Source organism: Lepidochelys kempii, chromosome 3 (genome assembly GCF_965140285.1).
Source record: "Lepidochelys kempii isolate rLepKem1 chromosome 3, rLepKem1.hap1, whole genome shotgun sequence".
Lineage (NCBI taxonomy): Eukaryota > Metazoa > Chordata > Testudines > Cheloniidae > Lepidochelys > Lepidochelys kempii.
This window is the reverse complement of record NC_136382.1, coordinates 109,102,721-109,391,078: the sequence shown is the minus strand read 5'-3', so window position 1 is coordinate 109,391,078 and position 288,358 is coordinate 109,102,721. Positions and strand designations below refer to the sequence as shown.

The window sequence follows — 288,358 nt, the reverse complement described above, 5'->3', positions numbered from 1 at the left end:
GTGCAGCTGGCATTGTCACCAGCTCCCAGATGCTCTCCATCCCTCAGAGTCTGGCACAGAGACAATTTGACCTTTCATCTCTATTGTAATTTGGGGACAGAGAGTGAGTTCAGTGAAGACTGTTTGGAAGCAACACTTTTTGGGAAGGATAAGGGGAATCTGTGACATATATTTCCAAGTGTTGCACAAACACATACCTGTTTCTAAATCCCTCCAGAATTAACGGCCTGTATTCTGTTCTATAAACTTCCATGTTCTTCTTTCAAATCCCACCATCACTTTTGCTCTTGAGTAACTCAGTTAGAGGGCCCCCTCATTCTTCTAACCATATCTAAATTATAAGTTAATGTCTCAGTGGGACTGTCATAGTCACTTCTAACGTCAAAGAAATCCAATATTATTGCCTCTTTTCTCATGGAAACAAAACAACATGTAGACCTCAATTGCTTACAGTCATGCATGAAAGAAGCTTATTTGAGTCTAAACCACAAGATGAAGTTCTGTAGGATTTATTCAGTGAGGGTGTTTTATAACTTTCCTGCAGCCTCTGTCTCCTTTGAGAATTGACTGCAGCAGCTTTAAGTGGCATGGAAGGTGCAGCTGGCATTGTCACCAGCTCCCAGATGCTCTCCATCCCTCAGAGTCTGGCACAGAGACAATTTGACCTTTCATCTCTATTGTAATTTGGGGACAGAGAGTGAGTTCAGTGAAGACTGTTTGGAAGCAACACTTTTTGGGAAGGATAGGGGGAATCTGTGACATATATTTCCAAGCGTTGCACAAACACATACCTGTTTCTAAATCCCTCTAGAATTAACGGCCTGTATTCTGTTCTATAAACTTCCATGTTCTTCTTTCAAATCCCACCATCACTTTTGCTCTTGAGTAACTCAGTTAGAGGGCCCCCTCATTCTTCTAACCATATCTAAATTATAAGTTAATGTCTCAGTGGGACTGTCATAGTCACTTCTAACGTCAAAGAAATCCAATATTATTGCCTCTTTTCTCATGGAAACAAAACAACATGTAGACCTCAATTGCTTACAGTCATGCATGAAAGAAGCTTATTTGAGTCTAAACCACAAGATGAAGTTCTGTAGGATTTATTCAGTGAGGGTGTTTTATAACTTTCCTGCAGCCTCTGTCTCCTTTGAGAATTGACTGCAGCAGCTTTAAGTGGCATGGAAGGTGCAGCTGGCATTGTCACCAGCTCCCAGATGCTCTCCATCCCTCAGAGTCTGGCACAGAGACAATTTGACCTTTCATCTCTATTGTAATTTGGGGACAGAGAGTGAGTTCAGTGAAGACTGTTTGGAAGCAACACTTTTTGGGAAGGATAAGGGGAATCTGTGACATATATTTCCAAGTGTTGCACAAACACATACCTGTTTCTAAATCCCTCTAGAATTAACGGCCTGTATTCTGTTCTATAAACTTCCATGTTCTTCTTTCAAATCCCACCATCACTTTTGCTCTTGAGTAACTCAGTTAGAGGGCCCCCTCATTCTTCTAACCATATCTAAATTATAAGTTAATGTCTCAGTGGGACTGTCATAGTCACTTCTAACATAAAAAAAATCCAATATTATTGCCTCTTTTCTCATGGAAACAAAACAACATGTAGACCTCAATTGCTTACAGTCATGCATGAAAGAAGCTTATTTGAGTCTAAACCACAAGATGAAGTTCTGTAGGATTTATTCAGTGAGGGTGTTTTATAACTTTCCTGCAGCCTCTGTCTCCTTTGAGAATTGACTGCAGCAGCTTTAAGTGGCATGGAAGGTGCAGCTGGCATTGTCACCAGCTCCCAGATGCTCTCCATCCCTCAGAGTCTGGCACAGAGACAATTTGACCTTTCATCTCTATTGTAATTTGGGGACAGAGAGTGAGTTCAGTGAAGACTGTTTGGAAGCAACACTTTTTGGGAAGGATAGGGGGAATCTGTGACATATATTTCCAAGCGTTGCATAAACACATACCTGTTTCTAAATCCCTCTAGAATTAACGGCCTGTATTCTGTTCTATAAACTTCCATGTTCTTCTTTCAAATCCCACCATCACTTTTGCTCTTGAGTAACTCAGTTAGAGGGCCCCCTCATTCTTCTAACCATATCTAAATTATAAGTTAATGTCTCAGTGGGACTGTCATAGTCACTTCTAACGTCAAAGAAATCCAATATTATTGCCTCTTTTCTCATGGAAACAAAACAACATGTAGACCTCAATTGCTTACAGTCATGCATGAAAGAAGCTTATTTGAGTCTAAACCACAAGATGAAGTTCTGTAGGATTTATTCAGTGAGGGTGTTTTATAACTTTCCTGCAGCCTCTGTCTCCTTTGGACTGGTCAAACTGGAACTGCAGCAGGGAAAATCTTGAAAATTATTATAGGAAGGGCTGGTTATGCCACCTATTATTAAGGTTGCTTGACACTTCCCATTTGAAATCCTGTTTTCAATTTCTTATAACGTTGCCAAACTTGAACAGTTTGGGATAACATTTTTGATTCTGGGTGTCTGTCTCAGGCTGAATTGTTCTGGAAATTTTCAGGCAAAACGGTTCAGCCATTTCCAAGAACAAGGATACAGAAAAATGTCATTTTGCCCATGGTAAAAGTTCCAGCAATCTTTTCTTTGAAGACCGCTACCACCACCATGCTTTGCAGCAGGGACTTGAAATTTGGCAGGAGAGGCATTCATGTCAGGGATGTGCCTTTTTCCATCCCTGTGAAAATCTTCTCAAATTCAGCCATGTTATAAACCTTTGCTTGGTAGAGACTTTTCAATGGTAGCAGTTAAAACCTCTGTGGATTCCATCCTCACTGAGCATGCTTGACTCTCTCTCAGCTTGCAGTGCTGACCAGCCTATGTATGAGTCATCACCATGTACCAACTGAACATGCACTGGGAAGAAGGATAAAAGAGTTTGAGGCGCAAGTGGTGTTTTCGTCCATCCTCCCTGTAGAAGGAAAAGGCCTGGGTAGAGACCGTCGAATCGTGGAAGTCAACAAATGGCTACGCAGGTGGTGTCGGAGAGAAGGCTTTGGATTCTTTGACCATGGGATGGTTTTCCAAGAAGGAGGAGTGCTAGGCAGAGATGAGCTCCACCTAACGAAGAGAGGGAAGAGCATCTTTGGAAGCAGGCTGGCTAACCTAGTGAGGAGGGCTTTAAATTAGGTTCACCGGGGGAAGGAGACCAAAGCCCTGAGGTAAGTGGGGACATGGGGTACCAGGAGGAAGCATGAGCAGGAGAACGCGAAAGGGGAGGTCTCCTGCCTCATACTAAGAAAGCAGGACAAACAGCAAGTTATCTCAAGCGCCTATACGCAAATGTAAGAAGCCTGGGAAACAAGCAGGGAGAACTGGAGGTCCTGGCACAGTCAAGGAATTATGATGTGATTGGAATATCAGAGACTTGGTGGGATAACTCATTTGACTGGAGTACTGTCATGGACGGATATAAACTGTTCAGGAAGGACAAGCAGGGCAGAAAAGGTGGGGGAGTTGCATTGTATGTAAGAGAGCAGTATGACTGCTCAGAGCTCCGATATGAAACTGCAGAAAAACCGGAGTGTCTCTGGATTAAGTTTAGAAGCGTGAGCAACAAGGGTGATGTCGTGGTGGTGGGAGTCTGCTATAGACCACCGGACCAGGGGGATGAGGTGGACCAAGCTTTCTTCTCACAACTAACGGAAGTTACTAGATTACAGGCTCTGATTCTTGTGGGAGACTTCAATCACCCTGATATCTGCTGGGAGAGCAATACAGCGGTGCACAGATAATCCAGGAAGTTTTTGGAAAGTATGGGGGACAATTTCCTGGTGCAAGTGCTGGAGGAACCAGCTAGGGGCAGAGCTCTTCTTGACCTGCTGCTCACAAGCCGGGAAGAATTAGTAGGGGAAGCAAAAGTGGATGGGAACCTGGGAGGCAGTGACCATGAGATGGTCAAGTTCAGGATCCTGACACAAGGAAGAAAGGAGAGCAGCAGAATACGGACCCTGGACTTTGACAACCTCAGGGAACTGATGGGCACTGGGAGAATAACATGAGAGGGAAAGGACTCCAGGAGAGCTGACTGTATTTTAAAGAATCCTTATTGAAGTTACAGGGACAAACCATCCCGACGTGTAGAAAGAATAGTAAATATGGCAGGCGACCAACTTAGCTTAACAGTGAAATCCTTGCTGATCTTAAACACAAAAAAGAAGCTAACAAGAAGTGAAAGATTGGACAAATGACCAGGGAGGAGTATAAAAATATTGCTCGGGCATGCAGGAGTGAAATCAGGAAGGTCAAATCACACCTGGAGTTGCAGCTAGCAAGAGATGTTAAGAGTAACAAGAAGGGTTTCTTCAGGTATGTTAGCAACAAGAAGAAAGTGAAGGGAAGTGTGGGCCCCTTACTGAATGAGGGAGGCAACCTAGTGACAGAGGATGTGGAAAAAGCTAATGTACTCAATGCTTTTTTTGCTCTGTCTTCACGAACAAGGTCAGCTCTCAGACTGCTGCACTGGGGAGCACAGCATGGGGAGGAGGTGACCAGCCCTCTGTGAAGAAAGAAGTGGTTCGGGACTACTTAGAAAAGCTGGACGAGCACAAGTCCATGGGGCCAGATGCGCTGCATCCAAGAGTGCTAAAGAAGTTGGTGGATGTGATTGCAGAGCTATTGGCCATTATCTTTGAAAACTCATGGTGATCGGGGGAGGTCCGGGATGACTGGAAAAAGGCTAATGTAGTGCCCATCTTTAAAAAAGGGAAGAAGGAGGATCCTGGGAACTACAGGCCAGTCAGCCTCACCTCAGTCCCTGGAAAAATCATGGAGCAGGTCCTCAAGGAATCAATTCTGAAGCACTTAGAGGAAAGGAAAGTGATCAGGAACAGTCAGTATGGATTCACCAAGGGCAAGTCATGCCTGACTAATCTAATTGCCTTCTATGATGAGATAACTGGCTCTGTGGATGAGGGGAAAGCAGTGGACGTGTTGTTCCTTGACTTTAGCATAGCTTTTGACATGGTCTCCCACAGTATTCTTGCCAGTAAGTTAAAGAAGTATGGGCTGGATGAATGGACTACAAGACGGATAGAAAGCTGGCTAGATTGTCGGGGTCAACGGGTAGTGATCAATGGCTCCATGTCTAATTGGCAGCCGGTATCAAGTGGAGTGCCCCAAGGGTCGGTCCTGGGGCCGATTTTGTTCAATATCTTCATTAATGATCTGGAGGATGATGTGGATTGCACCCTCAGCAAGTTTGCAGATGACACTTAACTGGGAGGAGAGGTAGATACGCTGGGGGGTAGGGATAGGATACAGAGGGCCCTAGACAAATTAGAGGATTGGGCCAAAAGAAATCTGATGAGGTTCAACAAGGACAAGTGCAGAGTCCTGCACTTAGGACAGAAGAATCCCATGCACTGCTGCAGACTAGGGACCGAATGGCTCGGCAGCAGTTCTGCAGAAAAGGACCTAGGGGTTCCAGTGGATGAGAAGCTGGATATGAGTCAACAGTGTGCCCTTGTTGCCAAGAAGGCCAATGGAATTTTGGGATATATAAGTAGGGGCATTGCCAGCAGATCGAGGTACGTGATCGTTCCCCTCTATTCGACATTGGTGAGGCCTCATCTGGAGGACTGTGTCCAGTTTTGGGCTCCACACTACAAGAAGGATGTGGAAAAATTGGAAAACGTCCAGCGGAGGGCAACAAAAATGATTAGGGGACTGGAACACATGACTTATGAGGAGAGGCCGAGGGAACTGGGATTGTTTAGTCTGCAGAAGAGAAGAATGAGGGGGGATTTGATAGCTGCTTTCAACTACCTGAAAGGGGGTTCCAAAGAGGATGGCTCTAGACTGTTCTCAGTGGTAGCAGATGACAGAACGAGAAGTAATGGTCTCAAGTTGCAGTGGGGGAGGTTTAGGTTGGATATTGGGAAAAACTTTTTCACTAGGAGGGTGGTGAAGCACTGGAATGCGTTACCTAGGGAGGTAGTGGGATCTCCTTCCTTAGAAGTTTTTAAGGTCAGGCTTGACAAGGCCCTAGCGGGGATGATTTAGTTGGGGATTGGTCCTGCTTTTGAGCAGGGGGTTGGACTAGATGACCTCCTGATGTCCCTTCCAACCCTGATATTCTATGATTCTATGATTCTATGCACCAGCTGCAGGGTGAAGCCAGACTTTCCCTATTATGACTGTTTCCAGCTGCTCTGGGCTGGGGAACTGGAAATGAGAGCACAGAGCCCATCTCTCCTGTTCTCTCAATGATCCCTCTGCACCTAGGCAGCATAGAGGAGGAGGAAGCCACTTGACTTGAATGCAGAGGGGAACAGAGCAAGGATTGCCACCTGTCCAGATTTTCCCAGGATTGTTCTCCTGCCCCCTTTTTTTGAAGTATCTGTCTCAAAAAATCTGTAAGGGTGCTCAGTATACACTGCCTGCTCTCCAGTTTTATGGGCTCAGGAACATCCTAGTTTTTTGTACTTCAGAGATGACAATTCTACCAAGAGCTGGAACACAGAGGAAGGAAAGGAGTAGATTGGGTCAAGGAGTCTGGTGAGACTGGGACTGGAACAGGGAAAGGGAAGAGAAAGAATGACAAGGAGATTTGTACTGGGAGCTGGAGGAAAGGAGAATCTGGGACTGGGAGCCGGTGGTGTGGAGCCTGGGACTAGTCAGCAAGGAGTCTGGGACTGGGAGCCAGTGGGGGAACTGGGAGCTGGTTGGCTGAGGGAGAAAACTGAAATCAGTCAAGGAGGTGAAGGTAGGGAGGGACACTAGATTGGATGTGGAGCCCGAGGGAGTCTCGCACTGAGAACTGGGGTTGGGGGAGTGGAGAGACAGACTGGATAAAGGGGGTACTGGGAATGGCTGGCCAATGAGACTGGGAATGAGTATAAGGGTGGGGAGAGACTTGAAGTGGAAGATTCAGACTTCAGACGATGAGCCCCGAGCAACTGGACAGGGATGAGAAGCCTGAGGAATGGAGACCAGGACTGGTAGGTGAAGAGAAGTGGACAATAAACATGACTGGGACAGATTGGAGGAGATGGGGATGAAGGGGTTAAGCTTGAGGGAAAGAGGCAGAAGAGTTTGTGTCCACTGTAGTACACTCCCCTCCCCAAGCCTGGAATGCAACCTAAGATTCCTGTGTCTAACCATTCCTCTTCTATCAGCAAATAGCCGTGAGACCCACTGGCAAAGTGTGTGTCTCATCCCCCCTTAGTGATGGTTCACACAGAGGATCACAACCTACTACTGCTGTCAATTATTCTATTAGCTCAAGTGGCATTACGCCCCATATCCTTCATAGAAATATTGTTATGATATGAATATGGCATAGCTAAGATATGTTTTATGCAAGATGGGTTGTGTGAGATATCATTTGTATACACATGTCATTTCTGTATCTGAAGTTAGAAATATTGACAATGTGATCACAACTGTGTTTTCACCTGAAGAACGCCCACCAGACAGTATGCAAACAGTCTGGCTGGGCCATTAGGAAGGACAATAGGACTCTGAAGATACTAATGTCCCTCCTTCCTGAGACGTTTCCTGGGATGCTGCATTGACACTGCAGGGTCATCTCATCATGTCACCTGGTACAGGATACCATCTTGAAATGCTCGTACTTTTCCACTGGAAGGGGGATCAAACTGGGAAAGAAAGGATTCCTGTCATATGCAAATCCTATTTAAGCCTGGGGAGCGAGTTAATTTTGGCTCCTCTCCACGGCATCCCCACCCCACCCAAGGAGGAAGACTGCTAAAAACACCTGAAGAAACAAAGGAACTGGGGGGGGGGGGGGGAGGGGAAGGGAAGGAGGGCAGGGGCTGAGCCCAGGAGAGAAAAGTCAGCCTGTGAAGGGAATCCCTGGAGATTAAGCTGCAAGCGGTGCAGTTTACCTTCAAGAAATTCTGCAACCTGCATAAAAGAACATTTAGGGTGAGAAATTGCTATTTGTAGCCAATTTCTTAAATGTATTAAGCCTAGTTTGCATGTTTGTTTTATTTGCTCAGTAATCTGCTTTGTTCTGTTTGCTATCCCTTATAATCACTTAATTTACCTTTTGCAGTTAATAAGCTTGTTTTCTGTTTATTCTGAAAACCAGTTTGTGCAATTCGTAACTGTGGGGGGGAGAGGGAGATCAAAAAGTTTTGCACATCTTCCTCCACATTGAGGGAGGGAACGAATTTCATGAGCTTACACTTGTAGATCTCTATAAAGTGCAAGACAACATAATTTTGGGTTTACCCTCCAGAGGGTGTGTGCACCAGAGTGCTGGGTAATTCTCTGAGCTGAGTCTTCCCACACAGAGCTGATTGCAGACTGTGTGATTCTACAGCTGGGTATTTTCCTACCTGTGTGTGTGTGTGCAGCAGGACAGGATGAGGGAACCCAGGTTGGTGGAACGTGTGGACTCAGTGGGACCCCAAGACATCAGGTGGCACCCCAGAAGGGGTGGGGGTCCAACCTGTCACAACAGAGATCTGTGCAGTGGATCTAATGGTTCCAACCCTGCTGATGCACTAGGTGGGGTCAATATGATTCCACATGATGGAATTTCTAGTTTTTCCGGGTCTTTTTCAAACCTATGAAATTACAAATACACACAAACAACATGAAAAGAACATTTTTAAGGTTCAAAAGTCAAGCGCTACAAATGTGGGAAATGCCAGAATAAAGGTTGCTTGTGCAATCTTAATTTGGCCCCTTGGCATGTATGCATTATGATAATCTTTAATGACATGATCAAATTCTAGTTTTCCCATAGTACCCCTGCCTCATTCAGTGCACAGGATCGATGGTGCTCACTTAATGAGCAGCTATTTAATATTTTATCTTTTCCTCATTGGCCCCTGGCCTTATTTTCAGCACACTATTCAAAGGCTGCTCTTAAGACAGAATTATTAACTTTCTCATTGTCTTCTATATGGTAATCATCGCTATAGGATCAGAATGCTTCACAAACATTAATTAATCTTCACAACAACCTGTGACAAGTGGGGGTGGTATTATCACCATTTTATAGATGGGGAACTAAAGCGCAGAGATCAAGATTAAAAAAAATCCACTAATTTTGGGTGCCTAATTTGAGATGATAAAATCCTGATTTTTCAGGATATATAGCATTATATAACACTTTATATGTGAAAATCACAGTTCCCATTCAGAAGTTCCCAGTGACTTCTGTTGAAGCTGTAAGTACTCAGCACTTCTGCAGATCAGACCACAGGTATCAAGTTAAGCATCCAGAAAATACAGCCCTGAGTCAGATTCATTGTTTTTCTACAAATTAAATAGAATTTCATGTTGGTAAAAGCTGTCAGATGGGAATGTAATCCTTTCCAGAACAGTTACAGAATGAGTAACAGCAGTGCAGCTTCCCTCATACTTTACCCCTATTCTGGAGAGACCACATGTTTTAACAGTTCAGTCTCTATACCCATTTAGGCCCTAATCCAGGAAAGCATCTGCTTTTAAATGCTTTGTTGCATCAAACCCTTATTCACTGGCCTCCACTGAAACTGCTGGAAAGGGTGTTAAATATGTGTAAGTACTGTAGTTTTTGTGATATAGGTGGATGTCTGTTAGGCAGAGAAACTACCAATCCATATGGACCACCAAATCATTTTCAGATTATAATGATTTTTAATTGCATTCACAGCCTGGAGTAACCTATTTCCAACTCCCTGCACCATCCAATCGTCCACACCATTATTTCTTTAATAAATTCCTCAATATGTTGTCCTGCTCTCCTGATATTCAGGTTTCTGATGCTGAGAACAGCCAAATTCCCATGTGGAGAAAATATATTTCCACATGTTTTTTGTATCTTTCACAAGTGGGTTTTATTGAGTAGTTTGAAATGTAAAAAGAAATCAAAAACCCAAACGCAACCTGGCACATTTTCAGTGCCTTTCCCATGGGAAAGTGTCCTACAGAAGTGCGAGATAACATAGTGTTATATACCAACATGATAGATGACGTTCAAGTTAGTATATATTAAAGAAATACATCTGAGTAAATGTCTGCCTAATGTTCTGTACAAAACTGAATTTAGTCTCGCTACATTATTTAGGCCTCTTTCTTAATGTCTTATTTCAAAACTCCTTTTTACTCTGTCTTTATCTTAAGAACTAATAAAATATACAGCAATAATATTGCCTGTCAGTAAAATGAGCATAACAACATTTGGCAAGTTCACAGAGATGGTGGGATGCATAAATAATATTTGTAAAGAGATCTGAAAGTTTGTCAAGGCTGAGGGCCAAATTCTGGGTACAGCTGAGCTGCATTAGATATTACCAATGCAGGCAGATTAGAATTGGTGCTGTAGAGATGAAAAGCTCCATAATTGCTAATCCCCAGAGCTATCCATTCCTCTAACTTTTATTAATATAGATGTAACAATGTTCAGTTCCAGAGGCAAGTTGTAACAGCACCAAAGACGTTTTACTTTTCAAACTTTTCTCATAACATAAGAGCCTGCACTAATACCCAAATACAAACCTAGTGTCTGGCAAAATTATCTCATTGCCAAATCATGTACTTGTGGAGAAAAAGATTTCATTCAATTTTGTGATAAACACACAGGGTTCACTCGTCCCCTTCAGCAGCTGTGAAGCTTGTCACTGTTGGAGGACAGAATTGCCCTTAAGGTTTACACTGAAATAGATCAAATTTATGCATGGACTTTTGTTTGGCTACTTGGGGCCAGATTGTGCATTCCTTACTGAGGCAGGACTCCTGCTGACTCTAATGGATGTCCTGCCTGAGACAGGAATGCAGGATCAGGGACCTTAATTTTAGAAATTACACTGGAAGGTCAAAAATGCCATAATTTTAAAAAGGCAGCATACGGCATAAATTACCAGGAACAGCAATTAAACCAAATAATGGAAATGAGTTTTAGAAACACCTACCTTTATTTCTGGCAAAAGATGGGATTGGGAATGTGGTAAAAAACACATGGGTGGGACTGAAATTAACCAAAAGACAGGCAGACATATCCAGCCAGATGGTCTTTTTCCTGTTCCTAAGATTTCTTGTGTTTTACCCATAATTTATAAAAGCACCCATAAGTGAGGGAAAAGTCATTTCCCACTGCAAAGCACTGCACTGCGTCATTAAATCTATGGGACCTACAGCATTTTAATTGTAAGCAGATACACAGGATCAATACCAGGTCAGCAAGACACCCCGCTCAGAGAAAAACCCATTCAGAAGTTAATTTAACATTCCAAACATCATGGTCCACGTCCTTGGCTCAAATGGGAGCAGGCAAAGACCCTTAGTACTCTTTGCATGCTCCTAAAGCTTCTGGGATGAGGATTCCCCCAGCAGATGGTTGTAAAGCAAGCACAGGAGAGAGGAATACAGTGTTCTTCCTGATCCCTGACACAGTGATCCATAAGGGACAGCTGTAGTTGGCACAGCTTAAAGCAGCTCTTGGGTTGCTCTAAGATCTCCCAGAAGCACCTTTGCATCTCCCTGGCATTCACTTCCAGCCCTCGAAGACACAAAGATATCAGGCCCCAATTTTGGGCTCCACCGTATTCCCTTTACACTGGCTCTGAGGATGTAAAGGGACCATAGTTGGCCCCTGAGAATGTCTCTGGTGTGTGTGTATGGGTTCTTCAGGCAATGTAGGACCAAAGGAATAGTTTTGTCCCTCTCCCCTTGTACTTTCTCATACAGAGGCATACTAGGGAGAGGGATAGGCTGTCACTAGAATGCATTGTACTTTGGCTGTTCTGGGCTGCTGCAGTGGTGTATGGAGAGGTTTGCTGCAAAGCGTAAGTTAGAACAGGTCCTGGGGCAGGTATTTCTTACACCTAGTCCCTGGCTGGCTCCAGAATGTGGGAGGTGCACAGATGGCATAAAGACACTTTCTTCTTCTTTCCCGCAGCTCCTGCACCAAGCTCAGCTTGGCCGGCACTGAGAATTGGGACCATCAGACTTTAAATTTACGGCATTTTTATGTCTAAAAAAAGCATTTTTAGATCATTTTAGAGGTTTCTACCATTTGTTAACTATACCTTTTTCATCTCAGAGCCTTAATGGCTCATAGTAACTAAGGCGCCTGGCTACACTGGTACAGGGTTACAAAACAATAATCCCAAGAAAAAGGTTAAAAATCTATCTAAAACATTCCCAACTAGTTGTCCTCTAATGTATGCGGCATAGAGAGAGTATGTGACCGTGTAGCAGTATGGGATAAAGGTTTATTGGCAGTCATTTGGGATACTCTGCTTGTGCTCTGCATCTTGTGAGGTATTTGGCTTCCTAAATTCATGCTGATAAAAACAAATATATCACCACACCAATATCACTTTCTCTCTGATATGTCTGTGTATTGCACACTAAATGCATAGCTTTATAGCTAACAGATTTTTTCCCCATCGGAAGTACCCGGTGGAAAAAATACTATCTCTACTTCGAAATACTCGAAATACCTTAATTTGATCTCCTTTTTTTGCTTTGAATGTAGTTAATTTTGTTATACACCTCAGAGAAAGCCAATAGGCAAGATATTTAACCATACTCCTTATCTGGAAAAGTACTGCACTTATGAGTCCCCCCAGGATAAGGAATGTGTTTACTTTTGCCATACTGCTATATTGTCTGTGTTTACGCTACAGGCTATGTTTTGTTTACTACTAAAAATATATCGAAGTTGGCTGTCAGTTCACATCATTTAACACTGTTGGTTAGCCATAATATATTTTAATGTCTTCTTTTAACACAACCTTTAATACAACCTTTTAACTAGACAAGCCAAGATAACCATCAAATAGAGTAATTCATTGGATTGGCCTAGCAGCTTAGCTGTAGTTGTCTGTATTGCATACAAGAGAGGCCGTTCAATTCCTAGTCAATCCACACACTGTTCTAAACTATGCTCCCAGTGGTCCCAAGAGACCATCCATCAGCCAGACTTTGCTGGAGCACAGTGTCTGGAATAACCCCGGCAGGCCTTCTAGATCAGAGGCTGCAGGAACCCTCCTTCCTGGCTCTGTGCCAGCTGGGAGATGTCCCTATACTGCAGGAAGCCCCAGGAGAAGAGAATGTGCTTTCTGTCTCTTTCTCATTGCCAGAGTGGTGCGAAGGGACTTGAATGAGACACAGACTTATGCCCTCTTTGTATAGGTGTAAATGACAACACTAGGTGCAAGGCAGAGGAGTGTGTTTAGAATTGTAAGGTTGGGTTCACATTATATTAATATACATCTGGTGCGTTTACTTTAGAACGCAGTTTACCTTAAGACTACACATTTTGCTCATTCCAGTCTTTTCCTACTTGCGTAAATATGAAACAAAAATAAACAACATAAATCTAATGATGATAACCAGATTGTCCAGCCTGCAGCAACAATGTCGAATGGTGTGGGAATCCCCTGACTGCAGCACAGAAGACCAGCTGACAGGTGCAAGATGGCTGACAGCAAACATGCTAAATGTCAGAGGTTTTGTTGGTGCTCAACTCTCAAAAAAGACTAAAAGTGTAGTAGCCTAGCCCAACAATTAAAGATATACATTGGGGGTCCAATCCTGCAAACTTTGCACATGGGGAACTCCCATTGGTGCAGTGGGGTGCAAAAACAAGTGAAGTGTCAGTGGTTGGTAATTTTCAGAATTACACCCTAGATTCCCCATCAAAATTATTGTTATTTGATGACAGCCTGTCCCCATTGAAGTCTATAGGAGTTTTGCCTTTGTCTTCAGCGGAGCCAGAACTTCAGCCCTTCTCTTTGATTTGCCTGGAGTCATATTGGCTGTCAATAGAAGTCGGTGTTCTGGATAGATGAGTAATATACTGGGCCATATATGGGAAAATCAGATGCTCTTCATGTAACCTAACAAGTGCACTGTCTTTTTTTCTTCAAGAGTGTTTTTTTGACAGTTGTATGTTTTAACCAGTCACAGTAGAAATGTTCAAGTTCTCTATTAGGAGTGGATGCTGTTTGAATATAAGTAGGTATGCAAAGATTAGATAAAACCAGATTCAGAACTGGGTGTGCATGATGGTGAAGGGAAGGGCATGTAAGGCACAGACAAGATGCTATTACTAACAATTAATAGGGACATAAAAACTTCTAGACTGGATAACACTTGTAGTCCAGTATCTTGCCTCTAACTGCAGTCGGGATCAGATGCTTTCAGTGCAAAACCCTGTAATGGATAACTATGGAACTTCCTAACTCCAGCAACGGATGGTGTATGCCCTGAAGCATGAGGATATACATAATTTACAGAATATATATCATGTTAGTATTCTTTATATACATAGCAATTGTTATTGCTTTAACTATCTGAATATGGAGGGGGACCCATGTCCCCTGGCTCATTGATTTTCCTCTCCCATGAGGAAAGTGAGGTCAGCCCCCCACCAAAGCACTGTCTCTCCTGTTTCAGACACTTATAGAAAACCCTCTTCTGGCTTGGGGGTTTGTACACTCATTCCCTGTCAGCAGCTGTAAATCCATCCCAAAGAACACAGTTGAGTTTGACTTGTAACCCAATGAATCATCTCACTAGCTCTGAATTTCTATGCCAGCTTTGTGCAGAGCGTGTCATCAAAATGGAGTGGAACTGTTTACCTTGCGGGGGAGGGCCCAGGAGTGAAAATATAGGCCTGCCCCAAAATGGAAAGGCACGGCTTGTGGTAATTAGCTCTTTTAAGCTCATCTCTCTAAAATCTACCTAATGGAGCTGATATCAGGATTTAGTCCTAAATATTGCCAGTAACGCTCAGTTAAGATGTTCATTCATTTTTTGGCCTTGACATAAATACCGTTTTTCTGATATAGAATTTATCTCCCTATGTCCAGCTGACCCTGACTTGGTGAAACAGTAATCATATAAGGACAGGAATTACTGAGCTGAACTTATCAAAGGAATGCAGGACTTTTCACATCGAAGGTAATTTATTTATTCCTCATTCAACATTTTATTCTGATAGAATCTTCTAACAGGGTGGCCTGTCCTTTTAAGAGGCCGAAAGGCTGAGGACTGGCCAGCTCTGTGTAATAAGCCCTAGTTTGCCATTTCTCTGCTGGGTGTAGGACTTAAAAGTGGAGGAAGCCAAGCAGAGAGGGCCTGGATATGGAGGAGAGCTGCTAAGCTGGGTTGTAGCTGGAAATTAAGACAAGCCACAGGAGTGTGTGACAGGCCCATGCTCCAGAGATGCAGTCCTGGAGCTGGTGTTCTGGAAGGCGAACAGAGAGCTGAAGGGGCGCCCAAGATGCTCAAGCCTGGAGGGGAGAGAAGGGTACTTTGGCTGGGTTTAATTTTGTTTGTAGTTTTGAGCTCTAGCCCAGGGAGAAACCCTGAGAAAGAAGAGTGTGAGTCTGTTCAGTTCTGGAAAGACTTTGCGGCTGGCCTGGGGGTCAGCTGGGAGAAGCCAGCTTCGGGCCTTGCCTGCACTTGGATATACTATGTTAAAAGAACAGCATTAAAGTTGTAAAGTCAAACTCTCAAAAGTTAGGAAATGCCAGAATTAAGGTTCAGATCCCTTGTGCCTATGCATTACAGTGAAGTTTTAATTACATGATCCCCTACCATTTTTTCCACTCTGCTCTGGGGATGAACCAAGGCTGCGTAGTGGAAGAGTCTGTTGTCTGTAAGACTCCGCCTCATTTGTTGCAGAAGTTAGAAGGTCTGTAGTGAATGAGGCCAGGGATTACAGGAAGCAAAAGGATATTTTCATGGTTAAAGCTATTGAATGCCAACCTGGAGAACTGGATTCTATCCTGGCTTTTGTCACAGTGTTCCTATGTGATCCTGGGCAAGTCACTTTAACCAGATCTTTCTGGGTGCCCAATTTGAGATCCTAGGATCTGATTTGCAGAAGTGCTGAGCTCTCACAGCTGTAAGTGAAATCAATGAGAGCTGTACTTCCAATGTATAAAGTGCTATATAATGCTAACTACTCTGAAAAATCAGATCTTAAATATCTCAAATTAGGCATCTAAAATAACTGGATACTTTTGACCTTAATCTTTCTGTGCCTCAGTTCCAAATCAGTAAAATGAGGCTAATACCCACTCAGCAAAAAGTTGTGAAAAGAAATTCTTTAATGTTTGTGAAACACTCAGATATTACAGTAATGAGTGCCTGATAGAAGCCCATGAGGAAATTAACATTTTTTCTTGAGAGTAAGCTTTGAATTCTGAGCAGTAAATAAGGCCTGGGGCCGCACATTGAAAAATGAAAAATTGCTGCTCGTTAAGTTAGCCCTGCCCATTAATTTGCATTGAATAAGGCAGGCATCCTATGGAAAAAATAGCATGATCACATAATTAAAGACTATCATAATGCATACACACAAGAGGATTGAATTAAGGTTGCACAAGCAACTTGTTGCTACATCCCAGTATCTCATTAGCTCTTTTTGCCACCAAGTCACACGGGGAGCTCATGTTTATCTGGTTTTCCACCACCACTCCAAATCATTTTCAGGATCACTGCTTCACAAGTTAGAGTCCCAAATCCAGTAAGTATGGCCTGCAGTCTTTGTTCCTAGATTATACACTCACATTAAGCCATATTAAGACACATATTGTTTGCGTGCTCTCTCTATATCAGTGACCTGTCCTCTTCTTTATTTATGACTCTCCCATTGTTTATGTCATCTGCAAAGTTTATCAGTGATGACTTTTTTTTTCTTCGAGGTCAATGATAAAAATGTGAAATAGCGAAGGCCAAGAACTGTTCCCACTGGAAGCACACCTGCTCAATGACAATTCCCTATTTACAATTATATTTGGAGACCCGTCAGTTAGACAGCTTTTAATCCATGTATTGTGTAATCCATTTTATCTGTGCTATGGATTTTATATCATTCAATTTTATATCATTCTAGTTTTAAAATTAACCTGGCATACATTAAATGGATTAAACTGGCTAATTGATAGGTCTCTGCCAGTTGAGCTAATGGAGTAACTGAGAGCTGTAGTAGGTTGTTATTCTCTTCAGCACTAGAGAGGGACTGAAAACTTTATCAGTGGGTTTCACAGCTATTTGCTGACAGCAGAGAAATGGTCAAACTCTGGGATCTTGGGTTCCATTCCAGGCTCTGGAGAGGAACATGCTGTCATGTGCACAGACTCTTTTGGCCATTTTCTCCAAGCTTGACTCACCTGCTCTATCCCATCCCACCAGCTGCTGTCCTACTCCTGTCTCTACCCCACCCCTTGATCCTTGTCCCAGACTGATCTACCTCACCTAGTCAGTCCCAGTCTCCACTCCTCAGGTTCTGATCCCACTCCCAGTCTCCTTGTTTAGTAAATCCTAATCTCACCCTTCAGACTCCCCATCCCAGTTCCAGTGTCCTCTGCTCCTACTCTCAGGCTCCTTGCCCAGCCAGTCCCAGTTCCCTCCACAGCTCCTTGATCTGTGTGTCTCTCTCTTGGCCACCAGTTCTCCCCGTACCTTCCCTGTCCCCATTGGTTCCCAGTCCCAATCTTCCTCCCCTCACTTCTCATCCAATTTGTCCTCTTCTCTCCCAGGTCCTTGTTCCAGTCTCTTTGTCCACTCAATTCGCCCCCCAGACACACTGGCTGTGAGATCTGCTCCCTTTAACCCTCCCTTTAACCCTCATGTACCCTGCCAGTCTGTCTCCTCCACTCCCCACCAGCTCCTCATCTGATCTCAGTTTCTCTTGCTTTCCCCACCATTTTCCTCCCTACTCCCATCACAAGCTCCCAGACCATGTCTCCTTGCCCAGCCTCTAGTTCCAATTTCTGCTGCAGGTTCCTCAGCCTCGTCTACTCTGACAGTCCTTTGTGACCCTAAGCCAGATGGCACACTGTCATATTTACCCGAGGTGGCATGTGTTATATAACTGGAAAACTAATAACTTACTGATCATTAGTATTCTTGCCTGATTTATGTACAGTTAACCCACAAAGAACTTTACAGCTGTGCTGGAAATAAGTGACTAAACTGTGTTCAAACCAGGCATGTCAGGGGAGGTGGTAAACAGGTTTTCTCCAGACAAAGGAAAGAGCCCAACATCTCATACCAGGTATGGCCAAATTCAGGGGGCTAGTCATTTGTATTGGAAGTCCAGGAAGTGGTCCTTTGCATTGTAAAAATCATCAGCAGGGGAGGAACCAGAATGGTGCCTACTCCAGACAGTTTGGCATCTACATCCAGCAGGGAAAAGGGCCTTTATGTGGGGATACTCTTCTAAGGTTTACTGGACTGTAAAGAGGTGTGGGGGAAATCCCTAAGTGATCATTCTCGTAAGGAGTCAAACAAATCAAGTGCTTTGATCTCTATGTGTTGGGTCCTGGTCTATGCCTTCCACCTTGGCCTGGAGCAGCCATTTCAGGGAAAGTCCAGTACCCCTGTGCTAGACCATGTGCAGTTGGTCTATTGGGATGGAGTATGTACAGTCTGGTCAGCACAGTTTGGAGTTGTGAGAGCCTCAAGCAAGTCCTGTAAAGACAGAATTTTTAGAGATTTTAGCTGTTTTGGCAAGTCTATACTGAGCATTTGTGAACTGCTGCATTTCAAAGGTGCATAACTTCGCCAAATTTGAGCAGATTTTCACAGGAACAGCAAAAGGCACATGCCAGAGGATGTTGTGAAGGCCAAGACTATAACAGCATTCAAAAAAGAACTAGATAAATTCATGGAGGATAGGTCCAGCAATGGCTATTAGCCAGGATGGGTAGGGATGGTGTCCCTAGTCTCTGTTTGCCAGAAGCTGGGAATGGGTGACAGGGGATGAATCACTTGAGGATGACCTGTTCTGTTCATTCCCTCTGGGGCACCTCGGAAGACAGGATACTGGGCTAGTGGACCTTTGGTCTGACCCAATATGGCCATTCTTATGTTCTTATGTTTACTGGGCAAAGGCCACCCCCTTGCCAAACTTCAAATCCCTGCTCAAATGACTTACAGAAGTCTATTACAACAACACTATTACCTCTATCAAGCAAACTCATAATCTCATAAAGAGGATATTAAGTTAGTTTGACAGGATCTATTGTCCATAAACCCATGCTGATTGGCATTGACTATCTTACTTTCCTCTGTCTTTATTTATAGTCCTGTTTCAGACACTCCATTATCTTTGCTGGGATTGATGGCAGACTGACAGGCCTATAATTACCCAGGCTATCCCACTCACCTTCTTTAAATAGTGGCACATCATTAGCTTTCTTTCAGTCTTCTGGATTTCCCCCATGTTCCAAGACATATGTAAAATCAACATTTAATGGTCCAGCGAGCTCCTCAGCCAGCTCATTTAAAACTCTTGGAAGTAAGTTATCTGGACCTGCTGATTTAAAAAAGTCTATCTTTAGTAGCTGCTGTTTAACATCTTCCCAGATACTAGTGGAATGGAAAATGTTATCATCTTGCCCCGCCCTCTCTCCTCCACAACCCCACCCCACGTGTCTCCTGTGTGCTATCTGCAATTTGTGACATGCAGGGATGGTGCATGTCTCCCACCTTTGGCAGAGTAAATGCCCCAGTTTGGATGCTCCATGGTCTCAGAGGCAAGATTTGTCCCTAAATCTTAGTCCTCTGCATTTGGGCAGATTTGGTTTTTGTTCCCATGTACATAAATAACAAGTGCTTTTTAAGTGGTCCTCTGGTTGAAGACGTAGGATGTTATTCCATATTCCCTTGGTTTCAGTTCCCTACACAGAGTCTCCTTTAGATTGTACCAGGCTAGAAGTGGGACATGTAAACAGCAGTTGCTCAGCAGTGGCTGCTTATGCCAACTTAAACAGAACATAGTGTGATAATTCAATTTACAGTCTCTTCCTCCCCTACAGAAACCAGCTATTTATTTTAAAAGTCAGATCCCAGCTAGTGTCAAAAAGTTAATGGAGCTACACAAGTTCAGACCAGCTGTAGACTTGGTCCTGCATATTTATATCTGAATTCTTATATGTATTTTTAATAAACTCACCTTCATGAGAAGGAGAGGATTTGGCACACAGAATGAATGCCTGTTCTGTGAAGGACAGAATGCCAACACACAGCATTTATAGTTAAATTACTTTTTCTAACTCCAATGTTAATCTTGGCATCCTGGAGACCAAAGAGAACAGAATTAATGATCAAATCCTGCAATGCAAGGACTTTTCTTGAAAGGTGTATTTATTGTGGCTGAAAGATGCCAAACTGCCAAAACTGGAAACAAATACTCCATTTATCTACAAAACAGGTGTAGCATGGACAGTGGAAGAGGAAACTTCCCCACATCTCCCTACTAATATACCTTAACCTTAACCAAGAGGGACCACTTTTAGACCTCAGCAAGTAGTTAGTTAATCTCCATCTTTTTGTCTGAGACTACTAACAATAGGGACAAGCAGGATGGTAATTGGTGTGATGTGTGCATCACTAGGAATTGGATTGATTGAAGGGGTCTCTTCACAGAAGTCACCAAAGTTAATTTATATATATATATAGAGAGAGATATAGATATAGATATATATAACTGTGATCCTGGATTGGATATGACCCAGTGACCTGAAGATGAAAATTGTTGATCCCATTACCAATTCCCTGAATCATCTGTCCCTTATCTGAGGGTCCGCCTGGCTGTATGCTGACACTGTATCTGTCAGCCTGGCCCTATGCTGACACTGTATCTGTCAGCTTCCAGATGAGCTGACCACACCCCCTTCCTTCTCTGCCAAGGGCACCGTTTTTAACCCCTTGGGGTCTTTTGATCTCAGCCCTAGCCTTGGGAAGGTTAAGAGGTGACTTGATTAGTCTATAAGTAGCTACATGGGGAACAAATATTTGATACTGGGCTCTTCAGTCTAGCAGAGAAAGGTATAACACGAGCCAGTGGCTGGAAGTTGAAGCTAGACACATTCAGATTGGATGTAAAGCATAAATATTTAATGGAGAGAGTGTTTAACCATGGGAACAATTTACCAACGGAGTGGTGGACTCTCCATTGCTGATGATTTTTAAATTAAGATTGGATGTTTTTCCAAAAGATCTGCTCTAGAAATTTTGGGGAAGTTCTATGTCCTGTGTACTACAGGAGGTCAGAGTAGGTGATCACAGTGGTCCCTTCTGGCCTTGGAATCGATGAAGAGGAAAAACTGTTTCCTAGTTTGTCACAGCATGAGTTTGGAGCTGATAGTCTGGATTTTAGTAACTGTGTTTATGTCACAGTCTGACCTCTTGCACAGCCTGATGCAAAGATCACTGAAGGCAATGGAAGTCTCTCCATTGACTACAGTAGGCTTTGGATCAGGACCACAGACGATCGCTATGACAGTAACGTTTATACAGATGATATGAGAACTTTTAAGCTATTTAAATACTTTCCAAAATCATGGAAATGCTTGGAAAAATGATTAAAAATAGAACAGAAAAATGTATTTCCTTTTAATATTCAGATTGTACTGCAGCAGGGAAGGGCTTTATAAATCATGCTAATTAATACTAATATATTAAAGTTTTGCTTGAGGCAGCATTGGTTACAGATCTGTCATCTGATCTGTTCCAGTTGATGTTAGAATCCTCCTAACAAAGACAACTTCAGAATAAAGGAGTTATATAACTGCTAAGCATAATTATTACTATTGAACAAATCAGGATTTTTCTTCACCTTCAGGCAACTCTTCTCTTTTCATGTAGTTTTCTCTAGCAAACACAGTTAATGTGGACAATACTGAGAAACTCCCAATTCTCAGAGTTCTCCTGTGAAGCATACAGTCTTGTCACACAAGCCTTTCATAAAGAATTCACCTTCAATAACACTGAGTAGAACAAGGTGTACTGCTCATTGTCTTTCTTGAAATACGTCTTCAGAGGGAAAGGGAGACTGGTGAGATTGCTTGTCCTCTTGTTGGCATATAAAGATCTGAAGCAGATGCTTTGTCCTATTTAACCAGTGGGGGCTATGGCACCCAGTATCAGAAAATGGAGGACTTTATGAGGTCATCAGTGTTAACATTAACAGCATATGCTTGGGCTATTTCTGTTGCCCGGTTTCCATAAAGTGAAACAGCTTCTGTGCATTATCCACCCGGTGGATTCAGCTTAACTGGAATTTTCATTTGTGTTATTGTCTGTTTCCTCTTTTGGGTCCCATGTTCCCTATGCTGGCTATTCTTGTATATAGAAATGGAAACTATTTTCTCTGGTCAATATTGTATATAGATCACCTGCCCTGTCAAACAGAATGATAGCATTGCAGACACTGTTCCTGATATTGTGTAACTTTTGTGAGTTTTTCTGCAAATTAACTTTCCATAAGAGTAAGCAAGTATCCTTAGTTTATTATCCCTTTAGTCCACTCTGCTTTGGTCAGAATGGATTCTTTCCACATAATATAATATAAAGCTTAGTCTCCAGTAAAGCCACACACACGTTTCACTTTATGCTTGTCCGGAATGAGACTGGACAAGTCATTGAGGATGCAGACCTAAGTAAATTCAACAATTGTTTACTTGTATTGTGCTTCGTCTCACATGCCACTGAACACATTACAGTTGGGTGGAACACAGTGTCATGTGATATTTCACTTGCCCATAGACTTCAGTGGGAGAATTGGGACCTAATGCAAAACACCTTACTCCCAGAATTTAAACACAGACAGCATGTTCCAGGTTCTCAGCTGAGAATGTGACCCCATATATTTATCTCAGAGAGTATAGTTATATAGAGATAGAATATGGGACTATAAAGGGACTGTAATTTACACTGAGGCCATATTATACCATCAATTTTTAAGAAAAGGAAAAGTGCTACCTAGAATACAGATGGCACCATGTGACCCATTGTGAAGTGTTTGCAGGGGTTGGCACAAAAATTAACTTTTCCCCAAGAACCCTTAATTTAATGGAAAATGTTTATATAATTTTCTCCTTCCCCACTCTTTGCCAAACGATGAAAGTTTCTCTTCAGCTGATTAATTTTCCTTTATGAACTGAAAATACCCTCCCAGTAAGAAGCAGATGTTACAGAAATTTTGCACAGCAGATGTGGCATTTTGTGCTTCAAGAGGAATTGGCACTGGAGCAATAACTGGATTTGAGACATGTTTTCCTCTTGTAAAGCCCATAACTTTCCCATACAAACAAAACCCTGCAACCTTTGAACTGTAAACTGCCCCAAGGATTTTCTTCTTGACATCTATCTAGGAAACACTCTGGAGATTTGATTTAGGGGTAACCAAAGTAAAAATTAGAGATTGATAATGGTAGCATTGAACCAAATTAATTCCAGCTGTCAACTGAATGGGCATATGCTAGATGGATGAATTTGTCCTAGAATATTGTGTCTAGAATATTTCACCCTTGTCCTGTTACTTGTTTTGTAACAACATGATGAGAACCCCACCCCCAAGAGTGGTCTGCTGTGTAGTTTCTGAAATATTGTTAATACTCATGTGCCCATAGGCTGCAGGCAGCCTATCTGTGCAGCACACCTGTGCACTACTGTCTGCAATGACAGGTAGTATTTTCTGTTCTGTCTCAAAACGTCTGTAGGAAACGCTGTTTTTTCCTATACAGTATGTGCACTGTGTGTGATTGGTTCATTAATTTCTCCTGGGAAAATGGCTGTGGCTGCTTGCTGCTACATGTGTATTTCCTTATTCCTTTTTAAACTTGTATTATCTTTGGCTTAATCGTAGAATCATAGAAGATTAGAGTTGGAAGAGACCTCAGGAGGACATCTCATCCAATCCCCTGCTCAAATTAGGACCAACACCAATTAAATTATTCCAGCTAGGGCTTTGTCAAGCCGGGCCTTAAAAACTTCTAAGGACGGAGATTCCACCACCTCCCTAGGTAACCCATTCCAGTGATTCACCACCCTCCTAGTGAAATAGTGTTTCCTAATATCCAACCTAGACCTCTCCCACTACAACCTGAGACCATTGCTTCTTGTTCTGTCATCTACCACTACTGAGAACAGCCGAGCTCCAACCTCTTTGGAACCCCCCTTCAGGTAGTTGAAGGCTGCTATCAAATCTCCCCTCACTCTTTTCTTCTGCTGACTAAATAACCCCAGTTCCCTCAGCCTCTCCTCATAAATCATGTGCCCCAGACTCATTTTTGTTGCCCTCCACTGGACTCTCTCCAGTTTGTCCACATCCCTTCTGTAGTGGGGGGACCAAACCTGGAAGCAATACTCCTGGTGTGGCCTCACCAGTGCCGACTACAGGCGAATAATCACTTCCCTCGGTCTGCTGGCAGTGCTCCCACTAATACAGCCCAGTATGCCATTGGCCTTCTTGGCAACAAGGGCACACTGCTGACTCATATCCAGCTTCTTGTCCACTGTAATCCCCAGGTCCTTTTCTGCAGAACTGCTGCTTAGCCAGTCGGTCCCCAGCCTGTAGCGTGCATGGGATTCTTCCTTCCTAAGTGCAGGACTCTGCACTTGGCCTTGTTGAACCTCATCAGATTTCCTTTGGCTCAATCCTCCAATTTGTTTAGGTCACTCTGGACCCTATCCCTACGCTCCAGCATATCTTCCTCTCCCCCCAGCTTAGTGTTATCTGCGAAATAGCTGAGGGTGCAATCCATCCCATCATCCAGATCATTAATAATAATAATAATTAATGATGATAATTTCTTTCTTTCTGAAAAAGAAAGACATTTATAGGCACTCATCCAGTGCTCTGGTCACTTATCTGTGTAAAGCAATGTAGGATAAGTATTGTCAGCTCCATTTTTCAGTTAGGTTAACTGAGGCACTGAGTTGCTAAGGCCTTGGCTACACTTGCAAGTCAGAGTGCATTAAATCAGCCCTGGGCACCCTAACTCCGGAGGTGTCCACACTGGCAAAGCATGTAGAGTGCCTGGACTCTGCAGCTTGAGTGCCCCGGTAATCTACCTCCAAGAGAAGCATAGAGCTTGCTGCGCCCTGGCTGAAATGCCGGGGTGTCAGTGTGGACGATGTGTTGCATTACTGCGCTGTGATTGGCCTCTGGAAACATCCCATAATCCCTGAAGTCAAGTGGCCTCTCTGGTCATTGTTTTGAACTCGGCTGCAGGCATGTGGATATCCCCTTTCAAAGCTCCATTTCTGACAGTCGGCTGTTTCTCTGCTCCGGGATACAAAGCAAACCATTACTGTGGAATGCTCCTGCTGCAGAGGCAGGCGTTTGTGCATGTGTGAGAGAGAGGCTGGTGGGGTGGGGGCTGATGTCAGGGTTTCCCCCTTCGCTCTGCCGCTGTCTGAACTTAGAAGACAGCATGCTGACATGCTCTCTGCCCACCAAAACACACTGTCTCTCCCCTCCCACATACGCACAACACACTCCCTGTCACACTCCACCCCTCTCCCCCACATTTGAAAAGCATGCTGCAGCCACTTGCATACTGGGATAGCAACCACAATGCACTGCTCTCTGTGGCGTTGCAAGGCCTGCTCATGTGGCCATGCCACTGCGCTTGCAGCTGACAGTGTGAACACACGGCAGCGCTTTCCCTGCTGCTGTCTCCGAGGGCTGGTTTAACTCCCAGCGCGCTACATCTGCAAGTGTAGCCATAGCCATAGCCAAGATCACACAGCAAGTTAGCTGAAGTTCTGGGTACAGAACACAGGCTTTCTGACTGCCCGGTGGGTCAATGGGCCAGCAGCTATGGTAAGCCTTGGCTCAAGTTCATTGTGTCGATGCACCTTTTACACATCTGTTTACTTTGACTCTGGTATGACACCATCTTTTATTTATATTATACATACTAATAACTTAGTATTGGAGGGAGGGCACGCCTTGTGAAGTGGAGGACTGGTGGGAAGGGATTGCTGGAGAATGAGAGAGGAGTGGATAAACAGGGAGGGAGACCGAAGGGGCAGAGAAGGAGGGGAAAACAGAAGGGGCAGGGAGCATGAGGTCAGGCACCTGATCAATTGGTAGGAGAAAGGCAGGACTAAGGGGACCAAAAAAAATAAAAGCAATTGAAGAAAAAATCTTCATTGGCCAAGTGCCTGATCATCATCAGTTCTGAGCAAGATACATTTGGCTCGGGAACTGGAAGAGAAGCAGGAGAACATACACCACTTTTGTACCTCTCTGTTGTGAGGTTGGGCTGGGGTGGGGAGGGGGCTGCAAGCCCCTAATGTAAATTAGACAACCTCACGCCATCAGAGAATAACCCCTGCCTATGGCTTTTGCTGGGTGGTGTAAGGAACCTGCTCTTGTAATTTACAATGCGGGTGATGTGTCAGGGCCAGGGACAGAGAAGGGGGGGTTGTGGCTGCAGTGCTGATGTGTTTTGGCTAGTCTTTGCTGCTTACTTGTTCTAGCAAACAAGAATAGCCAGAGAAATACAGCCACAGTGCTAATCTCTCCTCCCAGTGATGGCCACTTACATGCCTCCTACATGGATGCCTGTGGGCAGTGCCTATGCTGGCTCTCCAACACCCAGGGAAGTCATCTACAATGGCAGTATTCCCAGGTGGCCAGATTAATCACCTTTATGGCTCTGCTTACACCACCAAAGCAGCATAAAGGTGCTGTAGGGCAATGCATGTTTCTGTCCCTAAGTTTAGAATTGAGCAAATGATACCAGGAGGTAAGTCTCCTCCAGGCTGCTGCTGTTTGCCATGTGGAAGAGGAAGGTGAGTCTATTGGGGTGGCTTGATTCTGGGTCCAGAGGAGGATGGTCCACAGTCACTTTTGCACAGCCCCCCACAATCCATTACTAGTTCTGAATGCACCTAGGAGGCCCTGAGTTACAGCTTGTGTCCTCAGCTGTGACTCAGCCTCCTGTGAGCTGTGCGCATGCAACTTTCCTGTGGGAGTCAATGAGATTTGCCTCTGTATGCACACAACTGACAGGATGAGAGAGATGGCCTCTTTTGTGTATTGTCTCCTATTTTTCTATTGTCTAAACACGCATTAGTGGCATGTAGAAAGAGAAAAGCAAAATGCTTCTAATACATTCAACATAAGCCCCACTCTGTGCCACCTCCTTGATTTTCTTTCTGTTGAAATACATAAGCACTCAGAACAGAGATATAAGACAGCAGAGCTCGTGAGTTCAGAGCTGTGTGTGTATGTTGTGTGACAGGCCTATTTGTCATCTCTCTGGTACATATCCTGTGCCTACTTGCCATGGGAAGGGTACATGGAACAGCACAAGCATCTTAAATGATCTTATTCATAGTTAAACATTTCAAATCAATCATTTGAGACAGAGAACTTGTTTTGTTATAGGCAGGTGGTGACTAATCATCTTTTAGCCCACCTTAACCACATTACAGAGATGTCAAAGAGCTGACAAGTAGAAAAGCCTCTTAGTAACTCTTCATTATGTACAGCTGATGTGGGAGGCACCTACCCCCGCTGCTGTTGGATTAAGATGGGAAAAATAGGGCTTCCAAGTTCCATTTTCTTATCCTTGACGCTTCATTATTTAGGTAATGGCAAAAATATGTTCCTCATATAGTGTAACTAATATGTATAATCCTTCTTCCCCACAAAGAAATTGACAATAATTTTCACATTCATAGCTTATATTTTTAAGCTCTTTTTTGCATGACGCAGCTAAGATGAAATATTTAGGGGACCTGGTTCTCAACCCTCTTATGATCTTTTTGTACTGCCCCATTGGTGCAAATAGGACATAAACTGGTTAAATAGGTTAACTGGGAATGTCTTTGGCACAGGAGTTGTTGAGTGGCACAGAGTCAGCATAAAAACTCTATGCTACCCATCTACTCCAGTCCAGGTGTATGGCTGAAGTGCCGCTATGCAATGGCCACCAGAACAGCTGTTTGGAAATTTAGGTAGCAGGTGTAGGTTAGGGCAGCTCTGAGGCTGCTGTAAGTTAGACTGTGGGCCAAAGGGGCTCCTTCTTGATCCTAGAATTGGGGCGCTACAAAAGATGTGGGAAAGTCAATTTTACTCTCACCCATCTGGGACCTGAACCAAGTGTAGCTCATCTGGACATGAGAATCAGCATCTAAAGCTGCAGCAGATGCCGGTTGTTGACAGAAGGGTTTTTTAAAGTGTAATTGTGACTGGTGAAGAATATCCTGTAGCTGGAATATGGGACATTTTAGGAATGAAAAAAAAGATAGGTACTCCTTGAGTGAGCAAATATACCACCAAATGGTTATTGCTTCCAAATATATTTCTAAATCTTTAAACCAGATTGTGGCTCCTATTGTTTCCTTTGGCAGCTTATTCTACCCATGAGTTTCTCTCTGGGTAATGAAATTCCATCTACAGGAAATCTTCTAAGTGTCTCCCTGTGCCTGAGGTTTTTAACTTTTTTGAACGCTGAATCTCTGCTCCTCTGACTTCTGCAGCACCGTTGCCATCGGACTGGCTAAGTCACCTAATTTGGCCACTGGGAAGCCTCCTGTTCTCAGCAGCTCTCAGTGAGGAACATTTAAAAGAGCTTCACTCTCTGGCTATGCAGCACTGACGGGAATGCATTTCTGTGCTTAGGAGTACTCTAGGTGGGATCTCTATAGTTAGAGGTCTGAACTTTAACTATGGAGATCCAGCCTGGAGAGTCAAACCATAAAGATAGAGGCTAGCACATAATCCTTCATCCCACCCATCGCCCCAGGCTCAGAGCTGTGCCTGGAATGACACTGGACGATGCTCTGGCCATATGTCCTTGGCTGCATGGGTGTGCGGCCCATAAATGGGGAGCAACTGCCAGGATCAGAGCCTCCCTTCCCTGACCCCATGCAATGAGGAGCAGACAGAGGTAGGCACCTAGCTAGGGGCAAAGGGCTAGATACACAAAGGGACTTAGGTACCCAGCTGCCCCTTTAGGTGCCTACATAAATCTAACAGGCGCCCCCCACTCCGCCTTGGCCTAACCCCTGAGGCACCTATATTTCTGCCAGAGGGCATGCACAAAACTGCATAAGTCCTGACACCGCCAAGCTGCTCTGCACCCAATCTCACACCTAAGGCATGGTGAGATTCTCAGACTAAGCATTCCCCTGCACAGCTCACCTGTGAGGCCCAACTTATGTACTCTAAGCATGCTTAACCTGCACAAAAACTGCTCCTGGGAGTGAGCTGTTCAGGAATATATGTGTGTGTGTGTGTGTGTGTGTGTGTGTGGATCTCATTATAGACAAATGGGCACTCTCCTGGGAGATAGGAGACCCAGGTCTGAACCCACCCTCTGCCTGATTTGGAGCAGGGACTTCAGCACAGGTCTGCTACCTCCCATCTGTATGCTCTTGCCACTAGGCTATTCTGGGGCGGTCTCTCTCACTCTCTCCTGTTGATGCTGCTCCACTTTGTATAAATAATTAACTACTCATTGAGAGAATGAGAATGACTCTATAGCCCTGTGGTTAGGAGAGTGGGGATTTGAAAACAGGTATCTCACACCCTTGGTGAGGGCCCTAACCACTGGGCTTTGGCTATAATAGGGTGGTGCTCCCCTCCCTGTGAGATAGGATTGAGCTGTCTTAGGTGCCTAATTCCAGGAAAAGAGTCATGGTTGTGAATCCCCATCAGAGAGAGGTGCCTTTCTCTGGCCCAGAGTTAGGCACTTAGCTGAGATGAAGGTGTTAGGCTCCTCCCCTCTCCTCAGTGTTTCCTATTGCATTGCTCCCTCCTCAGATTGTTGGCTTCTGAGAATTTCATTCTGAAGTGCCTACCTCTCCCCCGGGATTGTCTGAGAGCTTGGGTGCCTGACTTGGAGCTGAGAATTCTACTGGGCAGCAGGGCACTTAAGAGTTAGCTGCTGCAATGCCGAAGTCCCTTTGTGGATCTAGTCCCGGGTTCCCAGCCAAAGCATCCCCAATTTGATGCCAGGAACCAGTCAGATCCTCCTTCCCAACCCAGGGCAAGCAGCAGCCAGCACTGGGGCAACCGCAGTCCTCCACCCAGTTCATGACAAGGAGAAGCCACGGCAGAGCCTCAAGAAGCTGCCAAAATTCCTTGGACACCAGCCCAGTGAGATGCCAGAGCCAGTCACAATTATAGGGTTTCCTGTGTTCCTAAAGCTCTTTCCATGCCGCAGGCTCTTCTGGTTTAAAGTCTGATAATCAGGACATTTGTGGTCATTTATGTAAATAAAGTAAAGAATATTAATCATATATGCAAGCTAGGGCACAAAAATCATTTGCATAAAGTCTCCAAATTTCGGAACCTCTGGCCTTAACAGGTATATGTCATAGTTCAATAAAACTCCACTGAATTCCATAGAATATTAGGACACACCTGGTACCTTCAGTAACAGTCGTGTGGTTAAATTCATGACCCTGTTCTTGTATCAGGAACTTGAAAAAAATCTGAATTCTGTATACCTCACTAAGGTATATTTTGAAAATATTAGACATCTGTGGCACCATACAGCATTCCTTGCAGGCAAATTCCTAGTCACTCCAATGAGGAGTTTTGCCTATGTAAGGACTGTCAGAGCATACCTTTAGTACTTCTAATTTTTGTGTCGCTCTAAGATCCTAGAGTCATTTTGATTACCTTGTGCTGCAGCACTCTCCCTTTTTTATGGTATTATGCTTAAATGACCAGTGTTAGCTAGTGTTCCAAAGGTACTATCACTAGTGTGAGAGCAATCACACTAGATGCTTTCAGAACAACACTGGAATAATTTATTCTGTGTCCAATTTAATACCACCCTGGACACATGAGTCTCTTTGAACTGCTGTTAAGTGTTAGAGGACTTGTTACCACTACCTCCAGAATGCTTTGTCTGTGAAGTATTTTGTAGCATCACTGCTACCATCATTTGTATTCTAGTAGTACTTCGAGGCACCAGCGAAGATGGGAGCCCCACAGTGTTCTAGGCACCGTACCGGCACACAGTCACAGGCAGTCCCTTCCCCTTACACAATCTAAAGAGGCAAGAGATAGGAAGGGAGACAGAAGCACAGAGATTACATGACTTGGCCACAGTCACACAGTAGGTCAGTGGCAAAGCCAGAAACAGAACCCAGGTCTGAGTCCCAGTCCAGTGCCCTACCCTCTGGGCCACGCTGCCTGCCATAGATGGTATTTTCACCTATTGATCCCTGTCATATGAGTTTACATTTCTCTGAAAGGAATTGCAAAAGATACTTAAACTGTTCACCCAACCACCTTCTTTGACTCATTCAAATCCATCCTCAAAACTCACTTCTGCCCTCTCATCTATGAGGTGTTAGAAGAAAACAACTACTTTAATGGAACCGTTGGAATGTGTTAGTGCTATAATACCTGATCCAAAGCACACTGAGGTCAGTAGAAAGACTTCCATAGACTTGCCATGGGTTTTGGAGCAGGCATTTACTAAGTAATTTTGTGATCTTACTACCCCTCTCATCCTTTCTCCCTTCTTCCCCCATTTTTTTTTTGCCAGCTAGTGACCCACCCTTATTATGTCATATTAAATTTCGATTGTAAACAGTTTGTGGAGGAACCAAATTGTACTTATTTCTATGCAATGCCTAGCACAACCTGAGTGCTTAATAATACATAAACATTAGTAATAAATAAAAATCTAGCCAAGTCATTGAGAATGGTACCACCCCCTTCTTTTTCTAATGACTGACTGCTTTATCTCAGCAGCAAAATCCATTCTCTTAGAACACTTTCTCTTTTAGGCCATTGATTACACAATCATAATCTTTAAAATTAACTGTAATCTTTGCATCACTCTGTTAATTAGCTTCCTCCATCATGAATTATTTCCACAATTCATATTTGTTCCTTTGGTCCTATGCTGACAGTGAAGGACAAAGAACCTCATGCTGCTTTAACTACTTCTAAACCAGTGTTCAGAGGCTCTGGAAGGCTTCACATGCAGCCCTACTTGATTGGAAGGTCAATAATTGGGGAGGGGGAGAGAGGTGGAAAGGAGGAGACACTTGTGGCTTTAAGTACTCCACTGGGTGAAGAGAAAGCACTTGTACGGGCCAGAAATGATAAAGAAGAGGAGGTCAAGCTGTAAATTTTTCTTTCCTACAATAGCATATAAAATAGGGAAGTACAACTCAGTTGATTTTGTTTGAATAGGTACACTGGTATTTTTCATGTTTGCAAGAATTTCTCCCGGTGTGTCTGACGCTGGTCTCTCCCTCAGGAGCTGTGAGCCTTGCATAACTGTGAAAGTAGTATCCACTCACTCTATTTAATTTCCAAATTTCATGAAAGAAAATGTGTCAAATGTCAAAGTGATTTCAATTTGGCTGACTACTGAGTGCTTTGAAATAGGTTCTACTTTCTATAGCGTATATTCTCTGCAAAATGGTTTAACAGGATGAAGCTATTCATTTCAGTTGACATAGCTTTCCAAGTAAATGAAAGATATATTTTCCGCTCTAAATTCATTAGACCACTGTTAAGTTAGACAAGGAAGACAAGGGCACTGCGGAGAAACTAAATGAATTCTTTGCATCGGTCTTCACTGCAGAAGATCTGAGGGAGATTCACACAGCTGAGCCATTCTTTTTAGGTGACAAATGTGAGGAACTGTCTTAGACTGAGGTGTCAGTAGATGTTTTGGAACAAATTAATACATTAAACAATAATAAGTCACCAGGACCAGATGGTATTCATCTAAGAGCTCAGAAGGAACTACTAATTGTGGTATGTATCATGTTGCTTAAAACACATTTTGTACCAGATGACTGAGGGCTTGCTAATGTAACACTGATTTTTTAAAAAGGCTCCAGCGGCAATCCTGGCAATTACAGACCAGTTAACCTAACTTCAGTACCAGCCAGATTGGTTGAAACCAAAGTAAAGAACAGAATTATCAGACACAGATGAACATGATATGCCAGGGAAGAGTCAACATGACTTTTGTAAAGGAAAATCACGCCTCACCAATCTATTAGAATTCTTTGGGGGAGCGGGGAGGGAATTGTCAACAAACATGGACAAGAATGATATAGTGTACTTGGATATTCAGAAAGCCTTTGACAAGGTCTCTCAAAACAGGCTCTTAAGCAAAGTAGGCAGTCATGGGATAAGCGGGAAGGTCCTCTCATGGATCAGTAACTGATTAAAAGATAGGCAACAAGGGGTAGTAATAAATAGTCAGTTTTCACAGTGGATAAAGGTAAATAGGGGGTGGATCCCCCAAGGATCTCTACTGGGACCAGTGCTATTCAATATACTCATAAATAATCTGGAAAAAGGGGTAAACAGTGAGGTGGCAAAGTTCGCAGATGGTACAAAATTACTCAAGATAGTTATGCTCAAAGTTGACTGCAAAAAGTTACAGAAGGAGCTCACAAAACTGGGTGACTGGGCAACAAAATGGCAGATGAAATTCAATGTTGATAAGTGAAAAGTAATGTACATTGGAAAACATAATCCCAACTATACATACAAAATGATGGGGTCTAAATTAGCTGTTACCACTCAGGAGAGAGATCTTGGAGTCCGCATAGTGTGCTTAGATGTTGATAGATGCTTGGCTGCGTGTGTGTGTTTCCTCTGTGAGCCGCCCCAGCCCTGCACAGAGAGCTGTTATCCTTGGAGAATGTTTGTGTACTACCCTTAATATCGGAGTGTTCTGGTACCACTTGATATCGAAATGTGTTTGTGTAAGTACTTTGTAATGAGCACTTAAAAATGTGTATTTCTGCAAAATTAGATTCTTGCCAGATTCTGTAAGCAGGTCCTGCCTCATACCAGGCCTCTAATACGAGGGCTTATGTTTCAGGCTCTCTTTTTTACCATATATGGAGAGTTCTCTTAAAAAATCTGTTCAATGTCCAGCAGCAGTCAAAAAAGTTAACAGAATGTCAGGAACAATTAAGAAAGGGATAGATAATAAGACAGAAAATGTCATAATGCCTCTATATAAATCCATGGTATGTCCACACCTTGAATACTGTGTTTAGTTCTGGTCCTCTCATCAACGGTATTAGTAGCCACTGAGTCAGCGTATACTGACCCCTGTCAAACCCTGCAGGGAGGAGAGGGGATGGATTCTATCTTGTCCCAGTTAGTGGATCACTTTGGGGATTAGGTGGGAAATAGGTGCACGGACTCGAGAGTTAGGCAGCAGGACCAGAGGCAGAGACTTATGTGCCTGGGAAACTTTTACTGCAAAAACTTAGGCTCAAAAGTGAGTTTAGTTGCCTACAGGGTTAGGCAGCAGCAGAGAGGAAGTTTTATGGATTCTACTTTGACTAAAAATGGAAATGCGGTGCCTGGTTTTCTTTGTGGATCAGAGTCTATCTGATAAAAAGTTACTTCTCCACTGGCATGATAAAGGACAGGTTTCCATTTTGGGGGGAAAAGTGTTTTATACTTCTCAGGAACTGACCATCTTTTGTATTAATTGATTTTGGTTACAGCTGCTGGGAGCACACTTAGAAGTGGATGCATGTGGCTTGGAAGTCAAAATGACAGCATTAGATGCAAAAGGAATGTTATGTCATTAGCCCAAAGAGTCCAATTGCTCCCTTAACCATAGCATAGCAGGGCTGAGGCATGCCCTAAGAGATCACATTTTATTATGATGGGTGTAAGAACAAAATGTTTAGTTTCAAAATCTAACAAGCTTCTGGAGCCGAGGGCCATTAACCCCGAAATAGTTATAATATGCCAGGCAAGTAGAATAGAAGAATCACTATGACAAAATGCTAAACACCCACCTTCTCATTGCAAATGGGAGAGAATGTTGGATTCCAAAAAGAAAATGGCTAGAGATCTGCCAAGATAATAGCTATACCATCCGCCAGGTCCACAGAGCATACAACATAACCAACCCTGAAGGTTAGTCTTATCTAGTGTCCCACACAAAACCAAGAGGACACTGACTCTCTGTTTCTTGAGGGCATCCAGAAAGCTAGTGTCTGTGTCTGTGCACTGGCAGAAGTAACAAATGCTCACCAGTCACTGTCAAGGAAAATCACCATGAGCATCAACCACAGCATCTAGTTGGTGGAGCCTTAGAAACTGAACAGGTCACTACAGGATGAACTGTTCTGAGCATAAGAAAGTGACTGGGGAACAGAAGCCACAGAGGTTCAGAATTAGTAGTTACTGGCAGATGTGCAAATTTTAGGCAGGATAGTTGTCTCATTTCTAAAGGGGGTTCAGGCCCTGTATCTTGATTTTCATTCTTTACATTTATTTTTTTGAGTTATGTTGTGTTAGTTTGTAGCTGATGGTTTTAGCTGCTAGGTTTTGGCCATAGTTATCAGGCGACCTGCATGTTAGGCTCCTTTTTGTCCCTCTTGAGTGCACCCCTCAGGGGACAGGCCTGGCTTCCTGCTCCTCATGCTTGGTTGACCCATGTGGTCCAACCACTCACGGACTGGAACTCTGGCCTGCAGCCCCGCAGTTTCCCAACCATGTTAACACAACAGGCCTCACTGGATTTGACATCTTAAAGAGTTTCCTTCAAAAGCCTGTGACAGCCTAAGTTTGCAGTGATACTGAAACAGTGTCTTCTGAATAAAGCATTATTTATTCTTTCACCCCAAGATACAGAGCATACAGTGTGAAGAGTAAAAACAACAAGGAGTCCTATATGCATATTTCCCCTTACCTATACCTTAATCTTTCTTTGCTTTTTTAAATATCAGGAAACTTTATTAGTAGCCACTGAGTCAGTGTATATTGACCCCTGTCAAGCGACCTCTGTAGCTCTGACCCAAGTCATATGAAATAAAGACTCTTACTAGCTGTCCTGTATGTCTCACTATTATTACTCAAGAAGTTTCCAACGACACAGAACAACATGTGCCTTAAGCTCTGCCCTCCTGCTCTGCTGACGCTGGTGTTTGTCTGAACTGGACATTCTCGTTTCCTGCAGAGCTGAAGGAGTCACATAGCTGAAACAAAATTCTTTACTAAAATCGGCAAGGAATTGCTGCAGTGTATCTGTAACCAGGCCACTGCCTAGAAACTACTCATAAAAAGTATAAATGTTAACTCCAAGAATCATCTTTTTCAAAATTCAGCAAAATGCCAAAAGCACAGTAACTGATAATTCAAATTAATCTTCTAGAGCCTCCATTTGATTGAATCATGTACAGATGTCCCAATGAAACAAAAAAGTCTGTATTTATGCTGGCAGGACTCCCAGGCATTAGCAAGGAAATCTGCATCTTTGAAAACCTTGATATTTTAGTTGGAAATTCCCAAAAGACTGATGTTCATTTTTCGCATCACTATGGTTTCCGAAATATGCAGCTAAACCACGAACCCAGGTACCATTAAAAGTTGTGCAGTAAATGCCAGATATTCTTGAAGGCAATAGGTGTTTTTGCCTTTGCTTTAAGCTCAGATACCTCATAAGTATGGTACAATGACAAAGAGAGGAGACAGGTTTCAGAGTAGAGTACATGGCAATGATGAATGAACACTGAATCTTGACTCAGGGGATGCTGACTTCTCAGTGACGTTACAGGTACTATCCTGAGGATTCTGCAGAGCTCTGGGCAGAGCCCAATGTCTTATTCTGTGGGGGCTGAGGAGCAAACCGCCCAAGAGAGCAACTGGGGAGAAATATGTTTGAGGTTTCTTTTCTTCCCTCTTCTAATGGCGTTATTGGGGAAAGTGCAAGTGAAGAATACAAGGGAACAATGGGAATGCAGAGAATGAAAGGGATGAAGGGGAAAGAGAGCATGAAGAAATTAGAGGGAGGGAAAACAGGCATTTAAATATCACATACAGAAGAAGAAAGGAAATATTGGACTTAAGAACTAGGAAAGGGCAGAGGAAAGAGGACAAAATCAAGGCAGGTTCAGTAAGTTAATTTGTTTAATAAAGTTACTACAAAATGATAGTATACACATTTGGATATATTAAAAGGCACAAATACAAACAATACTTTCAGTAGCTCATACCATTCTAGTTATAACCTCCCTCTCCTTATCACAACTGTGTGTGTACTAGTTGGTATGCTGTATATATCTCATATAGACACAAACACCTGTGATGAAATGAGGGGAGTTATGTTATTAGTGTCAGCTTCCCAATATATTGCCAAAGGTGAGGCAATAAGGAGGGGTGCTTTAGAAAGAATTTGTGAGTGAGATAGGCGACATGCGAGGAAATATCTATGTGGGGTGGATCCTGAAGTTGGGTCAGCCACAGCATTTTGGTGTTTCCAGGCGTCAGCTATCCTTAATGAGCATGTTTACACGCCTTTTGCTGCTTTTATGTTCTGTGCTTTTGGTGTCCAATGCCTAGTGGTTTCCAAAATTGCGCAGAGGCATTTCAGTGTGTCTCCATTGACTGATTTTTGTATGATTTAACAGCTCACAGATAGAAGGCAGATATTAGAATGTGACTTTTTATACTGCTATTGAAATGGATGTGCATTTCTTGCACACAGTATAACGTGGTAAGCTAGATAAGTGGTGGCCAGCTATAATGCTTCCAGGGGAAGTCCGCCACTGTTGCACTGAAAGGAATGAAGAAGCAAGTGACAGAATTTTGTGGGAGAGAAGTAAGTACAACAATGAGCATTGTTTGCTTTACTGAAAGACTGAGGACTTCTGTTTGCCAGAAGCTGGGAACAGGCGACAGGGAATGGATCACTTGAGGATTGCCTGTTCTGTTCATTCTCTCTGCGGTACCTGGCATATGCCACTGTTGGAAGACAGGATACTGGGCTAGATGGATGTTTGGTCTGACCCAGTATGGCCATTCTTATGTTCATGAACACAGAGCCTCATTCCGCCACCTTACTCATGCTGAGAAGGGCCTTACTTCACCAGTAGCCCCATTCGTATCAATGGAGAAGATATTAATCAGATGAGTGTCTGCTGTGTGGTTTGGTATATTGCATTGTTACCACTGACAGGCACCTATTGCCAAGTACTCATGATTATTTCCAATAATTTAAAGGAACAGCTAAATATTAGCTCTCATTATTTGTAGTCCCATCTGTTTTTTGACACTAACATTGATCTGGGGTAATTCACATCTCTGAAATAGTGTGAAAAGCAGTAGAGCAGGAATTTGACTTGAAAAATGAGGTTGGTTATTATGAAACTGAACTGTCAAAGCATAGCCACTAAAACTGAGGAAAAAAAAGTTCTCATGTGTTGGATTTAATCTATATTCAACTATGTGTTTGTACCTCACTGTTCATATCACTTTTCAAGGCTTGAACTAGCTATAGCTTGGAAAGCTACATGGAAAAACATTACATTCGTGACCCAATATAATCAAGGAGCAGCCTTTCTCCTACATAGTGTATCGTCTTTACACATGGAAAGGTTGAAAACACTCTCTTTGGGAAAAGATTCCCGACAACTTCTAGGGTTTGGATCATTTAACCCATTCAGTGTACTATTTATTCTATCTCTTAACTCATTCGGTGCACATAGTGTAATATGTGTAATGTTTACCCTCGGTATGGCCCCACATATCTGGTATATCCTGTTTCAAGTGCCAGTATACTAATGGAATGTCAGCATAGAGAACAATGCCAAATGCTTCTGTTGCACAGAAATGGCAGCAACATTCCAGTGCTAAATGGTTAATTAAATAGTAGGCCTCCTTTGCTATTCTCCCAAAACCCTGCTTGCTTCTAATCTATACCACCACTGCACATGGTGCATGGTACAGTGCAACTCCACATTACTATTACTTCCGGTGCTTCTACTTTCTACACACCATGATGTGTAGTTTGAGGGAGGAAGGTGAGAGAAAGATGTTGCTGGAAGAGGAGATGTTGATTGAGAGTAGTTAAGAACAATATTTCTTTGTTTCCCTGTCTCAGCAACCACCTTGAGTATCTATCAGTCCCTTCAGCAACCTCTTCATTTTCTCATTCCTTCACTGCTTTAGTAACAAATGTTCTTTTCTTCTCTTTCACCACTTTCTAAGTATCATTTCTTCTGTTTTCCTTCTTTAGTTTCTCAGATTACCAAGATCCAAATGTTCTAGATCATTCATCTTCTTGAACTGAACAGCAAGGATAGAATAATTTTTTTAACTATCTAAACACTCAGGACTTTTTTCTGTTTCTAGGAACCCCCCTCCCCTTTTTTTTTGAGTTTCTAAAATATTTGATAAATTTTTCTCTCTCTTCTGGTGTCCATCTGAGAGCAGAATCAGACATGTTGGATATCTCCTGGGAATGTCTGTTTTATGAAATGTCTAGTCCAATTTTTCAGAAACAAAAGTTGCCGAAAGAATGGATAAACATTTACACTTCTGGATGCTTACTTGATCCAAATCAAAACTCTAAGCCTTTTGAGGTTGCTCTATCTCTCATGCATGTCAACGGACAGACAGATGCATCAGAAATGTGCTCTGGTAGCCGTGGATGTCAAATGATACTGCCCCTGAAACTAACTTCCACACTGTTACTATAGCATTGAATCATAACAGACTGGGACAGAATAGTGCTAAAAAAGGGATGCTGAAGGGATGAACTTGCAGGTTGTATCTGCAATTAGGGCCTGAATTCAAACTATACTCAAGAATACTTTATATCTGTTATATTCAAAAAAGCAACTCCTCTCTCACACTCTTTCTGGGGTCAACTCTCAATAATGTGACTCCCTCTTCTTCTGGCCCTCATTCCAAGACCTGAGGGCCCTTCACTGATCCTCCTTTAAGTGTCTGCGGATCCTTCTTCTTCAATTGCCCCCATCAGCATAGATGGTCCTTATTTCTCCTCCATTTCCCATTTAGAGTCCTGAAGACCTTCTGCCTCCTCTATTGCTCTGCCCCAGTAGAGGCAAGAAACAGCTCTGCAATGATACTCCTGGATCCCTTCTTGCCAGTGCTCTCTCTTGATCCCCTATCAGCACAGCAATCGTAGTGCTTTGTAATCATGAGACACCTTCAGAGATCCTTGGATCTAAGCTTTTTGGGTCCAAGGGCTTCCTCCAAACCTGCTGCCCAGATTGGTACATTCATTGATCTTGTCTTAATGGCAGCACAGTGTTGTAAGGTTAGATTTGTCTTGTCTGGTTATGCCGGGCTTTTACGAGACAGGAGGCAAAGAGAGAGAGACAGGAAAGAAGTAGGAAATGTAAAATGGGAGGTAGCATAAACCTTATGTTCACATCTCAAGAGCTACTCAGACCATACCCTTGGAGATGGCAATGGCTTTTGGTTCCCTCTGATCATCCAGTCTGGTCAGAATATCCTTCAAGATCAGGAATAAAAAGGCCCAGTGGAATGATGATAAATACTTGGATCAGGCCCAGTATGTGGTGGTAGACAATGAGATAGACGCTGGTCAACAGGGTGAGAACAATTCTGCCCAGCAAGCCTCCTGCCATGTAAAGCGATTTGCCAAGGTCTACTCAGCGCCCCCCGACCCGCAATCAAAAAACCCAACAACAAAAAACAACCATCAAAACTGTCCAATCAAATTATCTTTCCTCTTCTTTTAAGATAATTATTAGATGCTATGAGAAGCAACAGATAACTGGTCTGTTGCTACAAGAATTCTGTGAGTTCACCAGAAACCTTGAAACTCTTTTCACACTATTTATTTGACTCTTTCAAGAACAGTTTTACACAGCCTCCTGCCACCTTTCACCCAAATTGGACAAGCTACATTTCAACCAAGACCATTTCATCACAAAGGCCTGCATCATTCTCCCCCTGTCCCATTCAGATCTGTGAATTCAGGGGATCCTCCACAAGTGGAGCTCTCACTCCTGTACTGAAGTGGGGACTTGCCCCCACTTTTGTGAGTTCAGGTCAAAGGGATGCAGATTGGGATGGATGCACTTTGTCTACACCTTTGGTCCTACAGAATTTAGGTAGAAAAGCTAATACAACATGGGACTGCATTACCTTTTCTGCATAGAACACACCCAAAGCTCCCAGGGGTTATGGTTGCCACAACCTATTCCACATAGGAAGAGATGCATACCCTGCTCTCCCACCAAATAGAATGAGTAACTCCATGAGGAAATCTTCGTTGTGATGTTCTCCCCTGAGCATCCTCCTGTGGGGTTCTCTGGAAGTGGATAAGCGGCTAAATGACTTGCTCAAAGTCACTCTATGGGTGGTAGAATCTGTGATCCCCAATTCCAGATATTCTGCTCTGATTAGCCAGACCACAGAAGGGATTTAACCCTATGACATTATATAATTAAAATATGACCAGGTACTTCATTGTTGCTACCACTGTTATATAAGTGCAACAAATCTTGTACAAAGTGTATCAAGTAAGGAGGTCTATGGAAAACTTATAATTTGCTGAATAGGACAATCATATTTTGCATACATGTATCATTTTTGTAGCTGAAGTTATGAATATTAACTATGTACCTGTATTTCAAAAGTTTTCTCCTGTGGCAACACCCAGAAGGTATTTAGCCAGAACATTGTGAAGGGACTATTCAAGTTGATGACTTATCAACAAACACAATGCATCATGGAAGAAGCCTATCTACACCTAATGGATTTTCATGTGAATGTTCTAGCTAGAGTATGGGTAATGGCCTCTGCTATGACACAGCAAAGCATGCAAGGGCATGTGACTAAACCATGTGACTCCAAATTCCATCTTGTTACCTGTAATTTTCCACAAACTAGAACAATGGGTTTCCCTCCACATGGCAGAAGCTATAAAAGGCCCTAGAAACATCTCAATTTTTCCTCTTTCCCGCTCTGATCTTTGGACTATGGACTTATGCTAATGGCAGCATTCTAACTAAGGGACTGAGGACCTTGCAATTATTTGGAAGCAACCGGGGACTTATCAAGCCAACAGTTTATTTCATCACTGCTTCAAGCCTGATCCAAGAACTCTTTGAAACACTAAAGCTCATATCTCTTCTATGAAACCAACCTCAAAACTATATTCATATCTGTATGTATAGTGATCTTTTAACCAATACTCTCTCTCTTTTCTTTTTAAATAATTTTAGTTTAGTTAATAAGAATTGGGAGTAAGCGTGTATTTGGGTAAGATCTGAAATAGTCATTAACTTAGGAAGTAATGTGCCTGATCCTTTGGGATTGGTAGAACTTTCTTATATGATGAATAAGATTTTCAGTAATCTCTCATCATATTTGACTTGGGTGTCTGGGTGGAAGCCCAAGGCTGGGTTGCTTTAGGGGAACTGTGTTTTGGCTTCTGGGTAACCAATAAGGTATTACAGAAGCTGTTTTGTGGCTAGCTTGGTGGATCTAAGTATTGGAATGACCACCAGCTTTGGGGATTGTCTGCCCCATTCTTTGTAGTTTGCCCTAATTAATGACAGGTTTCAGGCCTAACAAAGAAAATAACAGAACGCCAGTAGCCGTCACCTTCAGCCCCCAACTAAAACCCCTCCAACGCATTATTAAGGATCTACAACCTATCCTGAAGGATGACCCAACACTCTCACAAATCTTGGGAGACAGGCCAGTCCTTGCCTACAGACAGCCTCCCAACCCTGAAGCAAATACTCACCAGCAACCACATACCACACAACAGAACCACTAACCCAGGAACCTATCCTTGCAACAAAGCCCATTGCCAACTGTGCCCACATATCTATTCAGGGGACACCATCACAGGGCCTAATAACATTAGCCACACTATCAGAGGCTCGTTCACCTGCACATCCACCAACGTGATATATGCCATCATGTGCCAGCAATGCCCCTCTGCCATGTACATTGGTCAAACTGGACAGTCTCTACGTAAAAGAATAAATGGACACAAATCAGATGTCAAGAATTATAACATTCATAAACCAGTCAGAGAACACTTCAATCTCTCTGGTCACGTGATTACAGACATGAAAGTTGCTATATTACAACAAAAAAACTTCAAATCCAGACTCCAGCGAGAAACTGTTGAATTGGAATTCATTTGCAAATTGGATACAATTAATTTAGGCTTGAATAGAGACTGGGAGTGGCTAAGTCATTATGCAAGGTAACCTATTTCCCCTTGTTTTTTCCAACCTCCCCCCCCACCCGCAGACGTTCTTGTTAAACCCTGGATTTGTGCTGGAAATGGCCCAACTTGATTATCATACACATTGTAAGGAGAGTGATCACTTTAGATAAGCTATTACCAGCAGGGGAGTGGGGTAGGAGGAGGTATTTTTTCATGCTTTGTGTGTATATAAAAAGATCTTCTACACTTTCCACAGTATGCATCCGATGAAGTGAGCTGTAACTCATGAAAGCTTATGCTCAAATAAATTGGTTAGTCTCTAAGGTGCCACAAGTACTCCTTTTCTTTTTGCCCTAATTAAGTAACTGCAGTGTGTCCTCCCTGGTACTCCAGTCACAAACCTAAAGGCTGCACATAAAGCACTTCTACATCATACTGCTTTTCTACCTGTGTGGTTTTGTCTTTTTTTTAATGGAAGAGGGGGAAAGTGTGGTTTGATAACATGCCCTCATCGACACTACAAAATAAGGGATGACACAATACCATGATCCTTATGTGTGTGGAGTAATGGGTAGCCCTGGTCTTAAAAGAAAAAGGAAAAGAAAATATTTTCAAGTTACACATCAATAAATCAATATATTTTTCCAAATCCAGAGACATTTTCATTTTGTTTGAACAATCCTCTTGCAAAACCATCTTTCATATTGCAAATTCCCAAACCACAGCTGAAACACAAAACTGAAAGGAAGTGCCATAAAGAACTAAAGCTTCATCCAAATCACAGATTTGTCCTGCCATTATTGCTCCACCTTGGCAAACCAGGCAGTCATTTTCCATTCATTTAGGACTGAGTCAAGCAGGATCAATTCTGGCTTTGCTTGTCTGTATCCTGTGATGTAAAGCCATCTAATGAAGCTACAAAGTACAAAAACTGACTTCTGCCAGCAAGACCATTATAATGTTCTCCACTCTATTTTGACCTTTAGGTCAAATTGCAGGCACTCAAAGAAGATGAAACCAGCAGCATATGGCAACATATTGAATAGAAATACAGCCTATGGGACTATTCCTGTGACCCACCTACATGTTATCTAATCTATTCACTTAGTACATACAAAAAACTATATTAAAAGACTGTTAAGGTTCCAAAGTCAAGCACTGAAAAGTTAGGAAATGCCAGAGCTAAGGGTGCCCGTGACACCTTAATTCAACCCCCTTGTGTGTATACATGGTGATACAATCTTTAATTACGTGATCACATATTACTTTTTCCACTGGACTCCTGCCTCATACCATGCTCCATGCAACTGGGGCCTCAGCTACTAGGAGGAGCAATTGCTAGAAAAGTCCTGCACAGCACCCATAGCCCTGGAATGAAATATGTTCACTCGCTTTGTAGACATGGCACTCACGCAGTCTGGTCAGTAAGTAGGAACTGTGAGGGGATGGAGCATGCTCAGTGCAGATGAAGTCTTGAGCGTTAGTTTGGCAGCTAAATTCCCAGCTGAACATGTGTGAGCCAAGATATTCAGAGTCTCAGAACTTTGCCAAATTTGGGTAGATTTTGTCAAGCAGAGCAAAGGGCATATCTCTGACACAAAGATACCGCCCCCCCCCCCAAATTTAAAATTCCTGCTCCATAGCCTGGAGCTGCTTGAGTTTCTCAATGAAATGGTTATAAGATAATTTTTTATGACTATGGGCAAAATAAAGTATTTTCCCCAGCTCTGTTCTGAGAAATGACAACTGCTTTTGCTGAAATTTTCCAGAAAAATCAGCCTGAGGCAGATAGCTGACTTGGAAAATTTCAGCCCATTTGTTTAAAGTTTGACAAAGTTGCAGGGAAATGAAAAGTACTGGGCAAATTTAACTCATGACTTATAGGGGTCTCTAACTGCACTGCCTATAATATGGCCCCAACATAATAAAATCCGAGCCCTGCAGTGAAGGTGGTGGTAAAACAGTAGGAGGTTGGTGGAGGAAGGACAGGTGTTATAGCAATAGGTACCTGCTAACTCAGCAGGGCAGGCTGCACAGCATGGTGAAGCCAAAACATGTTTAAAAATATCGATGGAACAAATAAGTGCATGCAAATACATATTTATGCTTGGAAAGATTTGATTTTTATTGGTAAATGTTGATTTCACTGCACACGTACAAACCAAAGAAATAATATTTCCAGTGATAATAATTGAAATTTACAGATAGGACAAGTAAGAAAAATGCTGCCTGAGAACTTCTTAGTGTGATTTAAAGACATTTAATTTGTGTATCTTGGCATGTGATGTTGACAATTTGTGTTGCAATGGTTATAGAGCTTTAATTTTTTCAATCTCAATGTCCACTGTCATTAAATAATGATGGTTTGACTCCCCTCCGTAATTTCTGGCAACTGTGAAAATTTAGATCAATGAAGATTAAAAAATGCTTAAACCTCATAATTTTGCACAACTATGAAAATTTAAATAGATCAAAATAGAAAAATGCTTAAAAATAAACAGTGATATTATCCATCAAAATTATAAAAAAAAAATCAAATTGCCCCAAGCCTATATGCATTCAAAGTGCTACACAAACGTTAAGTAATAACTCCCCACAACAGTCTTGGGAGGGAAATATGCAGGTATTACTTACTCCATGTTGCAAATGGAGAAACTAAGGCAGCGAGGTGAAGTAGTTTGCCAAAAGCCACACAATGAATCAAGACAGAGTGGGAATTAGTACTCAGGAGTTCTGAACTCTGTGCTCATTTTTGTAGACCGTGCTGCTTCTCACTGCTAATATATAGCACATTAGGCAGTATCTTCATCGGTGGCACCCCGCCTTGAGGAGTTGCCAAAGGCTGTCTGCAATCAGTTGGAGTGAGAAAGCCACAAATAATTGCAGTATGGTCTGCCATTGTCTTGTGCTGTTCCATTCCAGCACTGTGACTCAATGCCATCACCTACTGCTGCTGCAAGATCATGCCAAGTGCATTGCAATGTGATGTCAAGATACTGTGTGGCCATTGTTTTGTGGCTCTCTACAGCTCTATTTGCCAGTGCAATTTTCCTTTTCTCATCCTGGCGTATAAAGATACAGAAATTCTTTAGCTGATCCCAAAGACAAACGACGAGCATCGTTGAGGGAGCCATCTTTAATGAAATTGAAGGAATTGGACTTTATATATTTTTCCCCGGAAACCAATAGTGGCATAAACAACAACAGATCAGCCCAAGTAAGCAACCTGTTGGCCAGGGTCAGTCTTAGGCTGAAATCCTGACTCCACTGACGTCAATGGCCAAACTCCCACTGACTTAATTGGGGCCACGATTTCATCCTTAGTTTGTATCTACATTTATGCCATAAAGAAATTTGGTGGCAAAATCAAGCTTTTTCAAGCCTGATATTGCCTGAAATGGGGAAGAGGGAATTTGAACCTGATGAACAAGAGAAACTGCTTGAAACTAGATGAACTATTCTCAGAGTGAAAACATTACACAGCATGCTGCCTATTCAGTGTCCACTTAAATTGTCAGTGGCATATGTTCTGAGCATGTTGTGCCATTTGATTTTGCTGGTTGCCAGTCTAACTTACTTACAAACAGGACAATGCAAAATGCTCTGTAATTATCTTGTCTTAGATCCAGCCGCGGAAATATAAATCTCCAGCATGTAATCAGAGTGCTGTTTGCACACCTTCCACTACACATGGCAGACATGCTGCTGTGTGTTTTGCTGAGGCATATCAGGATTTACATTGTTTGCTCAGTGCCATTCCCACTCCCTTGCTCCTATGCTGTGATTTTCATCTTTCACTCTGCCACATAAACCTCCTACACTCTCTCCTCAATGAGAAATACCGCACTGAATGCTCACCAGTACCACTGGATATTAGGCCTATGAAAATGACTCAGGAGAATAGATTGTTCTGTGATTATTTCCCCCTGCATGAGATATGAAACATGAGGCAATATGGACTTTGTTCGCCTATCCATGTCTCTCTGGAACACCTTTCACCTTTTATCTATGTACTGGGCTGGATTCTCCTCATACTTACACCACTGAAAATCAGGAGAATCTCCAGTGAAGTCACTGGAATTACACTGGAGTAAGTGAAGAAAGAATCAGGCCCCCTGAGAAGTCAATGAAAGCTTAAGAAATCAGTGGAGCAACACTAATTTACACCAGCTGAGGATACTGACCTTCATAACAGTCCAAGTATGAGACATCTTTTCTGTGCCTTCTTCAGCAGAGTCATTTAGAAGACTCATGCTATGGGGGAAGTGTAGGGCTATCCATGTTCCTTTGTGTCCTTTATTAAGGCAAGGCCTTTGTGAAGAGGTTTATCTTCCACTGAGCTCTTAAAAAAATGAGACATGGTAACCTTGATTCACAGAAGCAGGGAGTTCCATTGTCAGTTGGCCTTCACTGAAAATGCCTGGATCGCTGTACCCCAAAGTTTCACCCTGGATTTGATCAAATGAATGTTCTCTATGACTTTAGTATTTCTAGAGGGTTGAGCAAGAAAGAGGTGTTCCCTGAAGCCAGGAGTTCCACAGATAAGGACTATTTATTGAAAAGTCCACACTCATTTCCCTCCTGCATGCCCCAACCCTGACTAAAAGATCACAGTAACATTGGCACTGAACTGCACCAGTCTACAAATTAGACTTCTATTTCACTCACCTGACTCATATGACTTTTACCTGTGTCCAGATCATTGTTTCACACTACACAGCTGAAGAATCCAGGTCAGTATTGCTAATGATATTGTTCTAATTGCTATGGGGGGAAAAGGTAGTAAAGTAGAATTCAGTTCAATAAATTGAACTGAGCAGTGTCAGAATGACCATGTCACTGAATCCGTGACTTAAATTCATAACTTTTCTCGACACTAAAAATCATGGACTCAGTAGAGACACTGGTTTTATGTTTCATTACAACAATCTGTAACTTACTAGGTCTCTTTTGCCCTATGACAGCAGAGTTGCTAATTGCCCATTTCATTCTGAATGGTCTCTTGCAACATGTATTTACTCCTTATGCTTACCAATCTGTTCCACCTTATATTGCACTATGACAGATTACCTTTCCCATACCTGAATAAGAGCTCTGTGTCGCTCCAAACTCCAAAGCATGTTTGTTTCATCAACAGCAGTTGGTCCCAAAAAAGATATTACCTCACCTACCTTGTCTCTCTCGTTTCACTGAATCAAGATACCAGACATTGCTTTTCGTTTCAGTGGCAATCACTGTTAACATTTCACATAGTAGTAGGTTTCAGAGTAGCAGCCGTGTTAGTCTGTATTCGCAAAAAGAAAAGGAGTACTTGTGGCACCTTAGAGACTAACCAATTTATTTGAGCATAAGCTTTCGTGAGCTACAGCTCACTTCATCCGTGAGCTGTAGCTCACGAAAGCTTATGCTCAAATAAATTGGTTAGTCTCTAAGGTGCCACAAGTACTCCTTCACATAGTAGTAGATGCTGAAACACTGTAGTTCTCAAAGTTACCTAATATATCACAACAGTTTGGTATGAAGTGGCAAGTCAGTAGTTTGCACCTAGGCAACTTTCCACGATTTTATTTTTTTAATGTTTGCAAGGTGGATCAAGAGTGTTTGGCTAAGGTCTGTTTGGCCAGTATTTTACATTATTTCAGTACTCTGCTTGGGTATTATTTAAAATCTTCACCTTATTATGCAACAGAAGCCAGAGCTCACGTTGCCAACCATTGCTTTCAATTATGTTGTAGTGTACTCGCACAATGCAGATGACTCCTATTCGTGCCTTGTTAGAGGATAGCTTTATAGGTGAGGCCATACTCTCTGCAGGCTGCACAAATGATTCGAAAGCATTTTTTGGTATTGATAACTAGACCCTTGTAATAACCCTTGTTATGAGTGGTGATAACTAACATTGTTTCAAAGTAGATAAAAATCACTTTGCCTCATGCATGTTTTCCAGGCAGAGGAGGCTCCAGCCATTATTATTTGGCATCTGTCTTTCTGGCAGAGTGTTTTGCTCTTTTACGTACTCCTGAAAACCATAAAACCAAAACAATCAAAACTGTTTAAAACTGTAGTGTTGACTTCCAGGATTTGTTAGGCATTAGGATAGGAACCTGGAATTAATTACTGAGAAAACAACCATTTTAAGCTATCCATTCTTAGATCTCATTTTTGGCTCTGACTCACACAATGGGGTTTATGTGAGTAGTTTCTGTAGCTAAAACTTTTTTTTTTATGGTGACAGAAAGCCGCCCCATCAACCAATCCTCGTCCTTTTTGATCCAGGCTTGGGACTGGCACTGGTGGCAAAATGTGGAGCAATAAGGAATTCCAGCAAAATTAATCAACATTATGAAGGCATTCTACCCCAACTCAAAATGCTGCATTAAAATGGAAAATGGATTGAGTAAGCCATTCAGCTTCAAGACAGATGTAAGGCAGGGGTGCGTCCTGTCTCCTTTTTAGTTTATGCTAGTCATCAACTATAGATTAAAACAATGTGACAGCGATACATATGGCCTAAAATGGAACAATTCAAGGCTATTTGATCTACGCTTTGCTGACAACATCGCTCTTATCAGTGAAGATGCCAACGGTCTACAAAAAAGCACAAACCAAGTAAAAGAAGTAATGGAGAAGACAGGTTTGAGATACAATGCAAATAAATGTAAAGTCATGTTAATGGGGACAACAGGGACAGAAATCAAAATTGAAGAAGAGAAATTGGAGAAGGTGAACAATTTTCTGTATCTTGGAAGTACCATCAGCCAAGATGGTACTAGTTCCAAGGAAATAAGAAGGAGGATCAGGAAGGCAAACTCTGCATTTGGAAGACTCAGAAACATCTGGCAACTCAAAAACATTTCCCTCAAGACAAAACTGAATATGTACAAAGCAACTGTTATCACCATCACAACATATAGCAATGAGACTGTCAAGGTTCCTTCCCCACTCTGAACTCTAGGATACAGATGTGGGGACCTGCATAAAAGACCCCCTGAGCTTATTCTTACCAGCTTAGGTTAAAAACTTCCCCAAGGTACAAACTTTGCTTGTCCTTGAACTGTATGGTGCCACCGCCAAGCATTTTAAACAAAGAACAGGGAAAGAGCCTACTTGGAGACGTCTTCCCTCAAAATATCCCCCCAAGCCCTACACCTCCTTTCCTGGGGAAGGCTTGATAATAATCCTCACCAATTGGTACAGGTGAACACAGACCCAAATCCTTGGATCTTAAGAACAATGAAAAATCAATCAGGTTCTTAAAGAAGAATTTTATTTAAAGAAAGGGTAAAAGAATCACCTCTGTAAAATCAGGATGGTAAATACTTTATAGGATAATCAGATTCTAAACATAGAGAATCCCTCTAGGCAAAACCTTAAGTTACAAAAAGACACAAAACCAGGAATATACATTCCCTCCAGCACAGCTTATTTTACAAGCCATTAAACAAAAGAAAATCTAACACATTTTCTAGCTAGATTACTTACTAACTTTACAGGAATTGGAAGGCTTGAATTTCTGATCTGTTCCCGGCAAAAGCATCGCACAGACAGCCCAAACCCTTTGTTCCCCTGCCTCCGATTTGAAAGAATCTTGTCCCCTCATTGGCCATTTTGGGTCAGGTGCCAGCAGGGTTACCTTAGCTTCTTAACCCTTTACAGGTGAAAGGATTTTGCCTCTGGCCAGGAGGGATTTTATTGCACTGTATACAGAAAGGTGGTTACTCTTTCCTTTATATGTATGACAGAGACATGGCAACTTACCAAGAAAGATACACAAAAGCTGGATGCATTTCATCACAAATGTTTGAGAAGAATATTGGGAATAATATATGGAGATAGGAAGATGAATGAAGAAGTCAGAAAAATGACTGGACAAGGCACCCTCTCATAAATAAGCTAGAAAAGACGACATCAGTGGCGGGGACATGTGCTGAGAATGGAAAAGGAACACTTACCAAATACCGCCCTTGAATGGAAGCCAGAAAATGCATGAAGAAAGAGAGGAAGACTACGAATAACATGGAAACGAACAGTTCTGAATGACATCAAGCACCTCAACATGAAATGGGAAGATTTGGGGAGAAGGGCAGTTGACAGGCAAGGATGGCAAATGTGGGTAGCCCAATGTGCAGCAAAGCATGGGATGGACTAAAGTCTAAGGTAAGGTCTCATGCAATGGGGCTTTAGAATTATTATTTATTCTTTCAACTTTTATTTATTAAAGTTCGTAAAGCACTTGGAAATCCTCACATGAAAAGAACTATACAGATGTTCACAGTAAATTCTTAAAAAGTAGTATTATTTGCAATTACATAATTGTACAATCTATACCATTTCCTCTATTGCTTGTTCATAGTCCTGCTAATGTTCACCTGTAGGAAAGGAGAAAACTATAGTTCTGCTGACCGGGCTCCTTTAAGGGATGATCCAAAGCTCACTGAAGTGAATGGAAAGACCCCAATTGATGTCACTGGGTTTGGATCAGGCCCTGATAGCTTTTACTTGGAAAAAACATGAATACTGAGTTCCTTCTCCTACATCTGGGATCTTCCTTTGTCACTAAAGGGCTTCAGAATTTTCAGAATAAATATAACTTTCACTGCCTTTCAATGGGGACTGAAACTTGTCATCTCTGTGTTTCAGTGCCCTCATCTGTAAACTGGGGATAATCATGCTTACCTCCTTTGTAAAGCATTTTGAGATCTATTGATAAAAACCACTGTCTAAGTGTGAGGTGATATTATTTTATTATTAATTATTATTATTATATAATGATGAGGGCTCATATTATAGACCAATTTCAGGTCTGCAGAATTAAAGCCACTACTTATAACCTTAGCCATAAAATGTCAGTCTCCTTCCTCAGTTTGGTATAAGGATTTATTTAGCACACACTTCAGATCTGTTGAGTCTGTCCCTTTTTGGTGAGTGATAATCCTAACATAATTTTCCTGCCTTAAAGAAGCACTTTTGACTTGTCCATTCAATGTCACATCTGTAAAATATAACAGGACATGGACAGAAAATACAAAACAGCATTGGCTACCAAGTACAATGTCATCCATTACACACCATTTGATTTTATGTATTGTACATAGGATTTTACCAGTCAAAATTTCACAAATGGAAGAATTATTTATAGTGTTTGAGAGTAATAGAGCATGGTTTTCTATGGGTTCCTGAGAACTGACCACTACAGTTATGTTGGAATTCAAATGAAAACATAAAATGAACCAAATAGTGATATGATTTTAAGATTTGATATCTCAAAACCAGCCAAACTTTGAAATGAATGCTTTGTTTCACTGGAAATCTGGCATCCTCAGATTTCCAGTGGCATGAAATGTTCACTTATAGTCTTGATGATTTGGTAATTATTGGTTTTTCAGGTTGTCACTGGATCCTTTGGTCAACAATTGGGTTTCAATACATGATCCAAGATTGAATATAGAAAGCCCCAGATCTTGGACCAAAGTAATTTTTAATCTCTACAAATTTTAGAAAAATACATTCTAAGTATAGTAATAATGTTTAGTTCTTGTTTAACATTTATCATCAGTAGATCTCAAAGGATTTGTCACTGCAGCAACTAGACACCAGCAGCTGACCCATGGGAGCTGACTCAGGTTTGCAGAACTCAGACTGCGGGGCTGTTTCATTGCTGTGTAGACTTCCAGACTCAGGCTGCAGCCTGAGTTCTGGGACCCTCCCACATCACAGGGTCCTTCAGCCCAAGTTGGCTCACATGGGCCAGCCATGGGTTTTTCTTTGCAGTGGAGACGTACCCAAAGTGCTTGACAAAGGAGTTCAGTATCATTATCCACATTTTACAAATGGGGAAACTGATGAGACTCAGAGATGATAAGTTTCACATCCATTGAAAAGCAGAGAGAGTTATGATTTTGGGGGCAATCTCATGATTTTTTGGACTCTGACTCATGATTTTTGAACCTCTTAGGCTGATAATACTGCCTCATGCTATTCTTAAAAGCATATTTTGAGTAAGTCCCATATTTGCCCCATCTTTAAGTAATTCTGGTGGAGAATATTCTTCAGTTTCTAGGTGCTGTTTCTCTATGCTATGTCATTGTATAGTCATTTATACCTTTAAAAATGGTCCAGATTCTCAGTGCTTAAATATCATCTAAATATTTCAAACATTCATCACTGAGAAAAGAACGAAACCAAAAATAATGCTAGCCATTGTTTTTGTGGGACCCATAACACTAAAATGTGAGCTGAAATCTTTTTGTCGACTGTAGTAGTAGTTAACCCAAAACAAACAAAGAATACATGAAAAATACCTTAGAGGGCTATCTAGCCTGATTAAAGGGTCAAATGCACCATGGAAAATATAAAACTCTCAGGGTAAGATTCTATGCTCCGCCTCTTAGAGGTACAGTATGGAGCTCACAGCCAAGAGTGAGGGAAGGCTATGGTAGTTTTAAGCCACCTTTGCAACCTCTTGTTTTGGGATGCTCCTAGGGCTGGAGAGACCCTCAGCATGTTAGACAGCCACAGGGGTCTGTCTTTATTACAACAGATATTATCCTAGCTAATGTAACTGCATAGGCTATTCATGGAAATGTCTAATTTTTTTTAAACTTACTAAATGATTTGTTCCTATTACATGAAGGACTCAGTTCCCCAGGCTAGTCAGTCATTGTGTGTAATCCTGCTTTTCAGTTTGTAATCAGGGTCTGAATGAGTGATGCACTGAGGGGGAAAAGACTTCAAGAGCAGACTGTTTTTGCATAGACATGCCTATTCTGCCGAGGTGTTTGGCAAACAGACAGATTTTGCCACAATGCACTTTGAATGCGAGGGAATGAAATGATTTTATCCTTATTGTATGAGTAAAGGGCAGTAGAACTGTACTTAGCCTGTCCTGGTTGAGTGGGGGTTACCCTGAACTGAACTTGCTAATCAGGGGGTAGGCATACCCATTTCACCATCAGTGGGATCTGATATTTCTATCTGATGTGGGTGTTAGCAAAAGGGTTCTTGAAACTATTTAATCCTCCCTTCTCCAATGTTTAAAGGCAGCACTGGCTGGAGTCACTTGCTTTCTGTTCAGTGGCCACTGCAGCTGATATCGCTGATGGATGAAGTATTGTGGTGAAAGGCAATGGAGACAGCAGCATAGAAGTTCCCTAGTGAAATCACTAAGAGCTGGGCTAAGTGGGTGAAACTCGGAATGTGTCATTGTGGAAGCGGCAGTATGCAGCCATGATTACAGCAAAGATAACAGTGAGCCAGCTGCAGGGGTGCCTTTGCATTGCTTGATTTTTCTCCCCAGCTCCCTTCAAGGGCAGGAGGTGGACCCATGTGAATACACCTCTGAGCTCTGGGCCTTTCCTGACTAAGGACAACTAAGTGGGATAAAGGGGAGTGATGTGTTAAAGGGACACACATCTGTCAGATTTTCACATGGCCAGGTGGGAAACTGAGGGAAAGAACACTGCCCAGTGTAGGGTGGGATGGGTGTTTGCTATGGCTACATGCTTCTGACTGTGGTCGTGGTGCTTTTCCCAAATGAATAGGGGGTTCCCTTTTAATAAAATCATCCTTTTGATGCACACACATTCAATGCTTGTGAATGGGAAAGTATTGCCTCTCAGAGGTGCCTGGGGTGCTGTTTAGCTTTCCCCAGATTACTGGGTGGGGCTTGAGCCAGTTCCATTTCTTGCTGTTAAGAAGAATCCTGAGGTATTGAACCCAGGACATACTCCTTTGCTGAGGTGATCAACTTTGGCTGTTCTGATTTAAAATTCATTTAAGTCTTGGATGCTGGTGGGATAATGAAATGTTATCCTTAGTGTATGATTAAAGGGAAGCAGAACTGTACTTTATATGACCTAATAGAGTAGTCACCACAATGTAAATATCACTGAGAGATGCAGCATCAAAACGCCCCCTGCTGCAGAAAATCCTAGCGCTGTGATCACTGATAACTGAGCTAGGTGGTCATGATGCTGTAGGACTAGACAAAACCGAGGATGCAGAAGGTATTGTGGTGACAGCAGCATTACAATAGTGGATGAGGCATCATTTGTCTTCCTCCCCTCCATCTGGGGCTGGAGGTGACTCCACCTGAACACACACAGCTGGACTCTGAGACTTCACTAACTTTGGACAACAAAGTGCAGCAGAGAGAAAGGGATTTGGAATGGTGTGTTACAGGAACTTTTGTCTGTGGGACTTTCACACCACAAGGGGAAATATTGAGGCAAAGGACACTGCCCCAAGATAGTGTGCGGCAGGAGTTTTACTTATTGTTTGCTTCCTTTTGAGCTATCACTGCACTGTTTTCTCAAATTAATGTAGTAGTCCCTCTTCCCTTTAACAGAACTTTTATATCCACAGACTAAGTGCAAGTGAGTAGGGAAGTATGGACTATTGGAGATGCCCATGAGTAGTGGTTAATTTCCCCAGATTTCTGGGTGGGGCCTTGAGTTGGTTTTGTTAATTTTAACAACCCCTAGATATTGAACCCAGCCCTTGTTACTGCCAGCACCACCTGGTAGAAGGTTTCCACGCATAAAGCAAGTGGCTTTTTAAACAATTCAAATCTTCAGAAAGCTTGAACGGGCTTTGAATTCCAATGTGATTCCCATATTAAAAGCTGCAAAATCCTTCAATTACCTTCTTCATGCTCTGGTGGTTATTTGCCTCCTAGGCCCCCTGCTTTCATAAGAGGCCTGTTCTGCTGTCCAAACTTCAGCTAGTGTCAGCACTGCCATATCACATGAAGTGAGCTGGACAGCCTGCCCTCCATGCCTTTGCTGACTCTTCTAAAGGCATCCCAGCCATACCTTTTCCCCATGCCCAGTATGTGGAATGTCACTCATGTTTGCAAGACCAGACACCCTCCAGTGTACATGCTCAGTGACAATATTGTCAGTCACAAGAGATCTCAGGTGTTGCTTGACAGAACCAGACAATCTATTGACATCCTTCAAGACTGGAACATATGGTGCTATGGCAGTGTCAGCAAACTTTCTAACATGTGAACAAATACACTGCCATTTGAAGAAATGGGCACGCAAACAAGTTTTTTTTAGTGTTATGCTCTCTGTATGTGACATTCCCAGCTGTGATCATTATAGTATCCTTGAAACTGTACTGAGGACAAGGGGCGGGGGTATAGAAAGAGAAGGCAGTTTAGCTATGCTGGAAATCATACCTCCTGCATATGGAGTCTAGGAAGGTAGAAACACTCACCTGCTTGAGCACTAACTTACCACCACCATTTTTAACACCAGGCACTTGGGAGTGAATGTACAGCTCTAAAAACTGTCACCATGGTCTTAACATCATGTTTTCAGATGTTTCTGTAGTGTGTGCATGGGGCTCATTTGGCTAGTCATATGACTGATGTGGGGAAATCCCAGGTTCAAGGCACCAGTTTGGTGCCTTTGTTCCTTTCTGCAAGATCTTTGAATTTATTTTCCCCATCTCTATTGCTTGCTTTCAAAATTATGTAGTATGTTGATGTAAAGTTCCATTCTCCTTGGATTTTTTTTAAAGCTTCAAAACATGAAGGCAAAAGTAGCCACATAACTAAACAGTTTGGACTACTTTTTCTATCTGCTCCCTACCCCAGGCAGTAGTGCAAAAGCAGCATATACTCCTACTAAAAGCTCTCAATGGAAGGAATGTACAGTCTATCTAGTCTGGTATCCTGCCTCAAGCTGTGGCAACTTCCTTATTTCAGAGGAATGTGAACCTCCACACAATGGACCTATTTCCTGAGGCAAAAGACTTTCCCAAGAAACTGTGGATACCTCAAAGGGCCAGGGTAAGAGTTATTGAATATGACAACCTATGACACTCACAATTACTCCATGAGCTCAAGTGACAGACATCTGTGTGGTGGATCTAAAGGTTACAACCTTGCTGATGAAACCCTTCCTGCAACCTGGGTTTTTCCCTTCAAGTTCCAGGCAGGCTGCTACAGTGAATATACTGTAATGGACAAAAGTGTAGTTTGACTAATCTATTGCCTCATTGTTTCCTTCTCATTTCAAATTATTGCCCCTATTTTCACAGAAGAAACTACTTTGATTTTTTTTAATAGCCCTTCCCCTTTCATGAAAGGTGATGTGCCAAATGCTTAAGTCCTTACTTTAATAAAATTTGAATAACTCATTGAGTCTTCCCAGCCTTTGCTCAGGCAAAACACTGATACAAATTTTTAGGATTTGTCCTGGACTATATATCTTCAGAGATGTTATACTTTGGACTCTATATTTTTTAAATGGGTTAGATTATCTACTTACAGAAGAACAGTCCCAAATAGCCAATATTTTAAAGTTGCTTCAATGAGAACTGGATTCACTTGTTAAGAATGGCTCTAGTCAAGTACTTTTTGGTTTGCCAACCTACTTCCCTTAGGTGATGGGGAGAAATCTAAAATGAGATGTTTTAGGGAGTATTTCCACACCCAGTTTGTTATGCCACTAATGACGAAGAGACCATGGAGCTCTTGAAAGCCTGTTTAACTCACATTTGTTCGCCAAGTCAAGGCTATATCTTTGCCCAAAAAACAAATGAGCAAACAAAAAACACAACACTTCCCCCCTGTCTTTTGCTTTGGTTGACATATAGGTTTTATAATTTAATTTCCTTTTGGAAAGGCATAATTAGGATTAGTACAGAGCTATGACAGCCTAACATTGTGAAGGCAAGTTTGTATTTTAGCCTGGTAGTTAGTGTATTATAGGTGAGTCTTCATAGCACAGAAACAATAATACTTGTTGAATTTTTGCAATGAGATCAAGAATTTAGTGGACCTGGAGACAAAACTGGTTTTTCTCCTTTCTTAGAGGAGAGGGTAAAATAGTAAAGATTTTCCACTAGCACTTATGTTGCCCTTGAATATCTAATATGGATGCCATAAATGAAATGGTGGTTTTAAGAATGAGGCACTCAAAGCTTTTTACAGAGCTCTCTGCCTAAAATGTCTCTTTAACTGAGACTGGACATCCTTCAGAGTCAAGGCTTTCTTTGTACTTGATTGTAGCTCATATCTTCCTGATGACAGGACAATTTTGCTCAGAGCTACTCAGCCACAAGTGGTATAATAGAGGGCTTCACAACTATATCAAATGTAATAAGCTGTCACGTAATCATGTTTGAGCCACTGCGTAAAAAAATCCAGATATTGAGCTAAATGAAAGGAAGGAATACAGCTTATAGTTGTCTTCTCTACATGCCCTGCTTTCACCTACTCAAGCCAAAAAGATCTTCCTGAAAAGCCCTCTTCAACTCCAGATAAAACTCCTATTCTCTTGTACATATTTAACCTGAAGGCCCAGCCCCTGGGAATGTATTCATTTTTAGGTGGGTTGCCTGGTTGCTTTGAGTTAATCCACTTGTAAAATATATTCTTGCTAAAGAGTAGCGTATGCCATACTGCCCAATCTTATGTTTAAGATCTTATTCAGAACTGGTACATATGGGGGGATAGAAGGATATATTGTGGGGTCTGTCAAGGGTCCTTCCCCACTCTGAACTCTAGGGTACAGATGTGGGGACCTGCATGAAAAAACCCCTAAGCTTATTTTTACCAGCTTAGGTTAAAACTTCCCAAGGTACAAACTATTTTACCTTTTGCCCCTGGACTTTATTGCTGCCACCACCAAGCGTCTAACAAATATATAACAGGGAAAGAGCCCGCTTGGAAACGTCTTCCCCCCCCCAAATCCTCCCAAACTCTACACCCCCTTTCCTGGGGAAGGCTTGATAAAAATCCTCACCAATTTGCATAGGTGAACACAGACCCAAACCCCTAGATCTTAAGAACAATGAAAAAGCAATATTTAACCATTTAATATTTAAATATTTAACCATGTCACAATATGTACTATATCAACACAGATTTCCTCTTTGTGATGGCTCTCAGGGTATCAGGACTTGTGAGTCACCTTATTATCACTCTGCTTCCAGTGAGAGGGAAACTTGCTGGTGCTTAATTGGGTGTCAGGTCCCTGACAACCCCAGCTTGTTAGCCACCCCAGCACTTACCACTGGGCCATGCCAGCCCTTTCTTTGCCTTGCAGGTTAACAAGAGGTGCACCCCAGACCCAAGCCCCTTAGAAGGGTTCACCTGTAGTGTCCAGCCCCTTATCCACTGAACACTCACAGAAACACCAGGTCTGCTATCCCCAAAGGAACAATGTACACAACAGCTTGAATGATTCAACTCAGGATGCACTCCTTGTATAAAACCACAGCACTGAGATATATTTACAGTGAAAACAATGTGACTTTTATTACCCAAGATTTGAGATTCAAGAGAAAGTGAGTAAAGATAATGGAAACAACAAAAGAGTTCCATATAAAACACAATCATGAGGTGATTTCTAGAAACTAAACTTAACAAGCCAACCTTCAGCCTACAATTTCTCAGCCTAAAGTTTCTAACCCCAAATGTCCTTTGCAGCATTCAATCAAGGCTGCTTGAGATCCTGTTTTCAGGAATGTAAATGTGCTGTTTAATTCCTAGGTGCAGGATAAGGGGGCATCTTCTTTCCCTCTTACTTCCATCCCCCCCCCCCCCAAGTGCACTGTCTTTGTAGATGGTCAGGCTAGCCCCCATGGCTTCCCCCCCATGTACTCCTTTCCTGTTGACTCCATATGAAAATGGGCTTCCACTTGTGTTACAGTTGCTTAATTGTCATTTGGACAGAGCTACACATCTTACCTCCAGTCTGGAAGAAAACCCTTTTCCCCTCTTTGGTTGATGACAAACTTTAAAACCTATTTTCAGTACATATACCCAACTTCTTAGATATTACCCATCCATCTTGCAACAATTATGAGGATTAGTATGGCATAAGCTTTTATTAAAGACTTTCTAATAATGACATTCTTTGATAGCTAGAATATACATACCAGACTTGGGAGATATCTGTAACTTCTATGCACCTCCCCCCAGCCTTTTTGCCAGCTGGCATGGTCACACTATTCTTTCAGTGTAAATTATAGTCGGATGAAATCAAAGTTAGAAGGCAATTATTACATTTTAGTGTCTACCACTGTCCCAACCCTTTTCTTGCATTTTGTTGAACCTCTGTCTATGAGCATTAGCAAATTGCAATTTGCTAATCCGCACACCTGATTTTAGTAAGCCTCCTTGAGTAATTCTCCCTAGACACTTATCTCTAGCCAGAGTTTTAAATGGTCAAATATTTAATGACCTGACAGTTTTCTCCTGCATTGGTGTGAATTTTTATTTACTGCCAGGTCCTACTGGCTTATAGAGCCAGTGGCTTGAATCATTATAGTCATGTTGCCAGTAAGTGGCACACTGTGTTTTGATTGGCAAAGGCACTAAGGCATACCAACTGTGAATGACTTTTCTCTAGCAAAGAGTGTGCAGGACAATTAAAAATAAAACCAGAAAAGCTAGTTTGGGGAGAGATAAGGAAAGGGGAAAAATACTGAAGAAATCTGAGTCCAAAACTCCATAGCTTCTAAATGTAAGCAAGTTTCAGATCACCCTATAAATAAGATCTTCAAGAGAAGATTTATGTGAACCTGAATGAGGATTTGAGACTACCTCCTACTGGTTAGTCATATTACATTAAATTTTAATACAAGACTTTTCTCAAGGAAAAGCATCAGTTTGCCAGCTCAGAACTGTTGGTAGCCCAGTAAGAATATTAAGTTAGATGGAAATGTCTATAGCATTGTTACCACACTGCTGCTGTAATTGCAAAGAGTCAAGGAATTAGAAGTTGAGAAAACAAGACCCATTAGATCATTTATGATGCTATGATCAAAAAAGCTAATGCAATCCTTGGCTGCATAAACAGGAATCTCTAATAGGAGCAGAGTTTATTTTACCTCTGTATTTCGCACTCATGTGACTGCTGCTGGAATACCACATCCAGTTCTGGGGTCAATAATTTAAGAGTGATGTTGATAAATTGGAGATGGTTCAGAGAAGAGCCATGAGAATGTTTAAAGGATTATAAAACATGCCTTATAGTGAGACTCAAGGAGCTCAATCTATTTAGTTTACAAAGAGAAGGTTGATTACAATCTAAATACCTATCTGGGAAACAAACATATTTGATAATGAGCTCTTCAGTCTAGTTATAACAATCAAATGCTTAGAAGTTGAAGCTACACTAATTCAGACTGGAAATAAGGCATACCTTTTAACCAAAGGGTAACTAACCATTGAACAACTAACCAACAGGTGTGATTTCTCCATCACAGACAGTTTTAAAATTTGGATGCTTTTCTAAAAGAGATGCTCTAGGAATCTTGCGGAATTTCTATTGCGTGGTCACAAAGGTCCTTCTGGCCTTGGAATCTGTGAATCTAATCCATTCTGCTGCTGGTCCATGATTATTCCCCATAGAATATTTTCTAGCAATTTATATGTCCTAGTTTTAAACCACATCTAGGAAGAATTTGTCTGCCCCTCCCCCCACTTTGGCAAGTGATGGTCATACAGAGAGCCAACCTTAATTATTTAGAAAACCTTAATCCTGTTTGGGATACCCAGTTTTCTCCTCAGTGTCCCAAAGCTCTATCTAATTTTAAATATCAGAGCTGCTTTCACACTTCACCCTTAAGTTTAATCATTTTTGGCATCTTGTTCTTGCAGGGCCAATTCTTGTAGGGCTCTCCTACTGGTGATGACAGTACCACTAGGCCAGGGCAATGGCTGTAGCAGTTTGGAGCCATGTGAAAGTACCATCTAGTAGGGCATAGGTGGCAAGGAACAATGTATTTGTGGTGCAGAGCAGGAGGAAGCTGAAAGACAGAAGGCTATTTCTTGAAGGTTATATCAAGGGGTGGACACTGTAAAAACTAGCAAAAGCACTGGAAGGCCTATTTCCCCTGATAGCATCTCATTACTCCAAGTTATGTACTTGTTTATCACCTAAAATGTTTCAATCCTCTAAATACTTGCCCATACTTTATCAGCCAGGCTATATTAATCTTTCCTCTTATTGTAAGTTGTTCCCTCCAGACCAATTTGGTATGATTACTTGACTCTTTCTTCAATTTGCCAATAACCTTCTAGTATTGTGGTGTCCAAAAATGAATGCAGTAATCAAAGTGCAGTCACCACCACTCCTACACCTGCTTTGAAATGTCTATGCATGATCAGCTCAAACTGCAGGGCCTATTTCTTTTACTTGCCCTTTGAAGATAGATAGGTGGGTTGAGGTAGACCTGTGGGGCTGTTAGTATTTGAAGACATCTTTCTGTTTGATAGAAGGGGTCAGCTGATTGGACTGCATTTTGGCTTTGCAATTTTAAGTCACTGGTAGGATGCTCACCCCCAGGGAATTATGCACAGAAAAAAAAAATCAAGTTGCACAAGCAACATCAACATTCTTCAAAAGTAAATATATTTTACAAACTAAAAATAAAAATATTTGAGCCTTCTCTAGAAATATATGCAGGTATTTTGTATTTAGCACATTTTATCACAATCTACTGTAGTGCTTTATCATTCCTTGACCAAAAAAAGGGACCCAGCATGTGTGATTACTTTAAAACTAAAGTTATGGATTGTTTGAGATTAGTTTTTATAATTTTCAGCAAAATCACCTTTTTCTGCATTAAATTAGATCTTTTCCAAGTTCAAAACAATTCAAAAGAATTCTTTGAGTCATTATGGTATCTCAAGTATTGTGAAATGTCGTAATTGTTGTGCAGCTGTCTTGGATTCTTTGCTCATACTGACTATCAAAATACTAGCACAGTAAGTAAAGTAAAATAAAACAAAACATCAGTAAGACTAAACGAATGGATTTTTTGTTAAAGTCGTCTTAAATTTCAAGATTGAAATAAAGGAACACCCGCTCTTTCAGCTGGTCTTCCAAAAGAGTGCTTCCAGTTGGAGAGCACAAGATTATACAGTGAGTTGTTGCACGCAGCATCACCTGTTACACCAGTGATGTATCTGAAAGCTAATGTTTTCAAATTCAGAAGATGGTTGGCGGTTGACCAAAACATGGCAATGTCAACTTCCTCTGAGTGTAGATCATGTCAGGGGTGCCACCTTCCCAGTACATAAAGTAAACTCCTTTGCTGAAATATCAGTGACATAAATTGAAGTATAATCCTCCTTGACATGAGACATTACAAAAACTCTTCTGACATTACTCATTTCAGGAATTTAATTGCAGGCTGCTTACTCTCAGTATCACTGATGTACTTCAGATTTTCAACTGAATTGTCAACAGCTGAAGGAAACAGGTGCACCAACTTGCTACTTTGATCAGTTGTTACATTGTTGATATCTATAGCCTGAGAAACCTTTGAGTGGTTTCCTCCAAATCCAGAATGTGTTTCAAGGAAAAACAGCAGTTCTTCTATTTTCTCAAAAGCAAAGAGTGTACTGTCTCTGGCTTTCAAATGTAGCAATTAGGTCAATAATTGGCTTGCACATTTCATGCATAAAATGCAACGCTATCTTCAGTATTAAACATAGAGTGCTGTCAGATGAAACCCATTCTTTCAAGTTCTCCCAACGAATGTGGTGCAAAGTTGCCACACACACCTATTCTTTAACAAAACCAACAATAATATTGAAAGTGCATTTTATGGTACTGAACAGCAGCAAACCAGCTGTTCCATCTAGTTGCTACTGGATATGGTGCCATTGTTGCACTAGGAACTTCTTATCTGAGGTAATTATGTACCTTATCTTCCTGCCCCCTGCCATATAGAACATTTGAGAGCTTCCACCAGTGCATTGACATCCTCAAATGGCTTACAAAAACTTCCCCCACCAGACTGTGTGCAACCCATGTTACATGGATGCTACTGGGGAAACAGTCCAGACAGTACAGTTTTGTAAGCTTTTTTCATGTAGGCAGCATTATCTGTCAAAGACAACCACATTATTGTAGGCAATTTCATAACTGCACAGTCTGTATGACTGAGACACAGTGCTGTGACTTGTTTTTTGCATGAAGTGTCAGCAAGAAAGGAGGATATCTTCTCAGCACAATCTTTCGCCAGTGGCATAAGTAAAATGTTAAGTGCATAGCAGTCCTCATTGTCAGTCCTTGAAATGACTGACACGTAGTTATTCTTCACTTTGTCCTTACGTTTATTTCTCTGACATCAGTAAGATATGCATCTAGAAGCTGGTAACCTGGACTTGCACCACCATTCTTGACTCTGTTGTTTAGAAACTGGTGTATGAAAGGATGGTCCATTTTAGATAATGGTATATTTGCAATGGCACAAGTTATGACCCAGTCATGGACAACATCCAACCACTCATGTGCTATTGTGGTTGTGTTGAAACACATTGAAGTGTAAACTGCATTTTTGTTTTTCCCGAAGATGCAATTTTTCTCTTTAAATGCCTCTGATTTGGTGAGATGGTTTGCAATTGTCAATTTTTTTCCTCTGATGGTCCAGAACAAGGTTACACTCTTTGCAAATATACACCAGCAAAAGAGTAAAAAAAGATTTTCCTGGACAGGTATTTGAAGATGGTGGAAAATTTTTTTGAAATGTGGGACCTTTGTCGCATTTTCTAGCGAAATCAATCAATGCTGCCTTGACCCTCAGTGTGAGCCAACATTTTTCACTCTGTCTCTGTTAAGGGATATTATGTAGCAATGCATGGTCATAAGTTTTACACATATGCAATTATGTACCCCACATAATTTTAATTATGTACTCAGAGCCTGTATGTAGGTGCATTTAACTTATTCTAAAGAGAACTAAAGTATGGGGAATCTGTCTGAAGGGGTCTGCGCAGAGATCTCCTCCTCCTGGGACCACTCAATGTGTTTTGGTATGGGAAGGGATTATTTGACTGGGGTTTCTATTGCTCACCTTCCAGATTAATGGAAATGTTTTAAAACATTAGAATTGTCACCATTCCCTAAACACTGCTCTGCAACTCAGTGTTGCCATACAGCATTGAGAGAAGGGCATGATGTGAATGGCAAATTGCCATTCACTGAAGGCCCTGGTTATATCAAGCAACTTGAATCAACTGTGAAGAGTTTTTTTTGAGTCACACATTTTAAAGCCAGGAGTGACCATTATGATCATCTAGTCTGTCCTGCAGCATAACACCATGAAATTTCACCCAATAAGTCCTACATTGGGACCATTAAATCAAAAGATGCTGTAGCTCACACCAGAAGTAAAGACTTCAAGTGATGGAGAATTCACCAATTTTTTTTAAAAGGCTAGTCTGAATTTGTCTTGCTTCAGCTTCCTGCCACTGGATCTTATTTATACCCTGGAGTGAGATGATAGCCATGAATTTACTAAAACTCACATTACTACACCTACTATGCAGCAATTAATTTTGCATGAAGTTTGTTTGACAAGATTTGTAGTAATAAACCATACTTCCCATTGCTCTTGATGCTTAGCTTTTCTGTGGTTACAGATTTGTCTTCATATTTGTTCAATTATCTTAGCATGAATTGAAGACTGATTTGCTGGACCATGTGAAAAGGGGTTAAAAATAGGAATGATGTCAGAAGGGTACATGCCCCAGCCATATCAAAACCGAAAAGGTAGAAACACTTGTGTTCCACATGAGATTAAAAAGATTATAAAACCATTTTTGAGCATCAAAGACTCTGTGGCACACTGGCATTTTTGACAGATATTACTTTTCTGTATCTGATATAGGTAATTCTGCTTACCTAAACACCATATGAAGTTTTAATTGGATAACATTTTTCTCTTTTGTCCAAATCACAAATGTTTCTGCACAGCTATTATGTTACAACCACCACTGCAGTGCATTTCACTGGTGGGTTCAGAGATGCCTTTGTCCATAATTTATATATGGATTTGGGAGCACTGGGGGGAAATGCACTGTAGAAATATAAGCCTATCTTGCTCTGACTTTTCCAGGGCCTTTCAGTCAAAGGCTGTCAAATGCTAAGCTCAAACATACAATGGACTGTATTTTCTGGTCCACTAAACCTAGCAGTACAAAGCAGCCCTAAAGATGAATTAACTGGCCACTTGAGGATTCCCTCTATACCAGGGAATCCTTCAGAGCCCTACTAGCTGTGCCCTCCCCTTTCCACTGGCCCCTGGTACAGCCAGGGAAAAGAGGGCCTGGCGGGACTGTGCTCCCTGGCTACCAGAAAGGCCCCACAGGCAGCACACCTCCACTTCTTCCTCAGCCCTGCTCAGGTTACAAGGTATCGTGGAGCAGCTATTCATTACAGTATGTTTTGTCAGCCTGCCAGTGCCAAGGCAGCATTGGCTTCCATTTTGCAGTTAATTCCCCCCCATATACTCAACACACTCACATGCCCGTATGCTCTTGTGTAGAATTGCACATGGGTTTTAGAACATTGTCCTGCATAAACTGTAAGATCAAAAGATGTGACCATTTTGTGATCCTCGTATGGCAGGGAGTGGAGCCCTTCCCATTACTGAAACCTAATCCTAGGGAAGAGAAATAATACATCAGATAACTGTTTCAGTCTGGAAAACTAAAAAAAAACCAATTCCTATGGAAAGAATTCTCTCAAACTGTATCCTGCATTTGTAGCTTACTGAGCCCAAGACCATAAAGACTTGATATATACTTCCTCTTTGTAGGAGCCCACAGACTCACAATTGGAATTTGGTTTATAATATAAATTAAAGATCCAGAGCCAGCAAAAAAGGAGTAATAATGGACTCCAGTGGGTTATAATGTTATGGGATATTTTAAACCTGAACAGAAATGGTTACCTCTCAAGCACATCTGAAATAAGACACTGTAAACATAAAAGTAAAACTAAAACAAATGCCAGCAGTGTGGATAGGCTACAACAGGTCAATTCATTTAGTTGAAAAGGCATTAATGCTAGCATAAAATATACCTTTTATTTAACACTACCCTGCTGCTTTGGCAGCTAGCTCTGAGAAACTATTGAACAGATGCATTACTCATGCAGTAATGTTATGAGCAAATTCAATTTACAAGACTTGATATGCCAGAAAATTAGTTTCACATTTCCAGACAGAGGGGATATTTTATCACGGCACAGAAGACAGTTCCCTGTGTAGTAGTGCTCACGTTGTATTAGACTAAAACCAGGATGTACAGTGTACATACAGTCCAAATGAGGTAGATGTAAACTGCAATCTATGATTGTCCTAGTTTATAAGCATCAGCTACCTTTCATTATAAGGCCTGATTATACTTTTATAGAAGTAATGGTCATGATTTCAGTGAAGTATAGTATAGAAATGCTTAGAATTTCTGCCAAGGGCTAACTGTTCCTCAAACATAAACACCAAATAAGGGTAAAAGTTTGATACAGTTAGGTCTGACATACAGTTAGATTTCAGAGTAACAGCTGTGTTAGTCTGTATCCGCAAAAAGAAAAGGAGTACTTGTGGCACCTTAGACTAACAAAGTAGTATTGAAAGAGAAATGTTCTGTTCCAAAAAGACTGAAACATTCCATTTCCACCTTATCAAAATACTTTTAAACTCTTTTGCAATGAACTTTAATCAAAAATCAGCGTTTCCACAAAACATTTAGCTTTCAACAAATCACTTGCTGATGGTGGTAGGGGAAACATCATGTTGGAAAATTTCCCACCAGCTCTAATTTTAAATCTCTTCATCCACAGTGAATAAAAAAAAAATTACAAACAGAAATGACACGGGTGCTGTAGGCCAAGATATGTTGGCAGAGATGCAACGGGGGACTTGCACACCTCTTGTCTGCCTCAAGCCCTTTGTATTTTTACAAACATTTAATAGAAAGACATTTCAGCAAAAGAGTACATGACAGTACTTTGTGGGAAAGCCTGATCTGAATATGCCAGTGTTAATCTAGTTAGCATATAGTGTGTGCACATATGGGATACAAAGTCTAGGGGGATGGATTTGGATTTAATTTGATTTCCATGGAGTTAGTCCCCATTTATACCAAAGTAGGCAAAATCAGAAGCAGGCACTAAATGCATTGTTCAGGCCTTAAGTGAGTTGGCTGCAAGTACCTAGGAACAGTAAAAGCTGATCCATTGCTGTAACTACTCTTCTAGCTTGTAGCTTCAGCACAAGAAGTTTGGAAGCAGAGTGGTGATGGGATGCAGCAAGGCAGACATATATATTGGTTTCTAAGCATTTAGAGTTTCTTCTTTGGAATTCTTCGCTAATAGAAGTCAGTAATATTTTCAAGGAAATCTAACTGGGAATCTTTTCAGTTATTCAATATGCAACAAGTACCTGCTTTGTACCATAATCACGTAGTATTAATACTTGGAGTAATAAGCTGAAACTGCCAGGTCCCCAAAGTATTCAAAACTTTTTTTAAATATCCATGTCTGATGGGGGGGAGGAGAAGTATAATGAGACAAATGGGGAGGTGGGACTATAGAGGGCCCACTCATCAGGTGATGTAATCAGCTATGCTGATTTACACCAGCTCAGGATCTGGCCTAGGATGTGTCACATGAAAACTAAATATTTTAGGCTGGGTTTTTCAAAGGAGTCTATAGGAATTGGGTGCCCAACTCCAACTGAAATTCAATGGGAGTTGAGAACCAAATTCTCTTAGAAAATCCCAAACTTAATGCTTAAGGGCCCATTTCTGACCTCCTTTATCTAAGTTTTACACTGTGACTCCTGTGGGATTACTGCATATTTACATCAGTGTAAGAAAGTTCTGAATCAGGCCCTCTGTCTGGCATTGTACCAAACTTCTTAAGAGATAATGAGCTAGGTACAACGTTGATAAATCTCTTCATTTTATCCTAACATTTGATTTTTTTCTTAAAGCCCCAGCTCCTGGAGTCCTGTTTTTAAAACTAGCAGTAGTAAAGTAAGTTTCCAGTCCTCGTGGTCATGGAGAAAATCTTGAAAACATGACAAAGTTCATCCTTTGGGTTTGTAATACTGAGATGCTCCACTTCATTAAGGCTGAGTTGTACTGCTTAAAATGTAACTGGCCAGTAGAAGGTTGTGCCTGCCTATGGGATTATGTAGTGGCCTAGTCATCCAGCTTTTCACTTATGTTGGGGACTGGATTAGTGTCTGTCCTCCCAGTTGTGGGGCTGACAAAGATGGCTTAAACTATGTTCAACACATTCTCCCTCTCCCCTCATCCTTCAAAATCCAGACTTGTGGTGAGCCTGACTCTGCTGGTCTGCAGAATCTGAGCCAATATTTAGAGGGTGAAATTTTCAAAGCCATCTGGATAAACTGGGCACCCAAAGCCCCTAGAGTTTGAAAATGTCAGCCACTGCAAGTGTCCTTTTCAGAATAGTTTCATATGGAAATATTAGATACAGAAAGCCGGATCTCACTATGTGCACCAACAAATAATGTTTTGTCAGCTACTCTTCAGTAAAGTGGCACCATGAAGTTAAGTCTCACTTTTGTGTGAAAATGCTGTATTAATATTGATAAATGGTAATGCCTCCAAGGCAAAACTAAAAATAGAAATCCATTTCTCTATCTTGTGCACTAAACAGCACTTCTGTCTGGGTCTTTAACACAGACGTTTTAAGATAGGTAAATATCACTGTAAAAAAAAAATCAGATTGGCAGGAAGTGTAAGGAGCTTTTTTTTGGAAACTGACTAGATTTCAAATTGATGCACTTTTAATGTGGTGGCTTGCATAATTTACACTAGAAAGTAATTTTTACTTTGGAATTTCCAAATACCACAACTGACTCCTATGCAAAATTTCTACCTGCTCTAATTGAATAACTAGGAGAGATGGGGTGAAATCCAGGTCCTGTTGAAATCAGTGACAAACCTCCCATTTATTTCAGTGGGGCCAGGATTTCTCCTGTAGCATTTGTTTTTTCCTAAAGTGCATTTAGTGCTGGAAAAATGTCAGCCTGACCACTTAATTCTAACCACAGACCAGGTATAGCACAAGGAGCAGAAGCCAGGCTGTCTAATGCTTCCCCACTAATAGGTCTGGAAGGTCTGCTTTAAGAGGAGAGATACTAATGCCCACTCAACTATTGGGCTTACTGCTGAGCTGGCCAGGAGGGGTGCCAGTTGTGATGGTGAGCAGGAACTGAACAGAACTCTTTTTTTCTAATAGCCCCCCCCAAATTCCATGACCTTTAACGAGGCTGGGGTAGGGTTAACCCAGTGACTTGGCATACGGCCCAGCTAATCTACTGAGCAAGCTCTTCTCCTTGTGCGATTAAAAATGAGCATAATGTAGGTAGAGACATTTTTAGTGAAGGAACAAAATCTGTCAGATCTGAGCAACACAGAAACACACCATAAATAAGAGCAGCCAGCATTCTAAGTATCTTGTCCTGATAGTCCATAAGGACACACAGAATCAAAACTGCTCATGTAACTGTAGGAGTAGCTTATTTTTAGCCAAGTTTTCAAAGCATCAATTGTGTGCTTACAGAGGAGCTTGTAGCCACATTCCTTTCTTCAACACCAGTCAGGGATGGTCTAGGTCAGGGATCGGCAACCTTTGGCACTCAGCCCATCAGGGAAATGCACTGGCGGGCCAGGACAGTTTGTTTACCTGCAGTGTCTGCAGGCTTGGTCGATCACCAGACCCACAGGCTGCGGTTCGCTGTTCCCGGCCAATGGGGACTGCAGGAAGCAATGTGGGCCAAGAGATATTCAGGTTGCCAATCTCTGGTCTAGGTAATACTTTTAGCCCTGCCATGAGTGCGGGGCCTGGAATAGATAACACTTTCCAAAAAGTTGGTCATTCTTCTATGCATAGAATCATAGGACTGGAAGAGACCTCAAGAGGTTATCTGTGGAGCTGCTTGAAGTTTGTTTTTTAATCAAAAGTAGCTTGTTGACAATTTGATTTTGATCAACATTTTTTATTTTTTTTGGACACAATCAAAATATTTTCAAGGAAAATGTTTCTGGTTTTAAAACAAACATCCAGACTTTTTTGAGGTTTGGGTTTAAAAAAAAGTGGTGGGGAAACATCAATTTTATATTTTCCACAAAAAATGACTGGTATTTTTAAACCAGCTCTTATCTATCTCTGCATCCTGTGTACATCCCCCTGGGATTTGAGCAGTAGGTATCTATACATTTACATATGGGCAAAGGCAGGTTGAAAGTTAGGCCAGATGAAAACACATCCAACATCTGGCACATATAGATTTCCTGGGCATGTACTTGCTCAAAGATTCTGCAAGTCATCTTGGTGCTTCAGTGTCAGGGGGTGACAGGCAGTGACTCCAAATTTTGGACTGCTCCTCTTTTCTGCTGTCCTGTTCCTGATGCTGGAATTGCAAGGGTGTTTGCGGTGGGGAGGGGGGTGTGTGTGAGATGAATGAGGGGGTTACACAGGATCCAGGATTGAAGGATGCGGGTGGGGTAGGCGTTTTCACTGATTGCATAATAATGTGCTGTGCAGTTTTGCAAAACACAGATTCTGGTTAGAATAATTTCTGGGGAAATGATTTCAGTTAGTGCAGCAGCCAGGCCCTCATTCAGCTTATCACTTCAGTGATCCTGGCATGTCTGAACAACCCAGGGATAGGAAGGAGACTGCACCATCCCATGCTGTACCCTGATAGGTCACACGCCAGGCCTTACAAACTACACACACAGGGCTTCATGTCCATGACCCATCTGTCACTGTGCCATATGCTAATCATACCAGCTACTGAGCAGAAGTAACTTCTCTATTTTAGAGATAAGTAAATTGAGTGAGTTACTGAGGCAGAAGGTTCCTAAAAAAGTGTGTGTGGCGCAGGGGCAGGGGGATCACTGGTGCCTGAACCATGGCCCCGCCACCCCATACCACCTCTTCTCCCCCCATCCCCAGACCCTACCCTTGCTTGCTCCTCTCCACCTCCTCCCCCTGCTCTGGCACCTCTGTACTGAGGAACTGAGTGACTTGCTGAAGGTCACAGGAAATGTGTTCCTGAGGCAGGAATAGAGCCCTACTCTCTTTACTCCCAGCCATGTACCTTAAAACTCTACATTCTCTCCTCCATCTACACTTCACTTTGTTCAGGTGTAAACAGTTTAAACCAGCAGGCCTTTTTTCCTTGTGATTGTTAAATCAGCTTGAAGAAAAGATGAAAACTGGATTAGTGAAGTATCAGAAACAGCTTCCATATGATGCTGTCATAAACAAGGTCACTTTTCAGCCACTAGGCAAACTGCACAATCGTTTTCTTTGAAAATAAGTATCTGTTTCAGTTCCATGGTGGAGGAAATGCTTCTTGCCCTATGATGTGGGTTCACTGGGTTAGGAGCCTATTACCTTAGTAGTGTGTTAAAGCTCAGCTCTACCTATACTTGTACCTATTTCTCACGCAATAGCCTAGAGACCTTACTTACTAGATTGCTACATTTGTTGCTTCCATATTCAAGCTTTATAATACAATGGACAAGTGATGCAATTTAAAGCTAGAATTCCAGGCTAGATTTTTTTTTAGCTTTAACTATTAACTTTGTTTTTAGCTTTTAAATCAGATTTGTAAGTTGATTGACAGATTCTTGGGATTGATTTATCAGGATAAGCAGAGGAAGCAGTTTCTGTTTTAATAAGTGCATTTGTGAATGATATTTATTCTACCAGTCATCACAATGCAGCATGTTTTGTCTGATTCACTGTCATACACAACTACTGTATGTGTAACTGGCCATCTGGACCTCAACTTTGCTCAGCTAGGAATCAAACAAAGTTTGTGCAAAAACACATATTAGAGGTGTACTTCAAAATCTGCTTCCATGTGAAGATAAAAATGTGAGATAGTGTTTGCATTTTTGTCTCCCCAATATGACAAATTACATCCTATTTTCCTGTCTTTCGTACATTTCAGTGGCATGTTAAAAGAAAACAGACTTACAGAATTGAACACTTTCCCCCTGACACAGTTGCATTATTTTTCCTTGTTTTCCTTACATATAAAGTAGGTATAAAGTGTGGTGTGTTGTAGGGTCAGATCCCTTAAAAAGATAAGGGATAGATATTATTTCATTGTAAGTTATGCTGTGAGATAAGGCAGCACTTCCATACATGTAAATAAAGTCACTAAAAGAGCCCTTGAACGATTTGTCCCAGAGGCACTTTTCTTCAGAGGGAAAACAAGCCACTGAGATTGGGTGTGGACAAGCCTCTTCCTCCCAGATGTTGAGATTTTGCTAATGCTGTGGGTTTATAAGACACTAAACTATGCAAGTGAGAAGTCATTTCTGTGCAGCTGGATGAACCCTGGATGAAGTGGAAATTATAACACACTACAGGCTTTCCAGTCACCCCTACACCTCCACTAGACCCAGAAAGGTCTGCCAGGGTGGTGGACCCAATGGCTTTACTGCCCCCCCCCCACTCTGCATAGCAAAGCAGCAGTCCGGAGAAGCTTTGGCAACATCAACCTAGGGACATGCTCTGGATTTGGTTTCCAGATCTGTTCTTTGTTCTAGATCTACTTTATCTTAGCCATTTTCACTGTTCCTATACCCCTCACTCAGAGGGACTTTTTGATACCATGTGAGTAAGGACTGCAGGATCAGACCCAAAGGGTGGGAAGCTAATTCCCTATGAACCCGATATTCATGTTAGAAGGGGAATGAGACACTGTGACAAGCTAGGCATGGACTAAATTTCCCATCAGTGGAAGTGAGCCACAGTACAATCTGAATGAACTGTGAATGGTGGGAGAGCATTTATAAAGCCTGATCTAAAGCCCACTAAGGTCAATGGGAGTCTTTCCAATGGCTTTTAATGAGCTTTGATTTGGGTATATAAAGACTGCTATAATAAGTATGTGGCAGCAGAGTTATAGAAAAATGGCCCCCTTTTAGCTGCCATTATGTTTATAAGAGAAGTGTGTGCTGAACTGGATCTGCCCAGCTTGAGCCTGGGTGTTGGTGTTAGGTGTGCACAGATGGGGAACTAAGGTTCTCTCAGCTAAGAGCTGAAATTGTGCAAGCTTGCACCTTAGCTGGACTAGTCCAAGCTTTATTTTTTTTGCACTTCAGAACTGAGTCATCAATGATTATTCAAAGACAGTAATGAGTAAAAACACTCCATAATGCAATAGCATTGTTTGTTCCTTAGCTATTGCATCTGCTGCTTTTTCACAGCCCACCTTTTTATTAGGAAATTGTTCCCAGGCACAGAAAGAACAGGCTTCTTGTAAATAGCCATGTGTCAGTCAGGAGCCTGCAGTCGCACTACACTCCAAAATGTCAGGCTTACAAGAATAAGCAGCTGCAAACCCTATCCCTATAATGAGTGCCTAACCCTATAATGTCTGGGTCGAGCCTTTTTAAGACTTATGCACAGGAAAAATCTATTGGGTAGCAAACCAGGGCCAGGCTACGTGAAGTCCACTCCAAAAATCTGAGATGTTTTCCCTGATAATAAATATAAAGAGAAAAAAAATCAAGCCTAAATTTGGGGCCTAAATATAGATTTGTGTGTAACTTTAGGCAACTGGACAATGTTGACTTTTTTGTCTAGTGGACCTTAGTACAGTCAGCAGCTATTGTTTAGTTTTTTTGTTTTGGGTACATGGGGTCAGGGGACGCATGGCCTCTTTTCATAAAGATGGCCTGAAGTTTGTGCACTCTTGTGCATGCACAGGTAAAATCTCTCTAGGTTCTTAGGCCATGCCCATCATTGTGGCATGCAAGTATCCACAGATGTTGTTGCCTGAAAGAATGCTCTGCAGATGTTTTGCATGTCCAAAGCTGCATGCCCACAAGTGTAGGCCACCAATTAAAAACAGATTACTCTTATAATCACTAGCAGATTTGAGTCTAGACTGCTTGCTTGATCATCGCTTTAAAGTAACAGGTTTAGGAAAATCTTCTTCTCTCAATCCCTATGCCCCACTGCAAATTCTCACTATCTTTCTGCCCAGCCCTGTTTCACTGCTTCTTCAGTGCTGGATGCATTTCTTTAAACGGGCAGATTAAGGGGCTTACACTTTTGGCTGGCAGATTCAGAGCAGGACCAACAAGCACACTCCAGGTTGAGGTCAGCAGTAGCAGCCTCGCTATCAAACACTGCTGAAGCAGTCATATAAATTTAGTATGCAGACACAAGGATGAGCCAGACACAAGCTTGCCTGCGCAGACACTGGCTAAGTGACGCACCCCTAATTTTCATATGAACCCACAAAGATGCTGGCCAACAGCAGGATCTCTAGTGAATAGCTTGGTCCAGTTCTACTAACAAAGGGAGCATGTAAACAGATACTTAAGTTGGGAGTGGCAGGGGAAGGAAGTAAGTGTGTTTTCTTTGCCCTTGGCTGGGAGTCAGTTTAGGGAATATTCCTGTCACTTTCCATAAATCCAGGTCTCTGGTTAATGTCTACTGTGACTGCCACAAATATAGATAGTTTAAATTCAAATGACCAAATTGAGGAGCTCATCCCTCACATACAGTAAACACCACATACAGGAACTGCTCAGCATCATCAGAAGTAGCTTACTGTCGTGAGGTTGAAGACTCACAGCCACTGTGCCTCCTGCTGGTCGTTCTGGGAATTAACTCTTTCCAGCTCTGGAGCACCCTCTACTGGCCAATGTCTCACCTGCTGCTGGCCTCGTGTCCTTCCCCCAGATCCGGGTGCCCTTTACCTTGGGTTCTGCCCCAGCAGTACCCCCTTGCTCTGGGTCTCCCCTTCCAGGGGAACCCCCAGCCCTCAAAGCCCACCTTGACTCAGTGGCTACTGCCAGTCATCATCTAGCCCCCACTCACTGAGGCAGACTGCAGTGTAATGGCCACTCATCATTGGCAAGGGGTTAGGACCAGCTGCCTCTGCCTATTCCCAGGCTGCCCCTCTGCAGCCCCAATACCTTTCTGGGCCTTCACCAGGCTGGAGCTCCCCAGCTCCCTTTGCCCTTCCCCAGCACTGCTCCTGCTCTAGGTACCTTGCTCCCAGGCAGCTAGCCCTTCCCACTCCAGGGCTAGAGTGAGCCTCCTCCGCTCCTGGCCCTGGGCCCTGACTGAGCTGGCCACAGCTGTGGTCAGCTACTCACTCAGCTTCCCCCAGCTGTTCTCATTCCTCTTCCCCCAGCCACAGCCCTCTCCAGGGCTGCTTTTACTATTGGCTCCCCAGGGCAACCCTCTCCCAGGGCTGTTTTAATGCCTTCAGGGCCAGAGCAGGGGGACCCCACCCCACCCCACTACACTTACACAACAAGCATTCCCCTTACATCAGTCAGAAGACTGAAAGTGATTGATCATTCTCTGAAATTGGAGTTCACATAAGTTAGAGTAAAAAAACAGCAAAATAAAATAGGTAGGAAAGTCACTGTTTAAGAGGCAGTAAAACAACAGTAACAACAAACCAACTGCTCTGTTAAACAGCAAAAACCTCCAACTCTGTAGTCTTACAATGAAACTCACATTGACTGAGTTTGCCAGAGTACAGATCCATTAAAAAAAGTTACAAATTGTCTTCTTTACTTTCATTAATGTTTTTACATGACCTGTGAGAAATATGTACTCAAGTTTTCCCTCTAATTTCTACTAACTACAAGCAACAGCAGGTCATGCATTCATTCGGTCATTCCCGTGATGTAATAGGGTATGTGAATGCAGCATACCTCTCCAACATGATGTGTGGCTGTCCCTCAGTTTTCCTGCCAAAGACATTCTCCAGGCTGATAAGATGACTTGGCCTTATCCAGCCAAGTCAAAAGTCATCTTGTTCCAGGGCAAATTAAGTCCAAACCAAAAAAGAAAAAAACATTTTGCCCTCTTTGGGCCACAGTTGCTAGATTCTGTGTGGCTATTAAGTCCTTCCTGCTTGTTTGCAGGGGAGGGCTCAAACACTCATTGTACCAGGAGCCAGGTTTCAGAGTAACAGCCGTATTAGTCTGTATTCGCAAAAAGAAAAGGAGGACTTGTGGCACCTTAGAGACTAACCAATTTATTAGAGCATAAGCTTTCGTGAGCTACAGCTCACTTCCTCAGATGCATATCGTGGAAACTGCAGCAGGCTTTATATATACACAGAGAATATGAAACAATACCTATTCCCACCCCACTGTCCTGCTGGTAATAGCTTATCTAAAGTGATTTCCAGCACAAATCCAGGTTTTCTCACCCTCCACCCCCCCACACCCCACAGTATGCCAACATTTTTATGGCTGATTTAGAACAACGCTTCCTCAGCTCTCGTCCCCTAAAGCCCCTACTCTACTTGCGCTATATTGATGACATCTTCATCATCTGGACCCATGGAAAAGAAGCCCTTGAGGAATTCCACCATGATTTCAACAATTTCCATCCCACCACCAACCTCAGCCTGGTCCAGTCCACACAAGAGATCCACTTCCTGGACACTACAGTGCTAATAAACAATGGTCACATAAACACCACCCTATACCGGAAACCTACTGACCGCTATTCCTACCTGCATGCCTCCAGCTTTCACCCTGACCACACCACACGATCCATCGTCTACAGCCAAGCTCTGCGATACAACCGCATTTGCTCCAACCCCTCAGACAGAGACAAACACCTACAAGATCTCTGTCAAGCTTTCTTACAACTACAATACCCACCTGCAGAAGTAAAGAAACAGATTGATAGAGCCAGAAGAGTTCCCAGAAGTTACCTACTACAGGACAGGCCTAACAAAGAAAATAACAGAACGCCACTAGCCGTCACCTTCAGCCCCCAACTAAAACCCCTCCAACGCATTTATTAAGGATCTACAACCTATCCTAAAGGATGACCCAACACTCTCACAAATCTTGGGAGACAGGCCAGTCCTTGCCTACAGACAGCCCCGCAACCTGAAGCAAATACTCACCAACAACCACATACCACACAACAGAACCACTAACCCAGGAACTTATCCTTGCAACAAAGCCCGTTGCCAACTGTGCCCACATATCTATTCAGGGGACACCATCACAGGGCCTAATAACATCAGCCACACTATCAGAGGCTCGTTCACCTGCACATCCACCAATGTGATATATGCCATCATGTGCCAGCAATGCCCCTCTGCCATGTACATTGGTCAAACTGGACAGTCTCTACGTAAAAGAATAAATGGACACAAATCAGATGTCAAGAATTATAACATTCATAAACCAGTCGGAGAACACTTCAATCTCTCTGGTCACGCGATCACAGACATGAAGGTCGCTATCTTAAAACAAAAAAACTTCAAATCCAGACTCCAGCGAGAAACTGCTGAATTGGAATTCATTTGCAAATTGGATACTATTAATTTAGGCTTAAATAGAGACTTGGAGTGGCTAAGTCATTATGCAAGGTAGCCTGTTTCCTCTTGTTTTTTCCTACACCCCCCCCCCAGATGTTCTGGTTTAACTTGGATTTTAACTTGAAGAGTGGTCAGTTTGGATGAGCTATTACCAGCAGGAGAGTGAGTTTGTGTGTGTATGGGGGTGGGGGAGATGTGAGAACCTGGATTTGTGCAGGAAATAGCTCAGCTTGATTGTCATGCACATTGTGTAAAGAGTTGTCACTTTGGATGGGCTATCACCAGCAGGAGAGTGAATTTGTGTGGGGGGGTGGAGGGTGAGAAAACCTGGATTTGTGCTGGAAATCACTTTAGATAAGCTATTACCAGCAGGACAGTGGGGTGGGAATAGGTATTGTTTCATATTCTCTGTGTATATATAAAGCCTGCTGCAGTTTCCACGATATGCATCTGAGGAAGTGAGCTGTAGCTCACGAAAGCTTATGCTCTAATAAATTGGTTAGTCTCTAAGGTGCCACAAGTCCTCCTTTTCTTATTGTACCAGGAGCGTAAGTCACCTTAAGTTCTCCCTCCATTACTTGATCTCTCTCCACACAGTTATTAGAGATGGCAATGGGAAAAACAAACCTTACTTCAGGCTCTGAGTCTGGCACCCTAGGCTTTGCAGCAGCTGTCCACCCTCAACCCCACACTGCCCTGCTTCATGATTCCTAGCCATGATCTGGGAGGTGGAGACTGTGCCTGATCTCCTCTTAAAGGCCTAGCTCACCCTGTGACAAAGGGTATTTTACAAAATCAAATAGAGTTAATAACAATACATTCACCGAAAGGAGGTGTATGTCTGCAGACCTCCAGGCCTGGATGAGTTCCACTGGCATTCTCTATATGATCATAGAAGATTAGGGTTGGAAGAGACCTCAGGAGGTCATCTAGTGCAACCCCCTGCTCAAAGCAGGACCAACCCCAGCTAAATCATGATGGGCAAAAAAGAAAAATGTATGTGACCTGTCTGACTTTATTAAACATATCTGCGACAAAATGGGGAGCTGCGGGGCCCCATATCACCTGAAGTGGGGCAGTTGTGCAAGAGCTAGGAGCTGCCTGCAGCAGCAGCTGGTGGCTGGGGGGTACCCCTGCAGCTTGGGGGATCCCCCCGCTGCCTGTGGGGCCGGGAGCTAAGGGGTTTCCCCACCACCAGCAGCTCCGGGGGCTCCCATCACCTGCAGCGGCCAGGAGCTCGGGGGTTAGCTATGAGTGCTGGTAACATATAGTGCTGGCTTCTCCTCCTTGTTTGTAGCTGTTTTAATGCAGTTTAGCAGCTAAAAGTATATTTGATATGTCCATGTAAACAATGACTTGAGTTTAACTGCCAGACATATAGGATGAGTTTATGAATGGGAATGAAGGTTCAATAAACCTAAAAGATGAAATAAAATAAAGTTTGGAAGGAAATGAGAGATGAAACAAAACACTTTGTTTTCAGTTGAATTGTTTTAAAAAATCCATCTAAAATTTCATCAATATCAACATGTTCTCACGCAACATTTAAATTTGGACAAAACAGCATTTTCTGTCAGAAAATCGTTCCTTTGAAAATTGTCTGACCAGCTTTACAAAGGCCAGAACAGGCATGAGGAATGCAGAGATGGAAAGCGTAATCAAGCAGCTGTAAACCTCAGTTGTGAACTGTCTGCAGTGTGAATGGAAAACAGTAGGAAATCTGCATTTGGATTAGATGATCTGCTAGGGTCAGGTTGTGCCTCCTATTTTGTTGGAGAAAAGGAGGGATAATACGGCGTGGCATTATCAACACGATTGTCTTGTCTCCCTAGACAATGTGTACAGTGAATTTCAGAATCAAAAGACACCAGCGCAGAAAACTCAAGTAGTCTGTACAATCTGTACAGTACTGGAACAAACTGGTGAACAAAGGATTCTTAGCTTGAAAGGATTCTTAGCTGAAAGCAGAACAGCAGTTGCTGGTCAATGGGATCCATTAGGTGTTAAAGAGATTCTGAAATTCCCATCACCTCCTCTTACTGCAAAAAGGGGAAAATGCAATGACCAGTGTCAGAAACCCCCCCCCCCAAGGTTTTTCTCCCCCACAAAGCTGTATGAACACATGCAGATAGGCCTCGACCCCCATATGTGCATGTACAAACCATTCACTTTATGCTGTGATGTAAGACTTTAGTAAATAATATAGAAGCTAGTAATCCTGATTTGAACCCTCCAACTAATATTTGCACCCAGGTTTATTTATGGAAGCATCTTGCTGAGGTTTTCTTGTCCTTTTTTTTTTAAACAGCTTTACACATAGTAATATGACACTGCCCTCTGCTGGAGGGATTTTATAATTGGAACCAGGCAGAGGAGAGAAGGAAAACACGCAGGAAATGTTTTTGTTTTTTCAAAATTGAGTTGTACAGTGTTTGGAAATGAAATTCTGTGAAGTACTGCACTGTGGGGACTATCAGAATCAGTCAATCAGCAGCTAAAGCACCGCACACTTCTGGACGCCCCTTCCCTCTCCCAAAATAATCTAATATTGAACGAGTAAAGAGTTGGCCAGCACTCCAAAGTAAAGCACTCAGCAGTCAAATTTCAGAACCATTTTGGTACAGGAAAGAATGTTGTGATTGTTAGTGATGGGGTATCTCCACGTGGAGAACCAGATCTATCAAAAAGAGTTCAGGCAACAGAATACAGGTGGGATCTGTGTGCACAGCCTCATTTGAGACTGGGTAAGACCTTTGAGACTGTAGGAGCAGCTGGGAAAAAAATCTGGATTGTATTTATTACTATTACTTGCTCTTTCCCCTGAATACCCCTTAATTTGCAGTGCTCTTTGGCTCCATTTCACTCATGTTCTGGATACAAAGAGCCAGATTTAGCAGTTGAACCAGGTTCATGGGTGCTTTGGGTTGCTGAAAAATCCTGTTATTATTGGGGTTACTCTGTACACCAAACCCTTTTGGGTCCAATAGCGTATCTGGTGTACCGTGTTTCAGCAGCAAGCACTTTAGGTGCTTCAGCTACGCCTTATTGGCAACAGTCCTGCTGGGTCCCAATAACCCCTACGACACATGACTAAGGGGAAGGTGTTTAATTGGGCTGGCAGGAAAGGGCGAAGGCTGCAAATACCTGAGCTACAAAGGCGTAAACAGTTACAGTTCAAAGTAAGCACTTGTGGTTCCTGTTTGGGTCACTGGGGCAGTCCAGTTCAGTCAGGGCTCTTCAGGCCTAGTGCCGGGGGTACCCTCTTCAGTCTAGTCTCCGTTGCAGCAAATAAACTTTTGCGGGTTTCCAAGCAAGGCTCAGTGACTCTCTTTGGGTGCCTTTGCACTGGCTCCTTGCCCAGCTGCCCCCACACAGACCTGCACCTAGCTGTGATGGCCGGCGCTCACAGCTTTTCCCATGTGTGACTCTGGCCTCAGTTCCTGGGGGTTCTCTCCAGCTCCTTGTTGCCATGTGGCTCCCACTCCCGAACAGAGCCTGGCCACTTCCTGACTCAGGACCTTTTCCCTTACCAGGCCAGGGGGAAAGTAAATGCAATGGGGAAGGAGCTGCCAGGAATTGTATTCCCTTCCTTTGCAGATGCATCACATTGCCCTCCTCTCTGAAAAAGGATATGTCCTCGCATCCAGCACTAGTGCATGTGGAAGTCTTGGTGCCAGCGGGGGCTTGGCACTTGCTTTACGGCCTCAGGTTTCCCTTATTTCTGAGTCCATTTATAGGTTCATTTCCACTCTGCGGGGCATGTTCTGTTGGCGGGGTGGACCCCCACCCCCAACAGTTCTGCCATGTCACCAGATTCAGTTCCCCCTTATAAACATATGCCTTACCAGGGCTTGGTCAAGCTTGATGGGCCTGGTCACCTCAGCCTGGTTCTCTTTACTGCCCTTTTCACTAACTAGGATTTTCTCAAGCACTGCTTGGGTCCTGCTGTGGCAAGTTGGTGATACTTACTGTTGGGTCAGGACCCAGGTCAGATTTGAGCCTGTTGTACTGTAGGATAAAACTGGTCCCACCTAGGATGGGAGATGCAGTGCCTATGACACCCGGCTGACCACCCTCAATGGCCCCTTGTACTTCAGTGGCAACTTGGCACACAAACCCTCTTCCTTCAGTACCATGTTTCAAAGGCAGGTGAAAGTAATCTTGTGCAGAGCCGTGCTCCACTGCAAGAGTGGGACTGATGGTTTTGGTAGTGGGGACTCTGACTTTCAGGGCTGAGCTTCCTTGACCGTGTGTGTCTGGATAGGGCACCATGAAACACTTCTTGTTACGCACAGCCTGTTGAAACTGGACACAGCATAAAGCAGAACTCTGGCAAACACCTTAAGCACTGAGGCCTAGATCCTCTTGGGGACTTACATGCTTTGAAAATTACTGGAATCCGCAAAGCCCGAGTTAGGCCTACTCTACACTTGTGGTGTTGTGTAGGGTCCATATAGCTACACAGCACACTGCAAGGCAAGCTGCCTCCCACCACCTGCTGCTGAAGCCTTTCCTTGCAGTACAGAAAGGCTCTGGAAGCAGGGAGACAGCGGCCACTACACTGCTGAAAATAGAAGTGGCGATGGGGAGGCACTGCTTGGGCATGTTAAGAGCTGTGTAGGGTGCATACCTAGTGTTCCGGCATGACTTTACTCACCTAAGCAGTGCCACCTCATCTACACTGCTACTTATACCCATGCTGGTATGGTGACATTGTGGCTGCTCTTAAGGCTTATTGCCTATGCCCCCCCCCCCCCAAAATACTGGCAAAGTCGAGCGAAAAAGCCCATGTTGGTGGCATATGAAAAATTGGCTCCCTGGATTAGTTTATGTTGGATGGAAAAAAACTATCTATTTGTCCTAGACTATTCTGACTTCTCTGACGTAGCATTACTAGAAGCTACAGGTGATTGTGCACAGCAAATCTGTTTTTGCTACACATTATACCAATGTCTGACAATGAGTCTCAGTTTAGAGGACATGAGCTTAAGCAGCTTGCAGTGAAATACGGGTTGTGACATGTAACCACTAGGCCTCATTCTCTCAAGCCAATGGGTTGTGGAGAACAGTGTCAAAATAATGAAGTACCTACCAAAAAAGTCTGTGGAGTCAGACGCTGATCTCTTATTAGCACTGGTCGGTTACAGAACAGCACCCGTGGAACATGGGTTGTTAGCTGCCGACAGTTTGTTCAACAGAAAACAAGCTTGCCTGTGCTGCTAGAAACCTATGTCAGGGTCACTAGGGACCGGCACATGTATAAAGAGCTAGATAAGGCAAAACCAAAAAAACCCAATACGATTTGGGGTCCCAGGTGCTGTCATCACTGCATGCAAACTACGCCATGCATCTCTATAAAGGAAACAAGGGCTGCAAAGAGCAGTGTTTGCGCTGTGATCGTAGGTGGGTGTCATCTCAGCGGGACACATGCCGCAGCGGAATAGGCTGCTACTCCAGATCATAGATGGGAGGGGCACGCACTGTGCTGGTTTGCCCAGGAGGGGCTCAGAAAAGCAAGAACCCCAGTGGGTAGTCTCTACCTACAGAGTGCAAGGCCTTGGCACAATCAGAACAAGTGGATTTGCTGCCTCCTGACACCAGGGGAACCCCACAGGTTCGACTGACCACATGGGGCATCTTGAAGACTAATTTGAACATTGCTAGCAAGTTTAGCTCTGAGGGTGGTTATAAGTATTTGTGATGGTGTTATATTACTGTGGCTTGGAAGGAAAGATGTGGTGGTGGGGACTGTAACTTTAGTGGAATTGCTTCCCAGAGAGTCTGAGTGAGGTACTGTCAAGCTGGTTACACACAGCCGCTGGGAACCGTCTAGCCATTGGGAACCATCTACAGCATTAAGCAGTTCTCTTGCAAGCATCTTAAGCACTGAATGTACCTTTGTACCAGTACAAGGGCATAGCCACTGGATTTGCAAACTATACTGACCAGGTGGCCAAAACCCGACTTGAGGGTGCATAGAAGAATACAGCTCGCCCTACAGGAGTAGTTGTCGTAATGGTCGTGAAGGAGCTTCATTGCTGTGTCACAAGCTGGCTGGGAATATTGTCTTCCCATCCCTGTGATAGCCACCCATGCAACGCCCTCTGCCTTGGCGGAGGCCATTTATTGTAGGAGCCATTTCCAGAGGATTAAAATTAAATAGCTCTTGGTATTTAATAAATAATAAGAAAATGAGGAGAAAAGGCCGCAGTACTTCAAGACACTCCAAAATGGCAGACCCCTGCATTTAAACAGAGCACCACTGAAGGCAGTGGCCTCCTTATGGGTGCAGGGGGGGTCCACCTACACAGAGCAAGATCAGGGCCTAAGGGGGGGGGGGGAGTTTGCTGTATGAACATGACCCACCTCTTTCAGTGGCCTCATTGATAATACCTTTGCCCTTCCTCTCTACCTACCATATACATTTGGTTGTTGTGTAGTTCTAGGTGTAATGGAATGCTAAACTGTATAATAGTGTTCAGCCACAAGGTGGCAATGTGTGTAACATACCTTAAGCCAGTGGTCCCCAACTTCTCAGGGTGCCCCCCTTATCCACGTTCCCCACCTCCCCTGCCACCATGGAGCTGGGAGTGGGAGCAGAGCCCCAGCTGGGGGCCGAGGCTGGGGGTGGGAGTGGAGCTGCAGCCGGGCCGCAGTGTGCAGGGAGGCGAAGCTGAGGGCTAGAGCAGAGCTGGGGGCAGAGTGGGGCTAGGTGGCACTCCCTCCCCACCCCTGTGTGGGCTGGCCTGGGTCCCACCATGCTGTGCCCCCCCAAATGTTCCTTTGCCCCCTCCCAGGGGAGTGCATCCCAGGGAGTTTGGAGACCTCTGTCTTAAGCTCTCAAAAGCCATTCCTAGCAGTGCATTAAAGGATCTTATAGTGAACACATCTGGTATATTTCCCTGCAAGGAAGCTCTGTAGCCAGACCACAGAAGCCTGACCCCTGCCAGTAGCAACCCTGCAATCTACCAAGTACAAGGTGTAGATGATCCAAGGAGGTCTCACTGACTACTTCAAGTTTGTGTTCTCTTTAAAAAAAAAAAAAATCCTGTATCTACCACTCACTCAAGCCTGAGATGATTTTTTGTTAGTTGGTTGCCATGGAATGATTATGCTGCTTTGCTTAATTGACAGGTTGTACAAAATGCTGGCAAATGTTTGCAACTGCAAAATTTGCTTTAATTTGCTATAGAGCAAGGGTTCTCAACCTTTTTCTTTCTGAGGCCCGCCCAACATGCTATTAAAACTCCGCAGCCCACCTGTGCCACAATAACTGCTTTTCTGCATATCAAAGCCAGGGCCCTTGTTAAGGGCAAGCAGGGCAATTACCAAGGCCCCAGGGGATATTGTGAAACTAATTTGCTCAGGTTTCTGCTTCCGCCCCAGGGGCCGAGGCTTAGGGCCCCACACTTCAGCCCCATGCGGTGGGACTTTCGCTTTCTGCCCTGTGCCCCAGCAGGTCTAACACTGGTCCTGCTTGGTGGACGCCCTGAAATCTGCTCGTGGCCCCCCAGGAGGTCCCGGACCACTGGTTGAGAACCGCTGCTACAGAGCACGGCAAAGACACAAAGCAGCATTGCTCATGTCACTTTGCTTTATAATAAAACAAATCCCAATAACTATATTTCAGGATGAAAATAATGGTATTCTACTCAGTGTTCATGGGAATGTCAAAACATTTTTCTAAAAAATCCTCCTACTTTTTACTATATTGTAAGTGCATTTTCTCTGCTAAGGCTCACATATGGGGTCGTAGATGAAATACATTTCAGTGGCTTTCTGTGCTCTTTGCAGTTTAACATTAGAACTTTTGCATGTAAGCCATAGCAACGACTCGACTATTTTTATAGTATGATTTTGGTGAAGAGGTATGACAATTGGCTAAAATATTTTAGCAGTGATTAGTCAAAATACTAAACATTATGAGATTGTTTAAACCCTGCTAAGATATTGAAGTTATACTTAAGGGCCAAGTCCTGCCCCTAGAAACAAATGGAGATGAATAACTAACTACCTTGGTATAAATCAGAGTTTAAGATGATCTGTTTATAGTCATGTGAAAATACCATGCCAGCATATAGTATAGGATTTCTGCTTTTGTTCCCCTTTCAGTGTGTTAATATAACTGGGTTGCCATTAAATGAATGCCATTAAATGAATTCTCTTCAGTCATGCATTGGATTTGGCATTGAATTAATCGCAACAAGAAAAAAGGAATTCTGCAAAATACATTCCCGGCTGAAGTGGATTTATTCCCAGAGTTTTGGCTATGCAAACCCCAGTGCACATACTGAATAAGCAGCAGCTTATTTTCCAACATTCCACCAAACAATGTTTTCTCATTGAACTGTAAGAAAGAAAAAGTCATTATTAAAATATTTTAATTCTTTGTAACACTAATAACATGAATATTTATTTGAAAAATATTTCTTTCCACTTTAGTCCATCTTTAAATCAGTTACACTAACTTCCACTAACTAATATTTCAAATTACTGTCATTTTCCCCTCATATTGGTAAAAGATACAACTACAGTAAACTATTTCACAATTTTGGAAAAAGTATGAGAGATTATTCTTTCCCTCTCCTCCTATGATGAATCAGAAGCTTAAAATAACAAGGACAGAGATTATGGAGCTAACATATATGTTGACATATTTAACCTCACAAATAAATAAGTATATACAAGGGAGGTTGTTACATCAACAACAAAGTAGAGATTTTACATTGCAAAAGTGAGAGCATTCAAGAACATCTGACATAGACAGTTAAGGACTACTACATGGTAGTAAAAAAAAAGAGCAAATTCTTAATTTAGCAAAAATATAGGCAACTGTACATTAATCTGTTGGTTAGGTTACAGCTAGGCTTCAGCCAGGATACTTCTTTTACTTCATATTTTATTGAACGATTGTGTTTCATTAATTCCTCAATGTCCAGAAATATTTTCTTTTCCTTCTTGTCACTGTAGAACATCCTAGACAGGTAGAAATCTCACAGTAAGCTACTATCTGAAAACTATTATCTACTGCAGGAGGCAGGTGGGATGATAATATACAAGTTCTGTAAATGCTCACACATAAATTTTCCCTAAATTCTTTCCCTTGATAAAAGTATTTGACCAAATTCATCCCTAGTATAATTACATTTGAAGTCAATAGGGATGGATTTAGCTTATACAGTCATGAAAGGATTTTGCTCTAATATGAAAAAGGTTTGATCAGGTAATTTGTAGGACCTTTACTTCACAATAGTATTTCAGGATTGAATGTGATTAAAATATATTTCTCCCCTGGAGTGATCAAGGTATTTATAGTTAAGGATAATATTCCATTTGTGTGGGCACAGAATAAAATGATCTTTATAAACAAGTGGATGCAAAGAGCCCATAAAGGTACAAATCCAAATACCCTATTACTGAACATCTAATTGCTTCTTAACTGAGAATCAATAGCTGTATGACATCAGACCAGTGGTTTGTGGAAGTGTGATGAACAAAACTGATAGAAATTTTTAGGTAAAAATAATTTGATGAAAAAAGGTCTTTTGGGGAAAATGTTCTTCATTTTAAAAATTTTTTTTTTGAATTTTCATGGAAAAATCCCATTTTCTGGCCAGCTCTATTACTGACATTTTAAATGAAATGTGCATTTACAGGTGTTTCACAATTTGGCATGGGTTTCTACCAGGACTGGCTCGAGGCACCAGCAAAGCAAGCAGGTGCTTGGGGTGGCACATTTCCAGGGGCGGCATCCGGCCACCCTTTTTTGCGGGGGGCAGTTGCGCTCTTGGAGCTGCGCCACTTAGACGGGGCGAAGGCGCCGCACCCCTGGCCTCAGTGGGAAGGGGAAGCCCCAGCCCCGGGATGCTGAGCTGCCAGGGCCCAGCCGCTACCTGGGGAGGAGAGGGCGAGTCCGGCCGGGGCTGCGCCACCGCATCTAAGCACTGGCTGCTGCGCTGCCTTGTGCCACCCCTTATATCGGGGCTTGTCGGCGCGGCTGGGCGGGGGAGGGGGGAAAGCCCTTGCAGGCACTGGGAGAAGGGGACGTCACTCCCTCCGCTTCCAGCGCCGCCTGTGAGCCCCAGCCCCACCTGAGCTTGGGGTGGCAAAAAACCTAGAGCCGGCCCTGGTTTCTGCATATTTTCAAGAATAGTTGTACACTTTTGATAATAGGGTTAGAAATGGCCATATTGTGCCACGGCTTGGAAAAGTAAAGTATTTTATGTTCTTCTTTGTCTTCTGCACACACTTCTGTGCATAGCACAACGATACAGAACTCAGTTTACGTTGCTTGGTCATTGCATCTCAAACAGTACAGATCTATATTTAGTTTAATCAGCTGATGCCAGTGAAAGCTTGAAGCTATGGATGATGCAAGTCCACATGTAGATGCTGAATGCTATTGTGTAATGTAGTGTGACCTTGAGAGCCTTCACAAATTGCAATGTCATGTGACAGAAGTTCTCTGTACACGCAATATGGCCACAATATAGAAAATGGACAAGTTAACGTGTGGGCTTACAAGGGATCTGCAATGTATTGTAACTGATAAATTTATAGCACTATATGATTTACAAAGTGTGGGGTCCTTTGTAATATTTGCTATGAATGTACATGCTAACAACTACTATTTCACTTGACCAACATGAGCACTCTGCATGGGCTCACACAGACCAATGTGGGGGTTACAATGGGAGGTGCTGCTTTTTTGTACATCAATGAAACGTATGCCTCTGTGTAAAGTCTGGAATTAGGTTTTTTACTGATGTTGCACCAACTGAAACCACACACACAGGTATGGGCTTAAAATTTGCAGGAGGGTTCTCAGGGGCTTGCACACCCTTATCATGAGCAAATCCTGGTGCGCATGTATGTGATAAATGCTTTTCTGTGCACACAGATACAATGTGGTCCAGCGTATACAGAAACTAGTCTGTAAGCAATATTTAGATCCAATTTTCTTTGTGTGGTTAGCCCTGAAGATTTACTTATTCATTTGGTCAAAATAACCTTTGACACTGAAGTTAGGGTTTTCCTCACCTGTGGAAAACACTGTCAACAATGGACACCTAAACATCAAGAGTTTAGCAAATACAGTCAGGAAAATCCACATTTCTCATGAAGAAGAGTCTGACTAAGAAAGCTGCATCCAAGAGCTTGTGTGTACTGTGGGATACTTCTCCTGTTTTCTCTAACAGACCAAGTCTTCTACCCATTCAGATCTGACATTATTGAGAGATGGGCTTATGGAACTTCTTCAGTTTTGCAAATATACACATAGGATCACACCTAAATTAGCTGTCCCAATATCCTGTTGGCTGGCATACAGCTGATGTTTGAAAACAGTCTTTATTTCATGGTGGGAAAATGTCAGTATCAATACTAAATGACTGACTCTCTTAATGGTGAAAAAACCTTTTCTCGAGAAGAAGCTGTTAAGAGGATGACAATATACCATGGGAAAAATGACTACATCTGGTAATACAATTCTCCCCACTCAGTCTCCAAGTATTCCATTGTTTAGAATCTCCAGGCTTCGTGTTGTCTCTGTGGTTCAGAAGTTCAGAAGCCCAATCAGAACTTTGTGCTATGGCTGAATGTGTCTGACATCATGATATTTTTATAGAAGTTGTCTGAGTGAGCACTGCAGTACCCCTTGACTTTGTCAATAACCTGATGGACTGGGATGATTGGTGTCTGCTCTCCGTCCACTTGGGCAAATTTTGATGCGGGCTTGTCAACAAAAGTATTGTCTAGGAAGGGGAAAATAAACAGGAACAGGAAATTAGGCCTTTAAAAACAAGATCATTATTTACCAGATTTGTCACCTGCAGCCAATCCTCCTCTACATTACTTTAGGTAATTTATTTTTTCAATTATATTGCTCTGCTGATTTTTGATATAGCCAATCAATAGTTTGACATTATACCTTCTATGTTCTTTTCAGTTATACGCTATAGACTAAATTCTACACATTCTAACCTACATATCTGGAATCCTAGCCTCTCTGCTCAGTCCTTTCCTGAAACTATTCCCATATCACTCCTTTTGCTTATGCTGCAACTATATCAAGGCACAGTAGGATCCATTAGTTTATCTGCTGAAGATTCCAGCTACAGAACTCTCAAATTACAAAGGTTGTCTGGGTATTACAATATTACAGGATGGGGGTGATGCAAGCATTGCTTTGGTAACATTTGGTAAATAGTGCCCCACCCCACTGAATCAAATAATGAAATAGCTGAAAAATGCAAGTGAAAAGCATGTAATAGTATGATAAAATGTTTTCAAATAACAGTTAAACAGTTTTCAAATAACACAACAAAAACAAGCACAGAAAGCAGCAGCAGATGATTCCAAATAAAAATAGATGAGCAGATTTTAAAACTGGCCTGATTCTTACAATTGCATCTATTTGACTTCCTAGAACATGGAGAATACAAGGAGAGCTGAGGAGCTATGTTTGTGGTTTGTGGCACTAAATGGATGTGGAAAACTCGTATGTTTTCATGTTTCATGTGCTCTAAACTAAGAATGAAGCAGGAGATAAAAAGAAAGAAGACAGTTCACTCTTTGCCCCCCCCACCCCCTTTCACTTTCAAAAATCTACATCCCACTGTGTCTGATGATGTCAGTAATGCTTCTGATGACCACACCATACATTATTATCACCGTATACCCAAGCTGGTTTGAAGGGCATTTTACACAGAGGACACAGGAATATCTGAGTACTCAGGTATAAGGAGAAAGTATTTTGTTTCTGCTGTATGGATCATCATCGTTCTCCACGTTACCTGATACCGACTAAGGCTTATTCAAAGAGGGGCTTGAATATCTCCACAACTGCCACCTTTATCCCTGTAGCCTTCACTCATATAGCCTCCACTGTGGTACTTTTCTTCAAAGAAGACAAGCATCCACTTGTGCGGCTAACAGCATTGCAGTTCTGAGTCTGACCAGTAGGGAGAGCTCATGTAGTGAGCAATCATTACCTCCTCTTTTTAGACTGTATTTAATGAGTTCCACAATCTCTTCCAACCTGCTCTTTGGGATCAGAATTTCTCTTTTTAACCCAAGTCTGATATGACCCAACACAAAATTTGATAGCAAGATGAATGGCTGCATGAAACAATGCTCTCCACTGCTGGCACTTTAGTCAACCAGCTTAATACTGCTTATAGTAAAACCACCGTCAGATAGTTCTTCTGAAAAAGGTAATTTTATTTAAATCAGTGTATTTTATTATATTAATATTAGAATGTTTTATATAAAATATTATATAAAATAAATATGCTGCTTACCAATGAAAACAGAATGAAAATGCGGGTTTCAGAAAAGATTTAACAATGGTACCAAGCTATAGTTCTCATAAAGATTTGCAATATGAAATGCTGCTGCATTGCATGTAAAAGAGAAATGGATCGCATAGAAGAAAATCTAAACAGTTTCATTATGAACAAAAGAACAGGCAGTTTAAGAATGATATTTCTTCAAAGCGGGTGAAAATGGCTAATGAATTACCAGCAAATAACCCCTTGTACTACTGAAAATGGCTGGGTACTATGTGTTCTTTAATTTAATTTACTCACTAGCCAATAGTTTTACATTTTGAGGTTTTTCTATTTATTTTGTTTAAAAGGAGTTTAAAATGAGAATTCTTGTTTCCAGAGAAGACTGTTTCAGTACCCAAAAAATGATTATGCACATTCAAACAGCTTCATTAAACCTAACTCTCATTTTCCAAAACATTTTTTGTACTCTGTATACCTATCCAAAGCTCTCTGGAGTGAATGGGAGTCTTCTAGTTGAGTTAAACGGGCTTTGGATCAGACCCTATAGATGAAATCTTGGCCCACTGAAGTCAATGCGAGTTTTGCCATTGATATCTGTGGAGTTAGTATTTCAGCATATATGACCTTTCAGTGCTTCAGGTGACTGCTTTCTGTCAGTCCCATATCACAGCTGTGTCACATGATTCAGAAAACTCATGAAAATGGTTTCTTTTGTCGATTCTACTAAACAAATTCTCAACTTGAGTAGTAATACACAACAAAGTTTCTAGGCATATTTGAAAAATACGATCTGTCATTCAGATCTAATTTTGATGTAATTGAAAGATATTTAAAACCAATAGCTAGGAGATTGGCTTCTATAATGGCTATAGGCCCAAATAAAGAGACAATTTCTAGAACCCTGGCATTACCTTTCATACGTTCATTCCTTCTAGAAATGTACTGTGATATATCTAGCAATTCACCACATAACTTTTGACAGTGGGGTGTTTTTTTTGGGTCTTTTTGCTTTCAAATGCACTTTTTTTGTTTAAAATTAATGTTATTTTTCTTTATCAGGCATCACATGGTGAACATTAATACTGTGACAGTGTACGTTTTCTAGAAGGGTAATCTTTCAGATACCCCATGCTCCATGCAGAGTATAGACAACCAGAGTTTGAAGCATATTTGCCTTTTGAATTACAGCCAATCAGCTTCAATAACAAAAAGATGAATAGTGAAGCATAAGCAGTATTTCTGATTAGCAATAGTCCTTTTGGTGTCAATTAGGACTTCATGCACGTGATTCCCCCTCCACCCTGTTGAAATCATGCATTCAACAAAAATGATGCACACTTTACCTGGAATGTTCCACCTCTGCTGAGGAAATGCTCTTAGAAGACATTATCTATACCATAAACATATGAATGTCTGGGTCAATTCCAGGGATCAACAACCACGTTAACAGCTACCAAGACATACATCTATTACACTGTATACTAAAAATGGTTATAGATTCACCAAGATAACAATTTGAGTAGATTAGCTGTGCAAAAATCTGAACCAATTGGATAAAAAATAACTTCTGAATTTTTTTTTATGCCATGAAAACTTGTTTGAGAACCAATGTAGATATCTGAAAAAACTGGATCCAGCCAAAAGTACTTTACAGTGTCACCGGTAGAAAAAGTGAAATAAAATGTATATTTGAAATGGTCAAGGGAAAAGGAAATCACTATAATATTAAAAAGAATGCAGAATATTTTGGTGCTTCTATAATGTCCATTAAATTATTGCATTACCATCTATGACCCAATTCAGGAAAGTCCTGAAACTTGTAATTAAATCCATCCCTATCCAGGAAGCACTTAGTCACTTGCTTAGCTTTAAGCATATGATTAAGTGTTTTCCTGCGTGAAGATGCTTTTCTGAATTGGGCCTGAGGGGTTTGATTCATGGCCAGGGGTGATGGAGGTGCAATTGCAATATGAAGTGTACACAATACAGCTGTGCCTTTGAGGAGCTTCATTCGAAAGGGCATATCGTAATAGCACTATTTAGAGTTTCAATTAAGAGCGAGATTGTTTTAAATTCCAGCTCCTCTAGTATCCAGTGGAGGCTGCTCAGGAAATGTGTGGAGTCAGCTCATCTCTTGGGCCTTTGGCCACACCTTCACGGCTAGCCCTTTGTGGAAATAGTGGTGGTGGCAGGTTTGTTCTGCTGTAACTCCCCTTTTAATAGGATTTTTCTACCACCAAGGTCTTGCAGCCCAGGTGCCACTGGCAAAGTACATAAAACTCCATGACTAGTGTAGTTAACTCTCAATTAAAAACATATAAGTAGTTACTTGGGCATAAGAACCTAGCTTGAGTAATAAAAACATCCTGTAGAAATGTTCCCTTATATGGACAACATTCTCGGTTCATTTCAGAACCTCTCATCTGATGTCTCATCTCCCTGCATGCAGAGGCTCTGACTACTTTTAGTGGGGATATGCACAGGTAGGAAGAGCAGAATGTTGAGTCTTGATCTTCAATAAGGTTCTGAGCGGAGAGTTTTGCCTAAGGTTAAAAAATATTTAGTACCTGGTCTGATCATTATTCCAAAAAGATTGTCTCCCAGTTTATTTGAAGGTATAATACATTTGTTTGTTTTTTTATATTTTTGTTCTTCCTCTTTCTGCTTACATTTTATTATCTGGAGCCTTTTTTATTTCTCTTAATGCATGAATTCATTTTCTTTTAAGACTGCACTTTAGAAGCACTAAAAGTAGTGAAAACGCATGATCAGGCATGCTCTAATTGCTAATGTTCTACAAAGGCCCTAATTTACCAAAGCATTTAAGTATGTATTTAATTTTAAGTATGTTTTTGTCTTTAAGCACAGGCTTGCTGTGATCCAACAGAAAATAAGTGTTGATATAAAACTGCTGCATAGGACTCTAACGTCTCAGCTGTCATTAGCATAAATGGAATTGTATGTCACCAGTACCACAAACTGAACTGAGAACGTGCTGTGGATTGAACCACAGAGAGATATACGTGACTCTATAACATATAAAATTTGACACATCTACAGTATGGTCAGCAGGGAACAAGAGAATGTAACCAGGTACTATCTGCTGAGTTGGCATTGCTGTAGTGTCATAATAGCAGCACGCTTACTGAAATAAACCAAACACTATGAAAGCCGACGTGGGGAGGAAACGCCTTTTATATGGTAAAGACAGCTGGAAATAGGGGCGGGGAGCACTCTGCACAAGGGGATGGGCTGCATGGCTGGTCAGTGTTAAGCAGTGTGAGCTAATGGGTTTGGCAGTGGCAGTCACAAGTGCTAGGATTTGGTTCTGAAGACTGTGAGTGTTAGAGGCACAAAGCCAGCAGAAAGCCTGGTGTGAGCAGGACCATGAGGGGAAATGGATGGACAAGGCTTCTGGGAGCCAGAGTTCACTGAACAGGCACATTGGAGGAATTCTGATCCAGGGAATTTCTTTCTGTTGTTTGTTTCCACTGTGTTTAGGGAAACAGGACTTTGTGTAGATTCTTTGTAAGCAAATAAGATTACACCAATAAAATACCTGACTCGTATTAACGTCTCATAATTGAAACAATCCTGCAAGGCCTGGAATACTGGGTAACTGCTCAGACCAAAGAGGCAACATAAACGTTTGAAAAACTGGATCTAACCAGCCAGCTATAGTCCACCTGAATGAACCACATGACAAGGAGAAGGAAAAGCAGGAAGGTAATTCCTGGTACTAAGCCACATCGCCTGTTCAGACTGTGGGCAAAATTCACCTCTCCAAACCATACAGTGAAACTTGACGCTGATGCTCTGTTCTCCATATTTGTGCAGAGCTTCAGCTGATGTCAGTAGGAGATCTACACATGAAAGAGACTGGAGTATCAGATGTGGGACTAGTCTCGTGAATCTGTGAAGTGTATTTAGTATTATAAGAAGTCTGAAAGTTCCTTCTAGTCATTTCATTTAAGCCAAGTCTGTATTTTTGAAATTATTCATAAAGGAGATGATGATTTCAAGGAGTGAATCGAACAGATTTTTTTAAAATATTCCTAGAATAAGTACATGATTATTTTGTGTGAATGGAATATAGAGATATAGATGGTCCCTTTTATTACACACATGACATCTGAACAGCTATGTAGTAACTACTGTATGCTATTTGTAAAAGGTGGAAAACAGTGTATATTTTTTAACACAGTACGATCAAACCTCCAAATTACTACATTTACTGACAAAGGGACAAATGGAAGTTAAATGGCAGGCAGCTTGTTCCAGTAGTCAGTAGCCTGGAGTGGAGCTCAGAAGATAGGGGCTCTATCCCAACTCTGCTTCTAGCCTGCTGTGTGACTGTGGGAAAGTTGCATCACCTCTCTGTGCCTCTGTTTCTGTAACATGGGCTACTATTACCTACCTACCTTTTAAATCTTTGGGTAAAAGTGCTATGTAAGAGCTAAGTAGTTTTATTAAATATACTTTTTATATCACAATAAAATTCCAAGGTTAGATATTTACCATGGTTGGTGACTCTTGCCTCATGACAGCCCTTAACTAAAGAAAAAAACGTTTTTTAAAATGCTCAGTTGACTTCTACTCAGTGATGTCTTTTATACATGAAGGTAACACAAGTCACTGACATACCTATTGTGCAAAGTAAACAGTCACAATTTGAAGCACCATACCAGAAAGATCTCTTTGATGTACGAGAAATGACCCACCTGTATGGCTGTTTCTTTTGAAGTATGTATTTGAAGTGGATTTAGATTTGGATGTCAGGTAGGTTGAGTTGGAACCAATAGAACTGGAGGACAAGGATTTCCCAAGATTGTCTGAGCTTTTCTTTATAATATTAGTTGCTGTCTTGCTCCAGTCTGAAAATGAATAGGCATTTTTTAAAAATCATTCATTTCTATTAGCACTAAAGTCCTGCTTCTCTCAAGATTTAATTTCCAAGCATCAGAAGCACTTTTTACATTACTTATAACAAAGTGGTCTGCTCTAGTTCTTGTCTGGTGGCATTTTTTTGTTATTTAGAAGGCAGGACTATTTCAAGATGCTTTACTTTGTTATTAAGGATGACATTAAAGAACAGCAGTTGATATTTCCACTTTCTAGATAGGGTTAAAACTAATTGATGGTCAGAGGTGGTGTATTTCTGAGTTGCCCAAAGATGCTCAACCCCCGATCCGCCCCAGGCCCCTCCCCCACTCCACCCCTTCCCCCAAGCTCCCACCCGCCTCTTCCCACTCCTGCCCCACTTTTCCCCCTCCCCTGAGCATGCCCTGCCCTCACTTGTCCCCTTTCCCCCAAATGCCTCCTGTATGCCACTGAACAGCTGATCGCGGTAGGTGGGAGGCACGGGGAGGAGAGGGAGGAGCTGATTGAGGGGGCTGCCGGTGGGTGCTGAGCACCCTTATTTTTTTGCTGGAGCACCCGTGGCATCGGTGCCTCTGTTGATGGGGTAGTCGAAATGGCATTGCCAAACTTCTTATAAAATTAACAACAACTACTATTCTTTATTTGTATTCTGGTAATGCCAAAAGAGCCCAGTAAGGGATTGGGACCCTGTAGTGACAGTTTTGGGTGCACGAGGAATAAACAGTGGGGTACCTACTCTTTTTTTTATGATTAAAAAGAACAATGCAAAGAAATGTGGCTCACAAGCACAGATAACCAATGGTTATCTCCATAATTTTAAATCTTAGACTGTGAGTTCTGTAGGGCAAGGACTGTGAGGAAGGTCCATCAAGAATGGAGTGGGAAGAACCAAGGTGACTTTTTGCCACCTTTGCACTCTTGCAATTCTGGATCTGTGTGGCTGGATTCTAATTTACACCTGGCTAGACATTCCAGCAGCAAGAGATTGTTGGGATCTGAGGTTGCCCTGGCCACACCCTCTGTGCTGAGGGATCCAGGAGAAAGGGTGTATGAGGGCTATTACTATGGCTACTCCATGCAGGGATTCCCCTTCTAAAGAGGAATCATAAGGGGCTGGACCTGTTAGATCTAAGGCTGCTTTGTACTGCTGAATTTGGACCCTGGGTTCTCCTATATATGTGTACAGTACCTAACCCATTGATATAATAATAATATACCTTTGAATGGAATAACTTTAAATGATCTAATTTGCATCTAATTTAGATTGTTGCTAAACTAAGCTTTTTTTACAACTGAAACAAACAATTGCTCCCTCAGTCATTCCCTCCTCCCCCAAATTCGGACAAAAAGTTACTTCGTGATTAAATGTTGTTAGAATATTGACATTCCGAACCTCACAATGTATGTTTCAAAATTAGTACATACAGGAGTAAATTTAACAGCTAATTTTACAAAACATATTGCAACACATACCTGCATGTAAGGTTAGTTTCAAATCCTTGTTCCTTTTGTGGTTCTTACTATTATAATGTATTCTTCTGGGAGAAAAGTAATCCACATGAAGAGGGGCCCAAACAAAGAACTATGTACCACTTAAATCTTTAATGCTTGGTTTATGTAAGCAGCAGGACTTTATCTTGACTCTTTGCACTAGGGTGAATTTTACTATTTTTGTGATGCTAACCATGACAACATGCAGATTTTTGATCAGATCGTGTTCTAAGGTTCATTTAAATCTGATCATGTTTTTAAATCTTATTTGATTTAAGTTGCAGTGGGGGAGGTTTAGATTGGATATTAGGAAAAACTTTTTCACTAAGAGGGTGGTGAAACACTGGAATGCGTTACCTAGGGAGGTGGTAGAATCTCCTTCCTTAGAGGTTTTTAAGGTCAGGCTTGACAAAGCCCTGGCTGGGATGATTTAACTGGGAATTGGTCCTGCTTCGAGCAGGGGGTTGGACTAGATGACCTTCTGGGGTCCCTTCCAACCCTGATATTCTATGATTCTATGATTTATACTCTACTCTTCCAGCTGCTAATGGTGTCATGCTGACCCTCCTTAACAAACCAGCCAGCAGTGAAGAGTTGGTAAGCATAAAAAGTAATTATGCCACATAAAGTACTACCCCTGAAGTCCTTGAATGCTTCAAACTTTTATTGCTATCCTCCCCAAAGGCTGCCAAGAGCAGTGTAAAAATCTGGAAATAATTTGGTCCATCTGCAGTTGCCAGTTCATGATTTACAAGGCATGCGTGTTGGAAACTGAATGCATGAAATAATCTGGATGCCTGATCAGAATTAATGTATCTTTCCTAGTTTGTGTTAACTTTGATTTCATGAGTCAGGATTTCTTAATATGAAATGACAATATAAGATTCATCACAGCTTACAGTGAGAATGCCTCACCTGTTGGCATTAAAGTAATTAGGACAAAATGGTATTACACTAAATTGCCCAAGGCCATGGAGTCACACACAATGCCAATTTACACCAGCCAAGGCTCTGACCGTTGGTTTGTGAGTAAGTATCATATGGTCAAAAGTGTAAGCATCCACATTGCTGCAACTCACTTCAAATCTTTAGGTCAGACAGTGGATTTATGGTTTACATAGAAAAAATATGATTTCTGAGAGTATATCAAACTGTGGCATGTTAATGTGACTTCAATGGAGCAATGCTGATTTACACTAGCTGAGGAGTTGGGCCAATATTATCAACACATTGGGAAGTGGCCTTTGTGCCTGCGGAAGGCCCAGAGCAATAGGTGTTTGCTATGGGGAGCAGCAGCAGCGAGTTCCCACAAGGGAACCTCACATTCCCTGCCACTTTGAGATCCTGTTTGTAGGAAGGGACATCAGTTTCTGAGTGTGCTCAAGCCTCTTTCACTCTGCCCCTGGTAAATCTCTTCTGGGTACTGTGGTTTCTATGGCAATAGTACTGAGGGGGAAAGAGCTAGGATGCACACAGGACACATGTGAGGTTGAAAGATCCCTGCCTCAGCAGTTCAGCATATGGCTCTTGTGAAGCACCTCCAATATTCCCTCCACATTAGTCTGATAGCCCACAGGATCACTTGGCCTTGCACAAGCCCCTCATACATAGGGAAAAGGGGCCAGATTTGACCCTCTGAATCCTTATTTAAACAATGAATCACTGTTGCTGTAAAACAAAAGGGACTTCCAAAGCCATGCTCACAGCATTGCAAAATTTACCAGCTGGCTTCACTGGAAAACTTCAAGGGAGGACTGGAGACTTTTTTGTGGAGCGCTCTCTGAAGAGTCCCTAGGCAATCATTATTACAGTCATAGGCTAATAATAATCATGTTCCTTACTCTTTCCACATCTGTGGCCTAAATTGTGTTAAATACAAGAGACCAAAGCAGTGCACCTGGCCTTTTCCAGTCTACTGCTGCATCTCAGAAGTGGAGACATGAAATAGGCATGCTGTTTTTCACCTGAGTTGTCTGCCAATCGGAATCTGCCACAGCAGAGATGTCTCCTCCATTGTTTCTGCACATTCTCTTTCATAGCACAGTGGAATACAAATATAAATAAACCTGCAAGCAAATGGACAAATCAGAATTTTATTTGTATAAAATCTTAATGTTGCAAACATTCTGAATACCACTATGAACTGGTCCTCGTCATCAACCTGCGTCACTGAGGTGTACAAGGTAAAAGATGCTCGAGTCACTGAATGCTTAGCCATCCTCTAGGTTTTACACAACCATGACTTTCATTGACTTGAAAGAGCATTCATTTGGCGCTCATAAACACTGCAAGATAAAGACCTCCAAAGCCAAGTACAGCAAATATTCTACGCTGAGGGAGATTTTTCCTGTTTAACACCTAGTATTCCAGATCTACAGGGCCAACTTTTTAAATATTGGAGACTGGAAGTCTCTGCACCAATAAAGTGCACAAGAAAGATCATCACTATTTGCATAAATATTTACTGACTATTAGTGTGAAAATGGGGAAAATACATTTGTAAATTACTATGGAGGTGCCCACCGAGCCATTTCTGCCTGGTTTGTGCATACACTTGTTGTAAATGTGCCTACACAGGCAGGTGCACACATCTGTAAGCAGCATTTTTTTGCATGCAGATCTACAGCCACCAATTTTCAGAATGCAGTCCTGTGTTGCTAAGAAGCTTGTCATTTGGGTTAATGGTACAACTGTAATAGTTCCACAGAGATACTCCAGTGCTAATTTTGAAAGCAGAAATAGGAATTATAACATGAGCCTGGCCTTCACGGGTAGGTGTTAGTTGTGGAATCTTCCATCTCTCTCTGGCTTGGCATGTGCTTGCTTCATTCTCATTAACTGAGGCAGAGCCAAGGCTGAACCTGAGGGCAAAATTCTAATGCCAGATCCCTAAATGATTATATCTGTAAAATGATTTAAGTGAGATCTATTGTGGGCCTAAATGCTTAACTGGTGTTCTTTGGAGATTCGTCTGTTTCCTAAACATGCTTAACTCCGTGTGCTCATGTCTACTGGGATTTAGAGGGTGGAACAACAAGACAGTTTGGGGTTTGGAAAATATTGTCTGAATCATTAAAAAAATCATTACTAGCAAACATCTCAGTACCTGGGCACTGGTGTACTTTGGCATGTACAATTGGGCATGGACCTGGGTCTCTACCCTAAAACATTGCCCAAACTGAGCTCAGTGAGGACTGAAACCTGCTTGCTTTGTTATCTTCTGGTGATGGCTGAATAATGAAAAATGTTGCTTGCAAATTATTTGATACTTGACAAAAAAAAATGGTAAGAACTAAAATTCAGGAAGTACAAAACCAATTAAAATCCTAACTACTGAGCTTGTGAAGGCCTTACAAATGGAACGATGGCACTTCTAATGGTCTTTCTTTATGCAAAACAGTAACTTTTGGATACTGCATCTGATCAATTCCGAAATATGAAAGAAAGATCTAGAGACAAGGTGGGAGAGGGTATCTTTCACTGGACCAATTTCTGTTGGTGAGAGAGACAATTACCTCACCCACCTTATCTCTCTAAGATCCTGGGACTCACAGAGCTGCAGCTACACTGCACACAAGCAAAGTTCTAGGCATCAGCTGGCAGAACTCTGTTTTTCCATTTTCTGATTTTCTGCAATAAGTGTGTGTGTGTCTGGGGGGGAGGAATACAGAGAGCATCTGAATTTGATTAGCACAGCCACAGTTGCAGTCACCTTTGCAGTCGTCTATAGATCAAATAACTGGCTGATGTCACCCATTAACTCCTTCCAGCATAACAATACCCCATCTCATCTCAGCCCCTCCTCACAAGGAGTTTGACATGTTTACTCCCTGCATGACTTATCACGTGGTGAGAAAAAGACAAATAACTAGGGGTGTGTTAGGAGTGGGGGCTGGGAGAAATAGGAGTGTGTACACAGCCTCTGGCATGGGAAGGGACAATGGGGGACCCTAGTAGGGGGGGAGGAATAGGGGGCACAAAGAACCCTGATGTGTGGGGGATATTGGGGACCCCTGCTATGCGGGGAAGAGGGAATGGGGGCACACACAGAGATCCTGTCATGGGTGTGGGGAATTGGAGACCCTAGTATTAGGAAGGGGAGAAGGGCTGCACACAACCCCCAGCTGGAACAGCTCAGGGAAGTTGCAAGAAGGCCCTGGAATGGAGGGGGATGGGAGGATGGCACACAGGGAGCTTTTGGGATGGAATGGAGGGATGCAAGGAATCACTAGTATGTAAATAAGATCCATGAAATGCGCAACCCTCTAGTACATAAAGTTTGTTACTGCATCAGAGCCTAAATGCAAATACAACACTTTATACATTACTTGCCCCTTTCTATTACTTAAAGTATGTGCTTCCCTTCAAGCACCTGAATAACCCCACTGAAATCAACAGGATTTCTCACATACTGCAAGTTAAGCTTGGATGTAAGTGCATTGCTGAGCGCATTGGGAACTTAATGCAGAGCTGGGCAAACTATGGCCCACGTGCCACATCCGGCCCATAGGACCCTCCTGCCCCGCCCCTGAGCTCCTAGCCTGGGAGGCTAGCCCCCGACCCCTCCCCTGCAGCCTCAGCATGCTGCGCCGCCGGCACAATGCTCTGGGTGGCAGGGCAGCGCAGTTGCAGAGTTGCAGCCTGATCCAGTGCTCTGGGTGGCGCGGCTGTAGTGCTCCAGACAGCACGGTAAGGGGGCAGGGGTGGTTGGATAGAGGGCAGGGGAGTTGGGGTGTGGGGGTGTGGGTAGGGGTCGGAGCGGTCAGAGGGCAGGGAACAGGGGGGTTGGATGGGGCAGGGGTCCCAGGGGACAGTCAGGAAGGAGGGTGGGGGTTGGATGGGGTGGTGGTGGGCAGTCAGGGGCAGGGGTTCTAGGGGCGGTCAAGGGACAGGGAGCAGGTGGTGGTGGATGGGGTCGGAGTCCTGGGGGAGGCTGTCAGGGGGCGAGAAGCGGTGGGGTCGGATAGGAGGCGGGGGCCAGGCCACACGTGGCTGTTTGGGGAGACACAGCCTCCCCTAACCGGCCCTCCATACAATTTTGGAAACCCAATGTGGCTCTCAGGCCAAAAAGTTTGCCTGCCCCTGCCTTAATGTATCCCTTTGATGGTACCCTAAAGCCCACAAGTTAATAGACGTCCCCTACTCCATCTGCAGGAAGTGCTTTTCTGTGTATTTTAATGGCTTGTTCTGTGCACTATAGATGACTCCAACAATGGGGCTTACACCAGTTCCCTGGAGAGACTATCCCACAATCTAGTGCATCTTACTTTTAGGAAATATTTCCTGATATATATTTTAAATTCTCCATTGCTCAGTTTCACCTCATTACTCCTAGGTGCATGTCTCCAGCCTCAACAATTTTTGTTAATCTTTTCTGAATTTCCTCAGCTTTATCCACTCTTTCTAGTGTGGAGATGCCCAGAAATATAAGTAATATTCTAGTTTCAGACAGGCTGGTATTTTATACAGGATTATCATCTCCCTGCTTCATGATGTGATGCCTCTGTACAGACAGTCTCGGAGTTAAAATGCTGGCATCTTCCACCACCATACTGCATTACAAGCTCATGTTTAATTTGCTACCTGCTTTCATTCCTTGGGTTTCCCTTCCCCTTTTTTCTTTTGACATTACTGCTTTTAAAGTATGCCTCTCCCACTGAAAAAGATTCCTCAGAGGTTCTGAACTAGCGCTCAGTCCTGCAGGACCATTGTACATAAAACCCTACTGAAGGCAATGTGAATTCTGTTCACAGAGCACTTGCTGAATCAGACCCTTAACTTACTTTTTTTTTTTCAATCTCATTTTATGTTCTTCCACTATGCTTCCAATCTCTCTAGACCCTGTGTATTACTCATTGATACATTACAGCAAATACTTCTTTATTCTTATCAGAAGTAAATCATATCAGAATCTGGGGAGAAAAAATATTTAAAACACCAAATATTTCCTTGGGAGGAAAAATATTTAAAACACCAGATTCAAACACCTTTTGGACATTTTGACTCACATTTTACCAATATTATTTTCTTCCCACGAAAGCTTAGTAAATCTCTTACAGCAGTAAATTTGTTTCATCTGTAGCAGACAGAATGAAATCGCACAGAACAAATGCTTTTCTGTGAAGGAAAGATATTTTGCTGACCTTTGGAAAAATTTGTTTTTATCTCCATATTTATTTGTTGGTGGGATGATATGCTCTCTATTAATGACATCCTTATTGATTTTTTTTTGTGGGGCAGAGGATTCTTATGCTGGGTGGTTTATGCACAAATTTGCTTGAATTTAAATTATTTTAAATATCAGTGGAATAATTCTATAATTTATCCTGTACAATGACTTGATTACAACTTACAGCATTTTCCATAACTGAAGGATACATTATGCTGGAAATATAACCCCCCCAGATCTTCAATAAAGGAAAGAGACCTGAACAGAATGCTGTAATCACTAGCGTTACTTTCAACTATGAGCAATAGCAAAAGCAGGGCTGGTCGACTTGAAGAACTTTGCAAGCATTAATTAATTAAGCCTTACAACATCCATGTGAGGTAGGCCTCCTTGTTTTACAGATTGGAAGTGAGACACAGAGAGAATTAAGAAAAGGAGTACTTGTGGCACCTTAGAGACTAACAAATTTATTTGAGCATAAGAATTAAGTGTCCCATGTTTACGCAGTGAATTAGTACCAAAGACAGATCCTAAGAAACCTGGTTTCGAGTCCCCTGGTCAAACCACTAGAAGCACTCCCTTGCATAACATCAGCAGCTAAATCCTTGCTTTGTTTACTGAAATTGAATTAATCTTACCTTGCAATGAATTGAATATTGCGAAGAGGTACATGAAAGGGAGATTTAAGGGCCCCCAGGCAAAAAAGGCAAAACCCCATGTCATGCCCAACAGGAAGGTCAGGCTGACCATGCTACGAAGATTCCTTAGGACCTCTTCCCGCAGGGTCCGATTGCTTCTTTTCCCATTCCTCCCGCAGATCTGCACCATCACCACCACGAACATGGCTATGTTCATAAGAAACATAATTCCAAAGTAACCAGCACAAGTCACATAAAAGACAACCTTATCCTTGATCCAGCAGCTGTTTTTAAGAACAAAACAAAAAACAGTCATTCTTAGATACTAAAAACTATGCTCCTCTTTAGTTATTTAAATCGTTACATGTAAAACTAATCTACATCTGTCTCCATTGCTGTATTGATAAGATTTCCCCTGTGGAACAACCCAAACTTTGACCATTTTATTTCTTTACACAGGGTGAAGCTCTGGGGCATCTGTGAGTAACTAAGGAACACACTGGTATCTTGCCAGGTACCTGAGCGATGTACCTACTATATATAAAATTCATGTTTACCATATAGATGTAGCCTGTGGGAACTACAGTCCCACCATGCAATGCTCTACACATAATCTGAAGTGACTTCAGGATCAAGATAGAACATTGTATATTGGTGTAACAAACTAGCAGCATACACATGCTCACAGCTCTCAGATAGTACTGAAATGGGACCACCAGCATAAAAACTCAGCTCTCTACTACTTGATCTTAAGAAAGTAGCACGGTGGGTGGTCTTTGGGGCTAGCCACTAGACAATCATGATCACAGGCACTGGGCCAGGGATCAGTTGCGCCTATGTTGCTCATTCTTTTAGCTGCAAATGGCTGCCTGAGAGAACTGGAATGCTTAACATGAAGTTTTAATGAGAAGATATAATGGTGGTTTTTTTTTTTCAATGTGCTGTTTTATCAGGCAAGACTTGATAATATATATAGTCAGTGAGAAAATAAGCTTCTCTGAGATTGTTTGGAATGTCTACATAAAAATGTGGAAGACAGAAGTGCTAGGTAGCTTACATTGTGAAAAGGCTGTTTCATTTACAAAGGAAACATGATTATTAAGCAACCTCTTCCTCCCTTCCCCCCAACCAATCTTTCGTTTCCATCAAAAAGTGAAAAATTTAAGACAAAACCAAACACAGTATTTTTTTTTTTGTGAAACAGCAAAGCTATGAGTTATTCACTTTTAGCGAATAGGGATATTTTTTACATGGCTTTTGGTAATATAGGATTGATTCTGATTTTCTCATAGCTTTTAGAAGGCTTCAGAAGCAAACAATTTAGAAGATAATGATCACACCTTTTTCTTGTTCTTTATCTACAAACTTTATGAGACCATTGATGAGTGCCAGTTTGGCCACTCCCAAATTCTTTGCAAAATGCAAACACAGAACTGTAACAGATTTTAAAAAATTACTTACAAATCATCTCCTCCTTGCTCTTTAGCACCTCTGCCATATAAATCTTTGCCATAAACACGACTTGCATTTGTATTTGTGCTTGCTAATACAATTGTGACCACTAGAGCTGGTAAACCTGTAATACAAGAGAAAGCTATTGTATTTTTGTTTTCAAAACCCAAAGCATCTGAAACTCCCAGACAAAGCTGCATTATTGATAATCAAAAGAACTGAAAATGTTTGCGTTAGCGTAGAGTATCTTGAGGTAGCCATATAACTCCAGATCTGTCCATGACACACCACAGCATGGAAGAACAGCATGAAATAAATGATTTCTCACAAATCTCCATCTAAGGATCTCAAAGTGCTTTACAAGCATTAACAAATTAAGGGATAAATATTATTATTACACATGGGGAAAGTAAAGTAAAAATGTTCAACCCTGATTACTTAAAGTTAGGCTCCCAAATCCATATATAGGCATGTAACTTAAAACAGTCTGATTTTTAGAGGTGCCGAGTACTAACTAACTAAGTTCTGTTGAAATCAGCGGGAGCTACAAGTGCACAATCCCTTTAAAAACTGGCCCTCTTTTATTCCTTCAGCTACAATGTAAAGCTGTGCAGTTTGTATTTTTACAAAACTCTATATGCTCTATCTAGACCCCTACATAAACAGAAGTTCTATATACTTTTTTCTATATAATATTAAGTGAATGTAGTGCTTGAGAAAGGTGCTGGACTGACAGCTATACTGAAGCCCTCTGTCCTCAGAGATACAGCACAAGCAGCATCAGTGTAAGTCTCTCATACTATGCTGTTTATGTGTCTCATCCCTGTGTTGGAGAAATTACTCCTAAGGGTCAGTTTCACTGACCATTCAATCCTTGTCCTCTCTGCTGAGACTATATGGAACCTACCAAATAGGAACTGGATTGTGATCACCACAATGTTCATGAGGCTAATGATTTTGTGTTGCTCTGTATTATTTTGAACACAACAGATGCATTCAGGCAGCATGTCTGGCAGAAGCCAAAGGGCCCTGCTATAAAAAAAAAAATGAAGAAAAGCCTTCTTAGTTATTTTTCAGAAATACATTATACTTGTGGTTGAGGCACTGGACAGAGGCTCAGTAAATCTTGGTTTGATTCCTTTCGACTTTTCATTTAACAATTTAGTGAAGTTTACTAAAACAAACAAAAAAGTACAAAACATAAAAAAACCTGGAAAAATTTCATTTCATTTTGGCTTAAACATTTTGTTCAACGTGAAATTCCTCCCCCCTTGAATTTTGCAGTTTTGCCACTGAACTAAAAAAATCAGTTATCAACTCAGCTCTAATGTTTATCGAGTGCCTAGCACAATGGGGTTATAACCTCACTTGGAGCCTCTTGGCACTGCTGGAATGCATAATAATACGTAATTTAAATATACAGTATCTAAGAAATACATCTTCTCACACATACCCCAGCCAACAATGCAAAATTTCAGTATGTATCGCCGTATGTAGGTGTTGAACACTTTTACTAGAGCAATGTACATGTGGACTGCTTCCAGTCCCATCCAGGTAAAGGTGGCCAGAAGGAAAAAGTGCAAAAGGGCAGCAACAGCTATGCAGAGGCCTTCTATGTTGAATGATGCTATCCAACCATCCAGCAGGAAGACCAGGTTGAGAAAGAGCAAGGCTGTGCTCAAGTTCATTAAGATTTTGGAGGGGTAATCTCTTCGTAACTTCCTAGAGAGACAAAAACAGAGACATATGTTAAGTAGCCAAAATGTACTGAGATATTTATAGCAGCTGTGGTTACTAATTTACAAAGGAAATAAGGAGCAGGGGTCTCTTCTTGATAAAAAACTGACGTAGCAATAAGGCATGTTGGTATGGACTTTAATGGTCTTTTGTTGAAATCCTCTGTTGCATTTCTTAGGCAGAAAGTCACAGCTATTCCTGATCAATGGCTCATTAACAAATGACCTTACTGTCATTATACTAAGTATCTAATGTATTACATATAAATATAACCCCCCCAAGTTACATTTTAAAACGTGTTTTGTGTTTCATTGAATAATGTAGACAAATTGAAGGAAAAAGCTTTAAAAATGTAGTATCAACCAAGAGCCAATTTCTGCTTTTTTTAAAAAAAAAGTTCATTACTTTTTTATTTTGGGACATAGTCCACTACAGATTCTCATTCTCTGTAGTTTGTAAAATCCTAATGAGTTTAAAAATCAAATGAATTTTCCTTCCAACTACTGAATACTACAGTTCATGTACTGGAAACCTACCCAGCAAATTATGTCCTCTTTGGACCATAGCATTATACCACAGGGACTGTGCAGAATGCAGTAATTGGTGGTACACATGGGTACTTTTTAAGAGCTCCACAGCATGCCCTACTACATAATATCCTCTTTTATGAGCCACCCTGCGCTGTTACGTCAGGGTTATTCTTGTGATTGTGTGGCTAGAAGCTGACACAACTTCACTTCACCTCCCGTTCCCATCTTCCCCAGAACTGTGCCACTGCACAGTCTCCTTACCCCTGGGCCATCCTGCCATTTCTGTGGGATGTTTTCAGAATTGTTGAGTAGATGGCATATCTTCATTTCACTTCCCCTCTCTACCGAAAGTCTCCAGCCTGAAAGGGCTGGATTTTTCCTGTTATACTTAGGAACTATGAGGTCTAAATAGCAAGTTTAAAAAAAAGACTGAGTAACATGTTGGTAGATTTTTGAAATATATGAAGGGACACATTATGCCCCTCAAGAAGATTATTTGGGACCAAGATTCCACTACTTTGCCCATCCTGAGCCACACAAAGTGGTCAGACTAGGAAGCGAGTATCTGGGCTTGGCCCTCTTTATAAGAAACATTCCACACCTAACAGTGGAGCACAGTGGTGTTCAGCCACTTTTTGTGAGACGCATGGGCATCCCGATCCAATCAAACAAAATATCCTGGCCTGTGGTTACAAACAAAATATTTGTTTTGAATTGTTTTCGATGGCACAAATACTTACTCAAAAGCAATATATGTCAGAAGAGTTGCAGCTGAAAATATGGCAGATATCCCACAACCAATGTAGGTGATAAAGGTGAGGACTTTGTTATTTTGTGGATCTATTTGTGAAGCAGTTCCCTGGAGGTCCTACATGAGAAAAGAGGAAGAGGTGTAAGTTGCAGCAAACTCCTTTTTTATGAGCATGACACTGTTTGTTGGTGTGAAGTGAAGCAAAAATTCAAGAACACTTAGGCAATATCTATATAATCCCAATTCTAGAGGTTGAGTTTACTGGATATTTAGTACGTAGTTGTCATACATCTGACTTCCTTCCCACATCCCTTGAAAACATTGTGCCGTAAGTAAGTACTGGGATCAGTAGAAAACATTGTGCCGTAAAAGGAGGTTACTTACCTGTAAGTGGAGGTTCTCTAAGATGTGTGGTCCCTAACTGTATTCCATGGAGGGTTATGCATGTGCACCATGTCCCTGGAGTTGAAGAATTTGAAAAGTAATGCTCCTGATCCAAATGATAAAGAGAGGGGTGGACCAACTGTGTTTCTAGTTCTTTCTCCACCATGAATCCAGCACATCCATAGGAGAGGGGGATGTGGAATACAGCTAAGGACCACACATCTTGAAGAACCTCAAGTTACATGTAACTGCCTCTTCTTCTTTGAGTAATGGTCATAGAATCATAGAATCATAGAATATCAGGGTTGGAAGGGACCCCAGAAGGTCATCTAGTCCAACCCCCTGCTCGAAGCAGGACCAATTCCCAGTTAAATCATCCCAGCCAGGGCTTTGTCAAGCCTGACCTTAAAAACCTCTAAGGAAGGAGATTCTACCACCTCCCTAGGTAACGCATTCCAGTGTTTCACCACCCTCCTAGTGAAAAAGTTTTTCCTAATATCCAATCTAAACCTCCCCCCCTGCAACTTGAGACCATTACTCCTCGTTCTGTCATCTGCTACCATTGAGAACAGTCTAGAGCCATCCTCTTTGGAACCCCCTTTCAGGTAGTTGAAAGCAGCTATCAAATCCCCCCTCATTCTTCTCTTCTGCAGACTAAACAATCCCAGCTCCCTCAGCCTCTCCTCATAAGTCATGTGTTCTAGACCCCTAATCATTTTGTTGCCCTTCGCTGGACTCTCTCCAATTTATCCACATCCTTCTTGTAGTGTGGGGCCCAAAACTGGACACAGTACTCCAGATGAGGCCTCACCAATGTCGAATAGAGGGGAACGATCACGTCTCTCGATCTGCTCGCTATACCCCTACTTATACATCCCAAAATGCCATTGGCCTTCTTGGCAACAAGGGCACACTGCTGACTCATATCCAGCTTCTCATCCACTGTCACCCCTAGGTCCTTTTCCGCAGAACGGCTGCCTAGCCATTCGACCCCTAGTCTGTAGCGGTGCATTGGATTCTTCCGTCCTAAGTGCAGGACCTTGCACTTATCCTTATTGAAGCTCATCAGATTTCTTTTGGCCCAATCCTCCAATTTGTCTAGGTCCTTCTGTATCCTATCCCTCCCCTCCAGCGTATCTACCACTCCTCCCAGTTTAGTATCATCCGCAAATTTGCTGAGAGTGCAATCTACACCATCCTCCAGATCATTTATGAAGATATTGAACAAAACCAGCCCCAGGACCGACCCCTGGGGCACTCCACTTGACACCGGCTGCCAACTAGACATGGAGCCATTGATCACTACCCGTTGAGCCCGACAATCTAGCCAGCTTTCTACCCATTGTATTCCACTGAGGGTAATGAACAAGCAGTTCATTATGGTGGACAAGGGTGTGAGGATGAGGATGGAACAGTAGCATGAAGGACTGCCATACCAAAGGAGGAATCCACTGCTGATTATTGTACTAAGTCATAATGCATAGCAAAGATATGTAGAGAACTCCACATGGCCACTCTACATATGTCAATGAGTGGCACATTCTGAAGGGAGACCGAGGTCAAAGCCTGAGCCCTTGTGGAGTGAGATTGTAACCCTACAGGGGGAGGTAGACCAGACAGCGGGTATAAGAGTTTGATACACCCCCGCAAATCCACTTGGAGATTCTCTGGGTGGAGATGGCCTGTCCCTTGAGTCTCTCTACTATTGCAATAAATAGTCTATGGGACTTCCTGATTGGTTTAATTCTCTGCAGGTAGAAGTACAGAGCTTGTCGAACATGGAGGGAATGTAGTCAACATTCCGCTGCAGATGCATGTGGTTTCAGAAAGAAAACAGGTAAGTAAATGGCTTCATGGATGTGAAATTGAGAAACCACCTTTGGTAAGAACTTGGGGTGTAGTTGTAGAGAGACTTCATCTCTATGGAAAGCTGTGAAAGGTGGGTCTGACATCATAGCACCGACTTCGCCAACTCTTCTCACGGAAGTGGTAGCAACATGGAAGGCAACTTTTATGGAAAGGAGGGACATAGAGCATGACGCTAAAGGTTCAAAGGGAGTCTTCATTAGCACAGAGAGAACAAGATTCAGGTCCCATTGAAGAGCTATCGGTTGGTGAGAAGGTTCTGATGGCAGTTAGTGGGTGTGTGAAGATAGAGAAACCTTCCACCAGAGGGTGGAATGTGCTAATCGCCACCAGGTGTACTTTCAAAGAATTGAAGGCGAAACCCAATGACTTTAGTGACAGAACATAGTCCAGTATGAGGGGGGGATCCCTCTGCACTGATTCTGGTAAATCACCTTTTTGTTGACCCCATGATGAAAAACATCACCACTAGCCCTGATAACAACATCTGTTGCAGTCCTTCCTGCTGCTAGAAAGGATGTTCTGTACAGCTGAAGAGCATGTTCATTCTAAGGCAGATACCCATCCAAATATCATGCTCTGAGGTGTACTGCATGTGGATTGGGAGGTCTGATCTTTCCTTTGCAATGGGTCAGCAGATCTTGACAATTGGGGATGGGAATTGGTGAGCAGATGACATGCGGAGAATATTGGGGAACCAGAATTTGTCTGGGCCAGCAGGAAGTGATCAGAATTACCATTGCTCTGTCTCACTGAATCTTGTGCAGGACTCAAGGTAGGAGCAGTAGTGGAGGAAAGGCATAGTTGGTCTGACCAAAGGAGCAGGAGGGTGTCATCCTGGGAATGGTGACTGAGGGCTCCTCTGGAACAGTACGTTGTGCATTTGCTGTTCACCTGGTTAGTGTCTTCCATGGAGTGAAGATGTTGTGTACTATTGAATCGTGAAGTTCCCACTCATGGTCAATCACAAAATGTCTGCTGAGTAAGCCTGTGAATACATTCTGTGTCCCATAAAGATAGGATGAAGACAAAGGATCTGGTGATTGATGCATCAGTTGCAGAGATTGATCACTTCTGCATACAGTGCAGATGATCTTGTCCCTCTGTTTGTTGATGTAAAAACCAGTGGTAGTGTTGTCTGACGTGATGAGACCACATGGGAGCAGATGAAGGGAAGGAAGGAAGGATTGGCATGCTCTTCTCACAGCTCAGAGCTCCAGGATGTTTATGTGCATCCTGGATTTCTGGAAGTCCATTTTCCTTGAGCCATCTGGTCACCGAAGTGAGTCCCCCAGCCCACCAGGGATGTGTCAGTGATAATCATCTTCTCTGGGGAGGCAGAAAGAAAGGGAACCTACACACATGTGGGTCTGTCCACCATTGGAGTGATAATAGCACTTTGGAGTGGCAGTTTGGAGAGTAAATAGACTGGAGCCATGTCTGGAGGCAGTGAAGATGGAGTTGTGCAAAGGAGGTCATGTAAGTACATGAAGCCATGTAGCCGAGGAGGGACAGGCAAGTCCTGGCTGGAACATATTGATTTGTTTATGTTGTGAGTTCTGTCCATTACCAGTGGACAGTTTCCAGGCAAGAAAGCTCATGCTGTGACCAAACTTACAATAGTCCAGAGACTGCATGGGGTTTAGGATCGATTTCTCTATGTTGACACTGACTCTGAGGGACAAAAGAAGGTTGAGTAACATGGGTTGGCACATGGGTTTATTGTCTGGACCTTGTGGCTAGGAGCCAATCATTGAGATATGGAAACATGAGGACACCATAATGTCTGACATAGGCTGCTAGGATGGAAAAAAAACTTTGGTGAAGACTCTGGGAGTGGTGGCTATCCCAAATGGGAGCACTCTGTACTGGAAATGGTGGGTACCCACTTCTCAGGAAGTGACTGTGGGTCAGATGAATATTGATGTGAAAGTAAGCATCCTTCATATCAAGATCCAGTGTGACCACACAAAAGTAGACCTTATGGATGAAGTGATTGAGGTGCCAGAGAGCAAGGATTGATCTTCACCCACCTTTCTTCAGAGCAGAATCCCATTCCCTGATATTTTGGGAGAATGTGTTCTACTGGTCCCTGTTGTAACAAGGAGTTAATCTCTTGGGAGAGAATGGAGTCATGAGAGTGGTCTCTGATGGGGTAGAGAAGTCTTGGAGGATTGTACAACCATGGTGGATGACGTTCAATACCTATCTGTCCATTGTTATTCATTTTAAGTGTGGGGAAATAGTGCTAAATGACCCCCAAAGGGAGTCGGAGGGTCATGAGATGGTAGGCACAGAGGTTGGCAGCTTTCAGGATGGTATCAGAAGTACCTCTTGGCTGGAGCTAATGTCAAAGCCTGCAAAGGGGGCCCTGGGAGGCAAGACCTCTGTGCCTTTTGACATTTTCTTGGAGGCTCATAAGGTCTCTGAGAGTAGAATTGAGGAGACCTATAGTGTTAAATAGGTGGTTGGTGGTGGAATTTTTGCTTCAGGGCAGGAGTATAGATGCCCAGAGATCAAAGGGTGGCCCTGGAATCCTTGAGCAGATGCAGCTATTCATCCATCTTCTGGTTAAAAAGATGGGATTCATTGAACGGAAGGTCTTCAACAGTGTTCTGTACCTCCCTAGGGAAACCAGAAGAATGGAACCAAGACTCCCCATGCATGACTATGGCCATAGCCAGGGGCCTGGAGGAGGTATCTGCTGCATCCACTGCCAATTGGAGGGCCGATTCTGGCCACCAGCTTTCCTTCCTCAATAAGCGCCTCAAAAACAAGCCTAGCCACGTTGTGGCAGGCCATCAATAAATTCCTCTAATTTACTGTAATTCAGGAAGTCACATTTGCCTAGTAAAGCCTGATAATTTGCAATCCTGAATTGCAGGCTAGACAAAGAAAATACCTTGCTTCCCAAAAGGTCCAGATGCTTGCCCTCTTTATCAGCTGGCATAGATCAAGGGTGTTGTTTGGCCCATTCGGTCGCAGCCTGGACTAGGAAGTTCGGAGGATGATGAGAAAAAAGGAACTCAGAACCCTTAGAAGGAACATAATAGCACTTTTTGGCCCCTTTAGGGGTAGCTGTGCATGTGGCAGATGTGCGTCACACTGTCCTGGCAGGCTCCAGAATAGCTTTGTTAATTGGTAATGCAATTCTCGCCAGACCTGACGTGTGGAAGATATCTAGCAGCTTGTGTTGGGGTTTTGAATTTCTTCCAGGGGAATCTGGACTTCCCCTGGGACTCTCCACAACAGGTCCTGAAATTGTCTAAAGTAATCCGGGGAGGAAGGGGATGCTGTAGTCACTGCCTCATCCGGAGATGAAGAGGGAAATCTTGCTGGTTTCAGTGGCATTGCTGGAAATGGAGTAAAGGGTTCCTTCTCTACCATCAGATTCAAACACCTGCCTGAAAGATCCCTTAAAAGGGAGGCAGACAAATGTTCCCCCATAGATCAGACAGGTTCCGAGGGGAGGTACTTGTGCCCAGTGTCCCCAGTATGCCCAATAGGGTGGGTCTGAGGGAGGTTGTGGGGGTCTCCATGGCATGGGGTACCAATGATTCTGAGGTGGTAGATGCTGCCATGGATGTGACAGTATCCAAGAAGGTGCATAGGAATGGTATGACACGGGTGGTTCTTCTCTGGGTTCTGATTCATTGGGAGAAGAGAAGGCAGACTCTGGTTCCAATGGCAGTACCGTCAGAGCTGGTGGAAAAGCATAGCATATCTGTGCAGAGGATGAGGGATCCCGTACCGGAGGCATATCCCAGAGTGGAGATATGATCTCTCTAGAAGTGGAGGGACCCAATGGAGGGGGTGACTCTGGGTCCAGCAATGCAAACACATCTTGAGGTTTGGCCACAATTCTGGATCTCCCTGAAGTAAGAGGCACTCTCTTTTCTGGGTATCAGTGCTGGCGATGTGCTCTTTCCCAGAATCTTGTGGGCTGATTGTGCTGGTGGTATTGATGGATTGGTGCTCAGAACTGCTGGATCCCATTGCTTGTGGGTCTTTTTCTCATGTCTATGGGACTTAGGTTATGCTCTGTCTGCATGCCTTCAACTTGTGGAAACAGCATCCATGATCTTTGATTTGGAGGAAGACTTAGTCCCATGCTCACGGATGTGCTTCCTTACCTCCTGACTAGGCCTCGCCATTGGATCCATGGGGGTGGTACTTCCAGCACTGGATTTAGACATGGTAGCGGGAGGCGCATTCCTTGCTGAGTCAGGCCGATGTACTGGGGGAGTTTCCTGGCATGGGTCTGAGTACAGTCTCATGGAGAGCTCCCTGATGTGCTGCTGGAGGCGAAGAGCCTGGCTTTCTCAGGTGTGGCTGGGGAAGGACTGGCAAATACTCTGCCTGGATGCAATGGGAGCTTCCCCCAGGCAGTAGAGGCAATGCTGGTGGCTGTTGCTGATCAAGAAGGAGTGCAGGCAGTAGGTGCAGCGTTTGAAGCCTAGACTCCTGGGCATCGTCCAGTACCTGCACATAGGGTAGGGGGTTGAAAATCCCCCAAAGTCTATTTAAAGTATTGACTAATAAAAACTACAATAAAAGTGGTAAAATTACTATAGTCTGATAAACTACGTACAACTATCCTTATCTGAAAGTTTGTCAGAGACAAAGACACTGAAAGTTCCAATCAGGACTGAGCGATGGTGAGAAGGAACTGGAGATGCGGTCAGTCCACCCTGTCCTTTATCGCCTTGGACGGAAGCACAAGGTGAGCCAGGTGCATGCGTGGACCAACAGATTCTACTTTTCAAATTTTCTGACTCTGGGTGCATGGTGTGCATGTGTAACCCTCAGTGGAATATCATAGGGACCATTATTGGAAGTACTGTTACAGCTGGGATCAGCAGACACACATAGGTAGGGTCCTACCAAATTCACAGTCCATTTTGATCAATTTCATAGCCAGAGGGTTTTAAAATTGGTCAGTTTCACTTTTTAAGCTGTTTACATCTGAAATTTCATGGTATAACTGTGGGGCTCCCAACCCAAAAGGTACTTGGAAGTGGGTCTGATCTCCTCTCCCCCCTCCCCCCTGCCCCGAGCTGCCATGCAAGGGAAGGTCAAGTCCTGTCCCTCCCCAGGGACTTGCAGCTAGTGGTCACCTGGGCTGGGGTGCTTTGAGGGGCAGGGGGAGATCGGACCCACCTCCACAAGTCTCCAGCTGCAGAAACTTCCAATGCTGGGCAGGGAGCTTCCTGCAGCAGCGGGAGGCTCTCCAAGGTGGGTCTGATCTCCCCTGAGAGTGAGAGTGGCCATGCAGGGGAAGGACAAGTCCTGTCCGTTCCCAGCCCAGCCAGCACTTGCAGCTAAGAGCCCCCTGGCTAAGACACTTCCAGCAGCCAGGGGGAGATCGGATTTCACGGAGAAGGGCTTATTTCATGGTCCGTGACATGTTTTTCATGGCCGTGAAATTGGAAGGGCCCTACACATAGGTCTCTGCTGTTCATTATACTTCATCACCCAGAATTCAAATGGCCTTTTGTAGAAAAATCAATCATTTGTAATTTTCTCATCCTCTCAACCCTTTTATGTTCAGAGGCGCATATGCGCCTCTCTTTTACACTGAATGCATTTAAATTGAATTTGCTACAGGAAATATAATTGTAAATGTATTTATAGTCAAATTGACACCATGCTGGAGAATAGCAGAATCACAGAAATTCTCATAACAATAGCTGTGTTTAATACAATCTCCTAAGAGATTACATGTGTGTAGGCATCCATGGAACAAATATTTTACTTACTAACCAACATTTCAACACAAAAATTGAAAATTAAATGTGAACATTCTGGGGAATTTTCACCTCTCTTTTCTGTTCAGTTCTAATTGCCACACAGTACAGTCTGAGAATAAATGGCAATGATATTTCTTTTTCTGAGGGCTTGTCTTCACTTAACATGCTACAGAGACACAGCTGCACCGCTGTACCACTTCAGTGTGGACATTACCTATGCTGACTGGAGGGATTCTCCCATTGGGATAGGTAATACCATGAGATGCGGTAGCTGGGTCGACAGAATTATTCTTCCGTTGACCTAGAGCTGTCTCCACAAGGGCTTAGGTTAGTATAACTGCATCACTCAGGGGTTTGAATTTTTCAAACCCCTGCCCAACGTAGTTAAACTGACTTAATTTTCAAGTGTGGACCAGGCCTGAGTACAAGAAACTCTACAGCATCTCTGTGATGCAACTATTAGCAAATGCTCACATTTAATGGAGACTATTGTTTGATAGCTATTTTTGTAAAGGACCTATCAAATGGGTTTTTAAACTCTAAAAATATGCCATTCTTCACAAGGGAAATGCAAGACTTGCGTGCAGTTGTCAATTCCTGTGTGTCTGTGTCAGACACTTGTAAAAGTGTTTATTTAAATCCAGAGAACATCCTGTGAAAGTAACTAAATATCTGTAAAAAGAAAAAGAGTACTTGTGGCACCTTAGAGACTAACAAATTTATTTGAGCATAAGCTGTTGTGAGCTACAGCTCACTTCATCGAATGCATTCAGTGGAAAATACAGTGGGGAGATTTATATATAAATTTGTATATAAATCTCCCCACTGTATTTTCCACTGAATTCATCCAATGAAGTGAGCTGTAGCTCACAAAAGCTTATGCTCAAATAAATTTGTTAGTCTCTAAGGTGCCACAAGTACTCCTTTTCTTTTTGCGAATACAGACTAACACGGCTGCTACTCTGAAACCTGTCATTATGCAAGGCACTAAATATCTGTGTGGAAAGTCAAGAAGGATTATTAAAATAGAAAAAGCATGTAAAAAGTATGTAAAAATCTTCCATTGGAACACAGCCAAAATTCAGAAGACTTCCTTCTCACTTCTTAATGCAACAAAAACATTCAGACTAGGAGAAGGGACTCATTGAACATATCCTAAAGAAAGCTCATTTTTCCCTGTCAGCATGAGAAGCTAGAATATAATTAGACTGCAAAAGGACAAAAAGCCTTATGACATTTTTCCTATTTAAATTCAAGCAAGATGTGAACAAAGCAACTATATTATGAGGCTCAGGGAAGCCAAATTTTATAATATATGGCTCCCTGGTTCTGTAAATCATCTGCAAGGAAAAGATTTTCCTGTTTCCCCTCATTTTATATCTTGGTATTTCAAATATTTATCACTTTTCTTTTTAAAATATCCTAGTTAAACTGGTTAAATCAAAACACATGTACCTGCACGAGTAGCAAACATTCTCCCTGGAAGAATGTTTCCGGAGCCAAGGAATGTTAATGTTAGAGAGAATGCTGCAGTACAGTGCAATATTGAGTAAGGTTGCTAAGGATGTGGGAACCCAGAGAAGATGGGGGATTTTGTAAAACCATCAGACTTTCCGAAAAGACTGCATAAATTTCATAGCTTTCCCTCCTTTTTGTATTTTTTCTTTTAGAAACATTTAGATTCACCCCACTGGTGCAAGGCTATATACACATCTGGGGGCAACACCATCCCCACAGGAAGGTAAACTGTGTTTGCTATGAAGCTCTTCCCTGAGGATTCTGCAAAAGAGGCTGTAATAGAGGGTATTGTTCAAGGTGCCAGGGGGACATGAGTGCTGAAACAGTGCAACCTCCAGTTATCCTGGTCATATCTTCTTCTAACCAGCGTCATCCAGTTGGAAGGCTGTGCTGCAGGCCCCTGGAAGAGCAGAATTGGCAAGTGTTTTGCACCACCACAAGTTCCCTATGGATGAACTTTCTTCCAGTAGAGGCATTGCACCCTGGAATATACTGACTTGAGATTAGTACAGCACAGGGCTGAATCAAGCCCATTTACTGAACACAGCAAGTAGGAAAAAAATCTTTACATCGAGTAGTTTATACCTTTTGACAGTAAAAATATAAATATAAATTTCTTCAAATCTGCAGTCTGTTGAGTTGCAGGATGGGATTTTGTTGTGCTCTTTGGCCTTGTGTTTTCCTCTTTAGTGGCATTTCTACCTGATTGCAGGACATATATTTTCCTCTCTCTCTTTCTCTCTTCGTAATACTAGGGTTCACTCTCTTTTCTCTCTTTTTGTATCTATCTTTCTATATCAGAGTTATATTTCTCTCTCTCACCCTCTCTCTAATCTTAGAGTATTTTCTCTTACTTTATCTGCCCTCACAGCCCTACATCTTTCTCTTTTTCAATTTCCAGCTCTCCATCCTAACCCTCTCTGTCTCTATATAACACTGGCTTCCATCACAGTCTGTGAATTCCTCCCTCTTCTGCAATCTTCTCAGCCTCTTTGCAGCTAGAGCCATTAATTCTCAATGTCAGGTTCTCCTTCCCTTGAGCCATCCCAGAAACCCCCTGCCACAGAGGTAGGGACTATTTTCTGGCTGGCAGTTGCACATTGTTTTTCTCCCCCACCCAATTTCCTTTGTATAAATCTGTCTTCTGGAGTCTCATCAAAGGCATTCTGGTCTCGCATGACCCCAAAGACCACAAATAATTTTTGTTGGCTTGGGCCCTTAAGAAAAATTACAGAAGTGAGGGTTACTTAGGATGTCAGCTGACTAACTCGACCCTTGGATCACCTTATACTGGAGATGAATAAATTGATACATAAAGTCAAATGATGCTTGTCATTTTAAGTATTTCTTGGAGTGCCTCTCTGTTGATGTCAGAGGTTCAGCAGCAATGAGATGGCATTTGGGTGGTAATGACCACAAGGCTTTTCTTTGCCTAGTGTTTAATGCATTATGGCTTTGGGGTCTCTAGTGTCTTCAGGATCTTATCAATAACATATATGCTTCAAAAATCTTTTATTTTTCTGCTTCGGCATTGGCAGGGTCTCTGTGTGGAATCTTGTTTACTTCCACTGGATAATGGCCTTCTTTTGGACCCAAGTCTGACTAGTACTACTCTAGCTCAGAGTTATATTGCAGGCCACAGTATATTATTACCCATTATTTGTGTTGTGATAGCACCCCTGGGACTCAGCCAGGAACAAGACTCATTGTGCTACGTTCTTTTCAGGATTAGCTGTGGGTCAATTTTATTTTAGGGAAGGTTCCTGTGTAACACTGCAGCTTTGCATCCGTGCCTCTGGAGCTCTCCTGCCCCCCAACAAAATCATCACATTGTGGTTTCACATAATCAGCAAACAATGAAGGTCTACTTACCATCAGCACCCCAAAGTGTGTGAGGTGATTGCATAAGCAAACTGTCTCATTCTCACTTGATTCTGCTTGTGCAATGCAGCCTGTGGGGTTCCAACCACCATTACCATCTACAGAAAACAAGCAATACAGACACTTACAACAACTGCAAACAAAACCCACAAAACCTCTCCACAATTTCTTTGGCAGGCTTCTAGAGCCCCTACATGAAATCTAGTGTACTTTCAAGTAGAAAAACCCCACTGAATACATCAAATCCAGTAATATAATATTTATCAATGCAGAATGAAGTATCGGATTTCCTAGAGTTTTTGCCAATGAAGTACTCTTACAGAAGGGTAGATTAAGCAGATAGATTGCAGTGGATAGAAGAGCATCTAAGCAGTCACCTGGGATAGACTCAAGAGGCTCAAGAGGTTTTGGAGCACTCTAAAATTTGTATTCTTACAGACTCCTGTTCCATGAACCTATCCAAGCTGGCTCTTTAGAGGAGGAGGAGCTGAAGAAAGAGGCAGCAGCAGGGTATAAAACCATTAATTTTTATCATTGCATAAGCAGATTTTTTTCACTCTTCAGTAAGGTAGCATGTCAGCTAATGGCCTGTGTGTTCAACTCTGAACACACTCCAGTTTTCTGGATGCCCTGAGCTGCTGACATACAGGCCATTGTCACTGGTGAAGCGGATGTTCAGCCTCTTTTCATATTGTTATTGTAATTTTCTCCCTTTCATGCCTTGTAACCAAGAGGAGTTTGTGGCTCATGATTAGCGATACAAGCTCACAGCTAGCTAGCTCCCATAGTTTTAAAATGAAGATATACGCAATCTTTTCCAGATCAATCTTGAGAAAGGATCATTAAAAGGCTTCCCATGCTCCTGACTAGTTACTATTTGTGCAAGTGGGGAAAAAAAGTCAAAAGCTGATTGTCTTTAGATACAGACACTTTTGGAAGCCTTGGTATCCAGTGTTGAAGCCCATGCATATACAGTCCAGGCACAAAGCTTATTCGAATTGGGTGCAACATTCTATTTGCAGATTTCTACTATTGGCTGTCACAAGCAAAAAGTGTTACAAGCAAAGCAATTGCATCCCAGGCTTCACCAGTTTCTATTTACTATTTTGTACTGATAAGAAAGAAAAGGAAAAGACCTACATAACTGCATCTTTGGCACATAGAATCCATTTTAGCTGAATACAAAAACACTGTCTACCCAGGTGTCAAGTGTGTGATTGATTTAAAAACCAAGACATCTTTATTCCTCACATAAAATAATTGGCAAAATTTTTAAACTTACTGTTTTTGTTCATATCCCAGAAGACGCAGGTAGGATTAAGATCCTCCTAAACACATATATACAAATGAATATTTTTATCTATTAAAATATAAATTTGCTTAAAATATATGAACGTAGCAGGAGTTCCATTACTTAGGTTTTCACACAAAAGCTGAAGAGAAATATTATTGTTGTTTGGACTGTGGTAGTGTCTACAAATTCCAGTCAGGGATCAGGACCCCACTATATTAAAAAGACAGTCCTGCCCTAAATCCGGCCCTGATCCCGTAAAGAGTTATACACGTGCTTAACCTTATGCATGGTAAGAAATCTCATTGAAGTCAAGCATGTGTATGAAGTCTTTGCAAGGTCAGGGCCTAAGTAGAAGTTCTTTTGCTTGTTCGCGTCCTTTGGGGTCTCTCAAGGGACTCTCCAGGTAACTGGCATCCAATGGTGGGTAAAAATCGAAGGGAATAACTTACTGAATCCACTTAGAGGCCATCTAGTGTGACCTGGAAGTGGATTTCATAATAAGCAGCTAATCTAAGCTAACTGAAATATGAAATATTATTTCCTCTTTCCCTTCCCCAAGGTCAATGGTCCTGATTCTCCTCACCTAAAGAGTCTGACACCAGTGTGACTCTATTGCCTCCGGTGGAGTTTCTCTTGGTTTACAGCAGCATAACTGAGAGCCAAATGAGACCCACATGGGGATTTTTTTTTAAACTGATAAATAAAACAAGACAAAAGACTGGTTTTTCTGGGCTCTCCTTTCCCATCAGTAATATTGGTCACTTTGTAACGGTCCTTTGTTTTTTGCACAAAATGAAGAAATAACAAAATTCCTTGAGGTACAATTAATAAAATGGTCCATGTCTGGTCACAGACTCCACATCAACCTGAAGTTCCCTTGAACAATAAATATTGACACAAATTATGAGTCCATCTGATTAAGTATCAAGTATTATCAGCATGGAAACAGCAGCAGGACAGGTTGAATTACCTACATTTTAGATGATTATTAAACTCTGGATTGGTTGTGTGTTTGTTAACAAATGTGAAGTTTTCCACTCTACTGGAATCTTTCCTCAAACCCAACAAAACCAATGATAATCTTTCTACCACTGATTCTACCACTGCCAGATACAATTTGCAATTTTTTACCTCTGGTTACACCAGTTTTTTCTTACCTGGAATAGGGTATGTTTAATTGTAATTTTGACAGCATCCTGAAGGTCCCGGATGGTAACATTTCCAATACTGCATGCCACTACAAAACTGGTTAAATTGGCATTCATTTCTGCATCCTTTGAAGGATTGAAAAATGCAATAAATATTATCAGAGCACCAAATACACTAGCCAGAGAAAATGAGTTTATTTTTGCAGTGTGCCAGAATAAACAAACGGTCAGCACTTCTATACTTAAGACCACCCATAAGAACATCCTGTTTATAAGCTCAAATTACAGCTTTTCCTTTGCTATTTCCTTTATTATCATAAACATATACAAGCACATAACTGAGGGCAGATTGTAAGGCAATTTCCATAAAATTTCTCTCTTAAATCACTTTGTTTGATGCCAACTACCGTTATACCTCAAACACTGCTAACTGATAACCAGCTGTGATATAATTAGATCATTTCCCGAACCAAGAGTGAACTGGAGCTTTTTTATCATATTGACAAAACAGCCTCTGGGAGCATGAGGTGGATACTTTTTTTTTTTTGGCATTACCTATAATATTAACATGATCTATTCACCACCTGCAGCATTATATACTACCTGACAGCAAGTGGCCATGAGGCGACACAAGATGTGAAAAAAAAAAGTTCTAAGTGACACAATATAGTAAGAGACAATATTTCTAACACAGTCCTATTTGGCAGTAATTTCAACTGGAGACTGGCTTTATTACTGCCACAGTGCTATTCCTAACCTGCTCTGAGAAGGCATAGAGAGATGAGCCACATTTTTACAAATCTATTTATGTTCACACAGCAAAAGATATCTGGCTGGTGAATTTTGCCCATATGCTCAGGGTTCAGCTCATTGCCATATTTGGGGTTGGGAAGGAATTTTCCTCCAGGGCAGACTGGAAGAGGCCCTGGAGGTTTTTCGCCTTCCTCTGCAGCATGGGGAACAGGTCACTTGCTGGAGGATTCTCTGCTCCTTGAAGTCTTTAAACCATGATTTGAGGACTTCAACAGCTCAGACATAGGTGAGAGGTTTTTCCGCAGGAGTGGGTGGGTGAAATTCTGTGGAGTGGGTGGGTGAGATTCTGTGGCCTGCGTTGTGCAGGAGGTCAGACTAGATGATCTTAATGGTCCCTTCTGACCTTAATATCTATGAACCTATAAGTCTACCCTCTTAATTTTTAGTGTCTGATTCAAAGCCTAATGAAGCTTGTGGAATGACTCCCACTGATTTCAGTGGGCTTTGGATCAGCCACTTAGTGAAAAAATTGGAGGCTAGACTTCAAAAGGCCATTTGATGCCTGGTTCCCACACTTTGTTAAGAGGGGATAGGAGACATTTGTAAATTAAAATAAAATACAATTAATATTTCTTCTTATGATGTTAGTTTGGACTGAATTAAGGTTGGGGAAAAGTTTTTAGGCAGGAGAATATAAGAAGTATAAAAATGAAGGGATTGTGTGGCTGGAACTATTATAGGGATCTGAGAGGAAATGTTGAATATTTATATAGCTATTCAATACAATTCATATAGACTGTACCATTTTAAAATACTATCTTCAGAGGCTCAAAATAGAGTCTTTTAAAATCAAGTTTTCATATAAACTTTAACAAACAAGATAATTATAGTAGAGTGTAATGTAATAGCACCAATTAGCATTCTCTCAAATAGAGACATGGCATAGCCAACACCAGTGGAGATTATTTTAAAGTTTTGAACTGTGCATTTATTACATATATTTACACTAACAGAAGAAAGTGCTTCATGCACCAAACAATAAATTTCTGTTGATTGAGATGTTCTGCAGATTATTTTATATTGTAGTTTATTTGAATAGGAAATGACCATTATTTAATTGTCTTCATAATCAGAATCCAATATAAACTACTGTAGCTGAAATGATCAAGCAGCATTGAGTGCTCTTTGGAAGCCTCTTCTTGAAGAGGCATTTGACTAGCTTTCGATAGCACAAGCACTGATGTTGTTTGTTTAAACGTGCTTTGAGATCTAGAGATGAAAAGCCCTATACAAGAACAAGGTGGTCTTTTTATTAATATAGTATCAGTATAATATTAGTACTCCAAGGAAAGATGGGAATGTTAGTCTGGATTAGGATGACATTTTGAAATGAGAATTTTCCCTTCTTCATGCATCCATCTAGCCATCTCCAGAAAGAAACCCTCCTCTTCCTCTTCTAGTACTCCCTTCTTACAGAATGGCAAATAACTCTCCACACATGATTTGTCTAGGGAATTTAGTCTCTTGTGTTTAGGAATATCTGTGAACACATTATGATTTCCTCAAACATTTTTAATGGCTCGAAAATATTTAACATAGGTTTTTGACAATTAAAAAAAAAATTCTGGATGGCTTGTCAAGAGTTCTCAGTGAGTATTCACTGTTTGTCCTGCATCGGTGAAGAGGTCAGAGCTCCTTATAGGATTGAAATCTTGGCTACTTGAGATCGGTCACAAGTTACTGTTTTTATTTTATGGTCTGATGAATGCATAAATGCTCACATGTGCAAATTGAAAATATGGTTTTTGCACATGCTCACTTTCTCAAACGTCTGACCGAGCACACCTAGACTGCCTAAATGAATGGTTTCAAAAAGTAAACTATTCCTGAAAAAATTGCTTGCAGTATTAGTGCGGCTTTACATTTTTATTGTCTTCCTATCAAATATATCTTTCTTATTGACATTCACATTCTCGTACCACTCAGGAACATACGCAAGGAAATCAGACAGATCAACCAAATACTAATCTGGCGTCAGGCATGTCATTTGTCTTTTGAGAGGGTATCATTAATTGTAAGTTATAATCATTATGGTTGAACTTTGCCCCTTAATATAAAATATGAAGAAATCATGATTAGTCAGGACTAATCATGATGGAGCTTCTGAAGACCAAGCTTAGTGCTATTTATTAAGATAGAATGTTTTATCATTATAGGGATTTTGTGTCGTTATGACAAAACCTACTGTTGTATGCTTCTGTTTTCTTGACTCACTGGAATCATCCTGGTTTTCAATAAAAATGAATTTTAAAAATGAAAACTGTTTAAAACAGCTGCAGATACTGCAGGGTGTATTTCAGAAGGCAACTATGGGTCACATGTATTTTGCTAGCCTGGATTATCTCAAGTATCTCAAAACAGTGCCAATAAAAATAATAATATACACACAACACAATACCACAGAGTCCTGCGGATGCACAAGAGCCAAAGGTCATTTGAAATACTAATTCAAGGGAAAATGAACTCAAGCCAAAAACACTGTTCATTATGAAAACTGTTTTCTTCTGAATGAATACAATATCTTTTGAATGTACAGTGATTTTTTCAATTGTGAAGATCTTCCTTACTTGTTGGTGCATGAGGACCTGGTAAGTGATTATCACATGATCAGACTTAATGAAAAAAAAAATACCTAGATCCCCTCAGTTCTCTGATCTCAATATCACTAACCTTATTGAGTAACCATTTCCCCTCAGAAAACCTGTATATAAGGTGTAAACACACTGCATGGGGATTGAGAATGCGTATCTGTGATGGTCAACAGTAAAGTTAACGTGCTCTCTTATCGGTGGAATTAACCCCTGTGCAAAGTACCAGCACAAAGGTATCAGTGGGATTTAACTGGTACATACGCCTTGTGCTGATCTTCTGCACACGGGTAAATTTCACTCTGTGTGATCACTTAAAAAAAAAAGGAAGAGAAATAATTTTAGCAGAAATAATTTTAGGCTCAATTCCAAGCTGGTGTAAAACAGCGTGGCTCAACTGAACACAGTGGAGCTATGTCAATCTATGCCTGTGGCCACTTGGATATCAATTCCTTCTAGACTATTATGAGCAGAAGTTTGTGTGATACGGAAGGAAACTTTCCTTAGAATTGCAGTAAGATCTCTGACGTAATGTATAACCTAACTACTAAATACTGGCAAGCCAGTCATTATTAATATGCAATACTTATTCCTAATGCCTACCTCTACTACTACCATGTAATTTCTATAACTCATGAGATATTGCAAAATGATTATACTTTGGCAGGCTCACTTGCTTCAGTCCAGGTGAAATTGGTTCAAGCATATTTTCACTTGCCTGGAAAAGTCCATTTTTGTTGAAGAATGTAAACTGAGCTCTAGATACAGCTTCAAACTCATCTTGACTTAAATTCTTCAGTAAACTTGAGGGCAGAACAACAGAAGCCAGGGCATTTCCCTGATTCTTGTCAAAATCTAACTGTTTTATAAAAAGAGGAAAGAGCAGATTAGACCAAAAATGAAATCAAGCAAGGTCCACTGAATCCGTGCAAACTCCCCGCAATATTGTCAAATGTGATTTGAACATAAGACTACAATAACCATTAACATAAATATGGCATGGAGCTAGATGAGGATTGAAACAGTCCAAAATAATGTTCTGGTATGTTTTTACATCTTCCTTGTGGGAGTCCAGGCTTGAGACATATTATTATTTGTATTACTGTAGCACCTAGGAGCCCAATCATGGACCAGGGCTCCAATGTGTGAGGTGCTGTACAAACACAGAACAAAAAGACAGGCCCTGTGCCCAAATAGCTTCAAGAAGTAGACAAAGGCAATCTCCAGCTGCTGTATTGATCCCTGGGGGCCCAGATCAGTGACAGTAATTTACAGCACCCTTCATGTTACTCTCACTTATACCCAGGAGAACAACCAAGCAGTAAGGGAGCACACTGACCAACTTTGCCTTCGCCTTTATGAGGAATGCTTTGTACTCCTTGGCCATTGTTGCAGAGCTGGGCCATTGTTTCAGGAACACAACACTGCTTCAGTTTACACTTAATTTATGTTTTGAGTGTATCTTCACTAGAAAATGTCCCACTTTCTAGCAGCAGTGTGGCTGCACTAGTGCTAGAGGCAATGGGAGCACCAGTGTGGGCAGGGCTCAGGCATTTTAACTATAGAATCATGCAAATTAACGGTGGCTACTATCCACATTAACTCTTACAGTGCTGAAAGCACCAGTGCACTTACCCCTTTGCTGGGGAAAAGAGTACAGGATTTCCAGTATAAACAAAGCCTTAGAATATTTTCTAAGGGCTAGAAATATTTGTCTTTATAAAATGAAAGCTTTAACCTGGAGCACAATTCTATATTAAGGGGTTGATCTGTGGCAAACTCTACCAAATCACAGAATACATGGGCCCTGGCTATATTTAACTTGTCTTAAGAGACATTTTTAGCCGTTTTACGTTAATAAACAACATTGGAATAAATGAGTGCTAATGGACTTTCCCCCCAGTTTTTTGTTAAGATTGTCTTGCAGTGACTTTTTGATACACATGTAAATTGCTAGAAGGTGGATTTTTAGTTGACCATATTTAAATGTGTAATTTCCCCATGAGACCAACAAATGTTTCCACTTAGCAGCTTCTACATAACTCATATTCAAAATTAGTGAGTAAACGACATGTTTCCTTCTGGAATTCTGTTTATACTGACTAATGCAGTAACAATAGTGTTAGATTAATGTTGTTGTTTGTCATTTAGAAAAGATTTAATTCTCTCCCTTTTGAATTCTGTAATAGCTTATCAGCATGTCCAGTTTCCGTGTGAAACAATCTGGGGAAGAAAAAAACAAAGATTTTTTTTAAATTACATTTAGGGTCACCAACTAGATATGGCAAAAATGAGAAACTCCCTAGAGTCAGAATAAGGATAGACTATACAGGAATGTGTCAAACAGCTAGAAGTCTGTCAATCAATCCATCAGTCCATGCAATCAGGTCCTTATTTTGACAGTCAGCACTGTCATATATCTGAGAGCCTCCTCTTTTCCTGCAGCTACAATGGAAGAGACAAGAGACTTACAACTTTCTGAACAAGACACTGAATTTAACAGACAAGTAGACATGGGAACATCAGTGCTGAAATTTTGTATGAGTGCCTATGAATATAAACACATATTACACTAGTTTACAAATTCATATTAGTGGGTAACAGAGCCATTAACAGGGACTGAAAAGGTCAAAAGCGCTATGGTTGATATTTAAGGCCCAGAAGACTTGACCTTGGTGAAAGAACATTTGTAAACAAAAGAAATTATACTGTCATTGGTTAAACCTCTATATTATTTCTTCAGGAACGTTCTTTCAAGTACCATCTTTCAAGTTCTTGAGTACCATCTGGAACTATGGCACAAGGGATTTTGGAACCTACAATACTTCATTGTGTCTGGTAACATTATCTATAAAAGCCCATCTCTAAACAGGAAAATAGAACTGGCCAACAGAAAAAGATATATTCATAAATACTCTTGTGAATGACACACTGGTATTTGCAACCCTTATTATATGCTTACTGTAAACATTTGAAAGAATGAATATTCATTGACAAGAATGCTCATGGACATTAAAAATACTAGAGCAAAAAATGTGTGAATGTATTACAGTTTCTGCAGCCATTTTGGAAAGCACTTATTATTCCCACACTTGATTTGAATAATTATCAGTAGTTCATAGATAATATAGGATCATTAAAGGGGACTCCCAGTGTGTATAAGCTTACATCAACCAATCATGTGACACAAGTGATAACTCAGAGGGTACAAATAGCAACAGCAACCAAGACATAGGCTACAAGGCCTGTTCACACAAACTGTTTATCAAGCATTTGTGAAGAACACATGCATTTGTAAAAATCACAGCTGTTTATGGATAATACCTGACAGACAGACAGGACACAGAGCCAAATTCATCTGGTAAGTTGTCCTCAAAGAATAAATTGGCTAAGGCTAGTAGAAACTCTGCATCTACTAGAGATGTCTTATTAGGTTCAGTGAAGAGAATGGAAGAGGTTTCTCTAAAAATAGGCATATATTACAGGAACAATTTAACAAAATGAATTCCCAAATGCTAACAGTCAAAGATTTGGCAAGAACTGTAGGATACTTGACTAAAGTACAATTTCTTCAAGCTGCTGTGGATAGATTTGCTTGATATCCATCTTAAGAGGAAAAAAATAAAACAACATTTAGAAGCTGTCTGAAATATAGCTTGAGGTTTTTAAGATTCCCTAAAGATCATCACAATATTTGGTAGAAGTTCTTGACCTTGTGAAAGAGAATTTCCATCTAGAGAGGAGAGAAAAATTTTTGCCTAATAAACATGGAAATATAAACTGTGACCACAGATGTTGAGGAAATTTTTGATGGGGAAGGGGCTAAGAATTCTCAACAAGCTGTTGGAAGTGTAAAAGCCTAAAAACCAACTCAGTGTTCCAATAGGAACATTATTAATAAACTTGTCTTTTCTTATGGCACAATCTGGATTTCATCATTATTTAAACAGTCCTGTAATAAATTATTCCAGGGCAAGAAAATTCTAATATTCCTGGATGTCCTCATGCCACAGATGATATTTTTTATTATACATGCAGGACATCCCAGATCTAAATGTAGAATTTTTCCTTTCATCTCTCCATAAATGCAAGGTGAAAACTGAATGATAATTGTTCCTTTTTTTATAACACTCAGCAATCAAGCTTTATTAATAACATAACTTCCTCATCCATTTCCACTAAATTTGATTTGGAGAAAAATGGGTGAAATTCTGTGAGTGAAAATGAATGAAACTCCATTAAGGTAAATGTCACAAGGCCTATTTACACCTGCAGAGAATTTGATCCTTTGAATTTTATGTCCAGAAGATAATATGAACCATATTTTAAAATACTATAATATTTTATGATACTGTTATGAATGTACATCGTGCCATAAATTTGCATGTTACTTACAGAAATGACAAGTTATTTAATAGCAAGTTTACACCAACAGAGAATTTAGTTTCTCATGCATATTACAGCAATATTATTCTGTTACACTATACTGTAATGATCTGCATTAGCTGTTAGCACAACTTCATGTTTAAATTATGAAATTAGCTCCTCAGGTCTGATTATTTGTTTATAATAGACATATTTTTATTGTGGTTTTTTTTTAACCCTCACCTACCTTCACCTACACTGCAGGCTTAAACAGAGACTATGTGTTTGGCATGTGGTCAAGTGGGAGAGCCATGACAGTTCATGGTTAGGGCACTAAGGAACTCAGGATCAATTCTCTGCTCTGCCACAGGCTCCCTGTGTGATCTTAGTCAAGTCACATAAGGCCAGATTTTTACATATATTTATGTGCCTAAAGAAGCAGACAGGTGCCTGGCAGGATTTAATGGGAATGAGGTACATAGGGGCTTTTGAAAATCCTACTAGTTGCCTATCTTCATTTTTAGGCACCTAAATACCATTAAAAATCTGGCCTCTAGTCTCTCTGTACCTCAGTTCCCTATCTGTAACAAAATGGGAATAGCACTTTATAGCTCACAGGGATGTTGTGAGGAAAAATATATTTAACAACTTGAAGCCAAAATCAAAGAGCTGGTGACATTTATCTCCTGCTGGAGTCAATGGAAGATGCAGGTGCACAGCAGAACTCGGGGTTTGGCTCATAATAAGCAGAATTATTAAAAAACTGTTGGAGGTTTCCATATTGATCCATGAAAGCTTGTACCACAACACCGATGAAGTCCTTCATGCAGATTCTACCTTGGATTTACTGTTCAGGAGGACTGAGTGCAGACACCTGCTTAGGAAACTTTAAAATTACATCGCTGAGTACATGTAGATTTGAGAGGTAAAAATATACAATCCATCTCTATGCCTGAGATGAAAACACCCATATTTCATTATTTTTCATGGGTGACACTAAGATACACTAAGTTCAATCAACTTCTTTTGGTCATCTTTAAGAAGAATTTTAGATACAATAGTGACACATTATTGTAAGTCTGAAATTCACCATTTTTTGCTCACTTGGAAGTGTGTAATAAAGCAGGTGGGGCATTTTGTTGATATAGTGAAATTGCCCTGGGTTTAACTCTTGCTACGTATTTCGTAGGAACTTCTGGTCATCAGCAAAACGATGTATGAAATCAACAATATTATTTTTGTAGGCAGAGATACCAACATCATCAGCTGTTTTTACACCAGTAAAGCAACACTCAACCCAAGAAACATCATCAGTTATTTGTAAAAGGTAGTTATAAGTGACAATCATATGGGGCTATTAAATAATGTGTATTGGCTAACACATTGCCAAAGTCTAATTCAGGAGACGGGAAGATTAATAGAGGATATTTTCCCTCCTCATTTTTCCAAGTAGATGAAAAAATTGAGCTAGTTTGGAATATGTCAGCAAAACATTTAAATTTGTAACAGTCACAATTTGGTCTGGAGTTCCTATAACCCATGGAAGTACTAAATTAAACTATTTGAAAGAATGCGGGAGAAAAGGTAATCAATACTCCCAACTGGGTTCAGTGCTACTGTATCATACCTAATAAGTAATAATTCTTAACATCAGACATATTTTGGGTTCCAGTGTAAATGTCTGTTCTGTACCTGAAAATCTGAAGCATTGTTCTGGGGACCAACACTGAAGGAGGATCCACTAAATGAAGTTGAATTAATAGAAGAAACTCCAAGTGCCAAGTTCCGAGTTGAGATGCTCATGGATGGTCCAGTGAACTGAATCTTTAAGGCTAAGGTATCAATAGTTTTTAAAGCTCTAAAAACGAAGAAAATTAAAAACAAAAATGTTGTTTTTATATATCTATATCTATCTATATACATATAAACAAAACAGAAGAGATGAGAAGAAAGAAAAATAATGATGAAACCAGTAATACAGCATCAGGAAAGAAAATGAGTCTTGTGAGCTTTGAGTCCATTTCTGACACTAATTTTTGTTAACCCAACAGGAGATTTGATAGATTGATCTCTCTGGGCCAGATCCTCAAATGACGTAAATCAATATAGGTATTGAAACCAGTGTATTTATGCTGATTTGCACTAAGGAAGGATCTGTCTGTCTGACATTTCTGGCTACAGAATAATATTCCAATAATATTTAAATTCATATTACAGTTTCATTTCTTATATCAAAATAGTTAACTTTTTGTCAAGCCCATTAATTTGAGACTTGATATACGTCTCTTGGAAAAATATCTTATAAGTCATCTCACCTGGAAAAATGTCTTTCAAGGGACTTAATCAAAAGTCTAAGGTAGGTTGCTGTATCTTGTGTATCTCTATTTAGCAAGCTTGAGGTTTTTATGATCCCATACCCCAACAGGTAGTAAAACACTTTCTCAACCTCCTCCCTCAAATTCAGAAACACTTACTCAGAAGATGATGCTGCCAAAACACTGTCTGAACTTGTTAAAATATTGGAAAAAATTGTCACCACAGTAGAACCCAAAGACTCATCAATTTCTTCATCATTCACAATTTTTTTAAGCTTCTGCACAACATCATTGACTTTGTCTGAGGTCAGCTGCTGCCCTTCACCAGTGAGGTTCAGAAGTTGATTGGCTATATCAGCTGCATTTTCTGTGAGAACATAGGTAAAAGGGAGCACAAGGAGAAAGGGATACATGTGAAGAGATATTCTTGCTTGTTGATTTACAATGTATTCAGTGCTAACTGAACAAACATAATAATTAATCAACATAAAGTATATAGGATGGGCTGAACTTATATAATGTACTTCTCTGTTTCCTCTTTCTTTTACTAATTTCATCTGGGTTTATCCTCATTTAAAGTAGGAAAAGATTAGAATGGATGAATGAAAGAAGAAAAGAGGGGGAAAAGAAAGAAGATAAGCATATTTCCTTTTCCCTTCCCTTCTCTCCTTTCCTGCCCTTATCTTATACTGTCTTTCTCTTTGGGAAAACCAAATTCTCCTTCATCCCTGAGACCAAACAGTGGGTCTCCTGATGTCCCAGTTCCAGGAGAAATTTAACTCCTTTTTGGGTTCAGAAAGTGAAATCCTGACCCTACTGAAGTCAATTGGAATTTTTCTATTGAGTTCATTTCACCCAGAGCCTATGCGTGAATGGCATGACAAGTACATCTCATATAAGGGCTTTTTCTGACAAGATTGGGTGTTTAATATAGTGGCAATGTGGGCCACACCCAAATAGTGGTGTAAATTAGACTTGGGGCATCAGTTGGTCAGAAAATCAGTACAAAAGGTCAAGCCATGTAATCTGAAAAAAATTGGCACTCTGTGAGTGTGCACAAAAACGTATTTTACAGGCTAAGGAGGTAGAGTGATGAATGTAGGAGAAAAAACTATAAACAAATCACTTTATCTACACTCACACATTTGTTATTTTTCCTGATATACAACCACTGTTGCCCTGTTGGCTAACATTACATTCATTTTACACCCGAGTGCCTGATTCTGCACTGCCTTATCCCTTATATGGTCACTTACACCCATGCAAAATAAGTTCAAACTGGCTTTAAAATGCTACCAAATAAGAATTCTACACTCCTATGTTCCAGTGACTGTATCCACTTTGCACTGGTGTACACAAAGAACATGACTCCAATTTACACTAAGGCCCTTTACATTACTCTGGCAGTGTAAAAAGGCCATAAAATGGGTATACATGTAATTTATTCCCACTTTACAACCAGTGTGATATAAAGCTGTCTTTGTGTAAATGAGAATAAGGCTCCAGGAGTCCAATCCAAAGTCCCCTGGAATCCTTTCTATTGACTTCAATGGCTTTGAATCAGGGCCCAGGTACAAAACATTTGAAAATCAGACTGGAACAGACTGTCAATTTGATGCAAATTAACACCTGCCCCCACTCTAGGCATAAAAAATTTAACTCATGGCACCGAATTTGATCCAGAGACTGTCATGGATAGGCTGGATTCAATTTGTTGTTTTCTCATAGATTTTAAATATTTGCTTTGATTTTTTAAAAAAAATATTGAAATAATTTAGTATGAGTGAGGGAGACATGGTGGCATAGGGTGGAGAAACCAAACATCACAAGAATGCTCCACAGTATTTTCCCCAGGCATTGAAATTAGGGGTGTGTGTTAGAATTTACAGGGGGATGAGACCGTGAGAGCGAAGATGGGCTGTATGTCACCATAGTAAAAACTGAAAAATGTTTCAAGACCCTTTTATTACTTTAACTCCTGTTTTAATATCATCACATATATTAAAGTCGGCTACTCAGGCCTTCAGTGAAGCACTATATCTACATCCTTTTTGGTTTCTTGTAATTTTGCACAACTCTGTTAATGAACTTCTTGAATGAAGTGTGCTCCTCTATCGTGCCTTCTTGTGTGTACGGTACTTCCAGTCCTTCGGTTGCTATGCTCATTAGTTCATTCACATGATGATGCAGAAGTCGACGTCTTTCAAAGCACAAAATTCTATTCATTGATGAAAAAGAATGCCCAACTGGAGCTGTTGTGAGTAGGGGTAGCAAGAGATGAATTCCTACTTCTTTCATCCCAGGAAACATAGCACAAAGATCAGGTTAACCTACTAGTGATGATAAAAAAGAAGCTGAAGCAAAATCTTCATTCATTCGTCATATGACATTCCACTCTGTATTCAAATTCTCTTATCACATCACAGCCCAATTGCTTATTGAATTTCATCCTATTTCCTTCAGACCATTTCTCCAGTTTGTCCAGATCATTTTGAATTTTAATCCTATCCTCCAAAGCACTTGCAACCCCTTCCAAGATGGAATCATTCACAACTTGATAAGTGTACTCTCGATGCCGTTATCTAAATCATTTATGAAGATATTGACCCAGAGCCAATCCCTACGGGACCTAACTCAATATGCCCTTCCAGCTTGACAGTGAACCTCTGATAACTATTCTCAGGGAACAGTTTTCTAACCAGTTATGCACCCACCTTATAGTAGCTCCAAGTTGTATTTCCCTAGTTGGCTTATTAGAAGGTTATTTGAGACAGTATCAAAAGCCTTACTAAAGGCAAGATATACCACATCTACCACTTCTCCCCATCCACTAAGCTTGTTACCCTGTTAGAGAAAGCTATTTGATTGGTTTGACATGCTGTTACTTATCACCTTATTATCTTCTAGGTGTTTGCAAATTGATTGCTTAATTTTTTGTTCCATTATCTTTTTGGATACTGAAGTTAAGATGGCCTCTGCGTGTGTATAAGAGAGATTATGGTTACACTTTTCTCTGAGCAAAGCTTGTATTCCACCATGTCTTCCAGAGAAGTTTGCAGCTCCATCAAATGCACAAGCAGCCATCTGTTTGGTGTTCAATTTACAAGCATTTAACTCTAAGATGTGGGTTGTCACACATGCAGCTGATGTGTCTTCTATAACCTGAACTTCTAGAAATGTATCTACAGGCCTACCACTGACACTAAGATAATGTATACAATGACTTAATGCTTGATGCCAATTTGCACTGGTGCATTCGTCGGTCATGTATGCTAATTTTTTGAATGCGGTGAGACAGTTCTTCACTTTTTCAACTGCTGAATCTTTCACTTTTGCATTTCATGCTTCTAATCAGTCAGTTGAGTTTCTTGCAGAAAGATAGCGAGCACTTGCCAATCTTGTTCAGAAACAGTGTCCAACTTCAGGGTTAACAAGTGACAATGCACTTAACATTGGCCTCCAGTTTGTAGTGTGTGGTATCTCTTGCTTAAATAGAAAGTATGATGCCAACAGCTGTGTTTATTCACATAAACTGTGTTGTCTCTGCAGCATTCTTAACAGCCTCATTCAGTACTTCTAAAACTGGCTTTTACAATGACTGGGTTATAAGGCTTGCAGTCCAGAGGCTTGGTGTTTTGCAGCCTTTTCATGTAGTTTGTCAGCTTTGGCTTTGCTGATTGGTCTAGCAAACCAAGCTCCTCCAGTTTTATCAATTTTAGCAGTGGAAAGCTTTCCTTCTTTGTAATCTTTTTTGCAAGAGGTACACCAGTAGCCATCTTCTGTAACTTCAATAAATGGAAAAAGTTTGACCAAGAAACATCAGGAACTGCATTTAGGTTGTGGAGACACTATTTTTTCAGTGTTTTGGGCTGTTGTAGATACACCATTTGAACCTTCAGATGACATGTTGGTATATTCTTTAGTTCTTGGTATGTTCTTCTTCTTGGTTGGGGGTGATGGGAGAGTTTGTGGGGAGGTGTACATTGTTCCTGAAGGGGAGGAGGGTGTAGGGAAATTGCTCTAGATAAAGGATGAATATCAATTCACTTACCTGTGCAATTTCTAAGATCAGGTTGGCCCCAGTATGATGTATAGTTGTACGGGTTTAAAAAACTATGGAGGAAAAAAATGACAGAATATGCATTTATGCAAAGCATGTCATATTATTCAGAATAATGTAGCAAAATAAAGATGGATGTTTCAGAATTCATTTGTAAATTTCACAGCATCATGTGACATTAAAATTACAGTCCTGGCAGCAACAAAACTACAATGAAAATTAACAAGATATGATCGATATTGGGAATTTGTGGTTGATTGTTGTATAAAACCAGTGACATCAACAATGGTGCAAAAAAGATATGCTCCATGGGCCAGATCCTCAGCTGGTGTGAATTGCCATACTTACATTGTCTCCAATGTAGCAGTGAGGATTTACACTAGTTGAGGATGTAGAGTTATATTTGAGGAGTGACCAAAACACCTATGTGGTACTACAGCATTCCTAAAAAGAAAAGGAGTACTTGTGGCACCTTAGAGACTAACCAATTTATTTGAGCATAAGCTTTCGTGAGCTACAGCTCACTTCATCGGATGCATAAAGTGGAAAGTACAGTGAGGAGATTTTATATATACACACAGACCATGAAAAAATATACATTGTAAGGAGAGTGATCACTTAAGATGAGCTGTTACCAGCAGGAGAGTGGGGTGGGGGGAGAGAAAACCTTTTGAAGTGATAATCAAAGTGGGCCATGTCCAGCACATTTCCAGGAGTTTTTAACTCCTGGAAATGTGCTGGAAATGGCCCACTTTGATTATCACTTCAAAACTCCTGGAAATGTGCTGGACATGGCCCACCTTGATTATCACTTCAAAAGGTTTTCTCCCCCCCACCCCACTCTCCTGCTGGTAACAGGTCATCTTAAGTGATCACTCTCCTTACAATGTATATTTTTTCATGGTCTGTGTGTATATATAAAATCTCCTCACTGTACTTTCCACTTTATGCATCCGATGAAGTGAGCTGTAGCTCACGAAAGCTTATGCTCAAATAAATTGGTTAGTCTCTAAGGTGCCACAAGTACTCCTTTTCTTTTTGCGAATACAGACTAACATGGCTGCTACTCTGAATATAGCATTCCTAATATGTCCTGACCACATGTTTTGAAAAGTAAGATTGCAATTTTCACATAAAGTGCCAAATCCTGCCATTATATTTTAACTTTAACTTAGTTAGGCTTTGAATCAACCCTATGTGAAAAGAGCAGTGGCTGTAGGAAGAGTGTGAACAGTTGCAAGAAAGCTGGACACAAACTTTCTGCCATCCTTGATCCTGTGCAAGGAAAGGTAGGCAGGTGTCTAGGATGTGATAAAGGGTATGTGACAAATCTGAGAAGTATCCCGGGGTTAAAGAATCACTGATAAGTAATCATTTAAAAATTCTGTTATTAAAACCTCACAGCAATAGATTATTTCCATGGATTATATTTCCAAACTATGGAAAAAACACACTAAGGCCCTGTAATAAAAGATGGTATCATAACACATACGCACAAGCGGGACAAATTAAGGAAACCTTAATTCTGGCATATCCTAACTATTGAGTGCTTTGACATAGCATATTTAATGCTTTTTAAATGTAGCTTTGGAAAATATAAATTGTAACCTGGCATTGTCCCTCTAACATTTTTTCTGTGACTGAGTACGTGAGTTCCATGCATCAGCAAGAACATGGCAGTAGGTTTCACTGATGTGCTAACCAGCACCTGGTTACTTTAGTACTGCCAAATCTGTGATCCATACTGTACAATGTTTGCAGGCCACGTCAGTCTTCTGTTGTTCTGGGGTTTGCTTAGGACCCAGTGTCACAGAGACATTACTAAATTTAACATTTTCCTCCATGCCTGGGACAGGTTAAACTACATAGGCTGTCTATTTGAGCCTTTTTTGAGGGGTGGGATCAAAACATCACTGAATTTCCGCTCCATTGCCATTTTCCACTTAATCATGCCCACCATTTTCACATCAGATGGCAGAATGCTTACACATTTTGGCTGTGCATTTCATCCTTTGTGAACCAAACACACACAAAATGTTTGGTATCTTTTTGTTTCTACAATGTAGCAGCTGAGCATGTAGTTGCCTGCTTCTTTTTGTTCCCAGTATTGGCAAGAGTTACTGGAGACGACTAGGCAAGTAAAGCCTACTACAAAGCAGAATACAAATTTTGGATTAGAAATATTTTATGCTGACAGTCAAAGTCATTGTGTAGTCCCCAATGAGTGTGCAATAGAGATAAGCAGTCCTGGGGCAGTAAAGGCCAGGAGCTTCAATGTGTAGTCACTCAGTGGCACACACATCAAAACAGTGTGACCCCTGCACTAGCTACTTTGCAACAAATGTTGTTCAATCAGAACCTAATGGTATTTGTACAAGATTAACAGGCTGAGGAAGTAAGTTAGTTAAACACAAACTCTGGTTGTTTTCCTGTCTGGCACAAAACCTTGAGCCTGATGTTCATGTTGCCATCTTGTTTCCAGAAAGTAAAAGAGCTGGATCAGCCTTCTCAGACCATGTCCCAGATACAATGTAGGCAGATAAGTCTTTTTATGGCTTTAAAAGAATTCATTCATTCATAATAGCCTTTATCATTGCTTATGGCTATCATATTAACTATAGTTACTATCATCATTGGTATCACCATCATGCCTAGATCAAAGCCTCATTGTGATAGGTACTGTACAAACACACAGGAAAGGACAGTCTGTGCTCTGAAGAATATATAGTCTGAATAGAGAAGACAGACCAACATGTGGAGGAAAGGCAAGATTATTACCCCATTTTACAGGTGGGAAATTGAGGCATGGAGAGATTAAGTGCCTTGCTGAAGCTCACACAGGAAGTCTATTGCAGGAAGTCTATGGCAAGGCCAAATACTGAACCTATGTTTCCTGAGTCCCCAGTCGAAACCTTAAAACCTCCTGCCTAAAGCCTTAGCCACATCTTTACTCCCAGCTATTACGAACTACTGCCAAAATGCAAATTTCGGTGTTGTAGCTGTGTTGGTCCCAGGAAATGAGAAAGACAAGGTAGGTGAGGTAATATCTTTTATTGGACCAATTTCTGCTGGTGGAAGGGACTAGCTTTTGAGCTTTACAGAGTTCTTCCTCAGGCCTGGGGAAGATAACCAGAATGTCCAAATTAAATACAAGGTGGGACAGATTGCTAAGGGGTTCACACACACTGTAGGAGACCACTTAAAATGAAACAGGCAATTAATACCTATACTGTAGGACAATGGAGGATTAGCAGGCAGTTGGGTGTGTTATGAATTGTTGTAATGAGCCATAAAACCAGTGTCTCTGTTAAATCTATGGATTTTAGAGCACTTTTCAGAGTATTTAATGTGAGTCTGACTTTGCTTTAACTAGATGGGAGGTCTCAGAACCTACCAAATAAACTTCTTCAACCAGAATTCAGCTGAGAATACTGTTTGTGATGGACAAATCAGTTTAGAATCCAGTTTACTATTGGTTCTTCAGTACTAGCTGTAGTAAAAAATTATTTTTGACAGTTAAATAAGAAGAATGATTTGAAGATAAACAGGAGCAGATCTGTTAGGTAAGAAGATACAATTATAGTTATTTTTTGACCAGGCAGTATTTGCTCTCATTTCACCTTGAAGAAGTGATGTCTATTTGTATCTTTCCCCGGTTATTACTAATCAAGGACATATCTCTACTCCAAAAACGTGTGCCTCTCTGTGCTGTTTTTGGGCCTGCATATGTCACAATATGAAAGTAACCTCACTTTAAAATAATGCTGATCAATTCATGGACTAAATCGGACACAATTTAAATGGAATACACACTAAATTGTGAATACTGAATATTGGTTTTGCCATTAGACAGCTAACAGCTTCTGACAGGTCTCCATGATTACTTACCATGTTCTTGATGCAATCTGGACTGAGCTCCCATGGCACAATGTAAAATTGGTTACAGTGGGCCTGGTATCTGGCCAGAAATAGTTTGGAGGGTTTTCTTCAGCTGTACATTTTTCTATAAAACAACAGTGTACATAAATGAGAACAAATCTTAACTTCTATCAAGTAAATTATAGCTTAATTTATCAGTCTCTCTTGCATCACATTTTATTAATCATTCTGTGGTTTACATGCAATCATTTTTTCTCCAGTGGGCGCTTGCAACATGTTTGTAATGGCTAGGTGCTGTACATTGTACACCTTTGTCCTGGAGATACCAGGCCAGATCATCAGCCGCTGTAAATTGACAGAAGCCTACAGAGCTATGCTGAGTTAGAAGTCGAGAACTTGGATGTCAGAATGGCAATTTGAAGCCCACAGACCAGTTGCTGAGAGTCCATTGATGGAATTGTCTGGTCATAATTTTAATCTCAATTAGAAGATACCAGATTTCAGTACAACTGGAAAGTCCATTGTTAGGGCCTTTAGTGTTCACTAAATGGGGGGGAGGGGGGGAAGGGGGCGGAAGGGACTTGTTTTGGGGCAAGCAAACAAAACCTGAAGAATGGCAAAGTTGAAACCTCTTTACCTACCTACTGGATCAACATCCACTGTATGGACCCTCAGTCCATCCCCTATGGTTTCATTATTGCTTATGAGTTTCTGCCGGATGGCTTGCTCTTCTAAACTGATGTTGTTGGTGGAGTTGTAAACCAGAAGAGCCCAAACCACCAATCTGCAAGGAAAATTATCCCAGTGTTTGAATCAGAATGAGATATAACAAAGGAATTGGGGTTCTGAAATTAAAATATCCAACCAGTTAAATAAGGTTTATGATGAAGGTACCTGCCCATATTTTAATCTCTATATGTCATGAGAGAGACCGAGCAAACCATGTCTATCCCAATTTGAAGGGAATAACTCAGAAAATATTGTTCCTTACCTGTAAATTATCCTTCTCTTACACACATAGCCCTCCAAACCTGGCACTGTTGGGAAATCCCACCAACAGCTACTATTATTGAGGCAATTCTCTAAAAGATTGAAGGTAAAAATATTAAACGCGCCTAAGGGTCAGATTTTGAAAAGTATTTAGGTACCTAAAGATGCAGATAGGTGCCTAGATGGATTTTCTAAAGCATCTAAATACTTTTGAAAACCCCACTTGGGAACTATCTGTATCTTTAAGTGCCTAAATACTTTTAAAAATCTGGTCCTTAGTGACTTAGGAACCAAAGTTCCATTGAAAGTCAACGAGACTTTGGCTACTAAGTCATTTAGGTACTTCGGAAAATGTTACCCTAACTAGGAAAGATTGGTTGCTTAGTCGAACAGAAACAAGTAGTTGTGGAACAGTAATAACTGTTTTGGACAGAAACCCATTGATCTTTTCTCGAGCACAAGGATCTTTGGTCCCTCTCCTGTGTGCGAATTAGAACAATATCCTCCCCTTGTCCAGACTCATGGACTTTCTGGATGCAGGATATCATTGCTGGCCATTCAGATGGAATGGTGAGATGAAAAGAGAGGGCTCAGCCAGACTTTTTCCAAGACAGGAGAGAAGCCCAGGTCATAGGGACAAACAGCCACTGCTCAAAAACCTCACGAAGATATGTGCGTACTTGAAGGTATAGGAAAAATGCTTAGAGGAGAAACAAGAAGATGTGCAAGGGCTGTGCCAGGCTAGTACTAGGAAGGCATAACACTGAACCAGGTGCCAGGCTCAATTATGAGCTCCTTGGAAGCGGATAGGAGAGATGCCAGTGTGCAAATAGGCACATATTTGCTGTTTACATAAATAGAAATATTTATTCTCTGCTCTTGCACTAGTAAATATACAGTTTTTCTTTTATACTGCTGAGCAAATGTTTGAACCTGGCCACTAGTCTCCCATTTGCCTTGGGATGTGGGTGGCCCCAGTAGAGTTACAGCTGCAGAAGAATTACAGGTACCTCTAGACGGATCATCCCTGCTGTGCTATCACACTTACTGCGTTCATCCAAACATTCCATTGGCTTCAATGGAACATTAATTCACAGCTAAAAGAAAAGGGGGACTTACTTGTGGCACCTTAGAGACTAACCAATTGATTTGAGCATGAGCTTTCGTGAGCTACAGCTCACTTCATCGGATGCATGCTGTGGAAACTGCAGCAGATGTTATATACACAGAGACCATGAAACAATACCTCCTCCCACCCCACTCTCCTGCTGGTAATAGCTTATCTAAAGTGATCATCAAGTTGGGCCGTTTCCAGCACAAATCCAGGTTTTCTCACCCCCCACCCCCCCCCACCCAAACTCAGGAAATGGCCCAACTTGATGATCACTTTAGATAAGCTATTACCAGCAGGAGAGTGGGGTGGGAGGAGGTATTGTTTCATGGTCTCTGTGTATATAATGTCTTCTGCAGTTTCCACAGCATGCATCCGATGAAGTGAGCTGTAGCTCACAAAAGCTCATGCTCAAATCAATTGGTTAGTCTCTAAGGTGCCACAAGTACTCCTTTTCTTTTTGCGAATACAGACTAACAGGGCTGCTACTCTGAAACCTGTCATTATGTAATTCACAGCTATAACCTCAACAGGCTGTGCATTAGCAGGCTATTAATACATACTCAGGGTGCACTGTGAGGCACAAGGCTAACAGTGGTAAAGGGGTTATTATGGCATTTATTTCAGAGGAAGAGTGAGAACTTCCTAGGAGCATGTCAGTTTCAGCCCCCTACCCCCTCCCGCGCTGCTCCTGCCCAAGAGGCTCCAGCCACTAAACCATCTTTCCCAAAAGGTTCTGGCCTCCATCATCTATTTCATCTATTTCTACTTCAAGAGAGAAAAACTTAATAAGTTGCTGCCACTCCCAGCTTCAGCAAAAGGGACGTCATAGACAAAGGGTCACTACTCTCACATTGTTTATATCCTGTTCTACCAGCTAATCAGAATGTGATTTTGGACATTCAGCAACCAAAGCCATGCTCTAATGGCAACAGAACAGCAGGAGTAATGATAGATCAGGTATAAATGTGTTAGTTATCCTGACTATTTACAAGGAGGAAAAATTGATTATGAAGCACTAAAGAACATCTGTTATAACTATTCTGCTTATCTGGCTTTTGGTAACTCTTACAGGATATACTGTACATATTGTGTAACATGGAACTCCTTTATATTTTGACATACATTACAAATATTATTAAGCTGTACAAAATGACTCATGTTAACAACCTGTAATAGATAATAATCACTTTAACTTGATAATTAACACAGTTCCGAGCTGATCATTTCCCTCCATTTTTGTAGCAGTCAGATCCCAGACAAAGAACATTTTGATGTTGAAATACAAAATTTAGTTTGAATTTGTGAAATAGTAGGCCAATTTTCATGTAAATGTCAATGATGAAACACTGCTTCAGTGATGTAATGATGGGTGAGCCCAACATTAAAACACACATTCATCCTTCACAATGTATCTTGAAGGTAGTAATACTCTAGCAAATGGATGTTTATATGAAACTCCATTCAAAAATCATAATGACAAATTCTATCACACTGAAATCACTGTGTACCGAAGAATAGATTGTGGTCATCTGGCATAAATGTGCAAGATGGGGAAAGATGAAGCTAGCACTAGCTGTGAGAAACCCATGGAAGACCTGCTGCCTTCTTCACAAGTCTGCTGAGCGGAGCTGACATGGAAGGAGGAGGATAGCACATGTTGCACCCTGAGTCAGGATATAACAGAGGTGCAAATGTGCTTCCATCACTGCTACCCAGAGTGATGAGCTTCCCTTAGGCACGACTCTTGGAGCTGCCACCAAGGAGGCCATGTCCTAAAAGCCACAATATAGCCCCAAAGGAATGCACTATATACGGTAAAGTAGATCACACTGAAATATAAATAATCAATTATTATTACAGCAGACTTTTCTTTTTTCTCTTATTCCTTGTATAATGTTAATTGGCTGAACTAATTGTGTATTTAATATGTCCCTTTTCAGAATGCAACTGTAGTCTCTCAGCTACCAAGTCATTATTAATTCGTTTTGTTATCATTGTAAACTTATTCAGGGGCTAGGAATCCAATTTTTTTTTAAAATACATCGAGTAAAATTTTCAAGAGCACCTAAATGTCTTAGGATATTAACACCCACTGAAATTCATTGGGACTTAGGCTTGTAAGTCACAAGGCACTTTTGGAAATTTGACTTAAGTCTGCTATTTCAGCTTCACTCTACACATCTTACTTTGTTATGCAGTTTTTGAAGATGAGCAGAAAAGTTTTAAAGATGTCTGTAAATTAGTAGCAAGTTTAAACATACACTGGGATACATGCGGTAAGGTCTGCAGCATAGATCGGTGCACGACTTGGAAAGAATAATTTGAACTACTTGTTGCTGAATTCTAAATTAAATGCAACTATTCAAGAAAAAAGAGCCAGCCATGACTGTGAACTATTCAATGAAAACATCTGGTCAATGAACAGTGGTGATCCACACAGCAGGCAAAATGTTCAAATGTATAAGGAACAGAATTAATACTGAACATCTGATAATCCCATCATATATATCAATGGGAGGGCATTTCCTGGAATAATTTGTTTAGTTCTGGTCACCCTACCTATAAAAAGATATAGCAGAATAGAGGGAGTTTGGAGATGACCAACAAAATTATTTGAGCCATGGAGAGACTTCTAAATGAGGTAATATTGATAAGACTGGGAATGTTTAGGTTACAGAGCAGACAAATACGAGGATACATGATAAGACGTATACACAGTAATCTGTGGTATAGAAAAGGTAAGTCAGGAGCTCCTAGTTACCCTCTCATAATACAAGAAGAAGTGGGTATTTTAGAAGGGACATAAATCCTCACGTTTCAGGATATAAATTAACCACAAATGGACATGTATTAGGAAGAAACTTCCTCTATGGATAAATTGTTCCATAATTTTTCACCTCAGGGTTTCTTACACCTTCCTCTGAAGCATCTGGCACTAGCTTTTTTCAGAGACAGTGTACTGGACTAGATGGCCCACTGCTCTGATCCAATATGACAATTCCTATATGCCCATGTGTCTTTGTTTGGGTTACATTCCTCCCCATTGAATTGGGGTGGCAAGACAAATAGTTGATCATAATGCATTTGCTTCATAACATAACATTTGTTTTGCATTGGTATTCAGTCTTATATAGGTGCTTACTAGTAATATAATATGGTATGTCATGATGAAGTGTAAAACATAAAATCTACTACAAATTAGAAGGGGAATGCTATAGTAAAGGGGAAAAAAAGTGTTAAAAGCCATGTTGTGTCAACAGTGACCAACAGCTGATGCCAGTTTATATGAAATGAATTTGTTACATTATCATTAAATTGTCGACATAACAAAATAACCCAGTACAACTAGTGCCCTAATAACTTCAGGCCTCACCCAACTCCCACTGAAGTCAATGGAAAGGCTCAACGGAAGACAATGGGAGCTGGATCAAAGCTCCTTATTGGCAGTTGCATCAGACAGGCCAACGATTGAATGAGCACGCAGACTGAATAACCCATTTGCTTACAGAGATTTTCCCTACAGGGTCATGGCTAAAATATACTAGTTGGGCTTTGTGGAGAACCTTGTACCTTTTCCATTGATCCCGAGAGGACTTCAGTCTCAAGGACTCAGAATTTGACACCTTTCACAAGCAAAAATATTTACAAAGAAATAAAACACTTTAAAAAAGCAAATGTGTGTGCACAGGGTTGGATTTTCAAAAGTGCTCAGCATTCTGTTCCCACTGAATTCAGTGATATAATTTCCATTGGCTTCAAAGGGAGCAGAGTTGGGCCAATGCTGAGTGATTTTGCAGTAGGGTTTAGCAGGATTTTTTTTAAAATCAAAGCAGACATTACAATTGTGTTACTTTATATGAACTCTGGTATTTATACTTCATAATGTATTTGAAAGCAATAATGAACAATGGGAGTGTCGGGCACTATGCCAGCTTCCTCCATAAACTCTTATGTGCCTACTTTATAGTTTGTCACACACTTTAACGACTAAAGATAATTTACCAAAAACAATAAAAACAAGAACAGGGGGTCCTGAAACTGCTAACTCTTGGCTGAAGCCATAGCACTTTCTAAACAGTAGTCTATCTAGTCTCAAGAATCCTTCCCATTAAACATTCCATTAAACATCACATCACCCAGAACTCATCAGAAGCCTGATTCTCTTCCTACTGAAATTAATAGAAAACTCCTACTGACTTTAATGGGCAGAATCAGGCCTGGTAGAACTTCTTTTCTTTCATGTCTAAGAGAAGAGATTTCTATGTAGATTTAGCAATTGATCTTTTAAACATGTTAACAGTGACTGATGTTTTTATTTGGATGAATTGTTAAACTGTAGTTAGAACTGCTATTTCCTGTAGTAGGAGAGATTAAGTACAGACTATGGGCCAAAATTATGACAATCAAGTAGTGGAGGTTGGAGCAAGCACAATCTTATTTTGCTGGTAAGTGGAGAAAAGCTCAGATATGGAATCAAGGCTCAAGGTTTGCAAAATTGCTTGGAAAAAAGCATACGGAAAGCAAGGGTGCTGAATAGGTCTGAGGAAGCCATTTCTCTTACCCAAACGACCCAACCTTGGTCAAATGGCTACACCTAGGATCTGTAGGATCTTTCTGGGAAAAGCAGCAGCAGCAGCAGAAGAAATGTGTGGCATTACTGTGGTGTCAAAAAGGGCAAGGAATCAATGGAAGAAACAAAAAACCACATAAATTTTATCTGCAGAAAGAACACAGATTTACTTTATTGATAATGATTTGTACAAAATCATAGAATCATAGAATATCAGGGTTGGAAGAGACCTCAGGAGGTCATCTAGTCCAACCCCCTGCTCAAAGCAGGACCAATCCCCAATTAAATCATCCCAGCCAGGGCTTTGTCAAGCCTGACCTTAATGGAGGCAAAAAAATGGAGGCAAAAATAGACCACCATGCTCACAAACCACTGTGCTTATACCCCATCTGGAGTGTCCTTTCAACTCTATTTTGAACCAGCATCTTCTGGGATAGAGACACTGCTACTAAGTTGAGAAAATTAAACACACACAAAACTACAGTACTGTTGTGATAAAATTCTGTCTCTTACTTTAGTTAATAATCTACCAGTGCATGATATTGTCACATTGCTGCCATCAAGAGATCTTTACAGTGTTCAAGGTGCTGATAATAATATTCACTTTTGGACTTGGCATTGCATGAGACTCTCATCAGCACATTGAATTATCACATCATAAGCACAGTGCACTTTGGATTGCTTCAGCTTATAGAGCCCAGCAATGCAGGAATAACAAGCCACTTCCATGTTTTTATTTAGTTTTTCTCTTCTCCAGAATGTAATTGTTTATAACTTTTTAAAAAAATATCTATTTTTAACATGCCCCAAAATGACAGCTTCTCCACTCCCATTTTCTCTCTGTGTAATTCTGTCTCTATGGGTTCTGCATCCATCACTTCAGGAGGTCTGATGAAGAACTGTACTATGCTGAGGCTGTTTTAAAAGTTATGGCTGCAATATAGCAAATGAGGGTGGAAACAGATTAGAGTAAAACAGCAGAAAATGACTATAGTGGAAGCAGTTTGGAAGTAGTTCAAACTATTGAATGAAATATTTATATGCACGGTGAGGGTAGAGAGAGTGAGGTTAGAGCATTAAAAATTATTGGATGAATGCAAAAAAAGAGGATAGATACTAAGACAGACAAATTAAAGAACCAAGACCATGATTCTGAGCAAAAGTCAGAGAAAAGTAGGTGAGAGCTGATGTTGAGTGAGTTAAAAAGACAAAGACAAATAGGATAAGAAGATAAGGTCAAAGGTCATGATGCTTATGGGCTAGGCCTGAAGTTTTAAATTCAGAGCCTGTCTGGGTTTAGAAAAAACCTTAGAGAAAATTGAATGAAAAGTATTTGAAAGCAAAGGGAAATGTATTAGATAGATGACATACTGAGCTTCCTGAAACTAAGAGATCAGCATTATTTATGACTGTCCATAGTATGGAAAACAAGAAAATATAATCTTTAATAATTTATTTAAAAAATCCTTATGAATACACATTGAGAGCAAGACTCATCCATAAAAAAAAGAAAGTTTAAGACCTTCTACCAGATCATCCTAAAAGTAAGAAATAAATATTACCTCCATTTTGGATAAAGATTTACAAGTGTCACCAGCTAACTTTTCATAGCTATAAATTTTACCCTAAATGCTATTTGGTTTCTTTAGAATCTTGGCCAAGAAAAACTTGAAACTGAAAAATGTTAACAAACATTTTAAAGTTAACAGTCTGGAGGAAGTAGCAAGGGAGGTGGTTTTTTGGGTCTTCACCTGAGATTCAATCGATTTCCTCTTTGTCAATACTGCAAATATCTGTGTACTAATATATGTAAGCTGCAAGGATTTGAAAGACAGGTCTTTAGAGACAGGAATAGTGGAGACTACTGGGAAGCTAAAGCCCCTGCTTTTGCAATGACAAGACAGTATATTGTGAGAAATGTATACACACTTGTTGCTGGCACTGGAAGAATACGGGCTTTCCCAGTGGATTCCACTCTATGTGACATTACGAGATGAAAATACATGCCACGAACAAAAAAACACTGGAAAGATACAGCATGTGTTTTTAATTTCTACTCAAAACACCCATTGAGCTAAATTCCACCCAGGCAATCCTAATTATTTCAGTCAGTTTCTTCAGACGTATAGGTCTTTTATTTTTGGATGAATTATTTCAGTCAGTTTCTATAGATGTATAGGCCTTATAGGTCTTTTATTTTTTTGCACGGCATGTGCAACACAACAACCTAGAGTATATGAAACAGACTCTTGTTATATGTAACACAATTAGTATTTGAAATAAATACCTCATAATGAAGGGACAATGCTTTCGATTCTATTTGGGCCTGACCCAAAGTCTATTGAAGCCATTGTATTTATTTGGTCTTTGGATCAGACCTTGAATTCTGAAAAATTGTACCGTATTGAGTTAGACATAATCCCCATTACCTCTGAAATGCAATGTGATGAATAGAGTATCAAGAAAAGGGGGTGTTCATATACAGTACCCATAAATTCACATTGCTAGATGTTAGGAGGATTCATAACAGCAAGATTAATTGCATAGCAGCTAGGCTAACTCCTTACAACATGACAGTGAACATAGTGGGATGAGAAGGATATTGAAGGAGCAATATAAACTCCATCAGAACTGCACATGCCTATTTCGAAAAAAGTGATTTAGAGGGTGGTTTTACTCCCCAGCCAATACTTTTAGATATCACAAGGTACTCTGGAGTAAAGATTAGGATTATTTTTAAATTAATAGTTTAATTTAGCACTTTATTTTGGATTCCCGGGATTTTGCCTCCAGTTCCTGAAGGCCACCTGTCTGGGGACAGTCTTCTGATAAAGCCATGTGCAGAGCTGAACAGTATCTCAGGGCTCAATCCCTATATGGTGTTAAGCACTCTGGGCCTGATCCAGCAAAGCACTCTAAGGGCATGCTTAATTTTAAGTATGTGAATAGTCCTGCTGAAGTAAAGCTCACATGCTTAAAATTAAATAATGCTGAAATGCTCTGCTGGATTGGGACCAGAAGTCTTAGCACCTTGTCAGACAGAGCACTTACACACAGACTTCCAGCACTGTAAGTAGAAAGAGATATTTCTTCCTCTTTCCCTTCTTTTCTTAGAGACCAGAATATAGAGAAAAGGGAGGAAAAAAGTCCTAGGGCTGATAATAGGAGGATGTGAGGCTGAAACCTGCTTGAGTCTACTGTAACTGTATTAGAGGAGCAGGGCTGCTGACAGGCTGGGCAGCCACTTCTATGGTAAGAGACACAGAGACACTGGAAGGAAAAGCTTTTCATCCCCTCTGCATCTCTTGATTCCTTCCCTCGGTGGTGACAACATCCATCTGTCACAGGCTGTTGTCAGGTCACTAAGAGTAAGGAAGAGTGTACAAGAACTGAGAGCATCAGAAACTAGCTCTGGACAATGATCCCTGAATGGGCTACCATGGGATAAAAGGCTCTATCCTGTCACAACAATTCACATGTACATCTTAACAGCAAAGCAGTTACTTACATTGCCAGGAGATGCACTCCATATGCAGTCTCTCTTTACCCCACAGCAGCCACTATGTTTTGGCCACCTGCCCTTGATTCAGTCCAAAGACAAGCATCCTTCTCATTTGCCTCCCACAGCTTGGATTGAGATTTTCAAAGAGACCCCATGGAAGTTAGGCACCCAACTCTCACAGGCTTTCAATGGTAGTTAGACACCTAACTTTCTTAGGCTATCTTTGCAAATCACAACCCCAGTGCCTAATCAGCAGCCCACTGAAATCAGGAAGTGAGGGCATGTGGTAAGTAGTGTGATTTGCATCAACTTGGCATTCAGTTCCAGCATGATTTTCTACCACCTGGGTCTTGATCCATTGTCCATTGAAATCAATTGAAAGACTCCTATGGACTTCAATAGGCTTTGGATCAGGCCCTTAGAGATGAGGCAGAGGAGAAAAAATGCCTCTTTCCATAGATAGTGCTTAGATACCAGTGATGGGTGCTACGGAAAACCCTAAGATAGATAGTGTTGGGACAGAAGAATGGATATTGCTTCCCATGTATGTTAGACAGGTCTGCAACATTTTGTGACAGGTAAAAATTAAGTTTTGAAAAATGATCAGCCAAGTTTTAAGGAGCTCATTGAACTACCTGATTTAAATCCAAGGTAGTTTAAATTACAATACACATCATACCAATGTGAGGCTTGAGTGCAGATCCAGGGCAGTAGGTGGCCATAAATGACATTTACCAAATGGAAGGGTGTGGCCCATAGCATGCAATAATGTCACACCCAATTTTGATAGTATGTGTTGCCTCTATCACTAAAAAGTCCCAGAATGTTACCTTTGATCAGGGATGCTTCTTTTCTCCCTTGTCAGTTCGTTCACAGTGGTTGGCTGAACACTTAAAAAGCAAGAATCATAAATATCAATTAATGTGTTGTAACTCCACTAAGGACTTAAATCAGGTATTTTCCCAATCATCACCAACATTTACCTGATATTGACCACATACACGGTATAATTCCAGTTCTGGAAGGTCTTATTTAGCTGAAAAATACAGAGAGAATAATTACAAGGATGGTGTGATAAAGAAAGGCTCCTGCATTATCTAGCAGAGTCTTATAAGCTCACCTCCCACCAAAAACAACACCTTTATTTGGCAAAATGAAGAGACTAACATTTTCCCATTGTGAGATTATGGCCTTATTAGGTGTGTATATTTACCGGTGCAAAGTGGAGGGTGCGGAAGGGACCCGTAATAAAGGTACTGTGCAATCAATAGACAACTGTAAGAGGTGCTGAGACACCTCCCCATGCCATTTTTTCTGTAAAGTTTGTGGTTGGAAAGATTTCTGGGCACTGAATGATACGGGAAATACACTGTAAATTTTTCTCAAAGGTCTACAATCTGTTGCTGAACCTCTCTGTTTCAATCTTTTACTTTAAATAGGCATGAAGTGCCCAATCCTGCCCCACTGAGGACAATGGGAGTGTTACCATTGACTTCTATGGGTGCAGAGTCTATCCCTAAATGCATAAAGAGGTGACATACTAGTTTCTATTCCCTCTTTCCGCCCCTCAAAAAGTTCAGACCACATGTAGGGGTAGAGACCTATGAAGCAGAGCGGTTACAGAGGATGTGCATGGTTTGGTTTAAGCCGGGGAGAGAATGGATTGAGCTGCCTGGCACCACCACCCTATGACTAACATTGGAGGATTTTGTAAATTTGGGGAGGATTATTAAATTGTAACTTGTGGGGGTGAAAGTTCAATGGATGGAGAGGGTTGGTTTGTTTGTATGTTTGTTTCCCCAGACTGTGATCTTGAGAGGAAATTGAGAATCGAGAGAGTACCTGTACTGGGGAGAAGGACTTTGTGGCCTGCCCTGATGGTGCTCAACTGCATTCTTTCAATTGACTACTTTACAGTGTCCAAGAGAGTGGAACAAGGTATTTTTTTGGCCATGTTCAAGAATTAAAACCCAGAAGTCCATACTCAGTGACTTCAACAGCACAGCAGTGAAGAATTTCATCAGTTCACCACGTGTCTTTGCAGTAGGCTGATTGGCACACCGACACTAGACCCTTCATAACCTCATTGTGGGAGTAACATACAAGATGGACACACCGTATTTAACCCATTTTTAGGTGTGAGACCTCCTGTCGTTCAGACGGAATGCAAACCAACTACTCCAGTGATCCACCCTAAGGATCCTACACTGTATGAAATACCTGGCTGGAGCCAACTGTGCTCTGTGGACCAGCTTTTCACTGATTGTTTTAAGAGCACGGTGGGGATGTTCTCTAAGACATTTAGATGCAGCAGGTCAATAAGAATATAGTGCATAACTGTCACTTTTCAGTGCCAACATCCACCAAACATCATCATTAAATCTACATCAGTCATTTCGTAGAGTATAATTTATTTTAATAATGAATGTACAGATTCGAGGTCTCTTGCTACAGAAATATAAATACTGCAGCTCTATGTCAATAAATCTATCATCAGGAAATTATTTTTCTTCTGGAAAAATAATAGTAGTAATAGAAAAATAGAAAGCTGCCCCTCCACCTGTACAAAGCAAAATGTCCACCTCAAACCACTAACAAAAAAGTAATGAGCCTCAGTTACATCTATCAACCATCACCTGATCTAATTTACAATGTGACACTTTATGGAACGTTATTGACATCAAAATGCTCTAAAGCAGATTCCAACTATTGTATATTCCCAAAGTGTTTTGCCCAAAAATTTGTTTTAGGGTATAAAATTATGTGTAGGTAGCATGCAAATATCACTGCAGGTTGCTGTATTATCAAAACTTTTCACAGACATACAGTAATTTACCATTAAAAATTCTTTACATTTATATGAAAAAGAAAAAGGAGGGCTATCTAGGTAGGCATTCTACCACCAAATAAATAAACAAAGAACAACAACAACAACCAGCTATCAGAACATAAAAATACATTCTCCCACATATCTAATCTGTATGAAACAGCTCCCTAATATGAGGTAGAGAAGGTTAATGTACTAAATCAAATTCTAAAACACCTCATGAACAAGATCTTACTGTTCTGCCTACTTTTCTGCTTTTGTATATGTGTTGACCTCATTTTTAAGACAACCTCATACTTGCAATGTGCTTTAGCTTGAAAGCAGTTAATTACACGTAAATAAACGTTACGGTCAAATGTCAATATTAGGCAAAAGTTATTCTGGAAAATCACATGGTTCCCCTGGGCTATGCCTCCTCCAGAAATATTATATTTGAAGTTCTTTGTATTCTAATAGTAACTTGCTGAGAGAGTTCTTTCTGGTGGTGTCTTGATTATTATTTTCTGATCTTTTCCTCATCACTTTGATGACCTGTGTTTGCAGCCCATCCACTTATGCACATCAAACTGCATTTGGTGGCTTGACATTTCTGGATCCCTTGTATCAGCATAAAACTAGCCTGGCATGGGGAGAGCATGCTACAATAAACAAGGCAGTTTCTGGGTATTATGACAATCATAGCAAGCATACATGGCTTTGAGAATCTCTGCTCCAGACATACACAAACTCTGACCCACGGACCACTAGTAGTGTTGACCCCTCATTTCTATTGCTGTAGAATAACATTTCAAAAACACCTAAGTGACTTAGGAGCCTAAGCACTACTTTCATTTGTGACTTAGGCACTTAGGATCCTAAGTCCTGTTGACTTTGAATGAGACTTAGATGTATAAAGGCTACATTTTTAAAAGGCATTTAGGTGCCTAAAGATTCAGATAGCCACCTAGTGGGATTCTGAAAAGCTCCAGGTGCCTAACACACATTGATTTCTGTCCCAAAATGCCTACATCACTTTTGAAAATGGGACTTAAATTCCCAAGCTCCTTAGATAACATTTGATAATTTTACCCATGGTACCTAAGGGCCTAAAGAAGTAGCGTGTTCCCACTTGTTTTAACTACTGTACAAACAAACAACAGACCCTGCTCAGGAGATCTCATAAACTAGACCAACTGGTTTCTTTGATGTTCCCCCTTTTTCCCCAGCTCTTATCGATTTGACGTAATTTAAGGTGCAGATTCACAAATATACAACTCACATAAATAGGGAGAAACTTAACTTACCCATTCGGCCACCACACTCTGTACTTTTGACTCTAAAATGGACTTGTAATTGAAGACAGTAATGGAAATCCTGTAGAATAGCCCCCCTGTCCATTAAAAACAGTATTACAAATATCAGAAACATTGAACATCATTCATAATATATTGCCAAACTTTCTCTGTTTAAAACTTCAAGACCTTATTTTTGTAGCAAAAGATAACTTGGTGGATAGGGTCTGAACTCACATTTTGGTATACCCAAAACTCTTGTTGCTATTATAGGAGTTTGAGTGCACACAGGAATGCAGGATTGGGCCTACGGTCCAACAAAATGGAATTTATATGTAAATATGACTCTGTATATGACTGAAATGTAATTGTGAGATCCTGAAAATGCCATAAATATAAAATAATAATAAATACTGAGTTTTCAAACAGGACATAATCTGGTGTAATCTAGAAAAACTCTGCAGATTCTACTGGAATCTCTCAGGATTTACAATGGTCTGAGAGCAAAATGTGAATCCATCAGTTTAAAAGCAACAAATAACCAAGGACAGAATTTGAAGATAGTAGGGTTCGATGGGTGTTTCTTGGACACAATACTGCATGAAGAATCTTTGTTCTCAAATCCCTCTTGAGTTTGCACAGCTGGCAGTTAGAAAGACAAACCATATTTTAACTGCAAAGTGAACAAACTTCATTTGGAAAGCCTTCAGATACAATAAATCTAGAACTTCATCTTGCCATTTTTTGAAGAGTCACATTTTAGATGACAGTGAAACTTTAGAACATGAACAAGACTATTTTGAAGTGACAGTAATTAACTTTAGATAAATTCTCCCTAAACTCATGGGGACGGTAAACAATTCTTCTTTTCCTGTTGCAAAATTTCACACATACATAAATAAATAAAATAAGTTTTGTTCCAGGCCATTTTGTGACTCAAAAATTTGACTTTTCACAAAATAAGAATTGTGCTTTAAAACACTGCAAAATTTTGCCAGCCTTCATGGGAAATGGCTCTCTCTGTGTGAAATTCATCTTTATGTGGCGGGGTGGCGAAAGGACCTCCAAACCAATTAGGCTCCACATGTGGATTGTGGAGGACTCCACCAGCTGAGTGGCCATACAGGTTACCTACTCTCTATGAACTACAGAAAAGGTATCAGCACTGCCTCTGAATACCGTATTAGCCATGGGCATGGTCCATAGATCTCCATTTATATAGATCCTATAACTTAAGTGGATGCGGAGGTACTGTGGCTGCTCTTACAGTCCATTGGCGGGAGTAGCAGCTGAGGAGAGGCCTTGCCGTGGTCCTGGGTTGGAGTGGAAGAGCTCAGACACTCAGGCTTTTCTGAACCCTTTGAGAATTCAAGTTCAAAAATCAAAGTCAAAACTTCAAAAATGTTGAAGATTTTGTTAAAATAGAAGATCATGCTACAATCTGTTGAAAAAAATAGATTCAGTTGAATAGATTCTGAATGAGACTTGAGATTTTCCAATTTAATTGTAAATATTTTGCATCACCCTACTCATGAACTTGCTTTTCTCTTTGTTATGGGTTACTCCTACTGCCACTAAGGTCAGTGTGAAAACTCGTTTTGAATTCAACAGTGCAGAATCAAGCCCTTAAAGGAAACTTGATTGCCAAGTAATGTTTTAACTAAACTCTCACAGCAAAAGGTCATAAATCTAAAGGACACTAATGTATATTTTCCTAGTAAAAAAAAAAATAAATAAAGATAAAAATTCATTATTTGGTTTACTCTGAAAATGGCATTTCCATTGTTATCTTTATTGTGATCATTTCATGGAGGAAAGTGGAATGTTTAATTCTGGACTCAGAAAGAGAAAATATACTGTACTGTAAAATACATGGTATATACTATATATAGTTAATGTATTTGATATGTATATACATACAAATGTATACATGTATACACATACAATAAAATACATGGTATATATTGTATATTGATAATTAAATACATGGTATGTATTATTTTTAGATAATATATTTTATGTGTATATATATATATATATATATATATATATATATATATATATATACACAGTAGACATACAAATGTTACACACACACAGTGTCATATTATATGTATAGTCTCTTATATAGTGTCACACATATGAGTGAAATGTTCTTAATGTACAAAATAAAATACTTTTCGAAAACAGCATCTATTAACTAGTGTTAAATAGTTTCACAGTCACCACCACATTATGACCCAAAGCGTGTTTCAGTCAGACTAGCAAAGAACTACTCTACATTTCTAATCACTCTCAGGAGACTACAGGACAGCTGGTGAATCCAAAACTGCTTCCCCACTTAAAATTGTTTCCCCCCCCCTTAAATATGTTGCTTGGAGAAAATTATTTTTACAGGAAAATAATTGATGAAAAGTAGACTGAAGCAGTTTAACATAAATAAATAAATAAATAAAATGATTAAAATTGCAAAAATACAGAAGATGAGCAAAATTATCCGGATTGGATTCCCACCCTCACCCCCCATTTTCCTCACATTTTTCAAAACTTTCATTGTTAAATTTGAGGTGGACCCTGGATTTGACTTTTTAAAATAATCAAAGCCACAAAAATGTAAATACTGTAATTGAAAAAAATCCAAAAATATTTAAGAATAAAAATAATGAACATCAGAATAATAAATAAATAGATGGCAATCAACTTATTGTCCCAGCAGTCTCCTTAGAGCTCTATTGGTTAGAGAATGGGAAGACAGCTATTAGAAACCACATGTTAATGGCATGTGCTAAGATTGTTTTGGAATATGTTACAAATTCCCTCCTACTGTAATTAAATTGCTATTCTACAATCTACATGAAGCTACATGTAAGGATTAAACCTGGATATTTCTACATCCAGTTCTACAAAGTGCATATCTAGGAGATGAGGTGATATTTTCTCTACATCTAGCTTAATGCCTTGACATACTGTAGTTGACCTCAGGTCCACACAGGCAGCTCAGTTCAGCGAAGGAGTTACATAAATAAGACAAAACTAATTTTGGGGAGCTGGTAAGTGGATTCAGTGGTCTGTAAGGGGTGAAGATTTGGCTTGTTCCAGCAGATGCATTGGCCAAGGGATTTTCATACACTGAAATAGATGACTGGTGGTACATTACTTGAGAAGCTGATCTTTGGGACTGCAAGACAGAATGATGAATAGTTGCTCCGGTTATTGTTACAGCATAGTTTAAAATACTCTCAGTGGCATGAATAAAAGTCCCGCTGTATGGAGATGACAGAGATATTGCACTGGCCACTACTGAAATTGTTGTTGGTTCCAAAATAAAAGAGATATTTGTTATTTTTTCATAATCGGTGTACGCTTCAAAAGACAGATGCATGGTCTGTAATTGCGAATCAGTGGTATGAATATTACTGGAATTCAAAGAGGACATTCCTTTGTTAATAAACCCTTCAATCTGTCTGCTAGAATAGTAGTATACCTCCCATTCTGATTCTCTTCCTGGAAGTGGTGATTCAGTATTTGACATCAGTAAAGTAGTACTCCCAATATTTACATCATAGAGCACTCCCATTTCAAGAGAAGGTGTCAGATTGATTTCTGGATCTTCAACAGATTTTTGTTCTAGAACAGTTATGTGGCTTTTAATTGCTAGCTTTGTTAGTAAATTTAACTCTGCTACATTCCATAGCTGACCCAAGCTTGGTGAAATTTTGTCAAGATCATTTTGAAGACTTTGTGATAGTGAGGGTGTAGAAAATAACAATGATGTTGAGCAGCTGTCAGGATGTGCGCTGGCCCTGATTTTTTGTTCTGAATGAAGAGTGTCTGTTTTTTCCAAAGACAATGTCATTGTGAGGAAGTTAGAACGCAGTGAGCTGTGTGTTCCTACAAAATCAGTGTCTACATCTGGCTGAACTTTACTTTTTCCATTGTCAAAAGCACTTGTTGGATTACTCTCTTTGACCATATAAATGTTTTGTGATTGTGATGGTCCATTAGCTTTTGTATAGGTTACCGAACTCTCTGATGATCTGTCAGGTAAGCAGGCAACATAGTTATCCTCTGTACACGAAGGCTGGGCTGCCGAGTAAGTGAAGAAAATTGAAGCAAATGTCTGCCTGTGATGTTGGAAGGTCATGCCGATTTGATCTGGACTTGAAATTTGATCCCAAGTCTGCATGTGTAAACTAGCAACACTTTTAAATTCGTCAGTGAAAGTTGCATGTGAAATATCAAAGGTACTCGTCCGTAACTGCATGGAAGGCTGATGTGAAGACATTTCCAGTGAAGGGAAATGAGAATTTGAAGACACATTTATGTTAGGAGAAATGGTCATTTTTGACTGTGATATTTTCCCTTTTATATTTTCTGAAATCCCTAGTGAAGGGATCAGAACAATTGAACTAAAGCTTTCCATATCCAAAGATGACATATAGCTAGAAAAGTTCATTTTTTCTGTTCCATAACCTGATGTATTGATGGTAGTGTGCATAAGGATATTATCAGCTGCAGTAGGGGAACTAAAAAATGTCTGTTTCTCTGTTGAGGAAGTAAGTTTATTAAATGAGAACCACCAGCTTTCTGAAAGTTCCCCAGAAAACTCTGGAGACTCTTGTTTGAAATTATAGTACAAAGTCCAAAAACTTGCTGGTAAAGAAGGAGCAATATTAATATACTGTGTTGGCAGACCCAAATAACCTGGTTTCCAGGTATTACTGATTCTGTTCATGTTTTCTGGCTCAGGTGTAGAAAAAACAGAATCTTCATGTAGGTTGTCATTATGATTTGTATCTAAAGTACTTTCTAATTTTTCATTTCCGGGGATCTCATTTGGTTTCCTTTGCATATTTGCAGAGGGTTTTAAAGAATGGGGTATATAGTTGCTGGTAGAAATAAGTGTGTTGAAGAGTTCAAATTCATCTTCTGGAGAAGATGCTTCTTCATCTTCCTCTTTTGGCAATTTGGTCAAAGGCCTAAATATAAATAAGTCACTTTTCAAATATGCATGACTCAAGGATTCTTGATAAACTGGTGAAACAGTAACAGTGTGTTGAAATTCTGAACTTCTCTTTCTTGTTGCTAGCAAGAGTGCTGACAATCTTAGCAATTCTGTTCTGTCTTCCAGTGTTAGAAGAGTTTCTGTTGGTTGGATATCAAGTACAGCTTCTTTATATATTTCTTTTATATCTTGGAAGAAACTAGATGGATTTGAAAGATGAGTCTGTTTGGAGGTTACCTTTCTAAGGTTTACTGATTGATGATCCTTGAAGTATTTAAATTTTGTAGACTGCAATTCATCATTCGCTTCTGCAATATAAACACTATTCCTAATAGAATCATCTTCCAGAATTTTCTTAGTGGATACAAGGTAAACACTTTCAGGTGAAAATTCTAGTAAGTCCAGCCTACTTTTTTGAAAAGATGACTCATATTGTGTAGAAGCAGCAGATAGGCTAGACAGAGAATGATGGTTTTCTTCTGGAATGTCAGAAATAACATGATGATATGATGCAGCATTGTTCCACCAGCTGAGAGATTTCAAGACATTGTATATACTTGCATGTGTGGAAGAGGATGTGCCACTATTAGAAGAAAAAATCCACAGGGGTTCTTTTGTGTGTTCATAAAGGTTTCTTTTGCTTGTCAGAGTGAGGAATGCTGACTCAGAATTAGTATAATCCAATCCATCAGTCAAAGTCCATGTTAGTTCTGGACTAAAACTTTCACTCTGCAGAAGAGGAAGTCCTACATTCTTGGAATGATCTGTAACCGTGGGGGTTATTGGAATTTGTGCTATATCATGAATCTCATTCAGTAAGCCACTAGAGTGATTCAAAACACTATTATGGGTTGACTGATTTATTGTAGTATTGTGCTCTGTAAAAGGATTCAAGGTAGCAACTTCAGTCTCCCCAGAAGCAGCTGATGTGGCCTCAGAAGTAGGTAGCAAGAACACGTTGTGTACGTTTTTTCTCTCTGGGTTTTGGTCCTTAGGTGATGAACTTTTACTGAGTTGGAGAGGCCTTTGTCTCACTGGCCAAATAATTGGGGTTGAGATAATTCCTAAATTTTTGACCCCTTTTATCATAGAATTTTGCTGCCCTTGTAGTAGTGAGCGGGAGGATTCAGGTGAATTTCTCTTCATTCTGAAGATAACTGTAGCAGGAACTCTCAATTCCTGCAGGTCTGTATGTAGCAAGCCATATAGTTAATGGATGAAAGAAAAATTATTTATACAAACCAAATGATTCACCTCACGTCAGAAACTCTGTTAGCTCAGTGGAAGCTGTATTTGCTTACTTTAAGTGTGAATTTGGCATCTTGTCTTTTAGTCTTTCTGTTTTATGAAGAGAATTTTATAGACACCCAGAAGAGTTAGCCATCCAGTTTTCATTGATTTTAATGGAAATTGGGCATCCAGTTTCCCTGTGTGGCTTTGAAAATCTCAGCATTACTATATTGGGTTAACTGTTTAGTGTGAACATCTTGCGATTGGTTCCATAAATAGAAATGAAACACCCCTTGACATAAGTGACTCAATACTTTCCAGGGTCTGGCTCTTTTCCTCTAGAGTACAGTCAAATATCAAAGAAGAAAAATATAGGTACAAACTACTAAATTCTAAGATGAACTCTACAGTAATGTTTGCAGGACATAATAAGCTATAATATAAAACTACCAGAGGTTTTACATCCTCCAATAGAAATGAACACATTTGTTAAAAATGCACAATCATTGATTTAATTCTGTGGAGCCCACTGAAAATGAAATCCCTGCAGAAAAGGATTTTTGTGAGATCTCCTGTGATATTTTGTAGAAAACCAATGAAAGCTGTGTTAAAATAGTTTCTTTCAATTCATTACTATTATTATTTTTACTTAATTTGTATTTTGGTAGCTCCCCCAACATGCTACACTATCTCCTGAGGAAAGTGATTTCTTAGAACTTGATAAAATGTCAAAGGAAATCTCTACTTTCCTGTGAATAGCAGTGGGCTTATAATTGATTCATCTGGTACCATTAAAGTTTCCCTAATCTTTCTGAATGAAAACTACATTATATTCAATGTTGTCAATATTTTCCTAAATAAAATAATGATCCTGCTCCCCTTGAAGTCAATGGAAAGATTCCCGTTGAGTCAGTGGAAGTTGTTTTGCTCCAACAGACAGATTCCACTTGGCTTCTCAAAAACTTACCAGTGGGGAATAGATAATTCCAAAGTTCCACCGGCCCACCTGAAAATGTGGCTGCTATGTGGCACTTAAACAGCAGCTGTGTTAAAATGTCTCAAAGACATGTCTATTTTTATCCTCTTTTTAAAATATCTATCTTGGCCCTGTGTGCTTTGAAGATTAGTGAATGAACAATATAAATAACAAGTGATACATAATGTGGAAATGGCTCGCTTTTATACAAGAAATACGCAAGCATATTAAAAAAATATGGGGCCTGATTCTGTTCTCAAACCAGTTTTACATGATTGACATGGAGTAACTCCTGATTTACACTAGTGTTATTAAGAGCAGAATCAAACCCAATATGTGAAACTTGATATTTGTTATATTTAAATAAACCTTATAACACAATACATTTGCTTTAGACACAGTACAAGGAAAAATGTAACACAGGATTTCTTACCATCGTTTGGCTTATCGGTTCTATTAGTATCGGGCATGTTAGTGGTGACAGTGGGTGGTGGAGGAGTAGTAGCATTTACAGTAGTAGCTGGTAACAAAGATGAGAGAAAGGTGAATTTGCATGAAAAATGAATGTTAATGTGGTCAGGCACAATGGGAATAATGCATGAAAACATACATAGAGAGTGAAGGAAACCATTTACTATATATGTTAATATACACACACCAAACTTCTGTATAAAGTAATGAATATGAATGAACTGATGTAGGTCCCAGTCCTGCAATCCTTACTCCTGCGGACTTCAGTGGGAGTAAGTGTTGCAAGATCAGTCCTGTACTGTCTTCACAAATTCTGAATCATTTAATAAGATCTTCTATGAAGAGTTGTGCAAAGGCCAGAAAATAAATAACACGGCTTCAAACTCACACAAACTATGAACATTAGCTTGTGAAAAAAATAGATGTCTCTACCCAGGGAAGGAAGATGAAGAACAACTGTGAAACTAAAACATTAGTGTAAGGATCTAATTAACTCCACTAAGATCTGTATAATGAACAGAATTAAAATCATACATGGAATATTCTCAAGAAATTGATTTTCAAAGCTTCATGTATTATACAATTCCTACTGATATCAGTAGGAGTCACCTCACACAGCACTTCCAAAATTTATCCCTTAGGGACTAGCTCAAATGAATTTTCGGTTGGTACAGGGAAGATATACAGTACCAGAAAATTCCCTTTAGAACAGAATAGGTTTGTGTGTTTACACAGAACAGCATCAAAACAATTAATAATCATATCACTGCATTTTAAATAACAATTTGGAAAAGAAATGTATTTTATTCAGTAATTCTCAGGGAACTCAAACTCAAAATTGATAGTTTTTTGCTGGAAAGCTCTCTTTACAATATGGACACTGATATATCATAAGCTCTCAACCTGCCATGTTCTTTTCTGATACAATTTTGGCCAACAACCAAGCTCAAAAGGTTAAGAAAGTGTATTTTCAGCAGGGTTTGGTTTTTTTCCTAGATACAATCTATGTTGTTTTTGTTACAAGCTTCTTGTATGATTTTTTGGTGTGACAGAATAAATTTGTTTCACCTTTGTTACTTGTTTTCTATTGATATTTTATTAAGCAAAACACAGCAACAATTTAAAGAATTTGAACATACAGGATTATAATTCAGTGGATGATATGTGTTCAGCCATTTATATAATTATGACAAAGAGGGCCTCATTAGCCAAATCAACAAAAGTGGTAATAGGCATCCATCCCTATTACCAAATGCTGCTATAGAAATCTAAGGTCTTTAACCTATAAAAAACCAGCATCCGTTCTTTTTCTTCAACAATTGCTTTTATGACACTGTGGAAATGAGTTCATTAAAAAAATGCTTGATATCTGAATAGTGGCAACCTATCCAAAGGATAGGTTTCAGAGGAACAGCCGTGTTAGTCTGTATTCGCAAAAAGAAAAGGAGTACTTGTGGCACCTTAGAGACTAACCAATTTATTTGAGCATGAGCTTTCGTGAGCTACAGCTCACGAAAGCTCATGCTCAAATAAATTGGTTAGTCTCTAAGGTGCCACAAGTACTCCTTTTCTTTTTATCCAAAGGATAGTAATCAGTAATAATTATAAACAGATGACCAGGCTTATGTCGATAATGTTGCATTACTGACTGTTTGTCTGATGCAAATCATAGATCTCTGGGCATTTTTCTAAAAAGACTATCCTGATGTCCTGGTTATCATAATCCTGTCTCAGTAAAACTGGTTTTAATTACCATGGCTGTGTGAGAGCTATTACTGAGTTCATGATGGCTACCACATTTACCTAAGCAGTTGCTCCAGGACCTCTATTTAACTCATTATTGCAAAGTACTTTGGGTGTCTTAAGTCCAAAAGATGCTATTTAAAACTAACTTCTGGACCTAGCTGGCATTTCACCTTAACTGTGGACTTTGCAATCTGGACATCAGTTTAGATCTAGTTTGAAACACTGCAAGTATATGCTCCAGCAGCCTGAGTCAAATTCACCACCAGAAAATCCAGTGCAAGCGGCTAAAACTCCATTATAGCCTGCTATAGTAATTACCTTGGCTCCCCACCAGGAGTTAATTTTACCCTGTGTTGTTAAGCTCAATATGTTTTATTTTTACTCTTTACCACAGAAAGAGTTCCAAGAATCTTAAGTCCTTCCACTTTATTTACTTTTCTTTCCCGCTTGCCTCTGCCTTCCATCCCTTATCTTTAAAAGGGTTAAATCATTTGAAATTATTTTAGAGCAGGTGCTGCTGCTGCAGCTAGCATAGAGCTGTATGTAAGTTTTATAGAGAAGTTTAACCCAACCAGTAGGCTCTGGGGTCATGAATGCATTGTGAAAGTAGGCCTACCACCATTCATGCCAAGGGGTTGTGCTGAATTCCAACCACGAAGCAGAGCTGCAGGAATTTTATTAGGGGTGAATCCTTATGAGTAATCCCTGCAGGTTTGATTCACATGGCACATGGAAGTGGAACTCTGCAGTGTTCACCCAGCTCTAGTGATAATCTTGCAATGTCTCCCCAAACTACGCCCATGGGCATCCCCAGCTCCACCTCTCCCCTGTGCACTTCTCTTTGCTTCCCTGTCATTTTCTGAGGGGAAGCAAAGAAATTCTGCAGAGGGATATGAATTTTGCACATGCACGATGGCGCAGAATTCCCCCAGGAGTAACCCAGCTGACCTGGCCCTTCAAGATGTCTGATGTCGTGACTCCTGTTGTGGTTGACAGACATGTTGATACCTATAGTGATCATTCATTAGTATGCCTCTGGGGGGAAGGCCAGAAAATCATCGGCTATTACAATAAGTAGTTTTATTATAAGAATAATAATGATTATACTTTGTATTTGTATAATACCTTTCACCTGAGGATCTCAAACCATACTAACAATTAATTAAGCTTCACAGCAGCCTGTTAAAAACATCTAAATAATGATCAGTTCCTGTAATTACATCAGTTTATGCCCGATTTACATATTTTCTACCAGCGTTAACATTATAGCCTTTAACTGTGCAGGAGGAAAAGAGATGGGGAAAGAAATTAAACCAGTTCATCTTTGCATTAGCATATGATTGTTAGGTTTTGATACAATGAAGACTTTATGGACTTGATTGTATTATAAAGAGTTTGATCACATTCTTTCTACATACTGTATGTATAGTATACCCACACATCTGTTGAAGCTAAGAAATTCCTTTCTTTGCTCAGTTTTCTAGAGGTCAGCCTTAAGAAGTTAAAGTAAAAGGAAATTAAAAGAAAAAAAAACAAGGAGATTTGGTAAAGCTGAAAAATGCAAACAGTGTCTTTGGCTTCTTACCTTGGCAAAGGCTCCCAAGATTTTCACAACTAGTTGGTTCAGTTGTAGGTGGGGGAATTAGGTATGAACCTTTAGAATATGGAAAGACAAATCATTAAAAATGTTTGGTATATGATACATAACATTGTCATGTCTCAAAATACATTAGGTCATGCACTCGCCGTTCTTTTTCTGGTTTATCTCAGCAGGAAACCTGATATGCCATTTTGCTCCGAAGACTCATGTACGATCATTTCCCTGTGTTGCTGACAACTCCAGGAAAGTCCTGCTGGCTTGCAAGTTTGGGTCATATCTAACAAGTACCTCCCATCTTCATATTTTCCAAGATTTCCGTTAGATTTAGCTCCCCTGGAAATCATTGAGCAGCGTGTGGCAAACTGTTTAAAAATGTAGTAGCTAGTGTGGCTGCAGTGCCTATGCAGAATTAATGGATAACAACATGGCATCTTCAAGTGAGTTCTGAGCTCAGTTGTGGCAACGTAGTCTACCAGCGTACTAGTCAGAGAAATTCCCCAAAGGAGATACCAAGCAGATAAGCTGTGATTCAACCAGTTCCTGTGTGCAGGGCGTGGGCATGATTCATGTTCTGGTATGCGTGTATAATAAACAGATAAAGACATCAGAATGTGTATTTACTGAATTAATCATATCAACATGCACGTATTTTGTGACCAACTGAGAAAGTAATGGGGTCGCTGCATTCATTATATTTGGAATATCCCCGTGCTTCAGCTGCACATACAGCGTTTGCACATTATGTTGAAAATAATGGGACCAAATAGCATGGCATACTCGATAATGCACATGTGCAAAAATAATACTAAATAAATGCTAAATACTTAGATAAACAATATTAAACAACCCAGCTTGTGCGTGTAAAATGTGAATGGGCCAGATGTCTACGTGAAATGCAGATGTTTTGTGCTATATGGCTGGCTCGGTCTGGCCCCCAAACCAGCACATCTCCCTGGTAGAATCACCTCAGTGCAAGAGGGTTCCTTTAGTAGCACACAGCAGCTATGTTAGATGGGGAAAGAGGGTGTGTCCAGAGGAAGAAGGCATGGCTGGGACACTTCTATGCCAAATCAATCCCTGGTTGCAGGTTTTGGCCTCTGGTTTGTTAACAGCCAGTATAAATTAGCAGAGCCATAACAGAAGATCTGGCCCAATAATTTTGGGGCTGGTTCTGCATTCTAGCATTGCCAACTTTCTACTCACACAAAACAGAACATCCTTGCCCCGCCCCCTGCCCTACCCCTCCTCTGCCCCTTCTCCGAGTCCCTGCCCCCTCCATCTGTTGCTCGTTCTCCCCACTCTCACTCACTCGCTCATTTTCACTGGGCTGGCTCAGGGGGTTGGGGTTCAGGAGGGGGTGAGGGCTCTGACTAGGGGTGCAGGCTCTGGGGTGGGGCCAGAAATGAGGAGTTCAGGGTACAGGAGGGGCTCCATGTTGAGGCAGTGGAATGCAGGGGGTGGGAGGAGAGTCAGGGTTCCAGCTGGGGGATGCCGGCTCTGGGATGGGGCCAGAGATGAGGGGTTTGGGGTGCAGGAGAGGGCTCCAGGTTGGGGGGTGGAGCCGAGGGGTTCAGAGTATGGGAGGAGGCTCTGGGCTGAGGCAGGGGGTTGGGGTGCGGGAGGGGGTATGGGCTCTGGACTGGGGGTGCGGGTTCTGGGGTGGGGCCAAAAATGAGGGGTTCAGAGTCTGGGAGAGAGCTCTGGGCTGGGGCAGGGGGTTAGGAGGGTGAGGGCTCTGGCTCTGGGGTGCAGAGTCTAGGTAGGGCTGAGGGGTTTGGGGTGTAGGAGGATGCTCCAGGCTGGGACTGAGGGGTTTGGAGGGCAGGAAGGGGATCAGGGCTGGGGCAGGGGGTTGGAGCACTGTGGGGGGGTGAGGGCTTCGACGGGGGTGTGGGCTCTGGGATACAGGGTACTGGGGATGGGACTGAGGGATTCAGAGAATGGGAGGGGATCAGGGCTGGGCAGGGGGTTGAGGCATGAAAGGGGATCAGGGCTGCAGGTTTTGGGAGGCGCTTACCTCAAGCAGTTCCGAGAAGCAGCAGTATGTCCCCACTTTGTCTCCTATGTGGAGGCGCGGCCAGGTGGCTCTGTGTGCTGCCTGTCCACAGGTGCTGCTCCCGCAGCTCCGATTGGCCACTGTTCCTAGCCAATGGGAGTTGCAGAGCCATCGCTTGGGGCAGGGGTGGCTTGCGGAGCCTCCTGGCTGCCCTACACCTAGAACCCAGAGGGGGGACATGCCGCTGCTTCCGGGAGCCATGTGGAGCCACGGCAGGCAGGGAGCCTGCATTAGCCCCGCTGCACCACTGATCGGACTTTTAATGGCCCAGTCAGCAGTGTTGACCGGCGCCGCTAGGGTCCCTTTTGGACTGGGCGTTCTGGTCGAAAACCAGACACCTGGCACCCTACTGAATTCACTGAAGTCATTGGGACTTTTGTCGTTCACTTTAATAGTACTGAATTCACTTCACTCATTAAAAAAAAACCAGAAAAACTTAAAAACAGAACAAGTAGGAGTGAGGGTAAAACTTTTTAAATTGCCTAAGTATCATGAGAATTAGGCTCCTACATCATTACTGAAAATGGGACTTAGACTCCTAAACCACCTAGATATTTTTGAAAATATTTTTCCTATTCTGTTCCTGCTAGGCATGTGTTGTGGTTATTGCTGTGCTGAGAATGAGCTAGGATGGAGCCAGGTGCTCATCACTCGGCAGCAGCGAACCCAGAGGCCATGCAGAAGAGTGGGATATTGCTGACTGGAGACCTGAGAGAATACAGGGCAGGCTTAAAAGTACGCTGAAGTATTTTTCCATGAAATAACTTGAAACCTATGAGACGGTGGGATGAGTTCATATTTTATATAAGAAACTAAACTCCACTGAGTATCCTTTGCAAGCCATATGATGTCCTGTGTGAAGCATTTTTACAAATATATTTGCTAATGTTAATAGGCTAATATAAAAACACCCTGAAAGCTGATCCCCTATTGGGTCTATATCAGAGGAAGGTGGCTAAGTAGCTACCTGAAGGTCACTGTAACTTCCACGTGGCAATAGACCACACTTTAGTATTTTTTTTAAAGATAAATATGCCTGGGCACTATGCTAAACACACCCTTTTTTGTGTTAATCAAGCCTGGTTTTGGCCAGATCACGTCATCTGTCAGTGCTCAGTAAAAGAAATTATGAGAATCTGAATGTCAACATACTTTGAGCTGCTACAATATTTTCATCAATATCACCTAAGCATGTCAACTCTCTACACATCTTGCTTAATTCACTTTTTGGACTTAAAAGGAATAGCCAGTTATGGCTGAACCATTTTATTTTTTGTATCAATGTGGGTATAGGATAAGGGCATGTACTGCTGGTATCAAATGCAGCTGATGATTTTATAGTGAAATGAAAACCAGGCCCATCTAAATGATGAGCAGCATTAGCGTGCTGTATTAAAAACCCAGAAAAACTCAGCACCACCTATACAGTGGTAAGAACATGCAATTGAATGAAATTCTGAATGGAATATTAAATCAGTACAAGGCAGGGTTCTCAAAAGAAGGTTATCTGCAGCAATTTGTTACTGCTCATATGTTCAGTAATTCCATTAGCAAATGCTTTCTGAAAAGTCCATTAACCGCAAATGAAAATAGAGCCCTTTGCGGAGTTTAATAATGCAAGTGACATTCACATGCAAATATGCTGTATTCACTAGTAAGTGTTCAGACTGCTTTGTTACTTAGCTTCTTTCAGCTCCTTACCAAAGCATGAACATGGCAGGATGAATTTCTCTTTTCTGAACAAACCCTTGCTTTGCAATTAAATGAATCCTTATCAGTAAGATAAAGTCATCTCTCTAATGTTGCTAGTGCTTTGTCTGTCATTGATAGCCTGACTCATCAACTCTTATTTCAAAGGTTGGTCTGACAAAGAATTCTTTATTACTCAAAAAGACAAGGAGAAGAGAAAAATCTTACAGGTGCATCCTCTGGGGTTTCTAGCTGAGTTTTTGAGATGGTATTTCTCACAGTACTTTCTCTGAGGAAATGTAGATGAGTAAGCCAGTAGTACTGTAATCATTTAGCACGCCTGGGAGAAGACTGAAAAGGGTGCTGGAGATTTCTCTTGGGCTTTGTGACAGGAGAGATACAATTACCTTCCTTGGAGTGCTAGGCTTTTTTGCACTCTTAGCAAACAGAGTGTGGTGTGGGTGGGTGAGGATTTTACTCCTGTGCTCTTTCCACTGCACACACACTACTACTGATTTCCCAAGTAATTTCTTAGCTAATAAAACTATTTGGGGGCAGAGCTTGTATCTTCATATGTGTTTGTACAGTGCCTAGCACAGTACAATGGGGTCCTGGTCCTGATTATGGCCCTTGGGCACTATTGTAATATTTTAAATATCAAAACTAATACATATGTAAAACTGTATTAATGTATAAAACCTGGGGCCCATTACCTTGCTAGTCTGATGAGTATTCATGTTTATTTTTTACAATATTTACAGATGGGAGAAAAGGAACCTGCCGTTGATATATTTCAGTGACTACATTTTGTTGTCAAGCAATTAAAAAAATTAATCGTGATAAATTGTGCAATTAAAAATTAATCTTAATTAATTGTGCTGCTAAACAATAATAGAATAGCATTTATTTACATATTTTTGGATTTTTCTACATTTTCAAATATATTGATTTCAATTACAACACAATATAAAGTATACAGTGCTCGCTTTATATTTATTTTTGGTTACAAATATTTGCACTGTAAAACACAAAAGAAATAGTATTTTTCAGTTCACCTAATACAAGTACTGTAGTGCAACCATGAAAGTTGAACTTACAAATGTAGAATTATGTACAAAAAATAACTGCATTCAAAAATAAAACAATGTAAAACTTTAGAGCCTACAGGTCCACTCAGTCCTACTTCTTGTTCAGCCAAACACTAAGACAAACAAGTTACCATTTTCAGGAGATAATGCTGCCCGTTTCTTGTTTACAATGTCACCTGAAAGTGAGAACAGGCGTTCACGTGGCACTGTTGTAGCTGGCGTTGCAAGATATTTATGTGCCAAATGCACTATGTCCCTTCATGCTTCAACCACCGTTCCAGAGGACATGTGTCCATGCTGATGATGGGTTCTGCTCGATAACAATACAAAGCAGAGCAGACTGATGCATATTCATTTTCATCATCTGAGTCAGATCCCACCAGCAGAAGGATTATTTTCTTTTTTGGTGGTTTGGGTTCTGTAGTTTCCTCATCTGAGTGTTGCTCTTTTAAGACTTCTGAAAGCATGCTCCGTACCTCATCCTTCTCAGATTTTGGTAGGCACTTCAGATGCTTAAACCTTGGGTCGAGTGCTGTAGCTATTTTTAGAAATCTCACATTGGTACCTTCTTTGCGTTTTGTCAAATCTGCTGTGAAAGTGTTCTTAAAACAAACATGTGCTGGGTCATCATCCAAGACAGCTATAACATTAAATATATGGCAGAATGCAGGTAAAACAGAACAGGAGACATACAATTCTCCCTCAAGTAGTTCAGTCACAAATTTAATTAACAATTTTTTTTAACGAGCTTCATCAGCATGGAAGCATGTCCTCTGGAATGGTGGCCAAAGCATGAAGGGGCATACAAATGTTTAGCATATCTGGCATTTAAATACCTTGGAATGCTGGCTCAAAAGTGCCATGCGAATGTCTGTTCTCACTTTCAGGTGACGTAAATAAAAAGCAGGCAGCATCATCTCCTGTAAATGTAAACAAATTTGTTTGTCTCTGCAATTGACTGAACAAGAAGTAGGACTTGTAGGCTCTAAAGTTTTACTTTGTTTTGTTTTTGAGTGCAGTTATGTAACCAAAAAAAAATCTACATTTGTAAGTTACACTTTCACAATAAAGAGATTGCACTACAGTACTTGTATGAGGTGAATTGAAAAATACAATTTCTTTTATCATTTTTACAGTGCAAATATTTGTAATAAAAATAATAATATAAAATGAGCAGTGTACACTTTGTATTCTGTGTTGTAACAGAAATCAATATATTTGAAAATGTAAAAAAATCCAAAAATATTAAATAGAATACCAATTGAAATTTATTAAACAATGCAATTAATCATGATTAGTTTTTTTAATCGTGATTAATTGTTTTGAGTTAATTGCCTGAGTTAACTATGATTAATCGACAGCCCTAATATTTATTTTTCTAGTGACGTAGGCTTGCAAAGTTCTTCACAATAAACAAAGACAACGTCCATGCCCCAAGCAAAGTTAGATAGAAAACACAAAATGTACAGCTCCTCTGGTTTATGCTGAGGTTATCCAGAGATCTAGATGGGTGCTTTTGGTAAGGAGTTTACATAATACAAAACCATTAAGATAGTAAGGAACCAGGAAAGCTGAATGTGAGAAGGCACTAGGAGAAGAATACGGTTCTTGCAGGAGTATAATTGTTTTTGTGGAAAGCCAGTCAGTGTCATGTCTGTCTTGCAGGGGTCTCCCTCTCTGCAGAACTGGAGTTCAGAAGCAGAACACAGTCGTGCTCATCATATACATCTACCACACTAGGGTTTTTGACCCGAAAGTCTGGTTGTAAAGGGGACCTGGAGGTGCCCAGTCAGATGTACTGACCAGACACCAAAAGTCCAGTTACTGTGGGTGGGGGAAGGGGGCAGGTGCCAGGTCATCAACCTGTGCCTGCGCCTGCCCAGCCGGGGCAGCTCCTGCCTGCATCTTGTGGGCGGCATCAGGCTGCAGCTCCTGTCCCAGCCCTGGAGCAGAGGGAGCCCAGCTGGGGGTGGGGTGGGGGTGTGGGAGGTTGAGAAGATCAAGTGACTAGGAAGGAGGCTAGGGGGAGCAGCAAGCAAATGGGCAGAGGAGAAACTGTGCCGTGGGGGATTGGAGGGGTGAAAGGAGGCAGGACCATGAGGTAATATTTGTCTTGAGATGTGCAAAGGGAAGTGGAAAACCCAGCAATTTTAATCTGAAATGTTTCCTCTCCTCTTAATCCCTTTTGCCTTTAGTTTATTCTCCTTTCATTCTCCTCAGGTTCCTGCGGGGTTTTTTTTGTTTTGTTTTTGTTTGTTTAATTTTGCGCACAGATGCTTTTTATGGCACTCTTCACAGACAGCACAGTGGATGTACAGCAAATGCACAAAGCACACATTGCTCCTTTCTACTGACCAAAGGATCAGAGACCAGAAGTTCATAATGTGCCAAATTGTCAGTTCAATTAATTTTTTTTCTCCAAAGATCACCGTGGACAGACTGAAGTCTGCTGGATCCTTTCCCACTCATGATCCTCTCTCATTTCCTGTGAGAAGAATGCTAACAACAAATAAGCAGTTTAAAAAGAAGTTTGAAATGGACATTATTTCAAGCAGCGATTCAGTATTTTGGGGCTATTGGTTTTGGGAAGATCCCATAGAAAAATTGATTGTATCCCCTCTCAAAGTTTCCATGTATGCGAAGAGTAAAAAACCCGGAAGATAACATTTCCAGGTGCATTCTTACACCTTTACTCTATGATGACATTTTCAGAGTTGCATGAGGGAATAAAGGAGGTGACATAGTGAGTGGAAAGCTCTGCTTCCTGCCTTGGTGGAAACTTTCTTTCCTGGAGATCTAGACCAATTCTTGGATCATTAGATCACAACAACTATGAAAATAATAATACCTCTGGAACATCTTGATAATCTTTTATTGCTGCAATGTCCTTAGAAAGCCACAGCAATGAGTAGACTTAAGACTCGTGAACTGGGCCTGAGTAATCTTAGCTTCAATGCAGGAGAATCAGGGTGGCCGAACCAGCTTTCTAATGGTCCTCATCCATGCCTGTACTGAACAGAACTCTGGCACAGGAAAGAAGATAGCCTGCCTAGCTTTAGGCACTTGAGTAATCCTACTGGTGTCTCAAGGGCTTAAAGTTAAGCAAATTCTTAAGTGCTTTCAGGATAAGGGCCTTAGATTGTAACCTCTTCAGGTCAGGGACTCTGGTCTTAATATGTTTCCGTAAAGTGCTATGCATGCCTATAGCATTATATACACAGTATTATTTCTACCTATTACCCCTTTTTATCTTTTTTATATTTTATATTGCCCCACGTGGCCACAATCAAGTATATTAACTAACTTGTCTTAAAATCACATTTAAACTAATGAGTTTATGGAAAGGAAAGATCGGAGAACTTTTATTTATTTCTTTTATTACTTTTGGTTATTTATTGCTTCTGTCCTGAATAATATATAAAAACCCTTCATTTATACATTTTGTTTAACCTCATTAGTTGTCTTTTGAAGTCAGGCTGGATATGAGCTTTGATTAAACTAAAGGAACAGACACACCCGCGACAAAATTAATTTTTCATGGAATGGAGCTGGCAAGGCTAGGACAAGTGAGGTTGCCTTTTGGGAAGTGCTGCTGTCTGTAACTCTAAACATACAGTTTCTGGCTGTCATATGATACTTCAAGAACAATGCCGGGGGTAGGGAGGAATTAATAAAAGTGATTCTGCCAAACATACTCACCACAGCTTAAGTTGTTTTCCGCTTTCAATGCTGAAGTTGGGATACTCCAGAAGTCATTTTCCCAGTCTACAATGTTTCCTTTCACATCACAGCTGAGGTTGGACAGCTTTTGGGAACTCATGGTGAAGTTCCAGAGACGAAAGTTGTATATATCCCCATTTAAAGAGCTTATTTCATTGCTGTCAGAGCCCAACACCAATCTTCCATTGCCGGGGATAACCTGGCCAAAGGTACCTGAGCAGAGAACTGTGTGATAGATGCTCTTGCCATTTACACCTATAGTGCCAGAGAAGCCATCCCATACTATGCACAATTGTTCAAAAGTTTCTGTGAAAAAATCTCCATCTGAATTTGTGATGAGGACACTGTCTAGTATGCACTCTGTGCCTGAGATTGATAGGAAGTGGCCTTTTGTAGTCTTTCCAAAACTGAGGAGTTCTGTTGACAAAGGATCACTGTAGGAGAAAGCCTTCCAGTCATTGGCAGCATTGCTGGCTTTGGTTGCTTCAAAGCAGAGTGTGAACTGGCTAAGCTCTGGCACTGGGACAATTTTTGCCACAGACACAGGGTCAACATCTGAAGTTTGGGGGATGACGACTTTCTGATTCCTCAGAGAAACAGCAACTAGTAAACACATACACAAAAATCCATATATAAATAAATTTCAAAGGGAGATACAAATTGGTTTAAAGACAAAGATCCAAGTAATATTCATAAAGCCAAATGTTTAAAAGAATGCTTTTATCATTCAACTGGCCCAGTATTGCACATTACAGTGCATTTAGCTTAGCAATACATTCAACCAAAAATGGGCAAAGATCATTTTAGTGCTGCATTACAGATAATTCAACTTCATGAGGTGATTTAAGTATATTAAACTATTAAGCTCTGAGGCTGCATTCAAAACTCACGGCATACAAGAATGAATTTTTACAATTACTTTGCATTCATCTGGTAACTTGTAAGAATGCATTAGGCAATACACTACAGCAGTAATTTGAAAACATTTCATTTGTTTTCATGATTTTTATTGACTTGTTTTTCATGAGTGCATTACCCAACTGAAGCCCAGGCCACATCTTTGTAACACTGTAGCAGAGAGTGCCTCAGCTACATTCCTTGGCAAATCAAAGCCTTTTGTTGGAGAACTCAACTAATGGGTTTTTGTTGGGTATGAAGATTCTGTTCAATATTTCTCAAAAGCAGTCTAGTTGAATGCTGCAAGCTAGTGTTCACGAATATTTATGCCCTAATCATTCACTATTTGTAAAAATCTGTGTGAATGTATTTTCACAAATGTCTAGGAAAGGCTGGGACAAACTTCAGCTGGTGAGAGAGATAAGCTTTCAAGCCACACAGAGCTCTTCTTCAGCTCACTACATATAAGAAAGGCCAATCATTTTACAAATATGCATATGAATAAGGATCATTGTGGACAAACAAGCTAATGAACAGAAATGGTGAATGTTATTTGTTGTTCCTTATTTTCTTGATTGAAAAGTGTCAGCCACCCTGTCAGGTAGCAGAAACCATGTTTGTTCCAGAATCAGAATGTTAACATAGAGAGTTAGTATAATTACACTAGCATAGTTCTGACAGTAAATTTCCCCATGTAGACGTGTCCTTAGGTTACCATTCACACAAAGTTATCAAGACGTGGGAAGGCCACTTGGTTCAGTCTCAGGGGACCTAGCTTCTAATCCTTGGTCTCCTACTGACCTACTGGGTGATCTGGGGCAAATCACGTCATAACTCTGTTTCATCTCCCACATTGTGGGTATGTACTGAAGTCAGTGGAGTTGTATGGGAGTAGCTGATGGCAGAATTTAGCTTGTTAGGTTTATCTTCAGTGTTTATAGTCACATTCTCTCCTTTCATGCATGCAGACATCTCCCCATGTACATCCAGCTCTTAAAGAAGCGCGACAGATCTGTAGTAATCCAATCAGGTGCAGTACCTTTATTCCAGACAGAGCTTTAGCAAGAAGCCTTATAGAGAGTGGACTGCATGGCCCAGTGATTATTTTAACATGACTCTTAGAAGCTAAGCTGTGTGTGTGTGGGGGGGGAATTAGTGCCAGTTCTGGTATCCTTGAAGACACTGAGTAGTACTTTTCTCCACCAGTCATCTCATTTATATCTGAATATTTTTCAGAAATATTCTATTTTGGTGGACTGATTCCAGGAGTAAGGTACTAATCAATGTGAGTAAGGATGGCAGAATCCTTAGAAAAGACATTTAGCATCAGACAAATTTGAATGTTAACAATCAAATGTATAATTTTGCACTACCTGATTCTATGTACATTTCCTCATTATCCAGATTATGATCTGATTGCCTTCAGTACAGCAGAAGTGGCTTTCTGACCCAGAATAACCTTTCAGGTGGCTCTAATGAGCTTTAGTAACATTTCTAGCTCTCTCTAGTTAGTGTTATCTTTTTTCTTTTTCAAAGCTGTAAACAGATTTAGCTTCTGTAATCCTGCCCTTTCATTCTAAGGATGTAGTTCTCTCTCTTGCAAGGTGTTGGGAATGAGGAGGAGACATACTATATGTAAGCTCTTTGGGACAGGAATTATCTTTCTTTTTTTGTCCTGTGTTTGTACAGCACCTAGCACAATGGGGTCCTGGTCCATGACTGAAGCTCCTAGGCAAAACCTCAGAACAAATTAATAATGCTCCAGCTTTAGAATGTAAAAGCATTCTGACTATAAAAGAAATAAGGTCTCCTCAGAGCAAGAGAGCTGAGAAAATTCCGGAACTTCACTTGTGTCAGCTATGCTGGCATGCAGGGAGAGCGGGGCCATAGTGCTGCCCATGCTCACTATGGAGCTGCTACTGCTTCTGTTCTATAGAGATTGTTTTACCCCACTTATCATAATATCTGAGCGCCTTCCAGTAGTGCATTAAGTGAAGTGATTAACATCTGTCATGTGCAGTTTGTTCTCTCATCCTCTTTCCATAGGGGGAAGCATATGCACTGGAGTGTCTTATTTTCGTAGGGCTTCTGGTTTTTTTAATAGATCTGTTGCTGTGCATTTATGCTAGAGAAGGCAGGGTTAAAGAAGGCTACCGAGTGGAATGTGGTGAGGTGTGTGATAGTCCTTAGTTCCTAGGGGAGTTCACTCCACAGTCTCTGATCTGTCCCTGAGGAAGTTCTGTCTCCTGCACAGATGAGGTTTACCCTTATTGGAAAGTTCTAGTGTGCCAGAGGAGCGCAGTTGTTTCTGGCTGTGTTAACTTCCCTGTTGCACTCCACAGCACTGGGAGTCAGATTATGGCTCCCTGCCCATATGTGGGTGCACTGGTCTGTGGGAGATATATCTCGCTTGTACTCTGTAACACACATGTGCAGAAAGAGGCATAACTGAACCAAAAATCTTCACAAGCACTGTAGGTGTTTTTTTGATATACTGGAGCAAGCCATATGCCAGGACAGAATCAAGCCCTGTATCTTCATTCACACACACTCACAGCAATAAATTGTTAAAAAGTATGTATAAGTAACTGGTTATGGCTACATTTTGTCCCCAAATATATCTAGCAGAACCAGATCTCCAGATTCTCACTTCAAAGATTCACCTTACCACATAGAGTGAGTCTGCTTGGTATAAGACATGCTAGATAAAAGAGGAAAGAAATTCTTTATGCGTACATACCTCGGTTATAGCTGGCATTGAAGCCTCTCTTTTGGATACTAAAGTCACTTGCAAAAGATACTATCATTTCATTTCCAGTGGAGTTAAATGATAATCCTTTGGCAGTGACGCCGCAAAACTTAACCTGATTCTCTCCAGTATCTAGAGTTAATGAATCGTAAATGCAGTTTGGAGCTTCTTCAATGTCAAACTCAATAAATGTTATCTGAATGATGAATCCAGGAGGAGCTCGGAGGGTCCACTTGCATGCTTGGCTGTTAGGGTAATCACTGGGAAAGCAGGGAGAGGTGAAGATTCCCGTGGGGTTGGACAGCGATATCCTGCAGTCAGAGCATCCAAGAACTGTGGGACCAAAAAAGAAAAGGGGGCGGGGAGGGTTGAGAGATTGTAACATGAAATAAAACATCAAGAAATTGATATAACAATTAAAGTTTAAGTGAAGGGAGGAGAAAGGAAGGTGTTCCTTTAAAGGACAATAATACTGGGGGTAAAGGATCACTAAAAAGGAGCACATATATAAGAAATACTCTGGGAAAGAAATACATAATATAGTTCTTAATACACAGTGGTATACCATGCAGCATCTTTTTATTTGCCTGATATACTAATGCAGACAATGTAAAAGCAACTCTTTTTTGCTCTCAAACACACACACATACCCTTTAACTGAAAGGGTCTAAAAAGTCTACAGTAGTTACTTTTTAAATTGTATCAGCAACTTTCCAATAAATACATCCACAGTTCTGTCCCTGCTCTCCCCTTCCGGAAGAAGGGTAAGAATTTGTTGCTGGCTTATATCATCAGCAAGTTATTGCACCATTTCCATGCTGACTCAGCTCTACTGGCTGGCATAAGCGGATGGGGGTAGGGGGATCGCAAAGGTGGAAGTGGGGTTTTATTCCCTTTTACGCCCTGCATGCAGATCAAAGGATGATCTAGCCCTTAAGGATTCCTATAAATACCTTGATATTCTCAGATGAAGAGGTATGTATGAAAATCTATAAAACAGTTCAGCTACCTCTTGCCAAAAGAACACTGAGCAATTTAGGCAAAAACTTTAAAGGACCAGATCCTGCCACCTAGACTCACTCTGAGTTCCTTGCTCAGCAAACAGTCCTCCTGATTTCATTGGGCCTTGCTCCTAGAGAATTTGAACCTTTGTTATTACATGAACTGAGTTAAGCAATGAAAAATGAAGAATTAAAACTTAAAAGGGGTCAAAACTTGCTGCCTTTTATGCAATATCAAACATAAATAAAGTATTAAATGAGTTGTTCCAAAACAAAAAGGTACTATTCTTTCAGTCCCACTTGCTAGCCTCGGCTGGATTTAAAGACTTATCTTCAATGCAATAACAAGTAAAAGTTACATAACTTTGTCAATAACAACTTCCCTGAATTTTAGTAACTTTCTAACAGAAAAGCAGAAAGGTAATTAATTAACCCCCCTTCTTGGAGAGAAGAATCCTCTTTTTGATGATACTGCACCATCAGCAGACATTGCTACTAAACTGCAACTGAAATGCTTGATTAAAACTCCATTAAAGTTAGTGGAAAGACTCCCAAAGTGTAGGTAAAGTACAGGATTATAAAGAGAAAAATTATAGCACTAGAAAAAATATATGCTACCACTAAAATACAGTACATAGATACTACAGTAAGTACAAAGGTAGTATATAGGAACATTTTAAATTAAAATGATAGTATTATTTATATCACAGTCATTCCTAGGAGCCTGAGCCATTGACTAAGACCCCAGTGTGCTAGGCACTGCACAAACACAGAACAGTAAGATGGTGCCTGCCTCAAAAGAAGTATTCAGAATATTCTTAGGCAAACAATATCTGGATACTTTACAGGAACCAAGTCAATTGATTAACATTTAGACCTGTCAATTAACAAATGGAAGAAGTGTTTGCTCTATGCACCATGTCATAAATGAAATAAAGGTGGCTTTTTAGTGTATTGAATTTCTCAGTGTTTCCAGTTCAAGTCCCCTTCAGGAGCATAAATTTATGATGGGATTATGGTAGGTTTCCCAGCTTTTGTTTGCCGTACGTTCATGGGGGGTCATTACAGGTGAGCTGTCCTGTAGGCACCAAGGATTAGGTAAGCAAAGCTTGATTTGGCGTCATCCTAGTATTGTACTAATTGTTCTGTACACAATGTTGATCAGGGGGAAGCATTTATAGCCAGACATGTATCCAGTGTCTTCTGTTTCAGAACAGAGGCTAGGGGATCACAGGAAAATCTGGTTGGGAAAAATGAAACCTTAATTATCCTTCCCCCTCCCCCCCCAAAAAAAGGCGGGGGCAGTTAATTTTGGTTATTTAAGTGCAACAAAACACTGGTTAGCTTCTATTCCCTTTCATTCACAGAAAAAAGACCAAAAACTAAAAGCCAGATTAGTAAGAGAAAATGGGCCAGTGAACCCAACTCCACTCTCTAGAACTGGCCACCTGAAGGCTGTGCTTTCTGAACAATCAAGGAAGCATTGTGTGCAATGCTGCCTGAAGCTCCCACTGGTATGGATAGTATGCAGCACATTATGGAAGTCCCTTGCCATGAGACAAACCCCTCACAATATTAACAAGATCACTGAGAGACGGCTTATGTCTATTCAGACCTCCACTGAAGGTTATTTCAGTGAGATGTGAATTTTTACAAATAGCAAGTTAAATTTCAGAGCAGCATTGACTGGCATCTGTTAACTGCAGGTAAGGTATTTTTGTTTTCCCAGGGTAGCGTTTGTGGCACTTTGACTTTGCCCTCATTCTCACCACATTTCCTAAGACCATCCCCCATTTCTGGAGTTTACATGGGACCATTTCTATGTTTTTCATTGGTATGGCAGCATGCCAACTAGGAGGCTTGCTCTGTGAGGAGAATGTGGAGATACGGTTTCTACATTTATTTTTGTGTGTGTGTTCAACTTATTGAAGCACATGGCTCTAAGTGGAGAAGAGGTAATTCATTTATAGGGCTTCCAGAACAAAGGCGGTGGACGACAGCTGTTGAAAACGACTACAGAAATTTCATTTGTTTAAATTTCTAAATCATCTTAAACATTCACTGCAAACACTGGGAGGTTGTGGCTCTGCGTGTGGATGAGAGTGATGTGGGCAGAGCGATGGGCAGGCTGCTTTATCATTATATTACTGAAAAAGCACAGAAATGCTAACGTTATCTTCATGAGCTTCAGCAAAAATCCATTCTGCATAATGAAGCACACTGGCAGTGATTTATGAGATCTCATGATAGCGTGATTCCTTGTTTGCCCTATCACAACTGGTTGCCGTGGACATGATTACAATGCCACACAGGGAGGACAACTACGTTGGGTAGGCTACACATATAGGGATATAAACTCTTGGGGATTAATCTCATGGTGAGAGGAACAGAGAGAGAAAGATGGCACTAAGTCACCTTTCTGCTCTTCTGATCCTGGTCTGGCTAGAGGATGAACCAACCTTTAATACAAATGAAAGCAGCTGCAGAACTTGTCTAAATTATGCCTCTTGCAGGCAGAATGCTTCATCATGCAGACTGATGTACTAGTTATTTTCAGTACAGTGGCTCTGGTGTGGCCACAGATTAGTACCATGGCTGTGGATTTGGCAGAGTGTCACGTATTTCGCTCTACTCCCTCCTACCCACGCTATATCCCTTCCCTGCCCCTTCTTGCTGAGTGCTAGGAGAAATAGGTAACACAGAGCTGGCTAGACCAGATTTGTATAAACTAAGCAGAGCACAGCAGATGAAACTGGAGCCAAGAATTAAGCCCTTGGGCCAGATCCTCAGCTGGAGTAAATTGATATAGCTCCTTTGATGCTGATTTACACTAGCTGAGGATCTGGCCCCTCAAGTGTGATTATAGTCTGATGATGGCTCTGTAAAAGTATCATTGCTGGCTTCTACATTTTTATATATCTTCCCAGTTTGCAAGCAAGCTGAAATATTTATTCATTCAATGAGAACAATAAACAAATTAATGATTGGGATGGTCAGGGACTCCATGGGCATAGAGTTCAAAACTTGCTTGTCATTTACCTTGTTGTTTCCCTGGACTGGTGGATAATACAAGTTGAAATTAAATATATCACAACCAAAAAATGTGTTTAAAAGACATTAAGGTTGCAAAGTCAAGCACTCAATGCAAGAGTTAACGTTGCCTGCACAACCTTAATTCAGATCCTTTGTGTGTGTGTTTTATGATACTGTCTTTAATTACATGATCACACATTTTTTTCCACAGGATCCCTGCCTTATTCACTGAATGGATAGTTAGTTTGTTCAATATTTTCTTCAATGCTCCTAATGGAATGCGTTGCCCAAGGCCTTATTTACCTCACGCCATGTAAACCTGTTAATCAGTGGGGCCACTGGACGATCGAGGTGCTAAAGGAGCACTCAAGGACAATAAGGCCATTGTGGAGAAACTAAATGAATTCTTTGCATCGGTCTTCACAGCTGAGGACATGAGGGAGATTTCCAAACCTGAGCCATTCTTTTTAGGTGATAAATCTGAGGAACTGCCCTAGATGGAGGTGTCATTAGAGGAGATTTTGGAACACATTGATAAACTAAATAGTTATAAGTCACCAGAACCAGATGGTATTCACCCAAAGAGTTCTGAAGGAACTCAAATGTGAAATTGCAGAACTAACTGTAGTCTGTAACCTAGCATTTAAATCAGCTTCTGTACAAAATGACTGGGAGATAGCTAATGTGACGCCAATTTTTAAAAAGGGCTCCAGAGGTAATCCTGGCAATTACAGGCTAGTAAGCCTGACTTCAATACCAGGCAAACTGGTTGAAACTATAGTAAAGAACAAAATTGTCAGACATATAGATGAACATAATTTTGTTGTGGAAGAGTCAACATGGTTTTTGTAAAATGAAATCATGCCGCACCAATCTACTGAATTCTTTGAGGGGGTCAACAAGCATGTGGACAAGGGGGATCCAATGGATATAGTGTACTCAGATTTTCAGAAAGCCGTTGACAAGGTCCCTCACCAAAGGCTTTTAAGGAAGGTATGCTGTCATGGGATAACAGGGAAGGTCCTCTTATAGATTGGTAACTGGCTAAAAAAGAGGAAACAAAGAGTAGGAATAAATGGTCAGTTTTCAGAATGGAGAGAGGTAAATAGTGGTGTCCCCAAGGGGCCTATCTGGGCCCAGTCCTATTCAACATATTCATAAATGATCTGGAAAAAGGGGTAAACAGTGAGGTGGCAAAATTTGCAGATGATACAAAAACTACTCAAGATAGTTAAGTCTCAGGCAGACTGTGAAGAGCTACAAAAGGATCTCTCAAAACTGGGTGACTGGGCAACAAAATGGCAGATGAAATTCAATGTTGATAAATGCAAAGTAATGCACACTGGAAACCATAATCCCAACTATACATATAAAATGATGGGATCTAAATTAGCTGTTACCACTCAAGAAAGAGATCTTCAGGTCATTGTGGATAGTTCTCTGAAAATATCCACTCAATGTGCAGTGGTAGTCAAAAAAGCAAACAATGTTGGGAATCATTAAGAAAGGGATATATAATAAGACAGAAAATATCATATTGCCTCTATATAAATCCATGGTAAGCCCACATCTTGAATACTGCATGCAGATGTGGTCGCCCCATCTCAAAAAAGATATATTGGACTTGGAAAAGATTCATAAAAGGGCAACAAAAATGATTACAGGTATAGAATGGCTGCCATATGAGTAGAGATTAATAAGACCGGGACTTTTTAGCTTGGAAAAGAGATGAGTAAGGGGGGATATGATAAAGGATTATAAAATCATGACTAGTTTGGAGAAAGTAAATAAGGAAGTGTTATTTAGTCCTCATAACACAAGAACTAGGGGTTACAAATGAAATTAATAGGCAGTAGGTTTGAAACAAATAAAAGGAAGTATTTCTTCACACAATGCACAGTCAACCTGTGGAACTCCTTGCCAGAGGATGTTGTGAAGGCCAAGACTATAACAGGCTTCAAAAAGAACTAGATAAGTTCATGGAGGATAGGTCCATCAATGGCTATTAGCCAGGATGGGCAGGGATGGTGTCCCTAGCCTCTGTTGGCCAGAAGCTGGGAATGGGCAACAGGGTGTGAATCACTTGATTACCTGTTCTGTTCATTCCCTCTGGGGCACCTAGCATTGGACACTGTTGGAAGACAGGATACTGGGCTACATGGACCTTTGGTCTGACCCAGGATGGCCGTTCTTATGTTCTCTTATATAGCACCTTCTATCTGAGGACTGCCTAAACACTTTACCTGTATTAATGACTAGATTTTACAGGTAGGTAAGTATTGTCATCTTGTTTGAGTAACAGAAGTCAGATGACGTGGCTGGTCACACATACAGGAAGTGGGTGGCTGAGCTCAGAATAGAAGCCAGTCCTGCCAACCACAAGACCATCACACTGCACTTTCAAAGATACAGTGAAAGTTTATAAAAATTACTAATTGTTTTATACTATCTTGTCGAATTTAATGAAAAGGAAAATAATTTCCCCTTTTTACAAACTAATTGCTCATCACATTCATGTTTTGAATGGAAGCCACAAGATAGCAGATTTACAGAGAAGTCTCAAGGCAATAGGTCAGATGTATTTATGACTCCAAACAGGCGTGTAAATGAGGGCAGTGGTGGACACACCTGCAGACAAGCAGGAGAAAGCACCAAACCACCATGATGTGTGTGGTCTGGAAGGTCTACAGGAAAAACAACCCCCTATTTTTTCCAATATGGAGCGCAAACACTGAACACAGAACAGTTATAGTATTCCAGAAGTTTAACCAGTGGCAAACCTCACCCATGCTACACTTTCTTCTCTTTCAGAAATCATTTCAGAGGTGAAAGGGGTGAGAGAAAGAGTGGCTGTAATGGGTTCTCACACTCAATCCTTTTTAGGGGAGGACTGAGTGCAGTGTTTGCTAGGCGACAGCTGTAAGATGAGCTCTATGTGGTTCATTCATAAACATTTCACATGGGACTTCTTGAGGCCTCAGTGCACTTTATTTGAAAACATATTTTCAGCCCACCCATCCCACTATTTCTGAGAGTTTTGTGGAGCTGCAGCTGAGTAGGTGCAGCAGCGTTTTTTGTTTTTTTTTACCAATTTGTAGAATCTTTGACCTCCTCGGAAAAAACCCCTAACATGTCACACTGCACTGGCACTGCCTACATTTAATTGATACATTGAATGTTAGCCAGATTTTCTTTTCCAGTTGAAGGGACACTGACAAACGTGTGTTTTAAGCTCCCAAATTTTCCTACCCTAATCCTTGATGAATGTTTTCTGTATGCAGTGCTGTTGTAGCTGTGTCGGTCCCAGGATATAAGAGAGAGAAGGTGGGTGAGGTAATATCTTTTGTTGGACCAACTTCTGCTGGTGACAGACAAGCTTTTGAGCTTACACAGAGCTCTTCATCAGATCTGGGAAATTTACTTGATTATTAGATGTTTTCTGTGTAATACTGTACACTACATGGCTTTAATTCAGGAAAGAACTTGGGCATGTGCTTAACTGCTAGTCGGTGCTTAAATCCTATTGATTTCAATGGGACTTAAGCACAGGGTTAAAGTTAAGCAAGTGCTGAAGTGCTTTCCAGATCAGGGATGCTTTCTTGAATCAAAGCCTATATTTGAAGGCCTACTGTCATGTGTGCCCCCTTATGCTTTGCTTCCATGAGGACTGACAAACACAGAGTGGGAACAAATGGGAATTAACGCCATTGCCCTGCCACATATCCCTAAGCAAATATAATCTCAAATGTACGAAACAGGCAGAAAAGCCTGTCCACAGAACTGGACAGCAGTGAGAGGGATGCCAAGTAAGCTCATCTCTTCCATTTCTGACCATTTTCCCATTTTCTCTGACTATCAGGTAAGTCACTAATAACTAGGTAATTATATATACACGCACACATATTATATCTTGTGCACAAGTATCTAATCTATATATACACACACACACATACATACACATGCCATATATGTGGAGTTGGTAACCATGTGATCAATTAGACACCATGTGATAAAATAATGTTCAAAAGGTTCAGGTTATGTCTGCCCTACTGTCTTCACAAAAATCAAATTCCCCTCCTTCCTGCCTTTTCCTCCCCAAAGTGCTTATTCTAACATTCTCAGTCCACTAAGCAACTTCAAAAGGCCAATGGGGGTGGCTTTTTTTCCCCCCCAAATCAAACTGCCACAGAAATAATTCCCTCCGAAATCTGGATTTTCTTCACAAATTACCTCTACCCAAAGCCCAGGCCCTTTAAATTGCCAGCCCAGCTCCACTGCTACTACCCCAGGGCTCTGGCAGCGGGCCTCTGGCAGCAGTTTAAAGGGCCGGGGGCTCCAGCTGCTGCTGAGAGCCGCAGGCCCTTTAAATTACACCTGGGGAAGCTGATCCACCCCAGTACGGTGCACTGGCTGGCTTTCACCTCTGACTAGTGCTGAAGGCCTTGGAGGCCAGGGGCCTGCCCCAGTGGAACTGTGAAAATCCTTGGGGCCTGGCCCACTAAACGGGTCATGCCCAAGAGACTGGTTACAGACTGGAACACCAGACTCTGTGAATCTGTGACAACTGGATTTTCTAAAAGTGTCACAAAGTTATCCTGTGCCCTTCCTGAGCTAGAAATAGGAGCTTTATCTTTATGGAAAGGGTTTTATCCTCCCCTCATCAACCCTTCCCAATGGGATGCTAGCATTCACTTCCAGCCCCTTAAGGACCACAGACAACAGACTTTAAAAGTGTAGCATTTCTGAGTATAGAAAGACATTATAGGTCATTTTTATAGTTCCTCTTAGAGCCCTGAACTGCTGGCCTAATGAATACTAAAGCTCCTTGCTTTGCAGGCTGATGAATATAAAAAATAGTCCCAATACAATTTTTAAAAACTCTCTAAAATATTAAAATTGTTTTTCTGTAACATATGTGGCAAACACAGAATCCATGATGGAGTGCTGTGGCATGAAAGTTTTGTCAGAACCCATATGAGACAACTTGCATAATCTTGTGAGTAATATGCTCATCCCAAACCAAACTTATACTACCCTAACCCATTTATTATACATACATGCTACAATATATTTTTTCATAATAGGCCATATGTAGCAAGAATCATAGACTATCAGGATTGGAAGGGACATATAGTCCAACCCCCCTGCTCAAAGCAGGACCAATCCCCAACTAAATCATCCCAGCCAGGGCTTTGTCAAGCCTGACCTTGAAAACCTCTAAGGAAGGAGATTCCACCACCTCCCTAGGTAACGCATTCCAGTGCTTCACCACTCTCCTAGTGGAAAAAGTTTTTCCTAATATCCAACCTAAACCTCCCCCACTGCAAGCTGAGAGCATTGCTCCTCGTTCTCCTACCTCTTTGTACTATTCTTGGTTTGAACATTAAGAAATGTTTTTTTTTCAATTAACTTACAAGGAAAAATGCTATTTTAAGCATTAAAACCTAAACCTCAGTTCAAACTCATATTCTGGGTAAACCCATAGCATCATCTGTATAACAGTATTCCTTGTACACAGCAAGAATTTAAAGCCTCCATATTCTTGACTAGAAATAGCACATAACCCTGATGGAGACTTTTATTATTCCATGAAAGACAAGATTGTGCTCTCACACAAATTATTCAACAATTGGGTTTTGGCCACTGAAGCCAAGAGACAAAGAAAGTACTATGTGCTGGCTGGTCCTGTCCGCTTGCCTCACATCTTCATTTGCTGATATAGTATGTCTTGTTGTAAGCTCTTTATATGGCTGAACCGGTTGGTGCACATAACAGTGAAGCAGTAGAGAACACCTCCTCACAGTCTTGCATTTATTGTCTTCTACATGAAAGTGAAATTGTAGTCAGCAAAGTGACTTCTTATTCAATATATCTGCTCCTGGTAGTTTTGACCTTTACTGCTTGCTTTACTGTGTAAACAAATTTCTACTACTATAAAAGATAGCTGAGGAACTTCTCTTCTCTTTGTCTTGTTTCAGAGTGGCAGCTGTGTCAGTCTGTATCAGCAAAAACAATGAGGAGTACTTGTGGCACCTTAGAGACTACCAAATTTATTTGAGCATAAGCTTTCATGGGTTAAAACCCACTTCATCAGATGCATGGAGTGGAAAATAAAGTAGGCAGGTATATATACACAGCACATGAAAAGATAGGAGTTGCCTTACCAAGTGGGGGGACAGTACTAATGAGACAATTCAGTGGAAGTGGAAATGCGCTATTCTCTTTGTCTTGTAACACAAGTACAATGAGACATTCAATTAAATTAAAAGGAGGGAAATTCAAAACTGATAAAAGGAAATATTTTTCACACAATGTATAATTAGACTGTGCAAGTTAAAGAAGTATAGGCTGGATGAATGGACTATAAGGTGGATAGAAAGTTGGCTAGATTGTTGGGCTCAACAGGTAGTGATCAATGGCTCCATGTCTCGTTGGCAGCCGGTATCAAGTGGAGTGCCCCAAGGGTCTGTCTTCGGGCCGGTTTTGTTCAATATCTTCATTAATGATCTGGAGGATGGTGTGGATTGCATCCTCAGCAAGTTTGCAGATGACACTAAATTGGGAGGAGAGGTAGATACGCTGGAGGGTAGGGATAGGATACAGGGGACCTAGACAAATTGGAGGATTGGGCCAAAAGAAATCTGATGAGGTTCAACAAGGACAAGTGCAGAGTCCTGCACTTAGGACAGAAGAATCCCATGCATCGCTACAGACTAGGGACCGAATGGCTCAGCAGCAGTTCTGCAGAAAAGGTCCTAGGGGTTACAGTGGATGAGAAGCTGGATATGAGTCAACAGTGTGCCCTTGTTGCCAAGAAGGCCAATGGCATTCTCTGCTGTATAAGTAGGGGCATTGCCAGCAGATCGAGGGACGTGATCGTTTCCCCTCTATTTGACATTGGTGAGGCCTCATCTGGAGTACTGTGTCCAGTTTTGGGCCCCACACTACAAGAAGGATATGGAAAAATTGGAAAATGTCCAGCGGAGGGCAACAAAAATGATTAGGGGACTGGAACACATGACTTATGAGGAGAGGCTGAGGGAACTGGGATTGTTTAGTCTGAGGAAGAGAAGAATGAAGGGGGATTTGATAGCTGCTTTCAACTACCTGAAAGGGGGTTCCAAAGAAGATGGCTCTAGACTGTTCTCAGTGGTAGCTGATGACAGAACAAGGAGTAATGGTCTCAAGTTGCAGTGGGGGAGGTTTAGGTTGGATATTAAGAAAAACTTTTTCACTAGGAGTGTGGTGAAACACTGGAATGCGTTACCTAGGAAGGTGGTGGAATCTCCTTCCTTAGATATTTTTAAGGTCAGGCTTGACAAAGCCTTGGCTGGGATGATTTACTTGGGGATTGGTCCTGCTTGGAGTAGGGGGTTGGAATAGATGACCTCCTGAGGTCCCTTCCAACCCTGATATTCTATGATTCTATGAACTCCTTGCCACAGAAAGTTGTTGAAGTCAAGAACTTAGCAAGACTGAAAATGGAGAAAGGGACATTATTGTGGATATCAAGAATATCAAGAGAGACCTCTGGATATATCATAATTAATGGGAATAAAACTTTTGGAAGGGATATTAAACCTCATGCATTCAGGATTTAACCCAATTTATACCTATTACAGAGAGGGGGAGTCCCCATGTGGGCGTCTTCCTGCAGGGTTCTTACACCTTCCTGTGAAGCATCTGGTTCTGGTTACAGCATACTGGACTAGCCGGACCTTAGGATTGATTCCTATGTTTCTTCGTAATAATATTCGTAGTACAATCATTACAAACATGGCAAAGGGAAGTAGCTTCTAATCTATTCTGCTTTTCATAATCAACAAAATTGAAAGCTAAAAGCTAATGGCAGAATCACCACTAAAAGTGACAATATATTATAAGCCACAGAAAGAACAAGGCTTAATTTTTCAAATACAAAGCTGAGTTTAGAGTACATTGGACACGAGAATAGTCAATTATTGACTGAGCAAATTGAACATGGAAATATTGACAGCAAAGAAGGGGGCCTATCCTTCTCTCATTAAAATCAATGGCATACTCCCATTGATGACAATGGAAGTGAAATTGGACTCGATGGGTCAATTCCTCAACTAGGGTACATCAGTATAGTTCCACTTGATGGACACTTGCTGAGAATGAATCATTATGTAATAAAGATTTACATATGATTATCATTATATGTGTGCACATAAGATTCTGTCTCCTAACAGCGGGCGGCTCGATGAAGCAGTAACACTATTAGTTTCTGACTGATCTGGGGAATCGAGGGAAAAAAACTACAATAGAAGAAAATTTGTTCAAAGCCAGGGTGGGGGCCCTGCACCACCTGTTTCCCCTTGGTTCTCTGGTTTTGTGCCAATGTAAAGAGAAGTGGAAACAAACACATCAGCTAGGTAAATCTGTAATGACCTGCTTGTGCAGAGTTCACATGTTAGACAAAGTTAAGGATTTCCCCCAGAGGGAGAGGGCAATATGAAAATCCTGTGTTACACCCATTGTAAATTCAGAATATTTTCATTGGCATCTCCACGATAATCTTATATAAATAACACTAAACAGTTTGCTACCTAGAAATGCTGTACACAGGCAAATATACATGTCAGTAGAGAGGGAAATATAAGTGAGTAAATGAGTTTAGGGACAGAGATAGGTGGGAATAGGGGAGTTTTTGTGGGATTTTGATGTTATGTAACAGTAGTTTCAACGTGAGATCCACAGAGTCGTACCTGGTGGTCTATAAAGAGTTGGCTAGTCGCACAGGAGCTGGCTCTCCTTGTTTGCAGCTGCTATAATGCACTAAAACAGCTAAATGGGCTGGGCAGCTGGTGTAAACCAATGTAACTCCACTGACTTCAGTGCAACTATGCAAAGTTACACCAGCTGAGGATCAGGCCCATTTGAATCGGCTTCATTCTTTGCTTCATTCTTTGCTCTCTTGGAATCCATCAGAACATAACAGATTGGGATTTTACCAAACTGTATGCCAAAGATATTCTTTAAGCTTTGTGTGTTTGTAAGCAGAATATTTGAGCCTTTGAGTTGTCCTAGAAAATGTCAGAGTGGTGGGTGACTTGCCTCTCCAGCAGACGTTGGGACTAGGGTGACGAGATAGCAACTGTAAAAAAAAACAGGATAGGGGTGCAGGGTAATAGGCCCCCATATAAAACAAAGCCCCAAATATTGGGATTGTTCCTGTAAAATCAGGACCTCTGGTCGCCCTAGTTGGGACTGCTTGAATTCAGTTTATTGGAGAGTAACAGCTTGTAGAAACAGGCTGTAATTACTTTTTACTGGAATTCTCTATAATAGCGACGATATGCCAGTGTCGGCATTTTGGCAGATTTCTGCCCATCAACTGCTCCCTTTGATATCTTTTCCCTTTGATACTCTGGAATTCTGTTTCTTATTTTTCCATTATATGTGGCAATCTGTTTCAGCATTATTTAGGGTTGCACAGAGTTCAGCAATTAGTCCTTTTGTATTTGTTGGGTCATTTCAGTACACAATCAAAGCTAGCCATTGGTTGCAATACGTCTGTCCAATCTCATCCGCAAGGAGCAGTGTCATAATTTCAGATTTCCTTTGCAGAGAAATCATTTGAACACATATGTGATACGCAAAGATAATTCTCCTTCATCCACCATCTACTAATACAACTCAAAATGCTTCTTCACCTCCCAAGGTTCAGTCCCTGTGTGGGTTAGTAAATCAACCCTAACTACAGCTGGTTTAAAAATAAGGGGTGTCAGCAGGAGAGTGGTGAAAATTTTCAAAAGTTTTCATTTAATCGGTTTTGAAAAGGAAGGGTTTTTCTTTTATTTTCATTTTTAACAAAAAATTAGTTTTTGAAATTTTTCATTGTCACCATTTATCTTTCTCTCTCTCTCCTTTGCACCCTTCCCCTTTTTTTATTTAATTTTTCTATTTTACCACTGAAAAAGGGGTGAATAATGGGGGAAAACAGGGGGTGGAGGGAGAAGATGGAATAAAAGAGGAAATAATGATAAACTGGTTGACTAAAATTGGGGGGGGAGGGAACACCCTGAAAAAAACAGCTAATTTTGTTTTCCAATTTTGTTTAAAATACCCAGACTTTTTTTCACTCAAATTTTCCAGTTTAGAAAATAGGTCATTTTTTAATGAAAAAATATCAAATAATCCAAAATATTTCAACCAGCTCTGGCCCTGACCAGATATTTAAACCTAGTGTTCTAGATATTTTTAATATGCATTCCAGCTTTGTTCTACTTAATGTGAATTTCTAAAGGCTACACAACACCTGTTAAAATCTGTATAAGAAACATTTGTGCAAGGAACCTAACCTTGGAATTAGAAGGGTCTATTTGCAAATTATTAATAAAATCAATAAGTGGGAATCTAGTCAGAATAAAGCATGACTGGTGCACAATATTTCAGCTTCTGTTTATGCAGGGTATTATGAGCATCTGATTACTTAAAATCTGTCAGGTGCACATAAAGCCTTGAATGAAGTGGGGAGAAGGGAGGAAGGAGGCAGGATGGTCTTGGCATGAAGGCATTGAACTGGGATTTCAGGTGATCTGTTTTCAATACCTGCCTTTGCACAGGCTCCCTGTGTGATCTTGAGTAAGTCATTTAATAATATTTCCTTTGTCTGTCTTGTCTAATTAGACCGTAATATCAGGTCAGGAGCATTCTCTCACAAAATGGGGCCCAGATCTCCAGTGAAGCTCTGGGTGCTACTGTAATAGAAATAACAAATAGAAAATACATTGTGGTCATGTGATATGTAATTATAATAATACCCAGCACTTAATACCAGAAGGTCTCAAAGTGCTTTTCAAAGCAGTCTACTATCATTACACCTGTTTTACAGATGAGGAAACTGAGGCACAGAGAGTTGATGTGACTTGCCTAAGGTCATCCAGCAAACCAGTGGCAGAGCCAACAACAGAACTCAAGTCGCCTGAGTCACAGTCCAATTCTTGATCCACTTTGCTACAAAGTGGACATGGTCATCAATAATTGTTGTAAAGTGCACAGACTAATCTGCATACTCTGGCCCAGATCTTTGACCCAGCCTCTGTTCCCTTCACACTGCTTCTGTGATGCAAAGAGGGCTTAAAGCTATCTCAAATATGCTGTTAAGGATTCCCCCAGTGCTGGGGAAGCCTCAGCTGGTGTAAAGCTGGAGTAACTAGCTTTACAGCATCTATTCTCCCTCCTTTGGCAAAGGAGACATGAGGAGGTAGGCTGCAATGCACAGGACTCTGGCTGATCCTCAGCCTTGGGACTGCTCCAGCTAGTGTAAATTTAGAATAGTTATTAGGCTGCTCTGAATTATGCTGGAATTTCCCTGCAACTCCCTCAGAATCAGGAGAATGGAAAAGTGGTTTAAAAAGCGATCTTCCCTACACATATCCATCCACCCCTCCCCCAGCTGTTTCAAAGTGAGGATCTAGCCCTTTCTACTGAACATTCTTAAAAATGTCATTCAACGTAATTATAAATAACCTCAATGATGGAGCATCAACAACTGCTTTTTGACACAAAGGATTTCAATCAAACCTAAAGTGAGACAAACTGAAGGAGATAAAATGAGCTAAATTGACAATTCCTTCATTTTGTCTTTCCTGATCAATCAATATTAGTAATCTTTGGATTCCTTTTCCTTCGTCATTTCTTCTCATTCCAGCAAAAATGCAAAGATCATGCATACAAGATTAAATATGAAAGTGTATCCTTAATTAAGCATGCTACTTGCATTAAACCTGGAATAACTGATTATTTTTGCTTCATCCATGTGTGATCGTTTTACTTTTGCTGCTTTGGATTGTGATTTATTCTTCTTATTTTACTCCCATCCTGAAGTAGTTCTGCTCAGAGAACAGGTGCCCACTGAAGTAACTAGCAATTATAAATGCTGATGAGTTACAGGATCAGTGTTTTAAATGTTTCTATTTCCAAGTACACCTTGACTATCTCTCCAACTAAACACACAATATTGCATTTTTTCTTTCGTGTGTTATTTCTTCTTTCTCTCAGGATTCTCTCAGATTTTCTTTCCATTCACCTTCTCCCTCTAGTTACTTTTGATTTTTATCCTTTTTCAATATTTCTTATTTCCTTCTGGGACATACCAGGGTACAGTCCAGACTAATGAGTAGCTGTGTCACCTCTGCCCTCCTACCTGTGTTGCCCTTTACAATGCTTTACTGTTGTAGCCTCCAGCCTGGTCTGCTCACAAACAGCCTTCAGCATACAAGTCACTCCCAGCTATATCTCTGTGTGTGCTGCAGCCAGCCAGCCACACACCTCCAATCTTAGATTTTCCCACAGATATGTATCTCCTGTACTGCCCAGCTCTCCTCTGGACAATACAAGTTTATATAAAGTCCATTACCTCTTTAATAGAAACAATATGCACATAACTTGCCATTCCAAATGGAGTTTCCAAAACACTTCAATTTAAACACACTGGATTAGATAAAATAATAAAACAAGTTTATTAACTATAAAGAGAGAGATTTTAAGGGAGTACAAGTAATGAGGCATAAAAGTAAAAAATGATTACAAGAAAATAAAGTTAAAACACTACTGGTATTTAAATTAAAAAAACTATATCGGCGTTAAGCAAAAATTCTTGCCATATGCTTTCAGCAGTCTTACTGACCAAACCCTGTAGGTTTCAGAATCCAGTGAAGGCCTTGATGCTTCATGTGTAGAGAACTGGTGGGCAAGGAGAGGGAGAGGGAGAGAGAGAGAGAAGGGTCTCTTGGGGTGTTTGTCCCTCCTTTTTATAGTTTCAGTCTCCCTTCTGAAAAACGTTTCCAGCTGGGTATCAGGAGACAAAAAGCCTATATGGAAGGATGTTCCATGCTGTTTCTTTGTCACCTGTTTGGATTTCCTTTGTCTCCCCTTCCTGCTTGATGACTCAGTTTATGCTTAAATGCAAAGTAAGCAGAGCACACATTCCTTTGGAGACAGACCAGTTTGCCAACCTCAATTTGCATCATGTGTTAATAACACCATACAATGGAATTGTATAACTTCACATACAATGTTGCCACACACATTTTATCAGAACAGTATTGATCAGAAAATGATGAGTTTTCAAAGAATACCTTACAAGACATATTTTGTACAAAGATTATTACAAAGTATGTAGGGTGTGAACACAGGAGTACATTCTGTCACAACTTCATTTTTATTAATTAATTTACTGTGTCTGAATATTGACAGTCTTTTCTAAGGAACTGATCTAAAGTTCACTGAAGTAAATGCGTCTTTCCATTGGCTTCAATGAGCCTTGGATTAGAGCCTTCGTTCTTTTTCTACAGTGATAAAAGATAAACATGGAAGAAATTTATTAAAACTACCTTATCCATCCCTCTGCCAGTGCAGGAATTTCCCCTCTAGAATCCAATGTTTTTTTCCAGTCCTGTTTTAAATGACTCAAGAATTGGGGCTTCCAACACTTCCTTTGAGAAGAAGATTCCATAGGCTAAATTATCTCAGTTAGGAATTGTTTTCTGATAGTCACCTTAAATCTTTATTTGAATTCACTCCAACTTGTCAATGTCCTTCTGGAATTGAGTTGAAAAAACTGACTTTCATAACTTATTTTCTTTTGAAATATTTCCCCATGATCTTGCCAACTCGTAATTCTTGGGAACCAAGTTCTTGATCAATCCATTCACTCATCTTTTAATGTTATCTAGAAATTACAGTGAAGGAACTTTTTGGGGGTGGGGAGAAAAAAGACACTTCCTCATTCTTTCAGTCTCCTGAACTGTTACTTATATTCATGTTTTACACAATGATACTTTTTCTTAAGGTTCAGAAAGAACAGGATTTTTTTTTCCACCTTTGAACACAGAAGGTATGACTAATACTGGGTCAGACCAATGGTCCATCGAGCCCAATATCCTGTCTTTTGACAGTGGCCAGTGCCAAAAGCTTCAGAGGGAATGAACAGAACAGGGCAGATATTGAGTCATCCATCCTCTGTTGTCTAGTCCCAGCTTCTGACAGTCAGAGGTTTAGGGGTACCCAGAGCATGGGGCTGCATCCCTAGCAATCTTGGTTAATGGACATTGATGGACCTATCCTCCATGAACCTATCTAATTTTTTTAAAGACAGTTATACTTATGGCCTTCACAGCATCCCCTGCGAATGGGTTCCACAGGGTGACTATGTGCTGTGTGAAAAAGTACTTATGTTTGTTTTAAACCTGCTGCCAGTTTAATTTCATTGGGTGATCCCTGTTTTTTGTGTCATGGGAAGGGATAAACAACACTTATTAACTTTCTTCAAACCATTCATAATTTTATAGACCTCTCTCATAGCTCCCGGTAGTCGTTTCTTTTCTAAATTGAACAATCTCAGTCATTTTAATCTCTTCTCATATGGAAGCTCTTCCATACCCCTAATCATTTTTGTTGCCTTTTTCTGAACCTTTTCCAATTCCAATATATCTTTTTTGAGATGGGGTGACGTGAACTACATGCAGTATTCAAGGTTTGGGTGTACCATGGATTTATATACTGGCTTTATGATATTTTCTGTCCCATTATCTATCCCTTTTCGAATAGTTGCTAACAGTCAGTTAGCTTTTTTGACTGCAGGTGCACACTGAGTGGATGTTTTCAGAGAACTATCCACAATGACTCCAAGATCTTTCTTCAGTGGTAACAGCTAATTAAGATCCCATCATTTTGTATGAATAGTTGGGATTATGGTTTCCAATGTGCATTACTTTGCATTTATCAACACTGAATTTCATCTGCCCTTTTGTTCCCCAGTCATGCAATTTTGTGTGATCTCTTTGTAACTCTTCGCAGTCAGCTTTGGACTGAACTATCTTGAGAAATTTTGAAACATCTGCAAACTCTGCCACCTCACCGTTTACCCCTTTTCCCAGATCATTTACGAATATGTTGAACAGCACTGATGACAGTACAAATAGTTGGGGGACCCCAACATAAGCCTTTCTCCACTGTGAAAACTGACCATTTATTTCTACCTTTTGTTTTCTGTCTTTTAACCAGTTACTGATCGATGAGAGGACCTTCCCCCTTATCCCAGGGCTGCTTACATTGCTTAAGAGCCTTTGTAGAGGAACCTTGTCAAAAGCTTTCTGAGAGTCCAAGTGCATTATAACCACTGGATCACTCTTGTCCACATGTTTGTTGGCACCCGGAAGAAATCCTAATAGATTGGTGAGGCATAATTTCCCTTTACAAAAACTGTAACTCTTTCCCAACATATTGTATTTATTTATGTATCTGATATTTCTGTTCTTTACTATACTTTCAACCACTTTGGCTGGTACTGCAGTTAGGCCTACCAGCCTGTAATTGTCAGGATCACCTCTGGACCTTTTTTTTAAAAAATCAGCAGTATATTAGCTATCTTCCAGTCAGCTGGTACACATAACTGGAGGATATTTCACATCTGAGTTCCTTCAGAACTCTTGGGAGAATGCCATCTGATCCTGGTGACTGTTACATTTTTCTGCAAAAGCATTCATGATTTCCTATTTCCAAAACTCCCAAAAAACAAATTATGTAATTGCTGGCTTATAAAGATGAGTACACTTACGTGTGACAAAACATCCTGCTTCTAAATGGACTTACCTTCATTTCTGACCTGATCCTGAACTCATCCCTGATATCTGGGAACCACATTTTAAAACTCTAGTCTCCCATTGGAAAGTTCAGAGATTTACAGTTGCCTTGTTTTGTAATCTCTGAAACCAAACCAAGCAAATTAGTCAAAGGAAATCTCTTTCATGATGTATTATTTAAAAGTAATGCAGACAGGAAGAAGGTATTTTGTTAACTCTAGAGACAGAGTTTAAGGAGGTTTTAAAAGATATAGGAACTATAATGACAGGTGCACTGTGTTCCTGGAAATGAGACAGGAAGCGAGTAAAAGGCAAATTTTTACGGCACCATCTTTCTCTGAAACTAAATGTTCAAATCGTTCTTTAAAAAATGACTGTACCCTGACAATTACAATCAAGTACTGTGCCTTAGCTTGACCCTAAACACACTGTATTGGACCACACTGTATTAATGCTTCAGTTAATGAAAGCTCGGCTCTAGCTGGATTCAATATTTATTTTGCCTGAGGTTATGGAGCTGTCAATTAACATTACATTTAAAAAATATTTTCACAGAAAATTAAATTTTGTACTGGGTTGTTTTTCATTTGACAGAGCTTTGAACTTGAACTAAGCCCACATGTGTCTTCATCTCAAAAATTTAATTTAATCATTTTGTAACTTTGAAGCTAATGGGTCCAGCAAAAGCCAACCACAGAGAAAACACAATCATCATAGTGCTCTCTCTGAAAGTGCTTCCAACACCATTAATTACTACACTTAAAATGTTCCATAGGAAAGTTATTTTCAAAACAACAATTCTGAAAAATAAACTTTGATGTTTCGAGTTGGAATCCATTTGCCAGCTCAAACAAAGTAGTCTCTACCTTTGCACCTGAAATATAGACTCATGATATTAGATTATCTATCTACTATCTCCAGTCAGTTCATCGGTATAGGAATCCTGGATAGAAATCAGCTCTGAGAATCATACCCCAGACCTGACTGAAGATTCACTACTGTGGAAATGTTCAGAAACTAAGGAACAGGATCCTCACCTACATGGTGCTAAGTCCTCCTGCGAGATTCTGAGTGCCCTCAACTTCCACCAGCATCCTGTCATTTATATCTAGCATTGATATACTTAATTAAAAAAGCTAAAATAAAAACCATACTAGTCCAGATTGCCCATCCCTGCCCTAAATGTTAAAACTACAGCCCAGGGGCTGCATCCAGTCCTTCAGACTTTTTAATCTGGCCCTCGAGCTCCTGCCAGGGAGCGGGGTTTGGGGCTTGCTCTGCTCCAGCTGGGTAGTGGGGTCGGGGTTTTGCCCCGCTTCATATGTGCCGTGGCTCTGCACGGCTCCCGGAACCAGCGGCATGTCCCCCTTCAGGCTCCTATGCGTAGGGACAGAAAGGGGCTCCACACGCTGCCCCGCCCCAAGCACTGCCACCGCAGCTCCCACTGGCTGGGAACCATGGCCAATAGGAGCTGCAGGGGCAGAGCCTGCGGATGGGGCAGCGCGCAGAGCCACCTGGCTGCGCTGCTGCTTCCAGGAGCTGCTTGATATAAGTGCCGCCTGGAACCTGAACCCCTGACCCCCTCCCGCGCCCCAACCTCCTGCTTGAGCCCTGATCCCCCTCCCACTCTCCAAACCCCTCGTTCCCAGCCCAGAGCACCCTCCTGCACCCCCAACCCCTCATTCCCAACCCCACCCCTGAACCCCCCCCCCAGCCAGAGCCCTCACCCCCTCCCACACCCTAACCCCCAATTTCGTGAGCATTCATGGCCTGCCCAGATGTGGCCCTCGGGCCAAAAAGTTTGCCTACCCCTGATTTAGGGCCTCATCCTTTGAGGTGCTGAGTGCCCTTGGTTTTTATTACCTTCAGATTACTTACATTTTGACTATAATATGTTTTAATCACAAATTGCCCTGATCCTACAAATTTTCAGGATGGTTTGATCTCTGACCTTGGATTAAACAATAACAACAGAAACACAAAGAATTAAATACCTAGGTTTGGAGAACGTGAGAGGGCTTCCCAGACACAGAGAGATGCATGTTCTCTCTGTACGTACATATATTTTGCACTGACAATCAGCCCCACAAGTAGAACTGGTAGTACGAGAGTGACACACTTGTAGTTTTAGTTGCAAAATTTTGAGAGGGGAAGGTGAGAAAGGTGTCCTAGCAGCTGGCAAAAGAATGATGAACAAACAATAGAAATGCAACCTGGAGCAAAGCTCTTAAGCTAAAACCAAAAAGACAGGGGAGAAAACCTTACAGTGTAGATAGATTCCTATGCCACCTGCTGTGTCATGGTTCTGGAAATATGTACTAACTGGTCTTTAAATGTGATTATACTTGTAGCATTTTCTCACTGGAATTTAATTATTATTATTTTTATGGCTGTAATGTCTCCCTCTTATTGCTGATACTTGCAATGTAACCTGAACTAAATGAACCCATTAATGACACTTTGTCTTGGCTTTTGAAGGTCTAATCTCTGCAATCATTTCCCTGTATTGAAAATTCACTTTAGAGGCCAACAAAGTATATCAGTTAAATGAATGAAAGCAAAGTGAGGAGACTGGTCTGAACAGTTTCTCAGCCCCCCACTCACACCCCTATCATACAGTGAAACAAAAACTTAGTGTGAACTTTTCCAGTTGTTGTTCAGCCTAGATATTGTTCAGATATTTTATCAGGAGTCCAGATAAACTTTAAAAACAGGAATTCAGAGCCATAAATTGCAAGTATTGGAGAAGTAGGTATGTTAAGAAAAAAAAGCATAGACTATTATTGGTCTTATGTTTTAGTTTGGGATTATATATTTACTGGAGATCTTCTCTTTTCCTTCTTATTTATTTGTGCAGGTAGTTTACAAGAAATATCCAGTACAGCTTTTGAATTATACAAGCATAAATACTACTGCTACATGATCTCTGTTCATTTCATTGCCTATTGCATCCTGCCTATTCCCTGTTTCATGATCTCTGTTCATTTCATTGCCTATTCATTTCATTGCCTATTCTCTGTTCATTTCATTGCCTATTGCATCCTGCCTATTCCCTGTTTCATGATCTCTGTTCATTTCATTGCCTATTCATTTCATTGCCTATTCTCTGTTCATTTCATTGCCTATTGCATCCTGCCTATTCCCTGTTTCATGATCTCTGTTCATTTCATTGCCTGTTGCATCCTGCCTATTCCCTTGAGTCTCTCTAAATGAGCCAATGTGATTCTGGGATGCATAAGTAGGGGAATCTTGAGTAGGAGCTGAGAGGTTATTTTACCTCAGTATTTGACACTGGTGCAACCTCTGATGGAACATTGTATCTGGTGCCCACAATTTATGAAGGATATTGATAAATTGGAGAGGGTTGAGATGAGGGCCATGAGAATGATTAAAGGATTAGAAAACATGCCTTATAGTGATAGACTCAGGGAGCTCAATCTATTTAGTTTAACAAAGGGAAGGTTAAGGGATGACTTGATCATAGTCTGTAAGTACCTATGTGGAGAACAAATATTTTAAAATGGCTCTCCAGTCTAGCAGAAAAAAGGTATAACATGATCCAATGGCTGGAAGCTGAAGCTGGACAAATTCAGACCAGAAACAACATGTACATTTTTTACAATGAGGGTAATTAACCATTTGAACAATGACCCAGGGTCATGGTAGATTCTTCATCACTGACAATTTTTAAATCAAATTGGATGTTTTTCTGAAAGGTCTGCTTTAGGCATCATTTTGGGGAAGTTCTACAGCCTGGACTATACAGAAGGTCAGACAAAATGATAACAATGCTCCTTTCTGGCCTTAGAATCTATTAATCTTCTACTGCAGCCCTGTAACAGCATTGTCTTTACAACATAGGAAAGAAAATACACTATTTAAATGAGGTCAGTGCTGTCTGTTCTGCGGCTGACTGGCAGGTCTTCGAATATAGCTGGATTTGGTGGGATTGGAGGGCAGATGTATCTTACTCTCATTGTCACTCCTTTGCCTTATGAGTGATCCACTCTTAACACCAGGTCCTTGGCTAAGTGTTTAATGAGTCAGTTTCAATAGAATCATAGAATATCAGGGTTGGAAAGGACCTCAGGAGGTCATCTAGTCCAACCCCCTTCTCAAAGCAGGGCCAATCCACAACTAATAGCCTGAATCTTTTTCTTCTACATCGTCTCATCCAGGCCTCTCAATTGTAGTTTAAGTTGTACAAAGGTACTAAGAGTTTCTTCATGTAGGAAACCATTCTTTCCCACTATAACCACACCAAAATACTCTGCCCCTACTGCCAAGATCTGCAGAATGGCTGTGACTCGAGGTTATCTTATTTAATAGGCTTTTAGCCTGCCAGGAAGTTAAATAAATGCTAGAAAGATTATCCCAGATTCTCCAGTCCCATTGATGTCAAACCTATTTCAGTGTTGTGTACCTGGCACTAGATGTGAAACACCAAAGTACAGGATCAAGCATGCTCTTCAGTGGAAGTTACTGGGAAGTCTGGACAAATCAACATGGATACTTTCAATATAGCTCCCCCTCCATACAGAAGCTGATTAATTTCATTTTAGAGCCCCAAAACACCAGGGCCAAGACTTTCAAAAAACAACATGTTTTTGGGTGCCCAACTTGAAATACCTTTAAGGAGCCTGATTTCCAGAGAACGTCAGTAAACAGGCTCTGAAAATAAGGCCCCTTAAAGGGGTTCATTCCAAAACTCAGGCAGCTAAAATCACGAGTCCCTTTTTTAGAATCTTGACCTAGATACATTTAATAATGCACAACGTGTTCTGTTAGAATAAATAACTGTACATTGTAAAAAATGGTGTTCATTTGTTACAAACAAACAATCTTGAATCCACAAATATAGGGAGGATGAGAACATAACTGAAAAGCAACATTTTAGTGATGTTAGATTGGCAAGACAAAATGGTAAAATATGAAAATCCACAGTTAATGCTAACATCCCATCTTTATCTTATCCCATTGTACTTGTTCTGAAATGCATGCAGTACTTAGACAGAAAGGGAGAATTTAAAGGCAATGGGCCCAATCCAAGCTCCTGGTAAACTGCAATAAGCCTTGTGTGTGTGCCAGCTCTATACCTGTCCATTGATCCTCAAGATATGTGTTATCACTGTAGCGGGGAGAGGATGGAAAGCAGAGGGACCCTGCACTTGCTAATGGTGACCTTTGGCTCATAACTTCCTTGCTCACCCGAGCAGTTCCCCAAGAACCCTGATGCTCTCTTTTTGCTTGCTTGGGCTGTGGCAGCTGGGCTTGAGGCAGCCTGGGCAGCTCTCTCCTGACCCTAGTTACTGAAGAGGTTTCTTTGTACTGAAGATCCCACCCTCTCCTAGCTGACTGCTCTGGAACTGAGTATGGAACCGCCAACAGGTTTTGACAGTGCTTGATGCTGATAGCACTTACGTCCTTTTATGTGTGATAGTTAAGACCTATTTCATTCAAGCAGCAACAATTAGAAAAAGAAAGGTTCAGTTCTCATAATTACTTAAATTATAATTGTGGCATGATTTTCTTTAGTGTACAACACTTCTGATCATGCCCTATCCAGGTATGAAAATGACACTTAGAGCACTGCTGGACGATCTGCTTGGGACAGAGATCAAACATTCAGGCTGATGTTACTGAACCTGTCTTTGACCTTCAACAACAAGAGCTGTTGCTCCTTAGCTTCAAGACTTGGCTGGAATGAATTGCCAGCAGCAACTTTAAGCTGTCTCTACTCTTTGAAATGCCAAGGATTGTGTGTGTAAACTGGCGGACCTATTGGATTCATCACAGTGCACCAAATAGCAACATCAGCTAGAAATAACTTTCATTTAAGAAAGGCAGGTGATTTCATTAGGCAGGTGATTTTATCCTTCTGTTTTAAATGAACTAGCCATGCTGTCATCTGTAGGCTAGACTATTACAAGGTATTCTATCTGGGCTGGGCTGGCTAGGAAGACCATCCAGAAGTTGTAATTTAGTGCAGCTGACTGCAACCCACCTTCTAAAGGGTTAAACTGACAACACCACATTACTCCACTATTTACACTGGCTCTGAATACCAGTCCAGGGCCAGTTCAAGAGCAGGTTTTCATCTTTAAAGCCCAAAATGGAGCTGTCTCAAAGACTTGCGTCTCTCTCTCTCACTCTCTCTCTCTATGTATCCCACCTTGTCCCCCTACTTTCAGTGTAGATACATTGGCTGACAGAGGCCAGGTTTGAACTTATAGGTAGTAGCACATTTATCGTCCATTTTGAACAATTTCATGGCCAGAGGGTTTTAAGATTGGTCAATTTCACATTTTCAGATGTTTACATCTGAAATTTTATGGCGTTATAACCGAGGGGGTCTCAACCCAAAAGGGAGTCATGGGGGTCATAAAGCAACAGTAGGGGGGTTGTGGGATTGCCACCCTCACTTCTGTGCTGACTTCAGAAGGAGGTTCCTGAAGGTGCAGGAGGCTCTGATGTCCCGCATGCTGCTGGGGCACTGGAGGCAGTGCAGCCGTGGAGCTTCCTGCAGCTGGGGGTGGGTCTCATCTCCCTCTCTCTTCCCCCTCCCCACCCAGAGTGGCTGTGAAAGGGAGGAAGTCCTGTCCCTCCCCTGCCCAGGAGTAGCAGTTAGGAGCCCCTGGCTGGGGCTCTCCCAGCAGCACAGGGGAGATCAGACCCACCTCCTCAAACTTCCTCTGGCTGCAGGAAACTGTAGCTCAGCTCTGAAGGCAGCACAGTTGCAGAGCTTCCTGCAGCCAGGGGAGTTACCCAGATGTGGGTCTGATCTATCCCGAGAGTGGCTGCACAGGAGAAGAGGAAAGTCCCATCCCTCCCCAGCCTGGTGGACTGGCAGCTGGATCCTGATGAACAGGGTAGCTGGGGAACCCCCAGCTGAGCTCTCCCCAGCCCTGCCCCTCTCCCTTCCCTCCAATAGCTAGATTTCACAGGGGACATTTGATTTCACAGGCGTGAATTTGGTTGGGCCCTATTTATAGGAGATGGAGGCAGTGCATTTTTGACAGGACCCTACAGCTACAGGATTTATTGCTATGACGTCTAAGCCCAAGCCTTACTATATTTAGTGTGGTGCAAGATACACTGATTTCTCTAGCACCTCTAATTCAATGAATCCCTCTGACAAATCACAGTGCCAAGATTTGACAACAGTAAGATAACATATGTTATCAGACGGGTTAATGCATTTCTACATTTTGTAGGTTACCTAGATATTATGGAACATGGGCATATTAGAAATGTGTAATAACAATCAGAAGCATATGATTTTCTCCTTTTACTTTTGGCGCTTATATTTGGTAAAAGAACATAATTCCAGAAGATGATATTAATAGCCTTGTACTAAAAATACACAGCATCAGATTCTGAGCTGGTGTAAATCGACATAGCTCCATTGACTTCAAGGAAGCCATACCAATTTTCACCCATAGTTCCATTAACATCAGTTGAGCTCTGCCAATTTACACCAGCTGAATAACATGCTCACTAGCATCACAAATACCTATTTTGTCTGAGAGGTGGAGTGGGTAAAAATATTACATGCTCGTTATAATGCTGATAACCAAAATGACCACATATAAGTGAGAAAGTGAGAAATACATGCGTTATAGCGCATGTTTAGATAGGATTTTAGAGGGATCATTCCTACTCAAGTTGGTTTATACGTGTGTGTGCGTGTGTGTGTGCGCGCGTGTGTGTGCATGTGTGTGTGCATGTGTGTGTGCATGTGTGTGTGCATGTGCGTGCGTGTGCGCGTGCGTGCGTCTACAGATAGAATCATAGAAATGTAAGACTGGAAGGGACCTTAAGAGGTTATCAAGTCCATCCTCCTATGCTGAGACAGGACCAAGGAAACCTAGACCATCCCCCTTTGTCCTACCTGGTCTTAAAAATCTTCAGTGATAGGATTCTGCAACATCCATGGGAAGCTTATTCCAGAGCCTAATTATAATTAGCTTAATTATAATTATAATTAAAAAGTTTTTCCTAATAATATAACCAAAATCTCCTTTGCTGCAAATTAAGCCCATTACATCTTGTCCTACCTTCAGAGGACATGAAGAACAATTAATTAACACCTTTATAACAGCACTTAGTATATTTGAAGGCTATTATCAGTCTTCTTTTCTCAAGCTTAAACATGGCCAATTTTTTTTTAAACTTTTCCTCATAATTCAGGTTTTCTAAACTTTTTGACATTTATGTTACTCTCCTCTGGACAATCTCCAGTTTTTCCACATCTTTCCTAAAGCGTGGCACCCAGAATTGGACACAGTACTCCATCTGAGGCCTCACTCGTGCTGAGTAGAGTAGAACAATTATCTCCCGTGTCTTACATACAACAGCCCTGATAATGCACCTCAGAATGATATTAGCTGTTTTTGCATTGCACAATATTGTTAACTCATTCAATTGGTGATTCACTATAACCCCTGGATTCTTTTCAGCAGTAGTACTGCCTAGCCAGTTATTCTCCATTTTGTAGCTGCACATTTGATTTTTTCTTCCTAAGTGAAGTATTTTGTGCGTGTCTTTATTACATTTCATCTTGTTGATTTCACACCAATTCTCCAATTTACAAAGGTCATTTTGAATCCTAATCCTACCCTCCAAAGTGCTTGCAACCCCTCCCATCTTGGTGTAATCTGCAAGTTTCATAAGCATATTCTCCACCCCATTATCATCCAAGTCATTAATGAAAATATTGACTAGTGCTGGACCCAGGACTGACCCCTAAAGGACCCCACCACGTATACCCTCTCACTTTGACAGAAAACCATTGATAACTACTCTTTCAGTATGGTCTTTCAACCAGTTGTGCATCCACCTTATAGTAATTTCATCCAGACCACATTTCCCTAGTTTGCTTATGAGACAGACTGCTGTGTAGGATGTATCAAAAGCCTTACTAAAATCAAAATATACCACATCCATCCACTAGGCCAGCTACCCTGTCAATCAGTGCTGCACCATTCCCTTCAAATGCAACCATTGCTATTTAATTTACAAATTACAAAATTACCTGTTCTGAGAAAGCAATCATTTTCCAGGAAATAATAGTATCAGAAGGTTCTTGGTATACAGTACACTAAAATAATATCAATAGCATAACAGTGTTATCTTCCACTAAGTACATATTGCAGCATGGTACTTTTTAGAGGGAAATGCAAAGATCTCCTACAATGGCTGGACTTTCCAGCTTTCCATACAGGAGAAACAACCTGCCCCATGTGTATGTAATTTGCATGACTAACTGCATCCCGCAAGTTTATGCAGAAGTGCTTCATAGTTTCAGGGAGAGAATGCTCTTTCCCTGACCATCTCAGAACTTCTCTGAGCAGAGTTCAATTACATGGGCTTTGTGAAGAGTGAGGGATTTGGCCCTATATTTGTAAGGACAGTAAGTATGGGAAATGGGATAAGTTGCTGACTGTCTTCCCATTCTGACCGAATAAGAGAAAGCTCTGAACATCATGACCTACTTACATGTCCTATTTTAGGTTCTTGGGCTCACCTTAGAATCTCCTGTCGGAAGGAGCTTCCTATGTAATTCAGAGATGGAGAAGATTCGACTTCCCCCATTTCCACAAGGGGCCTTCGTCAAAGATGGAGGAGATGAGATATAGCCATACAACTTAAATGTCTTTTGATCTATCAGTTGTGGAGGTGAAAAGAGTCTTACGCTCATGATAATTACAGAGATGGCTCTAGGACAAATTTTTAAACGGGGGAACTGTCACGTCCTTGAGCTGCTCATGTGTTCATTTATTTTTAGGACAATTTGGATGTACCCCTCAGACCTCTTCACTGATTGTCAAGATCACCTATTGTTTTGAAGCCTACTGGAATGTGTAGTATAAGGTCTGGGATTCTGGAGTAACAGCCTCTCACAGATCAGACATCTAGAACAGAGGTTCTCAATCTGTGGAGCGGGTCTCCCGGGGGCGGGGGGGAAGGGAGGGAGGAGCAGAAAGTATTCGGGGGTGGGAGGGGGATCATAAGGTTTAGGGAGAAAAAACCCCATACTGTGCACATTTTGCCCACAGCAATGAATAGCTAGCAAAGCTGATTCCTCCAGACATCTCAGGTCCTCAGATTTGCTAGTTGCATTTGACTCTAGACTGCACTGTGCATTTTGACAGATTTCTGTTAAGCTTTCACAACATGATACAAAGTCGATGCCACCTGTACGTTAATCCATTTGCTATGACGTGTTGTGCACATTTAATTGTAAGCATCAAACACAATCTGAGTTTTGCTTTTGCTCTTATTACAATGGATCATTGGCTCTGTTTGAATCAATGCCTTACTGTTTTTAATATTTAGTGAGAGGTGCATGTTGATTTTTTTTAATCGATATACTTACTTGTGTGGCGGAGGGGGCATAAACTACTTCAGACACAAAGAAGAGGGGTGCGATTAAGTAAGTTTGAGAGACATGGATTTAGAAGAACAAGTTAGTAAAATTAACAGCTGTGAATGGTGTCTGTAACTGGGAAGCAGGTCAATCTGTTGTACTCTACTTTTATTTTCTCATTTTCCTGAGTGCCGCAGCTACCATGAGGGTAGAACAGGTGCTAGATCTCAGTCTATACTTGTGGAGCAGAAAAGTTAGTTGAGGAGCAATAATCTCAAAGACTGCAGCAGCCCTTGATTCTTGAAGAATTGGAGAATCAGTTGCTGTGTTTTTTGTTCTGTCACCAACTAATTGCCTGGAAAGAATTCTTAGACTTACTGATCTCCTTTATAAAGTGCTTTGAGATGTACTGATGAAAAGCACTATATAAGAACTATTATTAGTAATAATAATAATAATAACAATAAATGAATCCATTTTCAAATCTGATGTGTTAGGGATTCTGAGCCTGCTCTTTTTGAAGATGCTAGCACTAAAGGTGTTAGGGAAGTAGAGGAGTTTGGCATTGAACATCAGCTTTGAAATTGGACTCTTTCATCTGTTAGAAGACCTTCACATCAAAGATACTCTATTCTTGACAGAAGGTATTTATTTATTTTTATTTTTGGACTTATAATACAAGAAGAAGGTGCCCTTCCACAAGCTCTGGGCACCCTGCCACTACTTAGATACACAAAAAGATTGTACAGACTTCAAAGAATCTCAATCCCTAACAAACTCCAGCCTTAATCCAATCAAATAGTAAACCAATACCTCACTCCACATCAGATCCTGCTCCTTTATATTGCCACTTTCTTCAAATGCCCTCCCACAGGATTAGTCTTGCAGAAGTGATGCTATGCAGTTTATTTTCTGGACTGTACGTTTTAAGTATTTATTATTTTATGCCTCAATTCAGCAAGGTACTTAAGCATGGGCCTACATTCAAGCACTACAGAAGCCAGCGGGACTACTCATGTGCTTACATTTAGACACACATGCTTAGGTACCTTGCAGAATTGGGGCCTTAAATATTTTTTCTTCACTCATTTTGTTCCCCCCTCTTCCTGTGGATATTACTAACCATTTTATTCCAAGTGTAAAGCATGCTTTTTCTACCACATGTGACAGATGGTGGCCATGTCACTTGATGTGTCAACTAGAATGCTCTCAGATATCACAGGATGAGTGTGACGTAAGAACCTAAATAGAATAGTTTTATAATTGTAAATAACTTACAGGTCAATATAATACATACATCTCTCAGCTTTTTTTCCTCACTGTGAAACAATTTCTGCTGCTGCTACTCATATCACATAGCATCAGTTTGCTATTGTTTTAAGATTTGGGTCATTAAAAGGCCACATTAAATACACAAGTAATGCATTAAAAAGGAAAAATCTTCAACTCCCAAAGCCTGTGCTTCACAGTGAAGTAGCTAGATTATCTCAAGCCAGCAAAGTATGAGCCTAGTTTCCCCAGACTTCCTTAAACTGTCTCAAATGCCATGGAAAACATCCTGGTTAATGCAGTAGAGAATACAACAAAAAGTCAATGTCACCAGGGAAATTTTTTAAACTAATATTTTGTTAACAGTGCTTTGTCATTTCTACATATGTCAAGCTACATTTTTAAACAAACAAACATTTCTAGTGTGTATATAGAAACAGTAAAATTACACACAGAAAACTAGGTTAAAACAACATTATTATGGTTGTAAAATAAAATACTCAAAAGGTAGGAAGTGCCCCCCCTTGTAAGTATACATTATGATACAGTCTTTAATTACATGATTACATACTTTTTTTCCATAGCCAACCCTGCCACATTCAGTTCATGGGGTGGATGGTGCTCACTTAACGAAAAGCTATTCAATATTTTGTTTTCTCCTTGTTGTTCAATGCAGGCCCCATGTCTTATTCACTGAACACTATTCAAACCCTGCTCTAAATATGGAATTACCAATTTCTTCATTAGCTTTTCTATGACTCTCATCACTAGAGTGTCCGGGTGCTTCACAAATACCAATTTTTCTTTACAACACCTCTGTAAAATGAGAGGATGAATTAACCTCATTTTACAGATATGGAACTGAGACAGAGAAATTAAGGTCAAGAGTATCCACAAATTTTGGGTGCCTGATTTGAGATGCCTAGGACTTGATTTTTCAGTTTAGCATTACATAGCCCTTACATGTTCAAAGCACAGTTCCCAGTGACCTCAGTTGCAGCTGTGAGCGCTCAGCATATCTGTAATTCAGACCCCAGGATCTCAAGTCAGGCATCCAGAAAGTGAGGAACACACAAATAGTGACCACCGTAAAAAGTCTGTTTTAAGAGACCTGCTCAGCATCATATAGGAACTCTGTGGCAGAGGGAGAGACAGAATCTGATTCTTCAGGGCAGCAGTCAACTGTCTTAACCATGAGAACCTCCAGTCTCTTCTTGCAATTCCCTGCTACATACAAGGCTTGGAAGGACTTGATTTTTATCAATAAATGTTGGTAAATGCCGATTTCAACATACACACAAAAATGAAAAAATATTTCCATTGGTAATAATTTAAATTTATGGACAGGCAAAGTAAGAAAAGTGATGTTTGAGAATTTATTAGAGTTTAATTTCAGGCTATTTACTTTGTATATTTTGACATTTGATGTTGGCAATTTGTGTCTTAATGGCCATAAAGCTTTAACTTCTTGAATCTCAGTGCCTACTGTCATTAGAAAATGGACACCCCACCCCCATAATTTCCTGCAACTGTGAACATTTAAATTGATTTTTTGTAAAAACTTAAAACCCATAATTCTGTGCAACTGTGAACATTTACACAGCTAAAAATTATTTTAAAATGCTTAAAAATAGAGATTACCTGTTGGAATTATAAAACAAAAAAAATCAAATTCTGCCAAACCTACTCATGTACTATACACTTTCTAGCTTCTGGAACAAATGAGGCAAGGATTCTATAGACAACAGCCACCCTCACTGGACAATCCAGATTCATCACCAAAGCAGACTCACTCAGTTCACCGAGGGCCGGGGGAGAGGGGCATGATAGAGGTATATACAATCACTGGAGTGGAGAAAGTAAATAAGGAAGTGTTATTTACTTTTTTTCATAACACACAAACTAGGGGGTCAAATGAAATGAAATTAATAGGCAGCATGTTTAAAACAAACAAAAGGAACTATTTTTTCACACAACACACAGTCAACCTGTGGAACTCCTTGCCAGAGGATGTTGTGAAGGCCAAGACTATAACAGACTTCAGAAAAGAACTAGATAAGCTCATGGACGATAGGTCCATCGATGGCTATTAGCCAGGAGGGCAGGGATGGTTTTCCTCGCCTGTCCGCCAGAAGCTGGGAATGGGCAACATGGGATGGATCACTTGATGATTACTGTTCAGTTCATTCTCTCTGGGGTATCTGGCACTTTGGTTTGACCCAATATGGCCACTCGTATGTTCTTATGAATGAGGCAGGGGTCCTATTTAAAAAATAGTGTGTGATTGTGTAATTAAAGTCTGTTTTATAATGTATACGCAGAAAGTGTATATGTGTGTGTGGGGGGGGGGGGGGGGAGAATGATAGGCAACCTTAATTATGGCATTCCCTAACTTTTGAGTGCTTGATTTTGCAATCTTAATACTTTTCTATTAATATTGTTTGTGTGTGTGCATGTGTGTAACTTCCTAGGTTTTAAAAGAGCAAACTGAGAAAACAGAAATTCCATCATGTGGTGGCATATTGACACTCACATGGTTCATCAAAATTTCTCTTTATTGAAGTCTAAGCTGCCATCATAAGCTTGTGTTTCTTTACTTTGTTTTTCCCCACTGAGGTTGCTTATGGAAATTGTTTGCACTAGCCAGATAGTAATTATTAATCATGTTTATTATGGAAGTATCTAGAGGGCCAACCAAGTATGGGACCCCATTGTGCTAGGCACTGTACAAACAGAGTAATAGAGGGTCACTATCTTGAAGAGCATAGTTGTGATAGCCGTTAATAGTGCATTCTAGGTTTTGAACTCACTTTTTTGGGACTGACCACATTATGTGTTGAAAGTAATGTAGACTAGAATATCAATAAGAACAACAAACAATATTATAGTAGCTCCAAAAGGCGAAGCAAGTTGGGGCCTCATAGTACTAGATGCTTCATAAACAAATAGGTTGAAATCCCACTGACTTTTGGATATGTATCTATTCATTTACAAGGTACAAACTCTCACCTACAAATAAATCATTAATTAAAATTAATTAAGAATATTACACCAATATAATGAATTGGACTACAAACAGGAACTGTATTTAAAATAAAGAAATAAAACAAACGATATAGGGAAAACTGTCAAAGAAGATTGAACAGTTACATTTGTCACTTACTTTAACTTCCACCAACTGCTACAAACTAATTTATGTTACCTTTGTCTCCTAGAGGGCAGGTTAAAGTATTATCCAAAATAAAAATATGGCTTAATATCTTTTAAATTCATTGACCTGATTCTAATTTCAACCCATTTTTGCTTTTAAATTGTGGCAGGTTTATTTCCTATCGTGGTGATAGGATTCCTTAAACTAAAAGTGATTTTTTTAAATGGAACACTAAGCACACGTCTAATAAGAAATAGTATAAATTGCCAAAAGATTAGATTTTTATTTTCTTTGGAACTGTGCCTTGCTCCCTGCTGATACAAGATGTTTGTGCAGTACTTTATGTATCTCAAGTGAACAAAAGCAGTAGCTGATTATTTAAGATAAGGAGCGCTGCACACCACACATCTGAGATTAGAATTTGGCCTGGACTGTACAGTCCTACGATCAGGAGCCAACACAGCATAGTGAAATTATTGTAAAACCACAACAAATCTTTCATCCCAATGTGATCAAAACTAATTTGTTCACAGGGGTGAGGAAAGCTTTTCTCTGTGAGTTAGGATTAAAAACAACCAGATTATACATGGATGAATAGGTAGAAACATGGATGGATGCTCAGATTCAACTGACTGCTTTATCGCCCCTACCAATTTCTGAACAGTGACCAGTAAGGTTCTTTAAAGCTTATTTAGAAGAGGATTATTGGAATCAGAACACAGATAATTAACACAGTGCCAGATCTAATTAGATGAAAATATGTATTATATACAATATATATAATATATGTATATTTGGATACAATATATTATATACAAATATGAAAACAGTTCTGTGTTCTTAGTATTGGTCTGATTTTCAGAAGGACTGAGCACCCATAGCTCCCAGTGAAGTCATGGGAAGCTCAGGTGCTCAGCACTACTGAAAATCAGGGCAATATTGTGCAAGTATTTATAGGAAAGTCTGCATTAAGTCTGAGTGAAGGTGACTACAAGTCATTTAATATCAATGCCTCCAATGGGATTTGTGCATTAGGGTCTTTAGCAGGGGATCAAGTCATTCCTTAAGCATCAGTTTATTATCATCATATGACATGATGATTATAGAGGTGAAAAGCAGAATACAAAATCCCCTTCCATTACAGGCATTAGTGGGTGAGATCATAGTAAGGTCTATACAAAACCACATGCTAAAACATGTAATCACTGCCAAGTGTACACAGCAATTCTTCTTTCTTCCTCTAAGCCTTTTCCATCCTGAACACTGAATGGCATTACTGTAGTAGCAGACAAAGGGGGGAAAGATAGGTTTCGTTTCTTCTGACATAATAACTTTGCTAGGCTAAGATGTAAACTAGACTGTTTTTAATTGGATTATTGGGAGTGGGATTTTCAAAAGCATTCATTGGTCTAACTCCTCTTATTGCAGTCAGTGGTAAAGCTTCCATTTACTTCAGTGGGAGCAGAGTTAAGTTGAATGGTAACTACTTTTCAAACTCCCATTTGATCTCTAAGGGGCATATTCTTTAAGTCAGAGCCCGAGGGCAGATCTACACTTAGAACGGTGTAGCTTAGCTACTATAGAGCTTCAGTGAAGATGCTACTACGCCGGCAGGAGACCTTCTCCGATCGGCAGTTAACCCCCTCTGCGAGAAGCAGTAGCTATGTTGAGGGGAGAAGCCTTCCCGTCAACATAGTACTGTCCACACTAGGGGTTAGGTTGGTATAACTGCGCCGCTCAAGGGTACGGATTTTTCACACCTCTGGGTGACGTAGTTATACCGATGTAAGTTTATAGTGTAGACCTGGCCTGAACCTGTGAGGTGCCAAACACCTTCAAACCCCCCTTCCCCCCCACCCAAACTTAGTGGTGTAAGGCACCTAGCAAGATCAGGGCCTCAGAGTTTTCTGAAAATTAAAAATACAATATTCCTAAAATTAATTTTTCTGATACCCACCATTCAGAAAAAATACCCAGTCCAATTGATAATCTTAATACCATCCCATAATTATCTATTGTTTGCAGTATTGTAGCTGTGTTGGTCCCAGGATATTAGAGAGACAAGGTGAGTGAAATAATATCTTTTATTGGATCAACATCTGCTGGTGAAAGAGACAAGCTTTCAAGCATGCACAGAGCTCTTCTTCAGATCTGGGAGAGGTACTCAGTGTCACAGCGAAATACAAGGTGGACCAGATTGTTTAGTATTAGTTAACACATTCTAAGATATGCAGTGTAGTTGTAGTCGTGTTCGTCCCAGGATATTAGAGACGAGGTGAGTGAGGTAATATCTAGGGTTACCATACATCTGGGTTTTCCCAGACGTTGCCTCTTTTTTTGAGCCAGATTTTTCAAACAGCAGGCAATGTCCAGGATTTTTTCAGAGAAGATGCTGCAGCTCAGAAAGAGCCCCAATTGGTCCCTCCCGGTCATAGGCAGCTGATTGGTCCATTCCCCTGTATTCCACAGCCGCCAGATCCCGCCCACTCAGGCCCCACTCCCAGCTGTGGGGAGGGGGTCCCACATAGAGGCACTGACTGACAGATACCACTGCATCCTGTGCTTGCACCAGCTGCCCTGCCAACATGACAGAGAGTGACACGGCCCCCCCACTTCCAGTGAGTACCCCCGCCAGTCCCCCCTTCTGCCTCCTCCCTTCTCCACTCCCTCCCGCAGCAGTGTCCTCTTTTTGGGAACTTGAAATATGGTAACCCTAGACTAACATCTTTTATTGGACCACCTTCTGTTGGTCCGCTCTCTGGCCGCCAGCAGCAATAGTGTAAGAATAAGGGTGGCAATGAGGCACCAAGTCTGCTGTGAAAAGTGATACTGACAACGTTTCTTCACCCCCCCCCCCCAGTATTAAACGGTAACTATTTTAAAAAAAATAACTTTTCTGCTTATAACAATAATTCAATAAAAATGTGATTTACTCTTAATTTAAAAGCGGTGAGAAAAGATAAATTCATTTTAAACAGGGTTATACATTTCGCATTTAAAATAGTGTTAAATATAAAAATGGTTTTTAATTTATAAGGGGGGGTGTCTCACTCAGAGGCTTGCTGTCTGGAAGGGGATGCCAATAGAAAAAGTTTGAGACCCGCTGTGCTAAACAATCTGTTCCACGTTGTATTTAGCTGTGACACTCTAAGTACCTTTCCCTAGCCCGAAGAAGAGCTCTGTGTAGGTCGAAAGCTTGTCTCTCTCACTAACAGAAGTTGGTCCAGTAAAAGATATTATCTCACCCACCTTGTCTCTCAAAAGTATCCATGTCCATTATGCAAGGAATGGGACAAATCCTGCAAACATGTATTCACATGAGTAATTTTCCTCTCCTGAGTTCAATAAACTGATTACATGAGTTGTCATAAATATAAAGGGAAGGGTAAACCCCTTTGAAATCTCTCCTGGCCAGGGGAAAGCTCCTCTCACCTGTAAAGGGTTAAGAAGCTAAAGGTAACCTCGCTGGCACCTGACCAAAATGACCAATGAGGAGACAAGATACTTTCAAAAGCTGGGAGGAGGGAGAGAAACAAAGGGTCTGTGTGTCTGTCTATAGTCTGTCTTTGCCGGGGATAGACCAGGAATGGAGTCTTAGAACTTTTAGTAAGTAATCTAGCTAGGTACGTGTTAGATTATGATTTCTTTAAATGGCTGAGAAAAGAACTGTGCTGAATAGAATAACTATTTCTGTCTGTGTATCTTTTTTGTAACTTAAGGTTTCGCCTAGAGGGGTTCTCTATGTTTTTGAATCTAATTACCCTGTAAGGTATCTACCATCCTGATTTTACAGGGGGGATTTCTTTATTTCTATTTACTACTATTTTTATTAAAAGTCTTCTTGTAAGAAAACTGAATGCTTTTTCATTGTTCTCAGATCCAAGGGTTTGGGTCTGTGGTCACCTATGCAAATTGGTGAGGCTTTTTATCCAACATTTCCCAGATAAGGGGGGGTGCAAGTGTTGGGAGGATTGTTCATTGTTCTTAAGATCCAAGGGTCTGGGTCTGTAGTCACCTAGGCAAATTGGTGAGGCTTTTTACCAAACCTTGTCCAGGAAGTGGGGTGCAAGGTTTTGGGAAGTATTTTGGGGGGAAAGACGCGTCTAAACAGCTCTTCCCCAGTAACCAGTATTAGTTTGGTGGTGGTAGCGGCCAATCCAAGGACAAAGGGTGGAATATTTTGTACCTTGGGGAAGTTTTGACCTAAGCTGGTAAAGATAAGCTTAGGAGGTTTTTCATGCAGGTCCCCACATCTGTACCCTAGAGTTCAGAGTGGGGGAGGAACCTTGACATGAGTAAAACGATTAACTTGGAAATTCTTTGGATCTGACACTAAATTATCATTTAATCACCATCAAGTAAGGATGTTCACACCATTCAAAATATGCAAGTTGCAGAAGAAACTGGGACATTTATCATCTACGGACTAGGAGAAAAATTGTAAGAACTCTCATAATATATATTGATGAACATCAGTCATACAGCTTCTTATTTCCTACTTCACAAAATTCTGTTCAAACCCATTGTTTAGAGAAGGTCTGTCTGAACTGGATTGTTCCTGATGTCAAGCAACAAAGAGAACATTTGCTGCTATTCTCTTTTATGGCTCATTTCCCCATTTGTTCTAGAAAAATGTTATAGATCAACTCCCCCATTGCCCTCCCAGAAAATCACAAAAACTAAATTAACAATAAAACTAAATTGAAAATTAGGGGGGAGAGGGAATTGCAAAAGTTTGCACAGATGTCCTGTTTTTCATCAAAAAAATGTGGAAATTTGAAAAAAATTTACACACTAACAATGAATAGTCCTTCATTAGTATTCAGAATTGTGACTACACAGGGAAAATTGATAAGATCACAAGGAAACGTGTTTTGAAAACAATCTCTATGAAAGAGATTTTACGAATATGGAAAGACTTTTCAGCAATGTTTCCATCACTTGATACACTCCATTGTTATATCTGAGAGAATTTAGGCATCCAAACACAACAGAATAGGAAGTCTTTTCTCAGCATCTGGAGTGTAGCTAATAATTACTTTAATTAAATTGCCAAACTGTCACTCAACACTTGAGATTTTATAGACATTCTGTAACAGCTTCAAACACTGCAGAAGTGGACAAAGTCAACAAAGGATGAAGCACCAGAGGGGATGTCTCAGAGAGGGATGGTTCCTTCATGCAGTTTATACTGTGTGCATCAGCTGAAAAAAAACAGCTAAGCAGAGAAGGCAAGAACTGTTTATAGGTAACAGTCACTAGCTTTTTGGCAAAGGGTCTAGGAAGTACTTACTTGACATTATATTACTGTGAAAAATATGGCTTTATGGTCCATTGGGGGGGTGTGTGTACGTGTACATTTTATATATATATACATTTATAGAGATGCTTTCTTGAGCCTCACTGTCACTTTCCAATAGTGACCTTAATTAAAATGCTATCTGTGAGACAAGTACAGAGCTAAACAAAAGAAGCATTTTCTACTGCTATTGATGCTGCTTCTGTTATTCAGAAAGCAATCATCCACTCTTAACTGAAATACCTGGAGCAGGGAGAGAACACAGTTGACTAATTTGCTTTTATGGGTTATTCAGTAATTGACAGAACAGAATATAATCTTTCCAATTTGTAGACAGTTTTATGGCCTGGTCTATGCTATGGCTGTTTTATATCAGTTTAAGTGGCTAGTCCCTCCTCCTCCTTCCCCCCGCCCCATGTGGACAAATCCCTGAGTGACATACACCTGCTACTCCACTCCCTATCCTGGCCATTTGTGAAGTGGGCATGGGCAGGGGAAAGTGGAGATGGCAGGGATGTCTTTATGCACTGGTGATCCCTGGCTACTGGAACAGCCCTTTGAAGGCCAGAGGCAGCTGAGTGTAAGCTTGAGCTACACTGTTGAGGCTGCTCTAACTTGTGATGCCAGAGACCATGTGGTTGCTAGGCAGCTCAAGGATCAGGTTACTTAACACCACTTTTGTCTTATTTGCTTTCCCACTTCCTGAGGTGTGCGGAGAATACTTGAATACAACCCAGGATTGGGGCCCTCCATCTCCACAAAGAATTACAAAAAAAAATTAATTACTAATACAATGGACAAACATCTCATCTATCCAACAGACAAAATTTAAACAGGTGCATATGATCCATAATAAGGTTAACCAAGCTGTCCTCTAAGAAACAAGTATCTTATCATGCTAGGCTTTAACAGCTCAAAGAAAAAAAAAGTCTAGATTTTATAGTACAGGAAACCATATCTTTACATAACTAGATCTGTTTGTACTATCCAATTTTACTTTCTTATTTATAGGGAAAAAAATCCCATTGCAGCAGTTCCAGTTCCTCAATTACTCATATCACACAAACAAAATTAAGAAGCAAAAAACTTCTCATTTTTCTTTCTAACCAATTCTGCTTTCTGTTAATGCTATCATTTTTTCTGCCTTTATTTTTTCAAGTGTATATTATAGGGTTGATTTCTAAAGTAATAACAATATTTTACAAAGTCAAAAACACAGAAACAGTCAAATCAATCATTTGAGATAATTGCTCAATGCCTAGGGAACACATGAATACACACTTTATTCCAACATGGGAAGTAGCTCTTTTAGACTTCATTCCATAAAATCATATCCATATTCTTTGGGGCATTGTAGTGATTGCTGCATTTAGCTGATATGATTACGGTATGGTTCCTGGGTATCAGCTCCTGTCACATATCTAGTATGAAATATGCTAATATGCTGGAGAATTGGAAAAAGTAGACACTGAAGAAAAATTATTAAAAGATTTTAAATTCAGATGCAGTTACTAATAGTTTTCTGTAAATCCCAGGCAGGCAATGAGAAACCCACACTGAGGCTATGTCTACACTATCACTTATGTTGGTATACCTTATGTCACTTCAGGGTGTGAATAAGTCACCTCTCCTTACACCAATCTAAGTGCTAGTGTGGACAGCACTATGTCAATGGAAGAGTTTCTCCCAAAGAGAGTTTCTCCCCAACCACTGATTGGGGGTGGATTAACTAAATTGACAAGAAAGCTCTCTCGTGTAGCCATAACGTCACTCCTTCATTCCACCCCCTCCACCTAAAAAAAAAAAAAATCACACACTCAGGACTGTGTCTCTTGCCACAAATGCCTCTGTGATAACTTCAGCCATTAAGTCTTTTTCTCCACCTCATAACCAAGTTCTGATAAAAGATGACCTCAGCTTGATAGAATGGGTTTGCCACTGCACCATTAATTAGGAGAACAGTGAGCAGCCAGAGCATGTATCTGAACAAAACAAACTCTGTTTAAGATGGGGAGTTGCAGTATCCTGACACCCATCTTGAACTGTATTCATAATGGAAAAAAGCTGGAACTTGGAAAAAACTATGATCATATTGCACCCCGTAAATAATCAGGCCAGTTGTATTAAGCTCTTTCCACATTTCTATTTTTCTTGCTTTGTAAGGGCCCAATCGTGCACATATTTACCACTGGGGGTAGCACTTACTTCCATGAGTTGGCCCTCTGAAGACAATGGGATTACACCTGAATGCCCAGAATAAGTACTTTCAGGATTGAAACCTAAATTTTAATGGGACCTAAAAATAATGCAAAATGGTACACAAACATACAAAGTAAATTTTTAACTGTACAGCAGTGTTTTAGTAAACAAATGTATAGTACCCATTAAATAGTAAACATTTTAAATTTTAACTATAAAATATTATTCCAGTCGCTTCAGAATATTAAACAAACAACTGAATTAAAACGGTGAGGGATTCTATTGCCTCAAATGACTTAAAAAAAATATGCCCTACAGTTTCGAGTGCCGTGCAGTCAACAATCCAAAACATAATTGAGATGCAATGGAGCTATATAGAATTTACATAACAGGAAGCTTTTGGAATAGAAAGCGATGACAGGAAGACCACAGGGGGGAAACCTTGAGAATAATTAGCAACAAGTAAAAGAAAATTGTTTCCCAATAACAAAGCAATTATGAATGTATCTCTCAAACTGCGAAGGTCCAAATATGAAAGACAAGTGGGACAAAATCCAAAATGAAAGACAAGGAAAAATACTACATGAAAGGGCAAATTCTGTTTGATTTATTCCTTTGCTATAAATGATCTTGTCTATTACGAAAACTGTCACAAATTCATAATTGGTATTATTTTTGAGAGAGTAGTTTGATTAGTTGGATGCTCAATTTCTGTCCTTAAATGTTATCAGACACTGACTACAAATTGGGGTGCATAGTTTGTGCCAATAGCAGGTGCAAGTATTCTCTTCAGAATGCGTTTAATGACATAAAAGAACAAAGATGCAGTGCAGACTCCCACTCTGTAATGGCATGATGCAGGGTGTGGCTCAGCAAGGGACACCAGTCTTGACTGAGGTCTGTGAAGAGCCTAACTTGCTTAGCAGTACTTGAGTCGTAAACAAAGAAGTGTCAAAACACACTTCCAGTAGTAGTACCTTAAGTACTGGAACACCGTTCTGTCTCCACACAAAAAAAGTGCTGGAAAGGCATTTTGTAGAGTTCCAGTATGACTTGAACCCTATTGATTAAATATTATTGTGGGCCTGATCTGATTTTTGACCTACTATCATTATACATTTTACTGGGTTGTCATTGCTCGATACCATTTTTTGTTCCCGTAGAAGACTTGGATTCTCATGGCAAGAACTTACCAGGTCCAAATGCTTAAGGTGGGGGGTAGCCACTAGCCACTTCCCCCCACCCCCTCCCCATTGATGCTTCTTTTGTAGCTGATCTTGGGGCAATGGGGTGGTTCACAAGCAGCAGTGATGGGTGGTTGGGGCTATTGTTCACCATGTCATGTTAAAGTCATACTGTTTTCCCTTGTAATTTATTTTTGTGCTGCATGGATATTTCTAGTTAACTGTGAGGAAAAATTTTTATAGCCCATGCTTAGCCAACTTTATTTTTTCTTTCAGACATGAGGAATGGAGGAAATACTAATGGCACAGCAGCCAGAGGAATAGCAAGTGTGACTTTATTTATTCAGGTGTATTTATACAAAATCTTAAAATCTGAATGAGTAATTTGATGTATTTTCTATTTTTTAAGCAGTGACTAAAATTCTTTCACTCTGCTTGTTTCAATTTTTTGTAAAATAAAAGCCTTTTATTTTTAGCAAAGTCCATGTAGTTTGTATAAAGGAAAATCTTTGCTATCTCAGCTATCTCTGTGTGGTAGCTGTGATTAAATGCTGACATTATAAATCCAGCATTTACCCACAGTTATCAGATAGTGATCTCTGAGGCCCTGAGCCAGTGAATGTGCACATGCGTATCTGTAATCACCTGAACAATCCCATTATGTAACCAGATTCAACATCCTATGGAACTACTCATGTGAATAACGTAAGGCATGTGAGTAAGTACCTGCAAGATTGGGGCCTGGCATTTATTGACAAATATTGACTCTTTAGTGGTACCAAAGATAACCAAACAGCAGCAGGCACATTAAATCAGCTATTTTAATTATCCATCGATTACTCATTTTAAGATTTTTGTATGAATATGAATTTGGCAAACTTGCTAGATTTATGTAGATATCAGTTCTTACTTGAGGGATTGTCCTATTCTCAACTAAAATTTCTGCTTTATTGTCCAAGATTTCTGATGTCAATCATTCATAGTAGAGGAAAGTAGAATTCTAAAAGGACTGATGAATAGAAGATACTGAAATGAAAGCCATTCATCCTGCTAAGGGAATATGAGTCAGCAATGTGCTCTTGTTGCCAAGAAGGCCAAGGGTATATTGGGTTGTAGTAATAGGAGCAATGCCAGCAGATCGAGGGAAGTGATTATTCCCCTCTATTCGGCACTGGTGAGGCCACACCTGGAGTAGTGTGTCCAGTTTTGGTCCCTCCACTACAGAAGGGATGTGGACAAATTGGAGAGAGTCCAGCGGAGGGCAACAAAAATGATTAGGGGGCTGAGGCACATGACTTACGAGGAGAGGCTGAGGGAAGTGGGGTTATTTAGTCAGCAGAAGAGAAGAGTGAGGGGAGATTTGATAGCAGCCTTCAATTACCTGAAGGAGGGTTCCAAAGAGGATGGAGCTAGGCTGTTCTCAGTGGTGGCAGATGACAGAACAAGAAGCTTTGGTCTCAAGTTGCAGTGGGGGAGGTCTAGGTTGGATATTAGGAAACGCTATTTCACTAGGAGGATGGTGAAACACTGGAATGGGTTACCTAGGGAGGTGGTGGAATCTACGTCCTTAGAGGTTTTTAAGGCCCGGCTTGACAAAGCCCTGGCTGAGATAATTTAGTTGGGGATTGGTCCTGCTTTAAAAGCAGGGGGTTGGACTAGATGACCTCCTGAGGTCTCTTCCAACCCTAATATTCTATGATTCTATAACAGATGAGGACTATAGCAACTTGGACTTGTGAACCTTTGTACAACATAACTTTTATGAGAGGCAATGGGACTTATTAGACTGGACTGTGAGTCAGGAGACTTGAGCTCTATTCTTGGCTCTGCTATGGGGAGCAAACACAATAACATATGTAAATTACAGTTTTCACAAACCATATTTGATGGGATAAGCAGATGATCTTTATTCAAGGTATACTCTTCAACAGGTGCTTTAAAAATATTACTACCCTTCCTGACATGCTTTCATCCCTTGGTTTATTTATAAAAAGTCCATTTTTGTAACTACTGTGGAACAAAAAAAATTAGCAGAAAGCATAGAGCAGGTGTTGCCAATTCTTCCTCAGTTCAGTTTTTTCAGTCGTTTTTGGCTGCATTCTACTTTCTGGCTACAGTTCCACATGGGGGGCAGGGGGCGAGGAGAGACACCCAGCAAGCTTTTAAGATAATATTTTTATGTTTAATAGAATAAGTTCAAAACACTTCAAGGGAGATAATAATCAGTTCAATCAAAAATGTATTGTTAAAAAATAATATAAATATAATAAGAGACTGCTTCCTGCACAAATCATCCCAGCTGTGACTTATTTTCACATTAATTAGCTGGTCAAGGCAGGGGTGTATAAAAGAGGCAACTCAGAGATTTCAACAAAAGATGTAAAGCCATAAAAGGTCTCAATGCATACCCCATCAAAGCATAAATCTGGACATTAAATAAATACAGCATAGAGTGCTTATTTTGATATTGCTTTGGATTACATTAAAATGTGAAGGGAAATTAACAGGAAAAGGGAATAAATGAAAGTGTTACAGGATGACTAGGGAGAATCTTGGTATTATGCTACCTAACCTCTCAATTTCCATATACATATGCACATCTATTATATTGGGTGGACGCTGCTTGGAAGTGGAAGTGACTTTTCTGACTCATACACACGAGTATTTAGAAAGTTAGGAAACCTAAAGAAGTTTAGTTAAAAGGTATCTTTCGAGGAGAGTTAAGAAATGAAATATCCTTCCTCTAGCCAACAGGAAAGCAGATACCTTTTTAACTGAAACTTCTTTAGGTTTCCTAACTTTCTAAGTACTCATTGTGTGTCTGAGTCAGAAATGTCACTTCCACTTACACACAGTGTCCACCCAATACATACACACTTATCCCCACCCCAGTGACGCCAGGAGAGAATTTTTGCAAAGTATTAGTAATAAAGTTATCAAATCATTCCCTGCCTCTCAGCCGTATATGTAGAATTACTGACTGTTTTGGATAGTATCTTGGCACTTCAATCCTTACTGCACACACGGCAGGAGGGAGAAAGATAAGCAACTATGCTTTTAGTTATTTCAGCACTCACTCGGAGATACGATCTTTGGCCCTTGTTTAGGGTAGGCTGGTTCAGAACAGTTGCAAATACACAGTTCCTGAGTTATGTAGGCAAGAAAGGTATGTTAAAGATAAAGCGGAATCAATTTTCACAGTAGATGCACAGTACTAGCTTTCCCTGCTAATACACATGCTTTCTGCTTTGTTCCCTCTCCTGCAAACTTGCTCTCACCAGGTTTTGTTCATGGGGGGAGGGAGGGTGACATTCATCTCCAGACCTGTCCCTCACCCTTATATAAGTGGGCACCCTAATCCCATCTTTAGCCGCACTCACCACCTTCCACAGACACCCCAGACTTGGCTCCTGTATTCCTTACATGGGGATAGGGTCACATCCCAAACTAGTACCTGGCTCTTTTACATGTGGATGACCCCTCCAATACCCTGACCTGGCTCCCAGTTTGTGTATATCCAGACCCCTCACCGATTTCTATTCAACTTATGGGGAAGCGAAGACCTTTCGGGCACCCTCTCTTCTCTAACCTTTCCCTTGAAAAAAACAAACAAAGAGGGAAATCATGTTTCAGCAATCTACTAGAATTCTTTGAGGGGGTCAACAAGCATGTGGACAAGGGGGATCCAGTGGATACAGTGTACTTAGATTTTCAGAAAGCCTTTGACAAGGCTCACCAAAGGCTCTTACGCAAAGTAAACTGCCATGGGATAAGAGGGAAGGTCCTCTCAGGGTTTGGTAATTGGTTGAAAGATAGGAAACAAAGGGTAGGTATAAATGGTCAGTTTTCAGAATGAAGAGAGGTAAATAGTGGTGTCCTCCAGAGGTCTGTTCTGGGACCAGTCCTATTCAACATATTCATAAATGATCTGGAAAAAGGGGTAAACGGTGAGGTGGCAAAATCTGAAGATGATACAAAATTACTAAAGATAGTTAAAACTTTGAGGACAGGAAAGTGATCAGGAACAGTCAGCATAGATTCACCAAGGTAAGTCATGCCTGGCTAACCTAATTGCCTTCTGTGGTGAGATAACTGGCTCTGTGGATGAGGGGAAAGCAGTGGACATGTTGTTCCTGGACTTTAGCAAAGCTTTTGATATGGTCTCCCACAGTATTCTTGCCAGCAAGTTAAAGAAGTATGGCCTGGATGAATGGACTATAAGGTGGATAGAAAGCTGGCTAGACCATTGGGCTCAATGGGTAGTGATCAATGGCTCCATGTCTAGCTGGCAGTCGGTATCAAGCAGAGTGCCCCAAGGCTCAGTCCTGGGGCCAGTTTTGTTCAATACCTTCATTAATGCTCTGGAGGATGGCGTGGATTGCACCCTCAGCAAGTTTGCAGATGACACTAAACTGGGAGGAGTGGTAAATACACTGGAGGGTAGGGATAGGATACAGAGGGACCTAGACAAATTAGAGGATTGGGCCAAAAGAAATCTGATGAGGTTCAACAAGGACAAGTGCAGAGTCCTGCACTTAGGATGGAAGAATCCCATGCACTGCTACAGAATAGGGACCAAGTGGCTAGGCAGCATTCTGCAGAAAAGGACCAAAGGGTTACAGTGGATGGGAAGCTTGATATGAGTCAACAGTGTGCCCTTGTTGCCAAGAAGGCTACCAGCATTTGGAGCTGTATAAGTAGGAGCATTGCCAGCAGATAGAGGAAAGTGATCATTCCTCTCTATTCGGCACTGGTGAGGCCTCATCTGGAGTACTGTGTCCAGTTTTGGGCCCCACGCTACAAGAAGGATGTGGAAAAGTTGGAAAGAGTCCAGTGGAGAGCAACAAAAATAATTAAGGGGCTGGAGCACACGATTTATGAGGAGAGGCTGAGGGAACTGGGATTATTTAGTCTGCAAAAGAGAAGAATGAGCGGGGATTTGATAGCTGTTTTCACCTACGTGAAAGGGGGTTCCAAAGAGGATGGATCTAGGCTGTTCTCAGTGGTAGCAGATGACAGAACGAGGAGTAATGGTCTCAAGTTGCAGTGGGGGAGGTTTAGGTTGGATATTCGGAAAAACTTTTTCACTCGGAGGATGGTGAAGCACTGGAATGGGTTACCGAGGGAGGTGGTGGAATCTCCTTTCTTAGAGGTTTTTAAGGTCAGACTTGACAAAGTCCTGGCTGGGATGATTTAGTTGGGGATTGGTCCTGCTTTGAGCAGGGAGTTGGACTAGATGACTTCCTGAGGTCCCTCCAAACCCTGATATTCTATGATTCTATGAGCCAGGCAGACTGCAAAGAGCTTCAAAAGGATCTCTCAAAACTGGGTGACTGGGCAACAAAATGGCAGATGAAATTCAACGTTGATAAATGCAAAGTAATGCACATTGGAAAGCATAATTCCAATTATACATATAAAATGATGGGGTCTAAATTAGCTGTTACCACTCAAAAAAGAGATCTTGGATTCATTGTGGATAGTTCTAGGAAAAACATCCACCTAATGTGCAGCGGCAGTCAAAAAAGATAACAGAATGCTGGGAATAATTAAGAAAGAGTTAGATAATAGGACAGAAAATATCATGTTGCCTCTATATAAATCCATGGTACACCCACATCTTGAATATTGGGTGCAGATGTGGTTGCCCCATCTCAAAAAATATATATTGGACTTGGAAAACGTTCAGAAAAGGGCAACAAAAATGATTTGGAGTATGGAATGGCTTCTGTACAAGGAGAGATTAATAAAACTAGGACTTTTCAGCTTGGAAAAGAGACGGCTAAGGGGAGATATGATTGAGGTCTATAAAATCATGACTGGTATAGAAAAAGTAGATAAGGAAGTGTTGTTTACTACTTCTCATAACACAAGAACTAGGGGTCACCAAATGAAATTAATAGGCAGCAGGTTTAAACAAATAAAAGGAAGTATTTCTTCACACAATGCACAGTCAACCTGTGGAACTCCTTGCCAGAGGATGTTGTGAAGGCCAAGACCATAACAGGGTTCAAAAAAGAACTAGATAAATTCATGGAGGATAGGTCCATCAACAGCTATTAGCCAGGATGGGCAGGAATGGTGTCACTAGCCTCTGTTTGCCAGAAGCTGGGAATGAGTGACAGCAGATGGATCACTGGATGATTACCTGTTCTGTTCATTCCCTCTGGGGCACCTCGCACTGGCCACTGTTGAAAGACAGGATACTGGGCTAGATGGACCCTTGGTCTGACGCAGTACGGCCATTCTTATGTTCAAATAATAAATATTTTTAAATAGCCATTGGAAAGAGGAACATGGTTCCCTACACTCCAGTGAACACCACTACCTGTGACATCACATGACACACAGTTATTCTCCCTACATCTTGTTCTGTGGACTTCACTGAAAACCCACTGTAGTCAACTGAAAGACTGAAGTCAATGGAAAGATGGCTACTGACATTAAAGGGCTTCAGATCAGCCCCTACCACAGGTTGGGTGATATCAGCTGCAACACAGTGGTTCCATAATAGCACTAATAGGGGATATAGTATGGAACTACTGTAGCTATAGTTTCTTTCTATGTATGTTTATTTTAAAAATATCTTTTTCACGTCCTGCATAACATTAAAATGATTAAGCTGTAGTTAAGGTTGTAAATTTATAGCATTTACTTAAAGGGATAAAAATTCTTAAGAAAATGTTGCAAGTCCCTCAAAAGGCACAAACATTAGAAAAGCTGGAAATTCAATGAAGAGATTATACTTAAATTAATTAGAAAGCAAATATGCAGTTATAAACATACAATTAAGGTCACCTAAACAACCTTGGTTCTGCTCCTGTGTTACAATCCACAGAGCTACCAAAATCAGGAAACAATCCTATCCTAAACACCAGACATCTTCCTATGCATCTGCAACTACAACAACTGAGAAGTGATCTAACTGAACTCTTGTTGAAACGTTAATTATATATTTCCGCGGCAATTAACCCCCAATGTTTTTACTTCACTATATCAAACTACTTCTGCCTTATTTTAGATGATATGAGATTACTGTAAAAAGACAGACTTTTACATCTCCACTAAAAATGTCCTTATTTAAGCCAACCATTCAGTACAATTTCCCAAATGCATGTAGGGTTTCTAAGGCACAGAACATTGTCATACTGTCAAATATCATGTATCTGGATCTCCCAATTTCCTAAACACTGAACCAAAAAATCAGGTTGATTTTATGTCAGTGTTCAAGGGATTAATTTACATATTGTACAAATACAAAGACAGGGAATCCAGAGTCCCACAGCTACATAAATGGGATGGATTTAAAACATCCTTATTAAAAACTCTATTATCATCATCACCACAACAACCAGATCTTTCATAGTGTTTTTCATCAGTAGATCTCAAAGCACTTTATAAGGGAGCTAATGATCATTAGTCTCATTTTTACGGATGTGGAAAGTAAGGCACAGAGTGGGGATGTGACTTCCCCACAGCCACCCAGCAATCTAGTGGCAGAGCCAGGAATAGAAACCAGGTCTTCTGTGCCCTATCTACCAGGCCACACTCCTCATAACATTGCTCTCCTACATACAAGATGCAACAGGTGCATAGGGTAGAACAGAACAGAGTTCAGGATATTGGGGATGATATTCCATGTGCATTTCTACACTTTAAAAGAAGTGGAAAGTGCACTTCTTTAACTTTGAATTAGGTGTTTTTTGTTTTGGTTTGTTTTTTATACTGATTTTTAAGAGCACTGTATGGTAACCAATGGTCCAGTTGCCCAAATTACAGGAGAAATGTTGACCTATTTGTATATCTCAAACTGGCTGACTTACACTGGGAAAAGATACACTATTTCTCATCCTGTTGGTAAATACAGATCCTCAGTGGGTGTAAATTGCCATAGCTCCATTAAAAGTCAATGATCTATGACAATTTACAGCAGCTGAGGATTTGTCCCATGATCTTCCAGGACCTGATCCAAAGCACATTGTATATCAAGATTGCAAGTTTTTTCCAAAAGATATGCTTTAATTCAAACAGGAATTAATTCAGGAAAGTCCAACTTGATACCAGCCAGGTCTGTATTCTTGGGGAACCAGGGCGCAATATCCAGCCTTTCTGACTCATGAAAGACACCCCCCACCAGTCTCTGCTTGAATCAAAACCGATTAGAGAAAAGACTTGCAGAGAGCATGGAGGGCATTAGAAGACACATCTAGACCTTCCTGACTAGGGTGACAAGATTAAGACATCTCCATTAGCATACAGAATGGAGAACTGAGGCAACTCCCCTAGCCTCATCTGCATGAAAGATGGGACAGAGAGACATCTCAATTAGCATACAGAATGGAGAACAGAGAACTGCACTGAACGCTGGGACCAGAAAAGCAGGGAAGCACTGCATCATGGGGGATCTCTGCTCCAGATGTTAATGAACCTATGCTTGCACACACCCAGCTCAGCAGTTATCAGATCAATTCTAGTAACGAATCCTTGATTGATATCCAAAATACTGAAGCAGCCTAGTTGCATTGTGAGCTCCCTGGAAGAAAACACCACCCATAGCCAAGAGTGATCAGCTCCGATTGTCTAGCCCAAAGAAAACCCTTAAGTCATCAGTTTACCCATAAACAAATCTAGTGTTCTCCCTTGAACCACTGTTGTTTCTCTACAAAACCCCCTACCTATGCCCAAGTAATTCATGGACCCAAACTCTGTCTCAGTTTCACTGGGACTCCATTTCCTGACTGATCGTGCTAGGGGCTCTGCCTGCCTCCAGCACCCAGGACCCTGAGCCACCACCATCACCTGGGAACCCCAACCAGTTCAAGCCTCATGGAGTGGATAAGATCCCTCTCTCTCTTTCTTTCTGTTTTCTTTTCTACCTCAAGTATTAACCTTTAATAATGTAACTGTTATGTTGGTTTAGGCTCTCCTTGTGTAGTTATCACTATTATTCAATAAATAACTTTTATAGTTAAGCTGGTTGCATCTCTCTCTCTCTCTAAACTTTACTCTTTTGTGTTTTTAGCTTCCCCATTTACTCTGCAGCAATGCTAAAGATCCCTGTAGTGCCCAAAATACTTTGGGGTTTGCTCATCAAGTGAGTTACTACCAGTACAATTGTGACGTGAAAGTGGGGATAGGGATGTGCTAAACCTGTGGCATAATAAGGTTGCAGCTTGAAAGTGCTGCTTGACCCAGCCTACTGAGTCCAGGGACATATAAGGGTGACAGCTTGAAAGTGCTGATTGATCCGGTCTGCTCAGACTTGCTCTGTTAGTGTGTGCATGTGTGTGTGTCCGTGTTCAGGAATCCAGCCCCGGGGAACCTAGGTTCTGCAGAATAGTTCCATTGGGAGGGGACTTGCAGAAGGAAGGAGTAGAGGTCCATATGAACACACAAGTGACATAAGCAGTACATTAACAGAATTACAGAACTCCCCTCCCCCCAGAAGAGTAACCCTAATAAATAAGCATACCCCAAAGTAATGGGCAAATCTGGTAACACATAGCCTACGTTAGACTGAAGGTCAGACTAGATGATCAGAAGTCCCTTCTGGCCTTAAAATCTATGAATCTTTGGGAGTGTTTCCACTGACTTCAATGTGCTTTTGAGCAGGTCTATATTAGGGTAATTCACTGAGCTATTACACTTGTCTTTCAGTATGTTTGCATTTAACTAGCCAATTCAGAAAAAAAGGAGCTGTTCACCTTAAATAGCTGCTGACACATCACAGAAAACTCTGAACAAACATTCTATTCAGAAACAATTCTGCTACTATTATAGGTTTTCTGCTGTGTTTATTCCTCCCTTGAGTTTTCTTTCTGAAAATAAGCCTGATTCTGCATCCTTATGCAAGCAAAGCTCTCACTGTAAAATTATTACTTTTGAATTTGTGCCCCGACAAAGGCATGACTGACTTTTTTTGCCTTGACTACCAGCCCTATAGTTAATCCATGAGAAAGGCATCTGATTATCATCATCCTTCCACATATCTAACCTCTGCTAATCAAAGTGCAAAAAATCAACAGCTTTCTGAGATTACAGATCACTAGTGAAGCTGGCTGAATGTGAGATTTTATGGCATTTATTCTATTGCATTAACTTCAGTAATATTTAAGCTAACATTAACATTCTGGGTACCATGTGTGTCCAAAGCCAAACTGACATACATCTTTAGTAAAAAGAAAAAACATGGCAAAGAATCTGTAATGCATTAAAAGGGCTGCTGTAATCTGCTTAGTACACCTCAAATAGCAAAACTTCTATTAAAAAGTACAAAGATATGGGGGGAAGGTTAGTATATTGCAGCTCTAGCTTATGGCCTAACAAAGAAGAAACACACCTGTGAGTTGCAAGGACAGCACTAAAAATGAAAACCCAAGGGTCTGAAGACAAGTCCACTGAAATGACATCACACGAAATGTAAATGTATCATTTTCATTTCAATAGAGTATCAACAACAAATTTTGCTTGTGACCTGCTTCATTGCTGAACTGCAAACATATCTGTCTATTGAAATTGTTTATTCCTGGCTATCCTATCTACAGTGTCTGATGATCTGATGTTCCATTAATTGAAAAGTAATGTACAATAGAAAACTCCTGCCTACACACATTCACATTCGAATAGCAATAAAGGGGTTAACACATAAAACACAGGTTTTCTTTTTAGCCAAAAGACAGGAGAAATAAAACAAAACAAAACAGAAACATAAAAATTGACAAGTAGCAGATCAGTGGATTTCAAAACAAAATACCAGATTAACAAGTATGCAGTTTTCAGAGTAGCAGCCGTGTTAGTCTGTATTCGCAAAAAGAAAAGGAGTACTAGTGGCACCTTAGAGACTAACCAATTTATTTGAGCATGTTGCAGTGTTGTTGTAGCTGTGTTGGTCCCAGGATATGAGAGAGGCAAGGTGAGTGAGGTAATATCTTTTATTGTACCAATTTCTGATGGTGACCTGAAGAAGAGCTCTGTGTAAGCTCGAAAGCTTGTCTCTCTCACCAACAGAAGTTAGTCCCATAAACAATATTATCTCATCCACCTTGTCTCTCTGATTATCAAATGCATTTTGGCTTCTTTGTACCACTCCACTGGCATTAAGCAACTTTAAAGTTGGTGTAGCCAGCTGCTGGCACATATGCCCCTGTAAATGAGGGATACTGCAATGGTACAGGGCCGTTGTAGTGGCTCTGAACCCTCCTAGTACCCAGCTCAGGGAGACTGTCTGAGGCATCCTTGTGCCCCAGCATTCCACAACTGCCAGACACAGGGCCCACTAAACAGCTGATGAAAATTAGAGCCGTCCCCCAGCTGGTTTATTTTACACTAAGGACCAGACTGGCAGCTGGAGAGCTCAAGATCAACAGGATTCACATAAAGAAAAGGAGTACTTGTGGCACCTTAGAGACTAACCAATTTATTAGAGCATAAGCTTTAGGGATTCACATAGGACCTTTGCACACCCCAGTTGTGCTAAGCACTAATCAGCTACAGCAGACAGTCTGGCCCCAAACGTAGACTTCTGTCTATAATATTTTATCTAGGTTTAAAAAGTACATCACTTAAACTAAAAGAAAAGGAGTACTAGTGGCACCTTAGAGACTGCCACTAGTACTCCTTTTCTTTTTGTGAATACAGACTAACACGGCTGCTACTCTGAAACCTATCACTTAAACTGTTGTGCAATTGAAACTATGAATGTGCAGCTTGGACAGTTTAACAAATACATAACCTCTGATGAAATTTCAAAGTTCTTTACTTCTTTGTTTTTAAAAAAAACAGAACATCTCTATATATTCCACCCTGTTTTGCAGATTTAGTATGGTCTTTCCAATGGGAAGTTAGTAACTGGAAAATTTCCCATTTGATATGGAATTAGCATGCCACAATCTGCTCTAAGGTTTTCTTATGCTCAAGAACTGTCCAATAAACTGCAGAGGTTTTTCCAACAAAGCAGCTGAAACTCCTAAAATACTTTCTGCACTCATTGTCAGGAAAAGGCATTTGGTAAATCAAATCTCTAGGTTTTCAGTTTACAGACAATAATTTCAAAATGTTACAAAATTCTGCACTCACCAGTTTATACAGGCTGACAAAGACTGAGTTGTTAATTAAATGTCCTGTCCAGTATATGATTGTTCTATAAATTTTTAAGCAATTTTTATATCATATCATTTATATATTTTATATCATTCAAATTGCATGTGCACAAACTATTTTAAAATTAATCATCATCTTTCATTTACAGTTTTTAAGATCAATTTATTTGTGATGTGAAAAGTCACTACATTACACACATACATGCCCACCCCCAAATTTGGAAAAATATTTAAGTATCACACCTTATTCTTTCAATAGAGGAAGCAGAAATGAATGAGAAAATCGGGAGAGATGCAAGAACTTACTAAGAAAAATCAGAAGAAAGGGTCAAGCAAATAAAGTCAAGTTGCACAATTAGCTGAAAAAAAAAAAGAAATGGCAGGGATGGATGAGTGAAACAGTATTTCAAAAACAGAAAAACTGAACCTTGGCAATAGCATAAAACATAAATCAAACTATCAAATTACAACATAATCAAAATATTAAATTGTGAAAGTAACGGAAATACATAATACAGCCATACATAAGGATAGTTCTTATTCACCAAAACTGGGCCCATGATCTTTTATTGGAAAGAGATGATAGTTTTCTCACTTACCCAAATCCTGCACACATATCATGTAGATAGTAAATAAATACAGAAAGTGCGGCAGCTTCCGTTTCCAGTGATAGTACCACATATCACTCACAGGTGACATCCTATGAAGCAAGAAAGCAACAGCTTAGGAAACCTTTAAACAAGCCAAAACTTGATTTTTTCAGTAATAATTAAGATATTGCTATTACACCAGCAGCTGAAAAATATAGAGTTCCTTAGAATCTTGCTTTAAAAGAGTGTTGTCTCTGGTCTTTACATGGAGGGCAAAAGACAAGGTGTTCATATCTCTGATAACAGACAGGCAAGCCAAAAGATGGACTGTGATTGGGGGTGTGGGCCATGCATGGTGGGTGCGTGGTTGTTTATGACAGTTTGTAGCCCATATTCAAAACATGTAGAGTGGATGATGTAAGAGGGATATGGTCTATATGTTGAGACTGGGCAGGAATATGGGTGAAGTTAAGGTTCTTTTTGGAATTTGCAACTCACTGACATGTATTATAGACAATATGAAGAGTGCATTTGAATATTTACCTTTCTTCCCATAACTGTTCTTTCCGACACTTTTCAGTCTTAAGGTTTTTATAGCTGTAACATTCCTTGGTTTACATATTGTACAGTAAATAGGAACCTTAACTTAAAGGTAGTATTTTCTGTCTGTCAGTGACCAGAGGCCCAATCTTACTCTCACTAAAATAAATTAGACTCTTGATATTTAATACAATAAATACAAAAATAGTTTGGCCAATTCTATTTACATTCCTTTGCTTTTAAAGCATATATGACAATTTTTAGGCCAAATCAAAATGTTCCTAGTTAAAATTATGGTATGTGGAAGCTGGACAAGCAAGAAATAAGGCTTATAATGGAACTTAGTCCCAACCTTTACTATGGAGATATAATCATGGATCCAAAATTAATTGTAACCTATTATATTGCTTTCTCTTTTTATGCAACAACTCAGCAACAAGCAACAGCAAAGAAGTGAAACACAGCTCACATATTATATTGACCAACCCCATTCCCATCCTATTTTGAACTGACAGCCTATAATTAGCCTTTTTCCAGTAAGAAATTATTCATTTATATTATATTGAGGAGACAGGGGGATGGAGGGAATAGGATGGACTGGCAAGAACACTGAACTAACAGTAATGAAAAAACATCACACACAAATGTCTGTCAGGATAGTGAAATATTAAATAAATTGACCCAAAAGACATTTTGGATGAACTTTAATGCCATTTGTCAGGCTGTGAATGTGAGGGAGGTGAATGAGAGGAAAAAATACAGGCAGTTAAACATATCATAAAAACCTGACTTTTTTAAACATATAGAAATCTTTTTTCTTTCCCCACTCCACATTTATTGCTTTAAAACTGATAGTGAAAGCTGGGGGTAAATTTAAAATCTTGTCCACTAATGGCTCTTCTAGCTTTTGAAAGAAAAAAATTAAACACCAACAAGCCTAGATGAGTAAGCATCCTAAAATAATCGACTGTAATGAAACAACTAATGTTGCAAGTTTAAAAGTAATAGTTCTTCAAATCAGTCCTCTGAATCATATGCTACAGACCTAGGTAAACAACATTTCATGAGATTAACTGCTGTGAATGGATTGTAGGAAAACCTAACTGGTGTTCTCTAATATAAGTATCTGACTACAAAAAGGTCCAATTCTTTATTGAAAGTTTTGTTAAATTATTAACTTGAAGCTGATTTATTTTCTGAGATATGGTAAAATTAAACTTTAAAAGTTTTAAAGACAAGCACAGAACATTCAGGGCTCTGAAATACAAGAATCTCTTTGATGAAGCCAGACACAGCAGAATAAGCAGATTACTACACAATAGAAATATTGTCCTCCAACTCAGTGGTCCATAAATTCTTGTTAGCATCTCAGACAACAGAATGCCAAGACTTTGGGAGCTGTACAGTATGCAAAAAATAAGTTTCATACACATACAGATACCCTAAATATTCCCCTAGAAAGTTATTGTTGATGAGAAGCTATCCTGTTTAGACAGCAAAATAAATCATATATACAGGGACGCAATTAAAACCTCAACATTTGCCAGTTGGGGTGGTGACTGTAAAAGGATATCCTCTCTTTCAAATACAGGAGAATACAGTGGTCCTCATGAGTTGGTAAGTTCTTGTACAACTCACCAACTGCTGTTTCTACAAGAACTTACCAACTCATGAGGACCACCTGAACCTTCCAAAAAAAGGACTGAAATCTGGCAAGCCTTTTGGGGATTGGACTATAGCTTTTAAAGCATTTTCATTCAATCCTGAAGCACATTGGAAAGAATTCTGGGATAATCTAAAGTCTCAGACAAACTCCTCATTGCGGAACCCCACAAAAAAACTTCCTGGCTTAAACCTACACTGGAAAGAATGGCCCACATTGAACCATTTTAGAACACTGAATGGCAGATGCTGTCATCTCTTGCACCTTTGGAAGATGAGCAACAACTCACAATGTATCTGTGGACACCAGTCACAAACTATGGATCACACTGTAAATCAGTGCCTGCTTTGATTGTTTACTGGTGGCATCTCAGACTTACATCAAGTGGCTCACTTACACAATGGCTCACAAATTTGGACTTCCTCTCTTGCCATACAAAAGCAGCAGCAACAGCACTGCAGATTAAGTACAGAAGAAACTGCTGTCTGAGATCATTTCAGAATAGCCTGGTAATTGGAGAAGTCATATTGTGAAAGTGAATAACGGAACTAAAGGCAAATATTAACATTAAGCACTAAATATTTATAAAGAGCATTAAAAATTAAAAAGTTCTGTAAAAGTGCTAAATATGCTAAAATACTAACATGTCAATTTAATGCAAATAATATATATTTATTAATAATAATTCTGTTGATTATTAATGGTTATTAAAATCTAAAACTTGAACCTAAATAGCAAATGAATAATTCAACAAGCAAATTAGTGAATAATTAGTGAAAAATAGTATCTTGCAGTTTGGAGACATCTTAGAGAGCAAGAAGGGCTGCATTTTCCTCCTTAACATTCATAACTAGGGCCCTACCAAATTCACATCCATTTTGGTCAATTTCATGGTCATAGGATTTTTAAAATCGTAAATTTCATTATTTCAGATATTTAAATCTGAAATGTCAGTGTTGTAATTCTGGGGGCCTGACCCAAAAAGGAGTGTGTGTGTGTGTGTGGGGGGGTCATAAGGTTATTGTAGGCAGGGGTTGTGGTACTGCTACCCTTATTTCTGCACTGCTGCTGGCGGTGGCGCTGCCTTCAGAGCTAGGTGGCCGAGCAGCAGCTGCTGGCCAGGAGCCCAGCTCTGAAGGCAGAGCTGCCGCCAGCAGCAGTGCAGAAGTAAGGATGGCACTATTGCTGCTGGTGGGGCGCTGCCTTCAGAGCTGGGCATCCTGCTCTCTGTCCAGCCCAGCCCTGACGGCAGCACAGAAGTAAGGGTGGCAATACTGCAACCCCCCTAATATAACCTTGTGATTCCCCTGCAATTCCATTTTGGATCAGGACCCCCCAGTTTGAGAAACGCTGGTCTCCCCCGTGAAATCTGCATAGTATTGTGTAAAAGCACACAGAAGACCAGATTTATGGGGGGAGACCAGACTTCACAGTCCATGATGCGTTTTTCATGGCTTTGAATTTGGTAGGACCCTGTTCATAACTAATGGAGAGACAAGAATATGAGGATAGTAATGTAATAACCCCCCTCCCAATGGATCAAGTAAATACTGTAAACTGTAACAAGAATGACTATTACAAAGGAGTAAAGCTTCAGATAATTTCTGCCTCTAACAACCAGATTCACTGCAATTGTGAACATGGCTCAAAGTGATGTCTCTTTCTCACTCTCTTTAAAATTTAGACAAAATTCAGAACAGTGAGTCCGATTCGGTCTTCACTTAGTTACATGCATGTGACCCCAGAGAAATCCATGTAGCTAAAGCAGAATTTGGCTCAATATACTGTAGTTGGCAACTATCTCATTATAGCTGGATGTAATCCCACTATAGTTATCCTTTTATACATGTTTTAAACAAATATCAGTTATCCCTCTACAGATGTAAATGCTCTGCAGAATATTAAATGCAGTCTACAACGGCTAACAAAAGCATTACCGATTTTTTCAGTGAAAAGACAATTTTAGATACTGCTGTGACATACCCAGTTGAGCACTCTAGCTACCAACTTTGTGCAAACCATAGCTACTGTACTCCTATTTCCTATGATGCAGGAGACAATGGGTGTATTCACAATTCATTCTGGAAGAGCAAAAATGTAATGTAATTTATCTAAACCATAAATGGGGTGGTAATTTGACATGGTTCAAGACCAATTTAGTGCTTGTCTTGCTAAATCTAACTACCAAAAATCCCACATTGTATATACAGTATACAGCTAAAGCAACACCAGCATATTTTTGGAAACACACAACTTTGGAGTAAAATACATACTACTCCTGAATAATCCAATAACCTGTGGTTCATGCACCAATACCTCATCTACAGAACATGCTGGATATATCTGCCTACACCTTGTTCAAAACCTGGGCAGAGTTCTCCAGAGTGGGATGTGAATTCTGCCCTAGGCAGATTGACTGGATTTTCTTTGATCTTTGACATGGATGAAACTATTAAGAAAAAAAAATGCTGCTGACAGTTTGAAATTTAGAAAGAGATACCACCAATTTCAAAACATCTCATTTAAATTAGGAAACAAAAATATTTTATGATGTAATCACGATGGAGTTATAAAGCAACAAGTGAGAGACAACTACTTCGCGTTTTAGTTCCTGCACACTAACGAAAGAGTACACTTCAATTCTACCTCATTTTTAACTGTAAATTGCTAATTTCAGACAATGGCATTTAAAAGGTTCGTTTTGTAGAGTGCTGCTTACTCTCCCCATATACAACCGTTCTCAGAGCCAGCCAAAAATCTGACTAGAAAATACTGGCGGAAGATGAAGGTAAGGCATATACATTTTAATTTAAAACGTGTCATTTGTATGTATCCGATATTTTCTTGGTCCTTGGATTTCCCTCCAAAATGAATTTTCTAGCGTTTTAAGTTACCAACATGCTCGTGCAACGCTTGTTCTTTAGTCATAAATTCTTCTCACTTTACTTTACCTTGTGCTGTAAAAGAAAGCTACCCTTTGCGCCTGTATCATTGCTTTCATTCAGTGCCAATCACAGGCTCTGTATCATTAGGTGTGAATGTGCTAGAGAAGCACCAACAGCTCCTTTGTATATGTCAGCAAAGGCAGAGCCTACTTGGGAATCTGCCCAAGATTCAGTACAATTCTAAAGGGCTAATCCCTGGACCGGATAGTTTATCAAAGATAGCGTCTACGAACCCTTTGTGAAGGTGCCCTTTCTCTCCCTCCGAAAGGCTGCGGGAATCTAGCAATCTCTCTCCAGTAGGAGACTGTGGGGAACAGCGAGGAGTGGGGCTTAAATTATTATCCTCCTGACCCCTCCTTCTCCCTTCCCTTCCTTCCTATTTTTGGCACAGTACCTTGCTGGCTAGAAAAAGTACCTCTCGCCGATCTGTTTCTTAGATCTGAACTCCGCTTTGAAAGAGTTGAACTTTAGGCTCCAGATAACGTGAACACACACACACACACACACACACACACACACACACACACACACACACACACACACACACACAGACACACGCGCGCGCGCGCACTGCCCCACAAGCAAAGCACATTAAGGATGGGATGGGCTTTGTTTCCTTTTGCAATGTTCCCCTGGAAGCATCGAAAGTAAAGAGTAACTTCTGCCTTCAAGCTGACTGTAAATAATTATAGATATTTTTTTTAAAAAATCGGTCTTCTCGGGATCTTACAGAACATTCTTTTGGCAAATCCCGATATTGGCCAAGCAGTATCTGTTGGCAAGTGTGCACAGATAGACAACACGGTTGGCCCATTCTTCTAGCCCTACCTCTCTGCACAGAATAAACCTGAGATTCAGCACGGGCTACAGGGGGAAGAAATGCGGTCTGTCTGGCCGGAATCCCTTTGACCAAGGACCAACCGGTTTGCCGCCCCTAGCAGCTGGCGAGAGTCGGTCCTTACCAAACTGTTCCGACGGTTAAAAATACTCCTCGCCCCACTGTGGAAAGCGCAGGGAGGCGAAACTTACATGTTGACATTAGCGGGCTGCTGTCCTCCGGCGGGTGCCAACCACCATCCCCTGCTGCTGCGGCCGCCGCCTCCGTCTCGCTCCCGCTCGCGCTTCCCGGGAAGTTCCGCAGCCTCTGCCCACCTGAGACACACGCAGCGTCCCGCGCGGGCGGGCAACGCGGGGAGCGGCCCCTGCTCAGCCCGGGTCCCTCCCGCTCGCCGCGGTGGCCGCGCTTTGCCTCTCCAGTCGCACCCGGCGGGAGAAAGCGGGGGCTGCACTGGGCGGGTGCTGAGCGGGCGGGAGGCTGGGGCTGGTCGTTGGGAGGGTGGGTCCCTGCGCTGCCCACCCCTCCCCCTCGCTGGGGTCGGGCTGGCCGCCCCGGGCAGCTGCGGTGTCTCTCGGCTTCCAGCGGGCCGGGGATTATTCAGGTGGCTGCGCAGCCGGCTGCGACTCGGGACAGTGCGGCTGGCGGACCGCCCCCGCCCGCGGGCTCTCCCCTCGGAGGCCGGGCTGAAGGCGCCTCGCAGCGCCACCCGGCAGCGGTGATCTGGGCCCCACAACACCAGCAGGAGAGAGAGCACAGGCAGCTAGGGGCACCCCCTGCCCGGGACACCTCAGCCGCAGAGACACACCGCCCCGGAGACCACCCCACCCCCCCCCCGCCTGCCACACGCTGCCCCAGGGGTGCACGAATCAGAGATACCCCCCCACACCACACGCTGCCCCATAAACACTCGCCCACCACACGGGCTGCCCCAGGGGTGTCCCCCCCCGCCCGCCACACGCTGCCCCGGAGACACCCCCCTCACCACCACCACCCGCTGCCCTAGAGACACCCGCCAGCCACACGCTTCCCCGGGGGTGTACGCTACAGTGGGGACACAACACCTCAGAGACATAGTGCTCCAGAGACCCCCACCCACTGCTTCAGGGGCACACACCCCAGAGACACCCACTCACTACCCACTGCTCCAGGAGGGCACACTACAGTGGGGACACAACACCTCAGAGAGACTCCCTCCCCGCCCCCGCCCCCGAGAGACACACTGCTCCAGGGGCACACAACAACCCTGAGACACTCACCACTCCCAGAGATACACTCCACACTACTCCAGGGTCACACCTGCCTCCCTCCCTGCTGCCAGCTGCACACCACACCCTGCCTCTGGAGCATATACACACATCCCAGGGACACACAACCCAGGAATACACACACCAACCCAGGGATGCACATACAACCTTGAGGACATACACACTCCATGCACTGACTCCGAACTGACTGACACTTAAAAGTGCACTACCAAATTTGAGTTCCATGCAGAACCTAGCACCTAGGAAAGTGCCACCAGCTCAGCAACAAAGGGGTTAATTGAACATGTCATTGCTCCTGGTGCCAATTGACTGGATGCCACTAGAATTTTGAAATTTTTTGAAATAATTTTCGTAAGGGATGGATAAACCAGTTTGGTTCACCTATTTTTAAAACCAAACTTTTTTGCGGCACTGCAATATTCAGATAATGCTATTTCTACATAGAATCTCTCCCTTCCAGTTTCTATCCAGATGTAAAAGATTTGAAATACTGGAAGAAAGACTGACCTCATGGTATTTCCATCCCGTTCCAGTAATGGAAGCACTGGAAACCTCATGAGGAAAGTTTTTCTTTGTCCTAAATTTTCAGTCCAGTTTTGCAGAGATTAGGAAAGTGTGGATAAACTTTGAATGGGCATTCAAATGTTTGGATGCTTATCTGAACCACAACCTAAAGCTGAACCTTTTAAAGTTCACCTATATATATATATTATACACGGATGGTGTCAAAGGCAAAGGATCACAGAGACAAAAGAAATAATTCCAGATTAGTCACATTCAATTAGTTTTTAGCCATGTCAGAAAAATGATCTACTTTTCTGTTGTAAAATGGAAATTAAATGCCAAACAAAACTGCAAACACTGAAAATATCAAAGAGCATAAAACCCTGTGACTCGTAGTGTTGTAGTTTGAAGGAAAGGGAGGTGGACAGTTTTGCATCATGTATACCAAAGTAAATTCCTCTCAATTTTAGTGGAAAGTGAAAAATATCTCTGTATATACTACAGTATTTCTGTTTAAATGCCTATTGGATCTCTCATAAAAACCCTTCATGGTACTCTGCAAGAATTGGCAAGAACACTAATGCTTGCAAGTGTGATATTTCAGTGTTTTGGGCCATTACAGTAGAAGACATGACAATGTTATAGGCAAACTAGGGAAATATGGTCTATGAAGTGGTCTAGATAGAAGAAATAATTATAAGGGGTGTGTGTGTTTGTGTGAAGTGTTACAGTAGCTGCGTTGGTTCCAACACAGCTCAAAAGCTTGTCTCACCAACGGAAGCTGATCCAATAAAAGATATTCCTTCACCCACTTTGTGTCTCTTATAAGGTGGGTGCACATCTAGTTGAAAGAGTAGTTAGCAATGGCTCACTGTCAAACTGGGAGGACATATTAAGTGGGGTCCTGCAGAGCTCAGGCCTGGGTCAGTACTACTCAATATTTTCATTTCACCTGGATGACGGAGTAGAGAGTACACAGACAAAATCTGCAGGTGACACCAAGCTGAGAGGGGTTGCAAACACTTGGGAAACAGGATTAGAATTTTAAATGATCTTGAAAAACTGGGGAATTGGTCTGAAATCAATTAGATGAAATTCAATAAAGACAAGTGCAAAGTATTGTGAAGAGGGTCTTCAAATAGTAGATTCCTGGTATTGTCCTTGTGAGCAGCAACAATTAGAGAAGTTTACTGATGTTAACTGGGTTCCTGCAACCCAAAAGCTAATTAGGACTAATTTTAACCATTAACAAGCAACGGAATCCATCAAACCCACAAATATAATATAAAACACACACAAAAATTGAAGATAATTTCCACATTTTTCACATGTACACACAAGGGGATTGCACAGACAACCTTAATTCCAGCATTTCCTAAGCTTTGAATGCTAAAATTTACAGTCTTAACAGTTTTTTAGCATAGGTTTTTTTTAAAATGTAGTTTTTAAAATAGAAAAAAGTCAGAATCATGTGGAATCATACTGAACCCCAGCTTGGCTCATCATTAGGGTTTGGAACTTTAGATTCACTGCACAGACCTCTACCACCTGAACTAATGCAGTAACTAGTAGCAGTAGTAGTCTATTATCCTCTATGTGGATGACGACTAGAAGAGGGATGCCCCTGTGTTTTACTGCTATTTGCTGTCAGCAGAGGAATGGTGAGACTCATAACTCCTAGGTTCTGGAGGGGAGTGTTCTCTAGTGGTCACAGACATTTTAGCCAATTCCCCCACAAGGCTGCCCCTGTTCAGCTCTCCTCCTATCTAACCCCCACCCCTCCTTGCCTCCCTTTGTCCACTACTCTCCATGCCTTGCATCCTGCCCTCTATGCCTACCCTTCCCCCGCCTCCTTTTCCTATCCAACCCCCTGGCTCCTGCCCCACCACTCTCCTCCTATCTACTCCCACCCCAGCTTCAGTTCCTATTTCCCTTACCCTCTGCTCCTATCCGGTCCTCCCCCTCCCATACTTTGGGCTCATGCCCCCTACCTTCTCTGTGCCTATGCACTCCTCTTCCACTCCCTCTGCTCCTAACCCCCCTACCCCCGACTCATATACCCCTCCCACTTCTGCTCCTTCCTCACTCTCTGGTTCCTGTCAGCCCCTTTCCCCAGCCCCCACTCCTCACCCCTCTGCACTCCAGTCAGCTCAAGTGTTACCATCCCCAAGTGTTAAACGCCCATGCCATGCATCTAGCCCCAAATATTAATGAAACAGGCTAAAAATCATGGGATTTTTAAAAAACTACATGTTATTTTTCTTGGCCTTCTTGTTTCAGAGCAAAAACATGATTCCTGGAGCTGGGGCTGTAAGAAAAACACTATAGGTCATGAGACTCACAATCAAATCACAAGAGTTGGCAAGACTACAACTTCCTCCTCCTCCATGCTGCCTGGGCCCAGCAGGGGGTGCATTAAGAACAGTGGGGGCACAGGCTCCCTGCTCTAAGTTCCAGTGCCCAACACTACAGCAGCACAGAGGAGCAATTGCAGTGAAAGTCCTGCTGAGCCCCTAGAATCCTGGGCTGAAGCTTGCCCAGTACAGATGGAATCTTCAGGGAATTTAGCTGTGAGTGCCAACAGGCCTTACTGAGCATGTGCAAACTGAGTTCTTTCAGAGACAAATTTGCTGTCCCTCTGAAAATCTTCCCAAAAGGCACATCCCCATCATCAGATTTCCTTGCCAAATTTTAGGGCCCTGCTCCAACAAAGTATCTGTGGCATGGTGTTTTTTTTTGTTTGTTTGTTTGTTTTTTTGTTTTTAAACATGGGTAAAACAGCATATTTTCCTAACTCTTGTTCTCAGAAATGGATGAATCATTTTTACTGAAACTTTAAAATAAAAATTCAGCCTGAGACAGATATGCAGCATGGAAAATTTCATCCCAAAAGGCTAAAGCATGGCGAAGTTATGAGCAACTGAAAACAGGGCCATATTATGGGAAGAGTCTGGCAACCTTAACTATTGGCAGTGCTACCAGCATTGCATACAATATATGTCAGGCTCCCTTAAAAATATGAAAGGCCTAAAGTTAGAGGCATTACCAAAAATAGGATTTTTTTTTAAATATCCATATACTGAACCCTCAACAGTAGGCATGGAACATGTTTCTACAGTTTAAAAATATTCAGCTATTTTCAATATTTCTATATTTCACATGTTAGAGACACAGATATGTAGAAAATCCATATTCAGCAAGGACAAAAAAAATAATAATCAAGAAAAGCCTGAGAAACTATACGAATTGTACTGGATTTTATTAAAGGTAGTCCAATGTGGTAAAAATCATCTAAATTCTATGTTTAGCAGCTGCCCTGGATCCTGCATTTTTACACAATGGCAATAAAATAATAATGATAGTAATATAATACTAATAATAGTTAAGTCAGTAAACTCCTAGAGATATAATATCTTTTTGCTAAAGCATATTTTCTTAAGAGGCCTGGATGTTCATAATTTTGTAACTATATCACATTGAGGAACAATAGATTAATAATGAGCAATATATGTACAAGCTAACACAAGATAGGGAGAAAATAAGAGGCACAATAACTATTTAAACATGTTTTACTATTATTGTGTCTTTTATGGTTTATGTTCCTGGTTTGATAAAATAATTAACTTTGAGTGATAAGGACACTGTTAATGAATGATACTACGAACAACTGCTTAATATCCTAAAAAGAAAATTGCTTTCAGAGTTTTTGTGGATTTCAACAGATTTTTGGCAATTTTTTTTCATGTGATTACAAACTCCTGGGAAGGACTGTGCTTCCTATGTGTTTGTGGAGCACCTAGCACAAGGGAGATCTGATCCTGACTGGAGTCCTCGGGTAATACCACAATATAAACATGCAGACAGGGAGTATGACACATCTTGGTTCTTCCTCTGCATTTATATCAACATGGTGACATCATCATATTCTTGCAGGGCTCTACAAGCTATGTTTGCTCTCCTCCATTCCCCGTATAAGAAAAGGAATTGTATAGGGATGAAGATCATGAATACTGAGATAAATAAGTGAAGATCTGGTGAAATCAATATATTAAAACTGTGAATCTGAATAAAGGTGTTAGGGTGTCATTTCATGATATCATGGTTAATTTTTTTAACACGTGTATTTGCTTTCTGGTTTTATTTATTTTTATAAACTACACCACACATATCTTTGATCCACCTCACCTTCAGAAGATACCAGATTCCTGCCACCACCTAGTCCTCTTGCATTTCTTTAGTACTTCCCATCCAACTGAATCAAACTTTGTTTGAACTACCCAAATCCAGCCCTCTCCCAAGCATAACCTGCTTCACATATACACTCTTATAGTTCCCTCACACCACACAGCCACAATACACCTTCTATGCACATACACACAAATAAATGATGCCAGCTACACAACAAACAGACTACACTACCAGTCTTGCACCCACTAACTATAATACAATGCATCTCCCCCACACACATCCGTGTTGCATCTTTTCCATTACACACATGCATACACATGCCATAATTTTGTCCTTTGTACTTGCAAACATGCCCTGCTGCCCCCCACCCACACATATATACCAAAACACACACACACACACACACAGACACCCCATGAGGGTAGTGCTGCTGGCTCTCCTTATCTCAGCCTGGTCTACACTACAGAATTATTGTAGTATAATTACATTGCTCAGGGTGTGAATAATCCACACCCCCGAGCAACATAATTATACAGACGTCAGTGGGAGAGCTTCTTTCCACCAACAGAGCTACCACCTCTTGCGGAGGTGGATTAACTTAGCCAATGGGAGAGCTTTCTCCCATTGGTTTAGAGAGTCTTCATTAAAGCCCTACAGCGATACAGAGCAGTGTTTTAAGTGTAGACTTGCCCTCAGATAGTGGCTCTGCCCTACATCTGGCTCTCCTTCCCATCATTCTCTCCTTCCTCTGCCCCTTGGGGCTGCCTAGACCTACAGCACACAAATAGCCATCAGGAGCATGCCTATGTGCTAATCTCCATGTGCACATTCATGCTCCCTGATTCTTTGTAGGGGTTAACAATGCCAGCCTGGGAATATTTAATAGGGTTAGGAACACAATACAAATACAGACAGACTCCTGATGGGAAAAGAATTCTAAAAGATAAATAATTCATTACACTTTTCAATTAAATAAAAAAAATCAAAGGTAAATTTCACCAAGGTACTGCCTACTAGAATATGAACAGTAGTTGTGTGGACAAAGGGAGACATTAATGGTAGGTTTGCATGACATTAGTGCAGAACTGGAGTAGGAAGTCAAAATTCAGAGAATTATGCACTAAAGCTTTTCACAGATGGATCTTTAACTCAGAATTAGAATGGGAGCACTGTTCTACAAACCAAACATGTTTAATTCATTGTTAAAATATGTGTTTTCCCTAGGAATTGAAATTAGAGGTGGTGTTGAATTTAGGGGGAAGTGGAGGGATTTGAAAATGACTAAATAGGAAACACTGCATGTAACCACGGCACGGGGGGTATGGGGGAATATGGAAATCCCATCACAGATGTTTCAGTTTAAATTAATTCAGTCTATTTATTCATAAACATCGCTATGCCACTCACTACTGAAGTAAGCAAACACTCTATCAAGTTGGAACATGAATGTGCATGATCCCACAAATTTCCCATTTATTGTCAGATAATGAAGAGCATGTTTATACAGATGAGCTTACATCTCATAGTAGTAGCCAGGCACAGCCCAAGCTACATTTTATTTTCTATTTCGAAGTGGTATCATATCACAAAAGTTTTAGTCTTATACAGAGCATAGTTAACACAAAGCTCTGCAGCACAGGAATCAAAATCCACCACTCTCTTTTGGTGTCTAGTCTAGGTTCATTTTGGAATTTACACTACCATCACGGCCTCTCTACTGCCCCTTAGTTTTAAAGGTGATACTACAAAAGAAAACCAACTGGACTTGTATTTCTTTACGATGAATAAATAAGGCCTGAAAAGGTTTTGGCAAAGGGGTCTGGGGAGCAGAGATGGGAGATGTCCGTTTTTTTATTTTGGAAATGTAGGTCCTGTCTACCCTGGAAAACTTTATAGTGACTGGAGAGCTAGCAAAATTATGACATCACAAGAGGCAAGTAACTGAAAGCTAAGCAAATAAAAGAAGAAAAGATTTTCATTCAGACTGTGTCAAACCTTAGTGTTTTGTCTGTATTATTTTTAAATTTTCCTAAAATTTATCTATCTGCTGTGCCTAATAAATGCTTGATGGTTAATTGTCTTGGTTAGGGCTAGGCTACCCTGACAATGCGGCATCAGTGCAGCCCTAACACTGCAGCTGTAGTGCTTCAGTGAAGATGCTAGCTACGCCGATGGGAGACAGGAGAATTTTCCCCATCCACCTAGCACTGACTACACCGGGCGTTAGGTCAGCTTAACATTGCTCAGAGGTGTGGATTTTTCCACACCCGCGACATAGTTATATTGAACTTATTTCCTAGTGTAGGCCAGGTCTTAGAGATTCAGCATCTAAAATGGTTTTGTTTGATTGAAAAATGAAAATTTATTTCAGTGAAAAGTTTTGAAGTTATTTTCATTTCAAAGTGTTCAGAAGGGACTGTGTTTGAGTTTTCACACAAACAAAATGGAGTATAATTTATATTTTGTGAAAAACATTGAACTCCAGGTTTTTGTTAAATGAAAAAATTCTATACCTATTTTGATGTTTTTTATTTTAAAAATTGAAACAAAAGGAATAGTTTTTTGTAAAAAAACAAATGACGATTTCAAACATGTTTTAATAGGTTTTTCAATAGGTTCTATTTTGATAATAAAACTTTGCTTGGAAAATTTGGATCAGTTCTACTCTCACTGAAGTGGGAAGTTCAAGTTCTTAGCTATTTATTCTTTACCCTCAGTCAAGTTCTACATTTTCCTGATTTGGAGAGTTAAGTGCTCTAGGTTGTATCTCTGTGGTTATGTGTACTGTAGGTGGGATCTCTGTGTTTAGAATCCTCCAGAATTCTGTGACATCGCCGCGTGCCTCCATCAGGTATGTGTGTGCCTGCTCTCTCTATTTCTAGCTCTGGCTGCTCTACTTGCAGTGACCCCTGCTGGCAGTTTCTCTTTTCAGGTGGCTTTTCAGTGACTCAGCCCTCCACACAGGCCATGTGTAAAACACATATGAACCCCTCCTGGGCTAGCTTTCAGATAGTCCTTGCTCTGGAATGGAACAGTGCCCCCAGGGCTTCCTCCCTAGAGACTCTTCGCTTTATAGCAAGTCTTGACCAACCTCAGCTCTTTTGCTCAGTTGCTCTTTCAGTTCAGTTCACCCCCTTCTGTAGTATTTAAGTTCAATATATACTGACCCTCTTTGGGGTCTTCAGCCCCTCCCTGGGGCCTGTGTAAGCTCCCTCCTCAGGGCATGCAGGCCTACCCACTACTCCAGGTCCCAACTCGGGGACCCTACAAATAGCAGCCAAGTGCTGCATCCCTTTTAACTCTGGTGCTGGTGCTGGTGCTGCTGCTGCTACTGTTCTCTGGGCCACTTCTCTGCGGCCTCAGCACCTTCACCCTCTCCTCAGGGCTGAAGTCTTACTTGAGACCCTTCAGCCAGCCAGGAGCACCTACCTTCCTCGCTCCCCCAGCCTCTGCCAGTAACTGAATCTGCTCAGGCCCAGCAGCTTCTTTTATATGAGCCTGCTGGGCTCAGATTGGCTGCTTCCCTGCAGCCTCTCTATTCTAATTGGCTGCTTCCCACTCAGCTTCTCTAAGCAGCTTGGAGGACTCACCTCTTCTCCTCTTTTCTGGGGCAGGGCATGGTAGGATTGTGAGGCCTCCAGCAGGAGACTCCCGGGCCTGGTACACCCCGTCCCACTAACTGTAAGGACCCAGACTCTAACCAAGCAGATAACCTAGAAAGAACTCTATTCTAGAGCATAGCCCCCCAAAACCCACCTATGGCTGTAGACTCAGAGCTATTGCTATAGTGACACTATGCAAAGCTTCCTAGCCACTAAGCAATGGGGAATTAGCAGTCAGAGCCAGGACTCCGCTGGAGGCCAGCAGCCCAGTCACAGCATCTCCCAGCTGATGATAGAAGGCAGCCAGCTCCTCTCTTTAATCCAAGGCAAGATGCGTTTGGGCAGAGCCAGAGTTATTAGAACACCAGTCCAAGGAGATGCCAGAGTTAGCAAGAATTATAGCACTTCCCATGTTCCTGAAGCTCATTTCATGCTGCAGCTTTAAGTTCTGGCTAATCAGGACATTTGCTGTTATTTATGTAGATACAGTAATGCATAATTGAAGGGTTCATGCAGGGTTCATGCACCTGAAAACATTCAGGGCACACCCTGAGTGTTGTGTAGGAGCAGTGCACACACTGCTCCTTCCAAAGACATGGACCATGGAAAATCGCCCAAAAACCATAAACTGTAAAAAGCTTCCTTAGACTGGGCTCAAGGCCTAAAAGCAAAAAATGTAATAAATAAAAGCTGGTAAATAAAAATATTAATCAAAGTCATATTATTCCTTTTGTTGTTTTCTTTTGTGGTTAAAATATGTAATATGCATAAATAAAAAAAAAGGGATAGAAAGCCGACACAGCAGACCTTCCCGCTTGCTTGCTAAAAGCTTTGTTTATCTTGCATTTAAATCACAACACATAATAATCAAAGATGTGAATTAATTTGCATAAAAATGAAATTTCTGTATCTTTAGCCTCAACCGCTTTGACTGAACATGAGTGCTCACAGTGCTCATGCTGTAGCACCTGACAAGAGGCCCTTCAACTAGTAAAGACCAAATTTGACATTCCTATTATTTCACAGGTAAAAAACAAAACACAAACAAAAACTGCTCAGGTCTTTATCATAAAGAAGCAATAATGCGTAAAAGTTCCATCTTAAAAAAAAATCGTTTAAAACCAATTTTACATCTTCCCTTAGTAACTAGAGATCAACTGGACCGGGATTAAAAATCTGAGGTATTCTGATGTTGTGTTCTGATGTCAACTATAATGACAGAGGCTATTGTCCAAAATTCAGATAGAGATTATAAAGACTGAGGCATGGACGGTCAGGTCTAGTGGTCAAGGTTGGAAGACAGGAACAAGAGCCAGGGTTGTAACTGGAGTCAGAGTCAGGGGATGAGCCAGGGGTTGAATCCAGAGCTGGAGTGAGGGGTAGGGTGGAGAGACAGGAAAGCAAGAACCAGGAACAGAGGAGAATCTGGGATAAGGAAGGTAGGAACCAGGAACTGGTAGAAAGACAGGGCTCAAGAGTCAGGGTCCAAAGTGTGTGCCTGCCTGCCAGGATCCACCTAGTTGCTCAGACAACATCCTGTGCCTCTTTCTGACTTAAGCAGTGTGTCCAAGCTAATCAGGAGCTTCGTGGGCTGAACACTTGGTGAGCTAGAGCTCTACTAGCCCCATTCTCCACTAGATCTGGTGGGCTGCTGGTGGTAGCCACAGCCTGTCCACTGACTGTGGGCCTGGATTAGAGACCTGGATTCAGGCTTCCAATATTCGAGTGTTTGGATATGATGTTTTCATTTGCCTGTCTCTATCAGAAACCTGCGGTAACTTCGTTTTATTATTTGAAATTAGTTTCATTAGAAATTAATCATGAAAGTGAAGAGAGTTGAAATAAATACATGCCTAATAAATTCCTTATGACACTCATCTGAAATTAATTTATTGTCCTTTTGACAATCCACAAAGATTAATTTAAAATTTGCAGCCATTGCTTTGAAGTTTTACCATTTTCATTTTGATGCTGAAATATTTTCTGTGGTTGTTCTTTGTCTAATTTTATTCGGAGCACATTTTATTTTTTGCATTGGCAAAAGGAAATTTCTGTTGTGGAAATGTTCATGCTTCTTATTAGTTTGACAATATTAATACAGTCAATAATTTATTAAGCTAGAGGTATTTGGAAAACTAGATGGCTAGTAGGTCAAATGAGACCCCAAAGTAATGATATGATTTATAGGCTTTTCTGAGTATTATGTGAACGGGAATTTGAGTCCAGTTCCCATTGGATTGGTTTCACCACCATAAACGCCACCATCCCAACTGGTGTATCTCTTGAAATTCTCAACAGACAGCCTTAAAATGGAACAAAGATGGGGACGGACTTGGATGAGGCACATGAGCAGGAGAGTTGGGGAAGGTGGCAATGTTCATGCAGTGCTTCTTCTATAGAATGGAGGAGGACTTCAGTCCACAATACTAAAATCTGTCAAAATTTAAAAATAAAGGAGCCTGGTATCTCTTAAGCCACAAAGGGTATGTCTGCACTGCAATAAAAAGACCCACCCTATGGCTTCAGCTGGCCCGGCTCAGCTGACTCGGGTTCGAGGAACTATAAAACTACAGTGTAGACATTCAAGCTGAAGCCTGAGCAAAGGACTCAGAGCCCAGACTCCAACCTGAGCCCGAACACCTACACTGCAATTGTATAGCCTCACTGCCTGAGCCCTGCGAGCGTGAGTCAGCTGACCCATGCATTAAGACTTGGTGCCACAGGTTTATTTCAGTGTAGACTTACCCTTCACTTAAAAGGCCTGCCAGCTGGTTGTTTACTTTGTACACCATTCAGCTAATGCAGGTGTCAAGTTAGGCCACTATTTTCCACAGGGGACAAAATGACCTCCTTCCTCAATCCATCACCAGGACCTTACACCTTCTTGGACCATGATGCAGAAGGAAGCTGTACTGGGTCAATGCAGCACAAAATTGCTACCCCATATCCTCCCTTTGTTCCCCTTACATACAGTCACCACTCTACTCCTCTTCCCGGCCCAATAATTTCCTGTCAGCTGGGTTCAGCACTGCCCTGGAATGGAAGTTGCAACTCCTCTTACTAAATCAGAGGCAAACAGGCGATGGCTGAGCAGGAGTGGAAAGTCCAATGCACCAGGCAAGAGGGTGGGAGAAGGTATGAGGCAACTGAGGAAAGAATGAGACTTTGTACATGCTGAGAAAGACATAGGGAGAACATTTCAGAAGACTGATGGGTCAGGAGAAAACTGCTGGAAGTGAAGAAGCATAGGGGATCTGAAGAAGCGCTGGAATGAGGGATGGTGCTGGATATAGAAAAGTGAGGTGAAGGGGATAGACAAGAAGCAGTGGACATAGCAGCAGGAGCAGACAATAAGCAAAGATTGAGAGAGAGGGAAATGAATGAATGAAAGAAAAGTCAGAACAAATGGTTGTAATGAGAAAAGGAGAGAGGGAATGTGCTATAGAAAGAAAAGAAGGGAACATGGCAGAAGGAGGTAGAGAAGGAGAACAAGAAGCTGAGATGTAGATTTGGAATAAAATTTTGGAAAAAAGGAGAAAAGAAAGAATTAATAAAACAAATAGAAAAGAGAGACCGAAGGGAAACAGACATTGAAAAAGATGGTGGAAAAGATAGACCAAGAATGTATATATTTGATACAAAGATTTATTTTGAATTGATCTTAGTTAAATGAAAGATACTTTTCATGTAATGTTTCTATATACTGTACATATATATGTACAGAGAGTACATACGTATACAATTCCCATACAAAAAGTGGTAGGTTTGAGAAAGCATACCAGTAAGTTAAGGGTAAACAACCCTACAGGAACATTAAACCCCAGCAAATCCCCTAGCCATTAAAAACGCAAGACATTCAGAGTTAAGGATTATCTATGTTCTTCTTTCTCTACTTTCCATGAACCTAAATGCATCCATCCGTTAAGCTATAGGGAGAAAATGGAGCTGAAAACAGACCTCCCACACACACATTTTTCTTCGTTTGCTTTAATTTATTTAGAGTGGCTTGATCTGTGTACAACTTGAATAGTACCAGTACTGCTTGGTTTAACAGAGGAATTTAATTTTGACATTCTGCAGAGCAGTCATAACATCTGGCCCAAATCCTGAGTAGTGTGAACACCCACAATTCCTACTGAACTCAATGGGAATTGGGGTTGTTCAGCTCCTCTCAGGATTTGGTTCTTTCATTTTATATCCAAACCAGTTCCTGTATTATTTGAAAAATCTCTCCACATGAAAGCCATCTCTGCAATATAATGAATAAATTACCTTGTATTATGAGTATGGGATTTAGAGAAGACAAGACAGACAAAAAGGATCATTAAGATGTCTCCAATGATGCTCAGTGATGAAAAACTCCTTTGAAGTTGTACATTTATTGTTCCTAATTTCTTCAGTCTCAATAGACAGAAAAAAATCTTCTCTCTGTTGTCTCCCAGACAGCTGTTAACATTTACATTTACTGAAATGCAGGCTAAGAGAGAATAATAGTAACTCCGTTGCATCATAGACTGCGGGAGTGTAGGACAGCTTTCTCATTTAGGGCCCACCTTACTCACACTACACTGTGAATAGTTCCATTGAAATCAAGAGAAACTCTCCCACTGACTTCAATAGGCTTTGGATCAGCCCAGAGAAAGGAGTTCCTCAGTGTGAGTAAGGGTGCTAAAATCTAGCCCCTGGTCAATGAAACAGAGAAACAAGAGTTAGTGAGAGTCTGAAAATGTTTCACTATGGTCTAGTAAGGAGCAGGAGATCTTTTCTGGTTTATGGCTACAATCCAATTACTTCAACATTATATTCCCCACACGGCCCTCCAAAAAAGAAAGACTGATAGGATCTTAAATTAGGTATGAATAAGGTTAAACCTTAAATAAGGATCACTGGAATCAGTGCTGTCAGATATTTCCTGATCAGTTCAAAAGAAACACTAAGATGAAATAGAATCTAGATGAGGGGAGTGCAAACTCTGGTCCAGGGCTGGATCCGGCCCATCAGGGCTTTCAATCCGGCCTGCGGGATTGCCAACTTTGTGGCACAGCGGGGCTAAGGCAGGCTCCCTGCCTGCCCTGGCTCTGTGCCACTCCCGGAACCATCTGGCACCACGTCCCTGCGGCCCCTGAGAGGTGGGGTGGGGTGAGGCAGAAGGCTCCGTGCACTACCCTCTCCTGCAGGTCCCGTCCCTGCAGCTCCCATTGGCCGGGAATGGGGAACCAAAGCCCTAACCTCTCCTGCACCCTGCACCCCAACCCTCTTCCCTGAGTGCCCAACCCCCTGTCGCACCCCAACCACCTGCCCTGCAACCCCTCCCGCACTCTGCACTCCCTCCCACACCCCAAACCCCTGCCCCAGCCCTACATTCATGGCCCTGCATACAATTTCCCCACCCAGATGTGGCCCTCGGGCCAAAAGTTTGCCCGCCCCTGATCTAGAACTATCATGAACATTTTTAGGATACAGAAGTCAATTCTATTCAAAAGGAGGCTCCACCAACATTTTGGGCAAGAGTTAAATTGTGTCATTCATTTCCCAGTGGTCCTGAACATTTATCAATTGCTTGCTTATAAGTAGCATGAAAACTAACATTCAAATATCTTTGAGTGTAGAATAGATCACCAGAATTGTCCAGTTGTATCAAATATTGGGATCTCTATGACCAGTCATCCCTTTTTATGAATAGATCTTTCCATTGGTGGCAAAATGTGATATGCCTCTTATAACAAGAAAATGCACATGTATATACGTCTTTATATCTTATTAGAGGTGCTGGTTAATACTTGGTTGCACGTGACTGCAATTCTAAGGAAAATTCAAATTTGTGTTTTTATAATCTCTTCCTTGAGCATCCATTACTTTCCTTAACTTTAGTTAAGTATTTTATGAAAGAAGACAAATTCCTTCTGAATCAAAATAGAATGAAAGTAGAATTATTACAATGGGAAGAACTTAAAACACACCACATTTATATTCAAGAACAGAAATGAACACACTGCTTTTAATTTTATGACACTTGGTGGGCATTATCCCATGAGGCAGCACACATATTTTTTTTGTCCTTGTTTTCTTTTGAGGAACATGGATGAATACAAAATGACTGGTGACAAAAGCAAAATTAAAGTGGAGACCGAGTCAAGACTGACAGGTATCAAAACAAGCATATAGTACTTTGACTATTGTCCCACATTGAAGTTCTTAATTTCAAGGGTTTTTTAATACTTACATATTTTTAGCCACTCAGCTCATGAAAATGGAGTCATATGGGGGCAAACTCATCAGGAAAGCAGAGAGCCTCTTTTAGAGAGGATAATACTGTTTGTTATTTTCTGAACTGCAAAACACAGCTCATCTGACTTGGTGTCAGTGGTGCAAATATCTGCAACTTAATCATTATGGTCTAAACATTTCCATAAATGTAGCCCCTGAGGCTTCCCTGATTTGCAGAAATGAGGAGTAACAGTTCATTTACACAAACACATTGCGTGTTTTCAAAACTTAAGCTCCCCATTAACTTTTCCTTTGTATCATTCAAAGGCAGTCTGGAAAGAGAACTATAAGAAAACTTTTCAGGGAAACAATGCAGTAAAATACTTAGCCTTATTTTGTTCATGGAATGACTAGGGAGGCCTGACCGAGGCTTATGAAACTTATAATACAAGACAGAGCATGCCAGGTACCTTGTCTCCTAAACCAATGTGACCTTAGTTAATTGGACAAGCATTGTTGCTGTGGGCAAACTGGAAGCAACATTTCTCATGTTTTATGTTTGTGTCCTACTCTTGTTAGGCAATGGGAACAGATTTGGTAGCAATTGACACTGTTGTGGAATGCTGGAGCCTCTATATTGTGTTTCTGTGAGCCTGTATTATTTTTGTATTTTAAACTAGCCCTAGATGTTTGAGATTTTATTTTCCCCCGAGGGAAAGAACTGGCAAAACTCCATGACTTTTCTACTTGCTTTGCAAAAGGAACAACAGGTCTGGTGGGATGGTCAGCACAAAAGACTCCTCACCATGGAAACGACAGCATGTGTAAAACATCTTTGCGGAAAATGTCATGTGGCATGATCTAGGACATATATAAAATCCTGACCAACAGCAAAAATGTAACCTTTTGTCTAAGCTGGAATGAAAATGGAGAACTTGTAGACAGGTAACTCTTGTACCGAAAAAGAACAGTTGTGCATTTGGGAGGCAACATAGTGATACACTCAGCTTACGAATGTGTGTAGAAGACAAGCAACTCAAGTAAAGAACTATCTTAATAAAGTCACCAAGTATCTTATACACTTCTTGGGTCCTTTTAGATATAAATGTCATATTGTAGTCTAATATTCTAGCTCTCATTATACTTGTTTAGATTCTTTAATCATTGATTTAGCAAAACAAATCTCGTACAGTGCAATGAGGCAAATCACTAAGCCAGTGGCTCTCACCTTTCCAGACTATTGTCTGATTTGTCTTGCGTATTCCAAGTTCCACCTCACTTAAAAACTACTTGCTTATAAAATCACACATAAAAATACAAGTGTCATAGCACACTATTACTAAAATTTGCTTACTTTCTCATTTTACCATATAATTATAAATTAAATTGATTGGAGTACGAGTATTGTATTACATTTCAGTGTATAGTACATAGAGCAGTAAAAACAAGTCATTTTCTGTATGAAATTTTAGTTTTTACTGACTTTGCTAGTGCTTTTTATGTAGTCTGTTGTAAAACTAGGCAAATATCTAGATGAGTTGATATACCCCCTGGAAGACCTCTGAGTACCCCCAGGAGTACACATACCCGTGATTGAGAACCACTGCACTAAGACAACAATTCAGTTGCAATATCCAGATGAGAGTAATAATATCAATCCCCAAATAAATTTGGTCAGTCATCTTATACTTCCTCTCAACAACGTTTGGGTTCGTATTCCAACTGCTTATACCATGGCTAATAAAACTATTTCATGTTTGCTCTCAAAAAGCCAGCATCATGTTGCCTAAATTTTATTTTCATAGCAACATTCCCCTTGGGGCAGATTCAGCTGCCTCCCCATGGAGCTGCTGCCTCAGGTCCTTCACATGCCAGACAGCAGCTCCGTGGGGACCACTGGTACAGGCTAAGAATCTAGATTTCCTTCCAGTTCCGTGCACTGCCCTGCATTCCCCACCCAACCCTGCCCCATGCAGGCCTTCTCCAACTCCTGCCTATCCACAGCTCACCTTATTGAGTCTCAATCTCTCCTTCCACCCTCCTTTTCCAGTGCCGATGGCACTGTTTGCCTGCTGCACTGTGGCAAGCTCCAGATAGTGTCACCTTTGGATGCTGGTAGCATGGAGATCTCAGTCTGTATGCACCAAGTCATCAGCCTTCCCCACTGCACCCACAGCCCCATTATCTTCCTATATCCTCTTCCCCATTAGATCCCCAGTCTCCTCCCCCGTCCCTTTCTCCTTCATACCCCATGTTTTACCATCAGCCTCCGTGAATCCCAGGCTCTCAGTGAGGAAGCTGTTGAGCCAGAGAGGCAGGCTGGCAGTGGCAGAGAACAGAAGTAGCTGGTGAAATTTGAGAGCTGTTCTTTGAGGAGATCAAATACGTTTTATGGAACTAGTCGGACTAAATCTGAGCTGTTATGAAAATGTCTGTGTGGAGGCTAGGAGTCTTCAAAACATGAGAATCTGAGGATTTTTTTAATAGTCTCTTTAAGTTTTTCGCCTCAGAATCAGTGAATATTTGATTAAGAACACATATGGATGATTCAATTGATCCATGAAGACTTAATGTATTTAATTAGTGTGCTGGGGAAGTAAGAACCCAGCTGCTCTGGTCATTGAACTGTGGTCAGTTGCTTGGTAGGATGAGTGTAATGATTTTTGGATAGATCCCCATCAGACATTCAATATGGGCTGGTTCAGACACAGTCTTACCCTTCATCTGTTTGCCTCCCCACTTTCCCTCTTTCCCCAACAAATTCATCACATTTCCCTTCCCTTTTCTCCACTCTCACCACACTCTTAAACCCATCAAATCCTTCATCCCTGCTCCCCTTCCACTCCACAAATCCACCAATCAGTTCATTTGCCTGCACAATACCTCTCTGCAATGGCCCTTCAAAGACATGGTGGCTACTTGAGGTCCCCTCAGATATTCATGGCTACCGTAATCAACTGCATCCCCTGTCACTCTGATAGTGCCTTCAACTTTTCCCATGGTTTCTTTACTTCAGGTAGCACTGTTGGGAGAATACCCCATATTATAGTGATGTGCCAGCCCCTGTATAATTAAGGTTGCCTCACAATATCTGTTTAAAGGTTGACCTTTCTAAAATTGACATACTTAGTCAGATTTCTTTGAAATCTGGTGTTCCTCTACAAGGTGCAGGGTAGGATTAGTGACCTACATTTGGACTAATCTGAGTCAGGGGTCCTGGAAATATAAGCGCTAAAAATAATAACCATTTTAAAAAAACTTTCTAGGTGAGTATGTTTTGTCCAGAGCTAGAGATCAAACTATTGATGTGATGAGGGTCAAAATGCACTCAGTCTGTCAAATTTTACCCGAGATAGTGGATGGCACCCACTAAATCATTGGGAGGCCCAAATTGAAACCAGTATTTAAGAAAATATATACTTCTATTGTGCATATGCACCAATGGAGAAAAGTGGTTAAAGGATTTCCACTCCTGCCTGTTGATATGGTGTAAAGCTCCACTCTTACAAATGCTCTAAAATCTGAATGGATCTTTGGGTTGTTTTGAAATGTGGTGGGCCTCATGGGGATGGGTTAGGGGCTTGGCTGAGGAGGTGGGCCAAAGCAGGCTGCCGGCACTCAGAGGGTGCATGTCAGTGTGTGTGCATGGGTGGGGCAGTGGACTCAGTATGCTAATTTCAGGGCAGGAGACACACAACTGCTGAACTAACTACTGACACCTGCCAACAACGTATCTTTCCCTATTAAAAAAAATTGGAAATTCAAAGGCAAAAAAACCCGTTAATGCAGACTTAAGGTGGCGTGGTGGTACATCATCCTCTTGCAGAACGTGGAGTTGAGCCAGACTCAAACGTCTGAAAACCAGGCAATGCAGAGTGCAGCCCATGCACTTTAACTCTGCCGTCTTTCAGCATTGCCCCAATTTGCCCCATTAACATACATACCTTTACTCTGCCAACCCCACATTTGCATCACCTCATTTTACAACCCATTCATTCACACCCACAGGATTCCAGCTAACACTATTAAACGACAAAAACAAACGCCTTCCCTCTGTTCCCATGGAGCTGGCAGTAACCAGTAGGCCTTATCTGTATACGTTCCAGGTGCAGTCAGTGTGTTAGGTGGTCGAGGCAGTAGTTGGGCCTGCTCGGCAAAGGAACGTTTGGGATATGAGACCATCTGTGGATTACTTTGAGGCGTGTGACAGAGCTGTGATTGCGAAACGAGGACTCCTAGGTGTTGCACCCTCTGATGTGTGTCAGGAATGGGAAAAGGTGCATACCTTCAGGATGCAGTATGCATAGACTTGGCAGAATTCAATTCATATGTTATTATAATGTCAACAGATAATACCAATGTTTGTTTTTAAGCATCATTTTATATATTTATCAATTCAAATTTTCACAGTTGTGCAAAATTATGGGGGAGGAAGGTCAACGTTACATGTCAAAATATACAAAATACATATCCTTAAATAAACGCAAGTAGCTCTCAAGCAGCATTTTTCTTTTTTTGCCTAGCTGTAAATTTAGATTATTATTGATAGAAAAATGTGTTCATTGGTTTGTGCACGTACGGTGAAATCATGTACTGCACAAAGGCATTCTGGTGTAACTTCTTAGTGTGCAAAGATTTACTTTCAGCTTAATCTAATCAGGGGCATATGCAAATCAAGTGCACACAGCTTTTGTGTCTGTATAGTCTCTCATACTATATGTACAAGTGATAATGTGCAAAGACAGTGAGTGTAGAGTTGCTCACTTCCGAGGCTGAGATAAGCCTACTGAAAATTTGACCCCAGAGTTCAAAGGCCACACAATTTTCTTTACTCCAAACCTAAGTTTCCAATAGTGACTAGTGGTTTTGAGTGCCCAGCACTTTCCTAGGCCCCTTTAAGGTGTCTCAAGTAGGAAAAAACTTGAGGCTTCCAAAATTATAGTCGCTTTCTGAAAACTTAAGCTTAATATTTTAGCCCGGCCTTTTTCAGTAGTTACCCACAACACAGCACAGCAATTGTAAAAAGATTTTTCCTCAGGCTGTGTAACTGCTTTCCCTGTTTTCCTTTTCCCTCTGTATTGATTTGAACAAAGGTTTTTTCCCTTTCTCTACTGTTCTTCACAGAGCCTCTGTGTGTTTTCAACGATTTTCTACCCCTCTGGCTCCTCTCTGCAACAAAATGGTTCACCGCCGCACAGCAGCCAGCTTGTATAGGCAGGTCATCCTGGGGGACAACACTTCTTACATTATCTCCAACCCATGAAGGAAGGAAGTGTCTTTTGCCCCCAGGAGATAGTTTACATTTTGGTACAGGAAGCAACTGTAAGTTTTGTTTGTCAAGTCTAGAAGCTCAAGCCCACCGCGTTTGAGCTCTCAAATTAATTCAGGCTTTGTAAGTAGGTGAAATGCATTCATCCAGTTCTAATAAGAACAGATGGATTTGAGCTGCAACGTTCAGATCCAAATTTGGAGTCAAACATCAGAGGTTTAGGCTTTTAGTTCATGTCCATCTGAAACAAAAATCCATCCCTCATTTTTTTGTTGAATTCCTGTACATCTGCTGCATATGTTATAAACGCTAGCAAGTCCTTGACCCCAACTCTTCTGATCTGTTTTAGTTAAATGTCTAAACCATTTGCTTATCACAGTTCTGGGCATCTCACTCTGAGGTTAGTTAATAGTGAGCAGAATGTGAATCCTTTCCTTAAAGGCAGTCAGCACAGCATAGGGTAATTGTGTGCAGTGCATGGTGAGATAAAAATGAATATAACCTCTTCAGAAGGCCACTAGCTGAATGACAATGCTCAAAAGAAAACCTATTCTGCTACTATTATGAGCCATATAAAATAGTTGATTGTTTGTAATTAGGTTCCCATTCTTGCCCTTAGAGAATTACTCAGACAGTGGGAGTAAGAATTTGGTGAACTACTGAGAACACAAGTTAGTTCACATACACAGAATGAAAACGAAAACATGCCTTATAATCCTGTAAATCTTAGAGAAGGCTAAATTTCTTTCAGCTCGTGATGACTGTTTGGCAGTTTTTCACCAATAGACCAAATACATCTTTCAGATCTCCCCCAAAATGCCCAACTGTCCTCTCAGAATATTCAGATTGCATTTTTGTTGAGTCGCTGGGGTTGTTCCACTGCCTTGGAAGTGGGGGATAGTAGGTGCACCGAGATAATTACAGGAAAGTCTTCTTTCTCAGAAAATGTGTCTTTTTTGTTGCTGTTGAGCTGATGTGATGTTGAGGAGCTTAACATTTCATTTTAAAGCTGCCCTTATTTCTGCATCTTTGTAATAGAAAAATAATGTAGATGATTAATGCAGTGGGCATAAGTCAAAATATTGTGTATATCTGCGGAAAGGAGGTTTCAATGGAGAGGGAGATGCACATAAAAAAGGAGCAAGTGTCAGCCCAAAGTGTTAAAAACCATGGGATTGGTTTGAAAATCATGATATTTTTTAAAAAATAATAATTTGGGGGTTCTTTTGATTGCTTCCTGGTGTTGGAATGCAGTAGGGCTCACAAGTTCAAGCTTTTCTCCACAACTAAAAGGGTTAGCAACATACTTTAAACAAAAAAAGTTGAGATTCTCAGCCAATAACCTGATTCCAGCAACTGGGGCTCTAAGAAAACACAAAATATCATGAGAACTGCAGTAAAACCGCAATAGCTGGCAACTCTGCTCTGTGGCTATGGAGGGGGTACAGTAAAGAGAACAGATCAGCATGAACAATAAGCACTGTAACTGAGAGACAGAGCCATCTAAAGTTGTACTCATTCCTGCTCTGCTCTTTGTTATACACTATTTCTCTTTTTCCAAGCAGCACTCAGTGCAGGAGTAGAGTCAATTTGTTAAATATTTGCTCTCCTGTATTTTTCCAAAAAAAACGGTGATTACTCATTACTGATCATTAATGACGAGTTTGTAGCCAGGAGACAGGGAGGTTCTGGCAGCGCATGGCCTTTCCCAGCCCATTAAAGGATGGTTTTTGGCCATTAGACAGTAGACATTTTGGAAGCCAATTTATAATAGAGATTACTGTTATTTCATAACTTAAGCAACAAGTACTCAAAACAGACATTTTAACTTTGATAGGTTCTTACACCATATATCACTTATCCACTGCAAGCTACTGTTAGTTCTATGTCCATCTTCCTTGGCTTTTATGCTTCAGTGTGTTTGTCATCTGCATTCCTCTCTGAGAGGCATGAGAATTCCATGGGGTCTTCCATTCTGAAATATTTTGTACATGTGACTTTGATTCACACCTTTAGGGACTGATTTAGGTCATGGGAACTGACATGATGGAAAATCACTTATGTGAGGAATGAGGAAGAGGGACAGAGCACAGCAATTTCTCTCAATAACGCATGGTGAGGCTTGCCACCGGATCCTCCCTTTTGCTGGCACTCCTTTTAATACTTGAAATGTCTTTGTAAAGGCTTGTTTTCTTATAGGTATTTGTACTGAACACCAGTTTACTATACTATTCTTAGAACTCATTTGCTCATTGTAGCCTCTTGCCAGCTCGCAAGAGATTTGCAATTTTTCCCCACTATCAAGTATGTCTGGTTTTACTTTATTTTTGATGGACTCATATTGCCTGATCTCCACCAGAAAATCTTTTATGAGGGAACTTCTAGTTCCTTAACTATTTTTTGATTTCTTGGAAAGACAGGATTGCTATGTACCTTTCAGTTGATTTTTATGTCTACTTTATTCTCATTAAGGGTTTCCTTCTCAGAGGCGGTGCTAGCCCACTGGGGGTCCTAAGCCTGAATATTTTTGCTCCCCTCCCCCCCCCACAACACATCATAAAAAGTGAACAGGGGGACCCCTTGAGATGCTTGGGGCCCTAGACAATTGCTTTGTCTGCTTATGCCTAGCACCAGCTCTGCTTGATTTGTTTAGAGACGACCACTCCCCTGAACCTGTTCATAGATTTCACTGCTTAAGAATCAGCAAACTAAGGTAAAATAAATATAAGTTATTTTTATTTAGCTTTGGCTGGATAACACAGAGAAGGACTTCACGGATGATTCAAGGGCTGAAAAGGACAATGAGACTTGGATTCTTAAGTCACTTTTGAAAGGGGACTTAGGCCTTGCCTCCACACAAATGTTGTGGTGCTTTAACTTTACCAGTATCGTTCAAGTGGTATGACCCACCCTAGCATGCATGTAGTTATACCAGTATAGCTTACAAAAACAGGGATAAACTGGACTGGTATAACCACATGGATACTGGCATCACTGCACCAACTCTAGGTGTCGTACTGGCATAACTGTGGTGATAACAGTATCACACCCTAATTGACAGAGTTTTAATAGGACAAAAACTGTGTATAGACCAGGCCCAAAGCTTCTAAGTCACTTAGGTGCTTTTGCAAATTGTACCCAATTTAACTACAAGATAATTGGCTTGATGCAGGAATAACTGGGTAATATTCTATGGCCTGTGTTATGCAAGGGATCAGACTAAGTGATCATAATAGTCCTTCCTCACTTTACAGTCTATGCATCTCTATAGGTAATGAACATTTCAAAAGAGAAAACTTCACTATTGCCGATCATTAATAGTAGTGTAATGTTATCATAATTAGCACTGGAAATAAAATCAATTAAAAGATAGGTATTGCACCACAATAGGGTCAGCCTTTAGTTCTTTTAAGAGTGAAGTCTGGTAAACTTTATAAGACAACTTGTTATGGATATTATAAAATTGCAAAACTCTCACCTGACTGTAATTATTTCTTTTATAGAGCAGCACTAGAGATTCAACTATTTGTGGTTAGCAGCTTTTCAGAGGTTCCTTGAAGCGACTGGTGTTTTGATGCTGTCCCATGGGGAAGAATATGCTCATCAGCCTGGTGCTCCATATTCTCCTTTCAAGACTGAGAATTTTTATTTTTTTATTGTCATATCCAAGAGTTACTCGGAGGGACATTTAAAAAAATCATTTCCATTTTAATACTACTACCCGGGTCTTATATAAGCTTTTCAATCCATAAACCTTAAAGGGCTTTACCAAGGAGGTCAGTATTATTTCCCCCATTTTACAGCTAGGAAAACTGGGCACAGACGGGGACTTGCCCAAGAAAACCCAGGTTTCTGGAGACCCAATCCAGTGCCATGTCCACTAGGCCACATTGAGCTAGGACTAAATGAGAAAAAAATACCCTCCCTATGTAATAAAGATGAAAATATGTCTTTCCCCCAATCCATTGAGCTGGGCTGGGAAGCTCACTGTCTTAGGCTCTTTAAATGTATCCTAAAGGAATTAAGCACCCAAATCACATTAAATTAAAATGGGAGTTGCGTGCCTAACTTCCTTAGGCTCTTTTGGAAATCCAGCCTCAACAAATATTAGACTATTATGTGCATAGGTTGGTTCTTTAGTGTCAATAAAATGTCCCATCTGTTATAATTTGACTTTCAAATCGGCCTCGCCAGCCTTATGATCCCATTTTTTGATCACACATGACTATGTTCCAAATGGGTTTATGTAGTGCTTGGAGAGCACTGCAATTGTTATTTACAGCTTGGCTCTATCAGACTTCAAGGATCCCAAATCCCATGTTTCCTTTTGTTTCCACGGTATAATATAAATGTTCTGCTTCAGCACACAAATGCCAAGAAGAATCGTTAGGCCAAATTCACTCCTGGTATGAGAAGATGTCATTCCTCTGATATCTACACAGCTGTCCCACTTACACCAGCTTTGAATTTGGCCCATTAAGCATAAAGAGGTTTATGGCATCAAAGTAGCTCTGCTAGCACATTGAATGAGCTTCTTGTGGAAGAGATTGCTCATGCCATGTTAGGCAGCCATCTAGTTAAATTCATCATGGTTTGCTCTCTCAGAACCCAATCAGAAAAACTTTCTTGCAAGTGGCCAGTTTTCTGCCAAATAGATTAAAAGTGAGAGCAAACCACTTCTGCAGGTCTTGCATGTGTTTATCTATGCTGAATAGAAAATGATAATTCATTATAGCCCTTTGAACATTGAATATGTTTATCATCACATTTGTCCTGGAAAGGGAGGAAAATGTTATTTAACCTTTATATTTAAAGGGCCAGACTGTCTGGTATGGTGTGGTCACTTTCCACTACACTGCTGGCAGAAACTGGCCTGAAAGCAGGAGAGGATCATGCCAACATAAAGGGTTGTGCCACTCTCCCTCCCTACTGCCAACATGACAGAGAAAACAGGTACCACCAGAGTAAGTGTGTCATGGCTGGGATTACCTGCAACCTGCTGATCCTCAGCTGCATTTCCAGCCTCTTGCACCTGTTTGCAGCCAGCAAAAGCCATCAAGCTACACCATCCTGGAGTAGAACTGACCCTAAACAGAAGTTATGGGGAGCACAGAAGTGAGCTTTATATACATGGTGCACCATGGCTGTAGCTGAGTATCGGATTGGAACTCTGAGGATCTCTTCCCATTCTGGGTAATGAAGACCAGAGAGGATTCCCCTTTTGGATCTCATCAGTTAGCCTGAAGGATTATGGCTTAGCAAAATTGACTCTGTTCTCACCCAAGGTTATGTTTGTGGCAACCAAAACAAGTAGGCTGAGGGGAAAGACCAGCCTATTATCTCTAGGTGACTAACCAACAGGTAGGTATCAGTATTCACATGATAGATGTCTTACTAACTAACCACTTTGCAGAAGCAGTAACACTGAAAAAGGAAGCGGCGAAGAGAGAGGGTGTGTGTGTGTACACGCATGTGTGTGTAAGTGCTTCCAGGATCAGGGCCTGAATTCTTATGTAGATTCTATTAAACATCGGCGAGGTTGGGGGTCTGTGAAACTATGGCAACAGAAGCACTACTGGAGAAATTGCTGGGGAAGGACATTGGAACATATCATTTGATTTTGCTCAAAAATACAGAATTATTGACAGACAATTGTCAAGGTCACCAAAAACATCATTGGGATGAGAAATATTAAGTTTGTCCCACAGAAGTCTGCCACAATGCTGAATTAGTGAATATAAAAGACATAAAACTTTGTAACTATATTACTTCTTGGGAGCCTAAATCTCCCCCTCGTAAGATGACAAGTTAGGCTGCACGGGACATAGAGTGAAAATGGAGCTTTGGACTTCTTATTTTGACAGCTTTAGAGCTGTATGGATGTTTGTAAATCAAACTGTGGAACATCTCCCAGCACTGGATAGGTGGGTAATTTAAACTGAAATTGGACCACGTTGAATTGGATCTTATGAATACGGCAAAGAACTTTCAAATGTTAAGTGTTGATGGAATACAGTAAAGAATGCTACAGTAAAGAATCTATGTATGTTTTAAATTGCATTGGAGACTATGGTATAGGATGTGATTTGCTATTTTATCTGTACTTTATCTGGTGTGCAAATTTTTCATTCAACCATTTGACAGATAAGGAACAAGAGTGTTATAGCACAGAAAAAATCACAAAGACAAGCTTAACACAACAAATTGCTTGTGTCTTAAAAAATGTTAAGTAAGTCTGATTGCTATAATATGAAGGCATACAAATTCAATAAAGGTGACATTAATAGCAAAACTTGAGAGGAATTATGACAGAGATATTCAAACACAAATCAGAGATTCTGTGAGTAGCCCTCCATCTTTTACTTGATAATGGGAAAAATGTTCCCTTGGTTCTAAAAGAGTAAGACAAACAACAAATAATGCAAAATGCTTCAGTAACTGAAAATGTAGACACTAATGAAATGCAGTTTCTAATACTCAAAATCATTAAGAGCTGTGGAAAACTCCACTTTACCTTCTGCTGTATTCCATTTTACAGAACAATTCATTCTTTGTCATTACAAATTATCCCTTTGCTGAACACACAGACTTCAGGAAGCAAGACTGACCCAAAAAGAAAAAGAAAAGATTAATTCTTATTTCTCCTGATAATTGTAATGTCTAACCTATTTTATATTATCCAGATAATTGCACTAGTTACTTTCCCTAGTGGAGACCGGAACCGTAAAATGGATAGTTTAACTGCTCTAGAGCTTTCTGATTATGCACTGTGGTTTAAGATAAAAGCTGTATACTGCTCTCTCATACTATCCCCATGCATTTTTCTTGCCTTAGACCTCAGTGCTTTATGTACAGAATGTGTACACAGAGGGCAAGTGTTGAATGAACTACTGTGATTTTGACAAATTATAAGATATCATCGGAATTTACAATCCATAGAGCTTTTTATTTCATGTAAATAATGTCACTATCAACACTGCACCCATTGTCCAGTTTGTTTATACAACACTACTTTTTCATTATGATAAATTCCATAGAGGATGATAGGTCTAAACCTGACTCAACTCCTGGCAGGGTTTATTTTATCTTTCTGAAGTAGATAAATTGAGTACGACATAGGAGTCTTTTGTATGAGCCCTTAAAAAGGTACTGGGGCCTTCTATTCTCTCAATAAGATTAAGATCCTATGGCAGGTTTTGAAAAGTGGGCTTTGCCCAGATATTCTTGGACAAATTTTCCACTCATATCAGTGTTATGCAGTGTGCTGTTCCCTAGCTGGTTCCCCCTCCACAGCACTGGTATTGTTTGTATAAAGTGCTCTGGGAGCAAAAGTGCTATATATGCGAAATATTGTCATTTAAATGCCTTTACAGGTGTGACAGATTTTTCCTCAAGCAAAAATGGCAGCAAAACACTTGGGGAGAGAAGCAAATGACAGAAGGCACCTTAGATCATTATTAGTAATAGTAATATATTATGGCACTGCCCAAAAGCCCCAGCCAACACGGTTGAAGACAGTTCCTGTCCCAGAGAGCTTGCTTATTTTTGCTGAAGAAGAGACTTGCGTAGACATTACTGCTTGTAATATTAAGCCAGTTTGTATATTTCAAACTCGGTGTTTCAACACTTTGTACCCTATTAATAATGTAACAAGATTACGCTCATTCACTAAAAAGAGAGGTTCCATCTTGATATTAAAACCCCACCATCATAATTAGTACCACTTATTACCTTTGTCAATAATCTCTGCAGAGAGGCCAAGAGTTCAATGATTATGAAGAGTTACCCTCACCACTACATGAATTTCTTCTGTTCCAGATTGGAGCCCACTGATCCGCTCACATAGTGATTCCTGAACTGCTGCTGCCAGTCCTGTATCTTTTCTTATGGCACAGGAAATTAAGCTCCAGCGTGGCAACTTGGTCTCTTCTAACTCCACCAATGCTAAATTCCTTTGGAAAAAATAGTAAAAATGCCTTTGAACTTAGCAGTGAATCCATGCACTGTGAGTGAATGAGAATCATTTGACTGACGAATCTTTTACAAATTTAAATCTCCTATCTAGTGAATTTCTGGTTTTTTTTTAAATAAGAGCTGAGAGTTTTATTGAGCTTGTATGAAAAAGAAACTAGAGAACAACATCACATAATATGGATGCATGCATGGTGAAAATAATACTATATAGAACAGTCACCAGCTAAATAGTATAACTTTATTAATAAACCATAAAAGCACAAACTTTTTAAACAGTGTCATTGTTATCAAACTAACAGCTAGATTGTGACTTTGGATACAGCCTTCTGCTAGGAATGGTGCATAAACTGCATGGCCTCAGAAGAAGCCCTGGGAGGCAAGAGAGAGGATTTGAGTACTCTGTTGTTGGTCTACACCAGCAGCAAATTACAACTCTCCTCACTCCATCTCCACTGGCCAAACAAGGAGGAGTGGAGCCAAGACTCTGTCCATTCCCTATCTGCATTGGGGAGGAGTAAGTGTCATGCAATGTCTGCTTACACCTGCAACCTCGGGATCAAGGTCTGGATAGCCTGTGCAGGGGCATAAGGGGAGTTCTTACTGCCTTGCTTGGGCATATAGTCAGAGTCATAATGAAAACATTTCAAAGTACCCCTGAATTCCAAAATGAGAGGTTTGCTGTAGAGTTATCTGTGTGATCTACAGCCCATTTCCTCCCAATGCAATACATTCCGACAATCAGTATTGCTCTAAGATTGCATTTAGTAAAGCAACTTTCAAGAGCAAAGTAATACATCTAAAATCTTACTTTTTATTGAAGGGAAATAGAATTCCCTGTTGCAAGAGAGGAATAGCACAATGTGGAGAAAGAGGTGCACAGAGCAAAAACCCACTTGTCAAATAGGTACAATGTCATATATGGAAAACTGGCCAGTGCCACAGTCTCTGGCACAATACTTGCAGATAGAGCCATGTGAAACTCAGCGGTTTCATTTTGCAGAGGTTTTTACAGATGACTTCATCTAGGAACTCAGACTGTAGCTCATTCTTACATATTGGGGAAACTATCTAGGGAAGCAGTGGCTCTGAAAAATGTTTGGGGATCATGGTGAACCTGAACACTCAGTGCAACACCGTGGCCAAAAGAGCTAATGTCATCCTTGGATCTCTTGTATAAGTAAAGAGGTTATGTTGCCTCTGTATTTGGCACTGGTGTGAGTGTTGCTGGAATACTGTGTCCAGTTCTGGTGTCCACAATTCAGAAGGATGTTGAGTGTGTTCAGAAAAGAGCCACAAGAATGATCAAAGGATTAGAAAACATGCCTTATAGTGATAGACTTAAGGAGCTCAATCTATTTAGCTCTAACAAAGAGAAGTTTAAGGGGTGACTTAAATGCAGTTTATAAGTACCTACATGCGGAATAAATATTTGATAATAGTCTCTTCATTCTAGCAGAGAAAGGTAAAACAAGATCCAGTGGTTGCAAGCTGAGGTTGGACATTTCATAGTGGAAATAAAGCATAAATTTTCAACAGTGAGAATAATTAACCATTGGAACAATTTACCAAAAGTCATGGTGGATTCTCCATCACTGGCAATTTTTAAATCAAAGACTGGATTTTTTTTAAATGAGATCTGCTCTACGAATTATTCTAATTATTCTGGGGAAGTTCTATGGCTCTGTTATACAGGAGGTCAGAATAGATGAGCACAATGGTCCCTTCCGGCCTTGGAATCTTTGAATGTCTTTTCCTGCCTCACTTCACTTGAGTTTGCGTCCCCTGAGTGTTCTTATCCAGACAAACCCAAAATATGAAAAGCAAACTTAGCCAAAACATACTCTCCATTTGAAACCACAAATCAGCCCAGACTTTTTCTCAAAGCTCAGTTTAGGTTCATTGGGTTCTCAATCTTGGCAAATCTAGTCCAAATTTCAGATACAAAAATTCTGTTAAAGAAAATAACTACAGAAATATCAAGAAATTAACCTCGGCATTATAATGGAAGGAACATTGAGGTACAAAGGTTAAACCAACATGGTATAGGAAGATATGGAAAAAATTAAAACCAAATACCATTGCAGGAACAAATTCATCCCTGGTGTAAGTCCTGCCAAAGGAGTTATACCTGGCAAACAATTTGTCTGTAACGTTGCTCAAGAACAATAAATCAATGCTTAGCCTCTATGGAGAGGGCGTTTCTTCCATCTTCTTCAGACACTCTGTTGCCTGGTTTGAGGAGCAGTGCTGCTGGGGTACAGCGAGAACTGAATCCAGTCACCCTCAGCCAGGATAAGGGTGGCTACATTGCATGTCGTTTGACTAGAGGTGTGGGAGTAATAGAAAAAAAGGGAAGAGGAAAGTTGTATTCCAGAATAAAACTTCAACAGAGAAGGTCTAAAGCATAAAAGGTACAGCATGGGATGGGCAGGAAGCCATAGTCTCCCAGATGAGGTGCTTCAGCCTGAAACCGTGAAAGCTCAGCTCCTAAGCAAATCCTGATAGCAATAACTACAGGGATTAATGTAAAATACGAGTAAGAGACACAAAAGCCTCTCCCCTATATTACATGCACACTCAGAGTACACGTCGCACTGTGTTTGTGCATGTATATAAACACAAACACAGACATGTGCCACACAGATGATGGTTCTATCCAGGTAATAAATTGCATTTACCATCCACTTTTGACCTTCTCACCTCTCCTCTGCCCAATAATCAGTCTCCCGCAAGACTATATCTAATTTCCCAGCCGCTGAGAATCTTAAGGCACCTGTCATTTAGAAAAGAAAATCAATCTGGCATAAAATTCATTCCTTCCTTCCTCCCAACTACCCCAGGTTACATTATTCCAAAGCCCAGAGAGACAATATTCAATTCTGCAACAAGTGATGTATTTATGGTCTTAGCTTGTAGACCCAAACAGCTAGAAACCGGTATACCATTGGAGAGAGGAGATTCCAAACTTTCCACTTAGCTCCACGGCATGAGCTTCCCAGGTTTCAGAGGCATTGTTCTGATTACCCACATTCTCACTGTAACAGCAGTGCATCAGATCAGGTGTAAAAGGCTATCTTTTCAACCACCTGGGCTAGAAACTTCTCATTTTATTAATAGGAAAGCTTAAATTTAGCAGAAAATGGCAGGGCCAGAGGAGATTTGTCTGGTACAGCATTACCACCATCTACCAGCACCATCAGAGTATTGATTATTGGAATCAACTCAAGAGAAATGCAAAAAGAAATGTATCTGAAGACTGGAAACATGTCTGCACTTTCCCAGCCCAATACCTAAATAGTTTTATATGCAATCCCAGGACTTTTGTACTCTGGGGATTTGCCCTGGTAACAGCCACTGGTGGCTCAAAGCAGACCAACAAATCTGTGATATACACTGGCACAGTTTTTCCTGTCTTCACAGACAAAGGTTTTCCCCAGTGCAGCCTTCAAGTAGCTGGCCCCAGTGACTAAAAGCTTCAGTGCAGATTGACCCAAGTCTTAAGACTATTTTCCCCTTGAACACTTGAATTCAAACATTTCAAGTTCACCTCAAGAGACATCACCTTCTCTTCCATTTCAAGGGGGTCTGGAAGTTCTCTCTAAATCCCTCCTCCTTCCAAGACTTTCTTGGTGGTTTCCCCCATTATTTCCCCTCTGAATGCCCCCATGTCCACCCTCAAAACCTACAGTCCCTCTCCAAGAAGTTGACCCTACTGCCTCAGTAGCAATCTCAGGTTTTAAAGAGTCGCAAGCATATACCTGGAGGCAGAATCTGGCCATAACAGCATACATGCACACAAGTATGCAGCATCTCTTTGGATGACTAAAGCAAGATCTTGACCAGCTCCTTACGTGATCTATCCAATCAGATGTCAATAACGAGCTATTTGGTTTTGTTTAATGTTCACCAGTTCTAACATACCTGCCATTATTACCTCCCATATCAGAGGAGAGGTTTAGCTTTCTTTTAAACAGCTTATGTAAGTTGTCCATCAAGCATGAGTCAGTGATAGGGATGACTATGCAGGCTGAACGTAGGCATCAATAACGGAAAGCCATCATAGAGGGGTAAACACACACACAAAAAAGGAAAAAGAATGAGCACATAAATGTCTGCACAGCTAGGTCCTACCTGCTCTGAACCCCACACAGTCATCATTGGAGTCTAATTTTGTTCCTGATCGTTCAAATCCCTGGTCTTGCATTTTCATTTCATTGTTAAAGATTTTTTGGTCCTAACCTCTTCTTACGTGAAGCAAAAAGGCTGACAAATGAAATTGCTGAAGGTCTGATATAATCACACACACTGATAAGCCGGATGCCAATGTATCATGTATTAGACTCCATACCAGAAGAATTCTGACCAAGTTTGTTACCTTCCTCTCTTGTTGGGTGACAAACACGCTATGGTCTGAGCTTAAGAGGGGTGGAAATAACCACTTAAAAGCTGGATTTATGCAAATCTATAGAACCCTTACAGCGATAGCTGTGCATTTTAGGTTAAATGAGTTATTGAAATGTGTGTGTTGTTTATGCATGCCATTACACAAATTACTACCAGCCATTTAGTGCAATGTGGTATAATTAAACAAAGTTCAATACCAGACAAAAAGTCATGCATATACTGTACTAATTCTTTTGAAGCCACTAAGTAAAGGCTTGCCATATGTTTAAATGCCTGTGGAGCCAACTACAAAGTCACACATAAACATTCTCCACCCCTCACCTCCAAGTTAAATCAGATTCTAAAACCTTTAGTTTTCCTACGTCTCCACTGTAAAATGAGATTTAAAAAGCAGCAGTTGAGAGGGCTGAGTTGTTCTGCATGTAAATGTATCTGTAGAGTTCTCTCTTATTCTGGTTTTGCTTGCAAAGACAAATTAATCCCTGGTGTTAATCCATTGTGTTCGACAGAATTACATCACACATGGGTTTTGCTCAGGCAGCTTTTCCTTCCCTATATTTTATTGTTTTGAAATTTCAACATACAGAACATCTGTTTTCTATTATTTCTAGCAAGAAACAAACATATCCATTACACTGAAAAATACCAATTCTGTTGACACATATAAAAATTACAGTGCATCTTCTTCTTATTAAAATGTCCACATTGCAGAAAAATAAATGAAACATCCAATAATATAACTAACAAACAGAGAGCATTCAAAAAGGAAGCAAGAAGGGAGGGAGGGAAGTCCAATATTTGGCAGAGGAGAAATTAAAAAGACAGGTGAGAGAAAACATACATTTCAATTATATTGAGAGTAAATGGAGATCTACTAACAGTCCATTTCCTAGACACAGATCAGAATATAGGTTATGAAAGATGAAACTGGCTGCAACTTCCATACATGGTTCAACTTTAGAATCTGGGTTTAGTTTCTTTTTTTCCACCCATTTTCCTTCAGAAATTCCTGTGCAGAGCAAACATTCCACAATAAAATCTTGTTATTGTACATTCCCCAGAGTTTGGCTGGAAAGGAGGATAGCTGTGGAAACCCACTTCATCAATAAAGGCTTTTTTTAGTGCTAGTACATTCAGTATATGTTCTTTTGCTGAGCTGCAGGACTCCTACCAGCAAAAATTAATAGCGCTGTCCTCTATTTTCATTTATTTTTTTCTCTCTGCTCTTTTAATTAAATCTTATCCTAGGAATCAGTAAGAGTGAAATGACAGCACCTTTGGCAGCAGAATTAACATATTGTATAAAATCATTTTATCCTATGTTGCATGGTCCTTGACAGCAAAATTTGGCACAGTCAGATTATCCATGAAAAGGTATCTTGATGCATCCATGCAACTTCAGAAACATTTAAGGAAACGAAAAAGAAAAGGAGTACTTGTGGCACCTTAGAGACTAACCAATTTATTTGAGCATAAGCTTCCGTGAGCTACAGCTCACTTCATCGGATGCATCTCACGAAAGCTGTAGCTCACGAAAGCTTAGAGACTAACCAATTTATTTGAGCATAAGCTTTCGTGAGCTACAGCTTTCGTGAGATGCATCCGATGAAGTGAGCTGTAGCTCACGGAAGCTTATGCTCAAATAAATTGGTTAGTCTCTAAGGTGCCACAAGAACTTCTTTTCTTTTTGCGAATACAGACTAACACGGCTGTTACTCTGAAACCTAAGGAAACTAAGTCTTGGTTTTCTTGGAAAATCTACTGGAGTCTAGATAAGTTGGGAAAAAAGATTATCTTGATTATTTATTACAAAGTGTCAGAAGTACATAGCCCTTTCTAGTAGGAAATAGTCGCAAATGAAAGAAAAGCGAAGGCCTTGGCCTCAATGTTATGGTGGTCTCTAAATGAGAGCATGCACAGTGAAGGGACTAGCGACACAATGGCTCTGGCACCAAAAAGCCCTTTGTCACTAGTCCGGAAATATTTCATTACACAAAAGTAATCTGCCTCTTGTAAACGTGTTAGGCCCCCATCCTGCGAACACTTACGCAACACGAGCAGTCCCATTGAGTTCAATAGGACTATTGGCCTGGGCAAAGTTACTTCTAGAAGTGTTCGCAGGATGGGAGCCTACTGTGTAGCCCTTCTATTATCAAAGGGCTGGTGAGTTACAACGCAGTGACCGTGAGTGGTTGCATGCATGTTTTGCAAATACAAATTTGTTGTTAATATCTACATTAAAATTCACCCAAGATTTCAATACACTTCCTGGCTATGATGAGTCTGAAATAATCTATTGTATGCGACCTGCCAAATGGTTTTGATGAATGAAAATGCTTGTGGTTAGTTACAGTACCTTGGGTGGCTAAATATTTACTAAATACAGACCTGGTCCTGCAAACCCATACTCATATGGGTGGATAGATATTCCCTATGTTTTGATCCACATTGTGCCTCAGAAATGAACTATTAATAAACTGCCATACTCGAAGTAAGATTGGGCATGAATTAGGGCTGTCAATTAATCGCAGTTAACTCACGCGATTAACTCAAAAAAATTAATCACGATTAATCGCACTGTTAAACAATAGAATACCAATTGAAATGTATTAAATATTTTTGGATGTTTTTCTACATTTTCAAATTGATTTCTATTACAACACAGAATACAAAGTATACAATACTCACTTTATATTATTTTTATTGAATATTTGCACTGTAAAATGATAAACAAAAGAAATAGTATTTTTCAATTCACCTCATTCAAGTACTGTAGTGCAATCTCTATCATGAAAGTGTAACTTACAAATGTAGATTTTTTTTGTTACATAACTGCACTCAAAAACAAAACAATGTAAAACTTCAGAGCCTGCAAGTCCATTCAGTCCTACTTCTTGTAGGCCAATCACCAAAGACAAACAAGTTGGTTTACATTTACGGGAGATACTGCTGCCCACTTCTTATTCACAATGTCACCTGAAAGTGAGAGCAGACATTCCCATGGCACTTTTGTAGCTGGCATTGCAAAGTATTTATGTGCCAAATATGCTAAACATTCGTATGCCCCTTCATGCTTTGGCCACCAGTCCAGATGACAAGCTTCCAAGCTGATGTTCGTTAAAAAAACAATGTGTTAATTAAATGTGTGACTGAACTCTTTGGGGGAGAATTGTATGTCCCCTGTTTTGTTTCACCCACATTCTGCCATATATTTCATGTTATAGCAGTCTCAGATGATGACCCAGCACATGTTGTTTGATTTACGAACACTGTCACTGCAGATTTGACAAAACGCAAAGAAGGTACCCATGTGAGATTTCTAAAAATAGCTACAGAACTCAACCCATGGTTTAAGAATCTGAAGTGTCTTCCAAAATTTGAGAGCATGCTTTCAGAAGTATTAAAAGAGCAACATTTCAATGCGGAAACTACAGAACCCGAACCACCAAAAAAGAAAATCAACCTACTGGTGGCATCTGACTCAGATGATGAAAACGAATATGCATCAATCTGCTCTGCTTTGGATCGTTATCAAGCAGAACCCATCATAAGCCTGGATGGATGTCCTCTGGAATGGTGGTTGAAGCATGAAGGGTGTGATACCCTGGGAAAGTTCTATGGCCTGTGTTTTGCAGGAGGTCAGACATGATCACAATAGTCCCTTCTAGCCTTGGAATCTATGAACTTTGCAGATAGAAAGCACAGGAAACCAGCATGTTTCCATGGGGCTGTAAGTTATTTGTTTATTATATTTACTTTACTAGCTAACAGTTTAATGATTTACAACTACTGACTAATTTCTTAAAATATTTTCCAGTATTTTTGGGAGAAGTCGTTTTTTAATTTTGGGAAGACATCCTTTCAGCCATACTTTACATCAGCTTATTGTCAAAATGGTGCTTTCCAATTTACTTGCTCTTTTTTGTTATGCTGAAGGTATATTTTATGTGATTTACACTCCTTTACATTTGTGTGCTGAGATCAAAGTATCTTTATGGACCGGACGGGTGAGCCCAAACTTGAACCTCAAAATGCTCTCTAAGCTTCCCACACGTGTGTGTTGGAGGAAAGCTGGGTGACCATGGCCAGACCACTTTTAAGCAGCGGTCGCATACTAAATCAGCGCAGCTGGCAGTTGGGAGCATTGCTCCAGCTATGTGGTTGCAATAGCGCTGAATTTTGACCAAGTCGCCCTCCGTAGAGGAGGAACTGGCAGACTTCAGCGAGTTGTGTTGCAACCTGGTGCATGGGGTTGCAGCGCCTTTAAAATTTGGTGTGACCTGATGCACAGGAAGTCTGTTCCTCTGTGGCAGAGCACAGGGAAGTCTGCTGAAAACTCCACTCCCTGGAGGCACCGACTCACACATTCTGTGGTAAGAGAGACTCCTTGGCTGAGGGAGATGGGGGGAGAGGGGGGAGGTGGGAGAGGACAAGCAAGAACAAGAATGGTCTTCCTGCTGGGGTGGGGAGGCGGATGACTGGAATTTGCCTCCCTATGAAGAGATTGTTGCCACCGCTGCTGTTCCTTACACCGGGAATGGTCATTTCTCGTCTGCCACTTCCCTCTCCCTCCATCTCTTCAAATCCCTTCCTTAAAATCCACATCCTCTGTCGATGTCGATACAATTGTCATATAAATAAAACCTTCACAGTAGCCTCCCTCACTTCATTCGTCACATCCTATTTTTTCTTGCTGCAGTAGCTTGTAAATTCTTCATGGTGTGGACCTAGTCTGTATTCTGTAATGAGCATGTCTATATTATTGGGGGGAGGGGAGAAAAGGGGGTTAGGAAAGAAAATCTGGTAGCTATTTCTGCTTCCAGCCTTTACATTTTTACAGACTTTTCCATCAGTTGTTGAATCTGCTATCTCACCTCTGATCTTTTGAGATTAAGACTCTTTTGTGTTCCTTCATGGAGAGCATGAGGGAATAAAACCAAAGGGTTTGACATTTGATTTGAAAATAAATTAAACCCTCAGCAGTTATTACATCTTGTGTTGTGTGTATGCCGTGGGAAGGAACAATCCAAACAGTAAGGGATGTGACAATGTATTTGGAATACATGCTGCCAAAATCAATAAGATTAGTGATGATTAAACATGTAGTAACAATGCCCAGTAGTGTTCTTACATTAAAAATTGTTCTTAGATTGTTAACCAAACTTAGGCATTTACTCCTATAGACTCATGCTAAAAGTCTTTGAAAAGACATTTTATATTGTCAAAGAGCACAGACTTTTATAGCACTGGATTCAAGTGTACTCAGTTTAATCCTTATACAGCGCTTTATAGTTTCAAAGCACTGTGCCAAAGTTAAACTACCAGTAAATAATTCTCAACAGTTTTGTGATGCGGTAAGCATACATATCCCCATTTTACAGATGAGATAATTGAGGCAAGGAAAAGTTAAGTGACTTGCCCAAAATCACTCAAGTTAGTGTCAGGTTTAGGATTGGAATCCAAAGTCTTGATGGCCACGCCTGTCTCTCATCCTCAAGAACCAAATGCTTCACTCTCTTCAATGAGACCTGTATTTAATCAGTGGTGTCTATGAATTACAAGCTTTCCTCGTGCTTTAAGTGTATTTCTCAGGGAAGGGTGTAATAAGGTTGTATTTGGTGTGAGCAGAAAGAATCATATGGAGCCTCATGGAACTAATTCAATTCTCAAATACCTTACAGAGCTGGCAACCTCCAAGAGTCAAGTTTTAGACCTCACTCAAAAGTTAGGTTTCAGAGTAACAGCCGTGTTAGTCTGTATTCGCAAAAAGAAAAGGAGTACTTGTGGCACCTTAGAGACTAACCAATTTATTTGAGCATGAGCTTTCGTGAGCTACAGCTCACTTCATCGGATGCATACCGTGGAAACTGCAGCAGACTTTATATATACACAGAGAATATGAAACAATACCTCCTCCCACCCCACTGTCCTGCTGGTAATAGCTTATCTAAAGTGATCATCAGATTGGGCCATTTCCAGCACAAATCCAGGTTTTCTCACCCTCCACCCCCCCACACAAATTCACTCTCCTGCTGGTGATAGCCCATCCAAAGTGACCACTCTCCAAGTTTAAATCCAAGTTAAACCAGAACATCTGGGGGAGGGGGGTAGGAAAAAACAAGAGGAAACAGGCTACCTTGCATAATGACTTAGCCACTCCCAGTCTCTATTTAAGCTTAAAGTAATAGTATCCAATTTGCAAATGAATTCCAATTCAGCAATTTCTCGCTCGAGTCTGGATTTGAAGTTTTTTTGTTGTAATATCGCAACTTTCATGTCTGTAATCGCGTGACCAGAGAGATTGAAGTGTTCTCCGACTGGTTTTTGAATGTTATAATTCTTGATGTCTGATTTGTGTCCATTTATTCTTTTATGTAGAGACTGTCCAGTTTGACCAATGTACATGGCAGAGGGGCATTGCTGGCACATGATGGCATATATCACATTGGTGGATGTGCAGGTGAACGAGCCTCTGATAGTGTGGCTGATGTTATTAGGCCCTGTGATGGTGTCCCCTGAATAGATATGTGGACACAGTTGGCAACGGGCTTTGTTGCAAGGATAAGTTCCTGGGTTAGTGGTTCTGTTGTGTGGTATGTGGTTGTTGGTGAGTATTTGCTTCAGGTTGCGGGGCTGTCTGTAGGCAAGGACTGGCCTGTCTCCCAAGATTTGTGAGAGTGCTGGGTCATCCTTTAGATAGGTTGTAGATCCTTAATAATGCGTTGGAGGGGTTTTAGTTGGGGGCTGAAGGTGACAGCTAGTGGCGTTCTGTTATTTCCTTTGTTAGGCCTGTCCTGTAGTAGGTAACTTCTGGGAACTCTTCTGGCTCTATCAATCTGTTTCTTTACTTCTGCAGGTGGGTATTGTAGTTGTAAGAAAGCTTGACAGAGATCTTGTAGGTGTTTGTCTCTGTCTGAGGGGTTGGAGCAAATGCGGTTGTATCGCAGAGCTTGGCTGTAGACGATGGATCGTGTGGTGTGGTCAGGGTGAAAGCTGGAGGCATGCAGGTAGGAATAGCGGTCAGTAGATTTCCGGTATAGGGTAGTGTTCATGTGACCATTGTTTATTAGCACTGTAGTGTCCAGGAAGTGGATCTCTTGTGTGGACTGGACCAGGCTGAGGTTGGTGGTGGGATGGAAATTGTTGAAATCATGGTGGAATTCCTCAAGGGCTTCTTTTCCATGGGTCCAGATGATGAAGATGTCATCAATATAGCGCAAGTAGAGTAGGGGCTTTAGGGGACGAGAGCTGAGGAAGCGTTGTTCTAAATCAGCCATAAAAATGTTGGCATACTGTGGGGCCATGCGGGTACCCATAGCAGTGCCGCTGATCTGAAGGTATACATTGTCCCCAAATGTGAAATAGTTATGGGTAAGGACAAAGTCACAAAGTTCAGCCACCAGGTTAGCCGTGACATTATCGGGGATAGTGTTCTTGACGGCTTGTAGTCCATCTTTGTGTGGAATGTTGGTGTAGAGGGCTTCTACATCCATAGTGGCCAGGATGGTGTTATCAGGAAGATCACCGATGGATTGAAGTTTCCTCAGGAAGTCAGTGGTGTCTCGAAGGTAGCTGGGAGTGCTGGTAGCGTAGGGCCTGAGGAGGGAGTCTACATAGCCAGAAAATCCTGCTGTCAGGGTGCCAATGCCTGAGATGATGGGGCGCCCAGGATTTCCAGGTTTATGGATCTTGGGTAGTAGATAGAATATCCCAGGTCGGGGTTCCAGGGGTGTGTCTGTGCGGATTTGATCTTGTGCTTTTTCAGGAAGTTTCTTGAGCAAATGCTGTAGTTGCTTTTGGTAACTCTCAGTGGGATCATAGGGTAATGGCTTGTAGAAACTCGTGTTGGAGAGCTGCCAAGCAGCCTCCTGTTCATATTCTGACCTATTCATGATGACGACAGCACCTCCTTTGTCAGCCTTTTTGATTATAATGTCAGAGTTGTTTCTGAGGCTGTGGATGGCATTGCGTTCCGCATGGCTGAGGTTATGGGGCAAGTGATGCTGCTTTTCCACAATTTCAGCCCGTGCACGTCGGCGGAAGCACTCTATGTAGAAGTCCAGTCTGCTGTTTCGACCTTCAGGAGGAGTCCACCTAGAATCCCTCTTTCTGTAGTGTTGGTAGGGAGACTTCTGTGGATTAGTATGCTGTTCAGAGGTATTTTGGAAATATTCCTTGAGTCGGAGATGTCGAAAATAGGATTCTAGGTCACCACAGAACTGTATCATGTTCGTGGGGGTGGAGGGGCAGAAGGAGAGGCCCCGAGATAGAACAGCTGCTTCTGCTGGGCTGAGAGTATAGTTGGATAGGTTAACAATATTGCTAGGTGGGTTGAGGGAACCATTGCTGTGGCCCCTAGTAGCATGTAGTAGTTTAGAAAGTTTAGTGTCCTTTTTCTTTTGTAGAGAAGCAAAGTGTGTGTTGTAAATGGGGACACCATCACAGGGCCTAATAACATCAGCCACACTATCAGAGGCTCGTTCACCTGCACATCCACCAATGTGATATATGCCATCATGTGCCAGCAATGCCCCTCTGCCATGTACATTGGTCAAACTGGACAGTCTCTACGTAAAAGAATAAATGGACACAAATCAGACATCAAGAATTATAACATTCAAAAACCAGTCGGAGAACACTTCAATCTCTCTGGTCACGCGATTACAGACATGAAAGTTGCGATATTACAACAAAAAAACTTCAAATCCAGACTCCAGCGAGAAACTGCTGAATTGGAATTCATTTGCAAATTGGATACTATTACTTTAGGCTTAAATAGAGACTGGGAGTGGCTAAGTCATTATGCAAGGTAGCCTGTTTCCTCTTGTTTTTTCCTACCCCCCTCCCCCAGATGTTCTGGTTTAACTTGGATTTAAACTTGGAGAGTGGTCAGTTTGGATGAGCTATTACCAGCAGGAGAGTGAGTTTGTGTGTGTATGGGGGTGGGGGGGATGTGAGAAAACCTGGATTTGTGCAGGAAATAGCCCAACTTGTTTATCATGCACATTGTGTAAAGAGTTGTCACTTTGGATGGGCTATCACCAGCAGGAGAGTGAATTTGTGTGGGGGTGTGGAGGGTGAGAAAACCTGGATTTGTGCTGGAAATGGCCCACCTGATGATCACTTTAGATAAGCTATTACCAGCAGGACAGTGGGGTGGGAAGAGGTATTGTTTCATATTCTCTGTGTATATATAAAGTCTGCTGCAGTTTCCACGGTATGCATCCGATGAAGTGAGCTGTAGCTCACGAAAGCTCATGCTCAAATAAATTGGTTAGTCTCTAAGGTGCCACAAGTACTCAAAAGTTATAATCTCTACCAGCAGAGGCAGATGGCATCAGAAACTCTCATAGCATTGTGCTTTCTGGCAGTATTTAAAGTTTCAAAACTCTATCTGTCAACTATGCCCAATTTCAAGGGACATCACTCATTTGATTCCCAAAGTTACCTATGGTCCACATATGTTTGCTGGCTTCTTGCACTTATTGTTGAAAGTTATTTACATCAGGAATACAGGTGATAGAAAATGTTTAAACTCAAGGAAGCAATCATACAGAACTTTACATTTTCTGTATGCTTAATATTTTGTGTCCCTCATTTTCATCTGCCAGGCACTGCACCTCACATTTGGGCCTTGGCAAGTGGAGCAGAAAGGGTAGCACTTTTATAGATTTAAGCATCAATTTGCTAAAACCTGTAAATTATGCAGCTGCCTAATGCAGTATTCATTGGCCCCTAATTTTAATCATGTATCTGACTAAAATTGTTCTCCTCAGGGGAAGAGTGCATGGTGAGAGAGGCTACGGATGTCCGATGAAGTGAGCTGTAGCTCACGAAAGCTTATGCTCAAATAAATTGGTTAGTCTCTAAGGTGCCACAAGTACTCCTTTTCTTTTTGCGAATACAGACTAACACGGCTGTTACTCTGAAACAAAGAGACAGTAATATAACATGGTATATAAAACCATCCAGGAAACCTCCCAACAGGCTCAAATGGTGGCTCAAAGCAGATACGGATGGAATCTGCTCACAACCTCAGCCTAACCAACCTTGGTGTTGGAAAAAGGAGATGATGAAATCTGATTTACACATTTATTCATTAGGGAGCAGACCTGCACCATGGACCAGAAAGTCAAATAACTCTCCCTTGCTCCCATACCCAATCATCTCCATCATTGTTAACAATTCCACCATCCTCCATTACACAGTCCGACAACTTCACTCATCTTCTCCTCCTCTCACTCTTTTCACCACAGCAAGGCTGCTAAATTTGGGTTTTATTCCTCACTCTATATGCCCTTACTTTTAAATCCATTGTCCATGTCTGGGTCATTTGTCATGTTGTCATGTCATGTCATGCAACCTCCTGCTCTACTCCCCCCACTTCCTTGTTAAGCCATCCAAAATGCTAAGATGAAAGATATTTTCTTCACTTGATATTCCAATCACGTCATTCTCCTCTTAGAATCCCTTCACCATCTTCCTATTACTTTTTGCCTCATGTCTTATTGCATCTGTCTTCATGGCTGAGGATGAGAGGGAGATTCCCAAACCTGAGCCATTCTTTTTAGGTGGCAAATCTGAGGAACTGTCCCAGATTGAGGTGTCGTTAGAGGAGGTTTTGGAACAAATTGATAAATTACACAGTGGTGGGTCACCAGGACCAGATGGTGAAAATCAAAGTAACGCACATTGGAAACCATAATTCCAACTATACATATAAAATGATAGGGTCTGAATTGGATGTTACCAATCAAGAAAGAACTTGGAGTCATTGTGTATAGTTCTCTGAAGACATCCACTCAGTGTGCAGCAGCAGGCAAAAAAGTGAACAGAATGTTGGGCATCATTAAGAAAGGGATAGATAATAAGACAGAAAATATCACATTGCCTCTATGTAAATCCACGGTATGCCCACATCTTGAATACTGCGTGCAGATGTGGTCACCCCATCTAAAGGGAGATATATTGGAATTGGAAAAGATTCAGAAAAGGGCAACAAGAATGATTAGGGGTATGGAACAGCTTCCGTATGAAGAGAGATCAATAAGACTGGGACTTTTCAGCTTGGAAGAGAGACGACTAAGGGGGGATATGATTGAGGTCTATAAAATCATGACTGGGGTGGAGAAAGTAAATAAGGAAGTGTTATTTACTCCTTCTCATAACACAAGAACTAGGGGTCACCAAATGAAATGAATAGGCAGCTAGTTCAGAACAAACAAAAGGAAATATTTCATCCCAGAATGTGCAGTCAATCCGTGGAGCTCTTTGCCAGAAGATGTTGTAAAGGCCAAGACTATAACAGGGTTCAAAAAAGAACTAGATAAATTCATGGAAGATAGGTCCATCAAGGGCTATTAGCTAGGAGGACAGGGATGGTTTTCCTCGCCTCTGTCTGCCAGAAGCTGGGAATGGGCAACAGGGGATGGATCACTTGACGATTACTGTTCAGTTCATTCCCTCTGGGGCACCTGGCATTGACCACTGTCAGAAGACAAGATAATGGGCTAGATGGACCTTTGGTTTGACCCAGTATGGTCCTTCTTATGTCATGCTTCTTCCCTTTGCCTTCAAGCCTCTACACATCTCTACTTTCACTTCATCCTATTGATCCCTTTGGTCCACACAGGACTCTAAAGACTGTGTTTCCATGTTGAGCCTGTTCTTGGAGCCCCCACTTTCCCCACAAGTGTGCAAAACAAGGGGTAGTCAATAGGTGGACCATGGGCTAAATCTGGACTGCCAGATGTTTTTAATGGACCTGAAATCTTTTTACTTATTATCTTGTTACTGCAGTGTGAAAAATGTTTCTCTGGAGTCTGGACCTTGACTACACCTTGACCAAGAATTTTGGACCTTGAAAAAAAATAATTGACTACCCCCCCTCTAAAGATTTTTTTACCACTAGGAATTTCTGTGTATCACAGTTTTTGGAAATCTAGAGCATTATATATGAGAATTGCCTGTCTGTTCAGACTAAGCTTCTTGATACAGAGACCATCCCTCCAAATATTTTTGCAACTCTCCAAGAACGCTGCTGGCATTCAAATGAGAATGACCCTTTCGCTGCTGGCAATGAAATTGTCATGATTCTAAGGCATACTTTCATGTTTTGAGTCCTGTGTGACATTTCCCTTTTTCTCTAACTGTGTGTGTGTTTGTGATGTGGTGAGAAAATAAAGCAAGAGAAGGGATACCATCACCTGTACCTCCCACAAGGAGCTGGGTTAGGAGTCAAATACTGGAGATCATAAGAACTCCGGTGACCATCAGAAAGCTGCTGGTGCTGCTGGGATCACACGGTTCAAGATTTGGTGTCAAATGCAGAGGAGGATGTTTTCCCATGACCCAGATCTGATGCTTTAACCATTGGCCATGCTCTATTCCAGAAGCTGTATGGAGAGGAGCTTGTTAAAAGAAAGTTGATGGTCAGAATCACATTTACATTGGAAAGCATCTTAACCTCAACTACAGTCATTATGAAGACTTCATAACAATAGAAAGGAAATGCCCTTCAACCTTGTGCAAGTCTAAACCTTTTCCTAAGTTAATATGCATATTTCTCTAGTCATGAAACCAAGGTCCTATTTTTTTGTCTTCATAAAAGGGAGAGCGTTATTTGAAACAACATACAATTAAAATCTCATTTTTGGTACTGTATTAACTGGTTCCTTGCTTTTATTTATTAATAGTATTCAATGTTTAACACATTTGCCAACATTATCCACCTATTTGTATCTACTTTACCTCAGATTTTATCTATACTTGGGATAAGAGATAACTGTGAAGACTTTTGGTTGGCATTTTTAATTACAACCACTATATTTACATTATAATATTCTATATACGTACCAATCCATCACAATACAATAACCTTCCCTGTATATAGTTTATATAGGTGAAAATCAAAATGGGAATGCTTTCTCAGACTGAGTCTTGTGTAGCCTATAGGATGGTTTCATTTAAGAAATAAGTAGAAATTAGGTTTTGGGCCTAAGTTAGTTTAAGCGTAGCGGAGTATGGGAAATTGAAGTTGCTAGTATGAGAAAGTAAAGAGATAGGTTGGGGATAGTATGATGCAAAAACTGAAGTTAGCAAGGACATGACCCAAAGTTATATTATGGTTATGTTTTGGTTATAACTGACTTGAGCAAGGTTTTAATCCCTAGAATTCTTTGAAAATTCTGGCATGTTTTATTAAAATGATATCTGTATTGATAGTATGGGAAGGACATTGGTGCTGTTGTTAATGTAAAAAGTAATGAGTAATGCAAAAAGCCAAAAAGAGGTGGTAGAAACATAATTATGGTAAGGGACAGTTTAATGTTAATTTGTATTACAATGCTTTCCAAAAGGAGTAGTTTTGTTAATTTGGAGAGAGCTCCAATTAACATCAAAAAGGAACAGAATTATAAGGCTATACTTCACTCTGTTGTCAGTGGACTGATCACCCACTGATACACTTTCATCTTTGAGTGTAAGTATTATTGTAGTATTGTGCAAGTAGTAATTGCATGCCCATTTACTTAACTAATCATTTTTCTTTAATAAAGTTTGGTTTTATCATTCGAAGTGCTGCCTAGTGGTCTCTTACTATATAAATTTTCTGTAACCGACCTAGAAGCTCAAACCTGAAAACTAAATTGGGTGTTACTGCAACCGTATCTTTAACAACTTAATGTTAATGGAACATTTCAATTAAAGGTTACATGTGACCCTATACAATTTTACCAACACCGGTCATCTTTGAAACATTCCATCAACTGAAACGATGGCAGCAATTCTAATGGACTATCTCCAGAATTGGTAGAGTCTTTCAAAACCGTGACGCTTCTTAAGGGTTCCCACTGTGTCATGCAGAGGATTTCTTGCCTTGCAGGGTGAATTCCACAGAACACTTGAACTCCTGAACTACAACTACTGCAAGACACTTTTCCTACCTACAGGACAGGTGGAAGTTTAAAACTTAGAACTCTAAAAGTATTAAGAAAATCAGTGCTACAGAAATACCCATGCATAAAATTAATACTAATTGAAACCTTTTAATAAATGTAGTATTCTGAAAGTTATTAATAACAAAAATGAACATAGAAGAACCAAGGCTCTATTTATGTTTTCTACACTCCGTAGACTGTGGGTTCAGTTTTCACAAGCTAAGCAGGGTAAGGTTTGACTGGTATGTGGATAATGTGTCCAGATTTATACTTGCAGGCAATGGTGTATGACTCAGCAAGTGACACTCCTGGTTAAGTCAGTATTAAACTAATTCCCAGCACAATGTTAGAGAGAGCTGTGGGTGGAGGTATCACCTTTCTGAAAGAATGTAAAATGAGTTCATGGACACTTATTAAAAGCTCCCATGCTACTTAAGATCAAGGCTGCTTGTTTCAGTGTCTGTGCCAGACTCCAATTAGGTTAATTGCATTCTACTTACCTAAATCCTCCCTGCATCAGCTGGATACAGCAACGTCACTGCTCCTAAACTGTTGCATAACATTAATGTAAACTTTTGAAATAGCTGCCATATTAAGCTAATCCCAGAAAAGGCCTTATTTCAGTGGAATATTCATAAATTGCAAAGTTCATCTGTTTGGATGAGAAGCACTCAATAGGAAATTATTTATTCATAGAGCAAAATGCTTATTACAAACATCCATTTTTAAATCGCTTTTTCTTTTGGCTGAACACAGTTGGGCCAAATTCTGCCTTCAGTTACATGGATGCAACACAACCTCTAATTAAGTCAACGGGAAGGGCACACAGAATTAGATTAGGTGTAGATGAAAAAAGGTAGTGTGCCAGCAGATTATCTGTAGTAGCTGGCTTGTCAACAATAGCTAATTAAAAATAAGTCCCTGAAAGGGAAACACCCTTTTTGTACCATAAAATGCCTTGATCTGTTTAAAAATATTAAAAGATTGTGTTTTGGAGTTCAGCGTTAGATTACTTTTGAATTTACAGGCAACAGAATATTAGAGGATTTCCTCTGGGGCGGGGAATCCATACA

General features: G+C 40.9%; 1 protein-coding gene across 3 annotated transcripts; it reads right to left on the bottom strand.

The window, feature by feature from the left end:
- Positions 1–86,278: 86,278 nt before the first annotated feature.
- On the bottom strand, positions 86,279–240,354 carry ADGRG6 (adhesion G protein-coupled receptor G6). Of its 3 annotated transcripts, none has more exons than XM_073337489.2 (25): positions 240,127–240,354; positions 233,959–234,059; positions 178,137–178,478; positions 174,479–175,102; positions 165,932–166,000; positions 162,563–162,649; positions 154,931–155,016; positions 151,804–151,856; positions 151,651–151,710; positions 141,286–141,428; positions 140,654–140,768; positions 136,757–136,818; positions 132,865–133,072; positions 132,083–132,248; positions 126,744–126,884; positions 122,634–122,750; positions 121,465–121,510; positions 120,174–120,280; positions 108,773–108,900; positions 107,219–107,487; positions 105,775–105,889; positions 104,314–104,597; positions 99,471–99,572; positions 95,856–96,008; positions 86,279–89,595 (listed from the first exon to the last, which is right to left on the bottom strand). In XM_073337489.2, coding segments are annotated over exons 1-25 (3,759 nt in total). In that variant the 5' UTR covers positions 240,129–240,354; the 3' UTR covers positions 86,279–89,416. The 3 variants fall into 3 exon arrangements, with proteins under 3 accessions (XP_073193590.2, XP_073193591.2, XP_078708328.1); XM_078852202.1 differs by lacking the exon at positions 162,563–162,649 and adding an exon at positions 92,478–92,524 and having other exon boundaries at positions 89,522–89,595; XM_073337490.2 differs by lacking the exon at positions 162,563–162,649.
- Positions 240,355–288,358: the final 48,004 nt, after the last annotated feature.

Coding starts and splice junctions, on each gene's coding strand:
- ADGRG6 (XM_073337489.2), bottom strand. Junction 99,573..104,313: donor AATATTCAATTCATTGCAAG/GTAAGATTAATT, acceptor ATTTGCTTGCAG/GTTTATTTATATTTGTATTC. Junction 89,596..95,855: donor CAAAAGAAACAGCCATACAG/GTGGGTCATTTC, acceptor TCCCCTTCCTAG/ACAATACTTTTGTTGACAAG.